This window comes from Dendropsophus ebraccatus, chromosome 1 (genome assembly GCF_027789765.1).
Source record: "Dendropsophus ebraccatus isolate aDenEbr1 chromosome 1, aDenEbr1.pat, whole genome shotgun sequence".
NCBI lineage: Eukaryota > Metazoa > Chordata > Amphibia > Anura > Hylidae > Dendropsophus > Dendropsophus ebraccatus.
In genome coordinates, this window is record NC_091454.1 from 159,822,224 (window position 1) to 160,085,647 (window position 263,424).

At 42.1% G+C, this 263,424-nt stretch overlaps 4 protein-coding genes across 4 annotated transcripts; 2 read left to right on the forward strand and 2 right to left on the reverse strand.

Annotated features, from left to right (window-relative positions):
* Positions 1–462: 462 nt before the first annotated feature.
* Positions 463–20,420, forward strand: LYSMD2 (LysM domain containing 2). Its single transcript, XM_069956576.1, has 3 exons — positions 463–875; positions 12,595–12,935; positions 19,125–20,420. The coding sequence occupies exons 1-3, from the start codon at positions 633–635 to the stop codon at positions 19,168–19,170; spliced, it is 630 nt and encodes a 209-aa protein (XP_069812677.1). The 5' UTR covers positions 463–632; the 3' UTR covers positions 19,171–20,420.
* Positions 20,421–28,525: 8,105 nt separating this feature from the next.
* On the reverse strand, positions 28,526–57,042 carry SCG3 (secretogranin III). Its single transcript, XM_069982924.1, is given in 12 exon segments — positions 28,526–30,248; positions 31,245–31,325; positions 32,329–32,486; positions 34,978–35,035; positions 47,240–47,356; positions 47,985–48,150; positions 51,160–51,321; positions 53,693–53,835; positions 55,113–55,319; positions 55,414–55,453; positions 55,918–55,970; positions 56,356–57,042. Coding segments are annotated over 12 exon segments (1,392 nt in total). The 5' UTR covers positions 56,444–57,042; the 3' UTR covers positions 28,526–30,129.
* A 30,306-nt stretch (positions 57,043–87,348) lies between these two features.
* Positions 87,349–131,169, forward strand: AP4E1 (adaptor related protein complex 4 subunit epsilon 1). Its single transcript, XM_069982936.1, has 21 exons — positions 87,349–87,525; positions 89,298–89,369; positions 90,662–90,785; positions 93,682–93,755; positions 94,763–94,884; positions 96,692–96,851; positions 96,953–97,119; positions 98,921–98,994; positions 100,051–100,173; positions 105,230–105,339; positions 107,881–108,020; positions 108,745–108,857; positions 113,912–114,030; positions 115,669–115,971; positions 116,953–117,067; positions 121,432–121,567; positions 124,191–124,446; positions 127,129–127,581; positions 127,795–127,985; positions 128,379–128,536; positions 130,515–131,169. The coding sequence occupies exons 1-21, from the start codon at positions 87,400–87,402 to the stop codon at positions 130,673–130,675; spliced, it is 3,297 nt and encodes a 1,098-aa protein (XP_069839037.1). The 5' UTR covers positions 87,349–87,399; the 3' UTR covers positions 130,676–131,169.
* A 13,882-nt stretch (positions 131,170–145,051) lies between these two features.
* On the reverse strand, positions 145,052–204,017 carry TNFAIP8L3 (TNF alpha induced protein 8 like 3). The gene is made up of 2 exons (XM_069956577.1): positions 203,872–204,017; positions 145,052–146,891 (listed from the first exon to the last, which is right to left on the reverse strand). Exons 1-2 carry the CDS (start codon positions 203,915–203,917, stop codon positions 146,329–146,331), a joined length of 609 nt encoding a protein of 202 aa, XP_069812678.1. The 5' UTR covers positions 203,918–204,017; the 3' UTR covers positions 145,052–146,328.
* Between the last annotated feature and the right edge of the window lie 59,407 nt (positions 204,018–263,424).

Below are 263,424 nucleotides of genomic sequence, written 5' to 3' on the forward strand. Positions count from 1 at the left end.
AAGCCAAGAGGACTATGTATGCGCACTCCACAACTGTCTTACTGTAAGGAACAGAGCCTATAGAAAGTCTATGGAGCTCATCTCCTGCAGGGAGCTGGGGAGAGAAGCGCTCAGCCACAGGCTTCTCCTGCCTCTCATTAACATGCAGCCAGAACCTCTGACATGTCTGTATAACCAGTCTAATGCCACTATAAGGTATTGTTTCCTATTGTATAATAAGTAGTAGTGCTAGACACATAAAGCCACATCTATCAGCCAGAAACCTGAGCTATGGCCGCTATGGGCAAAACCGGACCGATAAATCGGGGCCCTAACACCGGGAATGACCCACGGATAGATGACTGCACATAATAATAGTAGTATGTCCTGGATAAAGCCCGTATATACATAACATAGCAGGCCTGTCCCAAGGGCGGGGGGTGAGCGGGATGAGTGATCACCGGACCGGGAAGGTGACCGCGCTCCATCCCCCGGTATCACAGCGCCATCACACAGCACGCAGCGCGACCGCTCCTCCCCGGGCGGGGATCCCATCAGCGCCCCCTACAGCTGACTGCGGGTGATGCTAGCGGGGGATCCAGTCCATGTAGTGTGTCGTTACCGTTACCGGAGCGTCTACTCCTCCGCAGAAGATGGCGGAACTGTCCCCGGTACTGACGCCGCACAGGGACGGAGGGAGCCGCCTCGGATACACCATGTTTCCCGGCTCCGAATGCGAATCCGAGGCCGAACTGTCCCTGAGCCTGGCCCGGACCAAGACCCGCTCGTACGGGAGCACGGCCAGCGTGACGGCGCCCTGGGCCGAGCGCTTCATAGAGCACCGGCTCAGCCCCAGCGACACCCTGCAGGGCATCGCGCTCAAGTACGGGGTGACGGTAAGCGAGGCCGGGGCCTGGTGGGCCTAGGGGGAGCTGATGGGAGGGGGTGTACGGCGGGCACACAGCCTGGCAGCATAGGGTCCCGGCCAGACCGGCAGGGCACACACATTGCACGGACTAGGCCCAGCTCACACTTGCTCTTTGATGCAGATTTTCTGTCAGTGCGGTTCCTGCACAGGGCTCTCTATCTGTCCTTTATATTCATTGGGGTGTAGGGCACAAAGTGTGGGGTGACGGGGGCAGTGCCATAAGGAAATGCTGGCATATGCCACATGATATATAATGTCAGTAGGTAAGTGTAATGCTGTACACCCTTCTGCTGGGTGCCAGGCCTGATCTGGGATCCTAGGAAAAGAGATGTTACACTTGGGCTCTGTTCACACTTACATAGTTGTTCCTGACTCTTGGCGCAGTTATATTGCAGCATGGAGACTGCTGGGGCCCAATTAGACTGCTGGACACTGCAAGCGAATGTGTATCAGTACATGCATTGCTGCTGAAATTCTAATGGAGCCAGACCTCACTCAGTCTGTGTTCACACTGCATTATTGTGCAGTCTGGTTTTAGGATAGGATCACCCATGATCTCGAGAACAGGACCCAGAGCCTTTGTCTTGAATAGAGGGTGAATCTTGTAGGCCCGCCTTGCTCTATTTATTCTATATGGAGCTGCCGGAGATGGCCAAGTACTGTACTCCGCTATCCCGGGCAGCATGATAGACAATAAGGAGAGCAGCGGGATGCAGGCCAGAAGTTCTGTCTCATATTTCTTAGCTGGGGGTAATGGACTATAGATAGAGGATAAGCATTGCAACTCCAAATCCCCCTCTGATAAAACTAATAGTGCATCCTGCATCCATGTTTCATCTGTCAGATGTGACGGAACCTGACAACTTCTCATCCTTTAGTCACATAAGATGTACACTCCGACAGATGTATGCTCTGAGTTGTCCATAGTCCCCTGCGTATCCAGTGTATGCTGAGAGGCTACTCTTATGGCATACACTTGGCTGCTATGTGTCATCATAGACAAGTGGCACCTACTGTATACAGAAAATATTCTCAGCAGTAGTCGTTTTATTTACAATGGGAGTTAATGGCCGTCATATGACACTGTGCCACATTTGTAGCAAATCTGTAAACATCTGATATGTTGAGCACGCTGCATTATACTGTCATAGTATTGTGTGCGCCACTACAGGGGAAATGTACTACGCGGTGGCCAGTCAGATATTGATCATCTTTATTTTACTGCTTAAGCTGCAGAGCGGGTCTTAAGTCTGGCTCATAGGCGTCAAACTTAGGCCCTCCAGCTGTTACAAGACTACAATTCCCATCATGTCTGGACAGCTAAAGCTTTGACTGTCCAGGCATGATGGGAATTGTGGTTTTGCATCAGATGGAGGGCCTGAGTTTGATATCCCTGATCTGGCTCATAGAAGGGGGATCCTAAGGGGGGGGCGGCAGACATCCCTGCGCTCCAAAAGGGCACATGAACTAGGGTTGTCATCCTGTGACAACTTCTTTAATACCAGGTTGAGATCACACAAGAGGACTGCTTGTTTATAGACCCATATCTGTCTAGCAGTCAATCTGGATGTAATACATACTGTTTGTTCTTGTATATTTTCCTACCTCTGGTCCCCCTGAAGCTTCTGTTGCAGCGCCTTATGTCTTCAGCTGCTTCTCTATTCTGCCGCCTTCTTAACATGAGGTTTGAAACTAGACCTCCTCGCTTAGCCAATCACTGTCTGAGACAGGACACCCTGGCGGCCAGTGATTGGCTGAGCAGGCAGGTCCTGCTCTGCCCTTGTGTATTGGCAGCATGCTGAGGTCCAATCATTCGGCATTTCATTACAAGTGGCTGAAGAAGCTGGATGCTGCCCTAGGGAGTCCTGGAAATAATGCGTACAGCCTTCGGGCTGCATCCACCTTCTTCAGCCACAAGTAATCAAATTCTGAATAGTTGGACTCCAGCATGTAAACTGTCCATCTGGTCAGGGGCTTCAACTGGTGTGGCCATTGCTGATCCTTATAGACAATGAGCAGAAACACCAGGCCAGTACATGCTATCTGTCTGCTCTGCTCTGTTTATGCTCATAGGTCACATGTTTGGCCTCTGACTATAACATACTGTTCATGAAGCCCCCAGTGATATGTGGATATGTGATATCCAGGCGCTATTCTATCAGGTCCTATTAAGTCCTGCTATTCCAGACTCCTAGCACTAGTGCAGGACATGTTATATTTTTCCTCATAGTAGGACACATGGACAGAGGCTGTCTGTATGGGACAACCCATCTCTTAATGAAACTGCCCCACCCCCATCCTCTCTTCCCAGCTGGAGGGGGATGGGTTATAGTCAAAGGAGTCTGCAACTTGATTCGGTCAGTGATGTAACCCATGTCCCCAGATATCCCTGTCCGACCCTGTGTTCTGTGCCTTATCTAGGGCAGCAAAATGGAGCTGTCCCTGTGTCATCTATCCTCTGCGGTGATAGGAGCTGATAACATTCTCTATCACCAAACAATAAGACGCTACATTGTTTCACCAGTCTGCAGTGCCACCTGTTTTATGCTTTATGTTAAAAGGGGTAGTTCCCAACAAAAATATATATCTCCAGTCTTCCACTACTTATGAGCTGCTGTATGTCCTGCAGGAAGTGCTATATTCTTTCCAGTCTGAAACAGCGCTCTCTGCTGCCACCTTTGTCCATATCAGGAACAGTCCAGAGCAGTAGCAAATCCCTATAGAAAACCCCACCTGCTCCGCCAGACTGGAAATAATACCACTTTCAGCAGGACATACAGCAGCTGATAAGTACTGGAAGACAAGATTTTTCAATAGAAGTTAATTACACATTTCTTGTACTTTCTGGCACCAGTTGATTTGAAAGAAAAAATTTTTTGTGAACCCTTTGGGTGACCAAGCCAATTTGGGCTCTACTGGCTAAACAGTTTTTTTCATATATTTTATATATAAGGGTGGGTTCAGACTACGGAATTCTTGCGGATGAATTCCGTCGCCTGTACGTGCTCACGGCCGCGCGCCTTTCCGCCGGCTCCATAGACACCATTTTATGGGTTGGCTGATTCCGCATTCCACCGAAACAATTGATGTGACAATTCTTTCGGCGGAATCAGCCGGCCCATAAAATGAGACCGTACAGGCGATGGAATTCCAAGGAATTTATCCGCGAGAATTCCGTAGTCTGAACCCACCCTAAGAGCTTTAAAGTGTTCCTGTCATTATAAAAACTTTTGACGTGTTATAGAGACATGTTAAAAGTTTTGATTGCTCTGGATCTGAGTGTTTAGACCTGTACCAATCGGAAAAATGATTTTTATTTTTATTTTATTTTTTTACTTTTTACCTAGCTCCATATTGTTCGTATAGTGCTCTGCTCTACTACTGTAGTGAAGTGTATGATAACGTTCAGCATTCGGCGGACAGGTAATCTGTACAGCTATGCCTCTGGCACGCTTTTATAAAGCCTTAAAGGGAACCAATCAGCACATGTACAGGCCTCAGGGGCAGCAACTAGTCATCTGGGTGGGCAGCCACGCTTGACTAGTCACTTTTCTCTGTCAGCACACAGTGCGGGGTTGATTAACAGTCAGAGAGGCCACTAATGGGTCTCTCGGCCTGTCAGTCATCCTCGTACTGCGCGATGACAGACAGAGTGGCGACTAGTCATGGATGGCTCCCCACCCAGATGACTAGTTGCTGCCGCTCTCCCTGCCGCGAGCTGCACAGTAGCTCTATACAGAACTGGAGGGAACCATATCAGCTCAAACAAAGTGCTGATTGGTTCCCTTTAAGGCTGTATTACACTACATGATAATCCGTGGGAAGTGAGCACCAACCTGTCAGCTCAGCACTCGCTTCCCCCTCATTCCCCGCTCGCCTCTGCTATTAAACTTACAGACAGCAAACAGGGAGCAGCAGGAGGGGTTGCCCGAATGATCCTTAGATCATTCTGGCTGCCCATTGAAGCCAGCATCGCTCTGCTGCCGCCATTCCTATAGCACATAAACAGTTATCTTTTAACATGTCGAAAGATTGCGATCAGCCGATATCGTGCATGTTGGCTTAATGTGGCCTTTCAATATGTGCTATTACATTAAGGGATTATCGGCCTGAACAGAAGATAATTGGCAAAGTAAGGGCCCTATATTATGGAGCAAGCAAACACCGACCTGTCAGGTCAGTGATCGCTTGCTTCTTGTTCCCTGCTCTCTGTCTGTGCTATTGCATGCGAAGACATTGAGCAGTGGGAGGGGCGCATAGAAGATAGTGGTGGTCTGCTGCCGCTCTTATTAAAAGGAGTGAGGGCCAGCACACCATCGCTATAGTTGAAGTTTAATAGAAGATGTTTTAAGACAACGATCAGCCGACATTGTGCATGTCAACTGACTATTGCCTTTTAACATGACGAATTGCACGTCATGTACGTACGAAGTACGGCCGATGATCATGTGGTGGAATAGGGCCAGAAGGCCAATAATCGCTTAGTGTAATAGGGCCTTTCTATTTGGCGGCCTGGGGCTTCAGAAGGCATCAGCAGCTGGTGATCAGTACACATTTTATTTGTTTTCTTTAGTTTTTTTTTTTTTTTTGGGGGGGGGGGGGGGGAATTAAAGGGGTTATCCAGCGCTACAAAAACATGGCTCCTTTTCCCCCTACTGTTGTCTCCAGTTCAGGTGCAGTTTGCAATTAAGCTCCATTTACTTAAATGAAAATGAGTTTCAAAACCCCACCCAAACTGGAGACAACAGTAGGGGGAAAGTGGCCATGTTTTTGTAGCGCTGGATAACCCCTTTAAATAATTACAGAGCACATAGACTATGACATAGAGGAAAGCTGTTTAAAACAACCTTGACCATTTTACTTGTTTTTGTGTTTGAGTATTGTGTTCAGAGTGGGGACTGTTTTCACAAGATGGCTTTTTGTTAGTTTTTATTTGTACAAGCTGGTCTTTGGACTGTTTGTATTCACAGATATTTTTTTATTTACTTACTAATATAGAATTGCTATTGTACACCTTGTTGATTGTTATAAATACAAAAAAATGTTATAAATATTCATATAATTTTTTTTCTTTAGCAAGTATCATTGATTTTATATTTAGGATTTTCTTTAGTTTGTACCACAGTCTGGGAAGGTTTTACACTTGGCGTGTTTTACTAGGCTTTATCAGCCTTTAGTATCATTAATGCTTGACCTATTTGACTTGGATTATTGCACAAGGCTGAATAGAGGGAACAGCTCTAGTGATAATAAATAGGTCCTGATAGGGGAGGCATGTTAGATGTGCACAGATCATCCAGGTGGGGATGTCATCTCAATGACCATTAATGTAGTTTAAAAAAAAATTTTTTTTTAAAGGAACGTCATCTGTTCCTTATTAATAACATATATTCCCATATGTGACGTTTCTGCTTGGTTTTGAAATAAACCATTTCTCATTAAGTGAATTTGCTTTAAAACATTGTCCGAGGATGGGGCTTGTCTTATAGAGAGAGATTTGTGCCTTCAGATCCACCCTTTCTTCTGGCCGTAAAATATTACTTAGGCTCTTTTTACATTGCGGTTAGTGACATGTACTAGGAAAGGCTCCCACCTCATGGACTGTATTGGACCAAATGCATAATTAAAGTGATACTGTATTCACCAACCCACTCCCCCAAACCGCCCATACTGTCCTCCCCGGTCGTGTCTTTCAAAATTTGCCTGGTGCTTTTTGGTTAGGGGAAAAAAAAAAATCTTTTAGGCTATGTTCACACTCTATTGGAATTGATTGAAGGGCCGCCATTTAATGGCAAATAATGGCTGTTATTTCAACAGTGTGTGAACATAGCCTTTCTGTGTTTTTGGTCCACTCCTGGTTTTGGTTGCAAAATACTGAACAAAAATACTCGGTGGGAACATAGCCAAAATCTGCGGCACCTGAGTCATTGTGGCATGGCCTAGAGTGTCTGTGCCCTAGGCCTGCAACACCTCTCCTTTGTTCCTCCCCTCCCTCCTCATCATTAGGACGCTCCCCTGCAGGATTTCTCCTATTCATCACTTGTCTAAACAGTGCACATGTGCATTAATGATCCAAAGTAGCTTGTTTTCACTGTTTAGACAAGTGATGAATAGGAGAAATCCTTTCCAGGGGCGTTCCTAGTGATGAGGAGGGAGGGGAGGAAGAAAGGAGAGGTGTTGCAGGCCTAGGACACATACACTCTAGGCCACGCCACATTGACTTGGCTGCTGCAGAGTAACAGACGGTACCAGGGCTTTTGTCCTTTTTCTAGCTGATATTTACCAGCATACCCTTAGTAACTGTTTAAAACATGTTATGTTAAACATATTTTCGTGATTTTTTTTTTTTTTTTCCTGCTCTTAATTTTACTCCCTACAATTTTAAATAATCCTGAAATCATCCTTTGCCCACAGTATTTCTACTGTGTCTGGTTCTGAGCATCTGCTAGCCGTATGCAGTAATTATTTTGGCTTTATTGCTAACATGATAAAATATGTATTGGACCTTCTTAATTTGTCTTGGCCTATAGTAACTAGGGCAACACGACTTTGCTGAGCATTACTGAAAGCATGTTTTAATGTATAGAGGACACAACTTACCTTGAGGGTATGAAGCATCTTTGACACCAAACCTTTCCCAGATGCAATTATCTGCTTTTATCTGCTTTTTTCTTTTCTTGGTTGTGGATGGAGAAGCCAGCTACTGCAAACAAAAGGTTCATACTGACTCCCAATACTGTTTTTTTTGCATAGTGTGGTGAATATAGAAGGCTGTTAATTTCCTTTTAAGACCTAAAGGTTTTAATGTATATTTAATATAGTAATCTGCTGCAACTTTACCCCAATATAACTATTCCTGATAGTAGTATGATTTTACAAAAGTCTGCAGTGAATTAAGCTAGTAAGAATATATTAGTACTCTGCATCCCTGGTTCTATAACATCTTAACAGCAGCTTAGATTCTTTGGGTGTACCCGCATTCCAAATCACCATAGCCGCCAATGTGAAGTGTGTCTGGAGCCGCACATTACATTGTCTGCTCTGTTAGTCTTGTGCGGCCGCACAAAACTGACACACGGCCGCAAGGAATGCCCTTAAAAACAACCAGAATTAGGTATTTTTGTTTATCTCTACTCTAAAATGACATTAAAGGTAATCAAATGTTGGCCTGCCCTCACACAGCTTTGCTGACAAAAAATTACAGCTTTAAGCTCTTAAGGACCTGGCCAATTTAGATTTTTGCACTTCCGTTTTTTTCCTCCTTGTGCTTAGAAGGCCATAGCAGTTGCATTTTTTTCACCTAGAAACCCACATGAGCCCTTATTTTTTGCGTCACTAATAGTACTTTGCAATGACAGGCTGAATTTTTTCATAAAGTACACTGCGAAACCAGAAAAAAATTTAATGTGTGGTGAAATTGAAAAAAAAAAAAGCATTCTGTTTATTTGGGGGGATATTTGGTTTTACGCCGTTCGCCCCTTTTCTTTTATCTGATGGCCTGTAAAAAATTCAAACTATTGCGACTTTTTGATCGCTTTTTATTACAATTTTTCTAGGTTTGATGTGACCAAAAATGCACAACTTTCCACTTTGGGATTTTTTTTACGCTTACGCCGTTTACCGTGCAAGATCAGGAATATGATTAATAGTTCGGGCGATTACGCACGTGGCGAATAACAAACATGTTTATTTATTGATTTTTTTTATTTTTATTCATAACATGGGAAAAGGGGGGGGGTGATTCAAACTTTTATTAGGGGAAGGGGCTTTTTATTAATAATAGAAACAGATTGCTGAACTCAGGGAGACCAGCCAAAGGACAACACTGCTGGCTGCTAATGAAAGCGCTCAATGCAGTGAAGTCCTAGGTGCATTGCCCCCTGGGAAACATGAATATGCAAAAGAGGAGCCCGTGGAACCTCATTGAAGAGTCTCAAAACACAAGACTAGCCAGATATCCCTCTGGGAAGGTCCCAGCCAAGGGGCAGCTCCTGTTAGGAAACCACCAAAACCACCATATTAAGTGGCCCTTATAAGTCAATGTAATGACAAGGCCCCGAAACAGCTGTATGTGAATGGTAACCTAGCCTTGGTTTATCCCTTGTTATTACATTGACTTATAAGGGCCACTTAATATGGTGGTTTTGGTGGTTTCCTAACAGGAGCTGCCCCTTGGCTGGGTCCTTCCTGGAGGGATATCTGGCTAGTCTTGTGTTTTGAGACTCTTCAATGAGGCTCCACGGGCTCCTCTTTTGCATATTCATGTTTCCCAGGGAGCAATGCACCTAGGACTTCACTGCATTGAGCGATTTCATTAGCAGCCGGCAGTGTTGTCGTTTGGCTGGTCTCCCTGAGTTCAGCAATCTCTTTCTCTTATGGCTCTACTAGGCATTGCTCCCACCTAGCCAGAATCCTGCTCCACACTGATGAGGGGCAACACCCCGAAACAGCTGTATGCGGATGGTAACCTAGCCTTGGTTTATCCCTTGTCATTACATTGACTTATAAGGGCCACTTAATATGGTGGTTTTGGTGGTTTCCTAACAGGAGCTGCCCCTTGGCTGGGTCCTTCCCGGAGGGAAATCTGGCTAGTCCTGTGTTTTGAGACTTCAATGAGGCTCCATGGGCTCCTCTTTTGCATTTTTATTAATAATGACACTTTTTTTTTCCTTTTACACTTATACTAGAAGCCCCCCTGGGGGACTTTTAGTATAAGTACACTGATCTCTCATTGAGATCTATGCTGCATAGATATACAGCATAGATCAATGAGATAGGCAATTGAGTGCCGAGCCGGGATCAGCGCCATTACGGCACAGACCCCGGCCCCTAAACACCAGGGAATCGGCTGCATAAAGGATTCAGATGCAGCTGTCAACTTTTACAGCTGCAACTGAATCCTTAATTAGCGGACACGGCGATCGGATCGTGCCCGCTAGTAGCCGCGGTCCCGGGCTACATGCGGCTTATAGCCGCGCGGCCCCACTCTGAACTCCCTGAGGCGGCTGCAGGGCATAAATATACGCCCGCTGCCATTAAGGGGTTAAAGTGTCACTGTCGTTAATTTTTTTTTTTTTTTTTTTGCAGAAATCATTAGTACAGGCAATTTTAAGAAACTTTGTAATTGGTTTTATTAGCTGAAAAATGAATTTTTGTCATGAAAAAGCAGTTTGAAGCTCTCCCCCTGTCCTCATGGTTTTCCTATGGAGAGTGAAAGATGAGGCACCAAAACAGGACAACAAAGAGATAGTTTAGCTGTAAATTACCAGGCTCTCTCCTCTGATGTCACCACTGACCTCTCTGACCTTTGAATAGCACTCTGAATAGCTCCCCTGCTGAGTAATCCTTTGTTCTCTGCTGCTGACTAATCCCGCCCCCCCCCCTCCCCTCTCCATAGCCCAGACAGGATCCGAAAAAAAACAGTCGAGATTTCCTGATTCTGAGCAGTGGATGACAGAAAGGGACCTGGAAAAGGCTTTTTAAATGCAGATAATGGCATATTTGCCTAATAAACCCAATTACAAAGTTTCTTAAAATCGCCTGGACTATTGATTTCTGCAAAAAAAAAATTTAACGACAGTGACACAAAAAGGCGATTATTATTTATTTTTTTAAACAATAAATTAATAAATAAATATTGCATAAATGTACGGTATTGCCATAATAGCACTGACTCGGAAAATAAACTCATCACGTCATTAAGACTGCATGAAGAACGCAGTAAAAAAAAAAGTGGCAGAGGTTTTTTTTATCATTCATACCACCTTCCAGAAAAAAAAAAAAAATAATCAAAATGTGACATTTACCCAAAAAATTGTCACCAAAGAAACTTGTCATACTGACGTGGGGTTTTGGTAATGAGACCACTGCCAATCACTAAACAAATGTTCCTCTGCCTTTTCTTCTGAGTTTTGGGAAAATTAAAACATTTTAGCTAAATTACATATTATTAGAAAAAAAAAGTAATTTTTCATTTTTGTGGTCCGGTGTTAAATACTTTGATACATTAATGGAGTCAACATGCTCAGTACCAGCCTGGGTGAATTTCTTGAGGGTTTAGTTAAAAAAATGGGGTAATGTCTGGGGGGCTTTCCACTCCGACAAGGCACCCCAAAACCATTCCAGCAAAATCTGCACTGAAAAAGACAAATGGCGCTGCTTCCCTTCTGCGCCCTGCCATGCATCCAAACAACAGTATTTTATGACCACATATGGGGTATTGCTTTATTGCTAAATGAATGTTGTGGTGTGTATATCTCTTTGTTCCTGGTGAAAGAGCAAAGTGTTGAGAGAGATGTTCATATTATGGAGAAAAAAATAAAAAAAAATGTTCATATCCTAATGCTAAACCTTTTCCTCAAACACTTGTGTGGTCTAAACACTCATTATACCCCAAATGGTTCTAAGTAATTTTGCATGTGTTTTGTGATTTCTGCTTTTTGCTGGGTCACCAAGATCCTATTGTTTACTACATTGTATTTTGTTAGCTTAATTTGGCTCTATGTATTTGCCTGAAGGCTAGAATATTGTTGAATGTTTTGTTACTTTTTGCATCCGTTTCATAACTCCTTTGTATTTGTATAAAGTTTTCTTGTCTTCATTTGAATTTCTTGAGGGGTGAAATTTCCAAAATGGGGTGTTTCTTATATTTTGGCACCCCTGCTCAATTGCAAACCCAATACAGCTCCTGGGAAAAACTCCACAAAGTGGTCCTTTACTTGTGATACAGGAAGCATGCTAGGGCCATATACGGGATATTTCTAAAAACTAAATAAATGGGTTAATAAATATTCAGTCAATTTTTTTTTCAGTTAATACCCGCTGTGTTACAGGAAAAAATTTATTGCAATGGAAAAATTGCAACTTTTAAATGGTACTTCTAATTTGTTTCTAAAGGGTTAACAAACATTGCAAATCACAATTTTTATTGTTTGATGTTTGTAACATCCAGCCCTTTCAAATCCATTTTACAACTGAACTGGTCCCTTTTAAAATTTATTGGGGAAATTTTTATGAAAATTTGATTACTGTATTCCGGCGTATAAGACTACTTTTTAACCCCGAAAAATCGGGGTTAAAGTCGGGGGTCGTCTTACACGCTGGGTATGGTCGCCCAATACGGTAGGGGGGCTCAAAAATGGCCCCATCCCTACCGTATGGGGCGACCACTATAAAAAAACAAACAAACCTTTAACTCACCTATGGCCCGTTCCCGGCCTCCCGTACCGTTCCCGGCGCAGGCAGTGTGATGTACACTACCTGCGACCGGGACGGAGATCGCCAAACCTCTTTCAGGCAGCCGAGCGTCTCATCGGAGAGGCTCTGAGACGCTCAGCTGCCGGGAGAGCTTTGGGAGAATAAGAGAGGCTTCAGGAACTTCTTGCGCCTCTCTCATTCTCCCGAAGCTCTCCCGGCAGCCGAGCGTCTCCGAGCAGGCAAACCCCTGACAATCTGCTTAAAAGTCAGGGGTCATCTTATACGCCCAGTCGCCTTATACAACGGAAAATACGGGTCTCCTTTTTACCATTTTTTTCATAAAAAAAATGAAAGGTCTAATGTACTGACCAAATTTACCATAGTGGCCTTGGGTCGGATAGAGTTGGGAAGTGTAGTATGTTGATTATTTAATGTTCTATATAATTTATTGAATGATAACAAAGCATATTGTTTGCTCCATTGTTTTTCAGATGGAACAGATAAAAAGGGCCAACAAACTGTTTTCTACCGATTGTATCTTCCTGAGGAAGTCACTAAATATCCCAGTTATATCGGAGAAGCCCTCTCTTTTTAATGGACTTAACTTATTGGACTCACCAGAAAATGAATGTCAAGAGGAGAGCAATGCACTTGGAGAAGAGGTGTCCCTTCCAGCAAGTCATATTTCTCCACCCAGCTCCCCTGACACGGGTCGGCCAGTAGTTACACAAGATGAAGAGCTATCTGCCAAAGACTTCCTTCATAGATTAGATTTGCAGATAAAGAGGTCCACACAGGCAGCCAAAAGACTGAAAGAAGAAGAATACCTCAGGTAATTGTACATTGAAATGATAGAGGTGTGAGGACCCCAGCCAGGATGGAGAGTCACTTCAAACTAAAATGCCATAGCGGCTGCGATAGGGAAATGAGTGTCCAACTGCAGCTTTCCCATGACATAGCAGTTATTTGTTGGGGTTCCACCTGATGAAGCCTTTGTTTCTTTTTATATAATCAGAGGGGTTTAGATACATGAAAAAAATTACATTGAGGCACTGACAGCAAGGGGCAAACTGGTTGTGTTGGTTCAGTTTACACTCCTTGTGGCTATTCATAATATGGTACCACTGTCTTCAAGTGTGACAGCTTCACCATGTATTACTGTACCAGCCTTTCCTTCTCTGTTGTAATAATGCCGCGCAGACTACCCAGTATCCATGGACTGATCAGCGAGGGGACGACCCCCAGCACCGCTACTGATCAGCTGTTTGGTGGCTGCACTACACAGTAAACACAGTCTGTGTCCTTTCATTGTGTAGCGGTGGCGATGTGTTACTGCAGCTCTGCTCATGTTTGTTTCTATAGGAGCTGAGCGGCAGTTACAGTTCTCCTACTGCTACATAGTGGATAGAGACAAACCTTGTTTGCTGTGGGTGCCAAACAGCTGATCACTGTGGATGTTGGCACTCAGCCAATCAGTTGCTTAGAAAATTCAGTACAATTCTGATCTTATTCAGATTAAAATTAGCCCCATGTCTGTGGTAATAGCTTCTCCACATAACCTGTTCTGATGGAATAGAATTTTTTAAAAAACGTTCCTTTGATCTCTATACTTGCCCATTGAAGTGTAGGTGTACAACCCCAAACAGGGCAGAAATGAGATGATAGTTTTCCTCCTGATTTTTCTGCTTCCTTCTATGTATGATTCATCTGCAAAGCAGGACAACTTTACTTTACACCTCATCTTATTCATTCAGTAAATAGCTGCTGTTAAATCAGCTGGTTCCCTTATACTGTGGTCAGTCGGCCCACTCATCTCTTCTGAGGAGCATTTCTTTCATTGCTTGCTATGTCCCCAGCACATGTATAGTTTTGGCTTATTTTTGGTGCCATGAGTTTTGTAAAATGTTATGGTCTTGGTAAGAACGCAACATTTTATCTCGCCAAATCAACATTTTTACCATGATTTTGTGCAAATCGTTGTACCCTAAAGGCCTGTTTCCTGCAACAAGAAGGCTTGAGCGGCAATCTTTTGACATGCAAATACTTCCCCTGCTAGCTGAGTTCCGTGCACAAGCCCTATAAATATAAAGCTCCATGAAATATCCCCATCCTGTAGAGATGATCTCTCACCACTACCTCAGCATGGAAGATAGACTCTCACGATTGATGGTTTATACCTTACCAATTGATCTTTGCACTGTGCAGTTCTATTTCAGTAACTTATAGGGTGGAGCTTCACTGTAAGCGGCTAGTGCCTTAGGTGATGTGTGGTATATTCCTGCATTACATGTTGTGGGACTAAGTTATAATGTTTAGAATATGTTTATACGGAAAAAGAGCATAAATAATGGATCTATGAATGAATAGTCGGAATTAGGGCTGGGCGGTATACCGTCAAAATACCGATACCGTCACTGGCGTCGGTTAACCGACCTCAACTCTGCCAGGACGGTATCTGCGGTATTTCACCCCCCTCACCCGGCGGCCGCATGCTCTGCATCCCTCAGATCTCTCTCCCTGATCCTCCGATTCACCTCCCAATACCAGCCAGGGCACACATATGCAAGGTATGGAAGAACCTGCTGCGGGGGGCTGAAGATGAAGAGACTGACAGGCTGCGCACAGGCGTGCTGTGTGCTCAGCGTTGCTGCTGCTGCCGCCGGCGGCGGCTCATTTCTCCTAGCTTCTTTGGAAGCTGCACCGTGTGCCCTGCCCCCCCCTCTCCCGTACATGAAGTGGCTGCAGGAGGTCAGCTATAGGTCGGCATATCCTCGCTCCCATGGGCACCGCACTCTCTCCCGCACAGGAATCCTCGGCGCCCGTTATCTTTTGCTGGAAGCAGCCATGTGTGACGCTCTGCCAGGGACACAGATACATGTGCTACATCATTGAGTGACAGGGGCCGAGGATTCCTGTGGGGGGTGCGGAGGGGGGGGGGGGTGAAGAGAGAGAGCGGTGCCCGGGGGAGCACGGAGGTGCCGACCCATACCTGACCCCAACTGTGTGTGTGTGTGTGGGGGGGATAGGGGGGACAGAACAGCATGTGACAGTGACTGGGGGTAGAGAGATGAATAGATAGGAGGGAGATAGAGAGAGATAGATAGATAGATAGATAGATAGGAGTCCTATCTATCTATCTATCTCCTATCTATCTCTCTGTCTCCTATCTATCTATCTATCTGTCTGTCTATGCTGTATAGATAGATAGATATGGCTAACAATATAGGCAGCACACTAAACGAACTGTGTGTTCCAGCAGACGAATCCCAGACCTTGGACCAAGTCAGCTTGTAAAAAAATACTCTGCAGCACTCCGATGGTAATACAAACGTGAAAATGTGAATTTATTCCATATAACAATGTGCAGCAAACTTCACAAGTAATATATGACGTTTTGGCGTCTCCTATGTCATTTTTAAGTGCCACTTGAAAATGGCGTAGGAGATGCCAAAACATTGTGTATTACTTGTGAAGTTTGCTGCACATTGTTATATGGAATAAATTCACGTTTGTATTACCTTTGGAAAATAGGGTTTTCAAAAGGGGTGTTGCTTTTAAAAGGGGCGTGTCATAATTATCGTTCAATTTATCGACATGTACGATAAACCGCAATATTCATTTAGGCCATTATCGCCCAGCCCTAGTCGGAATCGTTTTTTTCCTGTCACTGCATTTAAAAAGAATGTACTTGGGAAATGAATCACATTATTATTTATATTATAAACATATTGAGGAAGTTCTGATATTTTTTTCCACATCACTAGCTACTTTAAAGTGTCTCTGTCATTAAAAATAACTTTTGAAATGTTAGGCATGCCAAAAAGTTATCTATCGCAGCAGGTTTACTGCCGAGTCCCTCTGCAATCAGGACATTTAGCTGTGGAGAGCGCGGCAGCAGTGCGATCCACTCCCTGGCCCTATCTTCTGATTGGATAATTCTGACTGTCTATAAGGCTACAGTGTCGTAATTGGCAAGCAATTGGGAAGTGGCACCGTCACCGTGGTCTCTCCCCGGCTATATCTCCTGTGAATCAATGATTAAAACACCTGTTTCACCTAAAGGAGCACCCGGACACCTTTGTCATAGGTATTTTCTGAATGTACAGTGGGCACAGTAGCTGGTGGTGCTGAAAATGGCCACAACCTGAAGGGTCGATGAAAATATCACTTTCATATTAGGCCTGCCACTACTACAGTATAGCACACTGTATGCTTTGTACATAAGAGTGTTGACGTCTATTGTGATATAATTCCTGGCGGCTGCCTCCACACCTACAAGTCATCAGACACACTGGATGGTTTTCCTCTCTGCTGTGTCACCTTGATAATCATGCAGGTATAAATGGCTGTCAGGGCCGATCAGTGGTGGATGCATTCACATAACAGCGATAAGTAAATTACAGTCTAATTCATTTATTACATAGTGCTGACAGGAAGATGATTACTTTTCTCATATGCCATAGCTAGTCATGCATGTCGTGCCGCCTTTTCTCTTAGGCTGTGCAACCTCACACATCTTCTTTCTAGTCTGACTTATAGTTAGAGGTCTGTGGAATAAACTAAGGGGGATATTTACTAACAAATCTAAAAACACGATTTTGTCAAAGATGTTTTGGCATAATTTCCAATCTAATGTGTTTAGTCAAATTTATGTAAATTGTCTAATAGCATAGTAAATGTGTCTTAAAAATAATGGTCTTTTAATTAGTCTAATAAATTCACCTGGTTCGGAGCAGACGTAGCGATGCGCAGTTAATAAATTTAGCTAAAAAAGAATTCTAGCGCACTTTCAATCTAATTAAAAACAAAAAATCTTATTCATAAAGTCGCATCTAATTTGGATAGTCTTGTCTGAAAAATCTTCATAAATTCATATAAGATTTATTTTGAGCGCGAACTAGATATATTAAACTAAAAACAGGCGCAATTAGTTTGATAAATGTCCCCCGAAGATCATTATTCAAGAGTTCCATTTTTTTCTTAAATGCAAAGTATGAATGATTCTGTAATATATTTTCAATTTACTTGGTGAAGGACCAAAAATCCATTTCATTGTGGTAGATCTCTGATCCTCTGTTATCTCAGACAATTCTAGCAGAATAGAAGCCATATGGAACCTTATAGAGATGGGATCACATATGCAGAGTGCTATGTTCAAATATTTGACAGCTACTAACTGCTGACTGTAGTATGAATGGGATGACTTGCTGATAGGCTTTACAGAGAGGAACAGATGCACAGAGAAGGCTAATTGAAACCACTTTGGTGGGAGAAGGCAGAGAAGTACAGTCTAATAGAGGAAGGGCAGGTGTGAACACTGGATGTGCTTGGTTCTAGTGCTTCCCATTTGAAACCTCATTCATAATTTTACAGTGTTCCTTGGCTTTCTGCCAATAGCGCCATGTTTGCATCTGTCTGACTTCATTCTGACTATGATGTCTCCCTGTTGTGGTCGGGAGTTTGGCCTCCATCTGTGTGTTTTTGCTATGCAGAGTATTTGTTCTATCTAAACTTTTCACCAATGTAGCTGTCAAGAAATTGAGCTGGAGAAATCTGATATTAAAAGGGAATGTGTCATCAGAAAATGATCAAGTACAGGACACCTTGATCTATCATTGACTGTTACTTCCCGCGAGCAGTCATTACTTCCTGAACAGAAAGCTATACAGTTATATAGCATCTCTCCAGCATCTGTTCACCTGAGCCCATGTCTAATTATTATTCCTATTTGTACAGGCTTTTCTGTAGCAGACTGTACAGGAGCAAGTGAATGAGAGAGTATAAAGCTACTGAAAAACCAACATTGTATGAGCCATGTGTAAATGTCACAGAGCCATAGCTTTTGTGTGTTCTGCCAGGTCTATAAATGTTTTCTCGGCCTGCATTTACAGAAATAATTTATATAATGCGGCTTAAAGTCAATCTGTCACATTGAACATGTAATTTGATCTACCAGCAGCATGTTGTGAGAATACATTCTGTATAACCTGAATAGGGAATTAATTTATTTCCCTGCTTGTCCAGGCTTAGGTGTCCAGTGGGTGGTCCTACTCGGCAACTGTCAGCCATATTTGTATACATGCTCATATAGGGAAAGTGAGACCGCCCATGGGACTCCTAAACATAGAAACAGACAGAATGCAAATCTGCAGTAAGGGCACTCTTGCTGCGGCTTACCTCTCCCCATGGATAGCACAGGATTGCTCAGCCTTGCAGAACACCCCTGTGTATGGGGAGAATGTGTGGGCGAGAGATTTAATTGACGGGCGAATGTTCATCCTTCATTTAATGAAAGTGTATAGCCACCTTTAGATACAGTATTACCTGTACACCTAGTCCTGCTCCATGCAGAGAGAAGGATACAGTTGTATCCCAACCAGGCCAAGCAAACAGCAGGAACATGGACTGATACATTTTAGCAAACAACCAGACAGATTTCTTCAGACGCTCATTGTACATTTCCTCCATTAGATGCAGTCTCCATTCTCAGAGCTAAGTGCAGGACTGGTGTTCTGGTTTGGAGTTGAAGTCATCTTCTCCTAGAAGCAATTTGCTTGAAAACTGTGAGGCAGTGTTTTAGAAAGTAAACTAAGTTCAGTAAATGCTATTAAAAAAAAAAAGTGCCATTGAAAATCTCTGCTGTTCATCTCCGTTCTGTTCTTACTTTTACTGTTCCAGCGTCATGATGTACATAGAGATGACCACAACAACAAGTCACTGGCCTCAGTAGGTCCTTGCTATACATACTAGCATCGCTGCTGAAGCCAATGGCGTGCTAAATATTCTATGTGGGTGTACGGAACGCCATTGCTGCAGGAGAGGTACACAAAGACTGCTGGGGGTGGGGGGCACTGTAACATAGGCGCTGGGGCAACAGGAGATTTAATTGGAAAGTAGCATTTGGGGGGGAAAAAAATAAAAAAAGCATGAATTGGTAGTAGTCACCCCATTTACAATTTTCTTCATATGAATGCAGTGCTATCTGGTCTACCATATTCCATATGTTTCTGTCTGTTTTTAGGCAAGAAGAGGAGGACTCCTATGCAACTTCCTCCTACCAGCATTGAGCGATATAGTCATTCCTGCGTGACCTACCATTCAGTAGAAGACTCACCAACAGAATATCTAAGAGACTTCCTATGAAATGAAATGCATAGCTGATATTTTATTACTATATTGCACTGAAATGACGTTTTCTTTCTCCTTCACAACTATTCAGTGTCCTTACTATGTTGCATTTACAATCTCAGCCTTTCAGATGTTTAATGAAACCATATTATTTTTCACTTCACACTGCATCATGTAGCAGATTATTTGCAAGATGAATTATTTAGTGTTCTGAGTTACAGGTCATTTTATGAAGGGGCAGATCCCACTTCTGAAGACTGTTTCTGACATGACCTGCCCAGCCGCAGGGTTTATTTACAATAGGGTGTGGATGTGGCGTTATTTTTATTGTTTTTTTCCTATAAGCAGTAGAATCCTAGGACTTCCTAAAAATCCAGGTTAAGAGATTCTGTCTTCAGATGGCTTTATTTTTGTAAATGAGGGCATGTGGATTCAGAGGTAATGGGAAATATGAGGAGGGAATTTGGCTCAAAAAACTTGAAAATGAAAATCAGACACAGAACTGTGTGTGAAACTCCCCTTAGGTTATGTGCACACTACAGAATTTTCACTGAGACTTCAAGCAGATTCCACCGGGTGGCCTCCACTTGAGGTTCCGCCCATTCCATAGACTCATTTATATTTGCCGTTGGATTACGGATGGCGGAATTTACTGGCAAATATCATTGAGTCTATGGAACAGGCAGAACTTCCGTAGTGTGCACATACCCTTTCAGATGGAACGAAATAAGTTTCTCCTGCTCTATGTTTCCATGTGTAACAACTTGCAGTGGCTGCAGAACAGATCCAACCTAGCTTTCCCAGACTCTTGAAGTGCCTAATCTATTGTATACTCGCCACACCCCTCATATCCAACCTGTTGATGCATTAGGCAAATGTATAGTTCAAAAGTGAAAAACATTGGTAAAAACTTGTATGGAATTAGGATTGATAGCCACTTGGAGTTGTCACTTTTGGAAAATGTCATGGAGTTTAACATCAGAAGGGAGTTTGCTACAGACTGATCGAAGGATAATATTGAGAACGACCCACTGACTTGTATTTACTGGTAATTTTTGGTTTTATCGGTTTGTTCTTTAACTACATGCAGTTTTCTTTTATTATTCTTACTTTTTAAGTTGCTGAGAGAATGCAGTTATTTGTGTGTGTGTGTGTGTGTGTGTTATATTGATTAAAACCTTAAACTGTGCTGCTTCTGGGTGTAATTTTATTGCAGTTCTTATTTTATTCACATTTTGCATTTATACTTGGTACCTAATAAGTAGAATCTCCATCTATCTGCGATGAACCTGTGGCCCTCTTACACCAGACAATTACTAACAAGCTTTCCTAGGAAGGTCCATTCATGTTCTTATTTGCAACCATGCACTGCTGAATATTACATTGTGTAAAAGGACCCTAGGCTTTGTTCACATTTTGTATTTATTTTATTTTTGTTTTCTTTGTCAAAAGTCCAGATCAGGAATATCCCCTGTTATAAACCTTCAACAAAAGCTGAGACACAGGCATACAGTGACGTCACCTATTGAAAAGGGGGGATTATATATTTTTACCATATCAGTATAGGAAAGCAGACTATGCTTTCTATAAAGTAAATATGGGGTGCATACCAATAACAGACGTAAGGGCATACGTTTGACATATTACAAGTGCATGGGCCTTCATAGCTATGTTCTATATGCAGTAGAAGTTTTCCTAACACAAACCTAAAATTTCTGCTCCAACAGAAGAAGTAGTGAAATATGCAAGTCTTTATGAAAGGAATCTGCAGCAGTCCTTGCAAACACCATGGGGAAAACTTTAACTAGTTTAAGCCATTTGTATTTCTCCCTGTGCACGGCTTGATAAAATTGTGCACAGTATTGTATGGCCAACAAACAAGTGAAATGTATTCACGTGATCTGGAGTAAACGTAGCTTTCTGGGCGTGCTGGCCCGATGAATGAAGTGAGTAAATATTTTGTCAAATACTACAAAAAGACATACTAAAAAAAAAAGTTGCAGTAAATAAATATTTGGTAAATACTCATCTGTAAATACCTCAATGTCTGAAAAAATGGTGCAAACTCAGTATATTAACTTAATAGGCCCAAAAGCTTTGATAAATCCACCCAATGTCTTTATCTAATGTCAGATATTGGAACAAACCCGTGTGTTTCTGCCCATTACCACAGGTGTATAAAACAGAGCACCAACCAATGTAGTCTGTCTCTACAAGCATTTGTACAAGAATGGATCATTCTAAAAACTGAATTTCACCATGGTGCTCTAATACGTACCACTGCTCTGACAAATCAGTTCATGTGAGCAATATGACTGAAAAGTGGAACCACAGCAACTGGGCCACAAAGTGAAGGCACAAAAGCAGCCAACATTATCTGGCTTTCATCTTTGTGATAACAATTTGTGTTTGGCCCATTCCTGTTCCAGTGTGACTGCCCCAGTGCACAAAGCAAGGTGTATAAAGGCATGGTTGGGCAAGGTTGGTGTTAAAGAGCTTGACTTGTCCACACAGAACCCTGACCTCATCCCTGCTTAACACCTTTGAGATTAACTAGAGTGGAGACTGCAACCAGGCCCTCTCATCTAACATCAGTGCCTGACCCTAAATGCTCTTCTGCTTGAATGGGCAAATCCCTATAGCCAACTCCAAAACCTTGTAGAAAGCCTTCCCAGATGAGTGGAACCTATTGCATCTGCAAAGGCAGGAAGACACCAAATTAATTCCTATGGATTTAGAATGGGATGTTCTAAAAGCTTCTGTAGGCGTCCCAGTACTTCTGTCCATATAGTGTACATCTGTGTACTAAAAGAATAAACATACTGTAACATTTTAAATACACTATTGTTGTTTACTAGAGATGAGCGAACCGGGTTCGGGTTCGAGTCGAGCCGAACCCGAACGTTCGGTATTTGATTAGCGGGGGCTGCTGAACTTGGATAAAGCTCTAAGGCTATGTGAAAAACATGGATACAGTCATTGGCTGTTTACATGTTTTCCAGACAACCTTAGAGCTGTATCCAAGTTCAGCAGCCCCAGCTAATCAAATACCGAACGTTCGGGTTCGGATCGACTCGAACCCGAACCCGGTTCGCTCATCTCTATTGTTTATGCAAATTGAGTAGGTTTAACCATTTACATGCATAGACTCTTCCATGACATTATTACGCAGCTGCAAAGAAGTGGCGGGAAGGCATGAAACAGCTGTTGCTGTAACGCTGATGGCGTCCTCTAACATGTCGGTCTGTTATAATATGTTTATACGAAGAAAATAAAGTCTATGAAAGAATACTCCTAACGGTGAGTGCCATATCTTTATTCTTCTATTGTATTTGCAATACTGTAACATTCCCATAGGCTTTAAAAAGAGCCACGCACAAGGTTATATTGTGGCTCCCTCCAGCTTGTACAGTTCTCATAAATATCTTTCTGTACGCTTCCAATTTCACACCGATTTTATTATCCCGTCAGATTTCATATGACACAGGAAAAAAAATCTACTGTGTTTCAGGATATAGATATGCATGCTAGTTAATGGCAACCACCTGGCATGTGTATTATTCCATTAAATTATTCTCATTTTCCTAAATAGGTTAGTTAATGTGTGCTATAAATAAGGTTATCACCTGTCATTGTATAAATACGTGCAGTGCTCTGATGAATTGGGCCTCATAACATCTGAATGGAACATGAAATTACCATTCATACCCTGTTATTGTTGTACAGAGCTGTGTGGAGAATTGAGTTGACTTCGAATGTCATAGAGAATACTTTGTATCTGACTATAGAAAATACTCCAGACTCTTCACATTATGGGGGACATTTATGAAATGTCTGCCCAATGCGTGATTAGCCCCTTCTCCCTGGCGTATGCCCGCCATATGCCCAGCTTGCCCAATGGGCGGGCTGGGGGGGAGGGCGCAACAAGGTGGGGAGGAGGCGTACATCATGATCCAAATCTACATCGGCTGGAAGCAGGTGTAGATTTAGTACACCGGGCGCAGGTTCGGGTGCCCGACCATGAATCCTGCCGGGAAAATGGGACGGGGCCTACTATAAGACCTGCGTACTTGTACGCCGCTCTTCATAAATCCCCCCTATATGTTCTACACATTATATGTTCTCATAAGCATGACACCCTGGAGGTCTGTGACCTAAAAGCTGTAGTGGCATGACGTTTAGATGAATGCTGGAGGTTCCTTTGTCTGAACTGGTTGTGGGGGTCCCAGGAATCTAATCCATGCCAATAAAATTACTTTACCTGCTCACATAACTATTTTCTGAAGAACAAGTACAGCACTTGGCTCTTTCTATCGGCTCCATATAGAATGATTGGAGCAGCAAGTCATGCGCCACCCTGTGGCTCCATTAATAATAATGGAGCCGAGGGCCGATCTAGAGATCCCCGGCAGGCATTGAGGTTTTACCCCCCAAATCTCATACTTGCCCCCTTTGCTCTGGAGAGAGGACAAGCTGGGTTAAATTGAAATACCCCTTTAAACAATAGGTCATTTTCATATAAAAATGAATTCCCTTTAAATAGAAGATTACCTTGTAAGGTTCCAAGGCATTGTACTTATACTTTATAGAACATTGACCTGATATCTCTGAAAGATTTATGGCACTATTAGAACGCAGAAAGATTAAACATGGAGGAAATTAGTCTGTCATTGTAAATTATGGATACAAGTTTTAATTCGCAACATAGTTGCAATTTTAATAGAATTTGCAAGACTATGTAATATATAATTATAACAACCAACATTAAAATATTATTGACATCCTGGTTATTTACCTGGGAATGGGTGTCCCCTGATTTTGATATCCAGAAAGGCTGTGTAACTGGTACATTCTTGGCACAATATTTAATTAAACAGACTTCTGGTGTCCCGGTAAAACCAATAACTTTCTGTATTCTATTTCTGTGACCTCAAAGATCGGATAATGTTGTAGGCCTCGCATCACACTTACAGATGACCACTCCTGGACAGCAAGTTATATGTGTGATGGTAAGCTGAAGCCTAGCTCTGCCAGCCAGCTCTGACCTCCTGAAAGGGGTATTCCCCCAAAAAATTATTTTTGCGTTAATACGTTGCCCATCCATAGCTTTCCATCTTTCCAATATAAAGTTATGGATTTTGCACAGTTTTGCTGTTATCTAGATGCATTCATCCCCACCGAATGCATAGAATCATTAACTCTCAATCCAACCCGACACGCTCCCTGCTCCTGGCCCCCACCCTCGGAGTCGGTATCACGTGTCCTCCCTCTCTTCAATGGGCCGGGTTAGCGCTTCTAACCCGTCTCACTGAAGTGAAGGAGGACAGTGAGACTGTGACAGCTGCTGCTGTTCACTGTCTCCCTCTCTGAAAGCAGCCCCCCCCCCCACACACACACACACATCACCTGCTGGACGGCGGCGGCTGCATCACCTGCGGCATACCACCCCCCACACATCACCTGCTGGACGGCGGCGGCTTCACCTGTGGCATCCACCCCCCGAACCCAGCACTCACCCGCGGCCCCCCCCCCCCCCCCCGGGACGTGTGTGTGTAATATTAGCCTGTGGATGACAGAACTGCGCTGCATCCAACCCCCGCACCCGGAACTCACCCGCTACTCCAGCAACGCTGATTCAGGGGATCCAGCAAGCTCCGTCTCCCGCTGGTACTCTGCTCTCACAGGAGGACAAAGTTCATTACCTCACTGCAGCAGGCTGTGAGCGACGACACCCACTCCGTGGGGGCTATGAGTGATGGGGCCCGGATCCCCTGAATCGGCGTGGCTGGAGTAGCGGGTGAGGTCCGGGTGCGGGGGTTGGATGCAGCGCAGTTCTGTCATCCACAGGCTAATATTACACACACATGTCCTGGGGGGCGGTGTTAGCCGCAGGCCAGTCAGTGAGTCGGGGGGGGGGGGCTGCGGTCCGCCAGTGAGTGACGGGTTCCAGGGGGCTGTGAGTGACTGGGCTGGACCCCCTAGATCGGCGGTGCTGGAGTAGCAGGCGCCATCACTCACAGCCTTCTGCAGGAGAGGTAATGAACTTTGTCCCCCTGTGAGACCCGAGTACCCGGCAGGAGAAGGAGCTTGCCGGGTCACTGCTGAAAGCGGCACCGCTGATCTGCTGAGACGCTTCTGTATGCAGTGACCCGGCAAGCTCCTTCTCCCGCTGGTACTTGGGTCTCACAGGGGGACAAAGTTCATTATCCAGGAGATCCGGCCCCGTTACTCACAATCCCCAGAGATCAGCCATCCTCCGCCTGCTACTCCAGCTTGGGGATCCGGCCCTGAGCTGGAGTAGCTGCAGCAGAGAAAATTAATTTTGGGAACATCTCCCTCTGCAGCTAGTGACACCCCTATGATCACTGTGTGTTCTGTTGCTTAGTAAACACAGTCCTGTCAGCAGTGGGCAGGAAGAAAGCAAAGGGGGCGGGTACAAAGGGTCCAATCAGGGAGAAGCAATGCATGATGGAAAATGTAGATAAATAAACTTTTTTCTTGCTAATTGAGATAACTCTGCCTACACTGACTTTGGTGCAGTTATCATGTTGACTTGAAGGTGTTATCTAGGTTTAGAAAAACATGTCCGCTTTCTTCTAGAAATGGCACCACCCTTGTCCTTAGTTTGGGTGTGTTTTTTGCAGCTCAGTTTCATTAAAGTGAATGGAGCTGAATTGTAATACCACACACAACAGTTAAGCCCCTTTTCCACGGGGCTATTACATGTGTCGACAGCGAGCGGGTAACAGCTGGGAAGGGGGGGGGCAGCCCACAGAGGATAGCAGCGGTCTGCTGCCGCCACTCCTATTCTACGGGGGCAGTAGCAGATCGCTGCTATCCTGGTAGTTTGTCTTTCAACATGTTGAAACATGTTTAGCTCCTCCTGTCTTGACCTTACTGTCTTTTCCTTCGGCACCATTCTTTAAAGGGAACCAATCACTGGAAAAAAGCATATAGAGCTTTTGAAATGTGCTGTTAGAGCACACAGCACACTTGCCACACGTGTTTCCATAGCCTCCGTGCCTTCCCCGTGTAAGCCGCAAAGTAACTTTATAAAACTGGCGCCCTGTATGCTAATTACCTGAGGTAGTCACCTGGGCAGTGTTCGGCTAGCAGGTAGTCACGGTCCCCTGGGCGCTCTTCCGCTGTAATCACGCCCCTCTGGGCGTGATTCAAATGGCAGAGTGGCTGTGGCGTCACTCGGGAGCGCGCCGTGCCCAACGTCGGCGCGCTTACGTACTGATGCCGGACGCCGCCGCACATGCGCAGTGCAGCCGCTTTCATTCCGGTTGGACTGCACCTGTGCAGAATAGCCTCGAACTCCGGCTAACAGGCTATTCGAGGCTATTCTGCGCAGGCGCAGTACCGCCGGAATGGAAGCGGCTGCACTGCACATGTGCGGCGGCGTCCGGCATCAGAATGTCACAGCTACTCGGCCATTTGAATCACGCCCAGACCGTGACTACCTGCTACCCGAACACCGCCCAGGTGACTACCTCAGGTAATTAGCATACAGGGCACCAGTTTTATAAAGTTACTTTGCGGCTTACACGGGGAAGGCACGGAGGCTATGGAAACACGTGTGGCAAGTGTGCTGTGTGCTCTAACAGCACATTTCAAAAGCTCTATATGCGTTTTTCCGGTGATTGGTTCCCTTTAACTTTAGGGATAAATGTATCATTGCTTTTGCACAGTTTTAAAAATCTCAGTTTCTGCTTATTTTTCCAGTTTTACTGAATTTATAAAGTAAAATCTGCATGCTGAAAGCAGTGTGCATGCATTGTTTTATCTTTATTATTATTATGCACCTAACTGAATGTAAAGCGTTTTTTTTTGGACTCTGCAGTTGTATTAGACTAATTTATTGTTGCTCCAAAAGGTAAAAAATTGTGCGAAAATTTTGGGAAGCTGTTTGCCACCTCCTGACCAGGTCTGAAATTTCTTCATGTTTCAAGTTCTGTCCAAGTAAGAAATATTGTGCAAAATTCACAAAGGTCTTAATAGATACATTTAACAGCAAAAAAACAAAACAAAAAAAAACTGCAATAAAAGAAGACACAGAAAAGCGGCACTAGAGCATTCAGAAAGCTGATTTTTATCTTTAGGGTCTTTTCACACTGAATTCCGCCTGTTTTATTCAGTGTGAACAGACCCTTTATTGGGTGAACAAGTTAAATAGTTGGGCCTACCAATAGCATTTGTCAACTATCTACAGTATAGATAATAAATGTGTTATTACAGGGGGGTCTGACCATTGGGAACCACTATAAATTCAAAGGATGGAGGTCCCTGAGTGCCCTGGGAATGCAGCAGTAGTGGCTTGTGTGGCCACTGCTCCATTCACTATTATGGGGCAGACACTATACACACTGATAAGTCTCTGTTTTCAAATCTGTATTCTATTGCACACCCTGCTGTACTAACTATATGGAAAAGACCAGAAGGATGTGTGGATCTCTAATATGGCGGACCCCAGAGGAGGTAAGAGAATAGAGAATAACATTAAAAACGACCAAACATGTCACCATGCAGTTCTGATGAAACTATAGAAAAGGAACAGAAGAGCACCATTCAATGTCTTATTGCAAAATACCTTGTAAAGTTTAATCAAATTTAGATGAAGAATTGATTATACAAATGATATATAACATATAATGAGTAGTAAACCATTGTGTAATATAGTAGTTGAATTGTGTTTCCAGTCAATCACTTGGTTTAATGAATGTAAAATTCTTAACCTACAGCTGATCCTCCATTAGTCCTTTGTACAATGTTTTATTATAGTTACAAAGCTTTACACAACATATAAAGATGCAATGGGTCAGTAGTTCTGATGGCCTAGTACATATAGCGGCAGTCCTATTGACCTAAAGAGAAAGATCTGATGAGTCAGTAGCTATGATGGCTTAGTACATATACCGGCAGTCCTATTGGCCTACAGAGAACACATTTTGAATTGTGAATTGTGCCAGTTAAAAAATTGCAATTCAAATCCATAATAGCAGAAATGGTTGTGATTTAGTAGCTCTGTTGCCATAGTAAGGCAGAGCAGATTTGAGTTTGTATTTTGCTACTGGTCATTGTGATATCATGGTTTTCCATAGGACTGAGCCTACCGAGTTGTCTCACAACAGACTTTGATGGCATATTATGCAAGAGAAGCTTCAGAGTAGAACATGTTGTATATTAACAGTTTTATTAAATACACACGGCATATCCCAACAGTGTGGTACTTAAACAAAGGTTGAGATTTCTTCATTAGTTGGGCTGCTTTTCAAAGTGGCATATATCACAAACGCTCACTGCAATGGTGTTAGTGGTCCCAACAGGCCACTTACAGTTTCAACCCAAGTCCTGACAACAAAGAGGACAATCTTTTAAGACAACAGGACATTACAATAACGTTCAGAAAACCTGCCAGCTTACAAACATTAACTCTTCCACGCAACTTGGTTCCTAACACTCAAAGTGTCTCAAAGTGTTGTTCCCATGCCCCACCTGTTCACTCACTGCAAGTCTTTACACCTTGTAGTCTGTCCCCCAGACAGATGTCCTCTCTGTCCACTGCTCACAGTCTAGGAGTGTATAGGAGTCCCACTAGCCTGCCTTGCAGGCCCTTGAATGTGTGGTACTAGCTGCACCCTCCTCCTTTTAGTATAAGAGGTGAAAGGTTAACAGCATACCCCCCTTATGAATATCCCATAAACATCTGTTGTGAGACAACCCCTTTAAACCATTGATATACTGTATTGCACAGAGGAAACAAATAACAGATTCATCTATCAATAATGCATATTAACGGAGATCTTGATTTATTGTTCACACTTCTTATAGATTTCCATAAATTGTTGCAAAAAAGTTTAATTTGGCCAAGAAATACTATGTCATGTTTAGAATATTAAGAAAGTTCAGTGGTTTATGAAAATCCGGGCTACCTTAGTCTTGTTAATGACTAGAATTGAAGCAATCCATCTAAAGAACTACTGATATAAAAGCAAGCAAATGGCATTGTCATAAAGGAAAGCTATTGCATTTACAAAATAGTCTGATGCAAAAGGATTGAACAGGCTGATTTATTAAAGTGCGTCTGTCATCATCACATAATGCGGTCAGCTGAACCAATGAGAAGAAATCCCACAATTCACCAGGAACTAGTGATTTCATACAGCTAGGCCAAAGATCTATCGGGCAATGGTTACTTGAGGGACTGGCTTCTCATGTATTCTCATTTGTCCCAGGTGCCTCTACTGCAGTGGTCTCCAACCCGTAGCTCTCCACACAATGCATGGTAGCACTCACTCCAGTCACCAGCGACATTGCCTATTGGTGAAGCCTGCACATATTCCGCATGTGAGAATTGAGAAATTGAGAGCAAACATTCCATAAAAGTCTTCCTGATTATGGGGAGTTTTACAGACGTTTGACACTGGGGATGCTCCCTGCTCCAATAACAGACCATAAGGCTAAAGGCTTCTTATTGGAATGAATAGACATCCAGTATTGAGAACCTTAGCTAAGGGTGGAATCCCAATTTTGGGACCAGATAGACCAAATTTAGAAAACTGGTCCAAAAAATATTTTAAAGGAGGTTTCTTTAAAGTAGACAGCCATTTAAGAATTGCATGTGTGTACTCTGCCACTGCTATAGATGCAACATATTTTTCTATGTTTTTATTTATATTCTAATATTTTAGATTTATATAAAATTTGCCAAAATAAGTATACATCTCTAAAGAGTCCAAAGGCCTCAACCTAGTTGATGAACAGTTTTTTACCTTAGTAAATCAACCTGTTTTCTAACAGTACATTGGAAAAGTGTGGGTTTTGGATCATAGTGATGGTTCCTAAATCTAAAGCTTATTTCCCATGATAGTAAAGAGCACCCCTCAGTTTCTTCTTCACAGACTACTGTAGATACGCTTTATTACATTGGCTTCTTCTTGGTCCAGGATTCCTTTCTCTACATAGGTGTCTGCCTGCTGGTCAATGAAGTCTCTCAGTTTTGAAAGATCGTAGTCTAAAAAAAACAAAACAAAAAACAAGCCACATTACTATTTGTATCTGTTTATCATATAGGACATGTAGCATATTGAACAGATTTGTGTTTTGTTTTTTTTAATTTGCTTAGTTCTCATGGTTGTTGCATCCTATCTGTTAACCCCCCACCCCCCCCCCCTGTTGTTAAGCTTTAATTAAACCACAAGATTAAATATGCTAAACCTATACAAATAATAATATTTATTGACTTAGGGGTAGGCGGAGTGGCTCCATAGGAGAAAAAAAATATTCTATGGTTATTCATAAAGAAGGTGCTAAACTGACTGCTGTAGACTTTTGTTTCATGTTCTATCACATATATCATAGACAATGATTTTTAAGTAATATGTGTTTGCTATCCATAAGTTAATATAGATGGTGAAGTTGAGGCAAATTTCTCCATCTTATCTTATATCCTACAAAGTCAGAAGATAATAGACTCAGTTTTTAAGTTGCGATCGCCATAGGTTCCTGGAATGAACCAGCTAGGACATTGCTAAACTCCTTTACTGCTGATCAGATATTCAATTTAAAATGTATAAATGGTTAAAAGTGCATAACCACCTCCTCTGCCACACATAAAAACTTTGCATTTGTAGATGCACTTTTTACACTATATTCTGCATAGAAATTCAATGAGATGAGGGAGGGAACTGCATGGTGGAAGCCCTTGGTGGTAAAGATCCAGAGCGATTGCCCCTTTTTGCCCTCCCTGTAAGATGTTCTGTTCACAGTATCATAGCAAATACAGATGAGCTAACCTGAACACACTCAGGTTTGTCTGACCCCGATCTCTTGGCAGCTGAAGAAGTTGGATGCAGCCCTAAGGATACCTGGAAAACATGTATAAAGCCATAGGCTGTATCCATGTTTTCCAGGAATCCGGCTGCATCCAGTTTCTTCAGCTCGTGTGCTTGAGGCTCGCTCATCTCTAATTACAAATGTATATGAATTGTTTGTATAACACTTTTCTTACCTTCTTTGTTCTCCTGTTTGTTGTGAGTTTTCAGCCATTCAATATTCTTTCTAATGGCTTCTAAATATGTTTCAGCTTTCCCTGGAGAGAACAGCAGAAATTGTTAATGATTGATGGATAATGGGATAATAAGTAGTTTGACGCAGCAATGCTATTTTCAGCATCCATTTAATACCTTCTTGTTCTTCTTTTTTCCTAGAACACAACATTATTTTAAGCCCTAATTTACAAGTGGATTGTTCCCTGTAAACACAGACGTGATGCCCTCAATAAATAGGATTTTATAATGGTTTCAAGAACACTTTTCCTTTTCTGGCATAGCGTATATGGAACCTAACAGATTTTATGTAAAAGGGGAAAAACAGCTTAGTTAAGCCTATTAAGATTTAATGGTAAGGTTTTCTTTTATTTAAAGGATACTCTATCCATGAGAATAATAAAAAATAGAAATATTCTCGTTGAGGATGACTGCAGGCATGCATTGGCATCACATAACACATACGTTATTCTGCCATTCCCTCATTTAATGGTCAATGTTATGACCCTGCTGCAACATTTCAACTGAACATAAAGATGATCACCAGAGAATTCTACGGTGATCTTATTATTATTATTATTATTTTTAGAAATGGTAAAATGTCTCATATGATGAAAACCTAAGACCACCCTAAAGTTGGATATGTACGCACCTGGATTATTAAATAACATATATTGACACCTCCTCATCTCATACATCTGGCTAGCATAAAACTAGCCATAATTGGACGTAAAATGTTATAAACATGTAAAAAAAACAGCCTGGGATTTTGTAACTTTACCACATGAAAAGGGGCACAATTTTGTTGTACTATCTCCCTACCTTGAGAATGCAGCATGTAAAAACACTGAAGATGCAGAAATAACTATACAATTCTAAAAACCTTGTGCTAAACCAGCTTTGTCGCTATGTGATGTCATGTATGCTGCTATTGCACAAGCATTTCATATGTGAACCTGACTTTATAGCTTCTCTGTCCCTTATGGCAAGCACTTGTCATATGAAAGAAATAAAATGTGTGTACTGTGTTTGGTTATATATAGTTACCTTTGTGATCCGTACTGTCTGCGGTTTCTTTTGGCTCCTCTGGTTTTGTAGAATCCTTTAGTTTTTCATATTCCTTTTCCATAGTGGCTGCAGCTTCTTTGGTGCTATCAGATTCCTCATCAGTTTTGTCAGCTGTATGAAGAGAAGATAAGGCTTATCTGAAGGGACTGTTGTGGGATAAATAATTCAGATCTTGGCAAAGTTCATATACTCAACTTTCTTCTAACCTTTATCTTGGAATAATTAATGTAGCAATGGCATTGTAATATATTGTGTGTCCTACTTACTGTCCTGATAGCACCAAACATGGTAACATTATGTTGCTGTGTAACGTTAGTATCTTCAACATTATAAACATTGCATATATGTATTGTGGAAATAAAACATAATCTCACATTATTATTAACAGTAGTTTTAGATATTTGCAGCTTGTTTCTTTGGTGGTCCATAGAAGATTTATCCCTCCCCCCCCCCCCCCCCAAACAGATCGTTATAAAGGATAAAAAGTCTAACACTTGGTTCCAATAATAATTAGACTGACAGTGATGTATGTAGCAATGCACCTTCAATCAGGACTGTGATGTGCAATGAATGATATGTGATGAATGATGAGAAACTAGTGAGAAAAAAATGTGATGGATTACACAGATTATGAGTTCAGAGTATTCAAGAGCAATACACTACTGAAGGGACAAGGGGAATTAGATAAGGTGCTTAAAATACATGCTTGTCCTTGCTGTTAAGTGTTGACCCACCAATAACCGCCCCTATCCACATCAATGATTGACTGCTATGGGGGTGGGCAACCCCAGGGATATTTAGAACAGGGTTCCCAAGTCACTGAATGGAGTAGCGGTCACATAAATGCACTGCTGCTTTATTATTTGTCTATAAGACCGGTGTAAATCACTGAGCACTGGTACCTGAGTAGTTGTAACAGCCCCATAGACAGTAACAGCACATGACCACAATTCCATTCAGAGTGGGGACTCAGAGGTTGTACCTCCAGCAATCTTTCACTTAACCTCTGTTCCCTTAACCTCTGCGTTCTGCTAATGATCTTACACTAACATCTTCCATAATCAGAACCTCCCACTCCTGCCTCCAAGACTTCTCTCGTGCTGCACCAGTTCTCTAGAACTCCCTACCCAAAGAGCTCAAACTAATTTCCAACTCCCACAGTTTCAAGCGTGCCCTGAAGACTCATCTCTTCAGGTGGGCTTATAACCTTTTCTTATCTTGTCTCCCTCTCTGCTATCCCTCCTGCATCCTCTCTATAACCTCTTTGGTGCCATCTACTTTGTACTTGCTACCTGAAATCAGAAAATGGGGTGTGATTGGCCCGCCCAATCACCTATAGGCACTCTGAGATTCTATGTACAAGAATTGGAACAGTGGCAAATAAAGCACTTTTTGCCTCTCGTCTCACCCCCAGTCCTCCTAGTCTGTATGCTCTCGTGAGCAGGTCTCTATGTATTGTTTTTATTTTACTTTATTTATAGTATAATTAAATATAAATATAACCTGTATTTCACTTATGTATTAAAAAAAGTGCTGCGGAATCTGTTGGCGCTATACAAATAAATATTATTATTATTACTCTCAGTAGCCTGAGGCTGAGGTAGTCTAAATCTATCTCCTGTCTATCTCCTGTCACATCAGAGGCTTAGGTTGCTGCTCAGTACTTCTTCCATTCTCTTCAGTGCAGCTCTGCTTGCTCAGATTGGTTTATGTGAATACCGAGCTCACCAGAAGCTCACCATAAAGTTGGTGCATCAACAGTGGATTTATGATGCAGCAACCATAGAATAATAATAGACATAACTAAACATCTAGTAAATGACACATATAAGCAAATACCCTCAAAAACCTCCTTCTCAGGTACTGAAAGAGTACTAGAAAATAACTAGAAAACAACACCTTCTCTTATTTTCTTCCACCCCTTTATAATGCCTGATAATACTATTGCACATACATTTTTGAAATGTCCAAAAACTTTCTCAGGTAGTTTTTATCTCCTTGTTTTCCTTAGTGGTTTAGTGTTGGCATAACCTACAACATTGAATGGCCACAAGCTAGGTAGCTCTTTTTAGATTGATATAAATGGGCAGTGGCAACAAAATCATCAAGGAATAAAGTCAAAAGTGCTTTCATCGTAGTCCAACAAGGGTTCCAACCTTGACTTTCAGAAGCTTCTTGTTGGAGCATTACACAAATATAGGGCACTGTAGGATAAGAATTTTAGCTATTTCTGTTGCTTTTCAATACTGTCCATGTTGGAGTTGTCATACCATGTATCTGTGTTAACTGTATCTGTATGGTAAGTACAATGTTCTTCACATTTCATATACACATAGTAGATGCAGATGGATCAATTACTGGTTTCTGATTGGCTTCAGTATAAAGGACAGAAAGGTTTTGCATATGTAGTGCTTGTATACTGTAGCTGAGTATGAGTAATGACTCTTCCTTCAATGGTGATGTAAGTACCAGATATCTCAGAATTAGCATTTATCCTAGCTTACTGCTGGCACTTGTACTGGAAAATACTGGCATCCTTTTTGCTTATTACAATAACTATGGAACCCAATGAACGATCAGCAGATGATGCTTGCTGACATACCTGTTAGTACTTTGTTGTTGTGGTACTCTGAATTCTTTCCAAGCTTGTTCTTTGTCTGGGCAGCTATCATGGCATCCAGGTTCTCTGAAAATAAATTATTTTCAAATTGTTAGAAAGTAATCATCCATGAACTGATTTTATTTACAGAGGAACCTTGGTCAAGTAATCATTGGAAGATTAAATATCATTTCAAAATACAAGAATATGATGACTATTTATGAATCTTCTTGAGAGCAAATGTGTGGTGTCCTCTTGCCACTTCTGTCTGAAACCTCATTTCTCTAAAGGCCACCATCCACCTTATACTTTTGTTGGCTGTAGCCACCACTCGCGTATAAGGTGTATGGGGCTCTCCTAACCAGCCAGCGACAAAGAACACAGCCATAGGGAACACAGGAGAGCTCGGCCATGCTCGGGGTTCCTGTATATGAGGAGGATGGGGGCTGGACAGGAGAGATAACCCACTATCAATTATTAAGGGTTTATGGTCGCCTTTAGTCTTTTACCAGAATCTACTGTTCACTGAAATGGAACTAAATACCCATGATTTTCCCACAGCCCTTATGTTCCAGCCCACATCTAAGTAAAGGCAAGTTCATTGAGAACCACAGGGCTCAATTTGTATGCGTGAAAAGGCAGATTATCTGAGAAATGAAGGAATAGCCTAGGAGCCCAATGGAGGAGGTTAAATGAGTTCAGATATTGCAGTCCTACTTTGGCAGTTTTCATAGCCATCTTGAAGGCCACATACTGTATGTAACACTTGCTATGTATCTTCACTAGAGAAAGAGAAGGTTATGATGAATCATAAATATTTCTCCCCACGTTCTGCGTTACTCACTTGAAGCTCAAGGACAAAGAAACAAACAGCAATGTTCATCAAAAGACTATTCTTCCTTATATACCTCTCATTAGTAAGAAAAAAAAAATGTCATCAGTCAGGGTGTTCAGACCGCAACCGATCAGGAAAACGCACTGGAAGAAGTCTATGCAGAGTGTATTCTCTCCCAGCTCTGAGTTACATGACCTGGATGGCCATGTAATGTAAGTCTATGTAGGCATCTCGCTGACACAGAGCAGAGAGAAGAGCACATGGCAGTGCAGATGTCTCCCCTGCCAATGATGATACAGCTAAATAATATTCCACTTCCCTGGCCCGGCTTTGGGTAGAGGAATATTAATTAGCCTCCCGTCAATGGGAGGGAAAATCTGTGAACTGGGGGCGCTGGGTCTGCCTTTAGTGCACCAGACGTGCTAAATAGCATATCAAGAAAATGGCATTATCTCCGGAATGGGGTGGCAGATTCAGAAAAGAAGGGGACCACTGGATTCAGTGCAGAGCCACTGACCATGGAGGGGTAAAATCTTTGTTGCTCATGTCTGATGATAGATTCACTTTAAACGTTATGGTGATGTTGGAGGCATGCAGCAGCATATATTGTAAAACAGTCTTCATGATGTCACTGTCCCTTTACCTTAGTTATGTCCAATATGGTTATGAGAAAGAGGTTCTGTCCCTGTTGTCTGTACACCAGGCCAATATTGCATATATTTTAAAATAATAAATATGGAAAAAAATAAAAATGGAAAAGGATATGTTTTGTTCTTGCTGGTTTCACAATCACTTTCCAATCTTTAGTACATCACTGTCTAATTCCTTCTTCCAACACTACAATGTATTTCTGTTTTTCCATTGTGCGGTTATCAATAATGAAAAAGCGCTTCCTGCTTGTCCACACACAGCTCAACAAATAAGTCATTTGTCTCTCCCATGGATACATAATAGGATCAGAGCCATCTGTGCACAGGTGGACAGTGTTTGCTTGGAGGTACATTAAGGCATTGCTGGAGGTGACTCATCCCAGGCACCAGGCTTGCGTCTGTGGCTGGTTTCCAGGCAACTTACTGTCCTAATGGCTTTGCAGGATCTTATTATTCTGGCATTCGATTTGACTTTTCTAAGCATTATAAAGAAGTCCAGATACATCCTTTGTTTAACTCCTCCTTTTCTGGTACCCACAGAATCCACATTTTATATTGTTTATATCTAGACTATAAAAAATATCTTTAAGTCAAGGTGCCTGTCCACATTAGATGTAAGTTAGGTGAACCGATTGTGTTGGCACTGGCTCACTATCTAAGCATATGGGACATACAGACTGTCCCCAGGCAAGCACATCAGGGGAAAGAAGGGTTGGCATATTAAATATGGGGGAATAGATGTTGGCCGCAAGCTATCTAAGGTGTATGGGCACTATAATAGATTACTTCAAGTACTGGCAAGTAAACCTGCACATCCCCCATTTACTTATGTTGTAATAGTAAACTGTGTGTATCAGTGCTGTGCCTGGTATAAGATGTAGCAGTCATTGCTAAGTAGATTGTAAAGTATAAAAGCTATTTACAGTATACTGCATTTAATGAGTGATGGCATTTCTTTTAAGCCCTGGCATCTCATCTAGAATTCAGCAACAGTACTCTATATATTTCCCTTTTGTAATTCGTATTTCCCTAGATCATAGATTGAATTACTTTTTGACATTGCAAAATACAGAGAAGAAAAAGAACAGTAAAAAAAAGTCAGGGAGGCTGAACAACATTTGTGCTTGCCAACACCTTGGTTTTGACATGTTCTGGAAGTAAGATTAGCCTTTTTTTAGTAGCGTGCCTGCAGCACTGTACTTGCCTACACATTTCTATAGTTTTAAGCATACATACACATGCACACTATAGACAGAAGGGGAGATTTATCAATAGAGTCTAAGGGTAAAAGTAAGTTAGCAAAAATAGTGCTTAGTGTGTTCAATATATCATCTAGCATAATAAATGTGCTTATTTTGCTTATACCTGGCATAAGGCTGGTTAATATACATGTTCACCAATCATTTTTACCAAATTTAAAAGGGGGGCGGGGACAAAAAAACACTTCTCTTACCAACATCACTTTCAAAATTGATTGAGTTAAAAAGTGTTAAAGTGAATGTACCATGAGGTACAACGCTTTGGGTGTTACAGCTTAAAGCATTGGCGCTGGTGGCGCAGTCCTTCATTTGAACTGCCATTAGATTTCTGTGCACAGTGCTGGTCTTTTAGGGGGCACCGGCCTGCCCCAAAGCACTGGGTGCAGGCCTGTCGGCCCCTGTTGTGACAACACCACCTCTCCTGCAGCCTTATTGATTCTAATGGAACTGTGTCACAGAGGGGAGGGAAGATCATCACCCCGGGCGCCTGCAGGCCTGTATCCAGTTCTCTGGGGCGGGCCAGTGCTTCCAAAAAGACCAGAGCTGTGCATGGGAACCAGGTGGCGGTTCAGATAAAGGACTGTGCCAGTGGCATCCCCGCCCAATAGTGATGTACTTGATGGTATATTCACTTTAAGACAGTCTTAATTATTAGATAAGTGTTGACCTAAGCTACCAATTACTTCAGGTCCAGTCTATGTGCATTTAGGTCTCCACCTTGGCACCCAGGACACATTCCCTGCCAGCCATGCAGCTATTCAGTATTTAAAAAATCTACTCAATAAAAAATGTGCAATCTCTGATAAATCCATACAAAAATACCTGCACTAGTTTCTATTGTGTTCAGGTATAAATCTACCCACAGAGGCTCATGTCTATGCTATGCTATGTGTTCATGGTTTGTTTCAGTTCTTTTCTGTAAATCCCTCTAATGAATCATGGCTTTTAGATGTCATTATATTTACACCCAATCACAATGATTGTACGGCCTGTGTCATTCGTCCCTTGTGTGAGTTGCTAATGTCATTTAGACCGAGAGAAGCACAAAGCCACTAACCGTAATCAAGATGAATTCTGCAAATAATGAGAAAGGAAGCGTCCGAGGAGGCGTCTGGCAGTAAGAACGCATACTGACCTTTCAAAGCACTGCTGCTTATATGACATTAACTAAGAGAAGGTCATGATGTTACTCTAGCTTCCTTTTTTCTGCTGCTATTTGTAGTGCTTGATGAGCCAAAGAACAGCTTGACGTCACTGAGCACAATGGAAAAAACACAGAGTACACTGAGTGCACTGACACGGCCAAAATATTTCACTGCATAAACGCTTAAATATTAAATATTAAAAACTGCTGACATTGTCAGATAGCTGTTAGGACAAAGAGGTAGCTTTTATATAGCCATCTATGCTTTTAGAACATAGAAAAACGCTTATTCTCCAGTGCATAGTGTCAAAGAGGCTTTTCCAAGTTCCTGGTCTGCTTCAAGCTGTAATGGTACTTTTACACGGTGCGATAATTCGCCCGATCGCACAATTTTGAATGAACGATGTTTTTTTTATAACGATCAGCGTTAAGACGGAACGATACATCGTACAGAAAATTCGCTATGCGATCGTTTAAGCCTATCTCACACATAGGTGAAATCACTGAAAGAATGTTTACACGGAACGATCTGTGAATTTTTTGCGAACGATCAACGTAGATTTGAGAACATGTTGAAAGATCAAAATGAACGATTTTTTGCTCGTCGTTTGATCGTTCGCTGCGTTTACATGTATGATTATCGTTCGAATTTGACCGTTATCGTGCAAAAACGAACGATCAATCGTCCCGTGTAAAAGGACCATAAGGCCTCCACATCTCTGACCCCGCTTGACTGAGAGGCAGTTCCAAACTAAGTTCTAAACAGGGATAGGGATGGGAAGGGGAACAAGGAAGCATTACAACCCTTATCCTTTTAGGAGCTCAGTAATGCCTCATTGACAATTTGCATTAGAGAATAAAAGCATTTTTATACATTATGGAAGCACAGCTGGATATATTAAATGTATCACATGTACCTTCTGGATATGAGCTTGAAGCACGATTTGGTTATTACAGATATATCTACCACTTCTTAGTTGGGATCTACTCTTAAATTCTTAAATGTGTATTCCACCCGAGAGCTAAACAATGAAATGCTACCAAACCTGGCTGGTCTTACTCAACAAGCCCCCCTGAGTATTTTGAGCCACCTCCCATATTTCTAGCCGCCGCTCCTCCTAGGTTACAAGTTTTTCTAAAAGCCAGTCTATATCCAAGCTACATTTCCTAGCATGCATTGCAACTCAGAGCCAACTGCCAAGTATACACCTCATCTTGTAGTATCTGCCCATTGCAGGCTGAGGCTACGTTCACACTACGTAAGTTTCCGGCCGTAGCGCGTTCCGTGAATAAGCGGCTGGAAACTTACGTAGTTTGCGTACAATGGAAAGTATACGATCTACGGGCGCACAGTTCACACTACGTACGAACTTACGCCCGGATCGTATGCAGCGCCGTAAAAAATGAACCAAACCATTATTTCCGGACGGAAATGCCGTAACTTACGCCCGTAGCGTAACATGCGGTCCCGTACGTAGTGGTGATTTCTTCATTTTGCCAGCTTTTTGTTCCAATCCAAAAGGTTCTGTGGGGTGTCCGGGGCTAGGCGAAGATTTCCAAGTAAAAGACCGCTGTTAGATCGCTACGAAGAGCGCTCGGGAAGCGTAAGTACGCTACGGGCGTAAGTTCGCGGTCCGTACGTATCCGGCCGCAACTTGCGTAAAGTCCCGGCCGGAGTTTCATACGTATATGTCCGGCCGCGAAAAATATGCGGCCGGACATATACGTAGTGTGAACCTAGCCTAAGGCTGCGTTCACACTACGTATATTTCAGTCAGTATTGCAACCAAAACCAGGAGTGGATTAAAAACACAGAAAGGATCTGTTCACACAATGTTGAAATTGAGTGGATGGCCGCCATATAACAGTAAATAACGGCCATTATTTCAATACAACAGCCGTTGTTTTAAAATAACAGCAAATATTTGCCATTAATTGGCATTGTGGCATCAACATTGTGTGAACAGATCCTTTCTGTGTTTTTAATCCACTCCTGGTTTTGGTTGCAATATGAGGACCACAATACTGACTGAAATATACATAGTGTGAACCCAGCCTATGGCTGCGTTCACACTACGTATATTTCAGTCAGTATTGCAACCAAAACCAGGAGTGGATTAAAAACACAGAAAGGATCTGTACACACAATGGTGAAATTGAGTGGATGGCCGCCATATAACAGTAAATAACGGCCATTATTTCAATATAACAGCCGTTGTTCTAAAATAACAGCAAATATTTGCCATTAAATGGCGGCCATCCACTCAATTTCAACATTGTGTGAACAGATCCTTTCTGTGTTTTTAATCCACTCCTGGTTTTGGTTGCTATACTGACTGAAATATACATATACTGACTGAAATATACGTAGTGTGAACGCAGCCTTAATCTGCTTTTGATTTGCATTGTAAATAAAATATTTAAATAATATCTAAATAATATATCTATCCATCCATCCACATATATTAGAGAGAGAGAGAGATGAAACACTTGTGTTTATTTTCCCCTATACTGCTCAGGAGTCTGTCAGTGTTCTGTGGTTTTCTTGACCCTTGGCCAGGTGCTCAGTGATTGGTGTAGTGTCAGTGGTGGGCGGGGTTACAGATGAGGTGTAACAGCTTGCCTGGCAACAGAAGAGACTGAGTTCATGTGACTTTGGTCTCAGAATGGAGGGCAAGCACAGAGGAGTGAAGAAAGAGTGAACTAGAAAGTAAGGATTTTCTGCAGCTTTAGGGTGTGGAGTACCCCTTTAAGGGCATGTTCAGGAGTATATTTACCCTATAGGAAGCACTTCCAGTAATGAATGAATTATTTGTTCCCTTACCCAATGCATTAAGCCACACTCTATGTTGCTGGTAATGGATATGAAACTTGATACAGCTTAATTTCAGTAGTTAATTTTTAATATATGGCTTTGATCTGTCTGGATGTTCGTCTTTACATAATTAATCACAGTCACTGAATATAGTAACAGCAGCTGATCTCCAGGTTCTGACGGCAGGATTGTACTTATGTTTAATGAATTCTAAGGATGAATAGATGCTTTATCTGGCTGAGCAGTATATGGTAACACTTCTCAAATTAGTTTTCTCGTGATTTTTGTGGATAGTAAAACACAAATGTTTCTTAAAATGTGAGTTTAAGTATTTTCTTCTTGTCTCTAACATGCTGGGTCAGACTTTGGCCTGGATGAATGGGTCTTAGGTCAATGTTACTCTGCTGAAAGCACAATATTGCATTATTTTGTACAACTGATTCTGGAAAGCTCACTATACACTGTCACAACTGTCACACATTTCATTGTGTCTTTTTTAACCGTATTAACTATGTAACAATGTGTCCAAAATATTGTATAGTGCATGGCCGGTTAGCTTAAAGGGATCGGTCACAATGGGAGGAAGTGTATTTGTTGTTTATTTGTGCAATCTTTGTCTCCTATACTAGCTCCTGCTTCATGAATGGAGACCAGACTTGAAATTCAGAACTATCAATGCCGACAACCCTCATATATGTTATTGTAATTTGTTTATAGTCTAATTTAATATGCAGCTTTCCTTTGCCTTTATCACACAGTCTGGTATTAGATCATCTCTACTCTAAGACAATTAACTGACATGTTTCAATATGTATGAAGATGTCCATCACTTGCAAACACACCATAAGTTAAGTTCACAACTAATGTTGTGAACTTTGACTAGACAGTTTTAGGCTGTGTTCCCACTAAGGGAATGTGCCATCCTATGGGGAAAGACAGCCATCTATTTATAATAATGCCCTCTAATTATGATCATTATTAGCGGCTGTTATTATGAATAGATGGCTGTCTTTCCCCAATATAGGATGGTACATTCCCGTAGTGGGAACATAGCTTAATGGTGTGCTTACTCAGAGAGATTTATCTGACAGATTTTTGAAGCCAAAGCCAGGAATGCATTTGAAAAGAGGAGAAATGTTGCTACCAAGATGAGATGTCTTAGCAGACCCTGTCTTCTCAGCCAATCCCTGACTGAGGTGGGACACTGCTGCAGCCAGTGATTGGCTGAATAGGCAGGTCCTGCTGAGAAGACTTATCTTGTAGCAATAAGCAGGGCCAGAAGGTGCTTAGGACGGGAGCTGCAGGGGGACAGGATAGGTGCAGATGCTACTACAAGCCAATTCTATAATCTATACATAGCTAGGTATTCCTGAATGTGACTGGGCTGCAATACCAGCCCCAGCCCATAGACAAAAGTGGTGCCATTTTTACATCAAAAGCAGGCCTTTTTTTTTAAAGTACTACAACTCAGTAAGTTAGTTTCAGATCAAATTAGCTTTAAGAAAAAACACTGACTTGCTCCATGCATTTTTTATATTTGTACTGAAATCAATTATTTCAAAGAATCCTCAAAACTCAAATGCAACATTTCCTTTTAGACATCAATCTCCTGTATAAAGTAGTTTTCTGGAGACTGATAGCTGTTTTACTTACATTAATATTCATCACAGAGATACACTGCATAGAGATAAATAGAACCAAGGTTAGGAGAGGTGAGGAGATTCACAAGGACAATCCATTCTACATCATTTTGCTATTTACTGTTTAGATCACAATTTTCTGTTCAAAATAAATTGACAAGGGGAATTTGAGAGACCTTGAGCCTTGGATCATTAGAATATTGCTGCGTAGTCAAAAACAGGCAGACTTTATCTTATTGACATTCAGATCCATAGTACGGCTGCTCTACACTTAGAAAAAGAATATTTCCGATTATGCACATGGCATGAAATTACATCTATCTGTTATTCCATGAGATGAATTAAAAAAATCAATAACCTTTATATGAAAATGTCCTCGTATCCATTACTTATATGAATCTAGTACTTATAAGAATGTTTATGTACAAGCAACATAAAATCTCTGTTGTGGTCTTACTATCTGTACCCAGAAATATTGTCCTGTATTTTAATTCAACAGGACAACTTTATTTTTTTCTATTATGTCTTATTTATTTATTTATTTTTTTTTTTACATTGGCCTGTATGTTGGTTTAGACTGAAGGGATGTCCTTTACATGGGACTGTATGTTAGAGTAGCTAAAAGGAGGATTTAGAGGTAGTCTCAATGCAGCCCAAGGCTATATTCACACTGCAGACAATTCCGGACGCATTTCGTACGCCGCCGTACATGTGCGGCTGAAACTTCATGCGTGGGAAAAATCGACATGCGGCCATAGTACAGTTATGCTTCCCTAGCTTGTTTCGAAGCGATCTGAAACAGGTCATTTACTTGGAAATCTTCGCCCAGCCCAATAAAACTCACAGAACCTCTTGGATTGAAAAATCAAGTTCAATTTGGCTGAAATAAGTACTTCATACGGGACCGCATGGAAATCCACGGCCGTGAGTTGGAACATTTCCATTCTCAAACAATGGTCTTGTTCATTTTTCACGGCGCCGTATACGATCCGGTCGTAAATTTATACATAGTGTGCACTGTGCGGCCGTATATCGTATACTTTAAAGCGAACGCATCAACCTCAAAACTACGTGCGTATATTTGCGGTTCGCACTATGGCCGGAAAGATACGTAGTGTGAACATAGCCCAAAACTGCACCAAGCAGCATGTGATTAAGATACCATTAATGCACAAAGGAAACAAAGGGCATGGAAGAATGGGAATACTCCCAGAGACCAGCACTCGCTGGCATTGAACTAGTAAGTTAACTGAAAGTCTAACAGGACTGTCCCCTTCTACCTCTTCTCCTACCTCCTGCCAATAACTATCCAGCTCCACACAGCTCAACATAACATGTGCATGGCATCATCTAGTCTTCATCGGAGGCATGAGTCTGGACAAAGCCCTATTCTATAGAGAAATCTAGGTGTCCTATATATATATGACCAAGCAGGCCAATGGCTCTATGGCAAGTGCAAATAGAAAGGAGGAGAGGAGACACCTCAGCCTGGTACCCCTGTTTGAGGGATATGATTTAGATAATAAACCATTAACCCAAAGTCTTACAGTGGGCTCTGTGTGCAACAGTCTTATCTAGGAAATATATTTTGGGCCAAAACCCATACCGGAAAGCACGCACCACTCTATGTTGTCAAAAGCTTTTGCAGCCTTGAATAAGAGAATAGCACTGGGCCCCTTCCTCTCCCTCTTGCAGCATCTGGAGATTGAAGTACAAACTTCTGATATTGTCAACCGTGGACTTCCCAGGCAACAAAGCCCATCTGATTGTCATGTACCAGACTAGAAATAAGCAAAAGGAGAGGGTTGGCCAGAGCCTTAGGGCCCTATTCCACCGGACAATTATCGTTCAGATTATCGTTAACTTGTTCGAATCTAAACGATAATCGTTCGGTTGAAATGCAGTTAACTATTAATGACCGAACGAGAAATCGTTGATCGCTTTATAAGACCTGGACCTATTTTTATCGTTGCTCGTTCGCAAATCGTTCGCAGTGAATAAGACATCGTTCGGTCGTTCGCAATAGATACGAACGCAATAGCGAATAAATAGCGAAGAAAAAACTATCGCAATTACGATCATAAGTAACAATTATTGTTCCATGGAAATGAGTGAACGTTTTCAGGTCTTTTGCAATAGCGGTCGTTTGAGATCGTTCATCGTTAACGATTATGCAAACGATAATCGTCCGGTGGAATAGGGCCCTTAGCCAGTACTTTAACATCCACATCCACAGTCAGATTGGTTTGGTACTGAAGCTATGCTACTAATGTTAGCATAGACATCTGGCGTTAATGGTTTCCTAGTATTGCAACAACTGAACAATCCAGTTTGGCAGAAGAACTTTTCCACAGATTCCTTCCATGGTATAGGAAGCTTGCACACTGTCAAACATTGGCTGCATCCTTAATTTAATAAAATACTCACAAGTTTGCTTAGTTTCTACACATATATCTTGTTTCCTGAAGTCTCTCTGTGCTCTTATCAGGATTGATATTGTCTCTGAACTTTGCAGACTTGATAAACCCCTGCAGCAGCCTCTACACAGACTCCTCACATCCATAAAGTGTGTTTCTTTTTTATAAGGACATCATCAGTTTCTGATCATATCTTTGCAAGAAGAGATAATGAACCGTCGCTTATAAAAGGTGGTACCTTGTCCACTGGAGCAAGGGTATAAAGCTGAGCCCATGGGCATTGGCTCCTTTGCTTTTTAAACAAGGCCTGGACAATTTCCTCCCAAAAAGCGACATTCATTTCTGATATATTCATTTAAATTTCAGGGATGAAAAGCAAGCAATTTCAGTGCTACACATGAATTACATCAGATAAAAGTGTTTGATCTAAGTTATTTCATTTCTTGAAACTATTCCTTCAAAAGCCGTGAAAAAACTCATCTACCAAGAGATAGCAATCTGCCCTAGATTCCTCAAAGCTTAAAAGGGGCTATCATGATTAGGAAATATGGTATTTTACCCTTGCGCCAACATAGGGATATATTGTTTTGCAAATGTACATATTCATATAAAATAAATGAATTTTAGAATATGTTACATTAACAATGATGATGGAAATGCACAAGCAAATAAAATTATTTCCTCTTAAATGGAGATCTCTCCTTTGTAATTATGTTGTTTCTATATTTAAAGGGATTTTTTGAACTTTTAAAATTGTGTGCAATTGGGGTTTCTTGAGTAAAATTAATTATCTGACAGATATCTTTCAGATTTTTGCAGCCAAAGCCAGGAAAAGACTATAAACAGAGAACAGGTCATAAAGGAAAGACTGAGATTTCTCCTCTTTTCAAATCCATTCCTGGTTTTGGCTGCATAAATCTGCCAGATAATCTGTGTGTGTAAAAGGACCCTTAGTCAATAACTAACACACTGAAGCTGAAATGCCCCTGTAACCCAGTCTCACATGCAGTTGTGTGACCCAACACTTTGTAGAATGGGAAGGCACACAATACATGCTCCCTGGAACTCCTCCCTTCCTCCCTGTTCCTAAAAGGATTGTGTTTCACATACTGGGCAGTAGATCAGTTAGCAACAGAATAGCAACATTAAGTGATTACAGCACTATTTGTGCTTTATGGCAACAGCAATAAATGCCAGTCCATAATGCGAAATGCCATAGACTATAATAGATCTTAGGGAGTGATGAAGCAAGTTCATCTATGTGTACACAGGAGTTATCTACAGTATGTGTACAGGTATTACTTTAAAGCATATCTATTTCTTCAGCGGTATAATAGAGCAGTTATTTGTCATGATCGTTTCCAAGTCTGTACCACAAAACTGACAAGTGAGCCACAAAATACATGTGTTTACAGCCTACGGTGGTATAGTAAAAAAAAAAAGTGAAATCTGGTGTATTTTGGCATTTCTATTTTACATGGCTAGTCATGTGAAAAAAAAGAAATACATGAAGCAATGATGTTCTGCTTACCCAAGTAACTGACTCCTTCATCTGGTGTAATTGTTCCATATTTTACCATCATTTTCACAAAATCGATGAGAGTTTTCATAATAGTTATCAATGTTTCCTTTTCTTTGGCATCATTTTCTGTGAAACAAAAGGGGAAGGATTTATTAAGAATTTACCTGTTCAGAAATAACAAACTATACATGGATATAGAATTAAGGGAAACTAACAGCAGATTAGAAGTCTTTCCTGCTGCTATGTCCCCATAGCACACAAGGTGCTGAGGATGATGGTCATTTTCTTAACTTGATGCTCAGCATAGTTTTTGGTTAATTTGTTCTTTATTCCCTATACAAATAAGGCAGTTTGGTGCAATCGGAGCAGGAGAATAGCACTTATCTGCCTAATGAATATTCATCCAGGGCTCTGCAGACGTGAGCGCTAGAGTGATGTCACTGCATAGCCCCTCCCCAATATTTATTAGGAGGGACAGGTTAGTCATAGCGGATCACTGCACTCAGGGCGGTAGTCCTGTCCCCAGTGCACCAAACCATCTTGTTTGCATATGGAATAAAGCCAAGATTTCAAGAAAAATTACTTATATCCTCAGCGCCCTGTGTCCTATGGTCACATATCTGCAGGTCAGAGACATCCAACCTGCAGTTAGTTTCCCTTTAATAAAGGTTTGAGTGTCAGAAAAAAATATATACATTTTAACATTAATAAGAAAAGAAAGCCTAAAAATATATTTTGAAGTTTTTATGTTTACCTGAATTTAGACTTTTTATCAGTCTGTAAAAATTTGGGAAATACTGAAGATCTTCGAAACCTTCATCTAACGGCATATCGTTTCTTCTTTCCAAAGTGGCTGCTGTAGTCCAGTCATTGTCACCAATGTTGTTTCCTTCTGATGATTCTTTTTTATCTTGAGGTTTCTGTGATAAAAGTAGTATGTTTATGGAATGTCTCTTATCGTGTAAGCATTCACATCTATTATCTAAACTATAAAGGTAGAATCATAGGTAAATGTCCCACTAAATAGAGATTTTTAAAGGAACTCATGTCATGAATGCTTCACTTTGTGAAGAAAATAAATTATAGTGTCCTGGTATCATTCATGTATTTATTTTAAGGATATGTGAATAGTATTAGTGACTATGCATTTCTTTGAAATTAACGGTCATGAATAGGAAGAAAAGTAAAAGTGATGCCACCTGCTGTTGGTTTCCCAGTCCCGCCACCTAAGGACTGTTAGAACACCTGCTGTGGCATATAATATGTATGCATGAGTAATCAGCTACTGATGTAATTTCTTTCCATCATTGCCAGTCTCATGTCACTTTGCATAAATCATCTGACACAGTAATGAGATTTGGGACATCTTATTTTGGAGTAGACTTTAATCAAATGGGATATTTTTAGTCTCAATAGTCATCAAAAACTTTTTTTGTTTTTAAGAATATTTGGCTTTTTTTTTTACCCATTTTGGCGCTACTATACAATTACAATAAATAGTAATCAACACAAAGCACAAAGAGCCAGGTCTTCTGATGGGTATCTAATAGTATAATAAAAAGCAATAGTATAATAAGAAGCGATATAAATAGTGGAGCCAGGGTGATTGTACTAACAGTGCTCAGAGAGGACGTTCAACACACTGGAGCGAAACATATTTACATGGCAAGGCTTTACAAAATGATATCCAGAAAAGTACATATAATAGTTGCATATAACTTGACAGAAGTGCCCGTTTACTCAGGTTCGATCAGTTAGAGCTCTGCTTATAAACCATCAGGCTATGTTCACACATTGCATTCATGTTGCAGTAATTTCCTTTTTTGCAGTGGTTTCAGAAACCATGGTAAAAAAAATTGTTGTTTTTTTACCAAAATTTTGAAAAATCACAGTAAAAACTATGACATTATCATGACACAACCACAAAGTGTGAATAAAACAACCTTACCTGTCATTTTACCAACATCTTAAGGCACAAATGAAGCTGCATAAAACAAGACAATTTGCACAGGGTTTTGCTAAATCATTAGCAAAAAGCTAGATGGAAGAAGCTCAAAGTGACACTGTCACCCCCTTTGTGCATTCTGACATCTCTTCACAGATGTAAAGGGTAAATTTAGTGGTTTTCATACCTTATTTTATATCATACGTCATGGTGCTTGTTCAAGTAAAAAGTCATCTTTTATCAACTGCAGATTGTATTAAGTGAGCATGGCCTTGTGTCATTAGCGCCACTTAGCCGTGGGCGGGGCTAAATGGCGCTAATGCCGCGAGGTCCCGCCCACTTAACACAATCTGCAGTTGATAAAAGATGACTTTTTACTTGAACAAGCACCATGACGTATGATATAAAATAAGGTATGAAAACGGCAAAATTTACCCTTTACACCTGTGTAGAGATGTCAGAATGCAAAAAAGAGGTGACAGTGTCACTTTAAGGGCTTGTTCACACTGAATCAGTTTGTGTCAGTTTTAGCTGTTGAAAAAATAGGCTTATACCTGTTTGTTAGCAAGCCAATATCATCTGGTTGTTTTGGATGAACGGTTATATAGCAGCAAGACCCCCCCCCCCCCCATTTGAACAACAGCCGTGATCATACCCTCAAGTAATTTAATCTGAGAAGAAAAATATTATTTAAAGGAGTTGGCCATTTTATAGTAAAATTGTTTGTGTGAACTGACATGTTCTGTGCACCCGCTATACAATGATAGCAGCTGCAGAAAATTGACATGTCCGTTTTTGTGCGGCCAGATGGAATACTATGTGTATACACTCCGGATGGGATTTTATTCATTCACATACAACATATGTTTTGTATAAATCATGGCTGTTGTTGCAATTTGCGTGATTTATGCAAAACATACGTTGTTTGAACATGGCCTTAGTAAGTGTACTTACTGCACTTACTGACAGCAGGACATGGACAGGACATGGTCACATGCTCCTCCATGTCGGCCATCTTATGGACAGAATCACCACAGAGCAGGACAGCACAGCCTGGAGGGTGAGGGTGTGTGTGTTAATTTTAGCTCTATGAACAGTGGCCCAGATGTACTATGTCTATGTGCAAACTGAAGAGTCTTCAAGTTCTCCAGCTTTATCCGTATGGCGCAGGCTGTTTGATAAATCTGTGCATATCTGAAGGCTTTCTACTATTAGTTTGTGTGAAGTGCACCAGACTTCTGAGACAGGTTTTGTTGCTTTTTGTGGTCCACATCTGCTAGAAATAGGCCAAGCCCCTTTAAACCATGGTCACACCCCTTTTTTTTTTTTTTAGAACCAATGAAAAAGTACCTCTAAAGTGTCAAAAATGTCTAAAAAATTTGATGAAAAGTCCCGTGCGACACGATATGGACAGAATTCTGATGTAGACACATTAGTACATCTGCGTCAGTGTTTCTCTTTTATGTGTCTTGTATGTGTCTTGTATAGTGGTTTACTACAAGACACAGTCCAAGACAAGACTGATGCTGTTTCTGAAAGATAGACGCCATATCTTTTGAATCATATCCAACTTCTGTGGGTAACCTCCTGACTAGTCTCCATTCAAATTTGGGTCATGCCTCTCTTTTATAACACAGAATTATTGTCACAAGTGACTTTGTAGTACCGATTAAATCAATTGAATTTATATAGGAAAGACCATCCATGGCAGAACTGGCTGGATTTAGGATATTCTAAAACAGACTCCCGGTTTGTGCTTTTGAATGATTATTTGTATTACAAGTGCCATGTGTGTTCCCTGTGCTCAGGCTAAACATTGTCTGCTAGCGTCTGCAGGCTATTTAGTTTCATTCATGTAATTGAATTTCTGCCCACTATCACATAGCATTGCACTGAACAACGTGCATGGCATACTACAGTAAGGTAATTACGTCCTCAGGCTACAAACTGACTGATTATTCTGGATATGTAAAAAATACATTACCGTTCTTCCCTCCTGCTTCTCCTCTCCATCGCTGTCCGCTCTGACCGCAGGATAATCAGGCCCTTCTGACTCCTTCTCTCGGTTTTTGGCCTCATTAGCAATGATTTGCTGTAAAACAAGTGCCACCTCATCTTCTAATGTGTACGCCTGGCTTTCTGTAATCTGGAAGAGACCAGCGCATTCATTAGGCTATACTTAGCTCATGACATCATACTGCTCATTCACAAAAGTGTTGCCAACTGCAGGTCAAGCCAAATGGGACACTCACTTTAGTTTTCTTTATATACAATCATAGAAACCGACATCGCTGTCAGCGTAATAGTATTACTCTCCCTTATTAACAAATTAAATCTGAAACACCAGAACTACTATTTGTATTTATGTACTTATTTGTATGTATCTTTCAGTAGTGAAATAAACCCCATGGAGGAACCATATTTCTCTGATAAAATTAGACTGACATTTTGATGTTGTAATAAAGAGGTTGTCCAGTGAAAATCTTTTCCTTTCAAATCAACTGGTTTTAGAAAGTTGTATAGATTTGTTATATACTTCTATTTCAAAATCTTAAGTCTTCCCATACTTATCAGCTGCTGTATGTCCTGCAGGAAATGCTGTTTTCTTTTCAGTCTGACACAGTGCTCTCTGCTGACATCTCTGTCTGAGACAGAAACTGCCCACAGCAGGAAAGGTTTTCTATGGGGAGCACTGTGTCAGCATTGTGTTATGCAGGACATGTAGCAGCTTGTAAGTACTGGAAGACTTTACAAGTAAATACAAGTAAATTACAAATCTATATAACTTTCAGAAACCAGTTGATTTAAACGATTTTGCTGGAGTGCCCCTTTAAATTAGCTGCTTAGCTCTCCATAAAAACATATGTACGTGTGCGCTGAGGAGAAACATATAATGCTTATATAAAAGGAGAGTTCTGTACTATAAGCACTGGCTGCATTGCAAACAATAAATTAGTGAAATTACAGGTAATATTTGAAAGAACATGGCAGACGTCATCAATAAAGCAGCAGCCAATGTTTTCTTTTCCTAAGTATTAGTCACCCAGTTCATGTCTTGCATGTTAGGCCAAGCATTGGCTTTATCATCCGCAGGAATTGATTTATTAAGCTGGCTGGCGTCTAATTTCTATATATCGTCTGCAGAGCTCTCAGAGATGTGATATAGCCAGCTCGGCATCTTTTATTTTCTACTAGTTTTACCCATTGAGTGTAACTGAAACCGAGCTGGTACTATTCTGTAAGTGATACATTACTAACATCAATTACCCTGGCTTCTAAAATTCGAGGTTTTTTTCCCCCATATGAAATATACTTTATTCCTTTTTGCACAACATATCTAGGATTGATTTCAAGACTGCTATTATATGGCAGAAAGAATGAAAGAATCAATGAGGAGTAGATACAATCTCTCTCTTTTAGAATCAAATCTTAAGTATTCAGGATGCAAAGTCACGAGCAACTTGCAACGAAAAATCCATCAAGCATGGATATTTTGTCATTATTGAATCGCAGTCACACTATGTTGCAGTCGCAATGCGACACCTTCCACTAACATTGTGAAGTCATGTGATCTATCAGTCCTAGCCTTATGCAGCCTGTACCTTTTTCAAAATGAAGCATGTACCTTTATTTCAAGATGAACTGTTGTAGTACCAGGTGCTAAGCAAAATGCACTAGGCTTTTGTAGCATAACCATGAAATACTTGTGAGTACCTCATTTATTACATGTTTTAGTACTTTTTTACACCTGCTTCTGATGTTTATGAGAAGATCTCGGTGTATGGTTAAAGTGAATGTACCAGCAGTTTATTCGCTTCAAGATTTTCACATGGATAGAACGGCATTGGCGCAGGGAAGCTGTTGTCATGGCCCTTTTTTTGAACCATGGCCTGGTTCCTGCATACAGTGACGTTCTACTCACGGGCACTGACAGTGGCTAAAGTACTGGAGGCGGGCCACCTGGCCCCCAGTGGGTGGAAACCCCTCTATGATGTGGCTCCATTGATTATAATGGAGCCGTGTCATAGAGCAGCGGGGGTTTCCTCCCACGGGAATAGAAAGATACCGTTCTAAAAACCGATTAAAAAAAAGGACCCCAGCTTCCCTGCGCTATCGCCAATCTATCCATATGAAAATCTTAAAGCTAACGTACTGCTGTACATTCACTTTAGGAGGATTCATATGTATTGCTTAAAGAGGATGTACCACCAGGTACGTCCTCTTTAATTTGACACAGGGATAGAATGGCGCCGTCACGGGGAAGTCGGTGCCGCGGTCCGTTTTTCAAACCGCGGCCCGGTTCCCGAGTACAGCGCCGTTCTTTCCACGGTTACCGTGGGAAGAAAGGCGCCGTAGATAATCTAAATTAATTTGTTATCCCTACTGCAAAAATGATAGGATTTAAGGTTGCCTTGTGGGAACTCATCTAACAGTTCCAAGGAATCCAAGTGTTCCAAGAAGCCATTGGCGGAAATCCCTGATATACAGAATACACCATATAAAAGATTATCACTTACCAGCCCCAGGTTTAGAAGCTTGGAAACAATCTTATCAAATACCCCTCTGTCATTTTCTTCATAAATTCTCATAGCAATCTTCTGAACAATATCTTCTGCAGTAAGTGGTGTTCCATCTAACTGGTGAAGTCCATCAGGATCATCTTGAAAAAAAAAGATGTAATTTCTGATCTACTTTCAGCCATCTCATTATGTCCAATCTAGAGAAATGCTACTTACAGTATGTCTCCTTCATTAGTGTTGGATGTTTAAGCTCCAAACCCCAATAACTCAATCATACATTCATTTCCATTCATAAAATAGCAGCCCAAATGGGGAAAAAGCTGGTCTGCATAGCGGGGTCTACAGCCCTGTACTCTGACCCAGGAAGTCTCCCTCACCTTCCAAATCATAGCAGATCCACTTCAGGCTGGGGCTTACATCAGGGGACAGGACTGTGGAGGTAATCTCTCCATAGCTGTTTATCTCCCTTCAGTTTCTGTCAGTCCTGATTGGTCCATGCTGAGCACACACCCTTCCCCATTGCTGTCATGTGACCACACAGACCTCTGACAGCAGCCCTGCTTCTCTATTCAAGCCTGTTGTACTACGCTACTGCATTATGGGGATGTGCGGTTCCATCCTCTATCTACAAACTGCTGCTGTTTTGTCAGGTTTATGCCCTTACTATACATTATACACCACATGCTGATTGCTATACTGTACAGTAGCTTCTAATGTCACATATTCAGCTGTTTCTCATTGTTTGTTTCATCTGTTCTACATATTATTTAGAATAATAAATCATTCGTTTTTTAGGGTTTGGAACCAGTTGTCTGCATATCAGTGATTTCTTATAGGAGAATTTGCTTTGGTTTAAGAGTAGATTTGGATTACAAGTGTGGTCCTGGAACAAATTATGCTCGTAATCCAAGGCACCGCTGTATATATACAATTTACTAACATGAATCCTTAAAGGGGAAATTCACTCAAAAATGATCTTTGGACATATCATAGATATAGCTGTAAAGTCATTGTGTCTAACCTCCTACACTGTCTATTAGTATTGTGCATTAGTCAGTTCTTCTATGACTAGCACATTTGGAACACATGGTTATTCAAATCAATGAAGCTTTTCATCAGAGACTTCCAGTAACTGAAATATCAGAGCAGTGCCAAAGGGGTCTAATCATTAAATGTAGCCACCTTATTCTTGAAATCAATATAAGTCTGCATCCCAGTCTGCACCAGTGTGGTTATCACATGTGTATCTATGACCTAGCAGAAGATCATGTTTTGCTGGTTTTCTTCAGTATCTGACAAATGACTTTTCCACTAATGGAATTGCTGACTAGATTAGTCATGTACTAAAGATGACTCAATACATTATACAGTAATATGAGTAATAATGGGACATGGCTATGATGATTCTTCAAAATACCTTCATATTTATAATCCAATCCACTTTTAGTAGAGTCAAAGTACTCCACTGGCTTTACGTTTTTTGTGGAGTCCGCCTCATCCGTAGAGGTCTTGTGGTCGCTGGCTGGGCTTTTTGTCCAACCACTTCTTTTGACAGTCTTCTCTTTCTCAGCTACTGACATCAAGAAATTCAAGTCATCCACGAAAGAATCATTTTTTAATTTATCTACAGGATAGGAAAAAAAAAAAGACTTTAGCTTTTACGGTTCATTTTGACTCATAGCAGCAACGGATATATGTATAGGTGGTTAACTATTTACCTTTACTTGCTCCTCTGCCCACTGTATCTGCCTCAGCAATCTAAAAAAGATTATAATGGAAAACAGAGAGGCATAAGTAACGTCTCCAGAGTTCATAATTATTTAGTTATTTCCTCTCAGATAAAGCTGCAGGAAGCTGACAAACAATGACCATCAACCTCATAAACCAAAGTATATCTGAATCTAAATGCAGGGTTTGTTAGGATGAATAAAGGCTATGACAGTCAACTTTGGTATACCTGTTGCATACCCTATTAGTTTAAAAAAAATAAAAACGAAATACTATATAGGTATATAGTATATAAAACTTTTAAAATGAAGTATGAAATTTATGAACCTTTTATATTTTCATCGAAATATCATATACTTATACATATATCAAATGAATGTCTACATGGTCCTGTATTTATTAACTAATGAAAACAATTCAGTACTGTTTGGAAATGTTTACTAGAAATTCTCCATGCAAATGGCAATACATTATGTAAACATCTGGAAACCTACCTGTTCTTCCAGTGGTCTCTCCACACTTAATTCCCTGTTATGCAGAGCCTTGTCTAGAAGGGAAGAAGGGGCAAAAACATTACTACTCACTCATATGCAGACATGGAGCAGTCATTATTGAACATTAACTGCAGATATATATATATATATATATATATATATATATAATTTGCACACGCACACACATATTACTAAGCATACTTTAAAAAAAAATAGGTTTGTTCCTTTAAGAGTGTGTTTGTGAAAAGGGATTTAGTTGGCTTACTGTAATCGTTGGATTAAAGAGAACATCTGAGCTGCGCTCTCTTCATATACATTTTTTTTTTTTTTACATCTTCATAAAAACAACCCACATTTCTAGCATGCATTACAGGAACACACTACACAAAGCATCCTAAATAATACAATAAGCATGCATACAGAGTAGAGTATATTTACCTTGGCTACTGTCTGGTTTGGGAAATCCATGAGCAAAGCATATCACCCCAATAAGGGCACAGAAGGAAAACACAGGCTTAAGAGCCATTTGCCACCAAGGCCAGCGTCCTTGTCCAACCCTGCTTTACCTAGATGTGCTGACTGACTTCTAGTCTTGTGCCAGTGACCAGTGCATGGATGGTATGAGAGGAAGGTGGAGGAGAGGGGCTGGCACTGAGGGCAGACACTGAGGCTGCGGTCTGGGGAGCAGTGCTGGGACTGAGCAGCCTGGAGCTGTCCAGCAGTGTGGTGCTGACTCTGGCCTCTCCTGCCCTCCTCGGCTCCTGACCCGGTGCTGGACTATGCTGCCGGGGAGAGCTGCTGCACGGCTGGGTGGGAGCTGTCCGCCGCTCTGGTGCTGAACTAGTGCCGAAGCTGTGCACAGAGTCTCCAGCCGGCTGCCTCCTATTGTTCCTCAGCAGACAGCATCCTAGTATGAATGGGATGTGGTCTGCTATCTCCCTGCTCGTAGATCAGGAATCACTGCTACAGTGTGCGTCACCTGGAGAGAGCAGCCTGGCACCACCAATGCTGCTATGCGGGACATGCTGACCTGGACTACAGCCGCAGATGTAACGGCCCCCCTGATTGGCCACTGAGGACACACCCGGCTATAGCACCGACTGCTGCTCTGCTACCTGTACAGAGAGGACAGCTCCGGCATACTGAGGCTGATGTGTGCTGCTCACATACTACCTCATTGCTGGGGACTGGATTACAGCATGGCTCCTGTCAGTCCATGCTTAATCAAACAATAAAAAGGTTATTGGATAAACATGAGATTCCCATCAATGAAATGGAAAAGCCTGGTGACACACAACCAGTGTGAGGGTTCTCATTATTAGATACAATGCTGATCGGTCAGAGAATGGGCTGTGCAGGGATGAAACCCCCCACAAAAGAGGATGCACTAAACAGTTATGTAGAAAAAGTGCCTGTATAAAGTAGTTATGGATAAAAGAAGTCCATGGATAACACAAGTGCATGGAAAAACAGCATGAAGCAAGTGCATGGAAAAACAGCATGAAGCAAGTGCATGGAAAAACAGCATGAAGCAAGTGCATGGATAACACAAGTGCATGGGAAAACAGCATGAAGCAAGTGCATGGATAACACAAGTGCATGGGAAAACAGCATGAAGCAAGTGCATGGATAACACAAGTGCGTGGGAAAACAGCATGAAGCAAGTGCATGGATAACACAAGTGCATGGGAAAACAGCATGAAGCAAGTGCATGGATAACACAAGTGCATGGGAAAACAGCATGAAGCAAGTGCATGGATAACACAAGTGCATGGGAAAACAGCATGAAGCAAGTGCATGGATAACACAAGTGCATGGGAAAACAGCATGAAGCAAGTGCATGGATAACACAAGTGCTTGGGAAAACAGCATGAAGCAAGTGCATGGATAACACAAGTGCATGGGAAAACAGCATGAAGCAAGTGCATGGACAACACAAGTGCATGGAAAAACAGAATGAAGCAAGTGCATGGATAACACAAGTGCATGGGAAAACAGCATGAAGGAAGTGCATGGACAACACAAGTATGCATTGAGGCAGCATGAAGCAAGTGCATGGACAAAGAAATTATGTATTAAAATTTATGTATGAAAGGAGTGCATGTGTAAAACATATATATATATATATATGTGTGTGTGTGTGTGTGTGTGTGTGTGTAAATTGAGTGCACATATAACACAGTTGCATGAAAAACCTATTATGCATTGAGGCAGTATGAAGCAAGTGCATGTACAAAGAAATTTTGTATAACTGTTATGTACAAAAGTGCATGTATAAAACAAATATATATATTTGTGTAAATTGAGAGCACATATAACACAAGTGCATGAAAACACACACACACAAACACACACACACACACACATATATATATAAATATCTGACACAAGTGCATGTATAAAATATTATTTATAAAATAAGTGCATTTATATGAATAAGTTGTTTTCTATCATCATGTAATTGTGTCTTGTAATTGAACATTGTCTGAGCCAAGAGTATACTGATAATAATACTGTACTCGCCGGCCTAAAACCAGGACACTTCCTGTCATTTTGATGCTAATAATTAAACACTCAATCCTAATTGACTATCTAATGACAAAGACACCTGTCAGTGAGTAAGATACATTAGGCAGCAAGAGAACAGTGAGTTCTGGAGGTTAATGCGCTGAAAACAGGAAAAGTGGTCAAAGATGAGAATCTAAATGACTTTTGCAAAGGTCAAAATGTGATGGCCAGACAACTGGAGCATCTCCAGAACATCAGAGCTTGTGGGTGTATCTACTATGCAATGATTAGTACCTACCTAAAGTGGTCCAAAGACAGACAACTGGTGAATCAGCATCAGGGTCACCTGTTCCTATGGGAAGTGAAGGCTAGATGTCTGGGCTGATCCCATAGAAAACAATAATTACCTTAATTATTAATATGTTTATCTGTTTATACAAATAAAGATATTCAATGGCAACTGAGCAATTTTGTCTTTTTTAAATAAACAATTTAATACAATCTACTGTTACTCTTTGTGTCCCTTTGTGCAAAGTTTTGACCATAGTGACAATGTGTAAAATGATCCTAATGGGGTTTTCCAGCACTAATAACATTTTAAATAATATGTCAGGCTAATCATGGCCGTTGTTGTCGATTAATACTGAACTTATAGTGCTGCAGCTAGAGGGAATCCCGGACGGAGTGTATACACATAAATCGCCACACAAAAAAACTGACATGTCAGAACCTGTCAGTTCACACAATGGAGCATACTCACCTGCACTTCAACTGCATTTGGTTCCTACGGCTCTTTGCTGCTTCCTCTGATTTGCTGACTCTGCAGGAAATGGCCAGTGTAATGCCACCAATCCTGCCCTCACTTCTATTTTCTCATGGTTCCTATGCAGTGGGACATAATGGTGGGTGCCTGCCTGTTTCCTTGCTTCTACCGGCCTGTGCTCAGTGCTTCTGGCTGCCAGTGCACCTCCACCTATGTCCTATTAGGGTTAGCAAGTCTCTCCCTGTTCCTCCTCCACCTTCTCTGGCTCTCTGTTTACTATATAAGTTTGCTCCGCCCATGCCATCTTGCCTGAGCATTGTTGGTTCCTTGTGTTTCTGAGCAAAGGTGTTGTTCCTGGGTCTGCTATTCAGAATATCCTTCCCTGTGCCCGCTTCTCGGACTACGACTACCTGCTTTAACCCTGCTGTATTGTTTGCCTCTCCTGTTGCTGACTCTTACTGTTTGAGATGCCCAGTTACTGCCCTGACCCTCTGCCTGATTTGACTACACTGCTGCCTCATCCTGATTCTCCTGTTTAAGACCCAGCCTGTGGACTTCCACTTATAAGCCTGTCCCCTCAAATCACTACCGTTGTCTGATTCCCAGGGCCAACCACTGCTAACGCTAGGAACAAGCTTGTGAAGCCCAACTTCAGCATTTAGACTTTACAACCTTTTCAAACCAGTTAAGTAGCCAGTCACAGGCTGACGTGGGTCACTACTACAGCCATTGATTGGTTGAGTGGCCGGTTCCTGCAGCTTATAAAAGGAAGCAGCGGAATCATGTGCTATAATGGCATCAGTGGAAGATTGGAGCAGTTGAGTATGATTTCCTTGATAATTTAAGATAATATTTAACCCTTTGAGGAGCAGGCCCAAAATGACCCAGTGGACCGCGCAAATTTTGATCTTTGCGCTTTCGTTTTTCCCTCCTCCCCTTCTAAGAGCTCTAGCACTTTCAATTTTCTATCTACAGGGCCATGTAATGGCTTGTTTGTTACAGGAATAGTTGTATTTTATAATGGCATCTTTCATTTTACCATATTATGTATGATGGAACCCCAAAAATATTATTTATGAAGATATAAATAGGTGAAATAGTAAAAAAGAATTCAATATGGTAACGTTTGGGGGGTTTCTGTGTCTACGTAATGCTATATATGGTAAAAGCAACAAGACACTATTACTCTATAGGTCAGTCCGAACACAACCTTATGCAGGTTTACACAGATTCTCTAATGTTATATATATTTTTTTAATTAAATCCTTTTTTTGGCAATTTAATATTAATAAAATAGCCCTATTGTGACGCTTATAACAGTTTTATTTTTTCACCTATGGGGCTGTATGGGGTGACATGATCTCTAGTTTACCATATTTGTGAAGATCGGATGTTTTGATCACTTTTTATAAATTTTTTATATATATAATGTAACATAAAATCGGTAATCCGCGCACTTTTTCCCCTCTTTCGTCTACGCCGTTCGCAATGACGCTTGTTATATTTTAATAGACCGGACAATTACGCATGCTACGGTATATTATATGTTTATTTATTTATTTATTTATTTTTATATGTTTTATTTATATAATGGGAAATGGGGGTGATTTCAACTTTTATTGGGGGAGGGGTTTTGGGGTAGTGTGTTAGTGATTTTAACTTTTTTTGTTAATGCATTTTAAGTCCCTTTGGGGAACTTGTAGATACATAACTTTCCTTTTTTACACTGATCATTGCTATGCCAAAGGCATAGCATTGATCAGTGTTATCAGCGCTCTGCTCATTGAGCCTGCCTGTGCAGGCTCAGTGACCAGAGCGCCGATCGGACCGCACGGAGGCAGGTAAGAGACCTCCGGCAGTCCGTTTTACCAATCGGGACCCCCGCAGTCACACTGCGGGGGTCCCGATCGGTAAGTGACAGGGGACTACCCCTGTCACTTACACTTAAACGCCGCGGCCGCACCACGATCGCGGCGTTTAAGGAGTTAATGTCATGCAGCAGCGCGATTGCTGCAGCGTGTCATTAACGGTGAGGTGCCGGCTACTGATTGCAGCCGGCCCCCACCTGCTATGAAGCGCGCTCCGCTCCTGAGCACGCTTCATAGCTCAAGACGTACCGGTACGTCCAGGGTCGTCTGGGGACAGACTTCCAGGAGGTACCGGTACGTCCTAGGTCGTCTAAGGGTTAATTACAAGAATCATATAATTATAACAAAAAGTCTGTAATAGATTTTATTAGGCAGAAGAGATTCGTTCTGTACTCCCCCTATTGAGGGGAGAGGGCCGAGGAGGATGAGAGATCTGGAGAGCTGAAAAACAGACGGTGCAATAAACAGGTCAGAGAAAACTCTGGATTCATATGTTAGACTGTTGATTGCTGGTCTGGAAACATCCTTAATTTTGCTACAGAGAGGTAGGATTGCAGGATGTTTTTCGTAGTGTCTATATAGTGTATAGAAGACAGCACAGAGGTTAGCCTGCATCCACACTGCAGCTGTGCATGGGGAAAACAGAGAGCGATGGAGTTTGTAGAGTGGTAACTGGGTATAGTCCTGTTCCTCATATACATACACAGTAGAGATGAGCGAATAGTGAAATATTCGATTCGATTGTATTCGATTCAAATAGCTCCCGAAATTCAACTATTTGATCGAATATCGAATTCCATTATAGTCTATGGGAGAAAAATCCTTGGGACCTGGAAATCTTTAGAAAGTGATGCAAACACCTCTGGAATGCGATTGGGAAAGCAGTGAATGAGTATTACAGGGCACGGTATTACCGTGGTTAGCGATCCCCGACAATATTGCAGATTCCTGTAATAGTTAATATTTAATTAATAAAACAAAGTTTTGTTCTAAAAAAGTTATTTTCGTTGTTCAATAGCTTAATTAAAACGAATTCATGCTTTTGCAATTAAATATACTGTTAATAAAAAAATAAATATATAAATAAATATGTATATTTATTTATCTATTTATTTACAGTATATTTAATTGTAAAAGTATGTATTCATTTTAATTAAGCTATTGAACAACGAAAATAACTATTAGAATGAAAATGTGTTTTATTAATTAAATATAAACTACTACAGGAAGCTCTATTGCTGGCAATACAGCTTAATGTACTAATTAATACTTTAATTAAAACAGCCTAAATGTTTCTTCTAATGATGCTATTTTTTTAATCAGAATAGCAACATTAGAAGAAACATTTAGGCTGTATTCCCACGTTCCATGTTCCTGACAGAACACGGACAAGGAATGCCTGTAACGGAGTCTCCCCTGCCCGGACAGCATCTGACAAGATGCTGAGATGGGGGGAGGACTGTACTGATATGCGCCTCGCTGTAATGACAGCACCGTGAGCGGCTGATTCATTACAGCATTGCACATATCAGTACAGTTCTTCCCCACTCTCAGCATCTTGTCAGATGCTGTCCGGGCAGGGGAGACTCCGTTACAGGCATTCCTTGTCCGTGTTCTGTCAGGAACATGGAACGTGGGAATACAGGAGTAATTCCCCGACGGACCTCTCCGCTGCGGAATCCCGCTGTGCTCAGTGTGCTGCTGTAAGTGAATTAGAGGGCGCGCACTCGTCCACTACCTCTCCTCTCCGCTCAAAGATGTAACATGTTACTTCTCAGAGCGGAGAGCGGCGGCAGCGGACGAGCGCGCACCCTCTTATTCACTTACAGCAGCACACTGAGCACAGCGGGATTCCGCAGCGGAGAGGTCCGCCACGGAATTACGCCGTGTTTAATCAGTGTGAACTGACCCTTAGATTTATATGTCCACTCAGCTGATTGGCTGAGCAGACATATAAGGAGCTGGTCCCATCACACTAAGCTCAGTGTGCCGGGGACCGGGGAAGAGAGAAGATAGAAGACAGAAGATAGAACACTTCGGAGGGTGAGTAGAAGCTCTCCCAACCCCCCCGCTCTACACCCATCCCAGCAAGGAAGGGGGGTCACTTAACCCCTTCCTTGCTGGTATGGGTGCAGTCTGACATCAGTCTGGCCCCCAAGGGGTTAAGTGGGGACCCATACTTAACCCCCCGGGGGCCATATTGTTCAGTATGGCACCCAAAGGGTTAAGAGGGATGCAATGCATCCTCCTTTAACCCCTTGGGGGCCAGACTGTAAGCAGCAATCTGTAAAGATGCTGCATACTGTAAGGTGCACAACACCGCTCACAATGATGGGTGTTGTGCTCCTGTTTGTGTGTTTTTTTTGTGAGCTTCTCCCTTTTTGTTTTTAGATATCAGTATCCTGTGGATTACGGCAGATTCGATGGACTACATCTATGACCATTGGTTGTTGGGATTTATTTTTTTAATAAAATGGTCAACAAGGGTTGTGGGGGTGTTTTTATTTGAATAAAAAATATTTTTCACTTGTGTCGTGTCTTCATTTCTTTTATATAGACTTACTAGTGAAAGCCGTCTAATAGACAGAATCCATTACTAAGTCAAGGCTTAGCGTTAGCTTAGTGTTAGTTTTTAATTATTTATTTATTAAAAAAAAACGTGTAGGGTTCGCCCTATTTTCATAACCAGCCGGGTTAAAAACTCAGCAGCCTGGTAACACCAGGGTGGGAAGAGCCATTGGTTTAGGCCCTCCCCAGCCTAAATCTTACCAGCCTGCTGCCGCCCGGTCCAGGAGCACCAATTTTGACGCTCCGGGACCACTGGCACCCGGCTCTTCCCAGTACCCCTGGTGGCATTGGGTACTGGGGTAATAATGGGGGGTTAGTGTTAGCCATTTTATACCGGCTAACACTAGGCCCCGACTTAGTAATGGATTCTGTCTATTTGACGGCTTTCTCTACTAAGTCTATATAGTAAAGAAATAAAGACATGACAAAAGTGAAAAATATTTTTTATTCAAATAAAAACACCCCCACACCCCTTGTTGACCATTTTATTAAAAAAAAATCCCAACAACCACTGGTCATCGACGTAGTCCATCGAATCCGCCGTAATCCACAGGATACCGATATCTGAAAAATAGAAAGGAAAAAAACAGACAAACAGGAGCACAACACCCAACATTGTGAATGGTGTTGTGCAACTTACAGTATGCAGCATCTTTACAGATCACTGCTAACAGCGTGGCACCCACATTGCATCAGCTGAGCGGACATACTGTATAAGGCTGGGTTCACACTATGTATATTTCAGTCAGTATTGTGGTCCTCATATTGCAACCAAAACCAGGAGTGGATTGAAAACACAGAAAGGATCTGTTCACGCAATGGTGAAATTGAGTGGATGGCCGCCATATAACAGTAAATAACGGCCATTATTTCAGTATAACAGCCGTTGTTCTAAAATAACAGCAAATATTTGCCATTAAATGGCGGCCATCCACTCAATTACAACATTGTGTGAACAGAGCCTTTTTGTGTTTTCAATCCACTCCTGGTTTTGGTTGCAATATAAGGACCACAATACTGACTGAAATATACGTAGTGTGAACCCAGCCTTATAAATCTAAATGTTTCTTCTAATGTTGGTATTGTGATAAAAAAAAAAAAACTAGCATCATTAGAAGAAACATTTGCTGTTTTAATTAAAGTATTAATTATTACATTCAGCTGTATTATCGGCAATAGGTTTTGCCGGCAATAGAATTTCCTGTAGTAGTTAATATTTAATTAATAAAACAAATTTTCGTTCGAATAAAGTTATTTTCGTTGTTCAATAGCTTAATTAAAACGAATGCATACTTTTGCAATTAAGTATACTGTAAATAAATATATACTGTATATATATATATATATATATATATATATATATATATATACAGTAATACCTCGGTTTTCAAACGCTTTGGAACTCGAACTGCTTGGTATTCGACCGAAAATTTACCCAGAAGTAGCGTTTGGAATTCGAACTTTGCTCGGTTTTCGAACGTTTTTGCGAGCGTGGATGGTGGGTTGTACCTGGCGAGTTAAGCACTGGTGAGGCTTCACATACAGTACAGTGCTGTATAAGACTGCTGGAGTGCATATACAGTGCAGTAGTAGTACAGGCAGTGCACCACCATCTCCCATACATTACAGCGCTTGGATGGGGGGGGCGCTATACAGTTAAGGATGGGTGAGGAGTTGGTGACTACTGTACTATAATTGCTGGTTCTGATGAACATTTCTTATGTTTAATGTCCTGTACAGTATAGTGCTGTTCTGTACTGTACTGTAGTGATTATACTGAGCACTTATCAGTGTAATAAATGAGAAGTGTAGGTAATTATTGGTGGCTGCTGGAACCAATTAATCACATTTACATTATTTTCTATGGGAAGACATCGAAATAGACATCGAAATAGCTATTCGATCGAATACTATTCGCTCATCTCTAATACACAGGACAAACACAGGACAACTTATCCTGAAAGGTCCCCTGAAATAAAAGTTACACTTAGTGTGTTGGAAAATTGTATTCCTCAATTGGTGCCAGCCATAAAGCTCTTCAAACTGTGGCCATATATTAATGTCAGACATAATGTCCCCAACAGCCACAATGAGAACCAGCCAAATTGCCTAATATCAGTGCTAGAATGAGTAACAGCCACAATATCTCATATTGGTGTCAAATAGATGCCAGCCTAAATATACAAAAACACAGAAAAATGCAACAGCTCACCGCAATGGCAAGATACAGACCCACTACAGATATGAAAATAGTAAAAAGCAGCCCCCCCCCAACTGCTAAAAAAAATGTCCACAAAAATAATGAGGCTCTTGGTTACCATTTGCAAACAGTGTAAACCACCCCACCATGATAAGGTGGCCTCATGCTCGGGGTGGACCCTACACTGTACTATGGCCTCTCCATGGCATGTAATATGCCTATGCTTTGGGCATGCAAGATCCATCTTATACCAGCATTTTTTGTGTTGTGTGTTGTGTTTTTGTGTGTTTGCAATTTCAGCCATAGCATTGTGCTCCTGCCTAGTGTGAATGGTGTTCTAGGAGAGCTGACCAAATTTGTCTTTTATTCTGTGTTCCAGATGTGGGGAGTGGCTGCCTCTACTTGGTCGTGCACTCCACCCAAGTGGTGTAATTACTTTTGCCAGTATGAGATGAATCTTGCATGCCCTAAATAGCGGCTGCAGAAAATCCTGTCAGTTCACACAATGGATGCGCCCACATCAGAATTCAGCAGGAGTAAAGATCATCCGGCGGGTACTGCAGTACCGACCGTGATGATCTTTTCTGACACCGGCCGTTCCGTAACCTGGCTGGGTCACGGAACAGCCAGTCTCTTACGCCATGTGAACATGGCCTAACACTGCATCAGATGCAGTATTGGGGTTGGCCCCTGTTCTACATCACAACTATCAACATTGGTGAAGTTCAGGTGTAATTTGCAATTACACTCTATTCACTTCAATAGAACTTAATTACAAAACCCCACCCTAACTGGAGACAAGAGTGGTGCTGTCTCTGGAAGAAAGTAGCCATGTTTTGTAGTGCTGGATAACCCCTTTAAAACCTCTACAGCAGGACCTCACGAGAGAGAGAGTAGAAAGTGCTGGATAGCCCTTATGCTCCCTAGTGACCGTGACAAGTCAGTATAACCAGCTGTAGTGCATCGTTGGTAGCGGTGATGCTCCCAACCTGCATCACCCCACACTCTCTTCCACACACAGGATCGCTGAAGGTGTACTTCCAGTTTCAGTGTTAACAATAGGTTACATTCTGTACTCCTCCTGGAATGGGTAACATTTAGCAGTCACGGATAATACCTGACAGCTATCTTTCTTTCCTTAATAAAGATCTATTCAGAACCCTGTTTGATAGATTAGGATTGAATTGGCTTATGAAGTTTGTCTAATTTACCTGATTGGTGGACATATTCTGTACCTTTCAGAAGATATGAGCACTCCTTGTTAAGCAAGCTTGAGTCATTATGATAACAAGTCTCCTGTCACTTACCAATCGGGACCGATCCTTGTAGCGGACCGCCGGAGGTCTCTTGCCTTCCTCCATGTCGTCAGAACGGCGATCTGCTAACTGAGCCTGCACAGGCAGGCTCAATGATCAGATCGCCTATCTCACTAATCAATGCTATGCCTGTGGCATAACAGTGATCAATGTGTATAATGTAATAAATGAATGTAAAAGTCCCCCAAAAGGGACTTAAAATGAGTAACAAAAAAAAGTGAAAAACATTATTACACTACCCCAAAGCCCCTCCCCCAATAAAAGTTGAAAAAACACCCCCCTTTCCCATTATATAAATAAAACATATAAAAATAAATAAATAAACATTTAATATACAGTAGCGTGTGTAATTGTCCGATCTATTAAAATATAACAAGCGTCATCACAAACGGCGTACACGAAAAGAGGGAAAAAAGTGCCAGTATTACATTATATATATATAAAAAAATTAATAAAAAGTGATCATAACGTCCGATCTTCACAAAAAGGGTATTTATAAAAACTAGAGATCATGAAAAATGACACCCCATACAGCCCCGTAGGTGAAATAATAAAACCGTTATAAGCGTCACAATAGGCCCATTTTATTAATAATTGATTGCCAACAAAAAGGATTCCATTAAAACAAATATGTATATAACATTAGAGAATCTGTGTACACCTGCATATGGATGTGTTCGGGCTGACCTATAAAATAACGGTATCGTGTTGCATTTACCATATAGTGTATTACGTAGAGAAAGGAACCCCCAAAAGCTACAATATTGCATTCTTTTTTACGATTTCACCAATTTATATCTTCATAAATAATATTTTGAAGTTCCATCATACATGTTATGGTAAAATGAAAGACGCCATTACAAAATACAACTACTCCTGTAAAAAACATCCCCTTACATGGCCCTGTAGATTGTAAACTGAAATTGCTAGCGCTCTTAGAAGGGGAGGATGAAAACACAAAAATCAAAATTTGCGCTGTCCTTTTTGGGTCATTTTGGGCTTGGTCCTCAATGGGTTTAAATGGGAAATTTTAATATGGTAATTTTTTTAGGGTAGAAACAAACACACTGGATCCGCAGGGAATTTCACGCTACGAATTTGGATCCCTTGCTGGTCATTTTCAATGAGAATACATACTTGCAGCGGGTTTGACATCCCTCTGCAAATAAGTAAGTGACAGCCCTCCTAACTCCCCACCGGCTGGTACATACATACAGCCAATCAGTGGCTGCAGCGGGGCAGTGCACTTACTGGCTGAGGAGGACATCCAGCCTGGAAATTCGCTGCGGATCCAGTGTGTGTGTTTCTACCCTAAAAAAAGTTACCATATTACCATATTAAAATGTCCCATTTTATAAACTCTACACACTTTTTGTTTTCATTTTATTTACTTATTAATTAAAAGAAAAAGTGTACCCCCATCTTTCCTATGTCATCAAGGCATGCAAACTTCCACCCCCAGAGCACCAAGCAGCCCCAGCAGGCCAGCCTTTTCTTATGATTAGCAGTCAAGCATACTGGCTGGGTTGGTGCCCCAGTGCTCCAAATGCCCAGGACTGCTCAGGACTATATTTAAAGGGGTGGTCTGAGTTAAATTAACTAATCCCCTATCCACATTAGTGGCAGATTGAGGGGAGTCTGACCACTGCTGTCTCCTGTGATCTCCAGAACAGGGCCCTGAGTCCTTTGTTTTGAGTACAGCAACATTCATTGTCTATGGAGCTTTGAAAGAGAATCAATAACAACCATGCCATGGCACTGGGGAAATGTCATGTGGCAGGTCCCCCCCCCCCCCCCATGCAGCTGGGGTTGATTGAATAGTTTCTCTTGTATTTGTGTATAGGGAAAGACATCAATCAAGCCAGGGTGGGGAGAAGTGGGGGAGACCTCCTTTCAGACAATTTCCTGGCTGGTGCCATGGATTGCAGTGTGTGATAGAGCTTGATGGAATATTATGCTGCCTGTGTTTTAAAAAAATATAATAAATATACTGACAGACTCCCTCCTTCTAGGGATGGTCCGAACCTGCTGAGGTTCGGGTTCGTACGAACCTGAACTCTCGGCAATGATTCCCGCTGTCTTCCACCTCCGTGGAGCGGGTGGATACAGCCAGAGGACCACCTGGAAAACTGGGATACAGCCTATGGCCGAGGTTCGTACGAACCCGAACCTCGGCATGTTCGGACCATCCCTACCTCCTTCTACTTAACATATGAAAGCCCAGTTAGCTATTATTTATTGTAGTAAATGAAGTGTAACAGTGACAGATGAATTGTACACAGTGCTAGCCTGCCACCTTGTGGAGGAAAAGTAGATATAATGAACACACAACAGGACTTAGTGACACTAGATTCATCTGTTTCCACAAACTGCTTTTTTTATTTTTTACCAGATTTCTGTTTTTTTAAAGGGGTATTCCAAGGAAAATCTATAAATTAGCAATGGAAAGGGTTAACCAAGGTTAACCCTTTCCTAATATACTTACCTGTCCGTTTTTGGCCCCCCCAAGGAGATCTCCAGTCCGGTCACGTGATGGTCCGGGCTGCAACTCGCGGATCCTCTTCTTCCGGTTCGGTGACGTCACCATACCGGGCCGGCGTCGGCTCTCCTATTAGCAGCAGAGCACTAAACCCTGACTGGCTTGGTAGCGTGTAGCCAATCAGGGTTCAGTGCTCTGTGTCCCCCCACCTGCTGTACCAAGTTAGCCGGGTGCTGATGTCCCCGACCCCCCTCCTTCATGTGTAATCACCCTGATCTCTCCCCCGGCCCCCTTCTTCATGTATAATCACCCCCATCTCTCCCCCGGCCCCCCTCCTTCATGTATAATCACCCCGATCTCTCCCCCGGCCCCCCTCCTTCCTGTGTATACAGTCCTATTCAAAGATCGCTCAGCCCCCGGTGTAACTGCTGCCTGCGCTGGCCCCGATCTCCGCAGCTGTACTCAGCTGACAGGCGCTGTGTAAGTGAGTGCAGGAGAGATTTCTTCCTTGCTTCGTACACAGCGCCTGTCAGCTGAGTACAGGTGCGGAGATTGGGGCCAGCGCAGGCAGCAGTTACACCGGGCGCTGAGCGATCTTTGAATAGGACTGTATACACAGGAAGGAGGGGGGCCCGGGGAGAGATCGGGGTGATTATACAGGAAGGAGGGGGGCCGGGGGAGAGATTGGGGTGATTATACATGAGAGAGGGGGGCCGGGGGAGAGATCGGGGTGATTATACATGAGAGAGGGGGGCCGGGGGAGAGATCGGGGTGATTATACAGAGGGCCGGGGGAGAGATCGGGGTGATTATACAGGAAGGAGGGGGGCCGGGGGAGAGATTGGGGTGATTATACATGAGAGAGGGGGGCCGGGGGAGAGATCGGGGTGATTATACATGAGAGAGGGGGGCCGGGGGAGAGATCGGGGTGATTATACATTAAGGAGGGGGGTCGGGGATATCAGCACCCTGCTAACTTGGTACAGCAGGTGGGGGGACACAGAGCACTGAACCCGCTACCAAGCCAGTCAGGGTTTAGTGCTCTGCTGCTAATAGGAGAGCCGACGCCGGCCCGGTATGGTGACGTCACCGAACCGGAAGAAGAGGATCCGCGAGTTGCAGCCAGGACCATCACGTGACCGGACCGGAGATCTCCTTGGGGGGCCAAAAATGGACAGGTAAGTATATTAGGAAAGGGTTAACCTTGGTTAACCCTTTCCATTGCTAATTTATAGGAATACCCCTTTAAGTGCAATAACCAAGAAAACCTTATACAAATATTGCCAGGTATATAACATAGCAATATACCCAACAGCCTGGGCTAACCTGAGCCATCCCATTAAACCAATATTCAGCAGTATAAAGAAATACCCAACATTGTAGATCCCCTCCCCCGACAGTCTTTTCCAAAGCATTTCCATAAACTGCTTTGTAATGGGCAGAATGTCTCTTTATTTTGTGCATTGTTTGTAATTGCTTGTAATTGATGTAACATAATTACCAGGGGCAACTAACATGCTTTTATCCAGCGACGGGGTCAGCACCTGGCTTACCAGGGCAAGTGGCTGTCCTCCTATGTTTCGGAAAGGCCCTTGGGTCACTGAGCGGTTGCCCTTCCTGTACCCCCTATGTCAACAAAGAAAATCTTCTTTTTGATGTATATCATTTTCTTGTTCTAGTAAATTCCCTTGAATATGTTGTTCCTTTATAAATAAAGGACACTTTTCCAAAGTTGTCTGCTCTTCTAGTTAATATCCATGCAGTATTCATTGTACAAATGTTCCCTGTGCATAATGGTTTGTTTGCATGCTGGTGAACCAGGATCTTAACCGAATATTCGGATATGTTCCCACAATGTACAAATAAGGGCTAATAATGGACATTATTTGCCCTGAGTTTTACATTTTGTGAACATAAGCTTATAGGGGGAGATTTATCAAAGGGCGTAAAATTTAGACTGGTGCAAACTACCCACAGCAACCAATCACAGCTCAGCTTTAGGCAGTGCTGAAAGGAAAACTGAGCTGTGATTGGTTGCTGTGGGCAGTTTGTACCAGTCTAAATTTTACACCCTTTGATAAATCTTCCCCATAGTGTTTGAAAAAGCATTATATTGTAATCCCTTTTCCTTATTCATGTTCTTCTTCCGATTTTCTGCAATTAATAAAGCCTGAACCACTTGCGTACAGACTCTGTTTAAACTGCGTTTCAAAGCTCCCAGCTGTGACAGGTGTGCTAAGTATTTTTGGATTCAATTAGATTTATGTTTTTTAAGAAATTTATGTTTGAGACTAAAAATTTCCCCATATAACTAAATGGCAGAGCACTCAAATATTCATTTATCACACAGCACAGCACTAATCAGCCAATCACAGCACACATTTGAATAGCTGAAATGTAGCAGCCAATAGAAACACACAGATCCTTCACTGAATGCTTGCCAACATCCAGAAAGTCACATGTCCCTTATTGGACAATAGAAGATGGGAGATCCTTATGATTTTGCCTTACTTACACAAATACAGATTTCCACAAGATTGTCACGGTAACAAAGCAATTTTATTTACTTATATATAGCCGCTGTGGATGTCACTGTTAAAGGGATGGTATCAAAGTTGCTCCTAAAGGGGTAGTACTGAATTCGCTCTTAAATATACCATCACCAGGGCCATCATCAGGTTAGTATTTGCAGTACAGCTTTCAAGGACCTGGGCCCAGATTAGCTTCAGAGGGGCCCGTCCATAGAGTCTTCTTATAGCTGTAACACACACATGTCCATGTAATCTTTGTGTGTCTGTGTTAGTATGGATGTTAGTATGTAATGTGCATATGTGTGTATATCTGCGATGTAAACAGTATGTGCGTTGTGTGTACAGTATATATGTACCGTATGTAAAGCAAACATTTGCATATGTGTGTGTTTTAAAGTCACTGTAGTCACCCACAGTAGCTCCTCATTCTGGCACTGGCCGCCTTATTTTTGTATCTCCCGCCAATTTGAAGCAATTCAATCCATAGGAAATATGCAAATTAAATCCTCAGTGCACCATTCCATCTGTCTGCTGGCTCCAAAGTGCACACCTACTTATGCATACTTAACTATGCATAAGCAGACACATTTCCCACACTCTCTGGGGTATGCAGTTTGAACAAGTCAAGTGCTAAAACAAGCTGTGCCTACTTCTGTATAGTTGAGTTTGCATAAATTGGTGTTTACTTTGGAGCCAGCAGGCAGAAGAATGGTGCACTGAGAAACTAATTTGCATATTTCTTTAGGATTGAATTGCTTCAAAATTGTCAAGGCCGCGGCGGCGGCCCGTGTTCCGGGCCGCCGCCGCGACCTCCTCCTGCCCCATGCAGCCGCCGGGGTCCTTGTGCAGTTCCTTGCTGCTAGTTCGGCCCCTGGGGGCTGCTCACCTCTCCTACGCTCCTGTCTCTGTCTGTGTCGGCCGGCGCGCGCGTTCCCGCCTCCTAGGGCGCGCGCGCGCCGGCTGTCTCAGCTTTAAAGGGCCAGTCCGCCCTTAATTGGTTAGTTGCACCAATCACTTCCTATAAATCCCAGCATGCCCTGTCCCTTGTGTTGGAGCCTCTATATGCTTCCCATAGCGTTTGGCCCAGCTCCCTGTTGTTTCTGACCTTAGTCCTTGTCCCTTGTTCCTGTCCTCAGTCCTAGTCCCTAGTCCTTGCCCGCTGCCTTCCCATTGTTCCTGAGTCCTGTCCGCCACCTGCAAGCACATATACTATCCTCCGCCTGCACTATCTCCTGCCTACTGCTCCTGTCACGCCTCGCCTGCCGTCACTAGCAACCAAGCCAGGGGTAGCGACCTGGGGGTCGCCTGCCGCAGCAAGTCCATCCCGCTTTGCGGCGGGCTCTGGTGAAAACCAGCGGCCCCTTAGACTCCGCTCCCTGGTGAGGTCAGTGCTATCGCTGGTGACGGTCCAGTGGATCCACTACTCCAGGCGTTACAGTAGGCTCCAACCATGGATCCTGGCGAGGTGCCTGATATCCGCGAAGTAGCCCGAGTGGTCGCCCTACAGGCGCAACAAATCCAGAAACAGTCGCAGCAGATCCAGCAACTCACTGCTGCCTTACAGCAGCATACTACAGCCCAGCGCACACCACCTCCTGCTGCTTTTTCTACACTCCGACTGGCTCTCCCAAGCAAATACTCTGGTGACTCCAAGTTGTGCAGAGGATTCCTGACTCACCATGCATATTGAACTTTTAAGTATTCAGTTTTCCACCGAGCGCTCTAAAGTGGCTTTCATCATCAGCCTATTGGAGGGTAGAGCTCTGGCCTGGGCCACGCCGCTGTGGGACCGAGATGATCCTGTTGCTGCCAATCTCCGAACCTTCCTAGTCGAGTTTCGCTCCGTCTTTGAGGAACCTGTCCGTGCCTCTTCAGCTGAAACTGCTCTCCTCAACCTCTCTCAAGGGAGCTCCTCTGTTGGTGACTACGCCATCCAGTTCCGCACCCTGGCGGCAGAATTAGACTGGAATGAGGCCGCTCTAATAGCCACCTTCAAGAGGGGTCTGTCCAGTCGGGTGAGAGACGTGCTTTCCACCCGAGACCTACCTACCTCCCTGAACGAACTCATCCTACTGGCCACCAGGGTCGATACTTGTTTTTCTGAGAGAGAGGAGGAGGTCTGGCATGAACGGCGACTAGGCCTGTCCCGTCGCCATTACCAGCTGGCGCCGGTCTTCCAGAATCCTGACGTTCCGGAGTCCCAGTCGACTCCTGAGATTCCTATGCAGGTGGAACGGGCTTACCTGACGCCTGATGAAAGAATTCGTCGTCTGGAGCTGAATCTCTGCCTCTACTGCGGTGGTTCGGATCACTTTCGGCTGAGATGTCCCCAACGTCCTCAAGTGTCCGGGAAACGCCAGCACCTAGGCCCGGTGGGAGAGGTCTCCCTAAGTGTGAATGCCACCTCTCCAAGTTTGTCTGTGCCAGTTTCCATCCAGATACCCTCAGGACAAACTCACCAGACTACTGCCTTTCTCGATTCTGGTCAGCAGGCAATTTTATTGCAGCTACATTGGTCCAGAGATGGCGGCTACCCGTGACCCCACTAGCCAGACCCCTGACTATCTCCTCGGTCACGGGCGAGATTCTTACCGACCATGTGCACTACCAGACCGCACCTCTAGTCCTCCAGGTGGGCACTTCACATCTGGAAAAGATCTCCTTCTACGTCCTGCCCCATTCTTCTTCCACCATCCTCCTGGGACTCCCTTGGCTGCAATTACATGCCCCTAAACTGGACTGGAGAACCGGGAAGATTCTCAGTTGGGGTCAGGACTGTTCCAACCAGTGTCTGAGGTCACCTCAGCCCAAGCACTCTATGTTGTCACCCGAGCCCGCCAAGCCTTTGTCCGGCCTACCGGCGGAATACCAAGATTTGCCTGATGCCTCCTTCTGCAGGCAAGAAAGAGGGGGAGGCCAAAGGGGGGGGGGGTACTGTCAAGGCCGCGGCGGCGTCCCGTGTTCCGGGCCGCCGCCGCGACCTCCTCCTGCCCCATGCAGCCGCCGGGGTCCTTGTGCAGGGACCCGGCGCTGCTGCTAGTTCGGCCCCTGGGGGCGCCTCACCTCTCCTCCGCTCCTGTCTCCGTCTGTGCCGGCCGGCGCGCGCGTTCCCGCCTCCTAGGGCGCGCGCGCGCCGGCTGTCTCAGATTTAAAGGGCCAGTCCGCCCTTAATTGGTTAGTTGCACCAATCACTTCCTATAAATCCCAGCATGCCCTGTCCCTTGTGTTGGAGCCTCTATATGCTTCCCATAGCGTTTGGCCCAGCTCCCTGTTGTTTCTGACCTTAGTCCTTGTCCCTTGTTCCTGTCCTCAGTCCTAGTCCCTAGTCCTTGCCCGCTGCCTTCCCATTGTTCCTGAGTCCTGTCCGCCACCTGCAAGCACATATACTATCCTCCGCCTGCACTCCTGCCTACTGCTCCTGTCAAGCCTCGCCTGCCGTCACTAGCAACCAAGCCAGGGGTAGCGACCTGGGGGTCGCCTGCCGCAGCAAGTCCATCCCGCCTTGCGGCAGGCTCTGGTGAAAACCAGCGGCCCCTTAGACTCCGCTCCCTGGTGAGGTCAGTGCTATCGCTGGTGACGGTCCAGTGGATCCACTACTCCAGGCGTTACAAAAATGGTGGGACATAAAATTTCCTATCCAGGCATACCCAATGATCCAGGCTCCAATGTGTCCCTGGAAAAACTGCACTTGAAGACCCAGTCACGTCTTTAGGGTAAGGAACCTGAAACTTTCAGAGCAAATAGAGGAGATCTTCCCCTACAAGAGGAGTGCAGCAACTTGGCTCTAAGGAAGCCTTCAGGCGGAGGATTGGCTGCTGCAAGCTAAGTTTCATCTTCCTGGGGCTTGATTTTTAGAGTTGTGAAAGTCTAAGCAAGCCAAGCTACACAAGGTGCTCCTCTTGTAAGGGAAGACCTACAAGTGTGTTCATTGGATATCTTCAGTGCTGTCTCATGAAAAGATATAATAAAAAATGTACAGGGGTATACTCACTTTTGTGAGATACTGGATAATAAGACTACCTTACAAATACCATGTTCCCCTTACAGCAGGGGTAAAGTGACCATAGTTTCCCCAGAGTAAAGCCTGACCGCTGGTTACTGTTAGGAATACAACAATTTGTGTAATTGTGAAAGGGAATCTGTCAGCTCTTGGGTCCTTTCTAAGGTGCTGACAGTGTGCTGTAGCTGGCAGCTTCCCAGTGAGCATGGTGCCTTTTTGGTAATTTTCCGTGCAGCGGATTATGTACAATCTTATGTCTCCCACTGTACTGAATAGTCAAAGAGAAGTTGTTCGTGGCACACCTCTCCACTCCTTCCTCTTCTTTATGAGTAATCAATGCTGCCGGGCCTCCTGCTCGCTCAGCTGTCAGATTGCAGATCAGTTCTCTGTAGGCAGTTTATGTCTGAAAGAAACACTCAGGTATAATTGAATCTCTTCTCCCTAATGTGTTGGAGCTGTGGCATGGGGTAACTCACCTGTCTAGAGACCTGCCAGCAGTTCATTCTCTGGTTCGAATCCCCTGATGGAAATTAAATATCTCATTATTGTATCATTTTAGGTTATGTTCACACACAGTATTTTTGCTCAGCATTTTGGTCAGTATTTTGCAACCAAAAGTGGATTGAGAACACAGAAAGGCTATGTTCTCACACTGTTGAAATTGAGCGGATGGCCGTCATTTAATGGCAAATATTGGATGTTGTTTTAAAATAACAGTAATTATTTGCCAATAAATGGCAGCCATCTACTCAATTGCAACAGTGTGTGAACAAAGCCTTTCTGTGTTTTCAATCCACTTTTGGTTTTGGTTGCAAAATACTGACCAAAATATTGAGCAAAAATGCTGTATGTGAACATAGCCTTAAAATAATACAATAATGATTAAAACATAAATAAATAAAGACCTATATTTCATTTCCATCTGAAACAGAGAATGAACTGCTGGCAGGTCTCTAGACCAGTGCTTCCCAACCTTTTCCACCTCGTGGCACACCTTGGGAAAAAAAATTTCCTCGGGGCACCCCTACTAAATAATGTTCTACAAAATAAGAAAACCGTCATACAGTGACTCACAGGTGACGTCTTCTTTGATCTGAGGAGTCACTTTCCCTTTTCCTCTCCATACGCCATAATGATTTCTTCCAGCTACTTTTCATCTCTTCAGAACCTGCAAGACAAACAATTTAGGCTCCGCACATTTCTAGCAACTTCCTATCTTTTCTCCCTCCTGTAGGATCCCAAAGTAACTACGCTGTTTGGTGTTATGTGCAGTAAAGTGAGTAGGAATGTGGGATGCCCCCTGTATGTAGGATCCCCTGCTGTGATGAACTAATAATGCCCCCAGAGGTGCCCCCATGAACTAATAATACCCCCAGAGGTGCCCCCATGAACTAATAATGCCCCCAGAGGTTCCCCCATGAACTAATAATGCCCCCAGAGGTGCCCCCATGAACTAATAATGCCCCCAGAGGTGCCCCCATATACTAATAATGCCCCAGGAGTGGCCTCCATATACTCATAACGCCCCCAGAGGTGCCCTCATGATCTAATAATGCCCCCAGAGGTGCCCCCATATACTAATAATGCCCCTAGAGGTGCCCCCATGAGCTAATAATGCCCCCAGAGGTGCCCCCATGAACTAATAATGCCCCCAGAAGTGCCCCCATGAACTAATATTGCCCCCAGAGGTGCCCCCATGAACTAATAATGTCCCCAGAGGTGCCCCCATGAGCTAATAATGCCCCCAGAGGTGCCCCCATGAGCTAATAATGTCCCCAGAGGTGCCCCCATGAGCTAATAATGCCCCCAGAGGTGCCCCCATATACTAATAATGCCCCCAGAGGTGCCCCCATTAACTAATAATGCCCCCAGAGGTGCCCCCATGAACTAATAATGCCCCTAGAGGTGCCCCCATATACTAATAATGCCCCCAGAGGTGCCCCCATATACTAATATGCCCCCAGAAGTGCCCCCCATGAACTAATAATGCCCCCAGAGGTTCCCCCATGAACTAATAATGCTCCAGAGGTGCTACCATATACTAATAATGCCCCCAGAGGTGCCCCCCATGAATTAATAATGCCCCCTGCTCTGCCCCTTAAAAAAACAAACATCCTACTCACCTAATCCACGCTGTGGCTGCAGGAAGCAGCTCTCCTCCTCTTCGGGCTCCATCTTGCGAGCCGCAGGGACAGGACTTCCGACAGGCGTGATGACGTCACATCATCACGCCTGCCGGAGAGGTCACGTCCTGGCCTCCCATAGGCTGCTGGCATGAAGTGCCAGCAGCCTATGGGAGTGAATATAGGGGCAGGATGCTGACACTTCCTGCTCCTATATTCTGCTTACTTTAATGTTCCGCCCGCTAATAGTGCGGGCGGAACATGAAAGTGATCTGTGCATCCCGAGAAGCTGTGCGGCCGCAGCTTCTCGGGATGCTTAAAGAGACAGCGCACATTTCCCATCGGGATTCCGCGGCACCCCTGGCAGGTTCTCTCGGCACCCCAGTGTGCCGCGGCACCCCGGTTGGGAAACGCTGCTCTAGACAGAAGAGTTACCCCTAGGCCACAGCTTCAACTACATTTAAATGTTTCTTTCAGACATAAACTGCCTACAGAGGACTGATTTGCAATCGGAGACACTGGCTGACAGCTGGGTGAGCAGGAGGTTGGGCAGCATTAATTATTAATAAAGTGTCAGACCAGAAAAAAATACTTACTGCAGAGCTGATGTGGCCAGGGCAGGATTACCATTAGCATTACAGCTCCTGGACGTTCAGTACGTGAAGTATAAGTGTATCAGGATCTTTAAACCAAGGGAACAAAACTGAAGACCTTAGGGTCATTTTATAATATAGATAGTAAATGGAAAATGTAGAAAACATTACCAAATATTCTGCCATGTTCATGAGCTCTCAGGTTAGAGTTATTAAAACAAATTATAAAAATGAGTCATTCAATATCTTTAATTTACAAATAATCCAGCATCTTTATTGATGGTAGGATTGCAGTATGAGAGGTTAGGATGATCTTCATCACATCTGGCCGAACAACTACTTCTGACTGGACAGTCCTAGCTGTGTGGAAATCCAAGCTCCAGATACTGCTCAGCCATCCTCTGGATTACTATAAGAAACATAGAAGATTGTCAGCAGAAAAAGACCATCTAGTCCATGTAGTCCACCCTTCTATTATTTCCCTTATTAATATTATCCTAGGATAGCTATATGTGTATCCCAGGCATGTTTACACTACATTTACTAACCACATCTAGAGGTTAGAGGTTGTTCCAAGCATCTACTACTTTTTTAGTAAAGTCATATTTTCTCATATTGCTTCTGATCTTTTCCCAACTAACCTCAGATTGTGTGATCAGTTTGTTATCAAGGGCCAGAATCACAGGAATGACACAGAAGTTTCCAGTAGTCCTATGTAGGCCTCCAGGGCTCAGTTTCTCTCTTCAGCTCGCCATGAAAGAGAAACATTAAAAGATAGTTAGATCTTTCAATAGCTCACACTACAAATGTCACACAAACAACCAAATCTACACTGCCACATGTATTGCCTAATATATGACATCATCTATTACGTTACTCATCTAGAACACCCCACATTCATACATAAGTACAAAAGGCAGACATAGGTATGAAAAGATGAGCACAATAACAGCCTTCCCCTGTAGCTGACATTTTGCTCATAGAGGACATTCAATTTCCCCATACAGTATGTTGTGTGCTAACACAATGACAATCTTCCAATACATCATTTTACAAAAAAGAATACTATAGAAAGCCCTAGAACATAATCACACTGTGTGGCTGATGGTAACAATCTTCATCTTTAGTTGGTTTCTTCCCCAATGAGGGTAGTTATCTACCCCAGGTCTTCTTTGTTGTTCAAGTTTCTTTCTGGCCACTGCATCTTCTTGCAGAAAGGAATCCACAGCTACTTCTAGCACATGATCACAGACATAAGCCTCAACTATCATACAGTATACAGCATCCACATGCGCAATATTTGGAAGATAGCCTGGGTTGAGAAATGATGGGTACAACAACAGTCTTTATCTTTAGCTGGCTTCTTGCCCAAGGAGGGTAGTGATCATACAACATTCACATGTGCAATATTTGGAACATAGCCTGTGGTCAGAAATGCTGGGTATGATAAGAGTCTTCGTCTTTAGTTGGCTTCTTGCCCAAGGAGGGTAGTGATCTGTCTTCTGTATTGTTCAATCTTCTTTCTGGTCACTCCTTCTTGCCGAACAGAATCCACATTTACTTCTAGCACATGATCACAAACATAAGCCACAACTTTTATACAGCATTCACATGTGCAATATTTGGAACATAGCCTGTGGTCTTAAATGATGGGTATGATAAGAGTCTTCGTCTTTAGTTGGCTTCTTGCCCAAGGAGGGTGGTCATCTGTCCCACATCTTCTTTGTTGTTGAAGTTTTTTAGTCACCGCATCTTCTTGCAGAATGGAATCCACAGCTACTTCTAGCACATGATCACAGACATAAGCCACAAGTATCACACAGCATACAACATTCACATGTGCAATATTTGGATGGTAGCCTGTGGTTAGATATGACGGGTAAGATCAAAAGTCTTAATCTTTAGCTGTCTTCTTGCCTTAGAAGGGTAGTCATCTGTCCCAGGTCTTCTTTATGGTCCAAAATTCTTTCTGGTCACTCCTTCTTCTTGCAGAATGAAATCCACAGCTACTTTTAGCACATGATAACAGACATAAGCCAACACTATCATACAGCATACGACATTCACATGCGCAATATTTGGAAGATAGCCTGTGGTGAGAAATGACTGGTAAAAGCAAAAGTCTTTGGGGGAGATTTATCAAGCATGGTGTAAAGTGAAACTGGCTCAGTTGCCCCTAGCTACCAATAAGATTCCACTTTACATTCCTCACAGACTCTTTGGAAAATGAAAGGTGGAATCTGATTGGTTGCTAGGGGCAACTAAGCCAGTTTCACTTTACACCATGTTTGATAATTCTCCCCCTTTATCTTTAGCTAGCTTCTTGCCCTAAGAGGGTGGTCATCTGTCCCAGGTCTTCTTTATGGTTCATTCTTCTTTCTGGTCACTCCTTCTTCTTGCAGAATGGAATCCACAGCTACTTCTAGCACATGATCACAGACATAAGCCACAAGTATAATACAGCATACAACATTCACATGTGCAATATTTGGAAGATAGCCTGTGGTTAGATATGACGGGTAAGATCAAAAGTCTTCATCTTTAGCTGGCTTCTTGCCTTAGAAGGGTGGTCATCTGTCCCAGGTCTTCTTTATGGTTCAATCTTCTTTCTGGTCACTCCTTCTTCTTGCAGAATGGAATCCACAGCTACTTTTAGCACATGATAACAGACATAAGCCACAAGTATCATACAGCGTACAACATTCACATGTGCAATATTCGGAAAATAGCCTGTGGTAAGAAATGACTGGTAAGATCAAAAGTCTTTATCTTTAGCTAGCTTCTTGCCTTAGAAGGGTAGTCATTTGTCCCAGGTCTTCTGTATTGTTCAATCTTCTTTCTGGTCACTGTGTTTTCTTGCAGAATGGAATCCACAGCTACTTCTAGCACATGATAACAGACATAAGACACAACTATCATACAGCATACAATACTTACATGTGCAATATTTGGAAGATAGCCTGTGGTGAGACATGACGGATAAGGTCAAAAGTCTTCCTTTTTAGCTGGCTTCTTGCCTTAGAAGGGTAGTCATTAGTAGGTCTTCTTTGTTGTCCAATCTCCTTTTTGGGCACTGCATCTTCTTGTAGGACGGAATACACAGCGACTTCTAGCACATGATTACAGACATAAGCCTACACTATCATACAGCATATAACATTCACATGTGCAATATTTGGAAGATAGCCTGTGGTACAAAATGACAAGTATCATAATGGTCTTCATCTTTAGCTAGCTTCTTGCCTTAGAGCCATATTACATGGGCCAATACTGCGAGTGCCCACCAGTTAGATCAGCTCTCTTCTTTGTTGACTCGGCTGCTGCAGATAAAAAGATCGTTTGTACCCTAACCAAGGCAATGGGCGCATTTTAAAAGACGCGAGGAAGCACATAATCTCTTTAAACGGACAGTATTAGCAGTTTGAGGGAGTGGGTTGATGAATACAGCATCGCTATAACAGTCTTTAGGGGACATTTATTAGGACTGGCGAACAAGTACGCTAGTCCTAAATAAATCCCCATCCCCTTTTTCGCCTCTTAGTAAAGCTGGCCGGCCCTGCGGCTGGCACAGGCATTGCGGAACAAATCTGTACCTGCTCAGGAGTAGGTGTAGATGTGTATCATGATGCCTGCGAAAGGGCATAAATCTTGATAAATCAGCCTTTCCACATCTCCTCTTCCTGCCAAGCAGATGATATGGCTGGTGTATGTCACAGAAAAGGGGCAGATTTGCCCCTTTTCCATGACGTATGCCTGGGGCATATCTTTATAAATGTCTACAATCTTCCACCAATACAGTGTTTTGAAAATAGGAACCTTACAGATGTAGCCTGTGTCAACTTGATCACAATGACGCATTTAACTCGACACTTTACTTGACTTAACACAGCTCCCACATAGCATTTCATTTGCGCAATTTTTGCAGTGAACTTCACAATCGCTGTAAAATAATGTTATTTTTTTTTACTGCGATTCCATCAAAATTTATGTCGAAATAGCACTATTTTACAGTGAATTGTGTAATTCGTGGCAAAATAGTGCTAATTAGTGCTAATTAAACGCTATGTGTGAACATAGCCTAAGGCCTTAGGGTGCCTTTACACAGAGAGTTTTGAAGCCAAAGCCAGGAATGAATTTGAAAAGAGGAGAAATCTTAGTCTTTCCTTTATGACATGTTCTCTGTTTATAGTTTGTTCCTGGTTTTGGCTTCAAAAATCTTATACACACGTTCCATGCTTCATTACAGTGCCATAAATATTCAGTGTCCATAACCATACGTGGTGGAGTCCCAGTACAGCCACATCCAGTAACTCTGCAGAGCCATAGCGTTTGTTAGAAAAGAACATTATAATAATCTTACACACGTCCCTCCCCCAGTCTTCATCATTCATCCCCACCACACATTGCACACAGTCTGCCTAGATGGACCCACCTGTATTGTAGCTCAGCGGTCTTCATCCTGTGCCGCACCAGTATAAACATGGAGGACGCCGTTCCAATCATGTCCCAGGTGGAGTGGTCTTTGTAGCAGGAGATAGAGGTCGCTCCTGTCAGGAATATAGAGGGGTGTAGCTTCTCTGGAGGCAGCAAGCTGTGTATGAGACGTGTGTATCAGATGCCTGATTCCTTCTTCCCTTAGATGTTGTGATGACAACCAAAGGCATGGTGACATCACTTTGTTTATCCTACTACTGTGGCGGCCAATCAGGTTAGAAGTTATAGGTTTGACAAATGAAGCAATGATCTGATTGGTTGCTAGAGTCAATGACTGTGGCAACCAATTAGATTAGTGCTTGTAGGTTTGACAGTTGAAGCAATTATTTGATTGGCTGCTATTGGCTCCCTATTACAAGAGCTGTCATCACATGATGTCCTATGGAGAGAAATGGGTCCTGGGTAAGGATGGTCCGAACTTGCCGAGGTTCAGGTTCGTATGAACCCGAACGCTCGGCATCAGATTCCCGCTGTCTGGCCGCTCCGTGCAGCGGGTGGATACAGCGGGAGGACCGCCTGGAAAACTGGGATACAGCCTATGGCTGTATCCCAGTTTTCCAGGTGGTCCTCCTGCTGTATCCACCCGTTGCACTGAGCGGGCAGACAGCGGGAATCATTGCCGAGAGTTTGGGTTCGTACGAACCTGAACCTCGGCAGGTTCGGACCATCCCTAGTCCTGGGCAATACTATGAAAATAGAAACAGTGATTAGGTTATCATTGTATATTAGTGACAGTGTATCTTGCTGTGTACGGCCTCAGGTGTGCAGTGCGGTTACTGACAGCACATTACAGGGGAGACATCTTACTACTGAGAAGACCATTAATAACGGTCTACAGGGAAATCTGTGGGTTTTCTCCCATAGCAACCAACTAGCGCTTAGCTTTCATCTTACTGAGCTCTGATTGGTTGCTATGGGCAACAAACACAGATATACTACTAGATAGATTATGATCCTATCTCCCAATGTGTTTACACGTCTGTTATCTGTTATATACGCATTGCAGTAACCACAAGGCAAAGTGGCTGGAATTTAAGGTAAAAATGCATCAAGCTTTGCGGTAAAAGTGCGGTGTGGTTTTGTACTTAACCCTCAGTCCACAATAACAACAAACAAGAAAATAAATATCTCTGTGTGTTCCCAGCCTGGTGCATCATTTATTTTTAACCCCTTGTCTCCGCAGCCTGTTTTAGCCTTAATCCTTTAAAGACAGAACCATTTTTCATTTTTGCGCTTTCGTTTTTTTTCTCCTTGTGCTTAAAAGGCCATAGCACTTGCATTTTTTCCCCTAGAGACCCACATGAGCCCTTATTTTTTTGCGCCAATAACTGTACTTTGCAATGACAGACTGAATTTTTGCTTAAAGTATGCTGTGAAACCGGGAAAAAATTATATGTGTGGTGAAATTGAAAATAAAATACTTTTTTTTTTTTTTTATTTGGGGGGATTTGTGTTTACGCTGTTCGTCCTAGGGTAAAACTGATATGTTATTCATGTTCTTCACGTTGGTATGATCAAAACGATAAGTAACTTGTATAATTTTTATTTTATTTGATTGCTTTTATAAAAATAAAACCTTTTTAAAAAAATAAATGTTCCTTATAGTTGCTCTATTCTCATCCTTATAACTCTTTTATCCTTTGGTCTATGGGGTGAGGTGTCATTTTTTGCGCCATGATCTGTAGTTTCTATCAGTACCTTGCTTGCATATATGCGACTTTTTGATCACTTTTTATTACAATATTTCTGGATTTAATGCAACCAAAAACGCACAATTTTACATTTTGGCGATTATGTACGCGGTGATACCAAATATGTTTATTAATTAATTTATTTTTATTTATAAAATTGGAAAAGTGGGGTGATTCAAACTTATATTAGGGGAGGGTTTTTTTTTTCATTAATAAAAAAAAACATTTTTCTTTTCTTTACACACTACCTAGAAGTCCCTCTGGGGGACTTCTATAGTGCAGCTCTGATTTTTCATTGAGATCTATGCAGTACATATGAGGCCTGCTGCAGCCAAGAACAATAGATTGCCTAGCCGGGATCAGCACCATTATGGCGCAGACCCCTGGCCAGACCAGATGGAGGGACTGCTCCTCCGTGATTGTGTTGTGGGAGCGCTATCCCCCCCCCCCCCCACTAGACCACCAGGTACACATTAAAGCATTTTAATGACTAATTAGCGGGCATGGCGATTAGACCGTGGCCGCTAACTGCTGCGGTCCTAGGCTGCACATAGCAGCCAGGATCGTGGAGGTTCAGAGAAGTGGTCGCTAAGGGGTTAATGACCAAGCTCATTTTTCATAATCTGCTTTAACATATGCTGCAGTTCTGAGATTGTTTTCTCTTGTTTGGAGCAGCTTGTATGATAGAAACCCACATAAGTCACCGCATAATAAAAACTGCACCCCTCAAAGATTTCATTGGGAAGTATAGTGAGAATTTTGACCTTACAGGTGTTTGAGGAAAGTATTTCTCATTTCTCATGTAAAATGTGTAAAACAAGTTCTCCTGAATACAAAAGTACCCCATATGTGGGTATAAACCACTGTTTGGGGACATGGCAGAGCTCGGAAGGAAAGCAGCATCCTTTTGCATTTTCAGTGCAAATTTTGAGCAGTTTCTGGGTGCTACATGCGCTGGCAGAGTGGACCACCCCACAAGTGACCCCATTATGAAACTACACCCCTTGAAGTAATCATCCTGGGGTGTGGAAAGTATAAAGACTCCACAGGTGTTTGAGGAAAGTTTTCAGCAATGGACAATGAAAATGAAAATTGTAATTTTTTCCAGTAACATTCATTTTTGGCTTGAAATTTCTTATTTTCACAAGAAAGACAGGGAAATAAGCAATAAAAAAAACTTAATGCGGTTTTATAGTACAGGTTGTTACCAACGCGGCATTACAAAATATGTATGTCACCCTCCCCCCAGCTTTTTGTAATAATACATGCCTTTATTGGGGAAGGAACAATTATTATGTTTTTACACTTTATTTTATTTGTCTTAACACTTTTTTTATTTATTTTTTCACTTTGTTTTTTTTCCCCAAGGGGACATAAGACTGCCATCGCTAGTATAGCACATAGCAGTACATCAGTACTGCTATGTGCTATACCTGTCAGTGTGGGGTGGATTCATGTACAGCCCTTCTTTAATCAGCCATCAGCTGCCTATCTCCTATCACACAGAGCGACTTGCGGTTGATGGTGAATTGTTTTTTGACACGTTGAAAGAATGCAATCAGCCGACGAGCCAGCTGTCTGATACACGGGAAGATATCTACCTAAAGTGGCAGATAATCACTTTGTGTAATAGGACATTTAGGTTCCTTTTCAGGATCTTTGTTCCCTTGCAATGCCTTCACGTGGCACCATGAACTGCAGCTGGCCACACAAATGAACCCTGTTTCGTTCATGCGGCCAATTAAATGTATTGCCATCAGCAGCACATCTTCTGTTTAGGGTCCATTTATACAAAAAGATCACCTAACAGATTATCTGCCAAAGATTTGAAGCCAAAGCCAGGAACAGACTATAAACAGAGAACAGGTCATAAAGGAAAGCCTGAGATTTCTCCTCTCTTCAAATCCATTCCTGGCTTTGGCTTCAAATCTTTGGCAGATAATCTTTCTGTGTAAATGGCCCCTCACACAGAGAGATAATGTTCTGATTAGCAGAAGAGTGGCCATTTGTGGCTCCTGACACTTTTTACATGGCTGAATGAGCCTTCCTAGGAATGTAAAAAAAAAGCGCCTTTATTCACAGAAAAGTTATCATTATTATTGTTATTAAAACATATTATTATTTCTACCATCACAACTTCTACTAACGGAAGCAGTAGGCACTTCAGAGTGCTGTAGCTTTGACTTACACTCCAGCTAGCGCTGTTCATGGTAGACGAGCGCCACCTAGTGTTTGCCTATTGCTCATTGCATGTAGTGCAGCAGACCTGAATAAAGTTATGTGATGTTGAATAGAAGCGGAAGTGCTGGATGATGCCGGTTGTTGTTGTTGTGAGCAGAGAGCTGGAGGATGAGTGAGATTGTGGAGCGGACCCTGAGCGCGCTGCCCGGGCTGCTACTGCAGGACCCGGGGCCCGGACCGAGCTCTAAACTGGGCAGCCTGATCCGGAGTATAACCGCGCTGAGCTCCAGACAGGTACGGCGGGCAGTGTGGGGCAGGGGGCGGGGCAGCTGTCACCCCTGTGCTGTGTCTGTCCTATAGTCCTCCTATCACTGATACAGTCTATGGTGAGGAGCTACAATCACGGACATCACCTGGTAGTCACTTATTCTTTATCATTAGTCTCAAGCCTGTGTCTCTCTGCCTGATGCCCTGGCAGGACACGCTGGGAGTTGTAGTACTGGCCCAGCTGTAGTGCTGCTAACTGGAGAGCAGTGTTATATGAAGGTGGAGAGTTGTGATATCATGTACTGGGGTACACATATAGTAATGTTATGTACTGGGGTACACATATAGTAATGTTATGTACTGGGGTACACATATATTAATGTTATGTACTGGGGTACACATAGTAATGTTATGTACTGGGGTACACATATAGTAATGTTATGTACTGGGACACACATATAGTACACGTATAGTAATGTTATGTACTGGGGTACACGTATAGTAATGTTATGTACTGGGGTACACGTATAGTAATGTTATGTACTGGGGTACACGTATAGTAATGTTATGTACTGGGGTACACGTATAGTAATGTTATGTACTGGGGTACACGTATAGTAATGTTATGTACTGGGGTACACGTATAGTAATGTTATGTACTGGGGTACACGTATAGTAATGTTATGTACTGGGGTACACGTATAGTAATGTTATGTACTGGGGTACACGTATAGTAATGTTATGTACTGGGGTACACGTATAGTAATGTTATGTACTGGGGTACACGTATAGTAATGTTATGTACTGGGGTACACGTATAGTAATGTTATGTACTGGGGTACACGTATAGTAATGTTATGTACTGGGGTACACGTATAGTAATGTTATGTACTGGGGTACACGTATAGTAATGTTATATACTGGGGTACACGTATAGTAATGTTATATACTGGGGTACACGTATAGTAATGTTATGTACTGGGGTACACGTATAGTAATGTTATGTACTGGGGTACACGTATAGTAATGTTATGTACTGGGGTACACGTATAGTAATGTTATGTACTGGGGTACACGTATAGTAATGTTATGTACTGGGGTACACGTATAGTAATGTTATGTACTGGGGTACACGTATAGTAATGTTATGTACTGGGGTACACGTATAGTAATGTTATGTACTGGGGTACACGTATAGTAATGTTATGTACTGGGACACACATATAGTAATGTTATATACTGGGGTACACGTATAGTAATGTTATGTACTGGGGTACACATATAGTAATGTTATATGAAGGTGGATAGTTCTGTATAGAGTAGCCCAGGCACTATGTGATATCATGTGCTGGGGAACACATATAGTAGACAATGGACCAGTGTCTGCATGCCCATACATTATTTATCCTAATAGGCTACAGCAGTGATGCTAGTAGGTGCCAGCCTCTACCCATGGTGATAGCACCTGTTTTATCTTTTTGTTACTTTATATTTAAAGGGAATATGTCTTAGTGAAAAAACAGTCCAGTCTGGCAGCTGCTTGGTGTAGAGCAGGAGAACCTGATCAGATTCTTTCTGGACTTAATAATCCAGCAGCCTTCCCATTTTGAGTTTATATACAGACAGCTGTCAGTCATTGATTAGGACCGCCCACTGGACTCCTAAGCCCAGAATAAGCAGGAATTTAGATCAATAAATACTGGGTTTTGTTTTTCTTTTACTGCTCTAGAATGTCCTAGAACGTTAAATATTTCTTTTAAGGAAGAACAATAACACTGACTACTTGTGTGTTTTTTTAGGAGGAAGAAAAGCTCATCCAGCAAGAACTTGCTAGCTTGAAAATCACAGTTTCTTCGCCTAATACTACCCTGGTAACATTACATTTCATTTATATATTAGATTATGTAGCATACAGTCGTCTCTACCATCTTCCTGTCTGCTGTTTTGCTCTTTTTTGTCTCAGGATGTCAGAACTCAGCGGGACCATAGCATGGAGGTTGGCTGTATTGTTGGATTTTAACATTCCCGATCCTTTGTCCCCCCTGGAAATAAACCTCAGTCAGATGGGTCTGGCAGCTGCTTGTAGGGGTATGAGGGAGTCAGTGAGCTGACCAGCAGCAATTCACTTTTCATTGTAACAATGTGTCACAGGTATAGTGACTTATACTACATTATACAGACAGTGGGCCTGTTGAGGTTTATAAGCCACGTGTAGTCAACTAGTGATTATAATCAGTCCCAGTCCTTCATCTAATCATTTATTTTGCAGGACGTAAAAGTATAGTATATCTTACTAACTGATGAATGATATATTCCCCTGACGTTGTTACAGTCTTGTGGAAACAACTAAAATAATGCAAAGACTTTGCCTTTGAAGCTCACAATATACGTACAACAGCTATTGCCAAAACCTTTTTTTCAGTTAACATTGGCCCCAACTAGATAGAAGGAAACAAGATGTTGCTTCTGTTGACCGCTGCCATTAAGTGAAAGGTCTACATTACACATTAGATTCTTAGCAGCCTGTCACATGATGCATATCACTTCCTCTTCTTTGCTTCCCCCCCTTTCCCATGGGTTCCATTGGATATATTATGTCTTGCCTATACAGTAGCATGTTTCTTAGCCTTCTGTTTAAAGCCTACATCAGGAAATCCTTGTAATGTACCTCTCCAATGGAAGGCTCATTCGGGTGTAAACAGAGCCTAAACCATGAAGAACAAGAGTTGTGGGATACTGCATATGTGCATATGCACTTACAGTAAATGTATATGATTCCATTTACCCTGCATGTATCCTTTTAATATTTCAGCAAAACATCTTCCCTGCATGTTATAACTCTATTTTATAAAAGGAGAAGCCTGGCCCAGGCAAGACTCTGCCAGACGGCAGGGGAGAGTGTAACAATGAGGCATTAGTTACCTCTCACCACACACGCGATACGCCATATGACTGGCTCCTGGACCCCACCGGAAGGCATTCCCCCCCCCCCCCCCCCCCGAGTTGTGGTGGCTAAGCGGCCAGTCCATCACCCGGGTCGTGATGTCAACTGCTGGAGGCAGGAATTCTCCTTTAATTTTAAAGATGCTTTTTATGATTGATTCAGGAACGTATTGATCTGCCAGATCTTCCTGCTAATGCTGACTTTGTATTTACATTGTAGAGACAGATGAAGGAGTGCATGGTGAGACTGATTTACTGTGAAATGCTGGGATATGAAGCCTCATTTGGTTACATTCATGCAATCAAATTAGCTCAGCAAGGAAACCTTCTTGAGAAACGAGTCGGTATGTACCATTCTTTAAAATATATAAAGGGTCAGTTTTCCCTCCATTTGAGATATAATAGAATCTATAGAGCCTGTGTGATCTTTTTTTTTTTTTTAAGAATTTATTTAGCATTTTTCAAATAAGAAAAAAACAACAAAAAACAATACATCCATAACAAAAGCACACAGACACAATAGGCATCAGTACACTATCAGGTGAACATCAATGAAAGAACATACACTGCAGATAAAGAAAATATGAAGGGCAAAACGTACTGGCCTACAGGAGAACTACAGTTTACTTGGGGTGAAACCGCCAACTACACAGAAATAGAGCCAAATACCACACCACACACTCACACAATCACCCACACATACACCCAGGGCACCCCTCTCCCTCAGTTTCACCAGTCAGCAGTCCAACTGTGAGATCTTACATTAATTTAAATGTTAAAGGGAACCTGTCACCCCCGGTGCCGAGGTGAAGGCCGCCTAAACCCCCGCTAGAGCCCCGGATACTTACCCTATCTCGCAAAGTCCCGCTCCTGGAGCTGGTCTCGGGACGGAGATATCCTTGTCGGAAGCCTGACACGCGCGCTGCATAGTTGAGTCGGATGCCCATAGAGAATGAATGGAGCTGTCATTCTTTATGGGCGTCGGACTCGCCTCTGCAGCTCGCGCAACGGGCTTCCGACAAGGATATCTCCGTCCCAAGACCGGCTCCAGGAGCGGGACTTAGCGAGATAGGGTAAGTATCCGGGTCGGGCGGCCTTCACCCGTGGCACGGGGGTGACATGTTGCCTCTTATGAATTCCATAATTATCCAATGGATCCATAATTTCTTGAACTTTTGGGGACACTTCCTGCTCTCATATAGAGCTTGATATAGGTTGACATATTTGTTAACTAGTTGGATGTAGTCAGATAAGGATGGAACATCTGGATTTTTCCATTCTATAATAATGACTTTACGGGCAAAGAACAAGAGAAACCAAATAAAAATCCCGTAGTATTTGCTGTGTGTCACCTCATTGATGAAACCCAGGAAACAAATCGAGCCTGTGTGATCTTTAAAATATTTGTTAATTAAAAGTGACTCATTACTAGTGTTGAGCGTTGAGGACTCTTTCCCCGCCCAGAATCATGTATCAATATGCGGGGAGCAAGGAGAGTGTTTGAATCTTTGCGGAAGCAGCCACGTGGCCATGGGTTCTGTGTTTTATAGAACGTGGTAATAAGCCCTAAGAGAAGTCTTGAGCGGATTTGCTGAACTGTTTAGACTCGGCAACGCTGTCTGAACTTGAACGCTCAGCGTTTGACTCCTGATGGCTGGAGAAGTTACAGCCTCTGGCTGTAGCCATGTCTTCCAGGACTCCCTAGGTGGGCATCCAACTTCTCCAGCAAGAAGTATAAAGGCGAAATTTTAGGTTCAGAGAACATTGACGAACCCCGAACAGTCCAGCAAGTCTGCTCAACATGGCTCCTTAGGGCTTATTCCCATGTTTCATGAAACATGGAACCCATGGCCACATGGCTGCTTCGTTACAGTGCCACAAACATTCAAACACTGGGTTTGTGTGTTCCATGTTTCACGGAACGTGGGGATAAGCCTTAACCCCAGAAAGAAGCTAGGTTTCTCCCTGTAGTCTGCTGTTCACAGCCTTCTGCTATGGGAAATCCCTCTCTAGTAACAGAGGGAGCAAGGTAAAACACAGGAAATCGGAGGGGGTTTAGAAGACTTGTGCTAAATGCAGGAAAGAGGGAGACAGTGACCCAGGGCTGTGTTCTTGTAATCTGAGGTTTTCTGTGTAACCTCTTCCTTGCTTTGCTGCTGATGTTTCTCCCTCTTCTGGTCACTTCGCACCTTACAAAACAAGTGCACAGTCATTTCCCCCCACATGCCATCTGTATTAGTGCATAGTGCAAGCCTGTTCAGTCTAGTGCTTTTTCACCACCACAATGACATGGTATAGCAGTAAGAATTAGGTGTTGTGCTGTGATTGGCCAGACATCTTAGGGAAAGGAAATACCAGTGTGTACTGCTTGCAAACAGTCCAGCTCTAGTATTGCTTCCTGAAATGGAGAGAATGAGAAATTACAGGGCTCAGGCTTATTGTAACAAAACCAAGTACGGATATGTAAGGACATTTGCAATTTGATTCTGATGCTTTATGTAGGTTATTCCTGGCAGAAAGGAGAGAAAAACTGCCATTTATCCTTAGGAAACTCCTTCTGCCCATTAGTCTGTATGTACAGTATATTACGAATACCAAGACCAGAAGTAGTAAAAATGGAGCCTCTATTAAAGGAAAAGTCTGGTGAATTTTTTTTTTTTTTAAATATTGTATTGCCCCCCAAAAGTTATACAAAACACCAATATATACTTATTACGGGAAATGCTTAGAAAGTGCTTTTTTCCCAGCACTTACTACTGCATCAAGGCTTCACTTCCTGGATAAAATGGTGATGTCACGACCCGACTCCCAGAGCTGTGCGGGCTGTGGCTGCTGGAGAGGATGATGGCAGGGGAGATGCTCAGTGTCCCTCCAGTGCCCTGTGTCCCTCAGTGTCCCCCTGCCATCATCCTCTCCAGCAGCCACAGCACGCACAGCTCTGGGAGTCGGGTCGTGACATCACCATGTTATCCAGGAAGTGAAGCCTTGATGCAGTAGTAAGTGCAGGGAAAAGAGCACTTTATGTGCATTTCCTGTAATAAGTGTATATTGGTAATTTGTATAACTTTGGGGGGCAATACAATACTTTAATAAAATATTTCACCGGACTTCTCCTTAAATGCTCTGGACTGTAATGGCATTTAGTTTACACAGCATGTGTAGCCAAATGGCAGAAGTGTTAATGCTTGAAGTATTGTTCTGTTATGCTATTTCTATATCTTGACATCCTGTTTTTTGTAGGTTACTTGGCAGTGTCATTATTCCTTCATGAAAACCATGAGTTGCTGCTTTTGCTAGTAAATACTGTTCTAAAGGTAAAATGAATAGACTATAGATAATGTATAGTTAATCATTTATAGATAATTCTTCTACTTACAGTTTGAGCTCCTTTAAGGGACCTTTATTGTCTGCAAATAGAAGTATTTTATATTTCCTGTCTATATAACGGAATTACAGATCAGCACACCTAAAGGGTTTTTCCATGATCAAGATTTACAATCTCTGATGTTTGGATAAGCTGTTTGAACATCTTACACTAGATGGGGATCTTATATATAAAGGGATTGTTCCATCAGGAATAAGCTGATCGCTGCAGGCACTCCTCTTGGACTTAATGGGTCTCTATAGCAAGATGCTTTGATCACTAAAAGAATGGATAGCAGTGCTTAGCTGTTCTATAGAATTTAGATGGCTCTCTCTATGTGGTGAAAAACCGACAAGAATGGGCACAGCGGACAACTCAATGCTGCTCTCCAATCATTTTAGTTATCAGTGGAGGGCTCCACACCTGGAATCCCACTGATCAAAAGCTTTTTACAGTTTTAGATCCCCTTTTGAATATGGGTAGTTTTTTTTTTCAGTTATGTCATTGCAGGACAGTGAATCTGTCCTATTGGCCTGTAAAATACATTTTTTGTTCACCCTTGTCATACAATTTAGAAGGAGCAATATTTTAAATGGTACTTTTTGCTCATGGACAAGGTTATAAATGTGATTATCATCTCAGGGTTATATGCTGTATAAGGCTAGGTTCACACTGCGTTTTCAGCATCCGTTTAACGCATCCGTTTTTTGCAAAAAACGCATGAAAAACGGATTGCAAAAAACGGATTCATTTGTGTGCATCCGTTTTTCCATTGACTTCCATTATAAAAAAACGGATCCGTTTTTTTTGGCGGACCAAAACGGACCAAAAAACGTTGCTGACCCTATTTTTCTGGACGTTAAAAAAAACGGATCCGTTAAACGGATGCTGAAAACGCAGTGTGAACCTAGCCTAATACTTATAAAGATGTAAGCACAAATGTACTTTCTTTAACAGGATCTACAGAGCACTAACCTTGTGGAAGTATGCATGGCGCTGACTATTGTGAGCCAGATATTCCCTCGGGAAATGATTCCTGCTGCTCTGCCACTTATTGAAGACAAGCTGCAGCATTCTAAGTAAGAGGAATACTCTAATGTTTGCAGTCATGTTTTGTTATGGTGTATAGCATATAGTATTCTCAGACTGTAAGGATCAAGGTCCCTGCTGGGGTCATTGCTGCTATTAGGAGAGGTGCTGAGGGGGTCACTGCTGCTATTAGGAGAGGTTCTGAGGAGGTCAGTGATGCTATTAGGATATGTGCACACTACGGAATCCCGACGGAAAACCTGTCACAGATTTCGGAGCTCGCACCCGCTTGTGGACTTTGGCGGCGACGCGCATTTCTGCTGTCAGTCCAAGGAATGAACCCTTAGAAGAGTTGCTGAGGTGGTCGCTGTGACTATGAGACAAGGTGCTGAGGGGGTCACTTCTGCTATTAGGTGAGAAGGGGCTGGGTGATCAAATTAATTTGCCTATAATTTGAAAATCAATGTGATTTTCTTTAAAAATCGTTAATTTGAGTTAAAAAAAAAAATAATAATAATTACGCATTCCTCCTGCAAGGGGAGCAAACGAGCTCAAGGCCCCAGCAGCGTGGTTACAGACAGCCTCCAGCTGCCAGTAGTTGACGCACGCTTCTCAGTACCGAGTCCATTTGGGCCTGGAGCTGCAGCTCTTTCCTGCAGGGGGGTCGCTCCTTCACTGCGCAGGATGTGCAAGACCTGGAGGGGGTGCCAACCCATGTCTGCTACGAGGTCCTGTAGGGAGACATTACGCGCTGCTACCCGCACAGCCACTGCCCACCTTGCTTTGCCACTGGCACAAGCAGCTGCTGCTGCTTCCTGCCACAGGGGACACCACTGCCATCCTGCCTGAGCTCTGCTGCTGATCAGCCTCAAACGTCCGCTGCCGCACCGCATTAAAAAATTCACCCCTCCTGTCTCTCTTCCCGCCGCCAGGGGCACTACTGCCAGCCTGCCGGGACTTGAGGTTCAACTCTCCAGACCCCGGCACCTCTATCAACAGCCAGCTACCTCACCTGAGGGGGGGACATCACAGCCAACCTTCAGGGTACTCGGGGTATACCTTTCCATATACAATCCCCGGTCTATATATAGCATCAGGGCTGTCAATGTACATGAAGTAGATATTAGGAAGAGCCTGGCACTCGCCAAGTAAATTATGCTTCTTTATTGTAGTGTAGCAAACATATGGTACAAGGACGCGTTTCGGCCAAGCATGCTTGGCCGAAACGCGTCCTTGTACCATATGTTTGCTACATTACAATAAAGAAGCATAATTTACTTGGCAAGTGCCAGGCTCTTCCTAATATCTGAACATTTTTCTCACCTCGAGCACCACCGCCACGGAAGTGCTGTCTTCTACATATTTCTAATGTACATGAAGTAGACTGCCACAGTATATAAAGAGTCGGTATATACTGTGGTAGTGCAGTTTCTGTATACACTGTGCCAGCCCTGGTGCTGTATATAGAACAGCTGCACTGCCACAGTATATACATACTCTGTATATACTGTAGCAATCTCCTTGCTGTACAATGACAGCTCTGGTGTATACAGACATTGTGCTGCCACAGTATGCAGACACGGACAGTGAATACTTCTTTCAAAACACAACACTTTCTAAAACTATCAGGCTCCCTCATGGTAGTTTTTGCTGCCTGTTACTTCTGTTCACCAGTTCCCTTTAATAATATGCGTCATAAAAAAAAATTTAAACGTCAATGAAAATGTAGAGAACTACCCTTTACATATCCTTGGTAGACCTGGTAAGACAACTGTATATTTATTTTTTACTTTAGTAATTGTTTGTACTTCTAATAATCTGAATTAAACACTTTTTTTTTTTTTTAAAATCTTCTAGAGAAATTGTGAGAAGGAAAGCGGTCCTGGCCTTGTATAAGTTCTACCTTATTGCACCCACACAAGTACAGCACATACATGAGAAGTTCAGAAAGGCACTATGTGACAGGGATGTCGGTGTCATGGCAGCTTCTCTACATATTTATCTGCAGGTTATAAAGGTAAAGAAAATGTCTTCTTTTAAACGACATGTTAACCTGTGATCTGTTAGAGTGCTTTATTTGTCATGCTTGCCTTTTCTGATGTCCTTCATTCTGTGCAGGACAACCCTTCTGGATACAAGGATTTAGCAGGATCATTTGTGACCATTTTAAAACAAGTGGTTGGTGGAAAACTTCCCATAGACTTCAACTATCACAGTGTCCCCGCTCCCTGGCTGCAGATTCAGCTCCTGAGGATCCTGAGACTGCTTGGAAAAGATGACCCTGGGTAAAACTGTATGAATGGTACCAGTGATCGTTTGTGGTCTGAACCATCAAAACTTTTGACTTATCTCTGTGACACATCAAAAGTTTTTTCTAATGATAGGTATCTTTAAGATGTTTCAGGTAACATTGATGAAATTGTCCTTTGGTGATTTGTCTACTGGCAAGCTATAGTACAACATTGTTTGCAAAATTGCTCTGTAATCAGTGGAGTATTGCAACTCTTTTTGTCTGACTTTAGCCATTTTCTAAATGTGCGACTTATAAGTGACATCCACACGTGGACAAAATTGTTGGTACCCCTTGTTAATTGAAAGAAAAACCCACAATGGGTACGGAAATAAGTTGAATCTGACAAAAGTAATAATAAATAATTCTATGAAAATGAACAAATGAAAGCCAGACATTGCTTTTCAACTATACTTCAACACAATTTTTTAAAAATTCTAAAACTCATTAAATAGATCTGGAGAGAAATTATGGTACACTTAACTTAAAGGGGTTGTCCAGCGAAAATCTTTTTCTTTCAAATCAACTGATATGAGAAAGTTATAGATTTGTAATTTGCTTCCAATAAAAAAAATCTCAAGTCTTCCTATACTTATTAGCTACTGTGTGTCATGCAGGAAGTGTTTGTTTTATTTTCAGTCTGACACAGTGCTCTTTGCTGACATCTCTGTCCGAGACAGGAACTCCGTCTTAGTTTTCCATGAATCTCCCATAGAAAACCTCTCCTGCTCTGGACAGTTCCTGTCTTGGCCAGAGATGTCAGCAGAGAGCACTGTGTCAGACTAAAAATAAAACAACATTTCCTGCATGACATTTAGTAGCTAATAAGTACTGGAAGACTTGAGATGTTTTTAATAGAAGTAAATTACTAATCTATATAATTTTCTGACACCAGTTTATTTGAAAGAAAATAATTTTCGCTGGACAACCCCTTTTAATATTTTGTTGCACAACCTTTTGAGGCAATAACTGCAATCAAAATATTCCTGTAACTGTTAATGAGACTTCTGCACATCTCGACAGGTATTTTGACCCACTCTTCAAGAGAAAACTGCTGCAATTGTCTCGTGTTTGAAGGGCGCCTTTTCCAGGCGGCATGCTTTAGCTCCTTCCAAAGATGCTCAATAGGATTTAGGTCTGGGCCCATCGAAGGCCACTTCACAATAATCCAATGTTTTCCTTTTAGCCATTCTTGGGAGTTTTTAGCTGTGTGTTTGGGTCATTATCCTGCATCCTGACTTTCTGACAGTGGACATACCTCTCTAGAATCCCTTGATAGTCTTGAGATTTCATTGTACCCTGCACAGATTGAAGATATCCTGTGCCAGATGCAGCAAAGCAGCCACAGAACATAACAGAGCCTTCTCCATGGTTCTCAGTAGGGACCTTATTGTTTTCTTGATATGCTTCATTTTTCCGTCTGTGAACATAGAGTCAATGTGCCTTGCTAAATAAGTTCCATTTTTGTCTCATCTGTCCATAGAAATTTCTCCCAGAACATTGTGGCTTGTCAACATGTTATTTGGCAAATTCCAGTTTGGCTTTTTTATGATTTTGTGAATTTTATTTTTAAAAAAGTTCTGTTGACTCATGGTTGAAAAGCAATGCCTGACTTTTATTTGTTCATTTTCATAGAATATTTATTATTACTATTGTCAAGAGTCAAGTTATTTCTCAGCCCATTGTGGGAGTCCATTTTGTCCGTGTCTGTATGCCGTACATGATGTTTGCACTGGTGCCTGACCCTATGCCATATTAATTTCATTATAGATATGTTTTTTTTATGTATTTATTAGGACCAGCCAGCTTATATATGATGTTCTAGATGAATCACTAAGGAGAGCAGAAATAAACCACAATATCACTTATGGTAAGTGACTTTTGATTTCGTTTTTCAAGATGGCTTCTCATCATAGTGGGGACAAATGTTCTATACAATACTGTGGTGTTTTCTCTCCAGACTTGGAAGGGCGGTTGGCTCCCACAATACCAGGAAGGTTATGTACACCTTTTTCATTGTCACAATAAATCTAAAATGAAAACTGAAGTAACTTTGTAATACCTGGAAGGAAACTGCTTCTGTGGAGTGTTACAATCTCACACTTTCTTCCAGTTTTTTTCTATTTATGCTATGGTGCATTTGGTAGGTTATGTACATGGAAATATGACAGGATTAGACTATACAGCATCTGTCTGTTGTCTATGGAGATGCATAGACTCCTTAGAATCCATAGAAACAACATGGTAGACCTGTTTTATTAATGTAGATCTAATGCAAAGATGCTTAATCCTTCATTTTAGATATGAAACAATAAAAAGAAGCAATTGTTAGTAAATCTGGACATACCCTTTGTTAGTAGTAGATACTAGACTTTCTATTCAGGAATTAAAGATCTGTTTCTCAAATTTCTGTTTAGCATATTAAGTGAGATTGGTTACTTTCATGAGATTGAGTTGAACTCCATGTGTGCCAAGTACAGCTTGGATGGCATACGTAGAATGGAAGATTTTAGCATAGCGGTTGCTTTAATAGATAGAGGTCAGCTGTAACACATTTAGCAGAAGAGTAGAATAAAAAAAAAAAAAAAAAAGAAGACCCCTGAAGTCAGGGTCATCTTCTCTCTCTTTTTTTTTTTTAACACTTCTTTCCTGGTACCTGTGATGGGCCTCACCTCTGTGAGAGAAACCTGGACATCTTACCCCCATGACCAGCAGCCATCTCCAGGACACCACTGCACCAAACCTAGGGACGAAGTACTTAAAACCCAGTGGGCACCAAGGGGAGATTTCTGCCGCCTTGGGGATCTCTAGGCTGCTTCCCCTGTGGTATCACACAAGGTTCAGTCCCCCGTAGTTTTATCTATTCTATATCTGTAACACATTGTCAGACGTCATATGACAACCGCTGTATGTTTTCATTTTTCAGCTATCCTTTTTGAATGTGTTCAGACTATTTATACAATTTACCCAAAGTCTGATTTATTTGAGAAAGCTGCAAAATGTATTGGGAAGTTTGTTTTGTCGCCAAAAATTAACCTTAAGTATTTAGGTAAGTAGCACAAAGTTTATTATATTTATTAATCTTAATTATTTATATATAAATAATAACATCCACAATGTGAACCTTCCCACCCCCTGACTGTAGAATCATGCCGGTCACCTGCAGTCATCTTGTAGTTTACATTCTGCCCACTAGGCCTCACTCCCAGCAATGTCCATGGCTTGGCTGACATTTTATAGAGCCCTTTACACATCTCGTGCTGAAGTCGTGTCCCTCCATATCAGCACAGGCTTCAAAGGCTCAAAGCCACAGCCAAAGTCCTCTGTCTTCAGTATAAGATATGTAAAGGGCTTGCTGACATCACTGAGTGTGGACATTGCTGGGCGTGGTAAGAAGTGGGGGGAAGACAAAGGGAAGCATAGTGGGCCTAGGGCATGGGAACCTGAAGCCAGCCTACAGGGCGCTCTTATGGCAGAATATAATGTCATTTTTTTATTTAACCAAATAAAAGGCACAGACGCACTGTTCCGAGGTATAGGAGCAGTACTTTCGATATCTCGCTAGTAATGGCTTACTATGTCTTGGGGGATCAGTTGGATTGCTGATGTTCCTCATGGGCTATGAGTACCACCTCCCCATCTATGAAGTGAACTCAGCTCCAAAGCTTACCGCATAGACTAACTGTGCCACTTGTGTACATGTAAAGCATGTAGTGTTAAGGTCCAGGCAGCTGTATTGTACATGTATGTATTCGCCAAGGGAGTCGCCAAGGGAGTTAAAGGGTACTCCTATCAGATTTGCCAGAAGTCCCATAATCTTGCAGTGCAAACTTATGAGACCTTTGGCAATTCTGTATACTGTTTGCTTTAGCAGCATGGGATTTTGCATTTGGATTCTGTTGCTGTCTGCGTAAAACGAGGGGTACACTTTGAGGCTATGTTCACACTATGTATGTGTGCGGCTGTATTTTTTATGCGGCTGGAAATGTGCGGCTGAAACTACAGCCGTGGGAAAAAATAGACATGCGGCTGAAAACATACGGTCATTTACTTGGAAATCTGTTTCAACTAAAAATAACAAATAAAATCTTTAGAAAGTGATGCAAACACCTCTGGAATGCATCTGGGAAAGCAGGGAAACAGTTTACATGAATTGCTATTACCGGGGTTTGCGATCCTCTGCAGTATGCCAATGCCGATGCCTCTCATGGTTAATATATTTAATTAATAAAACACATTGTAATAAAGTCCCTTTCATTGTTCAATAATTACATTTAAACGAATCCATCATTTTGCAATTAAATATACTGTTAAAATAAATATATATATAAATAAATGTATATTTATATATATATTTATTTTTTGACAGTATATTTAATTGCACAATAATGGATTCGTTTAAATTAAATTATTGAACAACGAAACTGATTTTATTACAACGAAAAATGTGTTTTATTAATTAAATATTAATTAGTACAGGAAGCTCCAGTAAGCCGTTAATTCATATTGCCAGCAATAGAGCATTCTGTACTAATCATCACTTTACTTTAATTAAAACATCAAATGTTTCTTCTAATTATGTTATCACAATAGCATTATTAGAAGAAACATTTAGAATTATATGTGCGCTCAGCTGATTGGCTGATCGGCTGAGCGCACATATAAAAAACTGGTCCGCAGCACAGTGACTTCATTGTGCTGCGGACCAGCGAAGAGACCACATCGGGGTAAGTATAGAGCTCTCCCCACCCCCTCCCCTGCACTGCACCCCTCCCAGCAAGGAAGGGGGGTCACTTAACCCCTTCCTTGCTGGGATGGGTGCAGTCTGACATCAGTCTGGCCCCCAAGGGGTTAAGGGGGATGCAATACATCCTCCCTTAACCCCTTGGGGGCCAGACTGTAAGCAGCGATCTGTAAAGATGCTGCATACTGTAAGGTGCACAACACCGCTCACAATGATGGGTGTTGTGCTCCTGTTTGTGTGTTTTTTGTGTGTTTCTCCCTTTTTGTTTTTCAGATATCGGTATCCTGTGGATTACATCTGATTTGGTGGACTACGTCAATGACCAGCGGTTGTTTGGTGTTTTTTTTTTTATAAAATGGTCAATGAGGGGTGTGGGGGTGTTTTTATTTGAATAAAAAAATGTTTTCACTTGTGTGTTGTGTGTTTTTTAAATAATAAAAAAAAACGCATAGGGTCCCCCCTATTTTTATAACCAGCCGGGTTAAAAACCAAGCGGCAGCAGCCTGGTAACACCAGGGTGGGAAGAGCCATTGTTTTAGGCCCTCCCCAGCCTAAATCTTACCAGCCTGCTGCCGCCTGGTCCAGGAGCGCCAATTTTGACGCTCTGGGACCACTGGCACCCGGCTCTTCCCAGTACCTCTGGTGGCATTGGGTACTGGAGTAATAATGGGGGGGGTTTTACACCGGCTAACACTAGGCCCCGACTTAGTAATGGATTCCGTCTATTAGACGGCTTCCACTACTAAGTCTATTAAGTAAAGAAATAAAGACAACACACAAGTGAAAAATTTTTTTTATTCAAATAAAAACACCCCCACACCCCTCATTGACCATTTTATAAAAAAAAAAAAAAAACAACCGCTGGTCATCGACGTAGTCCACCGAATCCGACGTAATCCACAGGATACCGATATCTGAAAAACAAAAAGAGAGAAACACACAAAAAACACACAAACAGGAGCACAACACCCATTATTGTGAGCGGTGTTGTGCTCCTTACAGTATGCAGCATCTTTACAGATCGCTGCTTACAGTTTGGCCCCCAAGGGGTTAAGGGAGGATGTATTGCATCCCCCTTAACCCCTTGGGGGCCAGACTGATGTCAGACTGCACCCATCCCAGCAAGGAAGGGGTTAAGTGACCCCCCTTCCTTGCTGGTATGGGTGCAGTGCAGGGGAGGGGTTGGGGAGAGCTCTATACTCACCCCGATGTGTCCTCTTCGCTGGTCCGCAGCACAATGAAGTCACTGTGCTGCAGACCCGCTAATTATATGTGCGATCAGCCAATCAGCTGAGCGCACATATAATTCTAAATGTTTCTTCTAATAATGCTATTGTGATAACATAATTAGAAGAAACATTTGATGTTTTAATTAAAGTAAAGTGATGATTAGTACAGAATGCTCTATTGCCGGCAATATGAATTAACGGCTTACTGGAGCTTCCTGTACTAATTAATATTTAATTAATAAAACACATTTTCGTTGTAATAAAATCAGTTTAGTTGTTCAATAATTTAATTTAAACGAATCCATCATTGTGCAATTAAATATACTGTCAAAAAATAAATATATATATATATATATATATATATATAAATATACATTTATTTATATATATATATTTATTTTAACAGTATATTTAATTGCACAATGATGGATTTGTTAGAATTAAATTATTGAACAACGAAAGGGACTTTATTACAAAGAAAATGTGTTTTATTAATTTAATATATTAACTATTAGAGGCATCGGCATTCGGCATCATTGCCGGCTATTTTTGAAGTACTCCGTACGGACCACCTGTCAATCCACGGCCGCATTTCCAGCCGCAAAGAATGGTCTTGTTCATTTTTTACGGGTCCGTTTACGATAGGTCCGTAGATTCATACATAGTGTGCACTGTGCAGCCGCATATCGTATACTTTCCAGCGTACGCGTGAACCGGAAAAATCCGGCCGATGATTTACCGCCCGCAATACAGCCGCACAGATACATAGTGTGAACCTAGCCTAAACATTGTTTTGTGGCATAAATGCCAAAAAACATTGTATTTGTGTATTTTCTACAATGTACAAAAGTCGGGTGATCATCCTCAAAGTGTGGTGATTCCATAACATTGGCCAGGACTTGTAAATTACATCCTTTCCAAAGTAGCTACTATTTATTATACCCAACCTAAACTGGTAACACAGAAATATCACACTAGTGTAATATAATAATACCTTTTAATATTATCTCATTATACAAATATAATGTTATATAACACAAATAGCAAGGGCTTCACCACAAAAGATCCCAAACAACTCTATGTACAGTACATATCTGCAATACTATACACACCAGATATATAAGACCTTCACTTAGATACAATAATCTATACAAGGTTATTCCAAAGATAAACAGTACTACATTCTCGATGAAGAGGAGTCCTCTCCCAGCTCCCTGACGTGTGTTTTGTATCTTATTCAGGTGCCCTGCTGTTTTTATAGGCTTCTTTTATGTACCAAGTCAGCCGAATCCTTTATGTATGTTTGAATCGTTTCCATCTTATTGGTTTCATAGAATAAACTTTTCTGCATCTGTTCTGTATCCATTGAGCATTAAGGGCTATTTCCATCTTATAAAGTAACAGCATATTGCTAGAACCTCATCCCTTTAGAGGTGGTGGGGGTTAGCCTCTGGGACCCCCACCATTCCTGAAAATGAAGAAGCTGCAGAGCTGATCTGGTGCTGCAGTCCTTTTACAGTCTTTTCCTGCACAGTGCGGCCTGGCCTGCTGGGTACAGTTTTGTGCACAGAGGGTGGTCGGAGTGCTATTCTGCAGGAAGAAACAGAGAAAGGAGTCAACGCTGTGAGCCCATTGTTGTAGGAATAGTTGGCGTTCCCAGATGTTGGACTCCCAATCATGTAGCAATAATGCCATCACTTTATGAATGACTCTACACAAATACCTGGAAAAGATTACACAAATACCCTTGTGTATACACCAACATAAAAGGGAAGATAAATTGGTGCAATTGAAGCTATTTCATGCCTTCCCGTTGTAATTGTAGGTAGTCAGGGTCATAGCCTATCAGAGATGTGTATTTTATTACGACTACATTGAGATTTTATTACGACTACATTGAGATTGTATGTACTATGTCAAAGGGACAGACACAATTTTCTAAATTGTACAAGCCAACATCCTTTATATATGCTATGCCCACTGGCTATGAGGCGGATTCTTCCAGAATGAACGTTGTGCAGCTGTGGCATTGGCATTGCAGTTGTCTAAGCATCCTACTATACTACTACTATAAATAACTTGCTGCTGCTACTTTGAGTCTTGTTCTAAAAAAATTCTGTTTTTCTCCTTAGGACTGAAGGCACTTACATATGTTATCCAGCAAGACCCTAACCTGGCTCTGCAACACCAAATGACAATAATAGAGTGCTTGGACCACCCTGATCCCATCATTAAAAGAGAGGTTTGTCGATAAGAAATTATTCACATGGCCTAGTTTTTACCCAGCATTTTAAAAAGTTGGCAACATTTTAAATAGCTTTTTTTTTTTGTTATATTTAAGAAAATGAGGCATGTTCTCATATACTGCAGCCTTGTTCGCCCAAACCCTCCCCATTGAAGCCCCTGTCCCAAGCAGTGCTGTTGCAGAACTACAATTCCTTGCAATCCTGGACAGCCAGTTTCCATGTTTTCAGCTGCATGTTATGATTTCGAATTTTAGAAACAAAGAGAAGTAAGACCAGAAACATGCAGCACCAGAAACATGCTGGGAACACGTAAATGTATCATTAATGAGGTGTTCTGTTTCTCTACTTGCTGTCCTGGTCACATAGGGATCACACAGGCACAGGGCTTGTTAGTGTAGTATCAGAGTGTTATCTATTGGAGGTAAATAATGAAAGGTGGTGCCAGCAAGCGGAATCTTGAAAATCTTAAAGTGTATTGAAAAAGAATACATTAAAGAAGAATATGTAAAGAATACTATTTTATTTATTTGATGAAACTTTTATATTAGTATATAAGAGAAACTGTAAATCGCCTGTAATCAATATAGCAGTCCTAGGATATCTATCTATCTATCTATCTAGAGGAGACGTAGGAGCCGCACTTCTTAGTGGATGTAACGGGTGCTGCAGTATGTAAGTCCCTTGGCTGGAGGGATCCCCAGATACAAAACGAAAGTTCCAAGCACTCCAGCATAAGTGAAAAAAGTAGTGGTTTATTGCAAAGTGCAAAAAATACAAAGATGCAACATTTCGATTCCCTCTCAGAATCGTTCTCAAGCATGCTTGAAAACGATTCTGAGAGGCAATCGAAACGTTGCATCTTTGTATTTTTTGCACTTTGCAATAAACCACTACTTTTTTCACTTATGCTGGAGTGCTTGGAACTTTCGTTTTCTATCTATCTATCTATCTATCTATCTATCTATCTATCTATCTATCTATCTATCTAGAAAGGAGCAAGAATCTGCAGTACACCAGTGTAAAGTGAATGGTGGTTTATTCCATCGGTAAGGTGCAGGATACAATGTTTCAATTCTCTTTCAAAATCATTTTCAAGCATGAGAATTGAAACGTTGTATCCTGCACCTTACTGATGTAATAAGCCACCATTCACTTTATGCCGGTGTGCTACAGGTTCTTGCTGCTTTCTACATTTGGAATCCTTTGCCAAAGGACTTTTTCTGCTTAGCACCCATTGCTTGTTATCTGGACGTGCGGCTGCTATTCCACTCTATCTATCTATCCTCTATTATCTATCTATCTTAGACTTTCGATGGAATAAACACCATTTGATATTGGAGTCACACTACTCCGAAGTGCTGCGGGGATTCCTGTTATATTAAAATTGGGGGGACCTGGTTCTAGTCCTGGCTCTGCCTGCATCCATATGTATTCAACCAGCAGTGCTTTTCTATCTATCTATCTATCGTATCTTTCTATCTATCTACCTATCTACAGTATCTATCTACCTATCTACAGTATCTATCTATTCTTAGTAATTTCAGCAGCACAGGAAAAATACGGGTGCCAGGCAAATACTCCAACCACGAGTCCACAGTATATATGTAAAGTAGCTTGACGGCACTCCAGATGAGGTGAAAAAAAAAGGGTTTACATTTATTCACAAAGTGCACAGCACAGCATACAAAGTAATTAGGCAACGTTTCTGTGGCCTCTCGCCACCATGGCTTGAAAATGGTGGCGAGAGGCCACAGAAACATTGCCTAATTACTTTGTATGCTGTGCTGTGCACTTTGTGAATAAATGTAAACCCTTTTTTTCACCTATTCTGGAGTGCTGTCAAGCTACTTTACATATATACAGTATCTATCTATCTATCTATCTATCTATCTATCTATCTATCTATCTATCTATCTATCATCTATCTATCTAATCTATCAGTCTTTTATCATTGAACATAACAGTAGGATTATTATGTCAAGTGCTCTTATTCTGTATTTTATCATTTTCATTATTGTAACAATTTTATTCAGCCAGTTCGAACCTGATTTTTAGGCATCCTTTTAAGATGCTGCTCTTCTGTTGAGATGGCCTAAATCCAGAGCAAGATCTTTGCGTTACAAGCATAGTTTTGTAGCAGTGGTTGACACCTGTGATGAATCTGCAACCCATCCATAATAGAATAGCTCATTCTGCAGCTTTTAACATCTGCAATATGCTGTCATATCTGTGATTATTTTCCTCTGCTGCATGTGGATGGGGTTTTCTGAACGCCTTTCACATACATTAAATTGTACTTTGTAGTGATAACCTACGACAAATCTCCAATGTGTCCAAAAGACCTTACGGGGGGGCAGCCCTGGCACTGATCGTAGAGTGTCAGACTATCACACAGGGAGCAGTAACAGGCTTCTGTCAGTGTCCTCATAGTTTTCCAGGAAAAATAACAGAGGGACAACACAATGATTTATTTAAACATATATGCCAGGAAAGCGTGGTTTTCTAAAAGCTGTTTTGTTTTTTTGTATTTCTATTAGACTCTGGAGCTTCTGTATCGGATCACCAATGAGCAGAATGTTACAGTCATTGTACAGAAAATGCTGGAGTATTTAAAGCAGAGTAAAGATGAATATACAGTAATTGCACTGGTTGGAAAAATAGCAGACTTAGCGGAAAAATATCCTTTGCTACACAATAAATAATATATAGAGCAAATGTATAGTGATGACTAAAGGAAACCGTAATTTTCAGTTTTTTTTATAAAGTATTGAGAGGTTAAATTGTGCTATGTAGTGCTTTATTACCTACTGTACATCTACATAACCGTCTCTATTTCAGACCTTTTTGCACTCGTATTACACAGGTCTTTGATCTAGTCATGGGCATGCTCCTGTAATTTTTCATAGTTTTAATCATAATTGTAAGATTTTTTTTTTCAATTCACTTAATATCTGATCAAATAAATAGATGTATAGTAAATGCAGAAAAAAACATAAAAAATGTAAAAAAAAAAAGCTGACTAACCTAACAAACGATATAGCTAAAATAGATTCACACTTTATTGTAATTTATTATATGCCGCACACCTGTTTTTTAAAGTTTACAGATGGCCTTAGGCTGTAAGTGCTGGCATTTGTGTACTCATATAGCTGAGGTAGACACAGAACAGTACTAGTCAGCACCCAGACATCTTTCACTGCACTTCACGCCAAAAACCTCATTCCCAGCAACCATCTTTTAAAAGCTAGGGACACTTTTGATTACCAAATTTCATTATTATATTGAGTTTATTATGGTGCAAAAAAAAAAAAAAATCCTATCTGTCCTTAATAATTTGCAGTCGTCTTCTTTTGCTTGTTTTTTTTTAATCACTAAATAATTTTCCCTAATGATAATATTACATATTCACCAAACAATCAATGGTTTGTGGAGACCATGAATATCGTGTTTTCCATTGGTAGAGATTTGGTGCACCCAGATATTCCTAATAACTTCCTACGGCTTCTGGCTGAAGGTAAGCACCTAGAATATCAATATGTATAGTAGGAGCATAGGTGCCAGTAAAATTCTAAATCTAAAGAAAATATGGAATAGTGCCTAAATCATAACTTTTAATCTGGTTAACATCCACCAATAAACAGTGTTCCCGACACCTAAATCATATTTAGTTTAAAAAAGGGGGCTCATGCACATACATATGCCATGTGTATCCATATCTATTGCAATATAGTCTCCCAACGCGTTTCTGTCACTTATTGCAGTGGTGTCACCAGGGGAGTAAGAATGACAGTTAACAACAAATTGTATGAGGAATATTTGGATACTAATAAGTAGAATATAGCATATATGTGTCTGCAAGAAAATAATATTGCCAATATGCTATAACACATCTAACTAATTTTGTGTTGTAACATATTGGCAATATTATTTTCTTGCAGATACATACGGTATATGCTATATTCTACTTATTAGTATCCTCATACAATTTGTTGTTAACTGCCATTCTTACTCCCCTGATGACACCACTGTAATTAGTGGCAGAAACATGTTGGGAGACTATATTGCAATAAATATGGATACACATGGCCTAATAGTGATGACTATAACTGTACCTATAGGTGCCTGATTGAACCAGGAGCTTTGCATTTCGGATGTGCATGAGCCCCCTTTCTTAAACTTGTGAAAATATGATTTTGGTGTTGGGAACACTGTTTATTGGTGGATCTTAAATAACTAGCTATGTTTTAGGCACTGTTCCATATTCTCTTTATGAAGGTAAGCACCTGTTGTACACTACATGCTGCAGACACCAGACTCTCACATGCATTTTGTTGCTAAGCTTTTTCCCAGGGGATAAATGATGTATGTGAGGTTCTGGCATCCTCCATACTTATGTGCCAAGGAGTTCTTACTATGTATACACTACTGTCTTTCTTTCCTGATGTTAGACACACTATGTAATCACACTATATAAACGCAGCTGCTATTTTATAATGCACATCTGGTTGTATAGTTACTATGTGTTACTAATTCAGTAAGTTTTTTCTTCATATAGTGATATACTAACCAGTGCAGGATGCCAACTTTTTCCTGAAACAATTGGGAGTGTAGGCATTATTTTAAAAAATTGTGTTTTTATAGCATAAACTTGTTTAGGCTGGGTTCACACTACGTATATTTCAGTCAGTATTGTGGTCCTCATTTTGCAACCAAAATCAGGAGTGGATTAAAAACACAGAAGGGCTCTGTTCACACAATGTTGAAATTGAGTGGATGGCCGCCATTTAATGGTAAATATTTGCTGTTATTTTAAAACAACGGCTGTTATATTGAAATAATGGCAGTTATTTACTGTTATATGGCGGCCATCCACTCAGTTTCAACATTGTCAGAACAGATCCTGTTTGTGTTTTTAATCCACTCCTGGTTTTGGTTGCAATATGAGGACCACAATACTGACAGAAATATACGTAGTGTGAACCCAGCCTTAGAGTGGCACTGTCATATTAAAGAACATCTGATATGTCAAAAGTTTTGTTTAATCGGTGTATTTTTGATCATTTTCCATAAGGAGAATAATTTATGTTGTTGCTGATTAAAGCTGGGTTCACACACAGTGTATTTCAGGCAGTATTTGGTCCTCATGTCAGGTCCTCATAGCAACCAAAACCAGGAGTGGATGGAAAACACAGAAAGGATCTGTCCACACAATGTTGTAATTGAGTGGATGGCCGCCATTTAATGGCAAATATGTGCTGTTATCTTAAAACAATGGCTGTTATATTGAAATAATGGCCGTTATTTACTGTTATATGACGGCCATCCACTCAATTATGTGGACAGAGCCTTTCTGTGTTTTTAATCCACTCCTGGTTTTGGTTGCTATGAGGACCTGACATGAGGACCAAATACTGCCTGAAATATACTGTGTGTGAACCCAGCTTTATGATGTATGATGGGTAAATCATCCAAAAAAGTGTATTTTTACAGCTTCTTCAAATTCATTTATCTTTATTTGGCATCACAAAAGGTAAAAAACAATGTGAAGTTAAAAAACACACCAACGCGTCGCGAGGGTAAACCTCTAAAGTTAAAAATACACCAACGTGTTGCGTCATGATTAAGAGGTTTACCCTCGCGACGCGTTGGTGTGTTTTTTAACTTCACATTGTTTTTTACCTTTTGTGATGCCAAATAAAGATTAATGAATTTGAAGACGCTGTGAAAATACACTTTTTTGGACGCTTATCGGGTTGTGGCCCGCAATATTCCTCACGTGCTTCAGGAAGCTACCACCGTAAGTCTACAGATACACAGCACTTGGGTGTGCGGACGAACAGTTTATTTTGTGTGTCTTCCATGATGTGTATATGACCAGCATTCTGATAATGGGGAAAAATATCTGAATATCAGTGTGGATAAATAAGGTTATATTGGCTCATACAATGTGGTTGGTTGGTTAATTTAATGAATATTCTCAACCTGCTTAGTCCACAGCTGGACATCTAATGCTTGTAGCCAACAAGTCAGCAGCTTCAGTGGTGTCAGTCATCATCAGTAAATGCTAGATGTTTGCTGTGCTGGTGGCAGCATCATGGCCAGGTTACCTGCAGTTTCCTTGGAGCTGCTTCCAGCTTTACGTATTGTGCACCTGTGTGATGCAGCCCCAGAATGATGGTGTAGCCTGGGTCTTACTGTACATCTATGGTTATGCATGCAGAAAAGAATGATACTTCACCATAGAAATATAAAAATGTATGTATACACTTTATTTCATTGTTCTGTCCAGTATACTACTTTGCAGCACACATCTATGGTAGGTATTTTACCCACTTTGTTATTGTGGTCTGCCATTATTGTCTTGTTCACTTCATACAAGCAACTGCACTTATACTTGTATATTAAGTAACTGCTCTTATCCCATGTACAGTATGTCATATGGGATGTCATTCATTAGTTGTTCTGGCTCATCCCTTGTTTTCATGTCTTTTATCCTGTATGATATTGTATGTGATGAATTGAAATAAAGTCAATATGTCTTTATATTTCTATGGTAAAGCAATGTTCTTTTCTTTCTGTATACATTTGTAGGTGTGTAACCAATATGTAGGGACACTGAAAGCTTATGCAAAAAGTACTTTTATTTACGGTCTATATATTTACACATAATAGCAATATGGCTGATGGTCCCATAATATGTAGCAGTCCATATAACAGTGATAGTAAAGTGTAGAGACACCTGGGTTCCTGTAGATTGCCTAATACACAGTCTTGTTTACATTCGGGGAACTTATCATATGCGAGTAGAGAAACAAAGAGGTTACTGTCTTTTAGGGGTTCCATGTCCTGATCTCTCCCTCGGCTTAATGCATTTCCTGTATAGTAACATTCATCAGAAGCTGGTAAGTCAGGTACATCTGTGCGGCTCTAATGTCGACCAAAATCAGAGCTGCACAGACGTACATGTCTGACCGTCCTTACCAGCTCCTGATGAATGTTACTATACAAGAAATGTGTTAAGCCGAGGGAGAGATCACAGTCCCAGGGTGAGACTATCGGCACATGGAAGGCCTGACAGACTGTAACCTCTTTGCTTCCCTACTTGCATATGATAAGTTCCCTAAATGTGAACAAGACTGTGGGATGTTTTAAACAATCTACAGGAACCCAGGTGCCTCTACACTTCAGTACAAAAGTCGATCACTGCTACATATTATGCAGAAAAGTGTGGCTAAATCACTGGTTATATGTGCTATACACTTACCTTCTCTTTTAGCAATTTCTTCTTTGATATTGTGTCGCTCTATTGAGAGAAAGACACATACTCACAAAGCTTTATCGTGTTGCCATTAATTTCAGGGTATATCGCAGCATAGTGCTCACAGGCTGATGTATGCTCACTACACAATCCGAACACTCCGGCCTCCTGCCGCAGCTTTTCGGAGGATGGGACTCCTCCTTCCTCATGCCTGTGAGTACTGTGCTGCTAGTACGGATCCATGGAGTCCGGATTGTGTGGAACTGAGGTTCCTTCAGCAAGTACAGTGTTGGTGGTTTTTTGAACACTGCTACATATTATGTACATCGTCCATATTGCTACTATGTGTAAATATATACACCGTAAACGTTTTCAGTATCCCCGCATATTGGTATAAGTTTATAAGATGGAAACAGTTACCTATGACACCTGTTGAAACAGTGAAGCTTGCTTTTGTAGTTATGCCCAAGTAATTTACCCTTTGCATGCATTACCTATGTATATATGTGGCTACTTTGCCCTCTATAGTTGTGTTGGTTTTATATTGATGGTTATGTAGGCTACAACCCTATTTTAAGTCTTTCTCCTTTTTATCTGTAAGTAATCCTAAGTACATTGACCATAAAGACATTAATCTTTTAACCCAACTAGTTAAAAGGGTTATCTCAGCACAAACATTGCTGGCATTGTGCTAGGATGTGTCTAACTTTGTGACCCCTGTTGGCTGTATTACATAGCAGAGGCGCTGGGAAAGCGCTGTACCATTTCACCTCTTGTCAGCTTCACTCAGTCTCTTCCATGGGCCACGTGGCCGGCTTAAACCTATAATGGGTTGACCGCCTGGCTTCTAGAAAAAGATGACGGAAACCGAAACAATTGGCACTGCAGTTTACGGACATCTCTGCTGCTTCTTTCTAGCAGTGGACAGGGGTCACACCAGTCTGACCTTTACAGATCTAATGTTGATGTTGTGCTGAGACAACCTCTTTAATCTGTAATTCATTAGCGTGTATGCAGACTTTAGAGTTAATTTTTTTGCCCTTTTTCTTCTTTGATGTTTTTCTATCAGTTTATTTTCTCCCTGGAGCCTACAGCTGCATTTCTGTTCTCTTGCTGAATTATGACAACTGTAAGCTGAAGGTCTGCAATAAACCCTATGTCACCGGAATCATTGTGCCTGCACACCGTTTCTACATAATATCCCCAGACTGACAGTTCTGCCATTTGTTAGCACCGAGAAAGTATATTTCAGAGTCCCTTTGTCCAGCTTGTGCTCACGGTGTTTAAAATGTAATTTTTCATCTCTGCAGGATTTGGTGATGAAAAGGAAGATGGACAGCTGCGGCTGTATGCAGTGCAGTCTTATCTCGCCTTACTGGAAATGGAGAATGTGCATTATCCACAGAGCTTCCTACAGGTTATCAGCTGGGTGAGGAAGATATTAGTGAAAAGCCTGTCTTTGTGCTGGGATACATGTAGCAGACATTAGCATATTCTATTCTTAGGCTCGGCTCTTCGCTTCTGAGCCGCCATGTAAATTGGCTGTTTCACACTGGCTAACTTCTAATTATACTCTGTACTTGCTCGCCGAGGATTTCAGAATAAGTACAACAACATTTAACATTTCCCAAATTGCAGAAGTTTAAATCTGCTTACAGGAAATGTATGGGAAGAATGTGACTTTAATTAGTTGTGGATTTATTTCAATCAAATGACAGTGTTCTGTTGTAAGGCCGCTTTACTTCTGCACCTTGTTCATATCTGCTTGTCAGTAGTTTTCCATAGTTTTCACTACCTCCTTATTCACCCGTATTTAAAGGGGTTGTACACGTGTAGGTAAAATTGCACATCTAACTTGGTTACAGCCAATGTTCTTAGGATTATATTGCTCTTAAAGAGCTCTTGTCAGCTCTTCTGACTTGTCTGGTTTAGTAAATACTTACTCCCTCATGCTGGACCCCCTCTGCTGCATCATAACTATGCTCAGCCGCGATTGGCGGCAGAGGGGGGCCGGCATGAGGGATGGCAGGAGCCGGTCGGCCGGCTCCCCGAAGATTACATCACTGTCAGAAGACGGCGGACGGGGGTCGAAGCGTATCAGGTATGTATAATGCACTACACTTCCGGGTCCACAGGCTGTGGGTGGGGAACACAGGGAAGGGGGACATTCACATACATAACATACATTACAAAGTTGTATAACTTTGTAATGTGTGTTATCTTGTGAATAATTTCTTAGCTCCGCACTACCTCTTTAAGTGGCACACCCATTTTGGGTCAACACGTCACTCTGTTTTATCATCTTGGCTCTCTCCTCGCCCGCATCCAGCCGACCCCCTGAGTAATGTTTTGCCTTTAACATTGATATGCCATTCTATGATTGGTTGATCCATCCTGGCAAATCACACATCACGCGGGGTGCAAGCGAGAAGTAATTAGTACGTCCACTTTTGACCTCCCAATGACATGTATGTAATTTCTGAACTGTTCCTTAAGGTTAGAGGTAAGGAGTAGATCCGTAGTTTACCTGTTGAAGAACCTTAGCACTAACATTGAGGGAAGCTATCTTTCTTCCCTTACCGGAAACAGATCACTGATCTCAGGGAGACCAGCCAAAGATAACACTGTTGGCTGCCGGCTAAATCGCTCAATACAGTAAATTGTAGGTGCATTGCTGCCTGGGAAACATGAATATGCAAAAGAAGAGCCTGTGGAGCCTCATTTAAGAGTCTCAAAACAAGGACTAGCCAAATATCCCCCCCAGGAAGGACCCAGCCAGGGGGTGGCTCCAGTAAGGAAACAACCAAAACCACCATATTAAGTGACCCTATAAGTCAATGTAATGACAAGGGAAAAACCAAGGCCAGGTATCCATCCACAGTCAGCTGTTTCGGGGTGTTGCCCATCATCAGGGTGGAGCAGGATTCTGGCTTCTGTTATGGTATCTGCTCTGATAACTTACAAGTTACTTGTATTTTACACTGGTTGTACAATAATCCAGAGGGTGATAGATGTTTCTGTATTTAGTTAAAGGTGATATGAAATGTACATTACTTTCCAATTTCAGGTACTAGGAGAATATTCCTATCTGGCAAAGCAAGTTCCTATAGAATCAGTCATATCTAAACTTTACAGTGTTCTGCTACAAAGCTCCGTGACCCCTGAAACCACGACCTGGATTTTGGCGGCAATAACAAAGCTAGCTGCAATCTCTCCACATTCTTCATTAGTAGATCAAGTAATCCAGGAATTCTCAACCTGTCTGGACACGGGCATGAGGCAGCAGGCCTGCGAATTAAAGGCCCTGTGGGAGGACAGACCCCTAATGCACAGACTTTTTCCACTCAATTCCTGCTGTGAAGACTTACTGGTAAATATTCAGAATTTCCTACTTAGTGCTAGTAACCAGCGCTGCAAGGTCAGGTAGAGTAACACAAGTAATATATGCTAATCCTGCCTCTGTAATTTTGCTAAGTTAAAGGTAATTATATTGCACTAAAGAGCATATCTCCATCAAACAAAATGACTACTGTTATAAGGTTGTCTGCTTGGCTATTATTATATTGTCCTGAAAGATGCTGGAATGTAAAAGTGTATATTACAGTGCCCTTGGGTTGATCCTAAATGCCATATTCATCTGTATTGTTCTAGGAAGTTCAATTTATCCATGAACCAGGAGGCTCAGGATGAAATGTGCAATGTTATACACTGGGTCACGCAGGTCCCACCAAAAAAACTGACCGTGGGGCGCCATGTAAATTTTATTCATTTCATTAGCTGCTCATGGCCCCTTATGGGACATATTCTGCTTTTCCTGATCCCCCTCCCTCACTGTGTCTACAGTCCCAATGTTCACTTTCCTGCTACCTGCACAACCATAGCCTCCATGACGTCTATGGTGCAGGACATTTACACTTGCAGGATGCACACATCTTGGTAGGATATATTCCTTTTTGCTGCTATTTGTACAAAAAAAGCTGTAGAATTGTTGCAAGATTACTGCAATTTGCTGAAAACTGTTTTGCTGCAATTTTGTGCATATTCCAGTACAACTGCTGAAACTTCTATTTGTCCCCCTAGCTATTCAGGGACCCACTAGGGGATCTACAGGTTCCCTGTTGGGTGGATCCAAGCAATATGTTCAGCTGAGATGAGAGAGTGCTATAGTACATACAATTACATACAATTGTGGGAGAATACACCCGGCCGTATGTTAGTCTGTCAGTATGTTATATAGAGTTTTGCTTGTACCCTAATGATTTGGTCAAACCTTATAGATCATTCTTTGCTGTATAAACGTAATGTTGTGCTGCCATTATATCCCAAATAATCAAAATAATCTTGTTTGCAGGTTGATGCTTCTCTGTCTTTCATGGATGGATTTGTGGCTGAGGCTCTTAGTAATGGTGCAGCCCCATACAAGCCTCAACATCAGCGCCATGAGGAAAAGATGTCTCGGGAGAAAGGTACAGGTCCTATTTTAACCTAGTGTGTTTTCATTCTTCTTACAGCCTATTGATGGCATATCCAGGGAGTATCAGCAGCAGACCTAGTACTTCTTACACCATGCTACAAATTATCCAGTTTAAACAGTTGTCTGTAAGCTTAAAGCGAATGTACCATCAGACCTAGGTAAAATAATTTTCTGCAGTACCTGCTTGGCGCCAGCACAGGAATCCCGGTGGCGCGGTCGTTTTTTTCAAACCGCTGCCTAGTTTCTGCGCTAAGTTCTGTTGTGTTCCGTGCATCGGCCCGGCTATATGCAGTGGAGGTGGGTTCGGCACCGCGTCACCGAGGGTAGGTGGTGATATTATCACACTAGACGGGGCTGGGCCCACGCCCAGTGCATAAGAACAAGACAGCGCCTAGTGGGTACTACAAGAGATAATTTCACTTAGGTCTGATGGTACATCCTTTAATGGAGTTTTCTGGGCAAAATGTATTGATCATCAGATTGGTGAGGGTCTGACAGCATCTCCAGTATCAGCTATTTGTCAGAGATGTGCTGCTGGTATACACAGTAGGAAGCAGATAGCTCTGTACTCTGTGTAGTGTTGCAAAGCTGCTGTAACTGGTCTTGGTCACTACATAGTGGATGGTTACATTTATAACTGGGCATCCTTCCAGGGCTTCAGTAGAGATGTCAGTAATGTATAAATACCTGTTCTGCTCCCCTGCAACTTCCGGATCTTGGGTCGCCTGTTCTCCGCTGCAGTCAGTGTTTTGGAAACATCCAGTAATGTGCCACTCCCTCTGGAAATGGCCGGTTAGCATAAACAGTGTAGGTAGTTTTTTCCAGCCTAATATTTAAGTAAAATGAATTACTCCAAAATTCCCCTTCAATAGAAGGTTGCATTCACACTGCATGATCTGGCAGCCACTGTTAAACAAAAGTTGCATGTGTTAAATAAAACCTTACAGCCTCATTCATCTCAGAGTGTAAGCACATCATTTTGGCCTTTATTCAGGACATCTGCACTGTTCCATCTGGTTGAAACCCAATAGAAAATGTATAAACTGCAAGATACTTTTTTTTTTTTTTTTTTAACATGGGAGATGTCTTCTGCCTTTTTCTTTAGGTGTGAGCACTGTTTTTCCTAGGCCCCCTACTGTGCAAGGACTCCGCATTACTTTATAGGATCCTATCAGTAGACACTGTTGACTCTCATGGGAGCCTTACAGAAAGGGTATGATACTGAACAGATTCATGGGAAGCGGAATGGATGCAGAAGAGATGACATATCTCAATAATAGCTAGAAGATGTCCATATACTGTATGGCATAGCTTTTATGTTTATGTGAAATTAGAGGTAATTGAGGATTAGATTAAGAGGAAACCTACAGAATAATTCTCAAACGTAACTAAAGACCTTGTAAAAACATTGCGTCTCATAGGCCTGAAGTGTAGTTGGTCAGCATCATTCACTGGCATCGCTCTATTTTCTGACTAATATTTAGTTCTGTGTATATGTTGAAATGGCTCTTGATATTTTTGGTTATTATCCAGTGTTTTTCTGGCTTTAGGCTGGTATTAGATTACACTATAAAACGGAGTGTAAAGCTCTGTTTATTACAGAGCTATCTGATCATACGTAACACTAAATGTTTCTGTCAAACATAAATGGCAATGAGGTCATTTTATGCAACCTATAAAGTAAGATTTTATTAGGTTTGTAAATGGTACCCAAATTTACAGCCTGAAATAGAAAACATTGAGGACTTGAATGCAATAAGCCTGACACTAACTCTGGAAAGTGCAAAGGAAATCTGCACATACAGCACATAAACTACCAAAATTGACCAATTTTCTTACATTTTTGTTTATTTCGAAGGGTTATTGAAAAGCTCACTCCTATGCTTACTATCTATTACCTAGTGAAAAATCTGCATGCATGACAAAGAGTAGAGTGGAAATAGAGATTTCCTTCTCCACTAAGCAATGGTATACAGCATTGAGTTGGTACTTTAGGAATTCTTAAAGAAGTCCAGCAAAATCCAAAACTACTGTGCAGGCAGGGGGGGAACATAATAAAGAATGTATACTTACCTGTCCCTGTGCCCCTCCAGCGCTGCATCACCAGCTGTCTGGTGCTGTCTTCCTGCTACATCACGACTTGAGGAAAAGTACCCAACCTGATTGATGATTGCCCACTGAGCCAGTCAATGACTGACTGCAGCAATGTACCATCCCAGTCACTGACTGCCTGAGTGGGCAATCCATTAGCCAGGTCATGGCGGAGGTCATTGCAGAAGGGAGAATTGGAGGGGGCCAGCGGTGGTCTGGGAGTGGTAATGCAGCGCTGCAGGGGCACAGGGACCGTTAAGTATAGATTCTTATGTTCTCGCACCCTCCTGTCTGCACTGTAGTTTTTATTTCACTGGAGTTCTCCTTTAACATATTAATCAATCAAACGTCATGTGAAAAATCCAACTAAGATGATGCCTAATCCTTCTAAGGCGGTCACTAGAGATGAGCGAACTGGGTTCGGGTTCAAGTCGATCCGAACCCGAACGTTCGTTATTTGATAAGCTGGGGCTGCTGAACTTTGATAAAGCTCTAAGGTAGTCTGGAAAACATGGATACAGCCAATGACTATATCCATGATTTCCACATAGCCTTAGGGCTTTATCTAACTTCAGCAGCCACCACTAATCAAATGCCGAAAGTTCGGGTTCGGATCGACTCAAGCATGCTCGAGGTTCGCTCATCTCTAGTTGTCACACATGATTCCAAACCATTCTAAGATTAGTTTGAGAGACTTGGTGAAGTAGACAATTCAGCTTTAGCAGTTCCAGAATTAAAGGGGTTATACACGTTTAGAAAAATGTGCCTCTTTCTTCCAGAAACAGCACCACTCTTGTCCTCGGATTGGATGAGATTTTGCAGCTTAGTTCCATTTAAGCAAATGGAGCTGGATTGTAATACGAAACCCAACCTAAGAGCAGGTGTGGTTCTGTTTTTGCAAGAAAACAGCTGTCATTTTATTCAGATTCTATATATTCCCTTCAAATCCTTTGAGGTGTCCTTCATCAAATGGAACACCACCACATTATTATTGGCAACTTCGTAACATGACCTTCTAAAAAAAACCCAAAAAAACTTACAAACATCTAAAGAAAATGTTTTATGACGACTTTTTACTTTTATGCTATATAAAAGTATGTTTCTTCTCCAAAGAAGACTGTACTTCTATTATGTGTATAGGTTGCAATACTGGATTTTTTGTGTGTGAAAATCATTATGACTTCACCTAGCGAAGTGGATAAAATCTAAGCTTAGCCAGCTGTGATGTAATCCCGAGTTTACTTGAGGTTCACTGCCACAGCACGCATATAGACCAGATGGGAAAACAGATATTTCATCAGTGTAACCACTTCAGTTTAAGAGGATAGAGTCTTATTAACGTGGCTATAACATTGCAACGACCTCCTGGAGAGTTCTGCTCTCCAGCTACTGACTGTTACCTAAGTATGGTTGGCTAGTGGCAATATTTCCTATATTGTCAATTTAATATGTGAAAATAGTTTTATTACATTAAGGTAAGGTGGGAGATGCATCCTGACAGAGGGTCTGTGAAGGGGAAGGCAATAGCTGTTCAGGGGCTCTGTGAAGGTTTTGGGGGCAGCATAAAAAAAAAAATTATTGCACCAAAGCCGATGACTCAGTTGCACGGAAATTCACCATGATGCAGTGCTGAATAATGATTGTTGCTCCTATAAACTCTAAAATCGTTACATCTTTCGCATTTGAATGATAATAACAGACAACGATTAAACGACCCACGAGAAATCGTTGGTCGTTTGATAGAATTTTAACCTATTTTAATGGTTGATCGTTTGCAAATCGTTCACATGTAATAAGACGCTCAGTAGTTCGTAGTAGCGCCGACAGGACGACCACAAGAACAGTTATAGGTAACGATCATTTTTCGGGGTAATTGGGTGAAAGATTTCAGGTCATTCGCCATAGCAGTCGTTTGAGATCGTTAATCGTTGAAAAATCAGTTTGTGGAATAGTACCCTAAAGTCTCCCACGGCCATAGCATATCTGGATGAAGTTGTGGCCTCCTTCTCGCACACAGCACCCATGTCTTCTTCATAGTCCCCAAATAAAATTCTGACCCTAAATTAACTCAGATCTCTAAATTAATTTAGACCCCCGACAACTACTTGGCAGAAGCCTCTTACCTGTTGCTGATACAGCTAATATAGCAATGGCAGCCATTCTATGGGATTGTAGATTTGCATTGATTTAGACTTTTTTTTTTATATCATTTAGTAACTTATGATGATTTCAGCATGTTAAGCCATTTTTTTTTTTTTTGTTCAGCTTTGAATCTAGAACCCTATGGACTGTGCTTTTCCCCCAGTCTACCTTCCATCAGTTTGGCTGATGGTCATTCACCTTCTGCCGTCTCTGTGTTATCTGAAGTGTCTGGAAACAGTGGTGAGACTGGACAGAAAGAGTAAGTACATTTATTACGTTTCTTCGCTTTACTGCTACTAAGGGAAAGGGGTTGGCTGCTTTAGACAACACCAATTTATACACCATAATAGCATACATAAATATATAATGCAGAGGAATCACCTGTTCATACTCGCATCAGCCAGAGAAGAGAAGCATCTGGAGGATGAGTATTCTCTAAAGCCATGCCCAAGTTCACTGGGAATATATAATGTTTTGTAATGTAATAACTTATATGACTGTAGGGTAAGAAAGTAGTGTAACAGCTGATCCCAGGACTCCACATGAACGACACATATTCTTTAAGGGGTTTTGCAAACAAAACATTCTATACTTGAAATGAAGGAGGCGGAAACATAAACAAAAAAACCACAAACCCCTTTGATATCGCAACGTGCGACATTGTCTGAATTATTACAATAAACCATTGTTGATCCTACATGGTGATTGGCGTAATCAAAAAATGATACAAATGCCAGAATTGCATATTTTTAGTCATGTCATCTACCATATAAAATAGAATAAAAAGCAAATAAAATGTCCCATCCACCAAGCACCAAGTCTGGAACCATTAAAAATTACAGATCATAGTGCAAAAAATAATCAATCATACTACTTTGTAGATGAAAAAACAACAAGGTTATAGAAGTCAGAATATGGTGATTCAAAACCAGTTTTTTTTCCCCAAAAAAAGTTTACATTTTTTAAGTGGTTAAAAAAACAAACAACATAAACTGCCTATCACTGTAATCTAACTGACCTGCTGAATAACAACAACATATCAGTTTTATTGCAAGGTGAAGGAGTAAAATCCCTTAACCAGTGCAGAACTAGTTTTTTTTTTTTTTTTTTACAATTTTGATCCAGAAATGTTTTTTTTTTTCTTTCTTTTTTCAGTATGTTTTATGAAATAAATCAAGGAATTCATGCAAATAAAAAATAAGCCCTTATATGGCTCTTTATATTTAAAACTATAGTTTATGTTTTTCTTAATGTGAGGGGTTACATATTTGCCAAAAATCTCATACAGGGAAAGGGGTTAAAGGGAAACTATCAGCAGGTTAGAAGCATCTAGCCGGTAAATATCTCTCTATAGCAGACAGGAAGCTGAGGATAAAGGTAGGTTTCCGACCTTCATCCTTGCTGCAGTTTCTGTGATATTAGGAGTTTAATCCCTATGCTAATAAGTTGTTATGGTGCAATGGGGGTGGGCCTGCACTTCTAATATTCATTAGAAGGGAGGAGAATTGGTGCACTGGGGGTGGAAGTCCTGTCCCCGGTGCACCAAAACAACTTATTAGCATATAGATTCAACTCCTAATATCACAGAAACTGCGTCAAGGAAGGTAAGATACTTACCTTCATCTTCCATGCTATTTTCCCTATAGGAAAGTGTCAGCAGGTTAGATATTTTTAACTTATTTACTAGCAGCGTGCTTTCAGGGAAGATGTAAAATCTCACATGTTATGTGATATTTAATGGTGATGGGAAGCACTTTTGGTAGGCTGGACAAAGAGGGCGGAAGCTCTTGAAACCTTGCGCGTGTATCATGGACATTATGGGACTTACCACCTCTCCTCTGTGAACGTCCAAAATCTCAGAGACTGAATCAGAACGTATGGCTGTTCTCTGAGACGCTTGGTGTGCATAGGGGGAAACAACTATTTGCTTATTGAAAACTTACATTTATATGTGGTAAATTTGCTAAACAAATGAAGATTTAAGCATTTTGCAAAAAGGAAGTGTTCTATGTGTTTCTTTTTGGAACAAAGTAGATATTTCTAACCTGCTGATAGATTCCCCATTAGGCTCTGTTCTAGAATGTTTACTTTTCTCTAGCTATACTTTTTGGTCAGCCTAATGACTCCTTCGTCTTTCAATACTACTTTTTTGCTAACCACATTAAATGTTACCTGGCCTATATGGTACAAATAGTAGGAACTCCAGCTACATCTCAGCAGGAAGGTAGGACATGAAGGTGTAGTGACACTGACATCAGGAAGAAAAGAGGAGGTTGTAGAGCCTCTCTCTGTGATAGTTACTAAACTGTACCTTGTTTATGTGCAGGATCAAGACAGCAAGTAAAAGACAGAACCAGTTATGCCAATGTGTTTTGGGCAGTCATGACTAGAAGTGCCTGAAACATGTTGGTGTAACATGTTCTGTTTTACATGCTGTCTAGAAACTGCCAGTAAATGAAATATATTTTAATATCAATTGTGGTAGCACTGGAACTTATTTTTTTTCTTTGTGTTTCATATGTTATCTCTCTGCTAGCCAGGATTCCAGAGTGTCCTTATGCTATAGGATCTCTCTCTTTTTTTATTCTGCCTTATAAAACTCAGCATGATAAAAAACTGAATTGATACTCTTCTCATCTCACTTTATCACCTTTAATTTAGATTTCAGTTTTTTTGCCTTTCACCATAACTCCATGTTCTATAGTACCCATCATATACTGTAACAGGTAACCGTTTAGTAAAGCCAGGCTAACCTTGACCAGTGTGTGGGTGGCTTGCCACAGAATATTAATTTTCTATAACAAGTTTTAGTTAGTTTTTATACTTTGCTGAAGTGTTTTAAAAATTTCTGTATCTACACACAATATCCCTTCCTCTAATAGGGAAAACCGTTTGAAGATGGAAGGCATTAGGAAAGTTTGGGGAAAAGAAGGATACCTTTTGAAAAAGGAAAGTAAAATGAGCAAACCAGAGTCTGTTTCACCGCCATTGGAGAGTGGTATATCAATGGGTGAGGATGAAGAACCTGCGGGTACTCCTGCAGAACCAACAGTGGAGCTGATTTCTGAAGAAGAGCGAGAGAAGAAACAGCTAGCCTCCAGCTTATTTGTGGGTCTGGGTTCTAATGCGGTTTCATTGGTAAGTTCAGCTCTTTATCAGTTTGCTGACCAATAGCCAGTGCTAGTGTTCAACAAGGAAATTACACTGTGGGGGCATTTTCTACCACAAGACTGACATCTTACACCAGTCTTAAAATAAAAAAAATAAAAAACTAGATTTATAAGGAGGTGTATGCCCCTTCTTTTAATCCAGACACATCTGAGACTGATCAGGCCTCACAGCAACTCCAATCCAGGGTAGATTTTAAGTACAATTTACACGGGCATAAATCATGGTAAATTTGTGTGCTGGGGCGATGGTGTAGGTAAGCCCAGAAGTCTCAACATTTGGAAACTTTTGAGTGACCTATGCCAAACACAGACGTTTAATAAATATCCCCCCTCTTGACTTATAGGTAATATGTGGTTGGCTCTTTTTGTGATGTGCAAGTAGTAACTTGCAATTCTAAAAGATTTACAAGTTAAAAAAAACACACACTTGACACTACCTGAACATGCAGCCAAGTTCTAGAGGGATAGTAGGCACTATTTGCTATTTATTGTGTCTTATTACAGTGGTCTTCACCCAAAAGAAGCGTTTGTGTCTCTTAAGAGGCTCTCTCCACATAAACAGTACTACTGACTGTATATTAAAGTTCTAGTTAAAGTGGTTCTCCAGGACTAGAATTCTGTACAGAGTAGTCAATCAGTGTCTGGTGGGTTTATGATCCCTTTGTCCTCCTTCGCTGCTTCTGATGAATTTGCTCACATGCAAACATTGGAGTTTAACTCCATGTACAATGTATTTATACACATGTAGTTGGGGGGAGGGGGGGTGCTGAAGGATGTCTGTGTATGAACTTAAGTGCCAGTGTAGAATTTACACACGTTGCTGGTCAGTTTATTGTCTGTAGTAAGGAGGGAAAGTATTATTCACGATGTGCAATGACATCACAGAGGGTCAGGGCCTATGACTGCGCTGTGGGCGGGACTAAGTGGCGCTGTTGCCGTGTAGCCCCGGCCACTTAGCACAATCTGCAGATGATAAAAGATTACTTTTTACTTGAACAAGCTTCATGACTTATGAGAATGCATAAGTCAGAATGCAAAAAGGGGGGGGGGGTGACAGTGTCACTTCAAGGGTACAAACACACACACCAGATCCGCAGCAGATTTGATGGTGCAGATTTGATGCTGAGTTCAGTTATTTAGATCAAATCTGCTGCGGATCCGCAACAGAAAATCCGCTGCGGATCCGGCAAGTGGGTTTGTACCCTAATACTATGATTTCCCCGGCATCAGTTTCATGCTGTGCATGGTTGGGGCAGCATAATACAGATGCTAACTGCTAAACAACTGGAAGTAGTAGAGTGAATGCTGCTGATGGTTTAAGGATAGACCACAAATGTTCCTAGGAAAATCCTTTTTATATAGAATGGATTAAAAGAAAAAATAAATATGGTTTAGGCTGGGTTCACACTACGTATATTTCAGTCAGTATTGTGGTACTCATATTGCAACCAAAACCAGGAGTGGATTAAAACACAGAAAGGATCTGTCCACACAATGGTGAAATTGAGTGGATGGCCGCCATATAACAGTAAATAACGGCCATTATTTCAATATAACAGCCGTTCTTTTAAAATAACAGCAAATATTTGCCATTAAATGACGGCCATCCACTCAATTTCAACATTGTGTGAACAGATCCTTTGTGTTTTTAATCCACTCCTGGTTTTGGTTGCAATATGAGGACCACAATACTGACTGAAATATACGTAGTGTGAACCCAGCCTTATACTGAGTTTTACTATTAAATTAAACAACTAAGTATGTAGTAAGGAATAAGCTCCTTTTACATTTAGGACTAAATAAATGTATTTATGCTAATAAAAGTGAAAATTAGTCTGGATGAAAGAGTAACCAGTAAAAAGTAACTACAGCCATCATCAGACGTATAAATTATGCATAAACATAACAGCAGACTATAAATAAGGGAAGGCCACTATAGTATGGTGAATAGGACAGCGTAAAGGTAGGGCTGTCAGTTCAGTAAGTAAGCTAGCGAAAAATAGTGTGATACGGAGTTAGCCAGAAAAATCTATATGTGAGTAAAGCTGCCTATACGCCTCTAATAAGTGTCAGGTGAACGATTGTTCTCCTGACTCTTATCTCTCCCGTCTTCCCCATTCAAATGAATGTTCAGCGCGCTTTCTTATCTCTCCATGAACAAAGTGGTTAGGCAGTGAAAATCGGTCACGTCCGACCCCTGTCTCCACAGAGCTCATCATTCACTGTAGACTCGGAAGGCTCTATCCACCTTATACAGATGGCTGGCAGTGGTTTCTGACAACTTTAGGGTAAAGTGTATGGGAGCCTTAAGTCAGAGACAAGTCTAATGTTGCATTTTCCTTTTTTTTTTTTCTTAACCTAAAATGAGAAAAGATTATTTTCATTTAAAGAAAAAAAATTGAATTTCTATCTAGTGTGCCAAATGCTATTGGGACCGCCAGGTTTAAGAGACCACCAGGCCCAGGCTGTAGCCCCTCTATGATAGGGTTCCATTGATTCTAATGGAGTCACGTCATGGAGGGGCTGGGGTTTCTTCCCACTGGGGGTGGGTCGGCCCGCCTCTAGTGCTTCAGCCTGGGCCTGGTGGTACAGTCACTTTAAGAGATCATATATTGTCATGTAATAATAGATGATCTTGTTGTATTCACAGATGGGTAAACCAGACCAGACAACGCACAAGTTTAAAAGAAAATCTAAATTTGGCAAGAAAGAGAATGCACTGGCCTTGTATCCCCCCGAGGAGCAGAACAACATAGCGCTAACATTTCCAAATGACGTCTCATCCGTCTCTTCTAGATTGTTGCCTTCTCAAACAGTAGAAGAGAAGTCAGTAGAAGTTTCTTTGTTTGCGAACACAGACTTGGAAACTTTTGCCCCCACCTCTGGTGCCAGCACAATCCCCTCTGTGCCATCCTTACTTCCGGAGCTTGCCCAGCATTCACACTCTGCAGTGGCTAAGCTGGCAGGTTGTAGGACTCTGACTCTGTACACCAGTAAAGTATGGAAAGATGACTGTGTGCTACTTGTGGTGGTCATTGTTAATCCGACAAGCTTAACAATAAAAAATATTAATCTGAAAATGCAAGGCTCAGTGAATCTTATGGTAAGTTCACCTTAAGGAACCGAGCTGTTGTCACCAGTCATTTCAGTGTAACAATATTGTATAACTTCATGATATTTGTGCTTCAACAGATGATTTTCTAGAATGTACTCGCTGGTGTTTTGATGACATAAATACAAAGATCACATTTTATAAGCAACATGTTGGAATACTCTGTTTCTATGGTTACATTGCTATCATTTCTTTGTATCTTAGGTTTCCGAGAGTTTGAGCTGCCAGCTTTCTCATCTGGAGGCAAATGGCGTGCATCAGTGCTGGGGTGACGTACACCTGGCACACCCGTGCACAAAAGAGTTAATCAGTGGCTGTGTCGCTTACCTGGCAGAGTCCGACGTGCCTTCTCAGCTTGACTTTTCATTACATTTTGTGCTGTCAGATTTTATCAGGTATATATATAATCATTGCTGCTTGTTTGTATGTAGCCCTTTGTGTTGCCAAAAATGGCTAACATGGCATGCATCATATTTTTTATGTCTTTTAGATACTATACACCTCACTAAACAAGGAAGTATAGCTTACCAGAAAATGGGGCGCCAGACGGATGGGTTCATTTCATAGGGGTGGGAGAGGATGTGGTTTAGCATATGGCGGTCTGAGATCACAGACCCTTCTTACATGTTGTTTTTTTTTAATTTTAATTATTGTTTTACCTGCCCATAGCCAGTCAGTAGCTTCTCCAGCCTTTATCCCTCCTCTCCTGAACAGACGTCTAAGCTGATGTGGGCATCTTATGCAGTATAGATGTAGGTCTGTTAAGGATTGTTTCTTCTTTTATATAGACCTCTTATGGTTTCCACTGAAGAGTTTGGTAAAATGTGGCGCTCTCTAGCTTATGATGTAAAGGAGAAAATCCAGATCTCCAGTCCACAGCAATCCCTTTCTGAAGTATTACTTGTCATTCAGCAAGAACTGAATTTGTACATAGTAGAAATTATAGGTAAGTGAGGAGGAGCGGTCTGTGCCGCCTCCTGCTATCAGCACTGTATTTATTGTCAGAGGGCAGTAATCTGCCGCCGCCCTTGGTAAATACATATCAACTGCTTCTTTTACCATATTTCTTCCTATTGATTGCTTCTTCTAGCCAATGAATGAGAGCAGATCCCCACCAATGTTTTTTTTATATATATTTTTTTATTTCTGACATTTAAATATTCAGCCCTCAGTATGTTGCCCAATAACCTGTGATGTGCTTATCACAGTAATAGTCTTAGTGTGTTTATTACATATGATACCATTAGTTATACCAGTCCAGCTTTCCTTCCCGGGAAGAGCCTGTAATGTAAGTCCACAAGCCCTTCAGAATACGGCAACAATATGCTGTCCCTTGCTCTGCATGAGAAAACTAAAGGTTGTAAGTATTGTTGCTATGGTAGCCGTATGTGGTCTGGCTGTAAATTAGCGCACCTAAGTTTCTTCTGTTCTGTACATTTAAAGGATTACTTTTATTTATAAAAACTTTTGACATGTCATGCATGAAATTTAGAAAGTTTTTATAAATGGCAGTAATGCTTTAAAGGAGTTTTTAAAGGAGTTTTTAATTGATGTCTTTTCTGCGCGATGAGCCATCACTGTCTTAATGGTGGGGGTCAGACACAACCCTCCAGTGAATTGAGCCCGCGTTTTACGTAGTGGCCCATTGAAGTGTAACCGCCTGCTTCTGGCTCTGATCACTGTGTGCTGCAGGTGCCACATCTGTAGCGAGCAGATAATAGACAGGGGTGCAAGGTACCTCCACTGACCAAACATTGATTGCCTATCCTCAGAAGAGGCTATCAACGGAAAACCCCATTACACAAATTTAGTAGAAAGGGTACGGAATGCGTAGGTTTAGATTATTGAATAGGGTTTAAAAAAGGAAAGAAGAAATATATTCCAACTATATATCTATTCCACTACACTAGATAGAAGTCCAACTCTTTAAAAAGTCATATGTCCCCCTGGGTTATTAAATGTTGCTGTACATCCAGAGTATAGATTGTCAGTATCAGACTGGTGGGGGTGGGGGACTGACTCATGGCACCCCTGCATATCAGCTGACTGGGCTGCTCAGCTCCATTCATTTGAACTAGACTGAGCTGCAGTTAATTTTTTTTCTTCCTTTTCTACTATACCTATTAAAGCTATTCAGCTGTAGGTACAGATATAGTGCTAACTTTTATTTAATTTATTTATTTCATCATTTGGATAAAACCATGCCCTTTATATGGTTATCGCTCCCAATATGCAAGTAGTACAAGTCCAGTAGAAATAATTCATACACTGATGCATTTTGTTTTTCAGCCTCTTAGGGTACTATTACATGGAACGATAATCGGCCCGATTCGGCCGATTATCACTCCATGTAATAAATACAACGATCAGCCGATGACAACGATCATCGGCTGATCGTTGATATAGCTTTGGACCTATTTTCGTCGGTAGCGTTGCGCGGCCGGCGACTGATGATATACATTACCTATCCACGTTCCAGGGCTGCTGATGCGGTCTTCTTCTGCCCGGGTCCTGCGTGCTCTAGCTTCAGAGTGGCCTGTCAGCTGACAGGCCGCCCGGCCAAACACAGGCCGCGGCGGTCCCGACCTGTGATTGGCTGAGCGGCCTGTCAGCTGACAGGCCACTCTGAAGTTAGAGCGAGCAGGACCTATGGAGAAGAAGACCGCAGCAGCAGCCCTGGAACGTGGATAGGTACTGTATATAGTTAAGCAAGGGCTGCAAGGACATCAGTAACGATGTCTCTGCAGCCCTTGTTTAACGATTATCGGGCCGTGTAATAGGTCCAGTAAACGAGCGACAATCTAGCAGATCGCTGCTCGTTTACAGGTATTATCGGGCCCCCATCGGCCCGTGTAATACCACCCTTAACCTATTAGCATATGCTTGTGTGTATTATTCTTGAAGGTTGTCTTGTGTCTTTTTAGGTGATGAAGGGATAGCAGCATGCCAGCTGCTGCCCGCTGTACCAGCTCTACTGCACTGCCAATTTCAGGAAGGTGGGTTGGTGGTATGGATAAGATCACCGTCTTCTCCTCTCTCGGACTGTATACTTCACCTCAGCCAAAATGCATTAAAAGAACCCTGAGACTGGTGCTGCCTCTTTTGCTGGATTTTGTGGTTTACATAAGTCTGTTGTGTACCAAAGTAGCACTACCAGAGATGAATGACATGATGCTATGGACTTTGGAGAGAAACAGATTTAAATTGCTTTATTTTATTATAAACCTTTTTTATCGACAGTTTGTTGCACTTGAATGGATAAAGACATTTTATTTTATTTTTTGTTATTCTCTTCACAAGAGAAGTCTATTATTTATGTGCTGCACTGCGACATCACTATAGACTATAAGAGGTGGAGGCTACCTCAAAGTATTTATCTCCTGCTGTTCCCAGGATCCAGGTTGGTGTGCTTGCCTCCGCTCTGACTGCAGCTGTTGCTGGATGGAATGTTAATGTGGGACTGATCCTTTACAGCAGCGGTAGTCCTGGAACAAAGCTCTGCAGACATATATGAAGGCAACAGGTTTATTGTATTATAATCCTGGTTACCAGTTTGATGAAACGTATTATTTATTATATACAGTAATACACAAAAATGAGAACTGTACGGCTTTATTCACATTAGCATTTGTTGCCTCTGTAGTGAGACAACAAGAGCAACACAATGTGAAGAAATACCAGAATACTTACAGACTCTTATAAAAGTAGTGGGCATTACCAAGGTTCACCAGTTCACATCATAGCCCTAAGCAGTCCAAATTACAAAGCCAAATCATGATAATAATACAGCTCTGGGCTGTCATGGCCATGATATTGGGGTCTAGTAAATAGGGTATAATGGCTGTACCACTGTGCCTGCCAGCAATATACACTTATTAACAAACAAACCTAATGCACGCAGATCAGTCAGCATGCAGTTATGTGTCAGGCTGATATTAGTACAGGTGTGGTCTGATAAGAAATGGGGATTGCCACTAAAGGGAATGGAAGTGTCTCCCCTGCGGCCATATAAAATAGGCTCTTAGAGACTAGACTTGGGTAGTGTACCTGTTGGGGAAAGATCATTGACTGCTAGACCTATCTCTGCAATGAACATGCCCAGTCTTGGAGAGGGGATGCATCATTGGAGAAGGTGTTGGAAGCAGCAAAGGCATGCATACATAATGAACAGGCTACAGACGGCACAGACAGACCACCAGTGGAATGGATTATTTGTGGGAATGCTAGTGTTTGTCAGTGGACACAGCTGGCACCTCCATTACACTCCCATATCTCTGCCCAGGCTGTTTCCAAGTGCTAAACAGATGGAAATTTGGTGTGACTGTGCTGTGTCCTGCCATTGACAGTCAGCTTTTAACAACTTTTGAGTGTGCATATACAGGTGCAGTTGCAGCATCCATGAGCAAATATGCTGCTGGATTCCATGCAGAACCTGTATACCTCCAAGCCTAACCATATCTCATATTGTATCCAGGCTAGAGGCAGCCCAACAGGGTACTAGAGCCTTTAACTCTAATATTGTACTCATCATTACCTTCACACATAGACAGTTTCATTCAAAGCCAATATCTCCTTTGTGCGTTGTTTTGTGAATGCGTGTATGACAGCAGATAAGGGCTTTGTGTGGCTTCATTCTTGTTGATCTTTAATGCCCAGTAACAGAAAAGTAAGAGTTGATGTAGAGCATGAATATGACCTATGGTTGTGGTTTGAGTGGTCTTCTAGGCAGAGCAGCTAACCTGGTAGACATGTGGTAAAAGCTATGCACTGCTTCATTATATTCAGCAACCATCCTCCGTACAGTAGCCGTATGAAGCAAATGACATAATGCAATATTATAAGGTCTCCTCTATTAATGGATTAGATGTCTGTGACTCAGGAGGAAATAGGCCTGCAGCATGTACAATCACATTCTGATTGATTTTTCATTTTAATGTCAGCTCTTTTAACCAAATTAGTAAAATATTAGAGCAAACTGTTAAAATGTATTTCATTTTAAAGGGCACAGCAGATTTCTAGGTAGACAAGCTCATATATTATGGAATTGTATTATGTGCAATTGCCAAATGAAGCAGGAATGAACTAATGGATGCTTCCTCTCCCTCATGCTTCCAGCAGGCTCCAGGCAATCCAGTATCCTGTTCAGCAACTTGTACTTGCTTCCATATATTGTAAAGGCAGCACTAGATCAATGGATTGTTGGTGTTTCAGTGGCATAAACCTTACTATTATACTTATTTATTTAGAATAAAATATTTAATAGGTTTGTCCAGATAATCTAGCAGCATTGTAGAATAAAAAGGGACAAATGTACAATTGAACTTCTTAATGGTTACAAACCGAGCGGCTGCATTTGGAAGGTAATCCACAGTGATTGACTGATTTGGACTATATTCGGCAGTTTTTAGTGTCATTTAACGGACGATGTTAGTTTAAAACAACAGCCGTTATTTTTTGTTGAATTAAGGTCTTTTTCTGGTTATTTTTGGATTGATTTGTATTTTTTACACTAAGATACAGTCACTTTTAGGAGACAGAAAACATCGCTATCTTGATTTTGTATAATAGATACGTGGTCCCATGGTATTTATACATATCAGAAAATAAGTAGGCCCTAAAATCCAGGCACAGGTACACGTCTAGTTACAGCACTTGCTTTTTTATTAGCCTACCAGAAACCCCAACAGTTTGACCTGCTCAACACTAGCCATGACATCCTAGGGTATGTTCACACTGAGTAAATTAGACTGAATCCCGCCTGTCTCAGTGTGACACTGTTTCTCTATGGGACAGTGTGTGCTCCTCCACTGCCGCGGCTTTCTGCTCAATGAAGTTACATGTCCTAGAGCGGAGAGCGACTGCAGCAGAGGAGCGCACACTCTCTCATAGAGAAACAGTGTCACACTGGGTCCGCCTCTGAATTCCGCCTGTTTTACTCAGTGTGAACATACCCATATAGTGGAATTTTCTTAGCCATTTAAAGTCACAGTCAACCTAATTTATTAAACCCATATGGAATTTTGATAATGTGAACTATAGATTAATTGATCTGCAAGATAATTGCTTTCATCAAGCACAAAGTAGCTATCCTGAACAACCTGTTACATGGCTTGTTAGTATGGAATATTGTAATAACTTCAACATGAAAGTGTATAGTTTTTAAAAACATATGACTTCCACTGTATACAAGTGTGCCCAGCTAGTATAGAGGCCAATAGAATAAGGCAAAGCTGTCCCGTCCACCTTTTTTGCATGGATATCTATCTTGGATATCAAAAATGTTAACTTTTCCTGAAACAAGCAGAATAAAGAAATAATGCAGTATATATGATTGATGTTTATTATACCTATAGTAGAAACCACAAAACCTTTTAGGTTAATAAAATCCAAGCTGAACATTGATCGATCAATTTAATGCCAACTTTACAATACATGGTACAGAGCAAGCAAATGCTTCCTTTTCTTTGCAAACTGCTGCATGCAATTGTTGCTGTATTTTATATCCGTCATTCCCATACAATGCCAGAAGCTCTGGAAGTAACTAAGAATGGCAATAATAGAAGCAGTCCAGCTATTATGTGTGATAGGAAATTGATATTCTGAAACTCATTAAGTTCTTAATGTATAGCTCTGTGTACAGACTAGTGGTTCACCTGAATGCTGTCTAGCTCCTATTAGTGGATGGTTAGTTTCTTTTGGCCATCACATGGTGTCTATTCTACAGCATCTTAACTTTAAAAAATGTAAAAAAAAAATTCAATAAAACATGACTGTAGATTGTATCAAAACCCAGCGATATCTGCATGGTCCCAGTCTGCTTGATAAAATACAACAGGACAATACACATGTACAGCTGACTGGTGTGGTGCCTTTTTATTGATTCTGTAAAGCAATGCAATGAGTTGTCCTGGACTTATCCATTGAGTGTTCTTGTCATTGAATTGTTTTAGATTTGTTTACCTCTGTCTGTGCCTTTTAAAAAGGATTCTAAGTAAAAATTTAAAACAGTGTTGTTGGCAAAATCTTCAGTTATTTCTTTATGCTTTACTTTCCCCAGCAATATTGTCCACCAATAAATTTCATACTCCCACCAAGTCCACCCATGAAGTTAATAAAAAGAGGACTACTGTAGTTAAAATAGTTTTTTTTTTCAAAGAAAAGAATAATTCAACACATGAAGTGCCCCCCCCCCAATGTTTATTAAAACTCATTAGAAAATATAATGAGATATGGGCCTAAACTCCAGAAAATAAATTTGGGCCCGGGGGAAAAGAACTAAATGGCAGAGTAACGATTTAAAAAGTTGCTTACTTAATAAAAGGACAGTAGTCAGAGTCATCGGAAACAAGTACATGGAAGATCCTGGATGTCGGAAACGACGAAGAGGTAAAATAGTGTGCCTTTACCTCTGGTGGTGTTACAACTTGTATAATAAAATATCCACAAAATATTGCTCAAGGCTTTGTGGGTCCTTCCAATATCAAGGAAAAATATTTTAATTGGTGTTCTGACATTAGGTAAATAAAAAGGCTGCAGAAACCCATAGCATTGCCTACCTGTTCTGGAAAAACAAACAGATAATCTGTATACTTTCTGGTTGAGCATTTACTCAGTACTACAATTACCAAAATGCATTGCTTCCTCACAGCTGTTCATTACAGCCCTTCCCCCACCACACTCCTGCCTGTTCCCTGCCCAATGCTGCAGCAGAACATTGCTCTACAGAGCAGAATAGTCTAAAGAAATTTCTGTATTTATTCCATGTCTGCTCCTCTGCCTGTGGCATTGTTCAACACAAGGTAATATGCTGTAAACATTTTATTCTTACCTAAATGTCCCAATAAAGTTATATATGTATATGATTGAGAGATAGTGATGCTTTGCATCTTTATTGCTGACTGGCCTCCAGCTCCATGTTTTCGCATTAAGGTGCTCCTCCTGCTCCATGCTGTTGTCACTGCATGCTGATATCCCAGGCCACGCACTCCCTCAGCGCGCATGCCCCACTTCTGCAGCGCAGACCCATCATCTCTGTGTATTATGCTGCGTTTAGACGGAGCGATAATTTGCCCGATTGTACGATTAACGATTTTTTTAAAAATAATTATCAGCATTTAGACTGAACGATATATCGTATGGAACAATTGTTTTGCGATCGCTACATAGGTTAAATCGGTGTTTACACGGAACGATCTGCAAATTTTTTACGACCGACGATTTAAGAACATGTTCAAAGATCAAAATGAATGATTTCTCATTTGTCGCTTGATCGTTTGCTGCGTTTACATGTATGATTATCGTTTGAATTTGTTCCGTGTAAACGCAGCTTAACTCAGCCTGATCAGCTTAATGATAAGGCGCTCTTTTAGCACAAAACCTTTGTCTAAGGTGGTCAGCCCAGTTTGTCATTGGGGTTCACTCTGGCAAATAATAAATTGATTTTTTTAAAGCATACCTGTCACAACACACCCTTTGAAACTTCCATGCACAGACGCAGTTGCCGACAGAAGTTCAGTATACGGTGGAAACACTCCAGGTGTTGGTGAGTTCTGTGAACAACCCCTATTAAGATAAAATGAGGTTTATGCACAAATCCCTACAGGGGTCGTTCACAAAACTCGCCTACAAAAGTGTCAAAGGCTGCATTGTGAGTCTAGCTAGTAGACCATAAATCTTATATATAGAAATGAGTTTACAGATTTTCTTATATACATTACTGGATTTTATACCTCTTATATACATTAATACATTTGCTCTTAATCACTTTTTCTGCAGTAATCTTCTCTACCTAAAAGTAAAGTGCTCACCTCCGATATTCTTGGGTGAAAGGAACAGTGTAATTATTTGCAATGATTATATAGCTGGAGGTATTGCTAGTATTATTTTAAGAACATGTATATTGATATATTGCTGGTTTTCCTTACTCTGCTATGGCACAATGATAATACAGCGTGTTTAAGAGATTGAGGTTAAGAATATTCCCAGGCCCCATTAGCCTGTCCATCTGACAAATATGGACCTAAAAAGCAGTTTTACATTCAGCAGCTTCCTGGAACAACCCCAAAGGGCTTTCCAATCCTATAAAATGGTGACATATTTCTAGAATATACCATTGCTGGAGGGCTTACTCTGATGGTGTAGGTAGTGCTGGGCTGTTCTATGTATAGTAGTCCACATAGCTGTGCAGGAAACTGCAGCAAATCACCAATCCCTTCAATGAGGCTGCGGTGCAGTTTTGTGCACGGCTGGGTGCCCAGGGGGTGCTGTGCAGTGGAAAAAGACCATTGGCGGAGGTACCAAATGCAAACCCCAACTGATCATAAAGCGATTACATATCCTAGCAATATGCTATTACTTCATAAGATTGAAATATGCCTTTAACTATTCTATTGCAGTTCAGGTCTCTGAAATATTGTATGTTTCTTTTGTCTTTTTAGAGGTAGCCATTCAGCTTTAATAGAGTACTGAATAATAATGTAGGTAAACCTGAAATATATATATATAATGACTTTCGGAGTATCCGCATGAAACCCACGCAAACACTCCTTGCAGGAGTTGTTCTATGTGAACCCAGGAACTTAGCACTGCAAGGCGACAGTGCTAACCAATGTGTGGCCCATTGGTCAGAGAGACATGTCAAAAGTTTTCATTGGTCGTGGTCTGAGCATTCAGGCCTTGACCAATCAGGGGTCTGACCAGTCAAGTTGTCTCTATGACATATCTAAAGGCCCTATTCCACCAACAGATCTGACGACAGATTATCTGCCAAAGATTTGAAGCCAAACCCAGGAGTGGATTTGAAAAAGGAGAAATCCAGTCTTTCCTTTATGACCTGTTCTCTGTTTATAGTCTGTTCCTGGGTTTGGCTTCAAATCTTTGGCAGATAATCTGTCGTCAGATCTGTTGGTGGAATAGGGCCTTTAAGCTTCTTTTGTTGTGACAGTGTCCACTTTCTTTTGATAGTGTGCTTAGATCAGATAGATAAAAAGTTTATCGACATCTCCCCTCCAAATCCAGTTTCCTTGACTACAGTCATTACAGGGGTAGAGCGAGAGCTAGAGATGGAATATAGTTTAATGCAACTCTATGAACCTACCAATACTTGCTACACTAAATTGTTCAATGTGGCAGGTAGGACAGTAGATATTGCATTGGCACACAATTCACCCCTTGCTAAATCCTTAGTGATTGGTTTTGCCCCTTGAATCAATTTCTCTTTAGGATGGTTTTCACACAGCAAACTGGTGTAAAGTGAAACAGGCTCAGTTGCCCCTAGCAACCAATCAGATTCCACTTTTTATTCCTCAAAGATTCTTTGAAAGGTGGAATCTGATTGGTTGCTAGGGGCAACTAAGACAATTCTACTTAACACCAGTTTAATAAATCTCCCCCTTTGACTAGTGAAAAACTAGCACAAAGCCAGAAGTGGATCCATCAGGAAGAAGTATGGTTCTTTCTTTGGTATATCCTATTTCTATTAAATTCACTTCTGGCTTTGACTCAAAAAACTGATAAACTATCAGAAAATGTGTGTGAAATCTCGCTGAGAGAAAGGGTCCATTTACACAGAAAGATTATCTGACAGATTATCTGCCAAAGATTTGAAGCCAAAGCCAGGAATGGATTTGAAAAGAGGAGAAATCTCAGGCTTTCCTTTATGACCTGTTCTGTTTATAGTCCGTCCCTGGCTTTGGCTTCAAATCTTTGGCAGATAATCTGTCAGATAATCTTTCTGTGTAAATGGGTCCTATTACACAGAGCGATTTTTAACAATTAACGACTAACGATAAACGATCACAAACGAGATGATCATTAACTTGAAATCGTTTACCATATTAAACAGAACAATGGTCGTTAGTTATGCTACGTTTACACAAAACGATAATTCGCCCGATCGTATGATGATGTTGGAGTAACTATTTTTTTTCATAACGATCAGCGTTTAGACGGTACGCTATATCGTATGGAAAATTCGTTTTGCAATCGCTTAAGCCTATCTCACACATTGGTTAAATCGGCGAACGACTGTTCACACGGAACGATCTGCAAATTTTTTGCGAACAATCAACGACGATTTGAGAAGTTGTTGAAAGATCAAAATGAACGATTTCTCGCTCGTCGTTTGATCGTTCGCTGCGTTTACACGTACGATTATCATTCGAATTCGATCCTTTTCGTGCAAATTCGCACGATAATCGTTCCGCGTAAACGCAGCATTACGATTGTTACTACGATCGTTATTGCGATCGTTACTATGATCGTTTACTCCTTTTGATCCCAGGAAAACAATGAACAATTCATGAACAAATGCGGAACTTGAGCGAACGAATGTGGAATTGCAGCGAACGATTAACGATAATTTTAGGTTTACGTTTATATCAATGACACATGAACGATTTTTCGATCGTTGCCTGCACAGAATAATTATCGTTTAAATTTGAATGATATAATAATTTTTCGCACGGTAATCGTCCTGTGTAATAGGGCCCTTAGTATTGGTGGTAATCTGAGATTCTACATGGGATAAGAGTGTAGCTTGAGGTAGTAAGTGGACTATCGGGAAAGGGTAGAGGGTAAATGAGATGGAAGTCTATTCTAACGGTATGTATAAGAATTGATAGCTGAGAATGATCTGCCCCTTAGAATCATTAATAGCGTCATACCATTATTGAAGATATAAGGTCCACTGCCTCTCATCTACCATGAAGAACACGTTATTCTCTAAGCTGAATCATGGCTTTTTGATGACTCCATTTGTAACCTTTGAAGATGCATGGCTTTTAGAAAAGTATTGATTCCATCAATTTGTTAAACACAATGCAACTCAGGCACTAAGTGGCCTTGAAGCTTTTAACTAAAAGTGTAGTTCAACTTGGACGCAATTATTTCCTATTGAAGTGCATCAGTTCGACATGAATTGTGTTGTTCTGTGACTTCTCCCATTCTTTTCTATTGAAGTGGGACATAAATGGTGTAAAAGATGGAACATGTGATTTCAAGTAAGACAAGCATTTCTGGGAATCAGATAGCCAGATTCACCTGGTATTGACCTTATGAATTATACTTGCTGCTGCTTAGAGTTGTGTTTTTTTAAGTTTACATTATACAGTATGCAGAAAATGAAACAGTAGGACAACATTGTATGGCTGGTTCTGGACAAACAACACAGTATATATTTATAGTCAATAGAAACCCTAATTCTCACATACAAATCATACAAGGGAAACATCTGGGGGAAAGGTTTTGTTCTTTGCAGGTAGCAGTTGAATCATCACAGTATTCATCTGAACTGCACTTTAGAATATTTGGCAATTGTTTGTGTGACAATTACATTTCCTGTTTAGATGAAGGCTTCCTTAGATTTGAAGCTAAAGCATTCAGCTACATTGATGTCATGGGAAGCCTGTTCATTCATAAAGAATATGACCAAATAAGATTGTCTTGACAGAGACTCTCACTGCCAGCAGATACTAAGATCCCCATCGTTTGTCTGTGTGCACCAAACTTTTTTATTTTCTAGTCTAAAGGTCCCTATACACCTTAGATTTTGATGACCATACCCATCGCTCATGGCAGGTTCGTCTGTCAATCTAAGGTGTATGGGGCTCTCCCAAGCAACCACTGGGCATGATGAAAATCACTGCCTGCTCCCTTTGTTTCGCTCTTACGGCAGCTCACCCTTCCAATAGATAACAGAGGAATGCCCAGCCGGGGAATGGGGAGGATGGTCATCCATCATCATTGAGGCTGGGTTCACACACTGTATACTTCAGGCAGTATTTGGTCCTCAAGTCAGGTCCTCATAGCAACCAAAATCAGGAGTGGATTGAAAACACAGAAAGGCTCTGTTCACACAATGTTGAAATTGAGTGAATGGCCGCCATATAACGGTAAATAACTGCCATTATTTCAATATAACAGCCGTTGTTTTAAAATAACAGCAAAAATTTGCCATTAAATGATGGCCATCCACTCAATTACAACATTATGTGAACATAGCCTTTCTGTTTTTTCAATCCACTCCTGGTTTTGGTTGCTATACAGCCTCACAAATACAGCCTCAAATATACATAGTGTGAACCCAGCCTAAAGGTGTAAATATCAGCTAAACATATTCGAAGCTGTAAAAAAATAAATAAATACATAAAAAATGGAAATCCTAGGCAATAAGGTCCCTGTCTAAAGACTCTGCCCTACTACTCTTTCAGTAAAGAAATATTTTCTCATGTTGCTTTTGATCTTTCCCCCAACTAACCTCTCACTTTGTCCTCTTGTTCTTGAGGTGTTTTTTTTTCTAAAACACTTTCCTCTTGAACCCAATTTAGTCCTTTAACATACGTAAAGGTTTCGATTATGTCCCCCCTTTCCTCCAGACTGAGTCTTTCCTGATATGTTTTATGCCCGACACCCTCCACCATTTATTAGGCCGACTTTGGACCCGTTCTATTTTATCAATATCCCTTTTTAGGTGAAGTCTCCAGAACTGGACACAGTATGTATAATGGAAATCCACAGCACTTATTTTTCCCAAACAGATCTGAATATCTGCATGTGTTATAAAGTGACACGTTTCTTATTGACTCAACGTAAAAGAGATCTATTCTGCTTTTGGGGGGCACAGGCACATTGAGTGTGATAAGTGAGGCTGCAGCTTTAATAGATCAAACGCACTTGCACAACAGTTGGAAATAAAGGCTGTAAGCTGAGCCCAACCTGTGTTTTATTGAAAGCTATGGTACGGTGTCAGCAGTTCAGAAGCGAATTCATGGGTAACAGATTCACTTTAATACATTGTATATCCATATTCTACCTCTGGGTTTAGTTTTTGTGCCGTGATCTGTAGTTTTGATGATGGTCATAAATACCAGCACCCATCAGCTCCTGAACTCACTCCCCACCTTCTCCAGCTGATGCATGGGGTTGGGGGTTAAAGGGAACCTTTCAAACTAAACAACATTGATTATATATATATATATATATATATATATATATATATATATATATATATATAAAATATCAATCTGCTCAGCAGATTGGTGAATAGAGTATCACTTTAAATGCAGAGCGTTTGTGTTTAGGCAAACACAAGTGTTCTTGAGGTTTTGTCATCTCTTGATGTCGGTATACTAAATAGCGTTTTCACAGTGACAGGTTCACTATAAGAACTTTGTAGGCATGCAGGGCCGGGACAAGGAGTTTTGGTGCCCTAGGCAGAGAAGGAAAATGGCGCCCCCCCCCTTCCCCACACACACAGGAGCATGCTGGGAGCTGTAGTTCTACCCTAGTCACACAGGTGAATGCTGGGGGCTGTTGTCCTACCTCTGCCACACAGGTCATGCTGGGAGTTGTTGTCCTACCTCAGCCACACAGGTCATGCTGGGAGTTGTTGTCCTACCTCAGCCACACAGGTCATGCTGGGAGTTGTTGTCCTACCTCAGCCACACAGGTCATGCTGGGAGTGGTTGTCCTACCTCAGACATACAGGTCATGCTGGGAGTTGTTGTCCTACCTCAGCCACATAGGTCATGCTGGGACTTGTTGTCCTACCTCAGCCACACAGGTCATGCTGGGAGTTGTTGTCCTACCTCAGCCACACAGGTCATGCTGGGAGTTGTTGTCCTACCTCAGCCACACAGGTCATGCTGGGAGTTGTCCTATCTCAGTCACACATTCCACTAACACACACACACACTCACTCCATTAGTACACAAATACTCACCCACCCACACAGCAGTAGCAGTGGAGGAGGACACTGAGGATGTTTCTGAGGATGCCGATCAGTCTCCTCATCGTTCTCTGTCGGGAGGGGGGGGCGGGGGTTGGGGCATCTGCCATTACACTTGTCCCTGCACTTCTCCCCTCTCCTGTTTGGCTCCAGAGGTCATGTGACATTAATTAGAAGCTTTTCTTCTGCTCTGGAGCCAAGCAGAAGAGAGGAGGAGCAGCGCAGGTCCTGCCGTTGCGGAGCTGGAGCAGAGTGGAGAAGGGATGCTGCTGTGTGAGGTCAGGTGGGGGGATTTTTACGTGGAGCTACATTGCGCCCCCTGTAATTCACCAGGAGATGGCGCCCTAGGCCATCGCCTACCCTGGCCTACCCTTTGTCCCGGCCCTGGGTTTTAGCATTGAGAACCTGCAAAGATTTTTCAGCTACTACATTATGGTTTGGAATAGTAATCATAAATGCACGGCATGTGCTGTGTAGGGTGGAAAAACATTACTACTATAAGGCATTTTTTGTGAAGTGCTGTATTGAGGTAGCGTACAGGGTTTTGCACCCATCTTCTTAGTGGAGTTATTACCATTAGGTTGGTGATATCAGGTGGTTAATAGGTAATAGGTTTAGAGAGAATTAAATACATACAGGTGCATTATTATACATCTCTATATCCTATTGTGTTTTATTATAAAATACTGGAAATCACAGAAAACTAAAATTAACATTTTGGGAACTGTAAGGTTTCTCTATGTATACTTAATCAAAAGCAGACTTTACTTTAAGGTGGTAATGAGCCCATTAGATCCTCAGGCCATTCACAGCTACCTACCTTTGTGCTTGCAAAGTATTAAATCGAGAGAAGAGTGAGAATAATAAGATCTATAGCCTTCTTATTGATGGTTTCCAGGTAGCAGCAGGAGATTTTTTCTTCACACCGAGTACAAAGTAAAAAAAAGGTAATGAAGAGAGATATATTCCAAAGCCGCTCAATTTCCTCAGTTATAACCACAATTTAGCCAAAGTTGAGGTTTGTTTTAAGGGCAAAGACAACAAGATCCATACGGACTTTATTCCCTCAATATCTGTTGTACATGATAAACATATCTATAGGCTCACCATTGACCCGGCATACTTTTTATTAAGTATTTTGTAACAGACATCGCCTTCCGCTGTACAATAAAAGTAATACAAATATCAAGTACATAAGTACAAAGTGTAAGGAACGGATAATAATGGTAGCAAGTACTTACATAGACAGTAGCATTGTGATCCCGTAATAACCGTACAAAGGCCTACTTGGCATGATGCTTACAATTGTGTGGATGTACTGTAGTGTGACGCTCTCCTGCGGATCGATAAAGGGGACTCATACCACACAATTTTCGATGCATATGGAGATAATCTATCTCGGGCACAGTGTTTTATTGACGGTAAACAGTATGCCATGCTACCCAGAAAAAGGAAAAATGAACATATGAAATCTCATAGAACACAGCTATACAGCAGCAATTCACCCTTATGTGAGATTTGTTTTTGTGGGGGCATAGAACAGCATGCTAAACCATGCCGTTCCATATAACGGTATGCATTATAAAAGTATACTATGCAGTCTACTTTTTTTTTTTTTTGATATTGGAGACTTATATATACAGTGAGATACCTTGCAGCCCTCCATTGGAGTTTTACCTTGGGAGTTCTTTCTGACAAAAACAGCTGATGGCAGGATTGTAATGGAGATGTACAGAGTGTATATTTTATTGAAGCCCCTTTTAGTAGTATATTCTGACACTGCAGCTTGTATGAAGCGCCACTTACTGCGGTGATACAACATTCATTACTGTAACAGTCGAAAAGAAATCTTATATGTGACAATATATGGGACAAAAAAAATCTGCCATTGAGGACAGTAGTCCCATCTTTAGTATACCAAAAGCATTAGCATATGGATTAAACTGAAAAACGGCACTGAGGATTAAGGTAAGAAAAATACCTTTATCCTCAGTGTTCCATGTTCTATAGGGACACATCAGCAGGCTAGATGCTTCTTCCACGGAGAGGGCAGACAGCGGGAATCATTTTCGAGGGTTCGGGTTCGTACGAACCCGACCCGAACAAGGTTCGGACCATCCCTTCCTGTAATGATTTTTTTACTTCCCCACCTGACTTCTTCTTTAACCTTTCTTGTTCTATAGAAAGTAAAAAGAACTATATTTTCAAGCTAATTTTGCTACATGACTATTCAGGGTGAATGACAAAAAGTCCACCTAGTTGTGAATAGCAAAAAAAAAAAAGTCCTATTGCAGTAACATCACTAAACATATCTTTATGGACAGTGACTCTTGTGTTACAATTGCAGCAGCTGAATAAACAAGTATCCCTATCATAGCACAAAGCCCCAACCCAAGGGATCATGCACATGTAGCGGTTCTGGACATTATGGATCTGTAATATGGTTCTAGGGGGAGTCCCTCTGTGCACATGTGCTATGGAAAACTTCACTGATTGAAGTCAAAGGATACCGTAAATCTGTGTTTTCAGATCTGTGCGAAACCTCTATGCAGGTCCCACACTACAGATGCATTACCCTGTTATCATAAGATACCCATGCTGAACAACTATGGGCCCATACGGATGTACAGTTTTCTATTGTGCACATCCATAAAGCATTCCCTATGATACTGTATTTGTCATGCGCTCATGTATGAGACCTAACCTTTGTATTCTTCTGTTATAGTTAGCAGTTAGCAGGCTCCTCTTATAAGTCCTAAATGTGTGTACAGAATAGATTTCACGTCATATAAATAGGTTCCATTGGCAATTCACAAGTCAATCAATAATATTATTTTCCAAAACTGTAAGGAAAAAAATCAATTTTTAATACACAAAATATAAATACTGTATACAAGTATATATTAGTGCTGGGAATACCATATATACATAACATCACAAAAATATGTGAACTGACAGTCCTCTGTCACTATAGACTATGATCGGATATAAAGTGGATTTTCAAATTTTTTTGAATTGGAAATGGAACATATTACAGCACGTGACGTCATTTACCCCACTAGTTGCATGGCAGCTCTGGGCCCAATACGTCTCCTGTCCATGCAGCCATATGTCTCTTTCCAACATTCCCTAGAGCATTCTCAGGTGGTTCCAATGGCCACTGGCACACAGCCTCCATTCGTCTGTCATAGTTCATCATTTGGAGCTATTCAGCAGCACTTTGTGATTCGAACAATGAATAGTTACGTGTAACTCCTTACAGTATGACTCTTCATAATATGACAGTAATGGCAATGTGGGAATAGGCAGCATTGGTGCATTATCACTACACTTATGAAACCTTGGCCCTCTTGCCTCAATTCTAGGGTAAAGAAATGTACAGACTTAGTTTTAGCTCCTGTTTGGTCACTGGTTGACCGCTGTGTAAGTCCGCCTACCGGCTAAGCATGATTTTACAGTTTGCTATTTATCAGTTGTGGCTTTACAGTAAAGTATTAGGTATTTCTGATGTAAATGCAACTCTCCTTTTTAAGGCCATTTATGTTGTTATCATAGTAAGTCCTAAATCGACAGTGTGATGTACAGCCTTTTACATAGTCCCTATTTAACAATGGTAAGCCAAAACATAAGAGCGTATATGTATGAGACCATAATATGAAGCACAAGTAGATCTCTGAGAAGAAAAAGGCCCAGTAACACCTAACAAATATCAATGAAGATCAGGGATGTTCTATCTCCTCTTCTGTCTATTTTTACTCATTCTTTTTCGATACCCATTTATTGTCCATGACTTACTGAACACCAGCTATCTAGGCTCATATAAGGATACACAGTTTAATGGTTATGGATGAAGGCCTCATTCAGTGTATGTAGTACACAACATGTCCAAGGACCAAAATAAATATTCCTGATACGGCCATCTGTGCTCTCATCTGGCCACTGGCAATTTGCATTCCAGAAAAAGCCATTCCTTAGCACATTATCAGAATCATTGAAGAAACGAGGAGAGGGTTTTAAATAACTCTTTCGTCGAGCAATTTGTTGACCCCTTCACAAATCCTTTTGAGGTACGGCCTGCAGCTTCCATCAAGGCTATAAAGGGCGGTAAGGAATTCGACATCTGAAAAATGGTTAAAGACCCTGTTGATTCGTCCATGGGATTTTGGCGTCAAGTGGCGCTGTACCAACTGATGGAGCAGGTCTTTGCATTCGTGTAGTAGTCCGGAAAGAACACCTTTATCAAACGTGTATTCCACTTCGTAGAAACTGACTGCTGTCATAGCTGTCTGGTTGAGCTTTTTCCTGAATTTCTCCACGATCTCCAGTTCTTCAGGACTGAACTGGTTATTTCTATACAGAATGCCAACTTTTACAGCAACTTTGATAAGGTCCTTTAGGATTTTGTGAGCCTCTTTCTTATTCCTCACATGTTCCTTAGTCGCTTTGAAAAGCTCATCAAAGATTTCGCTGCTTATGTCGTCGATAAGCATATTTGCCATTGTCTTTGTAGCCATTTTGCTCAGAATCTTTTTCTGAGCCTGTACCGCAAAGCTCTTGGAGCTAAAATGTTCTGGTCCTGTGAGCGAAAGAGAAGACAATATCACTTGTTTTGTGTTGAAAGTGCAATAGACAGGCAATAATTTATTCTGTTGTGGGGACAAGATTGTATAAATTCACAGAGGACATCATTTACCATTTGCAGAGAAATGTCAGCAACTAGTGTATTTATACCAAGCATGAAATACAGTATACCCCTCAGCTAGAACTACAAAGTCATAAACCTGAAGACACAATTATAAAATGTACTTTAGGTAATGGGTTCAAACTTTAAAACTCTCTAAAGGATGACATATTTTACATATCGGACTCCTACCAGTGGTGTGCTTTTTTTATTGTATGCAGTGCTAACAGTCACCATAATTTTTTTATATTACGTTATATAGAGCTTTATTTTTACTATGTTAGTGTTGATTTTTGCGTAGTGATCTGTAGTTTTAGTCTGTACCATTTTGAAATAGATGGGATTACTATTTAATCATATTTTATTCAGATTTTTTCTGGGATGTGATATAACAAAAAATAAAACACAATTCTGTAATTTGGTATTTTTTTCATCTATGCTATTCACCATGCAGAATAATTATGTGATATAATAGTTCAGATAATTATGCACAAAGTCATAACAAATATGCTTAAAGGGGTTGTCCGGCGATAAAAAATTATTCACAGAATAACACACATTACAAAGTTATACAACTTTGTAATGTATGTTATGTCTGTGAATGGCCCCCTTCCCCGTGTCCCACCACCCCCACCCGTGTACCCGGAAGTGTGGTGCGCTATACATTACCTCTCACGTGCCGACCACGGTCTCCGATCGTCAGCAGTGACGTCTTCTTCGTGAGTCCGGCGGATCTTCCCGAGTGCCGGCCGCCCTCTGCAGCGTCATCCGAAGCTCAGCCGCGATTGGCTGAGCATAATTGTGCTCAGCCAATCGCGGCTGAGCAGCTGATGATGTGGCCGCGTCATCAGCCGCTCAGCCGCGATTGGCTGAGCACAGTTATGCTCAGCCAATCGCGGCTGAGCTTCGGATGACGCTGCAGAGGGTTGCCGGCACTCGGGAAGATCCGCCGGACTCACGAAGAAGACGTCACTGCTGACGATCGGAGACCGTGGACGACACGACATGCGGTGAGTATAATGCACCACACTTCCGGGTCTAGCGTGGGTGGGGGGAAACACGGGGAAGGGGGCCATTCACAGACATAACATACATTACAAAGTTGTATAACTTTGTAATGTGTGTTATTCTGTGAATAATTTTTTATCGCCGGACAACCCCTTTAAGGGTACAAACACACACGACTGATCTGCAGCGGATTTCACTGTAATTTGATTGGTACCCTGCTGCGAATATGTCTGCCCATAGAGATTACAAGGCAAGTATCCCCAGTGGATCTCGCTGCAAATTCGCAGTGAGAAATCCACTTCGGAGCAGTTTTGTGTGTTTGTACCCTTAGGGTCCTATTCCACGGGCCGAGCAGGACCTGATCAACGATGTAAACAAGCGCCGATCTGCCAGATCGGCGATCGTTTACTGGGCCTATTCCACGGCCCAATGATCGTTGAGCGAGGGCTGCAGGGACATCGTTACCGATACATACCGATACCATACATTACCTGGCAGGACTTCTCCTCCACTCAGTCTTCCTCCTGCTGATGCTGCGCCGCGGGACCCAGGAAGGAACACGGAGCGGAGGAGAAGTCCTGCCAGGTAATGTATGGTGCTTCTTAAATCGTCGGTCGCCCGCCGCGCACCGCTATTCCACCGTAGCGATGGGCGGTGGGGGACCGATGATTTTAGGTCTGGCCCTAAATAAACAATCAGCCGATGACACGATCATTGGCTGATCGTTTTCTTTATTCCACCGAGCGATAATTGGCCGAATCGGGCGGATTATCGCTCCCGTGGAATAGGCCCCTAAGGCTGGGTTCACACTGCTTTTTTGCAGTCTATTTAACAGATCCATTTTCAAATGGTTACCACTCCAAAACATGGAGGCTTAGAGAGCATAACAGATCAGCTCTCTGTGACTTGTGAGGGGAAGCTGATCTAACTCCTCAACCACCAAAGATGCCTGATATCATTGATTATGTGCTGCTGTCAACATTAATTAATAGTATCTAGTGTGTTAAATAGCTGGCATCACAGATCACTCTGTACCAGCTATTGTTGGCAGCTGTTAGCTGCTTAAGGCAGCCACCAGGTATAAAGCTCCTGAGCGCTCTATAGATCTCTTTAATGCCACAATGACATAATAGTACACCATGGGGCTTTAAAGGGGTTATCTAACGTTTAAAACATTTTTATATATGGCTGCACTGCTGGTAAACATAATAAACTTGTTATGCTTGTCTACTGCTGACTGCAGACCTGCTGTTTCCGAGACAAACTTGTCTGCGGAGGGACAGCCTGCTCAGCCATTTATTGGCCGCTGCCCTGTCCCATCTAAGCTGACTGAGCAGGCTGTCACTCCCAAGACAAGTTCATCTCGGAAATAAAGTAGCTGCAGTCAACAGAGGACACCGGAGAGGCAGCGTCAGGACACTGTGGGAGCAAAGAGAGGTAAGCGTAGCATGTTTATTTATTATGTTTACCAACAGGGCAGCAATATATTACAAAAAACATGTAAAACACTGGATAACCCCTTTAAGGGGTTGTTTCTCAGGGTGATCAGACTAGGTCTAAAAGAATTAGCCCGATTTGTCCGATCGCCGTGCCCGCTAATTCAGTAATCGGATGCAGCTGTCAAAGTTGACAGCTGCATCCGATAACTCTATGCAGCACTTCCCTGGTGTCTAGTGGGGAGGATCGCTCACACGTCTATGCCGGCCTGGTGTTTGCTCCAAGATGGTGCCATCCCCGGCTCGCCACTAGTTTGTTTCCGGCTGCAGCAGCCGAAAGCAAATGAGTGCCGATCTCATTAATCTTTGCTGTATAACTATACAGCAAATATCTCAATGAGAGATCAAAGTGTATATACTAGAAGTCCCCCAGGGAGGCTTCTAGTATATGTGTAAAAAAAAAAAAAAGTGTTGTTATTATTAAAAAGCCCCCTCCCCTAATAAAAGTCTGAATCACCCCCCTTTTCCTATGTTTTAAATAAAAGTAAATAAATAAACAAATAAATAAACATGTTTACTATCGCCGCGTGCGTAATCGCCCGAACTATTAATTAATCACATTCCTGATCTCGTACGGTAAACGGCATAAGCGCACAAAAAAAACCAAAGTGCAAAATTAACCATTTTTGGTCGCATCAAATCCAGAAAAAATGTAATAAAAAGCGATCAAAAAGTCGTATATGCGCAATCAAGGTACCGATAGAAAGAACACATCATGGCGCAAAAAATGACACCTGACACAGCCCCATAGACCAAAGGATAAAAGCGCTATAAGTGTGGGAATGGAGCGATTTTAAGGAACATATATTGTTAACAATGGTTTGAATTTTTTACAAGCCATCAGATAAAAGAAAAGTTATACATGTTATATATCATAGTAATCGTAACGACTTGAGGAACATGCATAACAAGTCAGTTTTACCCCAGGGCGAATGGCGTTAAAACAAATACCCCCCAAATTTAAAAAAAATTAGTTTTTTTGTTCAATTTCACCACACATTGAATTTTTTCCTGGTTTTGCAGTGTACTTTATGCAAAAATTCAGCCTGTCATTGCAAAGTACAATTAGTGACGCAAAAAATAAGGGCTCATGTGGGTCTCTAGGTGGAAAAATGCAAGTACTATGGCCTTTTAAGCACAAGGAGGAAAAAAAACGAAAACGCAAAAACGAAAATTGGCTCTGTCCTTGAGAGGTTAAAAGTAGTTTTTTAGGACAATAACTGCATTACCTGCCGAACGGACCTCAGGACAAATCTTGGATTAAAAGCAGCTATCCGACGGTACAAGTGATTTAGGGAAGCAGATTGTGGGTACAGAGTCACTTTAACCTCTATGTACTGTATATATCTGATTGCTTTGTTCAAGGTACCCGGTTGGAAAATCTCATCACATGATGGTACTTGACCCGATATGGTTGAGCAACACTGATCTAGATTCATTAATGTTTGACCTCGCTGGTTCATAGAATGTTTTACCAAATCCATACAAGAATACACGATCGGTGCAATAAATCTGCCCTCCTGGGTTTCTGGTCTATACACTTTGCTTTAGGCACCATTGCACCATATGTGTTATTAGACACACATTTGTCAGTATAAATAATAAATGTCACTTTGTCTGGCATGAATAGCACATTTATCTTCCTATATGTATGGATTATGATGTCATTTTAAAATATCTATTTTATTCAGATCTGAAGGGACAAATATACATCCAAGAAGAAAATATCTGTTGTCAAGGTATTATCCCTATCCAAGTGAGTAGAAAGCATTCATGCAGAGATGTTGCAGCAAGTTAATGAGCAATTGACATATACAGCTGCAGTCTCTTAGTCTGATACGGTGCATTTATGGCCTGATCGCACGATTAACGATGTCGGAGTAACGATTTTTTTTTTCATAACGATCAGCATTTAGACGGTACGATATATCATTTTGCCACCCCCGCCGCTCGATTGTTATCGTGCAAATTCGCACGATAATCGTTCTGTGTAAACCCAGCATTACACAGGCAGATAAATCTGACAGATTTTGGAAGCCAAAGCCAGGAATGGATTTGAAAAGAGGAGAAATCTCAGTCTCTCCTTTGTGACCTGTTTCCTGTTTATAGTCTGTTCCTGGCTTTGGCTTCAAAAATCTGTCAGATAAATCTGTCTGTGTAAACGCACCATTAGTAAAGATCCATGTAAGATGCACTTGCTGTATACTGCAATCATACCTACAACAGCAAGCGGCTCCGAGCCTCGTGTCGTGTGCGGCTGTATTAATCTCAGAGCTCCTTATAATTTCCCCCGAAACGCTATGATATTCTTTATGAGTCACCCCAGTGCTCCTCATACACAGGCTGTTACCTTTACCAGTATAATCTAGAGCTGACTGTTTACACCATCTATCATTATTTCTGTCCTATAATTATATGGTGCTAGTCAGTTTGGTTCAGAGTTCAATGTCTGGTATTTAGGAAAGAGTTTGTACTGAAGCGTTGGTCAGGGAAATTATACAGGCCGGACCAGGGAGGTTTTCATTACAGGGACACATACCCCACCTCTGATTGTTAACTCTTACACAGTGTGGAACAAAGCACAATCCACACAGAACTAATATAGAACACTATTTTATTTCTAAATTTTATACAGGGGTACCTTGGTTTGGGGGTAAATTGGATTAAGAGCGTTTTGCAAGAAGAGCTCAGAGTTTTTCAAAATTGTAACTTGGTTTAAGAGCATTGATTTGGTTTAAGAGCTCCCTGTACTGTGTGGAAGGGGGAGTGGGGGAGGGGCATAGTCTGCATAGCGGAATCTATAGCACTGTACCCAGGAAGGCTCCCTCACCTGCAAATCATGGCAGATTCACTTCAGGCTGGGGCTTACATCAGGGGACAGGACTGTGGAGGTAATCTCTTCACAGCTGTAACCCCTTTCTCCCCGGACAGAGAGTGCTGCATTTATGTGCCCACATCTGCCCTGCTCATTCCTTCATGTTTCCTCCAGTCAGCCCTTGTGTTTCACATTCTCTCCATTCCTGCTATAATGTGCTTGCACTCACACTTAGCTATACACACCGCTACTAAAATGTGCCTGCACTCGCACTCAGCTTTACAAACTGTATGCTATAATGTACCTGCACTTGCACTCAGCCATTCACACTGCTGTATATAAAAGTTTCTGTCTCTGTCCTCCTGCACAGCTCTGTGATTCTAACTTCCTGATTGGCCCATGCTGAACACACTCCCCATTACTGTCATGTGGCCACTCTGACAGCAGCCCTGCTTCTCTATTCTAGCCTGTTGTACTACACTACTGCATTATGGGGATCTGTAGCTCTATCCTGTATCTACAAACTGCTGCTGTTTTTCAGGTTTATGCTCTTACTATACATTATACACCACATGCTGATCGCTATACTGCACAGTAACTTTTAGTCAGAATAAAAATATATATATATATTTTTGGTGTGTGGAACCAATTGTCTTCATATCGGTGATTTCTTACGGGAAAATTTGCTTTTGTTTAAGAGTAGATTTGGATTACCAGCACAGTCCCGGAACAAATTATGCTTGTGATCCAAGGCACCACTGTACATCTGTATAGAACAGCATCCAGGTAGATGAGGCATAAATACTAGAAACAACACACTGGGAGAGATTGGTCAAACTGGTGTAAAGTAGAACTGTCTTAATTGCCCCTAGCAACCAATCACATTCCACCTTTCATTTTTCAAAGAATCTCTAAGAAATGAAAAATGGAATCCAATAGGTTGCTAGGGGCAACTGGGCCAATTCTACTTTACATCATGTTTTATAAATCTCCCCCTATGTGTAAAAGTGCAACAAACTGTGATTCTAGTTTATATCACTGCAGTTCTCTAGTGCAATCCTCAGTAATCTTGCAGTTTAGACAACTCAGCTGTATATATAAGTACATACACCTTGTCTGTACTGACAACAAGCATATTATTGGGCCAGTACTTGGTGGACCACTAATATAAAATAGGATAAAATAGGACCAGGTTCAGCACTGGAGCAGATATAATAATATTATTGTTAACTTTGCTAAATGTATCACCATTGCGCATACTGTATGAGAAATCCAGCACCTATATTAGACATGTTTTCTTCCTTCCCCCAGTTGTGAATGTCTGTATACAAATAGATACAGTAGTTGACATTTTTGTTTAATAGAGTAAGTGACTACAGCTCCATGTACCCACCACACTGGTTACTAAGAATGCACGGGCATAACACAAGCTATTGGCAAAGGTTGGAAATCGAAAAGTTAAAAGCAAAATATCATAAAAAAAATATCTATTGTTTAAAGCAAATTTTTATGTTAAACTTTTTAAAAGGATTTTGAGTGATTTTTTTTCTCTCTCTAAATTTTGAAACAATGGTGAAAGAAATAAGTAATTGAGAATGATTGATGTGTTAACTTGTAATATTTTACATAATAGAACATACATTGGCTGTGTCCTGTAAAATTAGCAATAGTTGCCCATGAGCAGTGACATTTTTAGGCCTACATCTCAGCCGCTGCTCACATTAATGACACTTATTAATAATGTTGCAGGGATATGTTCTGACATTATGTAAACATCCCCATGTATCCTCAGCGTCTTCCCCACTAGGCATACATGACCTTTATAGAGGGCTCTTCCAAGTTTAGACTTTGTACAGTCACCTGATGTGATGCAACCGAGCAATATGTGGGCCTTATAGTTTGCACTGTTGTTTTACTTGTGATCTCCAGAACGGCACACACGCGTATACCGGTGCTCGGAATGCTTCATATTGTTACATTTAGCCTGAAGATAATATGGTAATGGGCACATTTTCGGTAATTTTTACTACAGTATGTGCTCCGCTGGGACGGTACTGGACAGTCATTACAAGGAAACAGATGTCTTTGGTTAATTTGCTGTCAGAAGAACAAATTGTGGGATCAATTTAACTCCTCGCTGACAGGAAAGCCCATACATCTTGACATGTCATAAATAATCCCAATTATACAGTGCTAAGCCTGGAGACACGTTAAATGTTATTTTATGCTCTGCTCGCAGCAGCCGAATAAGTAGACTGACCAAACTGTGTCCTGATAACTTTGTAATTACAGTCAATTTACAGAGGGTTACATCTCTGGCTGTCGAGAGCTTTCCATCATTGGAGAACACGTGTTCCCAGAAAAGGGCTTCACTGGCAAACATATAATTATTTCTATTTTCAAAACAGACTCTTCAAATATGTTACATTCATTCCCAGGAAGTTGTCAGCCTGGTGCAGCTGTCTTTTTCAGCAGAAGCTTTTATCTGTATAACAACAGGGAAAACTTGCCTGGGATTTGAAGCAATTGCTCCTCTTTTTTTTTTTTAAATAATAAAAGAGATCATGATTGAAGAAGACTGATACTTCTATGGAGCGCGTACTTGTATTAAAGGAGAATTGATCACCTATGTATGCTGTCTACAATTAAAGGTTATCTAAAAGTTAGATTTAGTTTGGTTTTGATCATAATGGTCACATGTATAGGCCACGATAGTCAATCATTCCATTAAATCCATTGCTTTTACATAATGCAGGCAGAATTACTCGCTGCTAAGATGTACTGGGATGTAAATAAAGGTCAGAGCTATCCAAGAAGATCATTTCCTTGATGAATTTGTCATTAATGTTGGTTCATTAGAACTGTACTATTTATTCTCTTGTGAAAAAATATGTGTCACACTCCAACATCTCCACCACTGCTAAGACCAAAGAGCTGTCTAGGGACAGTAGGGACAAAACTACAGACCTGCACAAGGCTGGGAAGGGCTACAGGACAATAGGCAAGCGGCTTGGTGAGAAGGCTTTAACTGTTGGCATAATTTATAGAAAATGGAAAAAATACAAGATGATCGTCTTCCTTGAGCTGGAGCTCCATGCAAGACCTTGTGGGGTAAGAATGATTCTGAAAAAGCTCAGGAATCAGCCCAGAGCTTAACGGAAGGAGCTAGTCAATGACCCACCTTAAGGAAGCTGGGTTCACAGTCTTAAATATTACTGCTAGTAACACACTATGCCATCATGGATTAAAATCGTGCAGGGCACAGGATGATCCCCTGTTCACACCAGCACGTCTAGGCCTGTAAAAAGTTTGCCAGGGACAATTTGGAGAATCCAGAGGAGGCATGGGAGAAAGTCATAAGGTCAGGTGAAACCTAAATAGAACTTTTTGGTATCAACTCCAATCACAGTGTTTGGAGGAACAAGAATGTGTATCACCCTAAAAACACAGTCCCAGCTGTGAAGCATGGGGAAAGAAACATCATACTTTGGGCGTCCTTTTCTGCAAAGGGGACAGGACGACTGCACCTTACTGAAGGGAGGATGGATGGGGCCATGTATCGCCTGATAAACCTTTGGAGAGAGCTGAAACTCAATGTTGCCCAGAGACAGTCGCAAAACCTGAAAGATCTGGAGAAAATATGGATGGAGGAATGGGACAAAGTCCCTGCTGCATTGTGTGCAAACTTGGTCAAACACTACAGGAAACGTCTGAACTCTGTAATTGCAAACAACACAATCACTGAAAAAAAAAAAAAAGTCACCTAAACATAAGGGCAATAACACTCATTCCATGTACTCAGTATGCAAATATAGCAAGATATATTGATATATTAGATACATGTATACCCCAATTAGGTTTTAGAGGCATACTAGGTCTCTGCGGCTTTTTCCCGTACAATCTTGGTCTATCAGGAGACCAAAAAGCAACACTATTAGGTGGAGGACATAACAATGATATATACCCAAGACAGAAAGTCACATAAGTCCATCCACTAAGCAACACAAGTAATGCGGCAATCGATACAACATAATATTGGGACATAAATCCATCAGAAAGTATGGCTACATTGATTAGCCGCCAAAACTTTCCTCATATAGCTGCTCAGACAGATAACATTAACACATGGTAGGCTCATTGGAGCCACTTAGGTAGACCCCATGGACCCAGTGTTCCAACTGGGTAAGAGTCAGAAGACTGCATCCATGAAGTCGACTGAGTCCATGGGAGAGTTTTAAAAATCAAGGCAGACCTTACATTCGTTGAATAATCAAACCAGACCATAATCATGCCTAACACTGCCCTGTGTGGCATACCTGGACCGGTGAACTCGTCTCTGGATTTGCAAAGGAAAATCTGGAGACCTTCAGGTTGCCATATGGAAAGAGGACTGTCCAGCACAAAAATCCATAAAAGACTTGTTCTTTATTAGAGTTGAATCCACTAAAAATACATGATAGTATTTGTAATGGATTTGTAAATGGATTGAACACTAATAAAGAACAAGTCTTTTATGGGTTTTTTTGCTAGACAGTCCTCTTTGTTTTCCTTAAATTTGTTGCTCATCCTGAATGAGGTGCAGCACATAGCACTTAGGCTCTTATCAATAAGTTCTAAGCTTTATCAAATTTTGTAATTTGCATTATATAGCAATGTGGTCCAAGCAATGTGATCTGAACTTTTATAAACCAACAGTCCCTTACTTAAAGGAAAAGTCTGGGCAAAATAATTTTAAGATATGTTATTGCCCAACAAAAGTAATGAAAATTACTAATAGACACTTATTATGGGAGATACACCTATAGTGCATTTTCCCTGCACTTACTACAGCATGGAGTGTTCAGGTCTCTGTAAAGTTGGTGATGTCACATCACACATACTGCCGGCTCCTGCTGCTCCAGTCTTTCCCACCGCGGCAGCAGGTGTCGGCAGTTTATGTGACTTGACGTCACCAACTTTACAGAGAGCTGAACACGCCATGCTGTAGTAAGTGCAGGGAAAATGCACTAAAGGTGAGTTTCCCATAATAAGTGTCTATTAGTCATTTTCATAACTTTTGTTGGGTAATAACATATCTTAAAATTATTTTGCCTGGACTTCCCCTTTAAGTACCTCAATGGTACCTAATGTTCTATGCAGATTTACAAGAGTACAACATGTAAAAGGAAGCCCAATAAAAACTGGAACAGTGCAGTGCCATACTGTCAGATGGGGTTGAGAGGGAATAAGAAATACTCTTGATAAGTTATTTTTTTGAAGGTACATGCATATTATACAAAAGCAAATAAAACTAAAATATATGTGATATCCCAGAGCTTTAAACACATTTATAGACAATATCCTAGTTATATACAGTAGCTTCATGTGCAACCCCAAAATGGACACATCAATTATACGTGTGTGTATGTAGATGTTCTTTCCAGCTCACTGAATCTCTAACTGGTAAACAATGACGGCTAAAGTGTTAATGTATCTTTTTTGTTCTTTGCCAGATACAAATGGTTACGAGGTGTTCTATGAGATATGTTTGTGTCAATCATAAGGTTACATAATAAAATATTTAAGACAGACTAAATTAAAACTATTCCCAGGACAAAAGCTATCCGGTGCTCTTACAAATGACTGCTGTCACCTATGGTGAAGCTTATATTGATCTCAGTGGAAGCACATCACCTCCGGCTACTTAACAGTCTTCTAGTTGCTATAGTTAACCGATGGGCTCTCCAGACTCATATTAGTTTGTGCAACATTTTAAGTGTTTTTTTGTAGGTTTTAAACATTTAGAAGACAGAAAAGGTCAAATGACAAACAAAGGAAACACAATGGAGGAACCTGATACGCAATAAGTGGCCACAGCAGGGGGGGATTTACTGAGACTGGTGTATGACATGCCAGACCGTTCCTTACTGCAGATATATAAAGAAGCGCCGACCCCTGTCCAGCACTGGCCATGTGCCACACATTGAAGTCTATATTAGCTTCAAGCTGGTATCGATTTTTGCTATGATTTACAGCAGAGTTGTCCTGTAAATCAGAGAATATTTGATGGGCTGCTGTGGCCTACTATATTACATTGGGTGCGACTCACAGGAGGACACCCCTGTAGCAGCTCGGATTACTGTGTAGCCTCAGCTGCAGTTTACGTTCCAAACTGCTGACATTATTACATAGCTGTCAGGTAAAGGAGACACATGGTACCTTTCATTTATCCATCTGAGCTTACAGAATGTAGAACAGTGCTTTTTTTCCTTACTGAATTGCAGCAAGCTGTAAAACCCCCTTGCTGCCCCCTCTATACCTCACCCTGCTTGGGACTGGGTCCAGGTGTCAATCAAGCAGGAAGGGGGGAGAATGGAGACATGCAGCTTACAGCAGATCAGGAGCTTGGAAAAGCCTTTTTCACTCCTTATACCAGAGAATAAAAGCATTTCTCAATTTTATGGGAGCACAGCTGACTTGCAGACCCTAAGGCCTTAGGGCCTGTTCACACTGAGTAAAACAGGCGGAATTTTGCACCGAAGCACCAGCTGCGGACTCCGCTTGGAATCCCGCCTGCCTAAGTGTGTCAACTGGATGCCTCGCGCGCCTCTGCTCTCAGAATTGACATGTTAATTCTTTGAGTGGAGATCTGCGGAGACTGAGGCATCCCAGTGACACCTAAAGGTATGTGAACATACCCTTAGGCAGGGGCGTAACTACCACTATAGCAGCCATAGCGGCTGCTATGGGGCCCGCCGCATCAAGGGCCCCCATGGCCTGCTCCTGCAATACACTGGGCCCCTTGAGCCGTCATCATTTGCAGCACCGTGTGGCCCTGCTGGTCTCCTGGGTTTTGCAAATGTCCCTTTAACTTCAAGCACTCCTGACCAGAGCTAGCAGTTATGTAGTTATGACTTCACTTGACCGTTTAGTGGTCAGTCGGGGGGGGGGGGGGGGGGCAATCAAGAGTTTGCTATGGGGCCCAGCCATGTCTAGTTACGCCCCTGCCCTTAGGGTCAAAAAATTGCTTTCCTGTACCTGAATATGTGAATAAACTGGACTTATTTTTTACTATGGATGCAGTTGGACTTATGTCTAGAGATAAGCAAACCTCGAGCATGCTCGAGTCCATCCGAACCTGATTGTTCAGCATTTGATTAGTGGCGGCTGCTGAAGTTGGATAAAGCTCTAAGGTTGTCTGGAAAACATGGATACAGCCAATGACTATATCCATGATTTCCACATAGCCTTAGGGCTTTATCCAAGTTCAGCAGCCACCGCTAATCAAATGCCGAAAGTTCGGGTTCGGATGGACTCGAGCATGCTCAAGGTTCACTCATCTCTAATTATGTCATCAGACATGTCAAAAATTATTGATCAGAGTGGGACTCAAAACCGACACCCATTTTGATCAGAAGATCCAGGGTGATCCTCTCCCCAGCCGGCAGCTCAGTCCGTCAATAATTTTCCATAGACTTCTATTATAAATATTGATGGACTGCATTGGTGGCTGGGGATTGCATCACGCTGCAGCAATCTTTCTCCGCTATATCTTCTGATCAGAGCAGGGTCTCAGCAGTGATCCGTTAAAAGTGAATGGGTCCTCTATGGGTATGTTGGCAGATTTTCTGCTAGTATTCCATTGTATACCACAGACGTGGATAACTTCACTGATGTGAACCTAACCCATGGTTATGCAAACTTTTGGCCAAAATATGACCCAGTGATAGGGGTATATTGTCTCATACGCACAGAAGAGCCACACTCAAGCCATACATAGTCCCCAAGTCTCCATACCATGGCATCCATATTTTACCACCAGTCAGACTTGAACAAAATAACATAAAACAATAAAAAAAAATACATAACTTGGACATGTGTGTAAAATGCTTGGCAAAGTGTTTTTCCATGAGGTCCACCCCTATTTCTGTGACTGCCACATACACTTAAAAGTTATAGACGTATCTTAGAGCTGAATATAGATACAGCATAACCATCCCTCTTGTCTTGCTGAAATAGTATATGTTTATATCAGCAAGATGTATATAGATATTACTGTATACTGAATCTTGGAATTACTGTACATATTGCAATACATTATATCTAACAGTGTGAAATAGGAAGATAGTAAGGCCCCACAGAAGTGTATACATGTCTTTACACTCAATCTTCCTGACCTAATAAATCAAACCTATTAGTGGAAGACATTTGACATAGCAATGCACAAAGATTAGTATGACATAACCAACTAATCCTTGCAGCACCAGTGTATATGAGGAACTAATACAAAGCCGCCAGACTCCTCAGGTGCTCCAGTCTTGGAGAAAATATAAAGAATGTTCATGTATATGACGGAGGTTAATAATATTTGTAAGAATGGTAATATTACATTAACACATATAGGAGTTATTTTTAGGAGGTGATAATCTGGGGGCCTATGAGAGGGCACATTCCCATCTTCTAATTATATCCTGATAGCTGTTTGAACATGTAAAGCAGATTTCAGTCCTCTAATACCTCACGGGGCTTTACATTAGAACTCCTATTAGATGAGTCTAGACCACACACAGGGTCATTATCCCAGAAGGTCAATGGTAATTATTAATGCACCAGTAATGACTGCAAACACATTGCAGACCATGATCGGGAGGCATTGCTTCTTATATATATGTGCTGCAAGTATTCTGCAGATGGGGTTTATATATTATGTGTGTGCTTCTATAAGGCAGCTCAGTGAACTCCATCACTTTCGTAAATCCTCTATAATCGCACAAGAAGGAATCCTTCAAGCCTAAGCTGTAATCTCTGATTCTTTATTCATGTCTCCCAGAATGACTACACGTTCTCTCCTCCTTTCTATGTCTGAGAGCATTTCCTAGCTAACAGGAGTCAGGGCTGTAATGGCAAAGACTATCACACCGGACCAGCTGCAAAACCAAGAAAAAAACATTTGTCAACAAACTAAGTAGTTATACAGCAAAAATGTGTGTAAATACTTAAAGGGGTATTCCCATCTTAGACATATTTGGGTATCCAAAGATCTGTTAATATGAATGATGATGTGGGTCCAACCACTGGTATACTCAATCTATGTCAAAATCTAATAAAGTCCCCTTCATCTATACAGGAATGGAGATGAGGAGACAATGCAACTGTGTAGCTCTCTCCATTCTGTTCTATGGGAGCTGGTGACATACAATAGCCGATCACCTGTGCTATCCTGAAAGTCCAATAGAAGTAAATAGAGACAGTGTGGCCATGTCACCATGCCTTCCTTGCTATGTTACCTTATTTCTAATTTGTACCGGTGTGGGAAACAAAGCATTCACCTTGGTGCTTGTGATCCTAATCTTTCAAGACTCAGACTCTTTGAAGCAGGGATGGGGAACCTTCAGCCCTCCAGCTGTTGCAAAACTACAATTCCCATCATTCCTGAGCTTTGGCTGTCCAAGCATGATGGAAAATGTAGTTTTGCAACAGCTGGAGGGCCAAAGGTTCCCCATCCCTGCTTTAAAGCAATGCCCCTTCTGGCCCAGTACGCAATATGTTGTGATCCTAGCATGAGAATTTAGGGGTCTGGTCTGAGGACTGAATGAATTTAGGAGTCTGGAGTAAGGTAACACATCAAGTGCTTATATGCTTTCTAATCCTAAATATGTAAGGGTAAGAACACACTTGTGGACCCATTAAGATTTTCAACAGGAAGGTGTGTCTGTGCCCTTACTTTTACAAGGAGCTGGCAGAAAGGGAGGGGGGCATTCACATGTTTGCTGTGGAGTCCAGCCATTTCTTGTCAAGACCCCTGCCCTGAGCTCCTTGCAGCTTTGTTCTCCCTAGTAAGATGAAAGACTATCTGAAAACAACTGTCACCGGATGCTACATAATTAGAACTCTATTCTATTACTATTGTCATTTGAATTGATACCCAAACATATGCTGCTTATCTGTGTACCAGCGACTATCCCTATCCCTAGGGAGTATAATGTTCTACTCCACAGCTAAGGGTGAGCTGTACAACACTTCATCCAGCACTTATTGCATATTTTTTCTCTGATTTGTATCCTGCTGCTTAGCTATTAAACTCGACGATGACACTTCTAGCAAGCTATTCTTTTGTAGACACTGATGCTAGAAACAGTATGCAACTCTGCAGGCTTTAAAGGGAACTGACAGAGTTGAACATGTAGTCTAATCTGCACTTGCTATGTTTTATAGCAACGTGATCTGACTAGATGAATATATACAGTATTTTTGGTGGGAAAAGAATCAGTAGAACAAGCATTTCTTTTTAAAGCTCTGCTCATATTGGGTTTGGGAGTTTAGCAGGTATGTCTGCATAAACTCACACACATGTATAGCTATTAGGCAGGGATCAGACGGTCCACTGGATTCCTAAGCCCAGAAGGAGCAGAGATTTAATTTACTATATTTCTGGACTAGAAACATCTTGCTAAAAAGTGCTTGAGTCTTATAGGTGAAGCGCTGATCCAGCTCTTTGCCGGTTACTGAGGGAACTTTGCAGTGGCTCATAGCTGAATAGTCTTCTCTCTTCTCCTGCTGGGCACCAATCTGTGTGATCAATGCCAGGAAGTTCAGGAAGCTGGATATGATATTACATCCAGCTTCCTACTATGCAGAGACCTCCCACAAAGCTTACCCTGCATAGAGGAGAGAGGGCCTTTGGTGATGTCATGAGGAAATGACCACTCACATGCTTGGGAGGAATCCCACAAAAGCGCTACAAGAAGTACATATAATTGAGATGTGTGTGCATACCGTTTGTAGGATGGCTGTGTGTGTACTGAGTGTAGCAGTGTCATGTGTGTACTTGTGTGCAGTGGAGTATGTGTTGATATATACAGTAATCAGTGTTTCTGAACCTGTGACTTTCCAGCTGTTTTAAAACTACAACTTCTTTCAGCTGTCAGGGCATGATAGAAGTTTTAGTGTTTCAACAGCTGGAAAGCTAAGCACAGCAGTTAAGGTGTGGAAACAACACTATAAAACAACACAAAAATAAGCATTACAAGGCACTACAGACTAATATGGGAAATCACAAAACACATGGGTGGTCCAAAGACATGACAGTAGGACCCCCAAGGGAGAGTGTTAGTTGAGTATAGGCTGTGTATTACTTTCTGTGCGGCCGCGGCTCTATATGAAAAATATATATATATATATAAATGCCAGGAGTACCCCTTTATCCTCTTCAACCCTTGACTGCCAAAGTAAATGACGTCTCTACTATGTCTACTGGTATTGGTTTTTATTAGTATATAATATCTAATATACAAAGTCTAAAAAATATGGTAAAACATTACCAGCTCCACTGAATCTTTTCCCAAAAGTATGTATCTCCTGCTGTATACTATGATGCCTACAGATGAACTGCATTTTCAACATGCAGAATTCCCTTTAAAGTGTCACTGTTGTTAAAACTTTCACAATCTACTGTTGATTTAGATTTTGAAAGTTACAATGACAGTGACACTTTAAGGACAGTTTATTTTTAAGCTACAAGTTTATGATTGCTGTTGGCCCAGTTTAAATTTTGTTGCCTTTCTGGTGCAAACTTTTAGTGACTCAATCTGCCTAGTGGCCCTCATGTGGGTCAATTCACTCATCTCTAGCTCCGAGCTTTACAGATCTGATTATTCATCAATTAGTTAACGGAGGCTTCTAAGCACTTCTGAGGGGACGGCAGGGCAGAAAATGCCCTTACTACAAGGGGTGCTCGAGGAGGCAAATACAGAACTAATAGCAACGTGATCATTGAGTTGTTTAATACCAGTTCTTGCCATTGTCTCTCTGTGAGGTTAACCTTTGCAGCACAACTCATTGTGTCTGTAGGGAAATGTCTGCATGAATTAACATGATTTCTGCATGTCTACCAATCTATGACTAGGAACATTGCCAAGAGGGCACTTGGGTGTTGTATTTGCTTCTACACGACTGTCTGAGGTCCAGTTTTCAGTCCGCCATAGGAAGGCTTGTTATTGTCTGAATAGAAATTACTGTATCGGCTGACATTTGAGTCAGATTTGCCTGTCCCCATAACATGGTTTAGAAAAAGTTTAATGCAGCTTAAAAAAAAATAAAAATAAACTAACAAAGTAATATTATTATAAAAGGGTTCAGTCAATGTAATCCTATTACGGATCTGGAATGCTATATTTACCTATTAACTCAGCAGAAAGTAAGCTTTAAAAAGCATTAAAAGAGACTGCACTGCCTATTCCTATGTGTATGGTGTGTGATACCAACGGCAGCTCCGCACGTGACTAATACACAGGCGTCACGTACACAAAAATATAGGTCAGCAATAACTGGAATACCATGAATTACAAATACAATAACTTTAGTGAAGCCTCTCCAACTTATGGCTATGTTCCAGATATAGCTTTCTGTGTCTGCATGGACTCCGGCCTTCCAGTGAACATAAAGTGACAGTCCATCTTATCTGGACCATTCACATTTTCTTAAAGGATCTCATTTAAATAGGCCAATGCATGTATCTATAACATAATAACATGTTCAGCCCCTGTAATGCTATTGCTGTAGGAGTTGGTTAATGGTGTCTAGCTATAAAGGTAGGAATAGACAGGTGAAGTATATTTTGGTACAAGTAATCTCAACAGTGTTTCATTATAGAGCTCATAGCAGGATATGCTCTAAATAAAACAAAAAGTATCTTGTGCCTGTGGCCATTCTGTACGATAGCCCCAGAGACTTCTACATTACAGGACCCCAGGGAGGCAAGATCTCAGGGAGTAGAAGACAGGCTCATCTCAGGACAAACAATGTGCTGTTAGTTTTATCCGGTGATGTATTAGACTCTCATTATGGGCTCTCATAGAAAAACCCTGGTAGGTGGACATGATGTTCTTCATTGAATTAGGTCTGTCTACTACTGACTACAAAGAATTAGAAATGAGATACAAAACCCATACAGTGAATATGAGTAAACATTTCAGATTTCTACAAGGGCAAGCCAAAAAGAGTAGTGGTGCTCATAGAGGCTTCCCATATTATGTAACATTCGGAAGAGCAGGAAAAAAAAAAAAAGAGAAAAAAGTGGCACTCACCATCAAGTAAATAGTCAATAATGAATAAAACTTATTAATGTAAAGAAGCTGAAGGATACAACCTTTATCTGTTATACTTATATCTATCTACAGTTTACAATGTAAGTGTGCAGTTCAGCACATTTTTCAGGCATAAAAAGCCAGACTGTATGGTAACTGCAATGTGAAAATGCTTTCCAACTAGGAACGTACATACATCATAAATGAATGAATGAATGAATGTACATTTCTCTTTAAACGCCTGCTTTACGACAACTACAAAAATCTCTCATGGGAATCCAAGTAATGATTTTCTACCACAACCATAAAAAATGACGGACTGTAAAGAATGACGGTCAGAAAGTGAATGGATGTCATGAAAAAAAAGTGTTCTAAAACATTTGGCAGCAACAACTGTGACGAAATATAAGTTACTATTGCTGTTTTTAGAACAGAGAAAAAAAGATGAAGACTTGTGCCTGTTACATAGAGCATACATAGCCGCCTTTTATCAGGACAACTAGCAAACTGTCCTTTGTAACTGGCTTTTACCTTAGGCCCTTTATTATTATTGTTAAAGGGGTTCTCCAGGCTTAGAAAAACATTGGCACTTTCTGTCCTCCATTTGGGTGTAGGTTTTGCAGCTCAGTTCCACTGAAGTGAATGGAGATGACTAGTAATACAACACGACCTGGAGACGGGGGGGGGGGGGGGGGGGGGGGTGCTGTTTGTGCAAGAAAGTAGCTGTTTTTTTCCTAATCCTGGACAACCCCGTTAAGTATTTTCTATATTTACTTAAAGGGAATCTGGGCCACACCGAAGGTGCGCTGTAGCTGGCAGTGAGCACGGGACCTTTAAGGCCCTATTCCACCAACAGATCTGACGACAGATTATCTGCCAAAGATTTGAAGCCAAACCCAGGAGTGGATTTGAAAAGAGGAGAAATCCAGTCTTTCCTTTATGACCTGTTCTCTGTTTATAGTCTGTTCCTGGGTTTGGCTTCAAATCTTTGGCAGATAATCTGTCGTCAGATCTGTTGGTGGAATAGGGCCTTTAGGTAATTTGGCAGTGGAGTGGTTTATGCACAATCTCAGGTCTCCTACTGTAATGAAGGGTCAAAAAAGAGATGTGGCACAGCGTTTATTCCGTACTGGTAGACAGATCCCATTGGTTCCCTTTCGCAAAAAAGAAAACCCTGAGCACATTGTTCACATTGAGCTCTATGTCCAAAATATGGTAGAGCTGCTTCTGCATTCAGTTACTTGCTAGGGAAGTCCAGGATGTCAGTATTTATATCACAGGAATCCCTTATCCAGAAGGGGTTTGGGGGCACGCAGAGCAAGTGACTGGTACTATCAGATTACTGTTATCATTGGGCACAGCAAGGTACACATAGATTATGCAGGGTAGTAAGTGTAACGAAAGTGCTTTTTGTAACATAACAAGTGCACATACAGATATTACATCAAAGCTAACAGAGGGAGATGCATTTTAATATATACATCTGCCAACTGAAAGAGGATGGGGGGGTGGGGTAGAAGACTATAGGAGCTTACTGTAGTTGATGTTCACACAGTGCTAGATTGGCAGTACTGCTCTATAATGCATGCTGCTGCTGCTGCTTTTGAGGGTGTGATATAGAGATACAGGGAAGCAGGGTGCCCTAGTCTGCGTGTGCAGGGTTTGGGAGTCAGCAGAGCAGACATTTAGTGGAAAACACCATATACATGTTGCATAATAACCATAAATTGTGCTACTTGCATATACACACGTACGCATAAAAAACTAAATTGTGCTACTTGTGTATACACACATGTACACATCAAAAACTAAAATTGGCTTTTTGCTCTAACCACTATGGCAACATCATATAATACACATATAGGTTACTGGTGTGCACAGGAGAATTAGAGCAATCATTTAATTAACTAAACAGAGAATAAAATAGCGGACAACTCATTTGGTTCATGTCCAATATAAAGGGGAAGTTCAAATCTTTCGTAGTAACATATTGTAACATAGGCACAGTGTTAGAAGAGAGAGCTGGGTGCAATCCTGACACGTCTGATTCAGTATATACCTACATGAAATAACCATTCTGTAGAATATTCTCCCTGCACTGTGTTGGTCCTCAGTTATTCCTCCTGACAACTGGACATTACCATTCTGGCCCAATTATTGTTGGCAAGAGGAATTTAATTTAGTAATACATGGAAATTTATAAATAAATTATTGTCATCAATCGTCTTTGTTTTATAGCAGTACATAGGTTTATTATATACACAGCTTTACAAGGGCTACTAAATACTGAGACCATTCTCCTGTTATCTGCAATGCAGGTTCTTGTACAGCAGTCAGCCACAGTAACACACAGCCAGCTACTGTACTGTCTGAAATATTCACCCATTCCCTGGTTCACTGTCTGCAAGCTGAAAATGAAGCCACCTGGCCTGATTTTACTTTCATAAGTATATAAAATACAAGATTATGTGTTCTGCTGCCAAAAATTATGCAGAATAGTTGACAATATGGAAATGAATAGCTTGGATTTGAGAGACGTGGTATGCGTTATATCATCATCATCTTCAATCAGTTTATCAACGTCTCATATCGCTGCAATGTTTCAGCCTTACAACCTTTTCACAAAATATTAGGGAATTTTCAGCAATTTTATATAGTCAGCTGACTGGCCTTTTTATATTAAAGCTTCTTTATAATATACTATAGCACTATGCATACTGGAGATATTCTATAGCACAATTCCAGAGGGTGTAATATCACTCAATGAACTGCATGTCAAATTTTCATTTGGAGACTGAAAACTATCTCACACAAGCAAAACCAAAGTTTCCCCCATTGAGATAAGAGGAAAGGAGGAGAGTTATTGCTATCCTTATTTGTACACAATACTCCATAGGAAAAAAGTCTGCATAGTCCAACAAGAAACAGCACTCCCAATTGAGCTGCATTTGGGGCTCATAAAAAAAAAATTCACGAAATCATTATCAGCTGTACTTGGCCGATTACTGGCCGATAATCGTTTTGTGTAATAGCTCATGTTGAAAGGCAACCATCAGCTGACATGCACAATATTGGCTTACCGTTGACTTTCTGCATGTTGTAAAATGACAATGATGATAGCGACGGTCTGCTGCCTGTCGCTCTCCTTTATTGGCCACCTGGATTATCTAAAGATCGTCCGCCCAGCTCCTGCCGCAGCTGCCCCAAGCCGCCCCACTGTCTGAGCGTGTAATAGAACAGTGAGTGGGGAACGAGGAGGAAGTAAGTACAGGTCGTCGTTCGCTTCCTCCTGTAGATTGGGCCGTATAATACGGAATATAACTTCAATAACAAGAAACGAGTACAGTAATCCAAAAGAGAAATATGGAGATTAAACAAAATGTACAAAAATCGACTAAAGTAATCGGTTAGGTAAAAGAATATAAACCCAATATGGTCCTGAAAGCACAGAATTATTCTGTATAAAAGTCCATAGAGCAGTGCAGTCATATTTTTATAGAAATCTGTTGCATCCGAGTTCGCAGCTTCACAATTTAGGATTTATTTGGGGCTATGTTCACACTACGTATATGTCCGGCCACATTTTTTTCGCGGCCGGACATATACGTGTAAAACTCCATCCGGGATTTACGCAAGTTGCGGCCGGCTACGTACGGTCCGCGTACTTACGCCGTAATCTACGTACGCTTCCCGAGTGGCGTACGTAGCGATCTGACAGCGGTCTTTTACTTGGATATCTTCGGCTAGCCCCGGACACCCCACAGAACCTTTTGGATTGGCAAATCAAAGTGTAAAAATGAAGAAATCACCACTCCGTACGGGACCACATGTTACGCTACAGGCGTAAGTTACAGCATTTCCGTCCCGAAACAATGGTCTGGTTCATTTTTTACGGCGCCGCATAAGATCCGGGCGTAAGTTCTTACGTAGTGTGAACTGTGCAGCCGTAGATCCTATACTTTCCATTGTACGCAAACTACGTAAATCTCCGGCCGCTTATTCACGGAGCGTGCTACGGCCGGAAACTTACGTAGTGTGAACATAGCCTAAAGGTGTATCTGCACTTTCAGGATTAGCCATCATGCTTATCATGAGTTTCATATTCATGCAAGGTTTGTTGAAAATGCAATGACTATTATGTCTCATTTGCACAACTTTAATAAAACTTTTTGAATGGTTATAGCACGGTCAAAGTCACATCCACCCTACAATGTGTGTGTTTTATATTATGCTGCTTGGTGCTCTGATACAGAAGGCCTTATTTTACACTGCAAGTTGGGTAATAATAATGATCTCTCAGGTAACGTCTGTGTTTCAGGTACAAGTATTCATTACAATCTCTGCCATACAATCACAAAACAAGCGGCATGTACTTTAATTATCCCGGCCCTGAAAGCGGTCATCGCAGGAGAGAACACAACACAATGCCGCACTCAGTATTTACATGACAATAGTTTTGTTAATTGTTTTTCTTTTTAAGCTTCAAAAACTGTATTATTAAAATGGAGATTCTGCCAAAGAAATAATTTCCTGGGAACGGGTCCTCCTACTGCTGTTTTCCATCTGTTATCATAATGACTGTATGATTTAATGATCTATTATGGTATACATGTAAAAGGATAGATAGATAGATAGATAGATAGATAGATAGATAGATAGATAGATAGATAGATAGATAGGGCTTTTTACAGGACTGTACAATAAGGTATCTTTAAGAAGTAATCTCAAGAAGGAAGTCATTCTTGTATAGTATTTTACACTTTCTTGTGGCAATGACAATTGCACTCCTCCGGGACGCCACCACCCGACGCGCAATTCGCAATCTTCGTCCAGGGGTGCGAAACGCGCGTCGGGGTGGTGGCGTCCCGGAGGAGTGCGATTGTCATTGACTCATAGGTAATATGTCTATCCTGTCCCAAACCTTTGCGGGGTAATAAAGATTGAAGGGCGAAACGTGGTCCAGCTATACCAGTGGGAAGTGATGTGAAGTATGTAATCATATTCATATAGCACTTTATACATTGAGACTCCCAGCTAGCTTATATATTATCTTGCACTTTATTCTATTTTGATATGGACCCTGCAATGACGTGTGATATGATGCCCTTTTTAATATATGTTACTTTTAATGCTATATAATAAAGATTTATTTGCTACTGAAACTCAGTATTGTGTGGTTGTATTTGTTCTAAGGTAAACTGAGGTAGAAGTCACTACAGTGCACATAATTTTGTGATTGATTTAGAATTTTTATACCATAGAGTGCACATTGACAAATTTGGTATTAACTATTGCTTTAATTTGACCCGGAAATCTGGGTATCAATGACCTCTGTCATGAAGGGGTTAAACATATTAAATATCATCTGCTTGTACGTAAACTACACACATACCCTCAGGACATTGTGTCTCGGTGGTATTGTTCATTACTAGACTTACAACCAATGATATATATCTAAAAGATATCTTCTATTGCTATACTTCTCTGCTTATAAATAACATGATAGGAACTAGCCCGGAATCAGACAATCCCAGTGATATTTATAAGAACACATGTATTTTTCTTTGATGCCAGCTCAATTTACTTATGCATTGTGCATCCATGTGGAGTCTCATTGAATTATGGTTTCCCAGAAACAATAAGACTGAAATTACCCTGTTCCATACAGAACACGAGAAAAAAAATGATCATTTCATGTCAAGCTTGTCTAAGGCAGCTTTATAGAGAGTTTAATATTCAAAGATTTTAAGTCTTTCACCACATTATGCCAAGACAATAAAAAAAATAAAACATCCAGTGGGCACAGCACAACTTAGGATGCAACAAAAAAATCCTCCATTCTGGCATTTGGCATTGTATGTTTTATATATATGTGTGTAAACAAACACACATACATATTATTTCAGACTTTGACCATACCAAACATGTTTATTTATATACTACTTTTTTTTTTAAATGGGAGAAGGGGGGGCGACTACAATTTTTATTATGGAAGGGTAGTTTATGCATAAGGTTGTTGTATGGCTGAGAAATACTTTGCTTTGCATTATAAACTGTACTTGAGTACCATAAATATATTGTTTATGTACTGCTGTTTACTTGTCACGCTGATACACTCAAGTATATCATCAGTGAAAAGGTTAACATTTGTGCTGTGTGTTTACTACACCCATGTGTGTGTATGTATGGAAGTATGATGCTTTGGTCACCTAATATTTCTCAACCAATAGGAGCAGTCCCTCGTCCAACTACTGGTAACATAAAAAGGGGTGGGCCTAAAATAGTCTAAACCAGTCTGAGCCTGGCCTCTGACCTGTGCATGTCTGCTAGTTCAGCTCCTGCCAGTCAGACCATTTAGTCAGCTATTTAGTTGCAAGTATTTCTAAGTAACAGTTTACAGAAAGAGAAAAGTGAATAGGGGGAAAGTTCTAGGAGTAGATTCAGCCTCCCAATATCACCTCTGAGCTCAACCTGATTGTCTGTAAAGATCAAGCCACAGAAAAAGATTTAGGGGGAGATTTATGAAAGGGTGTAAATATACACCTGGTGTAAACTGCCCACAGCAACCAATCACAGCTCAGCTTTCAGCTCTGGTAGGATAAAAGCTGAGCTGTGATTGGTTGCTGTGGGCAGTTTACACCAGGTGTATATTTACACCCTTTCATAAATCTCCCCCTTTGTCTCCACTGTGAAGTGATGGGTTTCTTCTTGAAGATCCTAAATCAAGTGCTCAGAAGCACCCGTGAGAAGAACAAGCTACAGGCAAGACATGCCTCATATGATTCAACTCTAGCACTTCTTAAAGCTGAAAGAAACAAGTTACTATTTTCTAGTCCACGCTGCGAGGATTCTACAGTCTTTTTCTAGACCAGGGTTGGATAATTTGCTCAAGAGTCCCCCTGGCATTGCTGTTCTCCTCTTAGGCCTTGGGTTGAAGACAGTGCTGAGCAGCTTCTAAGTCAGTGATTGTGCTCCTGCATGCATCCCTCTAGGTATTGTGTGACCGATCTGCAAAGTAATTCTATGAGTATGAATGTTTCTTCTTAACCACAGTCAGCCAAACTGTGAAGATCCACATAAGCAGAGATTTGTCTAATTGCTAGATCCATAACCCATAGCAAGCTACATTGCTACCCAAGTGCCTTAATGTCAAAGTCTTGAGGTAACCTGCTATTTGCTATAACCTTCAAGAGAAAATGTCAAAATACTCCTACTCCCAAGTGTATAAGCTGTATCTACCTCATGCTATACAAGACTGTATGTGTATGCTCTAACAAATATTCAACACTTTGAGGCTATGTTATAAAGTTGCAATTGAAGTACGTTTCTTTATGTGTATTTTCACTGCATAAAATATAAAGTCACATTGAATTTACTATTAGAATAGCCTGTTTATTTCCTGTACCGGTTATCACAAACCTAGGCTCTGTCCACAATTGTGTGAGAAGCTCAGTTTGGAGCCTATGCCAGTAGCTGCATTAGATTTGACGGAAAAAAGCACAGTATGCAATGCTATTTTCCCCATCCAAATGACAGAGCCCAATGGATACTGGGGTCATTTGGGCACAGTTGGTGTCTGTTACTCAACAGTTCAGGATAAACAGAAGCCATGGCAGCAGTGTGAGCAGAGTCTTGGTAATGTGCTTTGAACAGGATTGATGGGTAAGTGTTTTTTAGAAATACACACACTATTCTAAGAGTACACATTGTTTTTACACATTGTTTTTAATTTGAATTACTGAATACAAAGCCAGAAGTGGAGTTCAAAAGAGTAGCTTCATTTTTTTTTTTAGAAATGTTTTCCATTTATCATCTGTCCCTGGCTTTGTATTTGATAATTGCAATTAAAAACCTGGCCACGCGAACACGACTTTACAATGTGCAGGCAGGATTGCGGAAGAGCTGGTAAAGAATCCCTCTAACTATCCAGCACCTGGATGGACATGTGAAGGACCAGTCTGCAATGTGCTATTTGTACTTTGAAATTGATGAATTTTTTTTTTTTTACTAATCTTAATAAGGACATCTGTTTCCGTCATTTAGTAATGTGAAAAGCGGCTCCTCATCAATTGTGAACCCTTTATCAACGCTGAGCAGTGCAAACATTGTAAATATGTATACATATCTATAGGAAGCTCTAAATGAGTTTTATGGAATATGATAAAGTTAACGGGAACCTGTCAGCTGTTTCCTCCTGACTGAAGCATGGGCAGCAAGAAACAGGTGTAGGAACTAGAGATTAATGAATTTACTGTAAGTACCTAATTGCTCAGCCATAGGTCTCCTAGGACTGTATTCATGTTTTCCAGAGAGCCCTAGGGATGCATTAATCTCTACCAGGCCGAGTAAATAGGTTTAGGTTCGGTCAAACTTACTGTAAGTTTGCTTCTGTGGTGTCCCACCACAGGTGTTTTTCTTGTCTTCTGTGCACCTGTCACAAAGCTTTTTTCTCTCAGGGTAAAGTGGTGATAAAGTATTCTAAAGTTTCAGCACTAGGTGTCAGTATTTTCTTTATGTCTATGTATTGCACAGCTGAAGTGAGTAATGGGTTAAGGTTTTATGTATGCCATGTGTTTATTATTGACCAATAGGAGGTGCTCTTTTCTTCTAACCTATTATCTTTCTCCTGCACACACTCATCCCCATTACTCACAGAGCGACACACTATAGGCCCCTGTAGGAGGAGTAACATGGTGGATGAAGTGCAGTCAGTTCTAGACAGAACCTAATGTTCCTGCTGTAGTTAAGCCAGGGCCTGGCTGATGCCAGGACCCCTGTCGGGAACAACAAAGACAGTTGAGTCTAGTCGTGCAAGTGTACAGATGCAGCTAAAGACCAACAGTTCTTTATCCACTGCTATATCTACTATGCAGTGCTAAGCACTTTAAAGGTAGAGGTCATCAAGGAACACCCTAACCCACGCCGAGAAGTCTACACAGAGCAGGGGAGTATCCTGAAACAAGAGGAACTAGCCTCAATAGAACAAAGCAGCCAGTACTGAAGGCCTAAGTATTCAATCGCGCAGTGCAGGTAACTGGGACACCCCCGGACACTTAGCTATGCCCACATTACAACGACTGGGGTTTGTAGTACCCTGACAGGATGGGTAGCTCGCAACTGTAAGGCAAAAGGTGGTCTGACCAATGTCTAAACACAACTACAAGTAAACACTTCATTACAAAGTATATCTTCAGGTTACAGCAGAGTACACAGCTACATTATGTTGGGGCTCCTTTGACTCACTCCTCTCCTCTTCAAGCACTGCTACAATCTCTCCTCTACTCTAGCACTCTTCTCAAGCACCTCCTCAAGCACAACAAAGTCAAGCACTAAAAGTCTGTGTGAAGATTTATCTATTCTTTAAAAGGGTATTGTTATATTGAAGAACTTGACAGTAAAGCTGTTCTATTTTTTACATCACTGAGACTGTCATATTCTATACACACAGCACCATACACCTTGGGTTAATTTTCCCCTTTCTGTGGGTACGGTACTGATAGTCCAGGTGGGTCACTTTCCACTTAGACTATTGTGACAAGAGCCCAAGGGATCTAAAACAACCTGGTAGTTTAGCGACGCTTTGGGGAATACAGCCAGCCATACAAAAAAAGCAGGCACCAACATCACATCTGTGTGCTGGGCAAGCACTGGCGTCACAACACTAACACCTTTGGCTGAGCTGATACAACCAACAGTACTAACATCAACCGGTGGCTCACCACACTTATCTCTAATGGGAACCTTCATAACAATGTGCTATGATTACTTTAGAACTGGTCATCATTTTCATCAGCCATTTGGGTGGTCTCCAGTGAATTCTCCATACCCCACCAGCCTAAAAAGGAACTATTCACCCCAGGCAGTCCCCCGAACCCACCCCACCCATGGAGAGGGCACTGCATACATACAGACTCCTGTGTGTCCTGCTGCGGAGATCTCGCTGGAGGCCCATCTGCGCACCCAATACGCAAATCAGCAGAGAGGAGTCCGATGGTCGTAGGAAATCACTGGAGCCATGATTTCCGATGGCCATCGGACTCATCCCTGCTCATTTGCATTTCGAGCAAACAAATGGGCCGACGGCTAGATCTCCACGGTGGAAGCGGCACTGGGACATACAGGAGCTGGTATGTATGTGGGGCCCTTTCCAGTTTGTATATAGGGAAAAATCTATCAATCAAGGCGGGTCTGTCTTTGTAAGCTGTTCTCACAGAGAGAAGTTACATGTAAGCATAATTCCCATGCACTCAAATGCATCTCCTTGTCCTGGCAGATACCTGTAAGCAGGGGGTCATTACAGAAATGGCATGTGCCCTGGGTTAGCCAGCCCATCTTCTCTTACTCATCAGGAAGGGTAGGGGCAGCCCTGGGGAATGGTCTTTCCAGTCCTCTATAATATAGGTGGATCTTCTTTTCCTCTAGGAAATCAAATGTTTAATGCAAAGTCTCCTCACAGATAACATATGATCTTTGGGGGTCCCACCTCAGATATTAAAGCATCTTTCCTCCAATTGCCCAGTAATATCTAAACATTCGGTTTTACCACTCAGTTCAGTCAGGGGTTAAGACCATAGCATAAAATCTGTAAATTAAATATAAGTGACACTGAACTGTGAAGATCCTGTCTGGTATATTGTATAGAAGCAGTGTTCCTGATTTTTCTACTACAAAAGCAATCTGTAAAAGAACCACCATGTATAACTGAAATAATCGAGCAAATAATCAAGCAAATCCATATATATGGTCTTCATTTTAGGCTGAGTAGCACTGTGACACTGTGTCAGCCCAAACCTCCTAACATGGCAGGTAGCTGAAATATTCTGTTCCTACCACAAAACAAACCTTAATACAGTGCTTTGTGGCTTCCGAATGCAGGAAATTATGAAACGCACCTTTGTAACCTCAAAAACCATAACGTTCATCACTTCCAACTAACTTTAATCTAAATTTGCTTTTGTGCCTTCAATACACCTTCCATTACAGGGGGCTGTGCAAAAAATACAGATCCCAGGTACCACTTAATGACAGGAGATGTTATAATAATAATAATAATAATAATAATAATAATAATAATAATAAAAATTCCTTTATTTACTGTTGTTTCCGGCGTATAAGATGACCCCCAACTTTTCCAGTTAAACTAGAGAGTTTGGGATATACTCGCCATATAAGACTACCCCTCTTCAAACATACACCAAATTAATAAAAAACCTCAGAAAGCAGTGAGATCTGAGAAGCAGAGAAGTAGGTAGTGTAATACCGGCAGGATACAAGGGGCGGCCAGACGGGTGAAAGGTGTGTTATTCTGGGCACAGCGCTACTCTACCATATCACTTTTTTCCATACCCTGGATGCCTGAAGCTTGCTCTGCCCTTCATATGGTCGCTGCATACAGCGGGAATGCAGCCATTTTCAATCTCCCCCCCACCGTATGCGGGGACCACAGATTCTCCGGTCCGTTCCAAAGTTTTTCAGCACCCACCCTATAAGACGACACTCGGCACATAAGACGACCCCTGGCTTTTGAGAAGATTTTCCTGGGTTAAAAATTAGGCCGGGTTCACACTGAGCAAAACTAGCGGAAATGCCGTTAGCCTCCCTCTCATAATGTGAGTCTATGGGAGGCACGCGCTGCTGTTCTCACAGCGTCTCTCCGCGCTGAAGAATGAACATGTTCATTCTTCAGCGCGGACAGAGCAGGAGCCTTCCATAGACTCCCATTATGAGAGAGAGGCTAACGGCATTCCGCGGCGGACAATTCCGCCACGGAATTCCGCTAGTGTTGCTCAGTGTGAACCCGGCCTTAGTCTTATACGCAGGAAAATACTGTATATATTGCTGACTAATTCCACAGAAATGTACACAGATTTGTCAGTTTTGTGTTCTATAAAAATGGTTACCTTTTTTTTAGTTGTTGCCCTCATGTACTTGTATGTGGCATATTGATACATGGGATAATGCAAGGACTATCTTGTATAATAAATTTGGTTAAACAAATTTGGTAAATTACCAAAGCAAAAAGAAAGTTTCCCCCACCTCTTTCTTATTCGTATGTAAAACTGATACAACAAAATGAAAAGATACTAGGACATTTTTGGTACCACATTAAATCTACCACAAAAAAAAAGAGAATAGTATGAAGAAAAGTAAAGTGTCACCCTGATTGGCAGCTTTCTCCCCAAATTTTTCATAGGGAAAAAGTGGTCAATAATCAGCAGGTGGACAGGGGGATAGGCAGATTATGAATATTGCACATGCAGGACTACATTGTGGGGCACATTCATTAAACATGTGCACCTCGCTATGCCACGTAAGGGCCCTATTCCACCGGACGATTATCGTTCAGATTATCGTTAAATTGTTCGAATCTAAACGATAATCGTTCGGTTGAAATGCAGTTAACGATTAACGACCGAACGAGAAATCGTTGATCGCTTTATAAGACCTGGACCTATTTTTATCATTGCTCGTTCGCAAAACGTTCGCATTGAATAAGACATTGTTCGGTTGTTCGCAATAGATACGAACGCAATAGCGAATAAATTGCGAAGAAAAACGATCGCAATTACGATCATAAGTAACTATTATGGTTCCATGGAAATGAGTGAACGTTTTCAGGTCTTTCGCAATAGTGGTCGTTTGAGATCGTTATTGATTATGCAAACGACAATCGCCCGGTGGAATAGGGCCCAAAGGCTACGTTCACACGTAGCAAAAGTGGCAGAATTCTGAAAAGTGGCGGAATGCCGCCAGCCTCCCTGTCATAATGACAGTATGGGAGGCTTGGGCGCCTCCTCTCTCGATGCTGAAGAATGAACATGTAAATTCTTCAGCGTGGAGAGATGAACCGCGCAAGCCTCCCATAGACTGACATTCCGCCACTTTTGCTACGTGTGATCGTAGCCTAAAAAGGTGCAGATTTTGACCTTTTTGGCGCCAGTGGTGTACACCAACTGTAACCCCCGCTAACCTGGTGGGCGGGCAAGGAGGAGGCATGGACTCTAACACAAAAAGGTCCAACTAGCACATCTTTAATAGCAGCCCATATGGCTTCCCCACCTCCACACTTTGCCATTGTATGAATCAAGGGGAGCCCTGTGTTTGTTACTGATCCAGCCATGGGCCTATCCATCTGGTTCGTTCTCATTAGTCCATTAATCTTCTGCAAAAATTGATCTTTGGACATTTCTTGGACTAGCTGTTACATTATTTAACGCATGTGTCTTGTTCAGAAGTGGTCAGGTTTAGGTTCCCCTTTCTTGGCCAGGTCTCTGAGCACTCTGTACTTCTTGGCCCTCCGGAAAGGTTGAGGTTCTACATTTTCATTGTGATCATCTTGGATTATATCCAGGATTATCCAAAACTATAGCTGCTTTCTTCCAAAAACTGTGCACCTATCTGTCCTTAGGTTGTGTGTACTATTACAATTTAGCAATAAATAGGTACCATACCTGTACCATAAATGAACCTGCAAAGACTTCGCTGGTGAAATATTCTCCTAATTCTCTACAGCGTCGTCTATCACGGGACAAAGAGAAATAGCTAAAAGACCGGTCTTTACATAAACAAAGTTTCACAGTGACCTTAGAAGACAGTCTGCGGAATGAAATTATACTTGAATGATATTTTGTCTGGATCCTTTATTTTTCAGAAAATAGATTTTGTGTAATTAGTCAAATCTAAAAAAACTACCCTGGAATTAAAGCATTCAATTAAAGCATAATGAACATCTTATGATAATGAACAAATCATGATTATAAGACAACATGGGGTACACGGTGTTAAATAAACAGTTAAAGGAGAAGTCCAGCGTTTTCTAAAACCCAGCATACATAAGGGGGGGGGGGGGCTGATCACAATTACTAACTTACCTCTCCTTGTGCCCCTTTCCCCCACCAGAAGTCATTTTCCCCCGGTTTGTGATGACGTCACGACCTGGGGGAAAGGGCTGCCCCGGCTACTGAACTGGCTGCTAAGCCAATCAGTGACTGGAGCAGCTGGCGTCCCGCCCCAGTCACTGACTGGCTAAGTAACCAGTCCATCAGGCAAGTCGTGATGTAGACATCCCCGAGATCCCGTAGTCTGGTGGGGGTCCCGCAGAGGGTCCTGTTACTCACTGAGGGCACGGGGAGAGGTAAGTTAATAACTGTGATCAATTTTCCCCCTTTCCCTGCAGGATGCCAGGTTTTAGTAAACACTGGACTTCTCCTTTAAGACCTGAGAAATTCAAACTAACTAATAATAATATAATAATACGTAATAATTTGAAAGTATATTATTGTAATACATGTTAATCATCTTTTAAATGGACGTAACCTATGTATCTTACCATTCATAAGAAATGTCCCCATTCTACTCAGCTGTGTGAAGAAAAGCAATTTTGCCAGGAAGCGATTCTGAAATGATTATTATATATATATATATATATATATATATATATGACAGATGTCTCTGTATGCACATTAGACAGGTGACCTATCTTGAGAATGGTGTGAACAAAGAAAAAAACATCTATTGATGGGGATCCTGTGGATGTAAACAACTTGTTAATAAAAAGGGGTCAGAGGAAAGTGTCAAGAATTGTTTGGATGAACAGGCGGTGCACAGGCAAGAAAACTGCAGCCAAATACAGCACTGGTGCTCCGACTAATGTGTCCAAAAGCACAAGTCATTGTTTCCTAGCACAGATGGGCTATGGCAGCAGATGATCAGTTCCAGTACCATTACAATGGGAAAAGAGCACAAAAACAGCATCGCTGAGTAGTGGAACATTGATCGGTCCAGATTTCTGTTACCACCATGCTGATGGGAGGGTGATAATATGGCCCAAGCAGTATTAGGCTGGGTTCACACTACGTATATTTCAGTCAGTATTGTGGTCCTCATATTGCAACCAAAACCAGGAGTGGATTAAAAACACAGAAAGGATCTGTTCACACAATGTTGTAATTGAGTGGATGGCCGCCATATAACAGTAAAGAACTGCCATTATTTCAATATAACAGCAAATATTTACCATTAAATGGCGGCCATCCACTCAATTTCAACATTGTGTGAACAGATCCTTTCTGTGTTTTCAATTCACTCCTGGTTTTGGTTGCAATATGAGGACCACAATACTGACTGAAATATATGTAGTGTGAACCCAGCCTAAATAAAAAAAAGCAGGTTGGTGAAGGTAACGTTATTCTTTTGATACCTATGAATGGCATTCTGAGAGTAGGGCTCTGTGCCCGACCAAGTTCATCCTTTCATGACAGCTGTTTACTGTATAACTGAAGGACACATTCAGCAGGACAGTGCACCATGCACATGGCTTTTAAAGTCATAGATTTGGTCAGTGTTTGGGTTTTCCTTGCTTTCCTGGCCTTCACAGACCCCAGATCTGTTCAGAGGTCCACATGGGCCAATATTCCGAAAGAAAGGTTTTAAACACCTAGTAGAGTCTAAGAATTAACAAACTACAATTGTAATTATAGCAAATATGCTCCTAGATGGGTGTCTCTTATTCTCTAATAAAGTAGTCATCCATTGTGTGTGTGTGTGTTTGTGTGTGTGTGTACATACAGTGTGAGTCAAAAGCTTTAGTACACCCTTTTATTTAAAGTGACACTGTCACCTCCTTTTTGCATTCTGACATCTCTACACAGGTATAAAGGGTACATTTAGCAGTTTTCATACCTTATTTTACATCATACCTCATGGTGCTTGTTCCAGTAAAAAGTCATCTTTTATCATCTGCAGGTTGTGGACGGGGTTTCATGGTGACTTAGCCCTACCCACAGCGCCATCAAAGGCCCCTCCCCTCCGTGACATCATTGGCACATAGGCTCTGCCCCTCGACGTCCATTAGTATGGGCCAACGTAGAGGGGGTGGGGCCTAGACCATTAGGCATGCCTGTTCCAATGGTCAATGAGGGGGCGGGGCCTGTGTGTGGCACATACACGGGCACTGTGGGCGGGGCTAAGTTACACAGTTGCTGTGAAGCCCCGCCCACCTAGCACAATCTGCAGATGATAAAAGATCACTTTTTATTTGAACAAGCACCATGACGGATTATGTAAAATAAGGTATGAAAACTGCAAATTTTACCCTTTACATCTATGAAGAGAAGTCAGAATGAAAAAAGGGGGTGACAGTGTCACTTGAAGAAATTAAAGGGAAAATTGCATATCTAAATACCCCAGCAGGTAACAGGTGAGGCAGACTATATGTCGGGCTATGTCTAGAACACTGATCAAGGGCAAGTTTTTCTCCAGTGTGAAGGTGGTCATGTAGCGTATAAAATAAGACCAGAATAGTCTCAGAAATCAATTGCCACAATCAGGTTTGCAATATCTACTGTGGTTCAAAGTAGCTATCTGATGTGGTAGATGTAGCTATGTGATGCTATAACTTTTCTTTCTGATTCTGAGATTTTTTTTTGTGACATATTGTACTTTAGGTTAGTGGTAAATTTTGGCCAATATGCAAAAAAAGTTTTGTGAGCAATTTTTTCATGAAAAAAAATGACAAAATTAGCATTTTTCTAATTTAAAATTTTCTGCGGTCACCGCACAGGATTGATCATGTGATAATTTTATTGCCAGCGTCATAACGCACATGGCGATACTAAATATGTGTACGTTTTTTTTTTCTTCCAACATTTATTATTGTATTCGGGGCTATGGGGATTATATGTGATTTTTAATTTATTATTAATATTTTTTTCTGTGTGTTTTGGTTCTTTTTTATTTTACACTTTATTTTATTGTCCTGTGTAATTGCCTTGTTACAGGTATATTGCATCAGCACTGCAATGCAATATGCCTGTAAAAGCTGATCAGACTCTCCCTTGCGGCGGGTGCCCGGCTATCACTGACAGCCAGGCCCCCCACGGATGACACAGGCGCAGCTCCTGTGCCCGTGTCATCCCTTTGATGTACCAACATGTCCATCTGCCGGAACGGTATGCAGATTTGGACGTGCTGGTACGTCCATCTGCGGGAAGGCGTTAAAGTGTCACTGTCGTATTTTTATTTATTTTTTTTGTCACAGTACAGTAATAGTACAGGCAATTTTAAGCAACTTTGTAATTAGGTTTATAAGGCAAATATGCCATTATCTGCATTTTAAAAAGACTTTCCCCAAGCCCCCCCCCAATCACTGCTCATTATCAGGAAATCTCGACTTTTACATCAGTCAAGCCCTGTGTAACCTATGGAGAGGGGAGGGAGAGGAGGGAGATTAGACACCAGTAGAGAGCAGAGGACAAAGGATTACACAGCGGGACCTGTGTGAAAGCTGTATATAGAGGTCAGAGAGGTCAGTGCTGACTTCAGACGAGATAGCCCGGTGATATCGCTGTAAATTAACTCTTTGTTGTCCTGTTTTGGTGCCACATCTGCCTCAACCCCTCCCCTCTCCATAAGAGAACCATGAAGACAGGGGGGAGACCTTTAGGCTGGGTTCACACTACGTATATTTGAGGCTGTATTTTTGAGGCTGTATAGCAACCAAAACCAGGAGTGGATTGAAAACACAGAAAGGCTCTGTTCACATAATGTTGTAATTGAGTGGATGGCCGTCATTTAATGGCAAATATTTGCTGTTATTTTAAAACAACGGCTGTTATATTGAAATAATGGCAGTTATTTACAGTTATATGACGGCCATCCACTCAATTTCAACATTGTGTGAACATATCCTTTCTGTGTTTTCAATCCACTTCTGGTTTTGGTTGCTATGAGGACCTGACTTGCGGACCAAATACTGCCTGAAATGTACGTAGTGTGAACCTAGCCTTAAACTGCTTTTTCATTATAAAAAATGCGAATAAACCCAATTACAAAGTTTCTTAAAAAGGACAGTGATACTTTAAGCACCATGGACAACACACTGAATACAACAAACAGATCTGCATCACAGGAAACCTTCCTGGTTATTGTTGCAACTTTGTTTTGGTAACTTTTGGTAACAAGAGATATTGCAAATCTGATTGCAGCCATTTGTACGATAATTCTGCTATGACTACTTTCCTGTTCGAAAAACGTGCCTTTATTCAATACAGCGGCTTTTAAGATGGTGTCCATCCTCCTAAGAGATAGGCCCCCTCACCAATTACTTGCTAGGATATTTTAATATATCATTTTCCCTTTAGTTTCCAAAGGATGAGATGGGGCACTAAATATTTATAGTATACTTACAAGGAAAACAACTACCCTATTCCTAAAGCACAGCTCAGCACTAACTTGGATGCCTAGTCATCTTAATCATTAAAACATGCTTCACTTCTTGAATGGGTTTACATTTCATTTTGAAGACACTAGTAACACTTGGCCTTTCTACTGCATTGTAATCTCTTGGCTACAGACTGAGGGAACAGACCCGCTGCAGTTTATTTTACAGTCATACACACATTATTAATGAATTGGTAGGAAGCATTAAAGCCTGGAGCAAAGCACTGGTTTGCAGAACGACCTTTGACATGGATCTAAAGACAATGTCCTTTCTTTGATCATAGCGGGATCTACAAAGCAAATATAACAAGCAGCGCAGGACACATTAAAGAATAATTTAACAAGAACCATAAAAAACCCTTTGAATGCACAGTCATGTTAACTCACCAAGCAAAATGTATTATATACTCCAAACATAAAATAGAAACCAATACAAATGCAGGCTAGTGTTTTAGTGAGCATTCATCTTGATATAATGTATCTGGCAAACTTTATAGTATGAAGGCCATGACTAGGTTGTAAAAAGATGACATTGGGGAGTTAAAGTCACTTTGCTGAATTCCTGTTTTTTTATCTCCTCTTTCCTCACAGTACACATGAATTCATACTATTCTGCTTTTAAAAGAGCACCCATAGGCTATGTTCACAATTTTTTTTAGCAAATTAACAGGCATTGTTCCATAATGATGGCTGTAAAATACTGTCCATTGTTTTAAAAATGGATGTTATTTTGCAGAAAAAAACGTTGTGTGAACAGTATACTTCTGGTCCCTACCTTCTTATTCCTTTAAAGTGGAACTCCGGATAAGGAAAAACTTGTTTTCTATTAAAAGTACATTAAAAGTTAAATATATGTGTCTATACAATGTATTACCGTATCTGTATGGTTCTGCCACACTGGTAGCCTTTGTGAAAATCCACATTGTCTCCTGCTCCTTCTGCTATCCCCCCTTAGGAGACAAATCTTCCATGCCTCTGTCTCACATTATGTGTGTTTGCTGAGATCAGGCTGATGATGCAGACAGGGGGCAGGGCGTGATCTCCCAGGAGGCTTAGCTGGATCCCCCAATCCCCTGAGTGATTTACCATCTCTGAATGGCCAGAAGCAGGTGTTGCACTGATTTCACTGATTGTGCAGAAGTGTGCAGGGAAATTAGGGCTGTGTTCACACATGTTGGAGGGTATAAACCCACACACCGTTTATGCAACGTATTTACTGCTGCGATATGCAGCAAATACGCAGCAAATACGCAGCAGATTAGATCTAAATAACTGAACACAGCATCAAATCTGCTGCGTATTTGTTGCGTATCTGCTGCGTATACGGTGTGTGGGTTTGTACCCGGAGTGTCATTGCAGTACTGCAGCTTATTCACAAAAATGATGCAGTAACACAAGTAAATGATGCTAAATGGCAGAGAGGATCAGAGCCTTATTGTGGGGCTCAACTTCAAAGATAACAGATGCTTGATCATAATATGTGTGTGGAAATGAAAAGAAAAAATTTCAAAAAGTTCTTAACTTTATTCCATTATCAGCGTTACAGGTAGAGAATACAGCGTGCTGTGTGGTGTTACAGGTAGAGAATACAGCGTGCTGTGTGGTGTTACAGAGAGAATACAGCATGCTGTGTGGTGTTACAGGTAGAGAATACAGTGTGCTGTGTGGTGTTACAGGTAGAGAATACAGCATGCTGTGTGGTGTTACAGGTAGAGAATACAGCGTGCTGTGTGGTGTTACAGGTAGAGAATACAGAGTGCTGTGTGGTATTACAGGTAGAGAATACAGCGTGCTGTGTGGTGTTACAGGTAGAGAATACAGCGTGCTGTGTGGTGTTACAGGTAGAGAATACAGTGTGCTGTGTGGTATTACAGGTAGAGAATACAGTGTGCTGTGTGGTGTTACAGGTAGAGAATACAGCATGCTGTGTGGTGTTACAGGTAGAGAATACAGCGTGCTGTGTGGTGTTACAGGTAGAGAATACAGCGTGCTGTGTGGTGTTACAGGTAGAGAATACAGCGTGCTGTGTGGTGTTACAGGTAGAAAATACAGTGTGCTGTGTGGTGTTACAGGTAGAGAATACAGCGTGCTGTGTGGTGTTACAGGTAGAGAATACAGCGTGCTGTGTGGTGTTACAGGTAGAGAATACAGTGTGCTGTGTGGTGTTACAGGTAGAGAATACAGCATGCTGTGTGGTGTTACAGGTAGAGAATACAGCGTGCTGTGTGGTGTTACAGGTAGAGAATACAGTGTGCTGTGTGGTATTACAGGTAGAGAATACAGTGTGCTGTGTGGTGTTACAGGTAGAGAATACAGCGTGCTGTGTGGTGTTACAGGTAGAAAATACAGCGTGCTGTGTGGTGTTACAGGTAGAAAATACAGTGTGCTGTGTGGTGTTACAGGTAGAGAATACAGTGTGCTGTGTGGTGTTACAGGTAGAGAATACAGTGTGCTGTGTGGTATTACAGGTAGAGAATACAGTGTGCTGTGTGGTGTTACAGGTAGAGAATACAGCGTGCTGTGTGGTGTTACAGGTAGAAAATACAGCGTGCTGTGTGGTGTTACAGGTAGAAAATACAGCGTGCTGTGTGGTGTTACAGGTAGAGAATACAGTATGCTGTGTGGTGTTACAGGTAGAGAATACAGCGTGCTGTGTGGTGTTACAGGTAGAGAATACAGCGTGCTGTGTGGTGTTACAGGTAGAGAATACAGCGTGCTGTGTAGTGTTACAGGTAGAGAATACAGTGTGCTGTGTGGTGTTACAGGTAGAGAATACAGCGTGCTGTGTAGTGTTACAGGTAGAGAATACAGCGTGCTGTGTGGTGTTACAGGTAGAGAATACAGCGTGCTGTGTGGTGTTACAGGTAGAGAATACAGCGTGCTGTGTGGTGTTACAGGTAGAGAATACAGCGTGCTGTGTAGTGTTACAGGTAGAGAATACAGTGTGCTGTGTGGTGTTACAGGTAGAGAATACAGTGTGCTGTGTGGTGTTACAGGTAGAGAATACAGCGTGCTGTGTGGGTGAGACCACAATGAAATCATAAATTACTGCAAAGCTACTTTGCATATTCTTTCTTCCCAGAATTCCTAGTGGAGCAGCAATGGTCTGTAAGTCTCCACACGTCCTTGAGACGGGCTCTCCTTAAGGAGAGTCATTACCCCTTTGACCCACGTCAATAGACCTCTCACTAGCCAGCCAACACCCTGCTCTGCACTGATGAGGGTCAAAAACCCGAAATAGCTATCTGCAGATGGGAAATCTTTCCTTTTGGAGAGATAGTTTGGCTTGGCATAAAATCTCCAGTCAATGCTCTAAGGCTCCTTGACTGAGCGAGACTTGACTTGAAGGGATATCTCTTTGCTTAAGAGGTGTGAGAGCTACTTTGCATATTCTTTCTTTCCTGCAAATAATTCAGTAACACAATGAAACTGCAATGTGTGAACACAGCCTAGATGTTCTGCAACAGCTTTGGGCGGGGAATAGGCAGGGTGGGGGACTGTGATGAACAGCTGAGGGAAAGCATTGCATTCTAAAACTTATAGTACTGTGTACAACTAATAAACCAGGAACAGGTGCAGAAACACAGAACAGAACAACCCCCCCCCCCCCGCCCCCCCAAAAAATGGATTTTGGTAGTTTTAAAAAATTTGATATGTAAGTAATGCTTTATGTTTCTGCAGAAGTTTCATTTTTTTAACCTCTACCTGGAGCTCCCCTTTAAGAACATTATTACTGGGTCCTTTTTAATGGCTACTCCCTACAGTTGCACATTTTCACAGTAGTAACTTCAGAATGGTCATCTGCTTTCCATTGACTTCCAGCATGGAATCCATTAAAATAAGGGGACTAACCTGAAAGCTATAGACTTAGAAATGACAAAAAAAAATCTGTATGGAAAGATAAAGTGAACAACATCCATAAAATGAACAGTAATATCAAAAGCTGAATTTTACACTGGCTAAAGGCTCTGGCGAACATACAGTATTACATGTATTATAGACCTAGTTGTTATTAGTGGTAGAAACAATGCCGGCTGGGCACTACCAACACTAAACAATTTATTTCTATGTTTTTATACATAATAAATTATATAAATGTCATGTTGGGATAACGGAAATTTATATTTGAAGATAAGGTTTTAAACTGAGAATTTGTGTCTGCTGCACAGATTTTCACCGGTTAGAAATGTGATAATATTCTTATTATTTTCAATCCTGAGCAGAATAACCTGAATGCAAACGTTATTTGCTATATTTATGAATCCCTGTATGTAAAAATAGTAAGCAATATATGGATAAGATATGGATCAACTAACTGGCTGTGTAAGCAACCGAAAATTGTGTTTTAAGTTGTTGTTTTTTAAATAAAATACTTTGAGATTTCGGCTAAGGCAAATGCTGTGCAGTAGTTTGGCTGACTTCCAGCTACTCTGTTGCACTATGTTGAGAATACTCCCTTTAACAACCATCAAGGCTTATCAGTTCTGTAAGGCTATGTTCACATACTGTTTTTCCTACTTTTTTGGGGGACAATTTTTTCCTGCCTCTTACAGCTCCAAATTAATCTCCAAAAATGGTGTGTGAACATAGACTAAACACCCTATCATATGGGACCAAATGCATTTTAAGTGAGCCACACAAGGTCTCTCAGGGACCTCATGTAGGTTCTCCACACACTCCCTGCATGGCACCAATCACTGCCCTTACTCTAGCTTCATACCAGCCTTGCGGTGGAACATTTCAGCATAACAATCACCTACCTCACAGTCAAGCTTCCTGGACCTGCTGATACTGACACTACCTCCTGCAAGCTGGCAGCCAGGGAAATCAACTCTGCCATGGTACAGCTATGCTACCATGTAAAGACTGAAGACATCTTTGTGGCAACAGCCCCAATACAGTAGTGTACTTTATGGGGTACTTCTCATGGTAAAATGTTATTTTCACACGTCATGATTATTTCACAGACCACCTTAAGATGACTGTTACTGTGCCCTGGAATGAAACATGCAAACCATAAATCCTTTGCTTTATAGAGTACAATCTAAAGTTTGGCCAGTCTTCCAAGAAGTCTTCAGCCAAGGCTTTTCTCATTCTCTCCAGCCCATGGGTTTCTCTGTACTAGGACACACAGGCTAATGTACAGTCCACAGGATAGCCAATCTCTCCCTTTTGGGTTGGTTACGCTGCTGCTCAGGGCTGAAGTTCTACATAACCTGAAGTGAACAGTAAAAGTTCCTTACGGGCTAAGGCCTCAAACAGACCATAAGTTCTCTCAGAGCTGACTCCATAAGGCTGAAGTCCAATAGACACTTTCCTCAGCCAGCTCCATAGTTGTCCTTCCCCGACAACACTTCAGTCTTGCCGGCTTATGGAAGGAGCCCTTAGCAGAGAAAGTGATAGAAGGATATGTCACCCAACTCTGTCCTTCAGCATTTTCTATCTGTGAGACTTATAGGATAAGGATCCTCCATGAGGAGAATGGCATTAAGGTATGTGAGGACTTATAGGCCATACTTCCTCCACTGGAACTTTGGGAAAAAATATGCATAGTATCTCTCTCTCCAAGACAGAAAGAGCTTGCTCTCTGGTGCCACCTATTGGAATGTGGTTTCCCTTGAAGTTATTAACTTATTCAACTCAGTAAGCCAAGCCGAAAGTTAGGTAGAAAGGTAGAGTTATCTATCTGTAGACAGCTGTTCTGGGGTTCTTGCAAAATTATGATAAATTAGACGCCAGGGAAGGCCGCACCTCCTTCCCAGCTTGATGACTCCTCCCGCCCACCTATCAGAGGATCAGGGGAAACGGCTGATGTATGCCATTGAGAAGGGGCGAATCTGCCCCTATTCCGTGGTATACGCCAAGGGCACATCTTAGTAAATGTCCCCATTTATTGAGTTACATATAGCAAGTAACATATATGCCCCTAACTGCAATTTTATGTCTGTCACATTTATGGTGGCAACCCATTTAAAGAGGTTATCCAGGATTAGAAAACACAGCTACTTTCTAGCAACACCCCGTCTCCAGGTTGTGCGTAGTATTACAATTTAGCTCTAGTCACATTAGCCTGGATAAACCCTTTAACATGATATTCCCATTTTCTAAGGCTTTATTCCCACAATATTCTTTGTGGTATTTTGTACCATAGCAGCTTTCACAGAATTAAAGAGAGTATACTTTTGGTTCCTCACGTCAATAAGATCACACTGCAGACATTGCATTGGACCATGCAGCATGTATGTGTACTTACCTGGTAGGCCACTCTAAATCACAATTTGGCAGAAGCCAAATAGTAAGATGTCAATGCCTGCTCTTTTTCTGAAGTAAATGAGGCAATATCCATGGAGTCCATAATTAAGTTCTCTATTTCCCTATAAACTGATCAGCCATAACATGAAAACCACTGACAAGGGAATAACTGATTCCCATAATAATGGCTGCTAGGAAAGCAAGAAAAATAGGCAAGCAAAGCGATCTGAGTAATTCTGACAAGAGCCAGATTGTGACTAGGTCAGAACATCTTCAGTATGCTCTTGTAGGGTTATCCTGGTATGCAGTGGCCCAAGAAAAGGGTGTTACTGCGACATGTGCCAACTATCTAAACATTGCAGCAGGTCCTATATATTCCTTCAATGATATTCCCTACTGGCAGTAATCTTTTTCAACAAAATAATGCACTCAGCAACTCTTGTTTAAAGTATCAACTTACCTTCCAAATTCCCCACATCTTAATCCAACTGAGCATATTTGGGATATGCTGAAAAAAATGACTGATTTATGTTGGCTGCGCCTCACAATTTTTGTATCCGTGTTTTCCAGGCAGCCTTAGGGCTGAATCCAATTTCTTCAGCCACCGGTAATCAAATGCCCCATTCCCAGATCCCTCCCACTAGACCCCCACGAATGGGGGGAAAACAGTCTTTTAAATGTAGCCGTCAGCTTTGACAGCTGCATTTCAATGTATAATTAGCGGCCAGGGCGTACATGTATGCCTTGTGCCATTAAGGGGTTAACTAGAGACAGGAGTGGTGCTGTCTCTGGAAGAAAGTGACCATGTTTTTGTAGCGCTGGATAACCCCTTTAACACACATGCTAGGACCTTTCCAGATGCTTATGTTAAATGGACACAGCTTCGGTTAAATTGAAGGAGACCTGTCACCCCCCCCGTGTCGGGGTGACCGGCTCCCGACCCCCAGCTACATCCCCTTATACTGACCTCATGTCGCCGAGTCCAGCTCCCGGAGCTGATCCCCAGACGGAGATATCCTGGTGAGAAGCCGGCACGCATGCTGTGGAGATAGGTCTGGCGTTCATAGAGAATGAATGGAGCCGTGCTCTCCACATTGCACGCGCCAGCTCTCAGCAAGATGAGGTCAGTATAAGGGGATCTAGCTGGGGGTCAGGAGCCTGCCCCCCTGGCACGGGAGGGGGGGGGTGACAGGTCCTCTTTAATACAGCTTTAAAGGGGTTATCCAGGAGTAGAAGGAAACACAGCTACTTTCTTGCAAAAAACAGCACCACCCCTGTCCTCAGGCTCTATGTGATATTACAATTCTGCTCCATTCACTTCAATGGAACTGAGCTGCAAAAAAATACGAAAGTAAGCACAATAGAGGTGCTGTTTCTATTAGAATGCAGCCATGCTTTTCTAAGTCTAGATAATTCTTTAATCATTCCTTTAGATTTCCCATTGCTCCTTTTGAGTTCACTTTTTGCTCTGTGTGAAACCCCCTATTCATTAAAATGCCACATTAACGACCGTTTTTCATGTGTTTTGTTCATTTTTACTTTTTGCCACATTAGAAGCAACCAGGTGTTTCATTAAAGAGGTAATCTGGGCAACATTGGTGGGCAGGGGGTGATGGGAACATAATAAAGAAGTCTTACTTAACTGTCCCTGTGTCCCCAAGGCGACACCAATTCTGTAAGCATCGGGGCTGCTAAATCTCCTATCACAGCCCTACAGGAGTTTCATCATGGCCACAAAGGAACTTCTGCTGAGCCAGTAAGTGAGTACAAAGGTGTCCCATCTCAGTCAGTCACTAGCTAAGGGGGCATTTTGAGTGGGGCTGCGACATCACAGGATCAGGGGCTTCCAGAGCCCAGCAGGGGACCGTGAATGGTGACTTTGCGCTGTGGGGACAGGTAAGAAGGACTTCTTTATTATGTTGCCACCACCCCCTGCCCCACTGGGTTTTTGACTGTTGGCCAGAGTACCCCTTTATGGTCTATAGTGGGGGAAATGCTTGTGGATCAGTGAAATGTCTTAAACCCAGCATACTCTAAAGCCCTTATTACACAGGGCGACGGAGAGGAGCAAACGAGCGCTGTCAGCACTTGCTTGCTCCTCGTTCCCCGCTCGCTGCCACTATTACACGCGTTGGCATAGAGCAGGTGAGTACAGTAGGGGCCGCCTGGGTGATCGCTAGATTGTCCGGGCAGCCTATAGCATATAGCAGCAGTCTGGTGCTGCCGCTCCTGTCCCACGTAGCAACGGCAGCATATCATTGCTATATTAGTCGTTTATCTTTAAATGTGTTGAAAGACAAATGACTGCAACGATTAGCCGACATGGTTTATTTCGGCTGATCATTGTCTTCTATTACACAAGAAGATCATTGGCCGTAACAGCCGATAATTGTTTCATGTAATAGGGCCTTAAGTATGGTGTTTTTGCAGGTCTTTTTTTCATAGGCTTAAAGCGACTCCGTACCCACAATCTGTCCCCCCCAAACCGCTTGTACCTTCGGATAGCTGCTTTTAATCCAAGATCTGTCCTGGGGTCCGTTTGGTAGGGGATGCAGTTATTGTCCTAAAAACAACTTTTAATCCGGCAGCGCTGTGTCTAACGGCCGGGGCTTACATTTGTATATGAATTAGGCTGGCACAACCTCTCTGTCCTTCCTCCCCACCATTAGGAATGATCCAGGAACATTTACTGCTGTTTGAGCTTTGCACAGCTGTATTAATGATCCAGCCCATGTTCATTATCCACACAGGTGGGGAATAGGAAGCAATCTGCCTGGAGCATTCCTAATGATGAGGAGGGTGGAGATGAAGGACAGAGAGGTTGTGCCAGCCTAATGCATATACTAATGTAAGCCCCGGCCGTTAGACACAGCGCTGCCGGATTAAAAGTTGTTTTTATGACAATAACTGCATCCCCTGCCGAACGGACCCCAGGACAGATCTTGGATTAAAAGCAGCTATCTGAAGGTACAAGTGGTTTGGGGGGTCAGATTGTGGATACGGAGTCGCTTTAAAGCAATAAAGCAATGTGGTATCAAGATGAGGGGCATTAAGGGGTCCTGTGACAAATTCTGCACTGGTGCCCACCAAGCTTGAAGTTACGCCTCAGGCTATAGGCTTTTGATTTCTGCTTACCTGCATCTAAAACCCACATTAAAAAAAAAACAAAAAAACAAAAAAACAATACTTTTAGGGGTGGGTAACACAACAGCCTATTTAAGGGCTGTTATCCCTACAAACAAGGCTGTTTTTTGTGGCTCTCTTTTTTCCAACAGGCTTTACCATAAAAACACCAGTAAAAATTTGTATTAACATGTGTTCAAAAAAACTGCTTAAAATTCATAGAATTTTTTGTGAAGGAGGCCTTAGGGTATGAGAACATGAATGGAGCGGCCCTGCTGCACAAACTATCCTTGAATTGTTGATACGGCCATGGAAACTGACAGCACAGATATGCATTTATCCCTGCTGCCAATTTCCAGATTACACAAGCAGTGAATACATACTATATGAACTGCTGTGTGATCCTGCTTTCTCATTCTGCTCTTCTATCTTCAGGCCAGCCGCCTTCTCTAGCTGTCAATTACTCTGGAGAGCTGGAGAGTGGGATGCCAGATCACACAGCGCTGATGATAAGTATACACTTCTTCTATCAAGAAAAAGACGGCAAAGATCTATGCATATCTGCCCTTTCCCTTTGCTATTGGCGGCACATCTCCTGTATACACAATCAGCGACGCAAGACTCCTGGCCAATAATCGGCCCATGTAAAAGGCCCTTTATTCTCAGTCTGCAAGATGTCATCCATAGTTTCCCAGATATACAGTATTTCTTCTTAAGGGTGCACTTACATTCGCACACTAAAACCAGATGTGGATCACAATAGGACAGGGAGGGTAAAGAACTGATACTCCTCCTCCTCTTCCTTCTCTTTTTTTGAATCCAAACCTTGTTGTGTAAAAACCACCTTTTAGAGAGGAAAACTGTGGAAAGCTACAAGAAAAGTTCCTAAGCAGGTCATAAAATACCTACAGAATATTGTACATTCGAAATAAGCATCTCACTACATAGCTGCATTTGGAAGAAGGAAGCTGCCCCCTACAGAGACTTATACATATATTTGGGGCAATCTCCAGCCATCAATGATATCTTTTTTTCGCCAAGCTCCTAATCCCTGTAAATTGACTGTGGCTATCCTACAAAGCTCATCGTCTCATGCTTGCCGCTTGGAGAAGAAGCCAAGCTGTTATCCAAGACAGATCTTAAATGCATATATAAGTAAAGACGCCATTCCTTAATATAATCTAAATGTTTATTCTTCAATGTATCAGGTGGGACCCTGGGTGTCATGTCAGGGTACGCTGCAGACGACATTGTGATACACAGGACCTGAACCAATTCACAAACCCTTTAATGATGCTGAAAATGAGAGAGGATTTGTCACAGTAACAAAGCAGCGACAATCTCTTGTGCCTCTCCCTCTCTCCAGGATCCCCCAGTAAAGCTGCAGCCAATAAACCCCTCATTACGCTCACTGTCTAATAACATGTTATGTGTGACATGCTGTTATGTAGTCCAGGCCCTTTCCGGTAAAGCCAGTGACTGTTTATTGTGCATCTACTAATATATCATTAAAGTAAGAAGCTCCCGGCTCCTGATTAGTGCTAATGACCGTGGAAGAGGAGACGGTCAGCGCCAAATGTATCCGACACGTCCCATCTGCCTGCCTATACTTATAGCAAACAGGAACCCCCAGAATACAGAATACATGCCAGGATGTATATGGCAAGTCCTTGAACTCTCCTCCTATTTCCAGTGGTTACAAAACCCATTGATCCATTTCTTTGTTTTGTGGAACAGCTGGGAAACATGTAATACAACGGCAAAACTCCTAAATCTGCCCAATAACACAGTGATACATCCTGCGTAACTAGGTGAATATTGGAAAGGCAGTCGGATTGCTTGCCACCTAGCTTTTCCCGACTGCTAAGAAGCAAATCTACCCAGTAACACAATGATACATCCTACGCTCCTGGATAACTGCATTGCTAGGCTGTTCAGGAGTGTGGGAAAGCTGGGTGAAAAGTAGAACAGCCTCCATGTTAGTCACCCAGCTTTCCTATATATCAGAAATAGCTGAATTACACTGTAATAACCTCATGAGAATAAAGGCTTTACATTTTTTATACTATATCCTATCTTGACCACCCAGTCTGACATCTGTCACCAGTTAAACTCTATACTTGTTCCAGTACCGAAGAGCAAACTGTCATCACAAGGTAAGAATAAGGACACGGCGACGGTGGTGCACAGAACATGCTCATATTTGGTAAAGACTTCTGTTACTATAGTTTTACTGCAATCCATCACTTTAACAACCACTCTGGTAACTCGCACCTCAACCCCACAATGAAAACCAGGAGTATACAGCAGACAGTACAGAGCCGTATATAACATGCGAGACTGTTCCCTCTAGCCTCCCATATCCGTGGGACTTTCCCTGCTGAAACAACAAAGCAAGTGGGAAAAAGCCTTAAATCAAATAAATGGTGAAAGGACACAGAAACACTTGGTGTTATACTGGTTAAACACTATTTATGTGATTTACAGCCCTGCTTTATACCGCTGCTGTAATGTTTAGGTAAGGGAGACAAGAATGGATGGAACATATAGTGCTATATATACAGCCGCCATCTATAAGCACTGCAACAGCTAATAGCTGGGTGACCGAGACATTGCTGCTCGTTTGACCAGCTGACAGAGGGAATGGACAGTACAAACTAGAAGAACTAGTCTAAGTCCTCTGCTTACTGGTCATAGATACATGAGAGGGGATCACACTGACGAGGTCTGTGATCTCAGACCACCGCTGATTTCCACAACAACTCTACACAACAATCTAAGCACGTTGTCATTGCTCGTTTAACGATTTTGAAGCAACAATTTGGTTTTTATAACAATCAGTGTTTAGACAAATAAATCATTAGAAAAATCGTAAGAAAATTCAAAAGAAAAATCGTTATTGCGATCGTTTTTAAGACCCATGGTCTGATCAGGACTTCCAGTCATATTACACTCCTGTGAAACTTGCTGAACAAAGGATTTAAAGGGTCCCTATTGTGTCATAGAGACTTGTCAAAGTTTTTATTGGTAAGAATCCACCAATGCTGAAGACAGGTTCCATAAAACAAAGTGTATGGGTCAGTGAGTACCGAGACAGCAGGGAGAAACACTTGTTTTAGCCATATCATAGAAAGAAAATATGGCAGAATAAATCCCTGGATCAAAGTCCATACCATTCCTGCTGGATCCACTTCTGTCCTGAGGCCGCAGTGGTAGTATTCCGCGAAAGCAGCCTCAGGCTTACCTCAGACACTCATTTCTCACAGCATCTTTCCGAGCTGAAAAAAAAAAACCCACATGGTTTTTCTGGCAGTTTTTTACGTTTAAGAGTACAGCCATACTAAGGAATGGTGACGGAAAACCTGTTGCGCATTCCGCAGCTCGCACCCGCTCGCGGACTGTGGCGGGCGCTTCTCCCCCCCGTGTCATAGACTCCATTATATGCACGAGCGGATTCCGTCATCCGTCCAGAGGATGAACAGGTTTTCAATCGCCATTTTGTAGTGTGCACATACCCTAAGTGTAAATTAGTGCAGGTGCTTTTATTTCTGCCGTTTTTTCTCCTGCATTTTTTTTCAGTATTAGGGTTTACACTACGGAACCCAAGTGGAGAATTTCTGACGGATTCCGTAGCTCGTACCTGTTCATAGCCATGCGCCTTTCCGCCCATGCCATAGACACCATTCTATGGGTGGCCCGATTCTGCTATCTGCCAAAAGAATTGACATGTCAATTCTTTGGGCGGAATGCGGAATACGCCCGTGCATAGAATGGTGTCTATGGCACGGGCGGAGAGGCGCTCGGGTTCCGTAGTGTGAACCCATCCTAATACTGAAAAAAGTCATGATTCTTTATCATGCAATTCAATTTCTAATGAAGAATCGGAGGAGAAAACACCAATATGCATATAGTTGACATTCGTTCTGTCGTTTTTATCCCCTAATAGAAGTCTATGGGGGAAAAATCTCCAAATTCAGGGACTACTGCAATTAAAAAAAAACTGCAAACACATTGAAAAAATGGCAAACCAAAAAAACTGCCTCTCAGCTAACTTGTGTAGAACACTTGTTCAATGCAAAGTGAATTCAGTTTATTGTACAGTGTGATAAGAGGCCAAGCCAGGTAATTATTTCCAATAAAAGCGTTGCATGCTTGACATACATCCAGACCGTGCCAGGAGCGCCCCCTCCACACCTCCACTTGTGACGTTGAGAGAGACCCCATGTTGGTCAAAACATCCTACCTGTCGCATATCAATCATTACATGTATGCAATGCTCCGCACCGCATAGAAGCTATTGAAATAGATACCTGGCTTGGCCTCTTATCATTCTGTAAAATAAACTGAGTGATGTTCTTCGGTGAAGCACCTGACACTACACCTCTTGTGCAGCCCTAATATTGTACTGCACTCTCAGCTAACATATGGCAGCAGCATTTTTGATCCCTCAAAAAACATGCATCAATTTGGGCGTTATATCTAAAACAAAAACAAAAACCGATTGAGTCCAGCCTTAGGCCACGACCACACGTCTTTTTTTGGCCCTTTGATGGCAATTTTTTTTTTGTACGGCCATCATTTTGGTGCAAAAACATGTCAGTTTTATGCAAATTACGGCCGTAAATTGGATCAACTAGCGTGTTCATCGTCTTTTTTTTTTTTACCCAGGATTTCTCCAAAAGACCTCCACTTCTCCCTGCATAAGAAACACATAAAATGTGTGTTGTGTCTCTTTTCACATTCTGTATAAGAAATCATGACATGCAATGAGAAAAATACAACAAAAAAGCTAAACCACACTATTTTGGGCTATATTCGCATGATGTTTTTTTAGTTTTTAAAATGAGTTCAAAATGACATCAGTCATTCCTTGTTTTGGACGCCCGTCATCACAATGACGGCTGTTGGTACATTATTCAGGTGGACAGACTGTCCTTTGGGTGTGTCTTTAACTAAAAAGTCCATTGAATTTAATAGTAAAGACAGTGAAAGGACAGTGATAAAATTAAAACAATGGGGGAGATTTATCAAGCATGGTTTAAAGTGAAACTGGCTCAGTTGCCCCTAGCAACCAATCAGATTCCACCTTTCATTCCTCACAGACTCTTAGGAAAATAAAAAAAAGATGGAATCTGATTGGTTGCTAGGGGCAACTGAGCCAGTTTCACTTTACACCATGTTTGAGAAATCTCCCCCTGTGTGTACACAACTAAAAAAATAATGTTCGTTGTTTGCAAAAGACGTCCGAAAACTATTTTCATGAACAACGTCCGCTATTTAATACATTCCATTGAGGTCAACTGAAATGCTGTAATAATAAAAGTCTTATTAAAAAGAAGAAAAAGAGGACACCTTTTTAATTTTCTTTTACTTGGTGTCAACATAGCCCAGGGGGGAAAAGCCACAAAAACTGCATCACAGAGAACAAAAAAGAGGGGCAGTTTTTCTGTAACATTTTTCAAGGCCAAAAAAAGCTGAAGTCTGAGTCTAAAGGAAACCTTGCCTCATTCACCAATCAGTAGGTTTTCAGGACCATATATTATACCCGCAATCCACAAAAAATCATCCGTAGTGCATCCGTAATCCATATTTTTTATGAATCCACAAAAAAAGGAAAAATGAGAGTTAAATTAAGGTGATTTGTATTTAAAAATACAGATCCCATAGACTTGACAGAGTGGGAAATGGCAAAATTATGATGGAAAGATGGGCACAGTTTCTGTGGTTTTTACCCACTCCAGGTTTTGGTTAAAAAAAAAAGACAGAAATACTTTGTGTGCACATAACCTAAAGGGGGATTCCACTCAAACCTAACTTTTGACATATTGCTGCCCATGGTGAGACTGGCAATGCATCCCATTCTTGTTATAATTTATTTAGTCTCTTAATCCCAGTTCTGAGCTGCTGCTTTCTGCTAAAGACCGTTCTGAGATGGCTGATGTGTGGCCTGGCTGGCTTTATCTGCAACTTTGTAGCTTCTTTGTAATGATGGGAGGGTTTTTCAGAGGTCAAGTTGCTAATGATCTCCTTGTGACAATTAACATAACTATCTGTATATTTCTGGAGCTTGCGAGGAAACTAGAACCTCCCACCAACATGGGGAGAACCTACAAACTCCATGCAGATGTTGTCCCTGGATTCAAACCCAGGACCACAATGCTGGACAGGAACAATGCTAACCACCGGGCCACCATGCACATGATTTACCAACATGTCTGTGATCCGGCAAACACAGATACTGGAAATTGACACATATGAACTGGAGTCTAGCTTATCAGCCGCCATATCAGCTGAGATGATTTACATCCTATATCCCTATGTCGCAGTCCAGATAATCAGATTCCAGTCCTGCGATCAGATGAATCCACCAAAGTGTCAGATGAGCTCTCACTTCTGCCAACTTCATACACGTAGCCTGGGTTTGGCTGTACGGTGGCATTTCTGCAGACATGGGATCACACACTAAACCATTATAATTGCTTCTGTACTGGGACACCTGGTTACTTATACCCAACCCTACTATGTCTGAAGACGCACTGGATTGTTGTTTGTGGCAAAGCTTGTATGTGTCATTTCCTCAGCATACTGCGCAGTGGAGTGTGTCACAAGCCGACCATATGAGCCAAGTCATCTAGTCAGAGAAACTTTGGCTGCAGCAGAGCTGACTTTGTCATTTGCCACTCTTTTAAACACAATTTATAGATTTCCTAAAGGCTGTAATTAGAAATAGCTGCACAGATGTGAACTGCAACTCCAGCTCTGCTACATGACTCTATAAGCACATCTAATGCTGCTTTTACACCGAACAATTATCGTGCAAATTCGAACAATAACGAAACGAATCGAATTTTCCGTATGATATAACGTTCCGTCTAAACACTGATCGTTATAAAAAAAAAATTGTTAATTGTACGATCGGGCGAATTATCGCTTCGTGTAAACGTAGCATAAGGTCCGGTAATATGCCGGTAATCAGGAGTATATGTATCCACAACTCCAGCTCTGCTACATGACTCTATAAGCATATCTATGGTCCGGCAATATGCCGGTAATCAGGAGTATATGTAGCCATATACTGCAATGCTCTGGCTGCATGTTAGTCTGCAGTAGTCAATAATCACTAGCAGACAGGTGATCTGCAATCCTTTGTGGAAAAGTGATCTTCTAACACTAGTATACAGGGGAGCTGCTATTCACAGTAGACAAGTGATCTTCTATGACTATTTAACAGATGATCTGTTATCACTAGTGGATAGGTGATCATCTATCGTGTATAGAGGCTCTGGTGTGGAGGGATCTCCTATGACTAATGGACAGGTAATCTGTTACTACTGGTTTGGAGGGATCTCCTATGACTGGTAGACAGGTGATCTGTTACCACTAGTGTTACCAATTATCCCTCCTATGAGAGATAAACAGGTGATCTGTTACCACTAGTGTATACAAAATCTCCTATGAGAGATGGACAGGTGATCTGTTACTACTAGTGTATAGGGGATCTCCTATGACTGATAGACAGGTGATCTGTTACCACTAGCGTATACAAAATCTCCTATGAGAGATGGACAGGTGATCTGTTACTACTAGTGTATAGAGGATCTCCTATGACTGATAGACAGGTGATCTGTTACCACTAGTGTATAGAGGATCTCCTATGACAGATGGACAGGTGATCTGTTACCACTAGTGTATAGAGAATCTCCTATGAGAGATGGAGAGGTGATCTGTTACTACTGGTGTGGAGGGATCTCCTATGAGAGATGGACAGGTGATCTGTTTTTCACTAGTGTATAGAGGATCTCCTATGATGGACAGGTGATCTGTTACTACTGGTGTGGAGGGATCTCCTATGAGATGGACAGGTGATCTGTTAGCACTAGTGTATAGAGGATCTCATATGACTGATGGACATGTGATCTGTTACTACTGGTGTGGAGGGATCTCCTATGACTGATGGACAGGTGATCTGTTACTACTGGTGTGGAGGGATCTCTTATGAGAGATGGACAGGTGATCGGTTACTACAGGCGTGAAGGGATCTCCTATGAGATGGACAGGTGATCTGTTACTACTGGCATGGAGGGATCTCCTATGAGAGATGGACAGGTGATCTGTTACTACTGGTGTGGAGGGATCTCATATGAGAGATGGACAGGTGATCTGTTACTACTGGTGTGGAGGGATCTCCTATGAGAGATGGACAGGTGATCTGTTACTACTGGTGTGGAGGGATCTCCTATGAGATGGACAGGTGATCTGTTACTACTGGTGTGGAGGGATCTCCTATGACTGATGGACAGGTTATCCTACTGGTGTGGAGGGATCTCCTATGAGAGATGGACAGGTGATCTGTTACTACTGGTGTGGAGGGATCTCCTATGACTGATGGACAGGTGATCTGTTACTACTGGTGTGGAGGGATCTCCTATGACTGATGGACAGGTGATCTGTTACTACTGGTGTGGAGGGATCTCCTATGACTGATGGACAGGTGATCCTACTGGTGTGGAGGGATCTCCTATGACTGATGGACAGGTTATCCTACTGGTGTGGAGGGATCTCCTATGACTGATGGACAGGTGATCCTACTGGTGTAGAGGGATCTCCTATGACTGATGGACAGGTTATCCTACTGGTGTGGAGGGATCTCCTATTAGATGGACAGGTGATCTGTTACTACTGGTGTGGAGGGATCTCCTATGACTGATGGATAGGTGATCTGTTACTACTGGAGTGAAGGGATCTCCTATGAAAGATGGACAGGTGATCTGTTACTACTGGTGTGGAGGGATCTCCTATGACTGATGGACAGGTGATCCTACTGGTGTGGAGGGATCTCCTATGAGAGATGGACAGGTGATTTGTTACTTCTACTGGTGTGGAGGGATCTCCTATGACTGATGGACAGGTTATCCTACTGGTGTGGAGGGATCTCCTATGAGAGATGGACAGGTGATCTGTTACTACTGGTGTGGAGGGATCTCCTATGACTGATGGACAGGTGATCTGTTACTACTGGTGTGGAGGGATCTCCTATGACTGATGGACAGGTGATCTGTTACTACTGGTGTGGAGGGATCTCTTATGACTGATGGACAGGTGATCTGTTACTACTGGTGTGGAGGGATCTCCTATGAGAAATGGACAGGTGATCCTACTGGTGTGGAGGGATCTCCTATGAGAGATGGACAGGTGATTTGTTACTTCTACTGGTGTGGAGGGATCTCCTATGACTGATGGACAGGTTATCCTACTGGTGTGGAGGGATCTCCTATGAGAGATGGACAGGTGATCTGTTACTACTGGTGTGGAGGGATCTCCTATGACTGATGGACAGGTGATCTGTTACTACTGGTGTGGAGGGATCTCCTATGACTGATGGACAGGTGATCTGTTACTACTGGTGTGGAGGGATCTCCTATGACTGATGGACAGGTGATCTGTTACTACTGGTGTGGAGGGATCTCCTATGAGAAATGGACAGGTGATCTGTTACTACTGGTGTGGAGGGATCTCCTATGACTGATGGACAGGGGATCCTACTGGTGTGGAGTGATGTCCTATGAGAGATGAGAAGGTGACCTGTTACCACTAGTGTATACAGGGTCTCCTATGAGAGATGGACAGGTGATCTGTTACTACTGGTGTGGAGGGATCTCCTATGACTGATGGACAGGTGATCTGTTACTACTGGTGTGGAGGGATCTCCTATGACTGATGGACAGGTGATCTGTTACTACTGGTGTGGAGGGATCTCCTATGACTGATGGACAGGTGATCTGTTACTACTGGTGTGGAGGGATCTCCTATGAGAAATGGACAGGTGATCTGTTACTACTGGTGTGGAGGGATCTCCTATGACTGATGGACAGGGGATCCTACTGGTGTGGAGTGATGTCCTATGAGAGATGAGAAGGTGACCTGTTACCACTAGTGTATACAGGGTCTCCTATGAGAGATGGACAGGTGATCTGTTACTACTGGTGTGGAGGGATCTCCTATGACTGATGGACAGGTGATCTGTTACCACTAGTGTATATAGGATCTCCTATGAGAGATGGACAGGTGATCTGTTACCACTAGTGTATACAGGATCTCCTATGAGAGATGGACAGGTGATCTGTTACTAGTGGTGTGGAGGGATCTCCTATGAGTGATGGACAGGTGATCTGTTACCACTAGTGTATGCATGGGTCTCCTATGACTGATGGACAGGTGATCTGTTACTACTGGTGTGGAGGGATCTCCTATGAGTGATGGACAGGTGATCTGTTACCACTAGTGTATACAGGATCTCCTATGAGAGATAGACAGGTGATCTGTTACTACTGGTGTGGAGGGATCTCCTATGACTGATGGACAGGTGATCTGTTACCACTAGTGTATATAGGATCTCCTATGAGAGATAGACAGGTGATCTGTTACTACTGGTGTGGAGGGATCTCCTATGAGTGATGGACAGGTGATCTGTTACCACTAGTGTATGCATGGGTCTCCTATGAGAGATGGACAGGTGATCTGTTACTACTGGTGTGGAGGGATCTCCTATGAGTGATGGACAGGTGATCTGTTACCACTAGTGTATATAGGATCTCCTATGAGTGATGGACAGGTGATCTGTTACCACTAGTGTATATAGGATCTCCTATGAGAGATGGACAGGTGCTCAGACAATGCATGCACATAACAAACTTCCCACCCCACTTGTAGCACACCAACTCTCTGGGCGTCACACACCACTTTTAACCCTTTGCAGGTCAGCACCGAATGGATCCCCCCTCTAAATACAGGCGGAATTTCGGCTCCCGCCCATTTCAATTAAGTTGATTGCTGTGTAAGTGGGACGGAGGGCTGTCAGTCTATCAGAGTGCGGCACACAAGTTTGGCGCTGTGGTTACCTGGTGACAGCTCGCCCTCGCTCAGGTCCCCGGAGTCCGTGTCCATGGCTGGGTGAGTGTCGCTCGCCGGTCCGGGCACTCGTCTCTGCCTGTGACGCCGCTGAGCTCCGCCGCCTCTGGCTCCGGGTGAGCTGTGCGGATCAGCATCTCCACGATTCCGAACGCTGCAGACTAGGGAACGCGCAGCGACCAATCACAGCGCCCAGAATGTCCCCGCCTAAGCGTCTCAGCCAATAGGAGGACAGCTGGAGACAGCAGCAGCAGTGCCGGAGCGTTCTCTCCTGCAGAATCCTGGGGATAGCTGGCAGCATCCTAGCGCCGTGCCCGCTCCGTACACACAGGCTGCGTTACCTGCTGTCGACTAATAAACGACTAATAAACGCAGCAGACGTATACATGGCCAACCAGCATTAGATGCTACAGGAGTTGCTCAATGCAGCAGAGCAGAGTTTGTAATCTGGCAGGATTTGTGTTCCTTTGCGTTATGTGTAAAAGACTGCGTGAATGATCAGAGTACGAAACGTGTACATTCTGATGTGCTGTGCGATAATTCTTGATTCACTGATGCAGACCGTGGTTACAGCAATCGTCCATGGTTGTGTATGGCATAGCAGCTCAGCCCTATTCACTTTAATGGGATCGAGCTGCAATACAACGCTTTGAACAGGTATGGCGCTGTTTGTGGATGGAAGCAACCCTTTTTCTCATCTAGAAGAGCACCTATAATAGCCATTAGGTCAATTCCAGCAAAATCCTCTCTTGCCCTGGGTGTACATAACTTAAAGGGGTAGTGCGGTGTAAAACATTTTTTCACTAAATAACACGTTACAAAGTTATACAACATTGTAATGTGTGTTATTTAAGTGAATGCCCCCCTCCCCCCAACCGTGAACCTGAAAGTGTGATACAGTATATTCATGGAATCAGTGTCGACCCCGCCCGCCATCTTGGGACGATCACATCATCTTCCTCCCTCCAGCGCGTCATCAGCTGCTCAGCTGCCATTGGCTGAGCATAGCAGAAGATGTCTGGGGCACACATTACAATGTTGTATAACTTTGTAATGTGTGTTATTTAGTGAAAAAATGTTTTACACCGTACTACCCCTTTAAAGTGTCACTGTCGTTATAACTTTCAAATTCTAAATCAGCAGTAGATGTGAAATAAGGCAAGTTTGCAATATACATTCATTACTTTTTTGTTATCACGCTATAAAACAAAGCTGAACTTACCAGAAATCCAGGTCCAGTCTCCAGAAGGCAGATTTTCTGACCTGTGCTGGTGTAAATAAACAGACTGAACATAGCAATTCCCGTCAGTACAGAGAGTCACGGCTCAATGTGTCCATCAATCACATGACTGCCTTCTCTCTGTGAGCGCTCAGATGGCCTGGGATACACTGGCCTTCCTGTTTTCTGTTTCCTGTTTTTTGAGAGCGAGTCAGAAAACAGGAACTGCCATGTTTTCCATGATAACTAAAAAAAAAAGAAAATATTAATTGCAAACTTGCTTTATGTCACATCTACTGCTGATTAAGATTAAGTTATAATGACAGTGACATTTAAGAGGGGGGCCTTAGGTGTTCTCTATATGGGATAATCATGACCTCTTGGGGTTACTTGAGGACTGGATTTAAGAAACCTTGATGTAGCCTGTGGCATATGAGCTCAGATTGGCCACATTCACTGTTCTCTCTTTATTTGCATGAATTTGTGGAAGGAATCCAAAACCCCTTGCTGTATGGATTTCTTACAACCACTTGGGGATGGCAATGTGCCCCCATTCACTTACCTATGCTGAGATCCTAAGATCTTTGCAATCTGACACAGCATTTTTGGCCAGCATGACTTGTATAGCCCAAGAAGAAATCAAAATTATCCCCAGAACAGGGAAGGTTGGAGCTCTGTTATGTGTTTTCCTTTGGTGCCCTGGCCATTAATAGGAGTGGCTACATCACAATCTGGCTTGAACCTAGTGAAGGTAAAATATTTATTATGATAGGAATTTTCCACTGTAAAAGCATTTCTGTTGTCACTTGCATGTGTATTCATAGTAACAGCTCTGCAAAAGAAATACTGGAACTCTCAGTGCATTTTCTATTAGACCTTAGAGGCATGTATCGATGGGTGTACCTCAAAAATGGGTGTCAGAACGTCAAGGTCAGGGCCAGATAAGTCAAGTGAGAGGGGCTAGCACTGTATGGACAATATCATACATGTAATGTAGAGCTATACTGTAAGTGCTCAAGATCAGGTCCAGATAAGTCTAGTGAGAGGGGCTAGCACTGTAGACTCTATCATACATGTAATGTAGAGCTATACTGTAAGTGCTCATGGTCAGTGCCAGATAAGTCTAGTGAGAGGGGCTAGCACTGTATGGACAATATCAAGATCAGGGCCAGAAGTCTAGTGAGAGGGGCTAGCACTGTAGACTCTATCATACATGTAATGTAGAGCTATACTGTAAGTGCTCATGGTCAGGGCCAGATAAGTCTAGTGAGAGGGGCTAGCACTGTATAGACACTATCATACATGTAATGTAGAGCTATACTGTAAGTGCTCATGGTCAGTGCCAGATAAGTCCAGTGAGAGGGGCTAGCACTGTAGACTCTATCATAAATGTAATGTAGAGCTATACTGTAAGTGCTCATGGTCAGGGCCAGATAAGTCTAGTGAGAGGGGCTAGCACTGTATAGACACTATCATAAATGTAATGTAGAGCTATACTGTAAGTGCTCATGGTCAGTGCCAGATAAGTCCAGTGAGAGGGGCTAGCACTGTATAGACACTATCATACATGTAATGTAGAGCTATACTGTAAGTGCTCATGGTCAGGGCCAGATAAGTCCAGTGAGAGGGGCTAGCACTGTATAGACACTATCATACATGTAATGTAGAGCTATACTGTAAGTGCTCATGGTCAGGGCCAGATAAGTCCAGTGAGAGGGGCTAGCACTGTAGACTCTATCATACATGTAATGTAGTCTGTCAGGCCAGGGCTACACTACCACATTTTTTTTTATAGTTCTACTAGATGAAGTTTATGTATTGAACTTCTGTTTAAAACAATATATTGGGTTGTGTGCTATCTTGTTGACTGCATTTGTCACTCAGTAAAGGGGTACTCCGAAAGGAAAGAAAATGATTTCAAATCAACTGGTGTTAGAAAGTTATACAGATCGGTACATTACTTCTATTTCAAAAACAGTGGGGTAGCTACCATGGAGGCATAGTGGTAACCCTCTTCCCTTCCAGCAGTGGCATGGATAACTCACCCAGCATCACCCTTTCCCGGATGGTGAGAGGGTCAGAAGCAGCAGGTGCTGCGGAGACAGTGCTCAGCGTGGTAGCCATAGCCGCTGGCACCATCCTCTGCAGAAGATCGGGGTTGCGTGGGAGCAGAGGATCATGGTTGCTGTTCTGGTCCGCAGAGGGGGAGCGGGCTGGAGGTGGAGGGTGGTGCGAGAGATACTGTTCTGTTCCAGGGGCTGGAGATGGAGGAAGGCACCAGCAGTAGCAGGCCAGCTGATGCTGCACCGAGGCACTGACAGCTCACCGCCTGCCCACCCCGGAGAGCAATAGTGCCACTGCACGACATGAGCTGGCCTGCTCCTGATGCCTTCCTCCATCTCCAGCACCTGGAACAGAACAGTATGTCTCGCACCACCCCCCACCTCCAGCCCATTCCCCCCCCATGCGGACCAGAGCAGCAACCACAATCCTCTGCTTCACCTTCTCCATACGGACACAGACACTGTCTGTCATGATCCCCCTGTTACTTGTGGCCTGCGGGTCATTTGAGTATTGTGGGTGTGTGTGTGTGGGGGGAGCCCCATACAGTTTCTTGCTATGGGGCCCCATGAAACCTAGCTACGCCCCTGTTCAAAAATCCAAGCCTTCAAATACTTCCGAGTTGCTGAATGGACAGAAGAAAGTTCTTTTAGGAACTGTCAAGAGTGGTAGCAAATCCCCATAGAAAACCTCTCCTGTTCTGGATGGTTGTGACATGGACAGAGATGGCAGCATAGAGCACTGTGTCGGACAAAGAACAATCCACCACTTCCTGCACCACATACAGCAGCTGATAAGTACTGGAAGGCTTGCATTTTAAAAAGAAACAGATTGCTGAACTCAGGGAGATCAGCCAAACGACAACACTGCCGGCTGCTAGTGAAAGCGCTCAGTGCAGTGAAGTCCTAGGTGCATTGCCCCCTGGGAAACATGAATATGCAAAAGAGGAGTCCGTGGAGCCTCATTGAAGAGTCTCAAAACACAGGACTAGCCAGATATCCCTCCGGGAAGGACCCAGCCAAGGGGCAGCTCCTGTTAGGAAACTACCAAATCCACCATATTAAGTGACCCTATAAGTCAATGTAATGACAAGGGATAAACCAAGGCTAAGTAACCATCCACATACAGCTGTTTCGGGGTGTTGCCCCTCATCAGTGTGGAGCAGGATTCTGGCTAGGTGGGAGCAATGCCTAGTAGAGCCATAAGAGAAACAGATTGCTGAACTCAGGGAGATCAGCCAAACGACAACACTGCCGGCTGCTAGTGAAAGCGCTCAATGCAGTGAAGTCCTAGGTGCATTGCCCCCTGGGAAACATGAATATGCAAAAGAGGAGTCCGTGGAGCCTCATTGAAGAGTCTCAAAACACAGGACTAGCCAGATATCCCTCCGGGAAGGACCCAAGGACCCATTTTAAAAAAGAAGTAATTTATAAATCTGTAGAACTTTCTGATACCAGCTGAGCTGATGTATTTTTTTCTCTGGAGCATCCTTTTAGGGTAAGTACACTTATTTTCAATGTAACACAGGCTACAGTGAAGTCAATGGTGAATTGGCCAGCAGTACACACACTGTATAGAATAACCGCCATAATTGATTACCATTGTCAAAATAATCCTCATTATTTATGTCCTGCTTTCGGATAAAATATCAGTATTTTCTCCTGCTAACACATTGTTTTATTTTCACTTTTTTGATATATATTTTATTGTGTTTAAACATAGCCTTAAGATCAGTCTTGTAGTGCCACAAAGTCAGTGTTGCGCCTGGCCTAGCCGGCAGAAGCGGAGCCCTGTCCTAGGTTGCATGCAGTGGGGAAAGAGTAGTGCAAGGTGGATGCTTGGGGAAACCACTGGACAGCTTCTACTTACACGAGCCGGCACTCAGAACCTGCCCGCCAGTGGCTCATTGTGACAGCTGGCATATTATCAAGCTACCCACTGGTCTCGCATTTAGAGTTCAATGCAAAAGATTGTATCAAACACAGAACCTTCCTAGCTTTGCTGCCCTGCCCATAGTAATATCTACATAAATTATTTTACTGCCGCCAATTCGGGAACAAGTTTTGCTGCCCGGCAGCAGAAGAACAATATGTCACTGTGCACACAGGCCTATGAGCTCTGGCAGAGGAATACTTAGCTCTGCACTTGTCTGATTCTGGTGCAGTATTTTGTACTGGTCCTGCTTTCATGACTGCTCCTGAGCTGCAAATCTGATACTAGGACCACTAAACATAAAATGTATAAATATCCTTTCATCTGCATAGGGTAAATAAAGGAAAATAAAGGAGGAATTGGTATGTGTACAGAGAGACGCACAAAGGCACACATGGATTTGGTCAGTTCTCATTGCAAAGCTCACACATGTGCCAACCACATTGCCCCCCCCTTAACAGTGCCAGCTGCAAAGGCCATAACACCTTGTTATACTAATGCTAAACACAATCTATAGTATGCAGTGTTAACATTTTACCTCGGGAAGACAATGAAGTCAGCCTAAATGATCTCAGCCCTTAGTGATTTCCAGGATGGTTGCTGTGCAGGGAACTGTCTGATCCTGTTGCAGCCTACAACCAGTGTGCTGCTCCTTCATTCTCATGATTGGTGGGGGGCCCACTATTCGCATCCCCACAGATCAGTAATTGAAGGCATATCAGCAAATATTGTAGTCGAACCCCTGTAATTACATTATCATATTTCTGTCTACTATGCACTTTTACAAACTGCTGACTTTAGGATTCAAACTTCTTTAATAGCTTGGGTAACTTATGTAAGTCCTTCACTGAAATTAATGTGTTATTTAACATCCACAAATATACTACCAAAACGACAATAATAAAGAATCAGGCAAGTATTGCTAGAATGCATAGATAAGGCTGAACACAAGTATTTATTCTGTACAGTCTGCTGAGAATCCCAAAGATAAAACTTTAAATGTCACTTTTTTCAGAAATCAATAATTATAAATAGTACAAGTGATTTTGAGAAACTTTGCAAAAGGTTTTATTTAGAGATGAGCGAACCGGGTTCGGGTTCGAGTCCATCCAAACCCGAACTTTCGGCATTTGATTAGCAGTGGCTGCTGAACTTGGATAAAACCCTAAGGCTATAGAAAACATGGATATAGTCATTGGTTGTATCCATGTTTTCCAGACAACCTTAGAGCTTTATCCAAGTTCAGCAGCCCCAGCTAATCAAATGCCGATCGTTCGGGTTCGGATCGACTCGAACCCAAACCTGGTTCGCTCATCTCTAGTTTTATTAAGCAAAAGAGCTTCCTTCTGTACTCAAAAAGCTGTTTTGCAGCCTCCCCCCTCACTTCAGAAGAAGCAGGCTTTCTGTGTCCATTATTGGCGGAGGGGATGAGTGAGCACAGAGAGGAGAAAAGGCAGCTCTGCACAGCACATGATCCGTGAAACTTATCTCGCCACCTTTCTGACCTGTGAATCCAACATTTTATGTGCCTAGACAGTCTCCAAACAGCAGAGCTGGTTCTCTCCTCTTCCTGCTGACTCGTCCCCACTCGACTCCTCCCCCTCCATAGGTTATAATGGACTCGGCAAACCTTTCTATACTTTAATGTTCCAACAAGGGATAGACGTAGCACTCACCAATGGTTGGCAAAATAAAATTCGTCTTTATTTCAGTTTTCCAACAGGTTGCATGGTGCAGACAAGATCAATGGTCAACCCATTGCCCATTGATCTTGTCTGCACCATGTAACCTGTTTGAATTTTATTTTGCTGACGATTGGTGAGTGCTACATCTATCCCTTGTTGGAACATTATTACATTTGACTGTATACGTGGAGCACCACCTGTTAGCACTGGTTCACTGGGACTGTGTCTACCACCAGTACGCACATTAAGTAGCCGACAGGACGGGAGTGCCAAGGAATTGACTTTCTATACTTTGCTCCTCTGTAATTAAGACTACTTTGCTTGGTAAAACAGCTTTTTGTAAAACAGAAAGAGGCTTTTTTTTGCCAAATAAAACCCTATTACAGAGTTTCTTAAAATCACTTGTACTATTGATTTCTAAATATTGGAAGACTTGGGATTTTTAAATAAAGTAAATTGCCAATCTGTATAACTTTCTGAAATAATTTTTCGCTGGACAACCCCTTTTAATTGTAAGGTTTCATTGTCGAAATATTCATTTTTGTGTAATGCTGTCTATAAAGTGAATGTGACAGTCAACTGGAGAGAATCATCCATGGACCAATATGAGTAACAATGCTCTTTTCTTTAATCCTAACAGTAAGGCACTGTACGTGTGCACTGGACAGGCTTCTTTATCTCTAGGCTTGCACTCAGGAAGTGTAGATGGCTGATGTATCATAGCTAGTTATTTAGCGTAATTTAAGGGAAGTACAATTGTACTGATTATGCAGACAGCACTTAGACCATATCAATATGGTAGCTAGGCAGAATGCCTTTTCATTTTCACTTTGTTGGGAATCGATCGAGACAATGCAAAACAAAGGCTAATAGAAAGACATGCAGCTCAATACAGTCATTTTAAACAATACATTGAACATAATACTAGAATACCATTGACTTCTGGTTTATACTGGCATCCCAAGATACAAGACCTTGCAGAGTGTATGAATCAAAATTTTCTCTGCTGCTGCAATAAATCAAAGTTCAGGCAAAGGTGAAATATAATACATTTGGCTCTAGTCAAAGGAAATATTAGAGAATGATGGCAAGACGAAAAAGTCTATAGAGTTTATCTGGAAAACTACTGTAATAGAGATGCAGACTACATTTCCTACAAAATACAAATCACTTTGATTCTCCGCTAATATGGAATTGGGGGAAATTGATTCTACCCTTCCTACTAAAGGACAATACGTACTGCTGACATATATATCATTCTTCACACTGACACTTATGTTCTGAAATGATTTGATACAAGAGTTCTTTGATGTGCAGTGATGGTTTGCCTCCATTCCCCCAGTTCTGTTGCTTGAATCTGGTTATATAGCTTTCTGTTTGCTGAAACCTTAGTTTCTTATCATAGTCAATCACCGATAGCAATAAGAAGAGATTGAAAACCATTCTCGGGACCACATTAACAATAAGAGTGATATGACGCCATTGGGTCAGAATTAAGGATAGTCCGAAACTGCGGAGGTTCAGGTTTGTACGAACCCGGACTCTCTGCATAGAATTTTCATGATGATGGGTTCCTTTTAACTGATCTATAGGGCATGCAGTAGTGGTCCACATCTATTGTAAAGATTTCTTTTTTTTTGCATGGTCAGCTTACTTGCTTTGCCAATCAAGTCCTATCCCTTAGATAGACCCTAATATATTTTACATATGTTAAATTTTATCTATATACAAAAGTAAAAGAAATCTAATTATACTAAATAAGAACAAAAATATTAAAATTAACATATCTTGATTCTCAATAAGGAAACCTAACCTGACTGCCTACCAGCTGCTTATACGTTTCTTTATTTCCCTCTTTTAGATGCAATGGACCTTTTTTGTTTCGCTGAATTGTCTTATAATTAGGACAAAGATACATTGAATATTGTCAATGTTGATATATGTTAGTCAGTAATGTGACGTTGGTTATGCTTCTCACCCTAAGGTTATACATACTGGTATGACATGAGCTATTTATATCCCTTATGAGCTGAACATTTCACAGAGGAATTACATATACTTATGGCAATGAGGAAACATTTGAACCGCATTTGGTGATTGCTGCGATTTTCTGCAAATTACTCTGTGTCTTGCAATCTGGCAATGCCCTAAGGGTATGCTCATAATGAGTAAATGGATGAGAAAACATTTCTAATTAATAGATGGGGAAAAAGGAATAGGGCATAATTCCACACAGAATCCTTATTGACATATCAATTCTTGAAGTGAAAGAGTCACTGTCATTGCAAATAACTGTTCTCATGTCATCAATGATCGCAGAGGGTCTCACTCCTTAGACCTGCTGAGATCAGGAGATATAGCAGAGGAAAGAGCGTGGCTAATGTGCCATCCACTCCCCAACCGCTCGCTAATTCTTACACTGTAACCTCATAAAGTTACCTTGTTGGAATTAGCTGATCCGGAAATACAGCAAGGAGTGGATCATGTGGCTGCCAGGCTCTATTGCCAGCCATATATCCTGAACGCAGTGGGTCTGAGCAGTAAGACCCACTGTGATCAATTATGTTTGATGTGCCTGATGACATGAGCAGGGCAGCAGTCTGATCCATTTCCTGCTGTATCTCCTCATAGGCTAATTCTGACAGTGGTAAATACAGCCCTGACCACTGACACTAAAAGTTTCCCAATGCAAAGGCCACTGCAAGGCAGTTTCTGCCTAAGGGGGGCTTTAAAGTGACTCTGTGCCTACAATCTGACCCCCCCCCCCCAAACCACTTGTACCTTGGGATAGCTGCTTTTAATCCAAGATCTGTCCTGAGGTCCGTTCGGCAGGTGGTGCAGTTATTGTCCTAAAAAAACAACTTTTAAACTGGCAGCCCTGTGCCAAACGGCCGTGGCTTACAGTATCTGTGCCTTAACTTTGCTCCAACCCTCTGTCCCTCCTCCCCGCCCTCTTCATCATTAGGAATGCCCCTAGAACACTTTCTCCTGTCTGAACACTACACAGGCGCCTTAACGATCCAGCCCAAGTGCCGTGCTGACACAGGTGGGGAATAGGAGACAATCTGCCTGGAGCATTCCTAATGATGAAGAGGGTGGGGAGGAGGGACAGAGATTGTGCCAGCCTAATGCATATGCAATCTAAGCCCCGGGCGTTGGACACAAGGCCGCAAGTTTGAAAGTTGTTTTTTAGTATAATAACTGCATCACCTGCCGAACGGACCCCAGGACAGACCTTGGAGTAAAAGCAGCTATCCGAAGGTATAAACGGTTTGGGGGTGTTCAGATTGTGGGTACAGAGTCGCTTTAAAGCACCTCTGCCCCATAAGAAGACTGCCATATTAAATGGCACATGGTAGGTATACAGATTCTGCATTGGGCCTAAGGACAGCCTAATAAGCCTCAGCCACAGGGAAACTTATCTATACTCTTAACATTTTATGGCAGTATAAAGAAGCTTGGCCTAGAGTGTTCCTTAGTTTCAGGGTGCCCTTACATGTATTACTACCGGCTGCAGCTGGCCCATTTGTTTCTGAATGACAAGCATGACCTGGACTCGCTCCTTCAAACAGTAGCAGGTCCAGATGTACTCCACAATGATAGGCGAATGACAAGCTCTAGTGGCTAACTGCGGCCAGTAACACTGCATGTAAAACCTCTGAACTCCGCTTATTTCCCTGAATCTTAGTTTACTGCTTATTTCTAAACTGTAGGATGTAAATCAGCTTAGTATTCAGAACAAAATGACTAAACAGACCAAGGGCCACTCCAGATCTCTATCAGAGGATGAGGAGGCTTGTAACAGGTGCAATATCATCTGGAGTGGATTTGTAATCCCACTGGTCTCTGTGACCTGAAGAAGAACTTGTTCTACCTTTTGTTCTCCTCATAGCTTGCTGTGATATTGTAATAAGATAATAAACAGAATGTATCTGTTTAAGGAGAACATTTCATATACTGAAGTGTATCAATCATCTTTCTTAGAGTACCTGTCACAATATAAAAATCTGTTATTTGGCAGCAAACGGAAAAAAAAATACTGCGTGCTGTATTTTCTATATGGTTGCTGTATATTGTAATTATCTTGCATTGCTATGGTCATGTATTTTTAGGGAAATTTACTTAAAGGGAATCTAGCAGCATATTAAACAGATCTTATCCCCTGCCCTATTAGAATCTAGCGGCAGGTAAGAAGTGCGGCCATACCTTTATTTAGAAGGTCTGCTATCTTTAAAGCGACTCCGTACCCACAGTCTGTCCCCCCCAAACCACTTGTACCTTCGGATAGCTGCTTTTAATCCAAGATCTGTCCTGGGGTCCGTTCGGCAGGGGATGCAGTTATTGTCATAAAAACAGCTTTTAATCCTGCAGCGCTGTGTTTAACGGCCGGGGCTTACATTTGTATATGCATTAGGCTGGCACCAGCTCTATGTCCTTCCTCCCCACCCTCCTCATTATTAGGAATGATCCAGGAACATTTACTGCTGTTTGAGCTTTGCACAGGTGTATTAACGATCCAGCTCTTGTGCCGGGCTGCCACAGGTGGGGAATAGGAAGCAATCTGCCTGGAGTATTCCTAATGATGGGGAGGGTGGGGAGGAAGGACAGAGAGGGTGTGCCAGCCTAATGCATATACAAATGTTAGACACAGCGCTGCCGGATTAAAAGTTGTTTTTATCACTATAACTGCATCCCCCTGCCGAACGGACCCCAGGACAGATCTTGGATTAAAAGGTGCACAAAACCACATCATTTACACAATAAGACAAAAAGAAATATATTTATCATAAATGGGGCAGTCGATCTTCTAAATAAACTCCTCGTCCCCTGCCCTATTAGAACTCCATTAAAAAATAAATGATGCTTAAAATGGAATTTGGCTTTAACCCTTTCAATTTTGGATGTACTGTACATAATTTGTAATAATAATAATAATAATAATAATAATAATAATAATAATAATAATAAAAATAATAAAGAATTAAATCTGTAATTTTCTATTTAAACTTTTTAGCATTGATAAAACATTTTGTCAGCAAAAAGCAACTCTGCCCATACTAATATTCCGCAAAGTCCATACTATCTGCAGATCATATTCACAGTTTTTATAGCGCATAATTATATAAATGTTAGCAAGGGTTGTCTGCTTTTGTTAAGGTCTCTTGGCAATAAAATGATCAGAAAGGAAATATTTATGTATGTTTTGTGTGTATAGATATATATTATATTTTTTTTCCCTAGATGTACCCTACAATGGTATTGTAACTTTGGAAATGTTGTGTAATATAAGATTGCCTTGTCCTTCGCTCTAGATTATTCCAGGGATAGTGCAGGCTTTTTCATGGATAATTTAGAACCAGTGTCAAATCAAATCCTTATGCTGATCTGTATTATGCTGCATTTGCACGAAGCGATAATTTGCCCAATCGAACGTTTATCGATTTGGTTTTTATAATGATCAGCATTTAGATGAATAAATAGTTAGAAAAATCATTAGAAAATTTGTAAGAAAAATCGTTATTGCGATCGTTTTTAGATCGCTTAAGCCCATCTTTCACATAGGGTGAATCACTGAAAGACTGTTTACACGAAGCGATCTGCGAATTTTTAACGAACGACTATTTGAAAACCTGTTGAAAGATCAAAATGAACGATTTCTCGCTCGTCGTTTGATCGTTTGCTGTGTTTACACGGAACGATTATCGCTCACATGCTATCGTTATTGCAAAATATCGAACGATAATCGTTCTGTGTAGACGCAGCATTACTTTGCATAATATAGTGTACGTACACAGAGTGTGGTCTAAGCCTAAAGCGCCTTTTACATGGGCCGATTATTGGCCAGGAGTCTTGCTAAAAACGCTCCTGTGACCAATAATCGACCAGTGTAAATGGGACATCGATTAGCCAAGGAGCAGGAAAACAATCGATCCTCAGCTGATTGTGTCTTTTGAGCCTGCTTTAGAATTTATCATCATCGGCCACACATCTCCCTGTGTAAACAGGGTAATGTGTGGCTGATAACAATAAAGAGAAACTGACATTACAGATATGTATATTTCCATGCTGTCTGTTTTCATATCACAAGCAGTGTATACTTAAAGGGGTTATCCAGCGTTACAAAAACATGGCCACTATCCCCCTACTGTTGTCTCCAGTTTGGGTGGAGTTTTAAAAGTAATTTCCATTGAAGTAAATGGAGCTTAATTGCAAACCGCACATGAACTGGAGACAATATTAGGGGGAAAAGTGGCCATGTTTTTGAAGCGCTGGATAACCCCTTTAATTTTCATGCTTCTTGTGATCCAGCTCTCCATCCCTCCAGCCGCCTGCTGGATCTTCAGGCAACGCTTCCTCTAGACAGCCTGAGGAGATTGGGCCTGAAGATACAGGAGGGGAGTGCTAGTAGAGCGAGATGCTGGATCACAAGCAGCATAGCTGGTAGATAGGTATAGCCTGCTTGTGATCTGGAAATTGGCAGCACAAATATATACATATCCGTACTGTTAGTTTCCAGGGCTGCACGATCGATAGAAGGATCTTTGGTGCAGCGAGGGCCGTATTAACGGCTGCTGCGGCCCTAGGCACTAAACCTGAAGACGCCCCATCTTCACTTGCCAATTAACATCATGATTTTCTTGGGCGTATTGCCAGTAATCCTGGTAATCAATGATTAGAGCGGTCGGCATATTGTCTGAAGGAATTCTTACCACAGGATTGGTACCTTGGTAGGTAATAGCTCCAGGCATCACATTTACCACCGCCCCACCAGACCTGAACATTGCTTGTATACTCTGACTTGATGACACCAGCATATCGGACCTGACCAATACTATCATATCCCTAACCCCTCCCCCCCCTCCACCTTCGAAAAGACACCTAGACTTTCAAGTCTGAAAGGGATGTGAGAGACTAAAAAAAAAAAAAAAAAAAAGTTTCCTTCCCCCCGCTCCTTGGGGCTGCCCCTCTACAAGGAGCTGCCCTAGGCACCGGACTATAAAGTTCTTCTATTTTCCATTCCATTCAGTGGTAAAGTATGCAAAACCCCCCTAAAGCCAGTACTATTAGTGATAACCATATATTAGCAAGTCATATTTCTTGAGGTGATTGTTTTATTTAAAAGGGAATGTGTCACCTACATTTTCTTTTACTGATTACAGTCAGAAACAAAAAGTTGTTCTTTTATTCCAATCTGTTTCTATTTTTTTTAATTTTATTTTACTTTTTGTACATTGGCATAGTGGCTGCCATCTTGCTTTTTTCAACAGCACTTAGTGATGTGCTTTACATAGACGACAATAGACAAAACGTTGTCTCCTTGCGATAAAAGTGAAGCATTGCTGAGTGTACTCTTTGACCTTTGAAGAGGTCATTGTTCAGGGAGCTTTTGTAGTCTCCTCTATCAACTGGTGTCACATGATTCTGCTATGCTGTGGAATCAAGCTGTGGCATTTATTATTAGTAGTAATGTTTATTTGTATAGCACTAACAAATTCCACAGCACTTTACACTTCTGGGGCACATAAACAATCAGACATCACAGAATTACACATGCATTACTGAAACAAGAGGAATGAGGACCAGAGAACTGGTGCGAAGTGTAGGAGACGATAATAAGAATTTTGCATTTTAATGGATTTTACGTGTAATTTTGGATTTTATGAAATGTTAATTAAATCTGCAAGTTGTTTTTTTTTTTTAAAGCACCATTCCTATTTTTTCTTGTTCCTAATGGGTTGGGTGCAGGTCCACTCCCAGTCTGTGCATATCACTGGCTACCAGGTGAGCTGAAGCTTTAGTGCTTACATATCCTATATCCTATTTGTATGTCACACTTGAATTTGGTGATCCAGAACAGTGAAAAGGAAACACTTGAAAGATATAGGCTTCGGCATAACAGATCCAGAAGGAGATGCTGCTTTCTCTGTTTGCTTTCGGTATTGAATGAATTATTTACTGTCTAGTCCCTGATCAGAATGAGATGCACTGGTGAATCACACAATATCAACATTTTGTGTGAGACTAGATCTTTACAATACACAACATGCACATATACACACACACACACACACACACACAACTTCTTGCAGATATAGGCCTTGGTGGGGTCATTTATTATATGCTAAGTGGGCTGTCCTAGTAATTGACAGCTATCTTTGTATACATGTGCCTACAGGGAGCTGTCAAGCATGATGGCCCCTACTTGACTATCAGCCCACAATAAGCAGAGGTTTACATAAATAGCAAGTTATCCTGTAATGTTGCCTACAAAACTTTATATCGGTTTTCTCAGCATCTCTTGCGTTATAACACGCTGCCTACTGACTGGACTGTATTTTTATAGTGATTGGAACTTGGAAATTCTACTTGTTGAATATACCATGCTATAGGGCGTCTTTTATATTGGACATTACATTTTATGTTAAATGAGCCTGCAGACTTTGGGTGTCTCGTTGTAAGCAGGGGCGCCGCAATGATGAGGCGACCTGAGTCGTCTGCCTCAGGCGGCGCCACCAGCTATCTTCATGGGGGCGGCATTCAGGGCCGCTTTAACCAGAGGGCACATGGTGCACGTGCACCGGGCCCACTGGTTAAAGGCCCCCCCCCCCCCCGAGCAGGCCGGCCGTTGCTATGTGCGACCAATGCGGTCGCACAGGGCTCCGGCCACCAGCCTGTCAGGGGGGAGCGCCATGGATGGGTAATCTACTTACCCCTCCATGGCGCCCCCCTGCAGGGCCCCCCCGTCCGCCGCTGCCCCCGTCCGCTGCTGCTGCGGCGCTTCAGCGCTGCAGCAGCAGCGACACTGACAGAGAGAGAGCCATTGGCTCCCTCCCTGTCAGTCACTCTTGTGGCCGCACTTCCTGCGGTCACAAGAGGCCGCACTCTCCCTCTAGCGGCCGACGTCACTGGAGCGTCGGCGCGAGGGTAAGGGGAGTGCAGCCTCTTGTGACCGGAGGAAGTGCGGCCACAGGAGGGAAGAGAAGAGGAACGCGTGGACCCAGGTGAGTAACAGTGTTTGTTTTTTCAATGCTATATGGGAGGGGGAGCTATATACTACGGGGGTGGGGGGGGGGGGGGGGGGGGGGCACAGGGGGCTATATACTATGGGGGGGCACAGGGGGCTATATACTATGGGGAGCACAGGGAAGCTATATACTATGGGGGAGCACAAGGGGCTATATACTACTGGGGAGCACAGGGGTCTATATACTATGGGGGAGCACAGGGGAATATATACTATGGGGGAGCACAGGGGAGCTATATACTACTGGGGAGCACAGGGGAGCTATATACTACTGGGGAGCACAGGGGAGCTATATACTACTGGGGAGCACAGGGGGCTATATACTACTGGGGAGCACAGGGGGCTATTTACTATGGGGGAGCACAGGGGGCTATATACTATGGGGGAGCACAGGGGAGCTATATACTGTGGGGGAGCACAGGGAGCTATATACTACTGGGGAGCACAGGGGAGCTATATACTACTGGGGAGCACAGGGGGCTATATACTACTGGGGAGCACAGGGGGCTATATACTACTGGGGAGCACAGAGGGGCTATATACTATGGGGGAGCACAGGGGAATATATACTATGGGGGAGCACTGGGGAGCTATATACTATTGGGGAGCACAGGGGACTATATACTATTGGGGAGCACAGGGGAGGTATATACTATTGGTGAGCACAGGGAGCTATATCATATTGAGGAGCACAGGGGTCTATATACTATGGGGGAGAGCACAGGGGGGCTATATATTATGGAGAGCACAGGGGGGCTATATACTATTGGGGAGAGCACAGGGGGCTATATACTATTGGGGGGAGCACAGGGGGGCTATATACTATTGGGGGAGAGCACAGGGGGGCTATATACTATTGTGGGAGAGCATAGGGGTCTATATACTATTGGAGAGCACAGGGGGACTATATACTATTGGGGGAGAGCACAGGGGGGCTATATACTATTGTGGGAGAGCACAGGGGGGCTATATACTATTGTGGGAGAGCACAGGGGGGCTATATACTACTGGGGAGAGTGCACAGGGGGGCTATATACTAATAGGGGAGCGCACAGGAGGGCTGTATATAACTGGAGGAGCACATGAGGGTCTATATACTACAGGGACACCTTAAAACTATGGAGGCACAGAGGGGTGTAACTATGTAGGAGTACAGAGGGGTGTAACTACTGTATAGGGGTACAAGGGACCTAACTACTGGATGTGTTGGAGCCTAAAATATTTGTCTGGCAGATTCTGGAGAGAAGATTCACAGCCAGGAGAAGACTTCAAGGTGGCCCAGGCTGGATGGAGAGAAAAAGAAAAGGTGACAGACTCTGATTGGAGAAAACACCCCCGGTGAGTCACTGGATGTAACTGCACTCTGTTATAGGATTGTAGTGTTAGGGGTCATGATGTGGCGGTATTATGTAATGGTATCATTGGTAATATCTTTCTGTTTTGTTTAGTGCAGTTTTTATGTAATATGTAATCACTGTATTGTGGAAATAGTGTTATAAGGTAACTACTGTATGTATTGGGGCTCTTGATACAGTGTGGGGGCAAATTCAGTACATTATACAATGTGCAGAAAGGTAAGGGGGGGGCCACTCTTGAGGGCTGTGCACTGGGCCCACCAATGTATTAAAACGGCTCTGGCGGCATTCAGTGGCAGATTATAATATGGGCGGTTCGGTCGGCCGCCCACATTATAATCCGCCACTGATTGTACCATGTACTGGAGTCCCCCCGCGCCCGGGCAGTATCTGTAATGAGATGCTGTGAGCGGGGGAGACTGTATTCATAAGCGCCCCGCTGTACTAAATCAGCCGCGCCGTGCTGATACTACAGCGCGGCGCTTATGAATACAGTCCCCCCCGCTCACAGCATCTCATTACAGATACTGCCCGGGCGCGGGGGGGGGCTCCAGTACATGCAGACGGATCACGGAACGTGGGAATGCAGCCTTAGTCCCCCGGGTGATGTGCGGCTGCCGGGGGTGTCCCGTCCTGTCCCCGGCAGCGCACGCATCAGAGAGCTCCCTGTGCGCCGGAAGTCACAGGCGCACGGGGAGCTCTGTGATGCGCGCGCTGCCGGGGACAGGACGGGACACCCCGGGCAGCCGCACATCAGCCGGGACCAGACCAGAGAGGCTCGACGGGGGAACGGAGGGTAGGTGAGTTGTGTGCTGTTTTTTGTTTTTGTTTTATCTGCTGTGCAGGGGGGGGGGGGGGAGAGGGGGACCATCTATAAGGTAGGGTGGAAAGAGGGGGACGATCTATAAGGGAGGGGGGAAAGAGGGGGACGATCTATAAGGGGGGACCATCTATAAGGGGGGGGACCATCTATAAGGGAGGGGGAGAGGGAAGAGGGGGACTATCTATAGGGGGGGGAAGGGGACCATCTATAAGGGAGGGGGGAAAGAGGGGGACCATCTATAAGGTAGGGGGGGAAGGGGACCATCTATAAGGGAGGGGGGAAAGAGGGGGACCATCTATAAGGTAGGGGGGAAGGGGACCATCTATAAGGGAGGGGGGAAAGAGGGGGACCATCTATAAGGGAGGGGGGAAAGAGGGGGACCATCTATAAGGGAGGGGGGAAAGAGGGGACGATCTATAAGGGAGGGGGGAAGAGGGGGACGATCTATAAGGGGGGGGCCATCTATAAGGGAGGAAGAGAGGGAAGAGGGGGGACCATCTATAGGGGGGGAAGGGGACCATCTATAAGGGAGGGGGGGAAAGAGGGGGACCATCTATAAGGGGGGGGGAGAGAGGGAAGAGGGGGACCAACTATAGAAGGGGACCATCTATAAGGGGGGGGGGGGGAGAGGGGGACCATCTATAAGGGGGGGGGGAGAGGGGGACCATCTATAAGGGGGGGGAGAGAGGGAAGAGGGGGACCAACTATAAGGGAGGGGGGGAGAGGGGGACCATCTATAAGGGAGGGGGGAGAGGGGGACCATCTATAAGGGAGGGGGGGAGAGGGGGACCATCTATAAGGGGGGGAGAGGGGGACCATCTATAAGGGAGAGGGGACCATCTATAAGGGGGGGAAGAGGGGGACCATCTATAAGGGGGGAAGAGGGGGACCATCTCCTAAAAGATCAGCACCCTCCTCTCCTGACATCCTCTGTGCTGCTGGGACTTCTCCTATAGGATTAGCACCCTCCTCTCCTGACATCCTCTGTGCTGCTGGGACCTCTCCTATAGGATTAGCACCCTCATCTCCTGACATCCTCTGTGCTGCTGGGACCTCTCCTATAGGATTAGCCCCCTCCTCTCCTGACATCCTCTGTGCTGCTGGGACCTCTCCTATAAAGTCAGCCCCCTCCTCTCCTGACATCCTCTGTGCAGCAAGGGACCAAACATTATGTTTATTGGGGACAGCAGTGGGGGGGGGGGGGGGGCAGTAGTGGATTATAATGTGGGCGGATTGACCGGGGGGGGGGGGGGGGGGCGTCATTCTATAGTTCGCCTCGGGCAGCAGAGAGGCTAGAATCACCCCTGGTTGTAAGTTATCACATATAAATGATCCATTGATCTTTCTAGCCAACTACCTGCTTTTTTAGGATGTGTCACCGTGGAGCTCTCTTATGTATCGTGGTGGGACCAATGGATATCATGCCAGACATAATAGTCTATGGAGTCATGAAGAACAAATAGTATGGGCTTTTGTAGCCACTGCTAATTCTCTGTTTGCCACTGTAGGAGGTAATTTATAGATTTATCTGAGTAGAGTACAATCCACACACTATTACATTGGATTCTTTTGCAGGAATACGACCACTGTTGGCTATTTCATCACTGCAGAGAATGTGATAGGAATACAGAATGCTCTTATTAGCCTTTATTTCCAATGGGGAGCATATACTGTATATGCTTTGGATATTTTTTTGTAAAATAGCAGGTAGATAGTAAAAGGTAAAGAGACCCACTTTTAAATCCAGATATAAAACAAATAAGGCAAGCATTAAATGTACATTTTTTGCGCGTTGTAAACACCTAAACCATGGAGGGAAATATCATATAAAGTGAATATAAAAAAAAAAAGTGTATTGATTGATTTAATTTGAAGTGTCCTTAATTTGATCGCTAAAGAAGAGCAAAAAGGTGAGAGTCTCCTTTTTACAGCTTCAGCGTTGCCATAGAAACCACTCCTATACAAGCGTGGTAATGCAGTGGGAGTCCGGCAACATATCAGGCTCACCGCTGCTATCATACCTTGCCTCATTACTGCTCTGTCATACATGAGAGAAAGCTGTTCATCCTCTAATAGAGACCTGTATCAGGACATTATACGGAATGTTTTATAAGGAAATGGGATAAATTTGCGGTTAAAACCAAAAATTATTGTCTGGGTCAAAGAAGCCTAGTACGTGTTCATTTGGTGTCTGTATAGGGAGAGCAGAAAAGGTCCTAAGGCTTCTGCTCGCTGATGTTGCACTTACCCCCTCTGCCCATCTGTGCTGATATCTTGTGTAGATGAGAGGGGAGCAGGAGCATGTTGCTGGCAATGACCAATAGCTGCCTGATGTTAGCGATGTCACAACCACATCAGGCAGTTATTGGACATTACGCTCAGGCGTAGTTTCTCCTGCACGCAATGCCTGCAGCGTCTGCAACATGCTCCCGCCTCCCTCTCATCTGCGGAGGTTATCAGCACAGTCAGGGGAAAGAAGTGCAGCACTGGAGAGCAGAAGAGCTAGGACCTTTTTTGCTCTCCATAACCCATTTAGTGTGTAATATAACAAAAGGTATCTTAGAGGCTGTTATACTGTATATAATATGTAGAGATGAGAAAACTTTTCAAAACTTTTTATCTTGCCAGTTTGCTGAATTTTATCAAAGTTTGATTTGAGCCCTACTTTACCAAGAGCCCTAACACTTGTATTTATACAACACCAGTAAGTCACCTAGCAGTGTATCTAAATACTTTTGAACTGGTTTTAAGTTAATATCAAAGTTACCACAATATGTATGGTCATATGTAAATGGATGGTACCCATTACTAGCTGTTTTTTTTCATACTTTTAAAATTTCCTTTTTTTGGTGGCAGATTGCTGCCGCTGACCACACAAACGCAGATATGTAAAGAAGCATTGGCTTTTTCCAATTATGTCTTTATTGGAGTGGCAACAGGTTTTTACAGATTGCTAAATTATCACATTTTCAAGAGTAGCAAAAGGATGGGTATCCTAGAAAATGATGAAGGAATGGCTACTTACTAATGAGTTTGCAATTAAACAGACTGTGCACAACAGTGACACAAAATCTTCAATGCATTGCTTTCTCCCAACAGTTGGGATCTGTTCAGGCGTCTGCGCCATCTTCTGTCCATTAGATATGAAGAAGGATGCATGTTCAGCCAAGATTTTGTGCTTTTTGGTTATCTTGTTGTACACTTGTGTGAACACAGCTCTATTCCTTTCTGCTATGGTGATCTCTACCACACCCATCTCTTCTCCTACTGAGTTTCTTCTGGCCTTTAGACCATTAAGTTTTGTATTGCTTCTGTGATTGACATCTATCTTTGCCACTCTTGTTTCTCTTGTTCGTTCCTGTGTGTGTCTGGCATGTCAGGGACCAGTCCAATCATGCCTGGGGCGGGTTCCTGACATCCTATAAACAGTTTGTTAGCCCAGATTCCAGCGCTTGCTCTTGGTCTCTTTTTTTTCAGTGTGCTGGCATTTTCTCCTGTCTTTTATATCTTTTTTTTAATACTGATCATGTATTCTATTCACTTGCTTTTGTCTATTCTCCCAATTCTGATTTTATACTTCATTGTCCAATAGGTTCTGGCCCTTGGCTTGTTTACCTTTCATATCCATTTGTTTGTCTTGCCCACGTTTTTTTGTTTACACCTTTGGCACAGCGAGGGCATGTTGCCCAGTTGTCCACTTGTCCACTATCACTTAGGGCAGTTTAAGCAAGTAGGTAGGGACAGCTAGGTTCGTCTAGCAGTATTGCTTACTGTCCCTGTCTTCCCAGTTCCTCCTGGCTGTTCAGCAGCAGCTGTTGGCCTTACAACGGGTCCTCTTTAAATACAATTATTGTGTTTGTGTGGTCCTACTTCTATCTGTGTTGATCAGTTTTTTTTTCAGAGATCTTCTCCTGAAACTGAATGGAGATGTATCCACCTCAAGCACATTGTTTGGTTACCGGTTGCTACAAAGTTGGATGCTGCCCTAGGGAGTCCTGGCATCCAACTTCTGCAGCCACTGGTAATTGAATGCTACACGCTCAGGTTTAGACGAATGCGAGTGTACTCAAGGTTTGCTTATTGCTACTGCTAAAGCTATAGACCTAGGCTGTTATATTGCCTCTCTCAGCACATCTATACTGTCTGCGAATTGGCTGGGAGAGTTTATTCAAGGCACTATAGGCTATCCTACATTATGATCCTTCCTCCTTTTCCTTTCAGTCAATGCTATTTTAACAGGATGACCCAAAATGAAACCACTTGAGTTAACAAGTATGACCAACACTACCAAAGAGTGTGTGTAAAAAAAAAAAAAAATCACATTTAGTGTCACAACACAACATTTTGTCAAAGTATCAGGGAAAGAACACAAGTGTGAATGGAGAAATCGCAAGAGTATTGGACACCTGGGCAAGCAATATTTCTCCTTTTCACGCCTTTTACCTAAGAGTTTTATACTTCTAAATTTCTCAATGAAGAACTGATTTTAGGGGCTGAATGACGTCGGAGAATCCTGCTATTGTAAACACTGATAAGCAGGGCATAGCTACTCATGCAAAGGTGGTAGTTAAAGGTGCAACACAAATGACACATTCTTTGTCTGAACAAACACATTAGCATAATTGTACAAGTGTGTGAGTGTTTAGGTAAAATGTTCTGCATTTACTTTGTCTAAACCTTTCAATTATGTCCCTAACCACGTATTTATATTTAAAGATCTGTCTACAGTAACTATGTTATTATTTCTGCATTAACAACTTCAAATACAGATATATAATTAATGCCATAAAGGCGAAAGTGTTAGCATTGTGTTTTGTTATGTTTTATTCGCACATTCATGTTCAGAATGTTAGCATACCAATTTAGAGAAGAACCGATAAGTTTTTCCAGTTACTCATTAAAGCGACTCTGTACCCACAATCTTTAGGAGTCATGCACTTGTCAAGAGCCCCTTCTGCCTCTAAACGACGGAGTTGAAGTTGTAGGTATTATGGGTGTACCCCATTATGAAGGTAATCTCTTCCAGAATCCTTCTGAATACCCCTAGAATACAGTGGCACAAATACATGTGAGACATTTTAACACCAACAGCAACCCACAGGTGCAAGGGCTTACCGTATATACTCCTCACAGTGTACACACAATAAACACCTGCTCAACAGAAAAAAGGACAAATTGGCAGCATATCTATGACTCTGTTCACACTGCAGGTTGCACGCTGCTTGTGGCTTATTCAGCCCAGGAGAGGCCATTGCTATTGGTAAAATGCTAGAGTAGGGACCATGTCTCTGAGGACACCTTAAAGTTGGTGACATGGTACAATGTTTGATCAAATAGTTTGCTAAGACCCTCACTTTTTAATATCTACAGAGCAGGTGTTTATCGTCTGTACACTGGGAAGAGTATATACGGAAAGAGCTTGCACCTGTGGGTTGCTGTTGCACCTTCTGTTTTTTTTTTTTTTTTTGTCTGTACTTAAGCCACAATCAGCGTGCAACCTGCAGTGTCAACAGAGTCATAGATGTGCGGCCAATTTTTCCTTTTTTTTTTTCTGGGAGTAAAACGCCACATACTTGGCGCTCTTGGACTGGACAGTGGCAGGCTGGTATTAGGCTAGGGAGGGCCTAAAATATGTCCCTTTTCATCCTGTTACTACTAGGCTGCTGCTGTTTGGTTTGTTAACCTGGCTGCCTATAGTAATAGGGGGAATCCTATGTGTTTTCTATTTTTAAATAAAAAAAAAATTATAAATTTAAAAAAATGCATAGGATTCACACGATTTTCCCCTATAATAAACAGCAGAAGCCTAGTAGTACCAGGATTGGAACGGCCATTTATTTTTGCCATCCCCAGTCTAATACCAGCTTTCCACCACCCAATCCAGGAACACCAATTTTGATGATCCAGGACTACTTGTACCCGGCTGTTCCCAGTACCCCTGGTGTGATGGGTACTGGGGTAATAATGAGAGGGGGGGGTTAATTTTAGCCATTTCAGACCAGCTAACACTAGGCCGTCTATCAGACTGATTTCACTACTAAGCCTGTAAAAGAAATAAACACAACACAATTCAGAAAACTGTTTTATTAAAAAAATAACACCCCTACACCCCTCGTTGACCATTTAAAAAAACAAAAAAAACACAACAATGGTCATTGACGTAGTACACCAAATCCGACGCAATCTGGACACCAATATTTGACACACAAAAGGAAAAAACACACAAAAAAGGCAGGAGCAGAACACCCAACATTTTGAGAGGGGAACAATGTGGCCCCCGGGGGTTAATTGAGGATGCATGTCATCCACACTTAATCCCCTGGGAGCTAGAATGATCTCACACTGTACCTCTTCCAGCAAGGAAGGGGGTTAAGTGCCTCCCTTCCTTGTTGGGATGGGGGCAGGGATGGGGGGGCTTTTTATACTCCCCACAGATGTCTTCACCAGTGCCTGGGGGCCCCATTGCTCGCTCCTGCAATCCACTGGGCCCCCTGAGCTGTCATCATTTGCAGCACCAGGTGGACAGCTTAGGGTCAGTTGGGAAGGAATGGGGGCCCCAATCAAAAGTTTTCTATGGGGCCCAGTCCTTTCTAGTTATGCCGATGGCCTGGCACACTGTGCAAGAAGTTTGCCGGCCTCTGGCTCTTAAATCAATGGCTGCACCCGGGACCCCCCTTCCCCAATGGACCACAGTCTGGCCCACAGGGGTTTAAGCTGCAAAGTTCTTGTTTGGGTAAAAACACTGACCTGAAACATGTACAAAAAAAAAAAATCATTCACGCATAAAGTTAAAAATGGCCAAAACTTGTTTGACTTTGTATGAATGATTTTTTTTATGGTTTAAGTTTTTGTGTGCTAAACTTTTTTTTTCCTCTGCATCACATGACCTAACTGCTGGACCACAAAAGGTGACAAAAACACCTGGAAAAAAATGCCATAAGCACAGCACTTTTGAAACAACCAAAATAAGTCTGTGGTAGAAAAAAATGGCAGTTTGCCAAAAAACGCTACACCCTAGGCATGCTGCGTTTTGGAAAAACTCCCAAAGAGCCGCAAAACACCAGAAAGCAGAAAGAAAAAGAAAAGACATGCATGTAAGGCAGATCATAAACTTCTATTGACCTCACCCTAACACTTGACCTCAACAAACAAAAACAAAATGCCATGATGGTTTTTATTGGTGGTTTTCTAAGATTTTATGGCAGTGTGAAGCCAGCCTAAATGTGGCAAGACAAATAGTCTTGTGTGTCAGATTAGGTGCTATATATTTTAGACTTTCAACTGCATACACTTAAGGGGGCATTTATGAAGACCGCTAGTCTTAAGTTAGGGCCCACCCCCAATTGCCCTGCCAGGTTCACTAAGAAATGTGCCAAATATGATACTAAAACAGGTTGAAAGCCATATTTTAAATGTGTCTATGGAAAAAGAGACATTTTTACACTCATTGTAAAAGAAATATATTATATATATATATATATATATATATATATAATATATATCAGTTTTGCAATGTGTGCATAGACTTACATTTTTTCCAATATACAGTAGTAATAATAATATTTATTTTTATACAGCTAACATATTCCCTGACACTTTACAATTTTGGGGGAACTCACACAGGCAGAAATACACGTTATCTGTCATCAGGTGTGTAGACTTGGTTGGACATTTGTTTTAAAAATCCTCCTAGATCTATGAAGACAACGCCCCTGGTTTAGCATAATGTATCATTACACATAGAGGCATATTGCCATACAAATCTGTTAAGCCACCTTTTCCTGCACAGACTATGCTGTTAGTTGGCATGTGATAAAATGGCTAGTCAATTGCTTTCTGCAAAAAATGCAATTTCATAATTACTTTCTATGTGAAAAACAGACAATAAATCCTATTTTATACAATGTTTTCCTGCACAATTAACCTGCTAACCCAAAGGACGGCCCTGTCTAGTATTTAATACATCAGATTATTATATTAAGCTTCCCGTGTTGGCAGAGCAGCAGAGTCCAGTGACTGACTCATATGTGATTTAGTTATAAAGCTCATTGATGCCACAGGAAACCAAGTGCAGTCAAAACACACAAATTATTACTAGTAACCTTTATACGATGATGAGGAAAAGGCCCATAATTTAGCTATATTAACAGCAATCTGTATCCCATGCATGCTAATCTCTTTGATGATGTTTATACTAAGGGAAACTATCACCTCTGAATCGCATATAAAACCTTTGACATGCTTACATAGCCATCCGCACAGATTAAGCAGGTACAATTGTAATGGATGTCTGTTTCTTACTTTTACCTAAAAATGCTTTTGCTCACCCTTTCATTACACAGCCTAACCCTTCACAGTGTAGGCAAGCACAAATCTGCTAGATCAACGCTTGCTTACTGAGCCAACACATGGCTCGATTATTTACAGCTTTTTACATGAAAGATAACAAAGTTCATACTTGCCTATTCTCCCCTGGTGTCTTCAGTGACAGGTTGCTCAGCCAATAACTGGCTAAGACTGGACAGCGCTGTGGCCAGTGATTGGCTGAGCTGCCTGTCACTGAAGACACCAGGCCAGAAGCGTCAGCGGGGAACATGGGCAAAAGGCTGCAGGACAACAGGAGAGAACAGGTAAGTATAAACTTCATCAGCTGTCGGCCATACATTATGCGCAACAACACATGGCTGGTGGCTAATGATTTTTAAGCAAGTTTAAATAGCAACAATCAAATGATGATCGTCTCTTTGTCTGATTGTTGTATTTATGACATGGAGCGATAATCTGCCCAATCAGCAGATTATTGCTCCATGTATTAGGGCTCTAGGGCTATGTTCACACATAGCGTGTAATTACTGCTATTTGCTGAGGATTGCACAGCTGTGATAAATTCAGCTATTTTTGCTGTGATTCTGGAAAAATCATGGCAATAATAGCGTTATTTTACCACAACTTGCGCAATTTGCTGCAAAATAGCACTGATTAACATGAAATTCTAATTAAACGCTATAGCTTCACAGTCCTGCTTACATCCCATGCAGGTGCTGTGGGGTCCTTGAACTTGAATTGCGCAATTGTGATAATATCTTTGATATTTTTGCTGTGATTTTGATGGAATGGTGGAAAAGATAGAGCTGTTTTACCTTGAACTGAGCAATTTGTGGCAAGATAGCGGTAACCAGAGTCAAGCTTGTCAACCAGAGTGGTTAGAAGCAGATAGGGCATTGTAAAGGACTGTGAAGCGGTGCAACAATGCTGAGATTATGAGCACCACATACATTTCTCCATGATCCTCAGAACGGATGGACAAAAGCCCCAAATAGAGAAACAGACATCCGTTACAATAATACCATCTGGATCCATGTGTGGATAGCTATGTAAGCATGTCAGAGGTTGTACATGTAAGTCAGAGGTGACCGTTAACCTTTAAGGAAGGCCTTGGTTTCACACATGACATTGTTTTCTTTCTTTCTTTTTTTTAACTGCCACTGATGTTTTTGAGCCAAAGGCAGGAGTGGATGTGGTAGGTACCAGACATATAAGTGCTTCCTTTATTTATAAAAGTTATGACCTTGAAAACCCCCTTTCAGGCTATGTTTCCACAATGTCTGCCTTTTTGCATGGCTGCTGTCATTCGCTCTTTCTCTATTGGATACATGTAGCTCTGCCTCCACAGGGAAGCCATTCCTTGGCCCCACAGCTTTGGAGTGCTACTGAGAGCTCTGTGTTTCTTTCTTTGCATGATCATCATTTTGGGGTCAAAACATTCCCGCATTATGCAAATTATCCTCATCATTAGGAATGCCCCTTGGAAGGATTTATCCTATTCATCACTTGTCTGAACACTGCACATGGGCCTTAATGATCCAACACATGTACAGTGTTCAGACAATAGGAGAAATCCTGCCTAGGGAATTACTAATGGTGAGGAGGATGGGGAGGAAAAATGGAGGGGCGTTGCAGACCTAGGGCACGGACACTCTAGGCCACACGAGTTTGACACAGGGCTACAAGATTAAAAGTTGTTTTTTTAGGACAATAATTGCATTACCTGGCGAACCGACCCCAGGACAGATCTTGGATTAAAAGCAGCTGACTGATGGCACTAGTGGTTTGGAGGGGGCAGAATGTGGGTACAGAGTCGCTTTAAGCTTTTTCAGGAAGAAATAAGAGTCAAGTTTTATGCATCCTGTCATTTAGCTGGATTCTACTGAGGACAGTCAAGAGGAACCAGTTCTACGCGCACAGATGGAGCAAGAAGTTTCTTTTTTTTTCCGTTTAAATTAAGAATTATCATTATGTTTCATTTTGCAGCACATAACTGATGTGGCAGGATCATCAGCAGATTGAATTTCCTTCTACCTGTTTTCTATCAAATGTGACTACAATTTCATATTGGCATCTGGAGACAGTTCATTTCAATCACATTGGAAAAATGTGAATTTTTCTGGCTTTATAAGAGGTAACAGTAGCCGCAAAGGTTCACCAGGATTTCCCTTACTTTTAAAGTTCTTTCGCTTGATAAAATGTAAGATTTATTTTTGCAACTTGTTCTGGTGGATAATGTTTATTGCTTCTGAATCCATGATTCACACTAGTGTAGGAGTGTCATGGAATAGCTATGTATCACCTACGGAATGGGAGTTATCGTGGTTGCTAGGAAACAATGGTAGCATTGTATTATAACTTCAAAAATACTATACCCACCCCCACTTCTCTTCTCTTCATTTTACAGATGATGATTTAATAGACGGATCCCCTAACAAGCAGTTGTTTTATTATATAATCTAGTTGCTGTTTAATCACTGTACTATCTTTAAACTCTGCAGAACGGAGATTGGTATCACAGGTAGAATATTACAGAAAGATAGTAAATCGATTAAATAAGTATGTAAACTGAGGATTACAGGTAAACAAACATTAACAAGACTGTGATATTTTATCATCTATTATCCAACGCTCTTTGACAACCCCAGCAGACATTGGATTGTCTGTTAATAGATCTGACTGAGAACAGTTAATAGTGTACGTGTCACACCGGCCTGTTTTTTTTTTTGTTTGTTTTATGCGTTTTTTTTTTTTTGTTTTTTTTTAGGACTAGGTGATCAATGAGAGTTCTATAAACAAGAAATGTAGGTGTTTTTTGAATTTCTTAAAGATCACTGACTAGTTGATTATCCAGAAGCAAAAATAATTAGAACTTGCAGTAGCACGACATGTTGGACTACAGATAGCTGCTAAAGCCATTTGTAAACTAGTCTAATTATATTGGTTTGCATATTAAAATTTATTCTAACAGATTATTTCTATTTTCAGTGGATGTTATGTGAACAGCTACCTATCATGCAGCTCTATGGCCACTTGGCACCTGAACCCTTAAACTGTACCCTGACAGTCAGCTGCCTACAGATTTGGTTTCTACATGACCTCCAGGTACTGTCCCAGCTAGTTATGCTGTGGGCAGGGGCACTGGTTGCAGGTGTTGTGAGTAGCTGGTGGGCTCTGTTGTTTTGGGGTGACTTGTCACGGTGGCCAGAAGTAGTAGTACCCACCCCCAGACACGCAGGCACCGGACCTTGGTAGAACTAGTTTGAGGTTCAGGTGCGGCCTAAGTGAGGAGTCCCAACTTAACCAGTAGTTTAACTTTACTTGAAACGGCTTCAGTGCAATACAAAATATAGCAACAATACTGCTCACAGGTGCAAGTGCAGGGTGGCTGATGAGTAGATTGCAGACATAACAAAGCACTTCGATTCATTATTAGATTATGTCACACAACGTATTTTCAGCTCCGTTTAAAATGACGTCCGTCATTTTGAGTGTAGAATAACGAACGTTATTTAGATGGCTGACTTCTCCTTAGTGCAATGACTGGTGTTGGCACATTATTCTAGTTTGGGGTTACTAATTGCTCTTTGGGTGTGGCTTAATTGAAAAGTCCATTAAATTTAGTAAAAATGAAAGAATGGTGGAAAAAGAAAAACTGTGTGCATTGGACGTCCGTCTTCCCGTTGACTTCAATGCATTGCCATTGCAAATTGCCACTGCAGTCAGTAAAATCGTGTCAAAAACAGACGTTTTTTTAACCCCTTTGTGCTGCAGCTAGTTTTGGCCTTAATGACCAGGCTAATTTTTCAAAATCTGACCTGTCTCACTTTATGCTCTTATAGCTCAGTGATGCTTTAACGTATGCTAGCGATTCTGAGATTGTTTTTTCGTGACATATCGCACTTTATGTTAGTGGCAAAATTTGGTCACTACTTTGTGTGTTTTTTGTGAAAAACATCAAAATATCATGAAAAATAAAAAAATTTGCATTTTATGAACTTTGAAATTCTCTGCTTCTAAAAAAAGAAAGTCGTAGCACATAAATTAGTTACTAAGTCACATTACCAATATGTCTTCTTTATTCTGGCATAATTTGGTAAACATATTTTACTTTTTTAGGGTGTTATGGGGCTTAGAAATTTATCAGCAAATTATCACATTTTCGTGAAACTGATTTTTTTAGGGACCAGTTCTTTTTTTAAATGGATTTAGAAGTCTGGTATCCTGAAAACCCCCCATAAGTGACCCCATTTTGGAAACTACACACCTTAAAGAATTAATCTAGGGGTATAATGAGCATTTTAACCCTACAGGGGCTGGAGGAAAGTATTCACAATTAGGCAGTAAAAAAATTGAAAATTAAAATTTTCCAATAATATATACGTTTAGATTAAAGTTTCTCATTTTCAAAAGGAATATGAGACAAAAAGCACCCCAAAATTTGTAATGCAGGTTCTCTTGAGTACAACGGTACCCCATATGTGGGCGTAAACCACTGTATAGGCACACAGCAGGGCTCAGAAGGAAGGGAGCGCCAATTAGCTTTTCCAATGCAAATTTTGCTGAAGAAGTTTCTGAGCGCCAGGTGCGTTTGCAGAGCCCCTGTAGTGCCAGCAGAGAGAAAAACCCCCATAAGTCACCCCATTTTGGAAAGTACACCCCTCAAAGAATTCATCTTGGTGTGTGGTGACCATTTTGACCCCACAGGTATTACAGGAAAGTATTCAAAAGAAGACAGTAAAAATGAAAAACTCGAATTCTTCCAATAATATGTTCGTTTAGTTTGAAATTTCTCAATTTCACGAGGAACAAGAGGAAAAAAGTACCCCAAAATTTGTAACGCAGGTTCTCCTGAGTACAATGGTACCCCATATGTGGGCATAAACCACTGCATGGGCACACAGGAGGGCTCAGAAGGGAAGGAGCGCCAATTAGCTTTTTCAATGCAGATTTTGCTGCAGAAGTTTCCGAGCGCCAGGTGCGTTTGCAGAGCCCCTGTAGTGCGATCAGAGTAAAATCTCGCCATAAGTCACTCCATTTTGGAAAGTGCACCCCTCAAAGTATTCATCTTGGTGTGTGGTGACCATTTTGACCCCACAGGTATTAGAGGAAAGTATTCAAAAGTAGACAGTAAAAATGAAAAACTCGAATTTTTCCAATAATATGTTCCTTTAGTTTGAAATTTCTCAATTTCACGAGGAACAGGAGAGAAATGTCACCCCAATATATGTAAAGCAGGTTCTCCTGAGTAGAACAGTACCCCATATGTGGGCATAAACCACTGCATGGGCACACAGCCGGGCTCAGAAGGGAAGGAGCGCCAATTAGCATTTTCAGTGCAGATTTTTCTGAAGAAGTTTCTGAGCGCCAGGTGCGTTTGCTGAGCCCCTGTAGTGTCAGCAGAATAGATTCCCCCCAAAAGTCACCACATTTTGGAAAGAGCACCCCCTCAAAGAATTCATCTTGGGGTGTGGTGACCATTTTTACCCCACAGGTATTAGAGGAAAGTATTCAAAATTGGCCAGTAAAAATGAAAAACTCGAATTTTTCCAATAATATGTTGGTTTAGTTTGAAATTTCTCAATTTGACGAGGAACAGGAGAGAAAAAGTACCCAAAAATCTGTAACGCAGGTTCTCCTGAGTAAAACGGTACCCCATATGTGGGCATAAACCACTGTATAGGCACACAGCAGGGCTCAGAAGGGAAGGAGCGCCAATTTACAGGAGCAAAACCGCAGCTAGTAATGGTTATTAGAATAGCGCAGTTACTAAAATAAAATAAAAAAAAAATGAGATTACAGGTAATGTGGTGTGGTTACGGGCAACCAGGGGTGGTTATGGGCAACCTGAGGTGGTTACAGGTAATCTGGGGTGGTTACAGGTAATCTGGGGTGGTTACGGACAACATGGGGTGGTCACGGGCAACCTGCTGTGGTTACAGGCAACGTGGGGTGGTTACAGGCAACGCGGGGTGGTTACGGGCAACGTGTGGTGGTTATGGGCAACGTGTGGTGGTCACGGGCAACCTGCTGTGGTTACGGCAACGTGGGGTGGTTACAGGCAACATAGGCTGGTTACAGGCAACGTGGGCTGGTTACAGGCAACGTGGGCTGGTTACAGGCAACGTGGGCTGGTTACAGGCAACGTGGGCTGGTTACAGGCAACGTGGGCTGGTAACGGCCAACGTGGGCTGGTTACGGGCAACCTGCTGTGCTTACAGACAATCTGGGATGGTTAGGGGAAACGTGGGGTGGTTACGGGCAACCTGCAGTGCTTACAGACAATCTGGGGTGGATACGGGCAACGTGGGGTGGTTACGGGCAACCTGCAATGCTTACAGACAATCTGGGGTGGTTACAGGCAACGTGGGCTGGTTACGGGCAACCTGCAGTGCTTACAGACAATCTGGGGTGGTTACGGGCAACGTGGGGTGGTTACGGGCAATGTGGGGTGGTTACGGATAAACTGAAGTTCTTATAGGCAATCTGGGGTGGGTACCTGTAATCTGACATGGGCACCGCAATCTGGAGGGGGTCATTGGCAATTTGGGGTGGTCAGAGGCGACGTGTGGTGGTCAGAGGCGACGTGTGGTGGTCAGAGGCGACGTGCGGTGGTCAGAGGCGACGTGCGGTGGTCAGAGGCATCGTGGCGTGGTCAGAGGCATTGTGGCGTGGTCAGAGGCATTGTGGCGTGGTCAGAGGCATTGTGGCGTGGTCAGAGGCATTGTGGCGTGGTCAGAGGCATTGTGGCGTGGTCAGAGGCATCGTGGCGTGGTCAGAGGCATCGTGGCGTGGTCAGAGGCAACGCGCGGTGGTTACGTGCAATCTGGGGGGTTACATGTAATCTGGCATGATTACGGGGAACCTGGGGGGGTTATGTGCAACCTGGAAGGGTTACAGACAATCTGAGATTGTTACTGATAAACTGAAGTGCTTATAGGTAATCTGGGGTGGGTACATGTAATTTGGGGTGGTTACGGGCAATCTGGAGGGGGTCACTGGCAATTTGCGGTGGTTACGGGCAACGTGCGGTGGTTACGGGCAACGTGCGGTGGTTACGGGCAACGTGCGGTGGTTACGGGTAATCTGGGGAGGGGTTAGGGGTAATTTGGGAGTAAACTGCAATTATTACTATAATAAAAAGTGTGTGTTTTATTTTTTTGTATGTTTGTCACTTTTTGTACTTTACATATTCATTTTCACTGTATTACTATGATTACTGTGATATTTTCTATCACAGTAATCATAGTTCAGTGACAGAGACCAAATTGGTCTCTGTCACTTTAAATTTTCAGAGCTTGGCTGGTTGTGAAGCGCATGCGCACTTCATAACCAGCCAGGACGTCGAGGAGGAAGGAGCTCCGTGGATCCGGTGAGTAAATGGGGAAGGGGGGGTGACTGGGGGACGGGGGTGACAGGGGGGGGTGTGGGGGGCGACTTGGGGGGTGGGGGGGACATCACTTTTTATCCCCTGTCACCAATCATTCATGGTGACAGGGGATAAAAAGTGCCTGGAGCACATGGCACAAGCGATCAGCGGTATATAGTATATACCGCTGATCGCTTGTACCGGGACCCCACAGGGGGGTCCCCGATGACTGCCCCATGCTCTCCGCTACCTCCGGTGGCGGAGAGCATGGGGCTTTCATTCATTTTAAACTCTTTCATCGCTGTGAACCGACGTTAGTCGGTTCACAGCGATGGCGGCGGCCATCTTGGAAATGATGGCCGCCGGGGGAGGGGGGTTAGTTATCGGGGCACTAGGGGGGTCTGATCTGAGGTCTGGGGGACACTTATTTCATCTCCCCCCGCCGTAGATTCACGGCGGGGGGAGATGAAAGGCGGCGGCAGCACCGGTAATCCTCTTTACCGACGGCCGCCGCTATAACGTTAATAGCGGCGATCGTCGGTAAGGGGGGGGGGGCCGGGACGGACCTCACACACTGCCCCAACCCCTCAGCCACCTCCGGTAGCCGGGGGGATGGGGTGGGGCCCCGCAGCCTTATTCTCTGCCATCGCCGTAAAAAGCTGATGGCAGCAGAATAAGGCCCATTAGTGACCGCCGTAGAAAGCTGTATCGGCGGTCACTAAGGGGTTAAATATCAAAATCTGCCGCCTTTTCTCTATTTTTGAAGTTGTGTGAACATAGCCTAACTGTGAATTGCTCATCTCTAGTCACATTAACTAAGGGTGAAGAAGCATATTACTACAAAGGAAATTGTCCACATGGGCTTAAAGGAGGGTATGCAGTATACAATACATCTGTTTTTGTTTGCACTGAGAGCATGGGGAATGGGTAGTTACCCATTATTTCTGGGGAAGGGCCAGAGGAAGTAGACTAACATGCAAAATGGTGATCATCCTACTCTGTATAGTTACCATTTTGTTACCATGGCTTAAAAGTAAAACAGAATATTGGAAATACTGATGTAGTTGCGGACTTCCTATAGTATTTCTTTTGTTGGAACTTGGAATCATGGGCTTTTTATGTCTTGGATTTTGTGGGGAATGTTAAGCACCACCATAATATGCACACCACTTCATATTGTGGGAAAAAAGTCATGTGCATCTGAGCAGGTAGTGTGGACGTTTCTATTCTCTCTTTTTTTACGGTATACAGTTTTTTAATCTTACATCTCCTTTCTCATTCCATGCCGTCTACAATTAATGAAAAAGGCCTGAAAAACAGTGATGAGGGAATTTACCGAACATGCAGGTTCATTTTAAAGGAGAAGTCCGGCGAAATTTTTTATTAAAGTATTGTATTGCCCCCCAAAAGTTATACAAATCACCAATATACACTTATTACAGGTAGTGTACATAAAGTGCTTTTTTCCCTGCACTTACTACTGCATCAAGGCTTCACTTTCTGGTTAAAATGGTGATGTCACGACCTGACTCCCAGAGCTGTGCGGGCTGTGGCTGCTGGAGAGGATGATGGCAGGGGGACACTGAGGGACACCGGGCACTGGAAGGACAATGAGTAAATCTCTTCAAAGTGGTGAGGAACTGAAGCAGAAAAGATGCTGGAAGGTTGTTCAGTTTTATTCAACCATATTAAACTTCATTTAACCCCTTTGAATCTTCTCTATGCAAAGTGAGCCGCCGTGTTCACTTCCTAATTGTTTAATAGATTGGTGAGGGCAATAGCTACACAGTAGCCTGTAACGTTTGGCTTTCTTAACTACAGTCTGTAAGAGTACATCCAATGAATACACAATTACTCCTGTGACAAGTAGTTCTGAAAAGTAGCAACCATTTTTCAGATTTCGGCAGCAACAGCAGGGAGATTGTGTGCACACGCCAATCCTTCTGCCAAGATTAACTACCCGATTTTAAAGTCATGGCATTGATCGATAGTCTTGTTTACTGCTACTTGAGGTCAGATGGGATTAAGCAGTGATATATTCATTTATCTCCTTTAATGCTGACATAATACAGCGCATATCTTTGTACTTATCATCAATTAACCTATGCCACCTTCGCCATAGAAGATAAATCAGATTCACTGGCAACAGGCTATTGTTTCTGCATGGCTTTACATAAAAAAAGATTTAATATAAACATATTATATCCACATATTTAATCATTTTAGAGTCAAAATTTATTATGTGCATAGCACAATGAATGTGTCTGGGATATAGAACAGAACAAGGCAAAATAAATTTGGATACAGCCTAGGGAACGCCTAGAAAACTGGGATACTGCTGCACAGAGGCGGCAGACAGCGCGAGTCAGATGCCGATAGTTCAGGTTCATACGAACCCGAACTTCGGGAAATCCGCTCATCTCTAGTGCACGCTACAGAATTCCCACAGAATACCCATTGCAAATTCAGCAGCTTGCACCCACTTGCGGAGTCTGGCGGTTGCGCGCATCTTTGCCCGTGATATAGACTCCATTCTATGGTAGCACCATCCACAAGCTTAGATGCTACAAAATCAATATATACATGTGTAACACTTGTCTGTGTCTTCTTTCTGCTCCAAGTTGCTTCAATTTTTTGGTGGACAGTGTCACCTAGGCGGGGCTTCACGGCACTTGGGCTCCCACCCCAGGTGGGTAGAGTGCCTAATTGTCCTACCTAGGTATCGATGTAAACTGATAAAATGAAGCTATTTTGGAGCAGAAAGAGGACACAGATAAGTGTTATACAGGCATATATAGAATGTGCAGCAGCTAAGGTTGTGGATGGTGCGGAGAGTAAGGAGGGTGACAATATCACTTTAAAGAACATCTTTGCGGGAAGCATTATAAAGTATAATTATAAGAAGGGGGCTAACTTAGAGCATATAGAAAATGGTAAACAAATTTCAGGTCTGATTTGACTCTGAAAATTATAGATGGTAAATCTGGGCCTAGAGCACTAATGCAGCATTACAGTTTTAGCTTCCCTTAACTCCCCACCCTGTGTGACTTTCTTTAATCCCTCTTCCCTTGGTAAAAAATAGAATGAAATCTGTAGCCAGATAATCCAGCAGGGATAGGTTGTTGCAGGCCACACACAATGTGATGTCATCACCGCACCACGAAACAGAAGTCCTGTGCTATTCTTGGCCTTTTATCGGCCACACGCCTAATGCTAGTCTACAAGTGTAAGTGACCGTGGAATAAGCTTATAACACAGCTTTTAGCTGCATGTGTGTCCTAAAGATGCCCTTGCTATTGCAAGCGGAACCTATCCAGCTGGGGTTTGGCGGACAACACCTTATAACCCCTCAGTGTTAACATTTGCCAAAACTTGCCATCCCCTAGGGTCAGATAGGTGGTGGTGCTCAAGGCAGGTGCTGGCCTTCACCTTCCTCTCTTCTTGGATCTGATATACATGGTATGATTATATTCTTTTCCACACTCTCTCATGCTCTGGTCAGCAGTTTTGAGGGCTCAGAATTGCTGACAAGCTCTTTTATTTCATGACCATGAAAAAATATATATATATATTTTCATCCTGGATCCTATAGTAGTGGTATAGTGTGCCTTTATAGTATAAACATTACTGTTGGGTTGGGACAGAAAACCTTTTTTTTCCCCATGTGTCTAATGCTGCCATATGACTGCTGCAACTGGGGTTTGCAGATGACAGACCTTGCCATTTCTTTTCTTACTTCAGTATCGTAGAAAAGCTAGATGTATGATATATTTATGCACATGAAATATGTGATCACACTCTTTTCATTTTGCAAATAAACTTGTCTGAGCATATGTTACCTACGGTACATTTCCACTTGTCATTATATAATATGGAGCCAGGGAGTTAGCAGCTGCTCTTTGAACACATGCTTCTGTTGAATTTGTCGAAAACATGAAAATGTGGATCTAGAATCTGAAAAAGAAACTTGTCAGCTGATTTGTATAAAAAGAAATGTAAAGTTAGGTAATTTTACTTATCGTTGTAGAAAACTAGCTAAGTAGGTAGTTAATAGGCCTTTGCAGCAGAATTGATAATGAGAAACATAGCAGCAGTGTTGCATACAAATAACGTTCTGTACAGAGGCTTAAATGGAATTTGTATCTAAATGAAGACACTTCATCTTAAGGCTGTAAATGGCAATTAGGTTGAAAGGATCACTATTTAGGTCTTCACCTTTAGCGGCCCAGTGTCTACATACACCTCTGACCTTAAAAATAAATTGATTATAAAATCCGATTTTAAAGCTTATCCAACTTCTGGCATAGGGAGAGTTGGGATGCCTATTTCCTACAATGCTAAATTGACTATAGTGTTGTGTCCTCTGAGAATATTTCCAGGATAATGGAGTCAGTGCTAATGAGACTCCAAGTTCTTTTACATACAGGGACATTGTTAGATGTAGAGAACCTGTAATGGTTACATGGGTCAGACCACTGAGAGAACATTGGAGCATAGCTTTCATTGCAATGAAAAGTATACCTCTTATATTCAGCACCATATTGATAAAACTTCAAGCTATTTCTGGCCTGGAAAAAAAAGAAGCATGGCTTACACACTGTTCAACCTACTCAAAATAGTCTGACGTATAGTAAATATGGGGAAAACTACTGGACTGGCATACTGCTCGTCAGGATGTGACAACATCTGTATGTATTGGGCCACTGATTGAAGTTCCCTTGATTTTCCCTTTTTTGGTGATTTTTTTTTTTTCTCTCTATTATGTGATCTCAGAAATAATTATATATACAGACTCATATGTGCCACGTCCCCGGGATGCCACCAGTCCCAGTGTTTGTTTCGGCATACTTTCATATGGGAGTGGCTTCATGCTAGTAAGGGAATATAATAATATGTATGTTCCATCAACTGGATAGAGAATTGTGATTGGACTGGGGTAACTTTTTTTTATTATTTTTTTACTATTTTTTTTTTTTTGTAGCATACTTAATACGGCAACCAAAACCACTATGCCTATGCCTATGCCTAATTTATACTTTATGTTGGTCCTAGAGGTGCTGGGAAAGTGCTCCTTGTGCTTTTATCTCATAATCCAAAATTTTAAAAGAGTTTCTCTGATTAAAACTTACTTGTCCCCTATCCACATGATAGGAGAAAAGTAAGAGATTGCAGGGGTTCCACCTCCGTACCACCAGTGATCTCTACATTGGCCCCCAGCTTGAATACTGCTGCGTGTCGGCATGTGTAGCTCTATTTATTCTCTACGTAGCTGCCGGAAAGAGCCAAGTGCTATACTCGGCTCTCTCTGGCGTCTCCATAGAGAATAAATAGAGCCACAGGTCGGCGCGTGATTGTATTCAAAAGGACTGGGGGCTGATCTAGAGATCACCGGGGGGGGGGGGGGGCACGGAGGTGAAACCCCCGCAAACTCTTACTTGTCTCCTATCCTGTGGATAGGGGACAAGTAAGTTTTTTTTTTTTTTTTTTTTTTTTTTAAATTCTGTTTATTGGTTTTTCAAAAGATTCATGTTTGGGAATACAGAAAGCAAGTGTTGTGACACATCCCTCTCCAACATGGAAAGTAGAAGTGTATATACAGTAACATACAAATGGAAAAATCACGATTAAAACAATGAAACTCTAGTCATGACACTGGACCGGGGACAAGTAAGGTTTAATAGGAAAACACATTTAAATGTTTGTTTTTTTGTGAAGTTTTTTTTAAAAGTTTCTGACATTTTACTTTTTCCCATGCCTTACTTCCTGTGATATGAAACATGGTAGCAGTAGTGCAATAGTATAAGTTTGCTACCACTCTTTCATTATCTGAACTCTACACCCATCTGCAATATAAGGCAGATGTATCAGATGGTGCTAGTGTAAAAAAATGGAATGGTGAGCCTTTCATTTCTTAAATTGAATCTGTAAAGAGGCGGGGCCTAAAGCATCAATGCCCTAGACCTGCAGCATCTCTCTCTTCCTGCTGCTTCAGAATGATGGCACCAGGTGAAAAACGGATCATGGGTTCATTAAAGCTGCCTTGTGGTTCCAGTGATTTGGGGGGGGGGGGGGTGTCAGTAAATATTCTCTTTGAACTGTAGTCTAAAGTCAGAAAAATTAGGTATAGAGAAGGTTCTTGGCACAGCCTATAGTGATATACAAGAACGTACTGAATGCAGCCCGGCGGCTGGCAGTTTAACAGTGTCAGTTGCTATTTAATTTGTTCTGGAAATCATCAAAACATTTTACTGAAATGTGTTTTTTTTTCAATAAACCAAAAAAGTTAATGTGTATATTTATATGTATGTGGAAAAAACTGGTGTTAATAAGAGGAAAAATATGTAAAAACTGCCCAATTTTCTTCCTAATTTTAATGCCCATAAATACATTTCATATTCTTTGCATTATATTTTATGTGAAAACGTACAGTTGGTCCTGTAAAAAGCAAGCCCTAAATTGGCCCTGTAGTTGGACAAATAACAGTTAAAGGGGTTATCCGGCGAAAAAAATTATTCACAGAATAACACACATTACAAAGTTATACAACTTTGTAATGTATGTTATGTCTGTGAATGGCCCCCTTCCCCGTGTACCACCACCCCCACCCGTGTACCCGGAAGTGTGGTGCGCTATACATTACCTGTCACGTGCCGACCACGGTCTCCGATCCTCAGCAGTGACGTCTTCTTCGGGAGGCCAGCGGATCTTCCCGAGTGCTGGCCGCCCTCTGCAGCGTCATCCGAAGCTCAGCCGCGATTGGCTGAGCATAACTGTGCTCAGCCAATCGCGGCTGAGCAGCTGATGACGTGGCCGCGTCATCAGCCGCTCAGCCGCGATTGGCTGAGCACAGTTATGCTCAGCCAATCGCGGCTGAGCTTCGGATGACGCTGCAGAGGGCGGCCAGCACTCGGGAAGATCCGCCGGACTCACGAAGAAGACGTCACTGCTGACGATCGGAGACCGTGGACGACACGACATGCGGTGAGTATAATGCACCACACTTCCGGGTCTAGCGTGGGTGGGGGGAAACACGGGGAAGGGGGCCATTCACAGACATAACATACATTACAAAGTTGTATAACTTTGTAATGTGTGTTATTCTGTGAATAATTTTTTATCGCCGGACAACCCCTTTAAGGCTTTATGGAGTCACAAAAATTGTCTTTGTCATTAAGGGGTTAAATATAATATAAAATGTACACATAATATAAAATGTCCTTTGATTAACTTATCAATTACTACCTGGAGTATACATAAACAGTTACTGAAGTCAACGTGTAATGGCTCCGCACATGATTTTGTTTTCTTAGAAAATGAAGGCTTAAACAATTTTTAACATTTAAATTGCAGAGAAGTCAGTCTATTTATGGGATTATACAGAATCGGAGCAGAAGCTGATTTGACATCATGTCCCTCACCAGTAAAATGCGTTTTCTTCTAACTGTTACATTTCGAAAATGCAACATGATTACTGGCATAGGAGGAAATTAGAACAACCTTGTGTTCCCAATATCATTAGATCACTTGGTTGTCCCTGCAGCAATCCTTTCAGTAATCTGTACTATATACTTTCTCGTATCTTAAAGCAACTCTGTACCCACAATCTGACCCCCTCCCCCCCCCAAAACCACTTGTACCTTCGGATAGCTACTTTTAATCCAAGATCTGTTCTGGGGTCCGTTCAGCAGGTGATGCAGTTATTGTCCTAAAAAACAACTTTTAAACTTGAAGCCCTGTGCCAAAAGGGAGTATCTGTGCCCTAACTTTGCACCACCCCTCCGTCCCTCCTCCCCACCCTCTTCATCATTAGGAATGCCACTGGAACATTTTCTCCTGTCTGAAAATTGCACAGGTGCTTAACGATCCAGCTCATGTGCCGTGCTGACACAGGGGGGGATAGGAGACAATCTGCCTGGAGTATTCCTAATGATGAGATGGGGGGGAGGAGGGACAAAGAGGGTGTGCCAGCCTAATGCATACACAATCTAGGCCACGCCCGTTGGGCACGGGGATGCAAGTATAAAGGTAGTTTTTTAGGACAATAACTGCATCACCTGCCAAACGGACTGCAGGACAGATCTTGGATTAAAAGCAGCTATCCGAAGGGGGGGGTCAGAGTATGGGTACAGAGTCACTTTACCTACAACATGTCCCTTAAAGGGGTATTATGGCGAAAAAAAACTTTTACTTTTTTTATTTTCATCCACTGACAGCACCAATGTGTGAAATAGCCCTCTGCTGCCACCAGTGGCTCTATAAGGAACTGCAGGGTTTCTGAAGTCCTGCTCCTGGCACAGTTAGATATCGCAAACAATGCTACTGAGCCTAATGTGCATTAGAATAGATAAGACAGTTATATAACTTTATGAAAGATATATATAAAAAAAGAGATCTATCTATCTATCTATCTATCTATCTATCTATCTCCTATCTATCTATCTATCTATCTATCTATCTATCTTTCTTTCTTTCATGGGAATATCCCTTTAAGAGCTTTCATAAATAGATTTAATATTGGGCTTGTACGATTTTATTTTACTACTTTATTTTCCAGAGCACACAATTTAGAGAGAACACTGTCCATAGTACTGTCAGAAAGCCTAAGTACTTTTAGTCAAATATCTGTGTAGAATGCTTCATCAATAATATATTAATAATTGTTGTTATTGTAACTAATTTTAATAAGATTCAATATTTACCTAGTTTGACAGAATTACATTTTTAGCCATTTGGAGAGAATTGTATTGTCACTGTGTTATACTACATAATACATTTACCATAAACTTGTCAACAGCCAAAGGCCTTGCAAACAGCTGACACTATAACATTGCTCGTAGGGCCTTATACACACACAATACCTTTTTTGTTTTCTCGCTTTTTAATCGCCAGGAAACAGCTTTAGGCTATGTTTTCACAACGGCATATAATCAGGAAAAGGCGGCCATCTATTGATAATGATGGCCGCAAAGAATGATCATGATCAATAGACCTCTCACACTAAAATCCCATAGTGGGTACATTGAAACAAACCCCTGAAATGTCAGACAGGCAAGCCTCTCCTCACCAGCTCCCCATCCCAGCATGAATGACATGAATCTTGGCATCAAGTATCCAAGTCTGTATTCACATTTATGTCGGATGCTCTATGATATGCAATACAAGAGGAGTTATATGACAGAAGGTATATGTGTGGTACTGTATATAAAAAAGCTTGTATAGCCGGAGGTTAGAGCTTCCAGAAAATACTGGGAGTCTAAGCAGTTTACAATTTTGCATGGAGCGCACCCTGCCCTTTATTCCACCTTTACCATGTGAATAAGTATAAAAACAATCTCTTAAAATTTATGAAATGACCTATTGGCTTGGAGTGATTATTGATAATAAAACTAGTTAAACTAAACATTGACACAGGAGCATTATTACATTGCCTTAGGTAAAATACTGCAAAATATAGGTCAGCATGGATTGAAAGCCGTTGTATTGTGTTTGCATTGTATTTACGTAGTCTACAGCTCACGACAAATTTTTTCATACTTTTTGTTATAGATCCATTTGACTGATGGCAATTGGTTGATAAATTCTAAGAATTTCTTTTATAACTGCTAATTATTCTATTACTGGGAAGTAAACAGGTGCAGGAAATCTTATAAATCATCTGGAGTAATAGATATATCTCAGAAGACATCTGTGTGCCAGAAATATATCAGGATGGACTAAATATTCGGTCTACAATTAGCTAATAATTATAATAACATATTGCATGTTTACTCAACAGGATTTTGGTATTATGAAACAAAAGGCTTGTGTTATTCTTCTATGGAGGATGCCAGATAGATACACGACGATATACACATTTATTAAAAAGAATGCCTTATATGCCAGTCTTAGGCTGGGTTCAGATACAGTATTTCTGTCAGTCTTTATTCAACCGTAATAAGATGTGGAACTAAAAGGACAAAATTATAAGAGATTTGCACAGTATGGTTATGTTCCCACAATGTCTTTTTTTATGCGAAAGACTTCTAGCTTTATTAATGATCATGATCATTAATTACGTCTGTATTTTGATAAAGACAGACCTCTTTCACGTAAAAAAAATGTTGTGGTAACAGCCTTTGTGTTTACAACCCACTGCTAGCTTTTGTTGAGAAAAGACTAAAGGCCCTATTCCACGGAACGATTATCGTTCGTATTCGGCCGATATCGGCCGCTACGGGCGATAATCGTCCGGTGGAATAGAGTGCAACGATCAGCCGACATCGTTCATGTCGGCTGATCGTTGCAGTCGCTTGTTTTTCAACATGTTGAAAAACAAGCGACTGATATAGCAGCGATCTGCTGCCGTCGCTCCGTTGAATAGGAGCATCGGCAGCAGACGCTGCTATACCCTATGGGCTGTCCGGACGATCAGCGATCCCCCGGGCAGCCCCCCCGCAGCTCCCCGCCGCCCCCTCCCGCACTCACCCGCTCGCTGCAGCCGCGTTGAATAGCTGCGGCAGCGAGTGGGGAACGAGGAGCCAACGAGCGCTGAGAGCGCTCGTTTGCTCCTCTAAACGACCTGTGGAATAGGGGCATAATGGAAATACTATGTGTGATTATAGCCGTAAGCAAAAGTTCATTATGTAAATTGAGGCTAATGTATTGTTAGCAGAGTGTGGTAGCCTCTAGCATGACGTCACCTGGCACCCTCACTGCACGTCGCCTTCCTGATAGCTTCCTGATTTCTGATAGCGCTCTTCGGGGAGGGGGGGGGATCAAGTATAGAGACATAGAAGACTGTCGGCAGAAAAAGACCACTGGGTCCATCTAGTCTGCCCTTTTAGTATTTCCTTTCTTATTATCTTAGGATAGATATATGTCTATCCCAGGCGTGTTTAAATTCTGTTATTGTAGATTTACCAACCACCTATGCTGGAAGTTTGTTCCAGGTATCTACTACTCTTTTAGTAAAATAATATTTTCTCACATTGCTTCTGATTTCCCCCCCAACTAACCTCTCACTGTGTCCTCTTGTTCTTGAGCTCAGTTTTTTACTAAAAACACTCCCCTCTTGAACCTTATTTAGTCCTTTAACATACCTAAACGTTTCAATCATGTCCCCCCTTTCCCTTCTTTCCTCCAGACTATACAGATTCAAATCCTTAAAGCGTAACTATAATTTCAGTAGCCAAAAAATGAAATTCCTCAAATAAAAAGCCCTCGTGTTACCCTTTAAAAAGAGCCATAAACTGCGTTGATAGCTTGTACGCTTGCTGTGATATCCCCAGTTGTTTGGCTCAGAGGAATAAATGAATTTTTCTTCTGGCTGAGAGAAAGTGGGTGTGGCCTCTCCCTCATCTCCCTGGCTGCGTCCCTCCATTCACTGAGCAGCACCTTAGCAGATGTATCACACATAGCAGGATAAGATACAGCCCCAGCATACAGTATCACAATTTAAGATTAGATACAGAGCACCAGCCGATGGTATCACACACAGTGGGATTAGATACAGTCATCTGCTCTCATAATACTGTAGGATAATGTCAGCCATGGAGGTGGGGGCACCTGCTGCAGACCTCTGATAGTGAATGTTATATGTACTATGGAAGGACTACAGCTGTGTTGTGCTGGGACTTGTAGTCCTCCCCTCAGTGAGTCACCCACTCTCCCTCATGCAGTACATTGGAGTCATGGCTGGGATGTCCCTCCTTGTTGAAGCACTGAGTACTTGTCCCTCCATCCATCTCCTCCCCTGCGCTGCTCCTCACACACAACACCCTCAGCTCTGCTTAGTCACCTCTGTGAAGGGAGGGGGGAGAACGTGCTGCTAGGAGGGGGGAGGAGGGTTTGTTTATGTCTGTGTCAGTGCTGTTATCTGATCCTCCTGTCAGAGTCCGTACACTCAGGACGGATCTGCAGGGAGGGGGCGTGTCCAGCAGGAATGCAGAAATAAGTTAGAGCCAGACAGAGCTGTAAGGGCATAATCAGCCTTATGTATTTAAAAAACTGTTCATTTTAGGTTATTAATGTATATTGCAAAAATTGTTATCATGACCTAAGCTAACTAAAACTGAATGGTCAAAATATTTTATAGTTACGCTTTAAGTCTTTTCTGATATGGTTTATGCCTCACACCCTCCACCATTTTTGTAGCCCGTCTTTGGACCGCTTCTATTTTATCAATATCCTTTTTTTAGATGAGATCTCCAAAACTGGACACAGTATTCCAGATGTGATCGCACCAGAGCTCTATACAGCGGGATCACAATCTCCCGCTTCCTACTGGTTATACCTCTAGCTATACACCCCAGCATACGATTAGCTTTCCTCACCACCTGGTTGTACTGGTGGCTCATTTTAAGGCTGTCAGATATCACTACCCCTAAATCCTTTTCTTCTGAAGTCTTTTCCAACACAGTACTGCCGATGTGATACTCGGATAGAAGATTCTCTATCCTCTATTCCTCTAGTTTGGTGTCATATCTTTGCATGTAGGATACTGTAACATATATATAAATATTTATGTATAAATGATCGACATGAGTATTAGACATGTGCAAATCTAGACAGCCCCTGCTTCTGATACATATGACTGCTAGCCCTTAAAGAGAACAAATCACTGCCGAATGTTGTTTTTTAATTGCTCCTTTTAATACAATTTCCTTTTTAATCAATTTTTGTAAATGTAATTGATTAATTTTTTTGGCCAGGTTTTTAATATATTTACATTTCCCCTCACTGTCGCGCATCATTCGAATTTAAACGATAACCGTTCTGTTTAACTGCAGGTAACGATCACAAAATCGTTTGCATATTGTTTATATATTTATAATTAGATCTGAACCTAAAATTATTGTTAATCGTTCGCTGTAATTCCACATTCATTCACTCAAGTTCCACATTTTTTAACTAATCATTCAGTGTAAGGCTATGTTCACGCAACATTTTTTTAAAGTAAAGAACAGGCGCTGATTGCAATTGCCTCAGCGTCCGTTCTTTACTGCAGGGGCGGCATTGCATTGAAGTCAATGCAATGCCACCCGCTGTGTTCTCACATAGTTATTCTAATGCCCAATCTTCAGAACGGGCGTTAGAATAAAGTAGATGGGGATTCAGCTCACCTAGGTGTGGTCTTTCTTCCAGCAAGCATGTGAGATGGAGGGTGCACGGTTATCCGGTGCTGGCCAGGCACTGATTACAAGACGTAAATGGAGAAGAAGCGTGGTGGATTCCGGCACTCCTGACGTGTAACTAAAACTTAACTTTTAATAAATAAACATTAAAATGCGATGTCACATAGCGGACCTACGCGTTTCACGCAGTTGCGCTTAATCATGGTCTAGCCATATGTGAGCAAGAGATCTTCGCATTTTAATGTTTATTTATTAAAAGTTAAGTTTTAGTTACACGTCAGGAGTGACGGAATCTACCACGCTTCTTCTCCATTTACGTGTTAGAATAATGTGCCTGTCAATTATCAGGCACGGCCAGCCGCAGCGCGGCCACACATTGCATTGGAGTGAATGGCTAATTGATTTGCGGGCACAGTCGTCGGTGCCCACAAATCGATTGTGAAAAAATAACGTGCCTGCAGCTGATACGGAGGTATCGGCTCCAGAAACGGGCTGGGTGCAGCCCGACGGCCGGCTGTTTAACAGATAGGTAATCTATGATGTTTAAACCAGGGCTGCAAAATCATCGGTAACATTGTCTCTGCAGTCCTCATTAAACGATTATCAGGCCATGGAATAGGCCCAGTAAACGAGCGCCGATCTAGCAGATTAGGTGCTTGTTTACATTGTTGATTGGGCCTTCCTCGGGCCGTGAAATAGGAGCCTTAGGATAAGTGTACATGAGTGGCTATGCAAGAAACACTACGGTACAAATGCTGGGCCAAGTGCTTTAAGTGAGTGCCGAGGCATTTGATGCTGTATGCTTCATGGACATCATATGTACTTTGCATGGAGTGCCTTGTGAACACAGTAGCCCACCATGTTGGTGGCCACAGCCTTTGTGGGTCTAGTGGCCCATGGGATGTTGCACTGAGGCAGTCTGAAGGGTGAGATATAAAAATTCTATATAGTCACTTATCAGAAGGAGACAAGAGGCAGAGCTGCTGGCAAGTGACTACAATATATAAGAGAAGCCCAGAGCTTTATAGATAGGGGTAGCAGTGATGGAATATCGTGTTTCCGCTGGTGGTCTTCTGTAAACATTCATTCAGGCTCTCGTATAAATTGGTTCTACCCTAATGACAATCAATATTACCACTTAATTATGTCTATTTTAAGACTTGGTAAAAACAAACTGCCTTATCCAACAGCTTTGCCTCTACCACTATAATATGAAATGCTGGGACTTGTTCTCTATCTCACACTGAGGGTTACGTATGAGAAAGAATCTAAATTAGGAAACATCTGTGGACTGGGAGTTCTGTTATGTGCGCAGTTTAATTTGCAATTAATTAAAGCACCACATAAAGCTATAATTAACTGCCGATGACAAAGAGAGCCATGTATCCATGATAACACTATGGTTTAGGACTACATTGTCAGCATCTGGCATTATTACATACATCAAACACTAGCTATGTGTATAAAAAGACTAAATGAACTTCTACATATGTGCACTATGTCTGGAATTGTTTAGCTGTGGGCCCAGTTACAATGTTGTGTGCCATTATAAGATGACCTGGGATAAAATTGCAATATATATATATATATATAGTATAGTCCATTTAGGCAACTTTTACATTAAACAGAAAACCTGAGGTGGCATAAAGAAGTGTTTACCATGTCCAACAATTTATCATTAACCCCTTAAGGACAAAGCCTGAAATGGCCTTAATGACAGAGACAAATTTTATGAATATGACCAGTGTCACTTTATTCATTAATAACTTCGGGATGCTTTTACCTATCCGGCTGATTCTGAGATTGTTTTCTCGTGACATATTGTACTTTACATTTCTGGTAAATTGGAGTCGATAATCATAACAAATCTTTATGAAAAAAACCCAAATGTGAAAAAATGTGAAAAACTGCATTTTTCCAACTTTGAAACTTCTTTGCGTATACAGAAAGTGGTTATACCACATAAATTATATATTAAATAGCATTAGCAACATGTCTACTTTATGTTGCCGGCATTTATTAAACGATCTTTAATTTTTTTTAGACAATAGGAAGCTTAAAACATAAGCAGCAAATTTCCAAATTTTCAGTAAAATTTCAAAATCAGATATTTTTAGGGACCTGTTCAGGTTTAAAGTGTATTTGAGGGGCCTGTATGTTAGAAAGCCCCACAAAGCACCCCATTTCAGAAACTGCACCCCCCACACTCTGCAAAAGCATATCCAGAAAGTGTTTTAACCCTTTAGGGGAGTCACAGAAATAAAAGCTAAGTGTGTAAGAAATTTGAAAATTTTAATTTTCTGTGCAGAGATTTTATTGTAATCCAATATTTTTCATAATTATAAACCTATTACCAGAGAAATGCACCCCAATAATTATTGCCCCGTTTCTGCAGTTTATAGAAATACCCCATATGTGGCCCTATTGCGCTATTTGACGCAACCACAAGCCTCAGATACAAAGGAGCGCCTAGTGAATTTCAACGCCTCCGTTATATTTGGTCATTTCTGACTGTACCACTTCAGGTTGGCAGAGGCTCTGGGGTGCCAAAACCTAAAAAACACCCCTAAAGGGACACCATTTAGAAAACTACACCCCTCAAGGAATGTAACAAGGGGTGCGGTGAGCATTTGGACCCCACAGGTGCTTCACAGATTTTCCGAACAATATGGCGTGAAAAAAGAAAAATTTATTTTTTACACTAAAACGTTGTTCTAGCCTTCAATTTTTCATTTTCTTAAAGGGATAAGAGGAAAAAAAAGACAAAATGTGTAGCGCAGTTTCTCCCGAGTACAGAAATACCCCACATGTGGCGATAAAGTGCCAAGCGGGCGCAGGACGAGCCTCCAAAGGGAAGGAGCGCCAATTGGCTTTTGGAAGCTGAATTTCACTGGAAAGGATTTCAAGGGCCATGTCGCATTTACAGAGCCCTCGTGCTGCCAAGACACTGGAAACCCCCCACAAGTGACCCCATTCTGGAAACTACACTCCTCAAGGAATCTAACAAGGGGCACAGTGAGCATATGGACCCCACTGGTGACGGGCACAAATGTGGAACAATGTGACGTAAAAGTAAAAAATTTCATTTTTTCACTTTCATGGCACAAATGTGCCTGTCATCAAGGGGTCCATATCCTCACTGCACCCCTTGTTAGATTCCTTGAGGGGTGCAGTTTCCATAATGGGGTCACTTGTGGGGGGTTTCCAGTGTTTTGGCAGCACGAGGGCTCTGTAAATGCGACATGGCGTTCATCATCCATTCTAGCCAAATCCAACCTCCAAAATCCAAATGGCGCTCCTTCCCTTCGGAGGCTTGCCCTGCGCCCACATGGCGCTTTATGTCCACATGTGGGGTATTTACGGACTCGGGGGAAATTGCTCTACACATATTGTGTGTTTTTTTTCTCTTTTAACCCCTTGTGAAAATGATAAATTCAAGGCTAAACCAACATTATAGTGTAAAAAATGTAATATTTCATTTTCACGCCACATTGTTCCACATTTGTGCCCGTCACCAGTGGGGTCCATATGCTCACTACACCCCTTGTTACATTCCTTGAGGGGTGTAGTTTCCATAATGGGGTCACTTGTGGGGGGTTTCAACTGTCTTGGCAACACAGAGGCCTTTTGAATGTAACATGGCCCCTTAAAATCCATTCCATCCAAATCCAGCCTTCAAAAACGAAATGGCGCTCCTTCCCTTCGGAGGCTTACCCTGCACCCGCATGGCGCTTTATGTCCACATGTGGGGTATTTCCGTACTCAGGGGAAATTGCTCTACACATTTAGTGTTTTTTTTTATCTTTTAGCCCCTTGTGAAAATGAAAAAATCATGACAAGATTAATGATTTAGAGTAAAAATTTTACAAAAATTACACTAAATGTTGGTCTAGCCTTGATTTTTTCCATTTCCACAAGGGGTTAAAAAAGAAAATGAACACAAAACGTGTAGGGTAGTGTCCCCTGAGTACGAAAATACCCCACATGTGGGCATAATGTGCCATATGGGCACAGGGCAAGCCACCAAAGGGACAGAGCGCCATTTAGAGGCTGGAATGGAGGATGGAGGCCATGTCGCAATTACAAAGCTCCTGTGCTGCCAGGTCAGTAGAAACCCCCGACAAGTGACCCCATTCTGGAAACTACACCCCATAAGGAATCTAACAAGGGGTGCAGTGAGGATATGGACCCCACTGGTGACAGGCACTTACGTAGAACATGTGCCGAGAAAATAAAAAATACAATTTTTTTCATTTTCACGTCCCAAATGTGGCCGTCACCAGGGGGCCATATCCCCGCTGCCCCCCTTGTTAGATTCCTTATGGGGTGTAGTTTCCAGAATGGGGTCACTTGTGGGGGGTTTCTACTGTCCTGGCCGCACAGAGGCTTTTTAATTGCATCATGGCATCCTCTAATGGGAATGGCGGCCATACCTACTTAGCTGGGGAAAAGGGACAATTCTAATTTATTTGGGGGTATTAGGCCAATTATTAGTTTATAAGGTTGGAAATGACAGGTGTCCATCAAATTCAACCTGTGTTGATCCAGAGGAAGGCAAAACCCCCTTGTGAGGCAGACGACAGTAGCCTCATCACAGGGGAAAAATTCCTTCCCGACTCCATAATGGCGATCAGAATAATCCCCGGATCAACGTGACCCCTGAAATAGGAATAAGGGACAGAATTTAGATAATGTAGAACCCCAATGACGTGTGGTGCGCCTTGGAGCGATCCAGTATGCAGAGGCCGGGGGGGATCAGGACAGGTGTCACACTGGAAAATGGTGTCCTTCCTGATCCCCCTGTTACGCCACACTCCGCACTTCTTCTGGGGTCTCCTGTTCTCCAGTGTGGGGGACGTCACCTGGAAAATGTTGTCCTGGTGCGATACGGGGTCCCACATATCCAGAAGCGCTGGGTCCGCTCCATGGCTGCTAAATATTAGGGCCCTATTACGGCTTCTGATATGTTCGGATCGTGCCGCAAGCTACAGTAGCTCGGGCAGCGAGGGACCAGAAGAGGGGGTGCTGGTATAAAAGTTATCCCCGTACAGGTGGTGACCTTCATCCAGCAGTGGGAAGATCAGTTCCCGGACGATCTTCCCACTTGTTCCGAGGATGGGGGGGCGGGGGCATCTGGGGGCTGCATTCGGGTGTCCCTTCCTACATACACTCTAAGGGTACATGCACACTGCGGAATCGCGACAGATAACCCTTCGTGCATTCCGCAGTTGGCACCCGCCGGCGGACTGATGCAGGCGCACGTCTCCGTCCGTGTCATAGACTCCATTCTATGCACGGGCGGATTCCACTCTCCGTCCAACGTGTTCATTCTTTGGACGGACGACGGATTCCGCCCGTGCATAGAATGGAGTCCGACACGGGTGGAGACATGCGCCCGAATCAGTCCGCCGGCGGGTGCAAGCTGCGGAATACACAAAGGGTTATCCTTCGCCATTCCGCAGTGTGCACGTACCCTATATCTGTAAGTGTACCCTGAGGTACTCTCACAGAGTCTGTAGAATTTCACACCATACCGTGATCTCTTATTGGGACGGTACTGGCGGAAAAGACGTGTCTGGGGGGCAGCGTACGCTACGCTACCCCCCAGACACGTCACTGGATGATGAGGATGATGAGGATGAATGGAGGAAAGAAGGATCCCCCCATTCATCCTCACTGGCTGTTTCGGGGTCGGGGGCAATAATAACGTATCCCTCTGACACCGAAAACACCCTGGGGGCCATCTTTATACGGGGACTAGTATATGGGGTATGTAGTGGTGTAGTGTCAAACTTTTATTCAATGTAGTGTGGTGTAATGTAGTGTTTTTTACGTGTTTTTTTTACAGTAAGTATAAAAAAAAAACCTACGCCAACAAAGGAGTTGCTGATAAATGCCGCACTTATGTGCGGCACTTATCAGCAGACCGTGGCAGTAGAATATAGAAAAAAAACACCCTACGCCAAAAAGGAGGAGTTGCTGATTAGCAGCGCACTTTCGTGCGATGCTGATCAACACTCAGCGGTGATACGGTGCGGAAAATAGAAGAAAAAAAAATTTTGAAAAAAAAAAAAAACTTTTTCTATATTCTGAATATCCCTGTAGCTGCTGATAAGTGTATTACACATATCAGCCGCTAGGGGGCAGCAGAGCGCAAAATCCAGAAAATGACGAGGCTGGAGCCGAAAATAGCCGAAAGAAGACGACGGGGAACGGCGGAAAGACCCGAAGACCGAACGGAATGACGGAGGACGCCGCGAACCCGGAAGACGCCGATCAGGAGCCCGGGACAGGTGAGTAATGTACAAATACCTGCTCTGGACCCCTCCGCTACCTAGCTGAGGGGTCCAGGGCAGGTATTTATTATTTTGCTGGACTCTGATCGCCGTGCCACCGGCCCGATCGCCGTGAACGGCCGGCCGGCCGTTCACGGCGATCGGGCCGGTGGCACGGTGACCACCATTACTTTTTACAGTAATGGCGGTCGGTGCCGTCCTCGGACAGCACCGACCGCCATTTTTTTTCCGGGTCATCGGGTCACCGATGACCCGGAAAGGTTCCGATCGCCGCTATTGGCTGATCTGAATTGATCAGCCTATAGCGGCGATCGTAAGCACGGGGGGTGTTAACCACCCCCCGTGCCGAGAAGCTATGATGGCCTGCTATGATTTATAGCAGGCCATCTTCCCCGACCGCTGTGTGTGAACACGCAGCGATCGGGGAAACATCGGGCGTAAATTTACGCCCTGATGCGCTAAGTACCAGGGCGCGAGGGCGTAAGTTTACGCCCGATGTCGTTAAGGGGTTAAAATTGAATGCATCCTACTTTACTACTGCTAAATCTCCCCTCTGTCTCTATTATGTAGATAGACAGCATGGTCGTCGACCTAGAAAATCAGGGAAGACACCGCAGAGAAGAAGGCAGAAGGACAGCGTAGAGCAATGTTTTTAACCCCTTTATGACCGAGGTCATTGGTGCCAGGATGTCCGGGTCAAATTAATGCAACGTTCCTTCCCGCCTTCTAAGAGCTACAGGGTTTTATTTTAAAACCTACAGGGCTGGTTGGGGTGTAATTTTTTTGCGCCATGATCTCTAGTTTTTATTAGTATCATATTGGTGTAATATAAAAATTTGGATTGCTTTTTATTAATTTTTTAATTACACTTTTATTTTTACACTTATTTTACTGTAAAACATGCAATCATTAGATTGCATATACTGATCTATGCTATGCCATAGCATAGCATAGATTAGTGTTACCGGTGATCTGTGCATAGAGCCTACCTGAGAGCAGCCCTATGCATAGAACACTGATCCAACAGGACCAAGGTAAGTGCCTTACCCCTGCCCGTTGGTACAAGCAACCTCCCGATCAGTCAGTGACAGGTTCTTAACTTCCTTAAACGCAGCGATCGCTGTAGATTGTGGCATTTAGGGGGTTAATAACGGGCATCTCCAACCCCAGCCACACTGATGTGTGCGGGACTGCTCACACTGCGGCCTCTCACAGTCCCTCACTGTCAGGAACGTATATGTACACTATGTTCACTGTTGCACGGGGTATCTGCAGAAGGAACGTATATTGTGGACGTGTAGGGGTTAATATTATTATGGTTATTACTATTCTTTATTAGTAATTGCCTAGATTTGGGCAGTTTGTATTTATAACTTGATACTTCCTTACTAGCTTTTAAATTATAAACTGTGCAATTCCATTATTCTGGTATTGAGTATTGGTTGATAACATTATGAATATTATTATGATAGCATTATGAATAGCTTTAGGTTTTGTTGCTGTTGCTATACTGCAATAGCTTATACTGCTATTTGTGATATTTTGAATGAATGGTATAGTTTGCATGTGGTTTAGGAACATGTCTGATCATCTCAGATTTCTTAATTGATAATATCAGGTGTAATGTACTCCTGCATGGATCTTTGAGATGTATAAATGCTAAGACTTCATTACCGCTGGTGTTTTGACTTCCCTTATCACCAGAGCCTTGACATATCCTTTGTGAAATTGACTTATAGTGACTACATACTGTTTTCCATTATTGTTACATAAAAGTTCCGGACAGTATTGTGAACATAAGCTAAAGCTTTGCAAGCATTGAAATAATCAGACTTAGCAAAGACACAGGATTCCTGTTTCACCCTCTTGGTTATCCTGCTTACATAATATTGCTTTATTGTTGCCTTAGGATGCAGTTACATTGCATTTATGTTATTTGTCAGAGGTGTGTGTCAGGTGTCTGCTTATGTATGATGTACACTGGCATATGCCAGTAGGATGTCATGTCAAATACACTGACATACTCTGGACTGGCCCTGTCAGGTAAACAGGAACCTATGGATAGATTTGATGTATACACCAAGAGTTTTCTTGGAGCATTTACCAAACAAATATTGCCAATACAGTGTAGTGCACACCTTTAACCCTTTGAGGGCCAGGCCCAAAATTACCCAGTGGACCGCGCAAATTTCGTTTTTCCCCCCTCCTCTTCTAAGAGCTCTAGCATTCTGTTTTCTATCTACAAGCCATGTAATGGCTTGTTTTTTACAGGAATAGTTGTACTGTGTAATGGCGTCATTCATTTTACCATAACATGTATGATGGAATTCCAAATATATTATTTATGAAGATATAAATAGGTGAAATCGTAAGAAAGAATGCAATATGGTAACGTTTGGGGGGTTCCTGTGTCTACGTAATGCACTATATGGTAACAGCGACATGATACTATTACTCTATAGGTCAGTCCGAACACAACCATATGCAGGTTACACAGATTCTCTAATGTTATATATATTTTTTTTTATGAAATCCTTTTTTTTTGGCAATTAAATATTAATAAAATGGGCCTATTGTGACGCTTATAACGGTTTTATTTTTTCACCTACGGGGCTGTATGGGGTGTCATTTTTTCCGCCATGATCTCTAGTTTTTATTAATACCATATTTGTGAAGATCGGACGTTTTGATCACTTTTTATTGATTTTTTTAAATATATAATGTAACATAAAATCGGTAATCCGTGCACTTTTTCCCCTCTTTTCGTCTATGCCGTTTACCGGTCGCAATGACGCTTGTTATATTTTAATAGATCGGACAATTACGCACGCTACGGTATATTATATGTTTATCTATTTATTCATTTTTATATGTTTTATTTCTATAATGGGAAAGGGGGGTGATTTAGACTTTTATTGGGGGAGGGGTTTTGGGGTAGTGTGTTAGTGTTTTGAACTTTTTTTTTTTTACACTTTTGAAGTCCCTTTGGGGGACTTCTACATACATTACTTTGATTTCTACACTGATGAATGCTATGCCATAGGCATAGCATTGATCAGTGTTATCGGCGATCTGCTCATTGAGCCTGCCTGTGCAGGCTCAGTGTAGCAGATCGCCGATCAGACCGCATGGAGGCAGGTAAGAGACCTCTGACAGTCCGTTTCAACGATCGGGACCCCCGCAGTCACACTGCGGGGGTCCCGATCGGTAAGTGACAGGGGACTCCCCCTGTCACTTACACTTAAACGCCACGGTCGCGGCGTTTAAGGGGTTATTGACACGCGGCAGCGCGATCACTGCAGCGTGCCATTACCGGTGAGGTCCCGGCTGCTGATTGCAGCCGGCCCCCACCTGCTATGAAGCGCGCTCCGCTCCGGAGCGCGCTTCATAGCGGGAAAAACACCCAGGACGTAAGGTTACGTCATGGGTCGTCTGGGGACAGACTTCCATGACGTAACCCTACGTCCAGGGTCGTCTAGGGGTTAAGGACCGGGCCAATTTCGATTTTTGCATTTTCGTTTTTTTCCTCCTTGTGTTTAAAAGGCCATAGCACTTGCATTTTTCCACCTAGAAACCCACATGAGCCCTTATTTTTTGTGCCACTAATTGTACTTTGCAATGACAGGCTGAATTTTTTCATAAAGTACACTGCGAAACCAGAAATAAAATAAACGTATGGTGAAATTGAAAAAAACGCATTTTGTTTATTTGGGAGGTATTTGTTTTTACGCTATTCGCCCTGTGGTAAAACTGACTTGTTATATATGTTCCTTTAATTCGTTATGATTACAACAATATGTAACATATATAACTTTTAATGTATTTGATGGCCTGTAAAAAAGTCAAACCATTTTTAACAAATATATGTTCCTTAAAATCGCTCCATTCCCAGGTTTATAGCGCTTTTATCCTTTGGTCTATGGGGCTGTGTGAGGTGTCATTTTTTGCGCCATGATGTGTTCTTTCTATCAGTACCTTGATTGCGCATATGTGACTTTCTGATCGCTTTTTATTACAATTTTTCTGGATTTGATGCGACCAAAAATGCGCAATTTTGCACTTTGGGATTTTTTTGCACTTACGCCGTTTACCGTGCGAGATTAGGAATATGATAAATTAATATTGTATGGGCGATTACGCACACGGCGATAGCAAACATGTGATTCTGACTTTTATTAGGGGAGGGGGCTTTTTATTAATAATGACACTTTTTTTTTTTTTTTTTTTACACTTATCCCCTGGGGGACTTCCAGTATAAGAACTCTGATCTCTCATTGAGATCTTTGCTGTATACTTATACAGCATAGATCAATGAGATCGGCACTCGTTTACTTTCGAGCCGGGATGAGCGACATTTTGGCGGAGACCCTGGCAGGTAACAGACACGGAGATCGCTCCTTCAGGACATCGTTCCAGGGGGAGGGGGGCGATCTCCGCCACTAGACACCAGGAATCGGCTACAGCAAGTAATCGGATGCAGCTGTCAACTTTGACAGCTGCATCTGATTACTTGATTAGCGGGCACGGCGATCGGACCACGCCCGCTAATAGCCACAGTCCCGGGCTACATGTGGCACTCAGGACCGTGGCGGTTCAGAGTGCGGCCGCCGCGCGGGCCCACTCTGAGCTCCCTTACCGGCCACAGGGCGTAAATATACGCCTGCGGTCGTTAAGGGGTTAAAAGTAAAAGAGAATCTGTCAGCACTTTGATCTGTCCCGAGGTTTGGACAGTGTGCTGAAGCTGACAGTGCCCTAGTGATCTTGGTACCTTTTGTGTAAGCTGTGTGTGGTGGCAAAGAAGAGTAAAAGAGGAGTTGAGGCTTTGACACGCCTCACCACTTCTTCTTCCTTTTCTTTATGAATATTCCTTGCTGCTCAGCCTTCTGCATGAACATGCCGTTTTCGAAGTTGCTTCTGATGTCAAGGGCCATGTGCGTCCTGCCTTCTCAACCTGTGCAGGTGCTGTAGCATGGTGGAACTGCGCATGCACACTGAGCAGATAAAGCCAGGCCACTAAGTGGGGACACTCAACACGTGCACACTGCTGCTCTGTGTTAGAGCACCTGTGTGGGTTGAGAAGGCAGAAAGCATGTGGCCCTTGACATCAGTGGGGCATAAGTAAACTTGTAAGATGCACAAGAGCAGCGATGATTATGCACATAGAAGAAGGAGGAGAAGGAAGCAGTGATGAGGCATGCCAGAGGGCCGGCACAAACCCTGAGACTTAACTCCTCTTTGGCTCTTCTCACCACACACAGCTTACACAAAGGTACCACAATCACTAGGGCACTGTCAACTTCATATGGGTTATGGTTGAGAGGGCAAGACTTAGCCAAAAGGCTTAAAGGGGTATTCTGGCTATAGTATTTTTTTAAAAAAAGTGACAAGACAGAGGGGTTGAGTGGACAATGGAGATGAGTGACAAGACAGCGGGGGTGAGGGGACAAGAGTCGTGAAAGGACAAACAGCAGTGCTGAGAGGACAGTGGGGGTGATTGAGAGGACAGCAGGGTAAGCGGACAACAGGGGTGATTGAGAACTCAGGGGGGGATTAGAGGACAATGGGCAGGGGTGAGAGGACAACAGGGGTGATTGAGAAGACAGCATGGGGTGCTGTAAATGTCCTGTGCGGGCAGCATGGGTGCTCCTTCCTCTGGCCCCTTTCCCACTACGCGCCTCAATCTCTGCAGTAGGCCAGGTTAGCAGCGGTAGCCTAGCCCACCTCTGATGTAACTCCTATGGATTGGTCCGTGAGCCAGATTGGCACTTACAGTCGGGCCCACAGCAAAGTTGAGTCCACCTAGAAAATGGTGCTGAAGCCATAATTGGGTAATTTTTAGAAAAATAGAAAGCTGTGGGTGGGCTTTTAGTTAATGCAAAAATCATTTTGGGTGAAATACCCCTTTAATAATATTCAAAGATGGAAGGCTCCTTCTCCAGCCAGTTTTAGAATAGAATTGGCTGATCTCCTGAAACATGGCTGATCTCTCAGGACAGGTGGAAATAGTTTCTTTTTATATTTTGCAGTTTTAATTGTAATATGAGACTAAATAGAATAAAAAGAAAGGGTGAGCTTAAGGCTGGGTTCACACTACGTATATTTCAGTCAGTATTGTGGTCCTCATATTGCAACCAAAACCAGGAGTGGATTAAAAACACAGAAAGGCTCTGTACACACAATGGTGAAATTGAGTGGATGGCCGCCATTTAATGGCAAATATTTGCTGTTATTTTAAAACAACGGCTGTTATATTGAAATAATGGCAGTTATTTACTGTTATATGGCGGCCATCCACTCAATTTCACCATTGTGTGTACAGAGCCTTTCTGTGTTTTTAATCC

What these genes read in the sequence shown, in the direction of transcription:
- LYSMD2 (XM_069956576.1), top strand. Translation starts at nt 633, where the DNA reads ATGGCGGAACTGTCCCCGGTACTGACGCCGCACAGGGACGGAGGGAGC. An exon ending in CGCTCAAGTACGGGGTGACG is followed by an intron (nt 876 to 12,594) that starts GTAAGCGAGGCC and finishes ATTGTTTTTCAG; the next exon opens with ATGGAACAGATAAAAAGGGC. An exon ending in AAAGAAGAAGAATACCTCAG is followed by an intron (nt 12,936 to 19,124) that starts GTAATTGTACAT and finishes GTCTGTTTTTAG; the next exon opens with GCAAGAAGAGGAGGACTCCT.
- AP4E1 (XM_069982936.1), top strand. Translation starts at nt 87,400, where the DNA reads ATGAGTGAGATTGTGGAGCGGACCCTGAGCGCGCTGCCCGGGCTGCTA. An exon ending in CCTGCTGTGAAGACTTACTG is followed by an intron (nt 115,972 to 116,952) that starts GTAAATATTCAG and finishes TCTTGTTTGCAG; the next exon opens with GTTGATGCTTCTCTGTCTTT. An exon ending in GTGCTGTCAGATTTTATCAG is followed by an intron (nt 127,986 to 128,378) that starts GTATATATATAA and finishes TCTTTTATATAG; the next exon opens with ACCTCTTATGGTTTCCACTG.
- TNFAIP8L3 (XM_069956577.1), bottom strand. Translation starts at nt 203,917, where the DNA reads ATGGACACGGACTCCGGGGACCTGAGCGAGGGCGAGCTGTCACCAG. An exon ending in CGAGGGCGAGCTGTCACCAG is followed by an intron (nt 146,892 to 203,871) that starts GTAACCACAGCG and finishes TTTCGCTCACAG; the next exon opens with GACCAGAACATTTTAGCTCC.